Source organism: Strix aluco, chromosome 5 (genome assembly GCF_031877795.1).
Source record: "Strix aluco isolate bStrAlu1 chromosome 5, bStrAlu1.hap1, whole genome shotgun sequence".
NCBI classification, from domain to species: domain Eukaryota; kingdom Metazoa; phylum Chordata; class Aves; order Strigiformes; family Strigidae; genus Strix; species Strix aluco.
Window position 1 is genome coordinate 8,575,297 of NC_133935.1, and position 233,722 is coordinate 8,809,018.

General features: G+C 41.2%; 3 protein-coding genes across 5 annotated transcripts; 2 read left to right on the top strand and 1 right to left on the bottom strand.

Moving 5' to 3' along the window:
• The first annotated feature begins 4,619 nt into the window (after nt 1-4,619).
• TSPAN9 (tetraspanin 9) lies at nt 4,620-199,242 on the top strand. Of its 2 annotated transcripts, XM_074825800.1 has the most exons (8): nt 4,620-4,740; nt 89,552-89,631; nt 189,810-190,001; nt 191,686-191,760; nt 193,324-193,425; nt 194,031-194,162; nt 194,283-194,366; nt 195,168-199,242. In XM_074825800.1, the coding sequence occupies exons 2-8, from the start codon at nt 89,569-89,571 to the stop codon at nt 195,237-195,239; spliced, it is 720 nt and encodes a 239-aa protein (XP_074681901.1). In that variant the 5' UTR covers nt 4,620-4,740; nt 89,552-89,568; the 3' UTR covers nt 195,240-199,242. The 2 variants fall into 2 exon arrangements, with proteins under 2 accessions (XP_074681901.1, XP_074681900.1); XM_074825799.1 differs by lacking the exon at nt 4,620-4,740 and having other exon boundaries at nt 88,840-89,631.
• On the bottom strand, nt 169,440-176,394 carry LOC141924887 (uncharacterized). The gene is given in 6 exon segments (XM_074828213.1): nt 169,440-169,572; nt 169,574-169,771; nt 169,773-169,863; nt 169,866-169,901; nt 169,904-169,976; nt 176,155-176,394. Coding segments are annotated over 6 exon segments (771 nt in total).
• An 8,698-nt stretch (nt 199,243-207,940) lies between the features above and the next one.
• Nucleotides 207,941-221,921, top strand: PARP11 (poly(ADP-ribose) polymerase family member 11). 2 transcript variants are annotated; one of them, XM_074825801.1, is made up of 8 exons: nt 207,941-208,087; nt 211,669-211,797; nt 211,896-212,016; nt 213,241-213,316; nt 214,838-214,910; nt 214,998-215,128; nt 218,947-219,098; nt 219,541-221,921. In XM_074825801.1, exons 1-8 carry the CDS (start codon nt 208,040-208,042, stop codon nt 219,852-219,854), a joined length of 1,044 nt encoding a protein of 347 aa, XP_074681902.1. In that variant the 5' UTR covers nt 207,941-208,039; the 3' UTR covers nt 219,855-221,921. The 2 variants fall into 2 exon arrangements, with proteins under 2 accessions (XP_074681902.1, XP_074681903.1); XM_074825802.1 differs by lacking the exon at nt 207,941-208,087 and adding an exon at nt 208,112-208,400.
• Nucleotides 221,922-233,722: the final 11,801 nt, after the last annotated feature.

Genomic DNA, 233,722 nt, shown 5'->3' on the forward strand with positions numbered 1-233,722 from the left:
GTTGTCCCCAGCGATGGAAAGTTGCTTGTGATGTGTATTAGCACTCTTCCGCAAATAGGGGCCTGGTGCCTTTCATGCATCCACTGCAGGTTTATACTGGTACAGCAGACCCCATGGAGTAGTCCCTAAAGGAGATGAGCCCTAGAAATCTACTTAGTCTGTCAGCTGATCATGAATAAAATCACATTAAAACAGTTTTAAGACATTATCAAAGCAATGAATACAAGCCGACAGGCTGAAGAACAGATGAAACCTTAGGACAGTTGATTTAGGGACATTCATGCAGGTCTTTTTTTTTTGCTTAGTAGCAATGAAAGCCTCTTCTCTGGCACTATTCCTTTCTACTGTTGGTCTTGGAGTTCACAGCTCCTTGGCACCAAGAACCAGGGTCAGCAAGACATATCTACCTACCTTTCAAGCTCAACAGAGAAACCAACAGAAAATTCATGTGTCTGGGAGAGCTCACTTTTACGGAGGCTACCAGATGAAGAAGATTAAATAAAGCTGTGAGTCAAAAGGAGTACTGGAAATTTGGATCTGGACTAAAAAGCTTCTGTCCCCTTGCAGACTGAGATCCATGTAAAAATACTTCAAAGATTAAAAGGACTGTAGATGTCTGTCCTCAAAGCTTCCTTTCTTGGAATTTCACCAGAAGAAACCAGACAGTACATCAGAACTAAGAGCCAGCTGCAATTTTGCTGAAAATAAAGGAAATCAAACACCAAAAAGCAGCATATGTTAAAAAAGAGCTAGCCTAATTTCAAGAGAACAGGCTAAATTAACTCTAAACAACCAGCAATAAATGAGGATATCTGTATCTTACAAGTGTAATTCCTGTTGGGGCAGAAATACTAGAAATATTAACCTTAGCCTGTACGAATTTGCTGTAAAATCAAAGGACAAAACAGCAAAAGCTGATTCCCCTGATCACTTTACAGCCACAACACTGAGGCATTAGAAGATAAAGTGATAAAACAGGGATCTAAATATCCATGCTTTCTTTATAAAAAAGCAGCTTAAAAGTTTCCATTCAACTGTGGCTCCTTTCTTTTATAACCCCCACACTTCCGTTTATCAGCCCTCAATTGTGCAGCTACATCTGCTTGTGGAATCATGTCAAACTCGATTACTGAAATGATTCCACTTAAAGATACTCTTCTGGGGTAAGACCATGGGTCTGAGCAACACAGAACTAGGTAAGACAGGAGCCCTCCCTTCATCTTCACTTCAAAGCCAAAAGACACACTTCAGGTAAGACAAGTTCATTTGAATTCATTCATTTATCTGTGATGAGGGGGTGGGTACTTCTTAAGCTGACATTGCAAATAAAGAAAACATGTGGGTAGGCCTAGAGGCAGAGATTGAATTTAAATCTCTTTCTACTTCAATATCTTGACCCAAGGATCATCATTTCCTTGAGTAATATATACATGCTTTAGCCTTTGGTGCAATGGCTTCCAAGTGACCTTTTCTTCCCCATTATCCAGCTCATTTTTCCTTGGTTCTTTGACATCTTGGACCAGATGAAGGAGTTGAACTTGAGTGGTGACAGCAAAGAATAAAAACTGATTCAGACAGGTGAGAATACCCTCAAACTTGCTCTAAAGCAAGAGGCAGAGAGAACACGTACTGAGCCTCCAAGAAGCTGTGAGGGAGTCATGCTGCTTCATCAATCCTGCAAGCAGTCTACATCAAAACCAAGTAGCAAGGCAGCAGACGACTGACACACTTGTAATGCAACAGCAAGAGCAGGGTTACTCTACAAGGGAAGACTAGCCAGAAACTTAGGCTGATGACAGCTCTGTCAGTAACCTCACAGACTGGGGTATAGTCCCATAGCATCATCTAAGCAGGTGGTCAGAGAAAGAGTTGCAAAAGATTCCACGCCATGTAATGAGTTGGGGATGAAGTCAATCCAGGACTAGACACACACACAGATCCACAACATAGCTCAGACAATGACTGGAATGCCCAGATCTGAGCACAGATAAAGCCCCTGGGCTAAGGAGCAGTGGGTGCATGCTAGTCAGGGCACCTGAGGCATGTTAGTGCATTCAAGGCCCCAGGAACAGCTTCCCCTCCCATCATGGTGTGTCCCACACCTTGCAAAGGTCTGTTTTTTTGGACAATCCTCCTCTTTGACACTAGATCCAGATCTACTGCACTGGTAGCCATGTTTTGCCTGCATTTGGGTAATTTAACATGTTGATTTAGCAACTAGTCAAGACTCCAGATCTGCAATCAATACCATTTTTAGCCTCTTAAATGAGCCACAAAGTACTGGTGCCCATTCTGAGGAAAATTAGCAGTTCATCATTAAAGAAAAGCACCCTTCTCACCTCCTTCAAATGGGCAATATAGCAATAATGATGGGAGGAACTTGAAGACAGCAAAGCTAGAGAGCCTAGATGGATGTTCTCTTTCTGCCAAAAAGAGAAGCACCGACTTTCATTTTCAACCTCCCTAATTTCCCCACAGCACTCAGTACTGTTGCCATGTTGTTATTTAATCTGAAAGTGGTAGCTGGGACCCAAAGCAATCTGTCTGTTACAGTAAGAGGGTGTATACCCAGTGACACTGGAAAGCTGTGTGTCCACTTCTAGATGCCTCAAACACAGTTACTCAAAGCTGTTTCAAAGGCTGTATGTAGCCTTTAGGTTTGCTGGTCAGATGCTGTAGACTCAAGTATATGGCTGATGAGGTGCAACTCTTTCTGTTCCTCACCATATGGACAACAAGAGAGTGCCCCATGCTAGATTTGGTCACATGCAGAAGACAGCTCTTGAAGCTGAAGCAAAAGTCTAATGAGATTACTCTCCTAAGCTTATCAGTATATTGAAAAGAGATCTGCAGCCTAGTGCAGTCTCCTTGGTAGAAGGTGCATCTGCAGTACCAGCCACTTCAGTCCCCAGCTTCAGAGTGATCCTCAAGTTCTTCTGTAAGTGATTGTCAAGTTCATACGAAGTTCCCGTATATTTTTTACCTTCTTTCTAAGGTAGACTCCAAATGATGACTTGGTTTCATCTATTCATCTTTCACATTGACTTGAACTACAGAAATCCCATATACCTGGGTATAAAGCTGCTTGTGCGTATGGCAACAGGTAAAGAACACAACATCATGCTATCTCTGTTAAAACAAACAAACACCAATAACACCACCACCAAAACAGTCAAACTTGTCCTCATTGTCTACTGGCTTCCTGCACTGCTCATCTTTGAGGAAGTGGTTCTTTATCTTCAAAGTTTGAGCCTGAGTTATTTAAAGATTGACAACAATTCTGGAATGAAGATCCTTCAGTCCTCAGGTACAATGGGAGTTACCGCATTAGAGCTACAGCATCCAGGAGATGGACCTTTTTCAGAGCCTAGAACCAAAGAACTAAATGAAATTCTCTCCACAGATCTCTATCTCCTGCTGCATTGCAAGTCAGGTTTCTTTCATTGCTTGCTTTAAGGTAAAGACATAGCAACGTTTGTGTACTTTTGCACATAAATAAATGAAGAACACAAAGCTGCTGCACATGCTTCTGGCGGAGAGAGGAACAAACATGTGGTAGGTGCCAGCTGTGTTGTTGGCAGCACTACCACCAGGATGCTTAGAGTCTGTTGAACTGAGCGGTTTATAAAAATCCACACAAGACAGAATGGAAGGTATGAGAGAAAATATTGGGTGTGAACATGCCCTTGAGCTGGTAAATGTGACAACAGCAGCACCAGGGAAGGAAATGAGAATACACAGGGGACCTGGGAATGTGAAACAGATCTTCCTTCTGCAGAAATATCTACAGATGAGCCTTGAGTTGCTCTTCAGAGGGTTCCCCCCAGGCGGTCCATGTTCATAACTGCACTGGGCTGTGTCTGTAGGGATCTCTGTCCCGATTCTACCTCACTTCCCCCTCACACACCACTTGTCTTAGTGGTCCACGCCAGAACCTTCCTCAGCGGTGTTAAAACTCGAGAGACACCTCTGCTGCAGGCAGCGTTTGAAGTTGGTCCCAGTAACTTTTTGTTGCACTTCCACCGACACCCAGGGGAAGGCAGGTGGGGACTTTCTGTCGGATCTGAGAGGACCTCCCTCATGTCCTTCTCTCACCACAGATAACACCCTGTGCAGACCCCCGTCTCCTGCTACCAGAGCTCAGACGAGCTCACCCTCTGCGCTAGAAGCCACAGGGACCCCCTGGCAGTCGCCGGCTCGGGACCACCGAGCCGTTTAGCCACGGGTTTGCCATTTGCAGCAGCGGCCCGGGCGCCCGCGGGCGGGATTCGCCTCAGCCCGCCGGCTCACAGCTCCGCGCTGCCCCTGCCTACGCCAACCCTGAGGGGACGTTCAACCCCGGGCCCCTCAGGGCAGCGCGGGCAGGCGGTAGCTGCCCCCAGCCCCGGCGCAGCCCAACGCTGGCAGGGTGCAGGCGGGGGATGCCCCTGGCACCCACCCAAGGGGCTTCTGAGGGGCTCCCGTGGGATGGCGGCGGCCTCTCGCTCCCGAGCTCAGCCGGGCCGGCGCCGGGCGGCCCGAGGCGCGCTGGAGGCCCGGGCCGGCGCCGCTCCCTCCCCTCCTCCGCGGGGCTGGAGCCTCCCCTGGGCAGCGCCCCCAGCTCCTCCCCGCTCGGTAGCGCCGGTCCGAGCCCCTCCTCCCGTTTCCGCTGGCAGGAGCTGTAGCCGTGTCCTGCCGTTGCCTCCGCTGCTCGCCCGCCACTCGGCCCCATCCGGCCCGGCCCGGCCCAGGGACGCGCGGGTGAGACCCGGCGGCGGGGAGGGGCGGCCGCTTCCAGGCCCCGGGAGATGGCAGGAGCGGGGCGGCGGGGAAGGGGGGGGCCGGGGGGCGCCGGTCGCAGGGGCCGGGTGGTGGGCGCCGGCCTGGCGGTTGGAGGCGCTGGGGAGCGGCGGGGTCCCGGCGGGTGTGGTGGGGTGCAGGAGGGGGTAAGGCGTGTGTGGTGAAAACGGCAACCTCCCCCCCCAGTGTCTGAATAATTTTCGCGGAAACGGGAAAGTTATTTCGGAGGGACGAGGCGAGCCCACCGGTACGCGGTCCCGCTCTCCGCCGAGGAGCAGATGGCTTCGGCGGGGGATTTCTCCCCGCCACCGGGGAAAATACGCCGGTTGCAGCGCTAATAGTGCGGGAGGGGCTTCCTTTCTTCTCCCCTTGCGCACCCCTCGAGGCTGCCGCGGGGTGTGAGGCGCGGAGCCGAGCCTTGGGTGGGTGGGTGGGTGGGTGGGAGCGCGGAGAAGCCCCCGCGGGGGGCAGGAGGGGGGCTGCGGGCCGGGGGGCGACGGCGGAGCTGGGCTGACAGCTCTCCTCGGCAGCCGCCCGCGGAGGGGGTGCCGACAGTTCTTGCCTTCCCACTTCTTATGTAAAACTTGACTCCAGCTTTGCCTTTTCCTGTTCAAGCTTTTGGAAACTTTTCTTGCTGAATCTTGGATATCCGCCTGTCACCGTGCTCCTGAGGGGAGGTGGGAGCTCTGGGAGCGCTGCCTCTCTCGAAAAGGCTCCAGAGGTTTCTCATGGGCAGAGGAGGACCTGTGGTATGGGGATGCTGTGTTGGGGCAAAACTAGACTACAAGGATGAATAAAGCTGCATTTCTTTACTTAGTCCTTTTATCAGCTCTTTTGTTCTATGCTTTTACTCTGTATAGTTTTGTGGTTTGAACCACAGGGCTAGGAATGGGGCACCTGATTTTCCTACCTGACCGCACTGAACTTATTTTAAGACTTTGGGGTAAGTCACTCGAGATTTGACTGGGAAAAAGTTGGATATTGTCCAGAACAGCCGTGAGAGTCAAATCATGCAGTTTGTTTGTGCTGTTACTCCTAGATGGGCCTAAACTTTACCTGTGGATGCCAAAACTTAACATATTACTGTAGCAGAGTTCTTAGTAACAGGTGCTGCAGGTAGTTTTCATGGTTTATTTGTTAAGTTGATAGATAGATTAAATTCTTTATAGCCAGGGCATATAAATGGCAAAGGATAACAGACACTGAAGAAATGGATTCGTATGAGTTATATTGGTATAGAATACAGGGCCAAAGTTAGCACTCAATAATTTTAAAAATTTCAAAAGATAATTATCAATGTGATATGCGTGTGATTGATAACACCAAGGAAGAAAATCAGTCCTCATAGTTCTATGCCCTTTGCTTCCATTCTGCATTTTTTCTGACCTCCAAGAATGAAAAGTGATGGAGCTAATGTAGCTCCAATGCCTCCAGGTCTTTCCCTTTCATATTTTTTAGACCTGTGATGTTCAAATTGCAAATTCTACAGACAAGGTCTTTTCTATAATGAGGCTGTAGAACTTATGGCAAATTTGGTTTTGGGCATCTGCACTTTCTTTAAAACTAATTACCACGAGTAAAGCTGCATGAGAAGACCATGGGGTCAGAATATAACTAATGCAGCATCATTTGCATTATTCAGACAGAGCTCTGAGCTTAGAATGATCCTGTTCATCTCTCTGGAGGAGGGTAGAGGGTTAACTGGGAATGTCAGTGTTATCTTAGTTATTGTGGTTATTTTAACAGAGATAGCCATCAGAGATGCATATCCCACAGTCTTTGCTTTCCTTGCTATTTTAAGTTATTTTCTTCCAGAGCATGCCAAACCTCAGCCTGTCCATGAGGGCATTTCCAACACAATCTATTTTTAGTGTTTAACCCCTTCCTCCCCAAATACACAAAAAAATTGCAATAAAAGAGTGAAGTATGGGAACAGCACAAAATAAAATAGCAAACCAATATTGAGGCTGCAGCACTGGTCGGAGGAGTTACCTGCAGATTTGTGGCGTGTGAAACTAGCAAGTTTGCACTAGAGAATCCAAGACTTTGTCTCATGATTACTCTGAGAGCTGGTATGGAGTTGGTTGGGCCCTGATCAGAAGAGACTGTTTGTTTTAGAAGCAGTACGATAACATTCCTGTTGCACTTGGGTTTTACAATTGAAAACCCATCTCAGGTTTTCACTCTTGTCATGTTTCAGAATTGTGCTGTTTGCAAGTGACTGATGCCCTGCTGGTTTTCTACATTGCAAGAATGTCGCTACGTTTATTGATGCATATAAAAAGATGAGAATGCTTTAAAGAAGCTGGGCATGAGCCAGCAGTGTGCCCTGGAAGCAGAGGTGGTAGACAATACACAGGACTGTATTAGTAAGACTGCAGTCAGTATACCACGGGAAGCGATTATCTGTCTGTACTTAGCATTTGTTGGACAGAGTCTAGAATACTGCATCCACTTTTCTGCCCTCAGAGACAAGAAAGGTGTGGATAAGCTGGAGTTAGTCCAGTGGAGGGCCACTAGGTCCATTGGGGGCCAGAGCACGTGCCATGGAACAGCTGGTCCTTGGTATGGGATGGGGAGCTGGGAGCCAAGTGTGGTAACCCAGCTGGCAAGGCGGGTGCCCCACCAGCCAGGGCCACGTCCCGTGGTGCTGAGTTAGGCAGCCAGTGCTGAGCAAGAGTCTAGATCGTCAGGCAGGTTTGTGGTGATAAGGTAGGTCCGAGATCAAATTGAGACGTGAATCAGCGGGTTAGGATCAGGCCCAGTGGTGGTAATTAGGGTCAGACACGGTCCAGTTAGCACTGAGCACACCCATAGTGATGCAGTAGGTCTGAGGTCAAGTGAGGAAGTCCGACCATGGGACAGGGTCTGGATCAACAGGGTCCCTAGCCAGACACAGGCATGACTGGAGACAGGCACACCTACAACACAGCTTGGGCAGGGACTGAAGGCCAAAGACAGGGCTTAAATGGAGCCCCTGAGGCTGTGGGCAGGGTGTGGGTGTGGAGGTGAGGCTGATCAGGGCCTTCAAAGGCCTTTCAGTGCGCTTGGGGCCCTGGTACAGTATGAGGATCATATGCTGAGGGAACCAGGCTTGTTTTCTGCCTGGAGAAGAGACAGCTTTGATGGGACCTATAGTAACTTTCCAGTACTTAAGAGGAGGTTATCAAGAAAATGGAACTAGGCTCTTTGCATTGGTACATAGTGGTTGCATGAGGGACAACAAATATAACTTGAAACAAGAGGTTCAAGCCATGTGTAATGAAAATTTTTTCTGCTATGAGGACAGTCAAGTGTTGGAACAGGTTGCCCAGAGGGGTTGTGCAATGTCTGTCCTCACAGGTTTTGAAGACCAAAGTGGATAAAAGCCTGTTGTGACCTCATAGCTGACCCTGTCTAGAGTAGAGCAGGAGGGGAACCTCCTTGGGCCTGCTTCAACACAAATTACCTGATCCTAAGATCAAGGAGCAGTTTGGTCTGAGAAGGAAGGAGACGTGTAAAACTGTGGTAATACTTGTAAGTAGCACAGATGAAGAAATGGAGAAAGATTTTAGGATGCTGATGTGTTGCTAAGATACTTAGTAGAAGAATTTTAAAAAATGAAATTAAAAATTTTCCTCACCATGCTAAGGGTTTATGCTGGAAAGGTGTGTGTGTGGGCAGTGGGGCTGAAGATACTTTCTATTTGAAAACTTGCTTTCCATTAGTGATTCTTAATGTACAAAGTGCCTTTTTAGCATAACCACTTAAAGATGCTTTCTGGAATAGGTCAAGCCGTGTTCTTTCAAAATTCATGTAGGAAGTGTGATGACAATAAAACATGGTGCTGAGCTTGAGGAAAGACAGTGCATGATGAGGGAGGAGTTCTTATCTGAGGGTTACTTTCTTTGACCCTGTAGAAAATAGAATAAACATGTCAGGATCAGCAGAGCGTTTTCCCCTTTGTGGCATGGACCTTAGGGTTGAGTCAATCCTGGTAGGGCCAGCTTAGCAATACCCAGAGAATGTGAGTGGATCAGAAATAAGTCTTTGTCTTTTCCTCTCTACATGGCAGTGAAATTGTGGTAAAGTATGGATGTTCTGAGGAACTGCCTTCACTCAGTACAATGCATGCTAGAATTGCATTTTGTGAAGTGCTCATTGGGATACAAACTTTCGTATGTTTTGCACATGTGTAGCAAGATGCTCTATTGGAGACAGAAGAGCTATCACTAGTGCACTCTGTCCTTCATCTCTCCCGGTCTCCTAAAGCTGACTTCCAGAGACTGTTTCTGCTGCTCCTGGTAGCCACTCTCAGATAAAACTTGCATTGCTGAATGTCAGTGCTACGTTTCCTGGGGGGAAAAAAAAATATCAAATCAGTCTTGTGGGTTACTTTCTCTGGTTCAGTGACATACTTTTTGTGATGTGTTTGTAATGAAGCAGGACGTTCTCCAGTGAAAGATGTTGGATACTTTCCTCATTGCACAGGTGTTTCTGGGAAAGTTGTGCGTTTCTCTGAGTTGTCTATTGCCACAGTTAGACGGCACTGTGCTTAAACTGTCTTTCAACCCCTAACTCGCCTTTCCTTCTCAGCCTGCTTTTGAAAGCACGTCCTCTTCAGGCTCTATTAAACTGTTTCTTCTGATATGCCAGGCACTTGCATTCACTGCTGTCAAAAATAAACCTTGAGAGCTAGGGTTTGTAGAATAAGGCACAATCACTGGGCAGAGCCCAGCTGCTTTTGCTATGTTTGCAAGCATAGTATAACAGGAGGCATCTGACCTCCATGCTTCACACAGAAGAAAGAACAGATAGGAAGCATGGGATCCCCAGTAGGTAATGAACTTACATTTTGATGGCAGTGAGATGTATTATGCTGTTAAACGGCGTGTTGAGGAGGGGTGAAAAACTCCTGTTGTTGAAAAGCTTTTAAAATCGAGTATAAAACAAATAGGCGTGTTCTGGGGATAGCTCCGGGGAGATGAGGCAGACTAAATCATAAACATATGCTCCAGTAATTCTTTAAGTGGACAAAGATATTAATTAAGCTTAGCATTTCTTTGCAGTGATGTGAATATGATACTGTGATATTATTGTGATAACACTGAAATAGTAACATCAGTTTAAAAGATTTGAAGTTTGCATTAATAGGAAAATTTTTCTTAAGTTCTTTTGAAAGCATGCTTTTCCTTTTTCTGCCAGAGTTCTCCTTTCTAATGCAAACTCTGTCATGCTGTTCCAACGCCTGATATTTCTGAAGGTGGAAGTGACTAATAGCTAGGTTGTTTATTTCCATGATCCCTGGTACAAATGCAAAAGAGGAAGCAAACTGCATTAACTAGTGAAAAGCCAATTATATTTCTGAGGCTGAGTCACTGCATGTCTCTAGAATCAGCTGAACTGTGTTAACTGAGCTTTAGTTTCTACGCTGATATTGTTGCCTAAAGCTGCCTTTGCTGTGGATGGTCTTCACTGATTTACAATTACAAAGGACTGGTTTGTGTATACTCATAAGGATATGATGGAATATATCAACCTCATGCAGCCATAGGACCACAAGAGCTGTGTTATCCTTATGTGGCATGTCTGGGGAGGAGGCAAGGCTAGACTGAAGAAGGAGCTCAGGGAAGAGTAAGTGAAAATGCAGGAATCTTGAGGAGGCAGTAGGCTAAGGGCAAGGAAGTCTGCGACCCTCCCCTGGGAGGAAGGACTGAAAAGGAAGGATGAGGTGGTACACTGAACAGAGAGTTGAAGTGTCACACCCAGCAAGTTTGAAGGAGACTTAGCTTAGAATCTTGTGACTGTTCTAGGGAACAGGGATCGACTCAAACCCTAGAAAGCAGAGGGCTCTGTGAGCTCTCCTATATTTGGTGTCCTTCAGGTTCACTCCTAAAGTCATTCAACCTGAAGGACTGAGGGAGGCAGGGCTTGAAGTTGAAGGAATCCTGGGTTTAGGACACTGGTGGGAAGGACTCATAGGAAAGAAAATGTGACAAAGCTAGACGAGTAGTAATTTCTGATTGGTAGCTTTATCTGTATTCAGGGGTTGCACTGTTCTCTATAACCTCTAGGTAATCATTACTAATTTCCAAATGAATATGGCTATAGAGGGGCAAAGCCTGAGGGCCAGCTTTGCATACTCCAGTGTTACTAACCCAAGTTCCTAGTCTTTTGCAATTTGGTAGTGAATGCTGCCTCCTCAAGTGCCTTCTGGCAGCATGTTGACAAACACTTTTTATGGTGATTGCAGCCATACTCAAAACTCATGTTGAGCACAGGCAAGAGACTTTCTACTTAGATTTGCTCATTTCTAAATGATAAATAATTCAAGAATACTTTTGAAAGTGTATTTTCCTTTCTCTGTGTCTATTGCTGTTTTTTACCCATAGCTCTGCATACAGTTCAGTATGGTTCTGCCCAGGATCTTCAACTAGCTTTAGAAGAGTTCTTTGATTTCTCAAATATGTACTTATCCCAAAATCAGCTTTGCATTGCGTTTTATGTTAAGACTGTAACAGTACATGAATGAAGGTTGTTACTTTGCTTCACATGAAGAAAGTGCAGCTGAAGTTGTGAAGGATCGAAAGCAATGTTCTAAGAATGTCTAGAATGTTGTTCCCACTGGAGGACAGTGTGCAGAGTATTGTTTATATGTGTTTGTATACATCTGGACAAAATACCATCAGGGGAATGGGATAATGGCTCTGGCAATAGGAGAGACCTGTACTAACAAGCAGACGGGAGCATGTCTCCTTGTAAAATAAAAAACCTAAATGGCTAGCTTAAAAGCCTGTAAAGGAAAACTTCCAAATATAAATAAAGTGTTTCTTTTTCGTACAGCAGAGCATTTGGATCTCGCCAGTGCTGCTATGCTGTCTCACAAAGTTTTGCCAGGTAACAGTGGTTCTGAGTGTTAAAAAGGCTCTTGCTGATCTGTTTCCCAGCAATGGAGAAAGTGGCAGGACAGGCAAGACTTTTGCATTTCATAGCACCTGGGACACTATTGGTAGCAGAAGAGGCAGCTGTGGGGAGGATATAAATTGTGTAGACACCTATTACTGAGCTATTTGGTGCCATAAAAGATGAAGAGCAAGGGGGAGGAACTGCAACTCTGGAAAAATTGCCAGCTTATTCCCCTCACAACCACTCGGGACAGAAGATGGGCTGGATCCTACACTGTGAAGCTTCTGTTTCAGGTAAGTAACAGGGAAGACCCAGGGCAGTATTTCAGGTGAATGTGGTTGTAGATTAGGATAAGAAAGCCATGGTAAAAGTAATTGCTGGGACCAGTGATCTGTAGAGGGATATGAAAGAGAGGGAGAGACTTCATTGTGAACAGGAGCTTTTTGGAAGTGTTCTCTGTTTCAAATATAGAAGGCAAAGTGAAAATGACTGTGAAGTAGAGAAGGGATCTTCTAGGGAGAACCTAGAGGAGGAATTGAGAACAGACAGAGTCTTAAGTTCCCACACCCGTGTAGATTCATCTGCATTGCTTTCAGTTTTCCAAGTTCCATGTTATCCCACCGTTCCCTGGTGGGTGGTCACCACAAAATATCTCCCAAGAGTTATACAAGAAACTCTCTCCTTTTAAAAAATTAGAATTAAAAGTAATTTCTCAAGAAATCTTTTTTAAAGCAGTCAGTTTTCCCTGAAAAACACACCTTCATTAGGTTCTTTCTTATTTTTCCTTTTATGTTTTCCCTTTCTTACTCTACCAGTTGAAGTTTCCTACTCTCCAGGGACCCCCAAGCAATCTCTATTACGTCTTGCTTTCTTTTATGAAAGCAAAAAGTTCTGCTTGTGTCTCATCATAGATTGGCCTCCCCAGCTATGTAGTCTTCATCTTCAACTTTCCCTTCTCATTCTCTTTTCCATCAATTCCTCTTTGAAGAGCTGAGGAAGTTCATTCTGTGGTAAGAGAACCACACATTTTGTTTTGCTGTCTGTAGTCCATTTCTGCCTTGCTGTTTTTACATTAAACCACAACAAAGGAAACAAAACCAGTTCAAGTAATTTAGATATGCAACTGTTTTTTTCTGAACAGCTTTTTAAAGAGCTTTAAAGAGAAACGTTGCTTCATGCAGGAATCCCCACCTTTCTTCCTGCTTTAGCAAATGGTATTTCATGCCTCTGTTTTTCAAACTTGAAAGTCACATCTCAAAATCTTCTTAAGGCCCTTGTCTTTTCTGAAGATGCTAAGGCATCCCTCTCCTTTACTCTTAAGAGGCACTGAGAGGTTATCTTCTTTCCTCCATGTTGTTCTTAAGTCAGTAGAAGAAGATCGGTTTCTTCTTGCTGTTCCTTCAGGCTGTTTCTGCTTGGATCACTAGACAGCCCTGTTACTGTTTCAAAGATCTGAAAGTGGTTAGAGATGTAGATTTTAGTTTTATTAATAAAATTCACTCATCCCATGCTTCAGGTACAAAATATCTTTGCAGCAAACTCGAAACTGTCAGTGACAGCCAGAGTAGGTATTTACCTGGTGCTGATGGCATTTGTCCAAGGCATCCATTTACAAAAGCAAACAGATTTTGTTTGCCCTTGGGACATGATTTAAGGAACTGAAAGCCAAGTATGTTTTATTTTAGAAGAACAAGTGTAGTGATGTACCTAACAGTTATCAGGAGATAAGTGCCTACCAATCACAGAGCTTTCTAGAAGATAAAAGATTTTGCCTTTTAGGTTTTGCTAGCCCTCATGTTACAGGACTTCTGGTCTCCTGACCTCCTCTGCTGTCAACAGTGGATTGAACAGATTGCCTGGCTGTTGAGTACGGTTCCTCACTCATGTAGACAACATGGTGAAAGATGCAAGTTTCTGAAGGATTCACAGAATGTGTGTTCCTTGCGTCATCATTTGTTGCAACAACCTTGTACCTACCTGAGCCCAGTGGTGTATCTTGGAGGGAATGAACTGAGCTTCTCAGTGGCATCTGCCTGTGAATTTTCATCTCACCAGTTCTGGTCTGTCAGCAGATTCTTGTTTCTTTGAGTTTGTTATCAACATTTGACGTGGTCAACAGCAAGACCTCTTTAACAGTTTTCTTGCAAGTATTTGATTTTCCTTTCTTAATTTTACTGTATAGACCTGGCTTACATCAAGCCAAATAGCATACTTCTAATGTGGCTAGGACAACTACGTGGCACTAGATTACATGACTCAAAGGACTCTGCTCAGACCATTTCTGCCTTTGCTGAAGATCATGCTGTGTTCATAACAGGCCTGTATCAGTGGTGAATTAAGTTCATCTTTAAATGTAGTTGACAGCATACCATGTGTGGCGTCAGTTTGACTAACTAGCCAACATCTATGCAGTGGAACTTTGGGAAACTTGTATTACTTAATTCTTTATATTTTTATTTTTTGCTAAGCCACATTTGACTTCAGTATGATTACTTCAGTTGTTGAAATTGTTGTCTCTTGTGTCTCTAGGGAGCTAATTCGGTTGGTTGGTTGCCTGCATATGCTTGACATAGAGCCTGACATCAGCAATGAGCTTAGTGTTCGTATAGTATTTGTTCACTTTATGGAAGATGTAGAGAACTGATGTGCGTGATATGTTGAGGTGTCCACGTGCTCCAGCAGGAATAGTAAATAGACTGTGTGAACTGACATCAACAGGAGCTTCTCTTGGCAACAAAAGCAATGATTAATTTGAGGTAAATTAATTCTTAAAACTGGATGTGAAAAGATTGAAGGTGAAGGCAACTAATAGTTTACTATTCTGAAAGGGGCAGTAGTTAATTTTGAAAACACCATTCTTGAAATCAGGTTTTCGTGTCCAGCTTTAACAAATGCCTTATACTGGAAATCTGAAAACATTTAGAACTGTTGACTACTGTTCTGTCTCTGCTCCACGTGGTTGGAGGAAGTCCTGGTCTCACTCTTGTCAGTTTGCTACTTTTGTAGCCCCCTTCTAACCTTGGGGTAGTGCTGTTACAGCCCTGAAAGTACCAGTATGAATTGGAGAAAGTGGGGTGCTTTATGTTGTTTGGTTTTATGTGATTTTCATTCCAGCAGTGGTTTGTTGTACTAGAAGCAAAGATGGGACCATTCGGAAGGTGGGACTAGTGCAGCAGAGTTCAGCAGGAAAGGTCTTGCTTAATTTTTGTTCTTGCTGCTGTAAACAGGTTGTCAGGTGTCTTGGTGATGGTAGGGGACCTAAATGCAAAGGGGAAGGAGCATTGGATTTTTCTGACTAGTATTTCTGATTTGACACACAAGTTTTGCTTTTTCCCTTAATCTCTGTTTTCCCTTTAGTTTCTGTGAATCTGTTTTGATATTTTGCCTATTGCCATTATTAAAATTTGAATCCATATGATGCTGTAGAGACCAGTGTTTGCACTTAGTCTTTTTGTCAGTGCTGCTTGTATTGACATTAAGGGGAGACAAGTTGGGCCAGCACTGAGCCCTTATGAAATCCTCTTGTGATCTGTTATTTTCTTGCCACAAATGCTGAGATAGTCCAGAGTAATGTGGTTGTTGGTGGGGTTGTCTCCAAGTGCTGCTGTAGGTACCCAAGGAAGTGTAACAGAGGAGAACAGTAGTTCTCTTCATTATATTCAAATATTCTTCTTCCTCTGTTTTCTTACTTGTCTGTGACATTTGAAGGGAAAGGAAGCAGGGAAGAACCAAACAGGATTCCTATTGATTATACTTCCATTAGTCCATATAAGTTTTGTCCTTTTATGCAAGTGTAATTTTATAAACAGGCTTGGAATAATAGACATCTTGGAGGGAGCCACTGTTATACTTGTGTTTGGTGTCCTAGTGCAGCTTGGGGCCTATTGCTTTGGTTTTTTTTTTACATTCCCTACATTCTTCAGGGACTTAGCCTTGGCTAGGAAGTGAGTGGAAGATGTGGCACTGCCTACCTTTCATTGTGTTTCTGAGGTAGTAGAGGAAGCAGCCTCTGGTCCTTCAGGGGCAGGAAAGGTGGGAGCCACCTTTCTGCCTAATGTCCCGTGTTCTGCTAAAGGGTGCAAGGAGTGCAGGTTGGTATGTCCTGGCAATGGGAGCAGCAGAGAGATAATAGTCCACTCTTGCACTTGGCTTGCCAAGGACTGTTGCATACTTCTGTGCTGCTTGTGTAAAACTTGTAAAGTCAACTGCAGGCAAAGAACACCTACTGTTGTACATTTTGGGATGAGTGACGAGAGGTTATGGTCTGTGAAGGAAAAAAATCTCCTTCCAATTGGAAAAGGCAAAGAACATTTTAGGTGAGGCTAAGAAAAAGAAATGCTGAAGCTTTGCTTTACTCTTGTGTAACTCATCATTACAGGTGATGTGCCACACAATGACTCAGTCTTGGGGATATGGCAAAGATGCATTGACCTTGGGATACTGTTTATATAAGGGAGAACTGAGGAATATACCGAGAGGGATTTTTCAATGTCAAGGCAGTAGTTCTGTTGTCTAACTGCTGTGGAAAATTTCAACTGTAGGGCCTGTATGTTACTGAGAGAAAAAATTAGTAGTAAGATGTATTAATAAGAGGTGCACAACTAGCTTAAAATCTGTACATTTGCTATCGGACGTGGATAGCTTCTGGATATTTCTGTTGCAAGACAAAGAATGAAGAGATAGTTGGGGGGTGTTAGGCATTGATAAGGTAACATCTGTATTTGTAGTAGATGAGACAAAATTGTTACAGTATATAACATAAAGAACCTATGAAATTCCATGCTGTAGGATTTAAGACAGTTATAAAAAGCCTTGGCCTAGGCATAAAACGTCTCTTGTGAAAGGCTATTGTGTGTTTACATCTTGCAATGATTTTTTTGATTACTTTTTGCATATGTGCCATGTTCTGAATCATACCAAATGGTGCTCTGTTGATCCTGTGTTCTAGGAGAGCTGGGCTCTGCTCTTGGGTGATGGAGTACACTAGGGAAAAAATAGTTGGGTAATCTTGAAATGGTTGTTGTTTGTTCCATGAGTTTTCTTTCTGTTCATCCTTATGCCACTTGAAATAATTGCTGGATTGTGAGCTGTTTCATCTTTAAAATTTGATACTGCAGGAATTAATGTAACATTATCGGTAATGTTTAAACTGCCTTATGTTATGAAAGTGAGAATTCCCACAGCAGCCTTAACTCTGCCCCCAGAAGAGAAAGCACATCAAGTGAGTGTCTTAAATTACACCATTATGTAGCACTGGGCACTAGGATGTAGTGTTTGGCAAATATTTACATTTCAAATCTGGTCCAAGTCCATGGCAGTGTTGAAATATCATATGTTAATTATGCTAGTTGATCATATTACACTGGTAAATGGGCATAGGCTTGATTCCCAGATTGCTGATTTGTGAATCACATCATCAGGGAGGGAGTACAAAAGAATCCACATCCCTCAGAGAGAGAAGATAAATAGGGTATTTCAAAAATTTTTCTTGCATGCGTGGTAATATGGTGTTTTCTCCTCTTTCCAGTATGTTACTCAAATGTTTCACAGCAGATTGAGAAATTAGTATCCTGTCTCTAATGGAGGTCTAGAAATTACCTCACTTTCTTTACCTTGCTGATCAGTGTTAGCTATGGGATTTCAGATATCCTTTACTGTAATTCAAGGATTTTATTTTCAAAGGTGTCCATTTCTGCTAAGAAGATAGAACTTTGTCCTGCTGAGCAGAATGGAGAACGTGCTTTTTACTTTCTGTGAAGCATACTCATGCATATTAAAAAGCTTGCCAGACTTGAATTTCTAGTATCTGAACAATAAATTTGTTGTTAACATAAAATGATTGAATGCCTTGCTAGTGTGTGGTTTTAAAGTTGAGTGAAATACTCCTACTCATCACTCAAAATTAAATGCAGTGCATTGCAAAAGCTATTGTAGGAAACTTCTCAGTAGAGAAGTCAGACCTAAATTGATTAGCAGAGACGGTCTTCCAGTTGTATCTTAAAACCACCACTTACTGTGATTTTTTTTTTTTTTTTTTTTTTAATGTTCATAAAGCACTGTGAGCCCTAATTGTTTTCACTGTTGTGTAATGGTATCAAAAAGGGTGCGTGAGATGTTTTGTCATGGTATGTTTTTGTCAGGCAGCCATTTTAAGTAAGATGGACATTTTAACATCAGGGTGTATTGAATAATGGGTTTTAAATGTTTGAGGTGCTATGGTATGGGGGCAAGTTGGCACTATGCCTTACCCACATGGTGGACTGTGGGATCTTCTAGGGTGACCCTGATACTTCATTGGAGAAGGTCTCCTTTTCATTTGTCTAGTTTGTTTTGGACTGTGAGCAGGTTTATTGCTCCCGAATTCTTTGTACTGTGCCCAGCAGAGTGAGGCACAGAGAGAAAGGCGTGGGAAGTCCTGTACAAATATAGGCTGCAAAGTTTAATCCAGAATAAGATCAGACAAGTAAGGTGAGAAAGAGAAGTATGAGAAGAGATTTAGTTCATTTATTTGGCTGTCTTACAGAAATAACTTGATGACCCAGTTGTGTCAAAGGCGCATATTTATAAAATGTGTGTAATGTGCTGGGGTGTTCCACAGTCAGACCAACAGCTTGTTTGTGTCTGATTTGAGTGACTTCTTGGCATCAAGCTCTGTTCTTTGTGATACGAAGAGCTTGTCCAATTAAATGGATAATGTTAGATCAGGTCCTCAGGAACATTATTAGAAGTCCTGCTAAGGTAGCATGAGGAAGAGTTAAGTTCCTCTGGGCAGCAGCTTTGGGGTTGGCCTTTGTCCAGGTCAGGGTAGTTTCGTTTACAGGGGTCTTTGTTTTAAACTGGATTCTGAGGCCTCGAGGCAGAATTGTAAATGATCCTGTCGTGTAAGTTACTAAGTAATATGATCTAGCTAAGCTTTAATGTGCCATAAATGTAAATCTCCATGTGTGAGAGCACCCCACTGGCAAAAGATAAATTAGTTTTGGGGAAAGGAAGATGATTTGTCCCAGAAATACTGTTAAGAGTTAATTGCTGGCTCTTCTCCGGTTGCTTGAACCTGAAATATTTGCCCTTATCATGAATTAACTTGAGGTTCTCTTTGGTGCTACCACTGTCACCATGAAAACGTGTTTTCTTATTACTTCTGCTCCCTTGGAATATCAGATTTGTGGCCCTCTCCCACAGGTAGATTTTTATTTATTTTTTTTGATACAGACACAAATTTTCACTCGAGTCTTTAGTGACATGTGTAACCAAATCTCCTTATGAATGATAAGGTGAGGGCTGTCTCTTACTCATTTGTCATGTGAGAGAAGACATGGAGGAATATGATCACTGATGGAGCACCATATTCTGCTCTTCCTTAGCTTGTTGTCCCTATTGCTTGTCACCAAGATCCCGCAGAGCTGTGGTCCCCACCTACCTTCCATACAGTAGTTCTTGAGCATGGGTCCCTCTGAAAGCAACTGGGGGGTTCTTCTCTCTGGTCTGAGCTGGTCCATGGTTCCTGTTTTGTTGCATGCAGTGTACTGTGTGCATCTCTGTGATGAAATGGAAAGGCGTCATTTTGAATAGTGATGTTCATATGCTTACTTACTGGACAGCTGTGAACTAAATTCAGTTTCTTAAAGCAGTAGTTTTTTTTCTTTCTATTATCAGACAGAATGCATCTTCTACTGGAGGGTCTCTGTACAGTAAATTCAAACCCACTTTGAACTCTGATTTTTCAGCTGCCGTATTTAAATTTTTGACCCAGCTGTTCATGTCTGCTCTGTACATCATGCTCATGCTGCTCTGCTTCAGGGAGGCTGTGTATGGTTAGGTGTATTTGTCTTAAGGAACCAAGAAAATTAACTTATTAGAGTACCAAAACTTTCATTATCAGTGGATTCTTTCTTTTTATTCTTTTGCATAAAACTGTTGCCCTTATAAACCCTGAACAATTTTCTTCGGTGTAGGAGAGAAGTTAGGTCACGTATCTGTAGCTCCATGAGGATGTAGGTGGGAATTTCTGGAACTGCACTACTTTCCTTGCTGGTAGCCTTGATCTCCTCCCCATCACTTTCAAAGGGATACCTCTGTCACTTCAGCAGAAGCATTTGTAGTATCACAGAGGTTAGAGGTGGTGCTGAGGGGAAGACGTGAAGTTTTCCAGCCCTCTCTAGTGCCAGTATCAAATTGCTTCCTATTAATGTGTTTCCTGGCACTTTGGTTCAGTTACTGCAGATTTTTAGGCAGCTGAATGCCCCTCAGGCAGCTGGGTTTCCCCCAAGCAGAAGCACAAGTCTTTTCTTGATACACTCTGTACTTTTTTGTCTAGCATATCATTATGGACTGTAGAAGCCATTGCCAAGGTTTTTGCCAAGCCCATTGCTTGAGCTTTTGAAAAGAAGTTGGGGATATGTGTAGGTAACAAGAATAGCCATTAATCCTAGTTCTTTCCCTTCTATCAAGCTAATTAATCACTCTTCCCCTTTGTGTTCTTATCATTGATTGCAGTACTGGGAGGCTGTTAGCTTGTTCTCAACCCTGTGCTGTTCTCAACTAAACTATGCTACTCAGCTGTTTCGTCTTTCCCATCCTGCCAGTTCCTTCACTGCCTGCCTCTGTATTGCCCCCAGGCTGACATGGAGATTAATTAACCTAGTATGGTAGGTACATTTTCCTGGTTTAACGTCCTCACTCCAGGAATGTTTACAAAGGAAAATGGGGCAATTAGGAAACAAATGATCAGTTAGCTAGGATATGGTGTGCAACATCTGAGGACAGATAACACAGGGCAGTATTATTAATGGGAAAAGTATGGCATAAATGCACTATTGCTATATAGACCTCAGGATGTGAGGTGGAAAGCCTATTGTATTTCCTCTAATTTGCCCACAGTAGTGGGTTTCAGGGGCTCATGGAGAGATTCCCCAAAGTAACTCATCAGGAAACTTCTTTTTCTAAGTGGGCTGCATCAAGCAAATCCCAGACCCTTACCTGATTCAATTACTTGATTGAATTGTGAGTTGATAAAACCTATTTGGATTTTGATAAGGTATTCAGTAACAAAGCCAGGCAATAAAGTCAGATGGAAACTGAAAGACATACCAACTGACAAAAGCCTGTCACATGGACCAGAAAGGAAGTTAAGCAGCATTTTGAGCTGGCCTATTTGATGCTATGCAAGATGGATAAAAATTTGAACCCAAGGTTGCTAGCATTCGGTTTGCCTTTGTGTGCTTATTTTTATCTTCTGTTCCAAGGATGAGCGTTAAGTCAGGCTTGACTGTACAGTGCTAGGAGTGGTAAGAATCACGGGAGATGCTGTGGCCACGGAGAGTGAACCACGCGTGGCTAAGAACAGAAACGGAATTCAGTGCCTGTGAGTCTGAGCAGGACAGATGACACAGATTTGTGGGGAGCAGCTGCAAAAGCACAAACTCATCCTTACAGAAAAGTTAGTCTGAATTTGGGTAGAAAGTAAGCTTAAAGAACAGTTAGACTTTGCAGGGGCTCTGTCTCAGATACGAGTGTTTACACACGGAGTGTTGACACTGTAGTTATTTTGGATTGTTCTCAGTCTAAACAAGCTGAAGGGTGATGGACTTGTCACATAACATTGCTGAAAATAATAAGTATGTTAATACTGGGCAAAACTCAAATAATGTATATCTTTTTGTCATATTAATTTCTGTAATATTTTTAAAGTGTTTGTGCAATTTAAGTGAAAACAAAACTAGTTTCAGATGTCATTTTTTAAAAATGGTTTTGATTTTTGAAGTGGTTTGCTTTTTTATAAGCATACTTTTAAAAAGATAATGTCTAACAATTAGTTGATATTGTCTCCAGGGATTTAGTTTTAGCCTAAATAGTGTTTATGTATCTAATCTGTGTTTAAGTATTATATGGTTCTCTGACTGCATTTCCTACTTTTTTCTTATATGCCTTGTACGTATCAAAAAGAATATAGAGACAGTCGGGAAGAAGTTAGTGAAGGCTGCATATTGTGAGGTGTAGGTTTTGTTCACTATTTTGATGTTAATTTTTTAATGGTTGCTATACAATTTAAACTTAAAGCCTTATGAGCAGCTTTGCTTAAAATATGCATTGTTAAATCTGTTTTTTTTCTTGAGGCTTGTGATTCTAGGTTCTGTTCACCTGTTAGAAAGTAAAGATGTGCTAAGAGCTGCCTTCTGTATGGGAGACCTCACACAGAAAAGCTGTCAAGTGTGATCTTTGTCCACCCACACCTATGATACTTGGTGCTGTTTGGGTCATTCCAGAGACATGCAAGATGGGAAGAGGACTCCAGGAGTGAACTGAACATTGATATTTTGCAGTTTTAAATAAGAAAATTAGTACACTAGCAAAACTGGTATCCTTCCTTGTAATTTATTATTATAACCTTGTTACTTAATTTAAAAAAAGGAGAATTTGTGGAAAGCTGGTGAGTATGGCTGTATAAGAGTACTATTTTTTACCTTTGTTATTTACTGACATTTTTATATGTCTGGCTTTCAAACCTAATGGCTGAAATAAAAATCTTGGGGGTGACGTTGACCTTTGTTAAGATTTTTTTAGAAGTCACAAGTGTTTGGTCCTTTAGCCTTCAGTTGTCTTGGTTTTGTTTCTTTTTTTTTGCCGGGGGGGGGTGTGTGTGTGTGGTGTGTGTGGTGGTGGTGGTGTTTGGTTGGTTTGGTTTTTGTTTGGTTTTGGTTTTGGTTGTTTTTGCTTTAAAGCTGCCCGCAGTGTATCTTTTATTCATTGGTATGGTGCAGTATGCAATGAAGACTTAAGCTGGCAAAGAGCTGGTGCCAAGGAATGTACTTTTTTAATGTTTCCTGCTTTTGTATTTTCATGCGAGTGCTTCCTTTGATAGCAGCACAGAACAATACATAAACTAGACTCTACGTTGGGGTGTTTTTTTTTTAACAATTGTTACTTGTTCAGGAACAATGGTTTACAGTTGGCTAGTACCAGTCATCTACAACTGGTGGATGAGGGTGCAGTTGAGGGAATCCAGCCAAGCTCAGATAAATTCCTGTTTGTTAAAGCATCCAGAGCTACCCAATTTGAAATATATTAAATGAGGCCGATGAACCTGAGATGAGTGAGAAGATATTAGCAGTATGTGGAAAGAAACAAAGTTGTATGGGTGTGGAAATTTTCTCTTTTAGGGGAGGGTGTGTAAAGAGAGAGAAAAAGACTAATCTTCAACATTTTTATGGGTTAAAATACTGAAACTGTTTAGTGACTTTGTCCACTTTTTGTTCTATGCACTCTGTTCACAGAAAGTTGTAGATATATTTGTGTACCCATGTTTCAAAATAATATCTGTTAATTCACCTTATGCACTTTTATTTGCATTATCTTAATTCCATGCAGAACAAACATATGAAGTACTTAAAACTGAAAATATATTGTATTATTACACATACCATCCTATCTTTTAATTTGGTAGTCTTCCAGGATTCTTAAAAGAAAGCTTTTGATTGCTTTCTGTCACGGACAGGAAGGGGAGGTTCACTGAAGCTCAAATATGGGAAAAACAATGACAGAAAATTGTGTACTTCTTTTCATAGAGCGTATCATCATTATAGATTGTAGAAGTCGTCATCAAGGTTGATGATGGGGCTGTGAGTTTAGTGCATTTTAAAACAGTTTGGGGGTACAGTTAGGTAATGAATACCTACATGTAATACTCAAGAAATCCTACTTGGAGAGGGATATTAAATGTTTGGTTTCATCTCTTAAGTCTGTTCTCCACCTATTAAACTCAATTAGGGATTTTCAAGTGGGAACAATTTCTCTCTTTACTGACTGCTATGAGATTCTTGTCTCTTCCTGTGAGAGTATAGCACTCGGCATTTCAAGACTGCACATGATCTAGTATTTTCTTAAGTGAAGCACTGGCAGGCTGTGCGTCGTGGTGTGTCTGCTCTGATCTGACCACAGTGCCCACAAACTTCCTGTTAAGGGACCAGTGAACTTCTGGTACTGTAAGAACACGGCACATGAGTGCATCACCATGTGATGGGAAGGTTGTTGCATGTGGTTGGATGCATGTTTATTATTCAGCAAAAATGGAGGCATTTTCCTCCTGTTTCAGTAGCTTCTGTCGTGCAATGGGAGTGGCAGGAAAAAGAGAGAAAGGAAACAGGCTGCAGGCCCCTGGGGAATTACTCTGCCCACAGCTGTGGGACAGTCAACAAAGATGATGGGAAATGGCCTTTGGGTTAGATGAGTTGTTTTGTAAAAGTGGATGAATGCCAGACTAGATGCTGTACTAACTCAGAGGTTCCCAAAGGATGGTACATGTGCTGGTTGTGGTATCTGAACATAACCATGCAGCTATATATCATGCTGAGAATGTGCATGAAGCAGCAGCACTGCCATGAAAGTACGTAGCTGAACAAACTGATTTTGAAACTTCTGTACCTGATGAACTCTGGTCTCCTTACTTTAGAGACTTTGACATCCCTATGAAATATTTGTAAACATCATTCTCTGTTTTAAAACTTTATTTATCTTTTGTCCTCCTAAATATTTAACTGTGCTTCAGAGATCCAGCGTGCTTACTGTGGTGTAATGCCTACTGCTGACACTGGTGTGAACAGCACTGAATTTTTTGACAGATTTCACAAAACTGCTGAACAAAAGTAGCTGTGTAATGTGGGTGACTGTTTCTGTATGTGTAACTGAGAGTCATGGGAGCAACTCGAAGCCAAGTATTACATCAGACTGTGCATTCCAGGCAGTGATTTGGTTTGGCCATGCTGGGTTATTGCTACTTGCAGAGTTTATGTCAGCGAGTCTACTCATGATTGACATGAAGTTTTAATCTAGATTAATGACATTAAATGTGGGTCCCATCATTGACTGTTGTAGTCAGATACTTGACACTATTCTACAACTGGCAACCTTCATGCTAATGATGGCTCTTATGGAGGAGATCTGGTAAGGATAAGGCACTACAGAGGTGATAACACAGGCCAAGGGCGACCATCTGTGTCATGGAGACTTTCCAAAGACTTGATTAAAAGCTTGTGTCTGTATGACCTTATGCATCTTGGTACCCCTATCGGTATGTTTGCACTGAAGGGAGCATACGGAGGGAGTGGGGACAGTGATTTAAATTTTCTTGAAACAGATGCTGCTAACTAAGCACATAAGCTGTGGGTGAGCAGCCTAAACATTCCTCAATGCTCCAAACATATGCCAGCACTCCTTATGAATGCAGAACAGGAAACCCTGGTATAGGCATATGCCAGATGTTAGTGCCATTTCAAATACCATTTTAAAAGCATTTATAAAAGCAGTTTCTTCAGGGTGGTGAGCACCCAAAAATAAATAAATATGGATGTTTGTGATGTTACTGTCAGAAAGAGCGTTGAATCTGTGATACACCTGACTCCCTTGTGGTTAGGGTTATAAGGTGACATCACTTGCAGAATCACTGGAGGTTGGAAGGGACCTCCAGGGATCATCTAGCCCAGCTCCTACTCAAAGCAAGATCAATTCTGACTTCAGAGTAGGTTGCTCAGACTTTGTCCAGGTGAGTCTTGAAAATCTAGATGGTTGTAGATTCCACAACCTCTCGGACACCTGTTCCAGTACCTCAGAGTAGTGATTTTTTTATATCCTGTGGCAACTTCAATTTATTGTCTCTTGTTCTCCTGCTCTTTGTTCTCAGTAACCTCTTAGGCATTGAAAGTCCGCTACTATGTTCCCCCAAAACCTTCACAAGCTAAACAAGGCCAGTTTCCTCAGCCTTTCCTCACAGGTCCAGTGCTCCAGCTCCCTGTGGCGGGACTTGCTCAAATTTATCAACATCTTTCTTGTACTGGAGGCCCAAAACCAGATTTAGTACAGTGTTGAGTAAAGGAGAATAATTACTTCCATTATCTACTGTGTATGTTCCTGTGGATACAGTCCAGTAAGCTTTTAGCCTTCATTGCTATCACAGGGTAATTCTGACTCCTGTTTAGTCTAGTGTCCACTAGGACCCACAAATCCTTTTCAGCAGAAGTCCTTTCCTGATGGCCTGTTCCTCTGGCCTGTCTAGGTCCTTCAAAATGGTAGCCCTGCCCTGGAGCATATTGACTTCATTCCCTAGTTTGCTGTCATCTGCAAACTTTATGAGAGAGTACTGTGTCACCTTCTCCAGGTCACCGATAAAGATGTTAAACAGGACAAGCCTCAAGATAGACCCATGTGGTAGTACTCGTTGCTGGCCTCCAGCGTAAAGTATGCCTTCAACCACTTCAGCCCAACCTTCAGGCCAGCTTTTTACCTATGTAGTTGTGCACCCATCCAGACTGTAATGTAATAACTTGCATAACAAGAGCACTGTGAGAGACTGTTAAAAGACTTGCTGAGGTAAATGACATCCAGTACTCTCCCATTGTCCAGAAATCCAGTTGTTTCATCATATAAAGCAATCAAGTTGGTCAGGCATGATTTATCACTGGTAAATCTGTGTTGACTGTTCCCGCTCACCAGCAGCATCTGCATAAGCCCAGAAATGTGTCCCAAAAATACCTGCTTTATGCACCAGTACACACTGGGCTGAGCATCTGGAAAGCAGCTCTGCAGAGAAGGACCTTGAGGTCCTGGTGGACAACAAGCTGACCATGAGCCAGCAATGCACCCTCGCGGCAAAGGCGACAAACAGCTTTCAGGACTACATTAGGAAGAACATTTCCACCAGGTTGAGGAAGGTGGTCCTTCCTCTCTGCTCAGCACTGGTAAGCCACATCTAGAGTACTGTGTCCAGCTGTGGGCTCCTCAGCAAAAGAAAGGAGTGGACATATTGGAGCTAGTCCAGCAAAAGTCCACAAAAGTTATTAAGGGACTGGAGCATCTTTCATATGAGGAGAGGCTGTGAGAGCTGAGACCGTTCAGCCTGAAGAAGAGGTTCAGGTGGGAAAAATCTTACCAATGTGTATAATAAGCCAGACTCTTCTCAGTACTGCCCACTGACAGGACAAGAGGCAATGGACACAAATTAAAACATGAAATTCCATCTGAACATAATAAATTATTTTTTTTTTCCATTGTGAGCGTGGTCAAACACTGGAACAGGTTCCCCAGGGAGGTTGCGGAGTCTCCATCTTCAGAGATACTCAAAACCCAACTGGTCACAACCCTGGACAACCTGCTGTGTCTGACCCTGTGTGAGCAGGGGGCTGGACTCGATGATCTCAGGAGCCCCCTTCCAACCTCTATGATTCTGTGATTTGGCAGGTACCAAAGTGAGGTTGACCAGCCTGTAGTTGCCTGGATTGTACTTTTTCCCTTTTTGAGGACAGGTTAAACGTTTCCCTTTCTCCAGCTATGGGAGACCTACCGTGATCTCTGCAAGCTTTCAAACATGATATTGAGCAGTCTCACTATTATATTGACTGATTCTTTCAGCATCCTGTCTTGTCTCAGGGACCTCTATGGGTTAAGATTTTTTAAGAGATTCCTGACTCGATTCTCTTCTGCTACTGATAGTCCTTATACTCCCTGAACCCTCTCTATAGATGTAGGGGCCTGAGACCTTCCTTGTGAAGACTGAGGCAAGGAAGACATTAAGAACTTCAGCCTTATCTGTTTCTGCTGAAACTATATCATCTGCCCCTCCTCAGCAGGCCTATGTTTTCCTCATTTACTCTTTTGCTGCTAATGAAGCTTTTCTTGTTGCCCTTGATATCACTTGCCAGTTTCAAATTTAGGTAAGCTTTGGCTTTCCTAGCAGCACTTTACATGCCAGGTAGAGTTTCTGTATTCCTTCTCTGTAACCTGCCCTCGTTTCTATCTTCTGTGAATGTCCTGTTTGCATCGGAGCTCAGTCCTACGTTCCTCATTTAGCCAAGTCAGTATCCTACATGTATACTTATTTTCCTGAGTAGTAGAACAGACTTTTTTGCTTCCAGTAGCTTGCTATCAAAGACCTGCCAGACTTTCCTTCCTTCGTTTAAGAGCTAGAAGGTCACTTGCTCGAAACCAGTCTACAGACTTTCCTGAGATTGCAGGTCCGGACTAGATGTAATACAGGTTTTAATGATGTGACAGGCCTACTGGTAGACTATAGTAAATACAATCCCTATCTTGCAAAGACAGTACTACACATGTAATATCAGACACTGTGTTCAGAACATCCCCAGTTATTGCTGACTGAAGTAGTACACCTATGGTATCACATGGAAATATTACCTAAGTCCTGAAAGAGGAGTAGATGTGTTATTACAGTGTTACAACTGAGCTAATCACCCTTATTGCTCGGCAGGATTAATTAGATCAGGAACAGCACTGTCCTGATGTGATTACACTGTCACTGGTTCTGCAGCGAATTTGGTTAGTACTAGCTCAAAGTAAAAGCTCTGTATTGCATGCAGCAAACCCACCCATAAATAATGGATCTGCTGATTTCCATTGAACTATGTGCATTATGTCCAGTTTTAGGCTGAGCCCTGTCTCCTTCAGTAGCAACCCTGGCTAAATTTGATGTAGCAGTCCAAATGTGGTGGTGATTTTTATTCTTAATCATTACATCCTTGATCTGTGTTTTCCTATTTTAGCCCATTATATAGCTTATCTGTTAGAACATTTCTCTTCTGTCAGTACCTAATATTCTTAGGAGTCTTACTTTTTGGCCTATTAACTTTATTCTTTATTTTGTTATTTGTGCTCAGGATTTAATTTAATTTGCTGGTAAAGGACTTTATGCCCTTCAGAGAAAGTTTCCCTCTGAGCTTTCCTTTTTCTGCATGCTAGTTCAATTCAAGTTAAAATTCATATGTGGGGCCTCAGGAGGAAAAGAAGAATTTTCCAGCTATGTTTATATATAAACAGCTTATTTTAAATAATGTGAATTATAAAAGCCAGTAGTTCTTTACTTTTAATGTTTGCTTATCTTACAGCTTGGGCTATGGAAATAGGTGATTGATTCTTCACTCTTTTAAAATTCTAATAATTTCCTTCTCTAGCATCAAGCAGAACTTTTCCTGGGGCACTGTTTTCAGTTTTCATAGAAACATAGGGCTGAAGATGGGTAAAAAACTCCCATAATTTTACATAGCCAGCTGCTATGGGGCAAAATCACACCTTAAAAATAAGCTTTGAAGACCTTCATTTTAAAGACAAAATTGGACCACTGCTCCGTTAAAAATCTACTTTTTAAATTTTAGCTTTACAGTGATTATGAAGACACCATAATAATTAATTTCTTAAGTATCTTTCCAGTCGTCCTCTTGGCTAGCCTTTGCATTAATTTTAACACTAGAGGGCGGTAGAAACACTTCAGTTGTTTCAGAAAACCAACTTAAGGAGAACAGGTTTCATTTTTTGTTACCAGAAGAAAGGAGTTTTGCTAGCCACCTATTATACAGTGTTTATTTTTAGCCATTAATTTGCTTTATTTCTTTCAATTCTTTTAAAAACTAAATATCTAGTTTTTAATTTTCTAGCTTTCTTTGTGCTTTTATAGCTCTATCATGCAGTTAGAGTGGTCAGCAATCAAGGAGGGAGAATAGTTTCACATTTTAGTAGCTATGAATACATACTGCTTGTACTTCCTGTATGATTAGATGAGTGTTTTGAACCACCTTGTTTCAGAAACAAGGAGAGAGATGCCAGAGATGGGAATGTCTTTTCTGTTAATCTTTTCTGTTAATTTTTCTCAAGAAAATAAGTTTATTTTATAGCATTTCCAATTCATTTTGTAGTTTTTGTTAGTATGTAATATTAAATTCCAAAACCCTTGAGTAGTTCTTTTGTTATTCTATGCTTTGCTTTAAAGTCATCCTTTTTCCCTAGCAGAGCTTCAAAATGGCAACTCCTGTCCTTCCAGATGTTATTCTACCCTCTCAGCAATCAGAAAACATAATCCAATATGTTAGAAAGGAAAGGTGAAACAAGGTAAAATTGATTATTTTCAGAGATCACATGAAAACAGGTGTTCTTCTTGGTTTAAACCTAAAATTGGAACTATTACATTTTTTTATTAAGAGCTCCTTGTTCATTCATGCAGTCTCCTGATGGTCTTACCTGACTTCCTCTTTGTCGGGATGCATCGCTCCTGAGCTTGGAGGAGGAGATCCTTGATCAACAGCTTTCTTGGGCCCCTCTTCCCTCCAGGGCCTTATCCCATGCTACTCCTCCAAGCAGATCCCTGAAGAGGCCAAAGTCTGTTCTCCTGAAGTCCAGGATAGCGAGCTTGCTGTGTGCCCTCCTCGCCACCTTAAGGATCATGAACTCCACCATTTCATGGTCACTGCAGCCAAGGCTGCCCTTGACCTCCACACTCCCCACCAGCCCCTCCTGGTTGGTGAGAACAAGGTCCAGCATAGCACCTCTCCTCCTTGGCTCCTCTATCACTTGGACAAGGGAGTTATCATCAATGCATTCCAGGAACCTCCTGGATTGCTTATGCCCTGCTGTGTTGTCCCTCCAACAGATGTCAGGGTGGTTGAAGCCCCCCATGAGGACCAGGGCTTGTGAACATGAGGCTGCTCCTATTTGTCTGTAGAGGGCCTCATCTGCTCGGTCTGCCTGGTTGAGTGGCCTGTAGCAGATCCCCACTATATCTTGTGTCCCTGCCCTCCCTTTAATCCTGACCCATACTCTGTTGGCTCCTCACCCATCCCCAGGCAGAGTTCCATGGACTACAGCTGGTCGTTGACACAGAGGGCAACCGCCCCTCCTTGTCTCCCCTGCCTGTCCTTCCTAAAGAGCCTGTACCCTTCCATTCCAACATTCCAGTCATAGGAACCATCCCACCACGTCTCTGTGATGCCAAGAAGATTGTAGCCCTGCAGGCGTGCACCCATCTCCAGCTCCTCTTGTTTATTCTCCATGCTATGCACATTTGCATAGAGGCATTTAAGTTGGGCTCCCGGTGAACCTGACTCTCTGGATGGAATTCCTTTGTGCTGCTCTTCAGGTGCTCTCCTGCTGACCTGTAACCCTTCTCCAGGCTCTGGGCATCTATTGTTGGCACTAATATCAAGCTGGTAGCAGTGGGATGGGTTGAGGTTCCCCTCCCCTGGCAACTTTAGTTTAAAGCCCTGTTCACCAGCTTGACAAGCCTATGACCAAAGATGTTCTTCCCCTTCTCTGATAGATGGACCCAGTCAGCCCCCAGTAGGCCTCAAATCGAGTCCCCTGGTTTGAGTAGCAAAACCCCTGGCTGTGGCATCAGTCCTGTAACCATTTGTTGATTTGCCAGATTTGACTGGTCCTTTCAAACCCCTTCCCTTGGCCCAGGAGGACTGATGAGAAAACTACTTGTGCTCCAGAGTTCCTTACCACCACTCCCAGGGCTCTGCAGTCCTTCTGGATACTCCTCAGGCTGCTCCTGGCTGTATCATTGGTGCCCACATGAAACAACAGCAGCAGATAATAGTCAGTAGACTGTATGAAGCTTGGCAGTCTCTCAGAGACATCCCTGATACGAGCCCCCCAGTAAGAGCACATCTCTCTAGAGAGTGTGTCAGGTCAGCAGATGGTGCCTCTGCACCTCTCAGAAGAGAGTCACCCACCACTGTCACCCGTCGCCTTTTCTTAGCTGCGCTGGTTGTTACACAGGGAGCAGACTGGGCTGCCTTACTCAGCTCCAGCATCTCTCCTGATGGGATGGGTCTTTCCTCTTCAGTCTGCAGAGTGGTGAAGCAGTTCTGCAAGGGCACCTCAGCCTTCGGGGGAAGTCTCTTCCTCCTTCAGGTCCTTGCCATTGCAGCTTCCATTCTTCTGCATTATTGGCCCCCGTCCCTCCTGTGTGTGCCAGTGGGAGTGTGTCCATGGGCTGTGTATCCACTGCAGACTGTGCTTGGAACCAGGTATCCAACTCCTCCTCAGCCTCCCTGATGCTATGCAGCCTTCTCACCGCCTCCTGCAGCTCAGCCACCTGCTGCAGGAGTCCCCCACCTGGGCACACCTTTTGCAGGCAGGTCTGCTGCCTGTCCCTGCCCCAGGAGGAAGGGCTGGGCACATCCTGCAGCCTGAGGTCTGCACGGCTGCCCTTGCCCTCAGCAGCTCTGTCTGGATGGAGGCATCGGCCACCGCTGGGGTAGATGGGCCAGACCCCTGAGCCAGAGCTGCAGCCTTTGCTCTCAGACGAGTGCCCACCATCCTGCCCTGGGGGTCAGGCAGGATGAGTGCCCTTGGCCTGTCGCAGATGGCCACAGAACAGTGCCCTGTTGCTGGGTTAGGTGAACTTCAAGCCTCTCTGCTCAGCCAGTGGAACGTTCCTCCTTCGAAGAGCTGCCCTCCCTGTGCGCCCTTCCGCGCCAACTGCCGCACACACTGCTGCGTAAATTATAGATCTATTCTGCCTTGTGAGTTGTTGCTTATGTATCTTTTGGGGTTTTATTTCCTCTCTTCCTTTTCTGGATCCATTATGCTTACTGCAAGTGTTGAACAATACTTTTCAGAAGCTGAGTGATTAAATGTTTATTTGCACTTGAACTTTGAATGGTGTTTGGAACAGTAACAAAACAGTATCAGTGAGCCTTTAAGAAAGGAACTCTTTGTCTCTTATGATTAGTGTAAGAGATTAATCTGATTTTTCCTTGACTTGGTGTCAGATTATTTGTTCCTCTCTCTACAAATTACATGATCTGAAAAGTAGCACGTGCCTCTCTTCAGGACATGTTGCACCTTAGCAATTTTGTAGTACAGTAAGGACATAGTGTTTTCTTTTTCAAGCAAAGCTTCTGGAATTGTGTAGTTATAAGAAAATCTTGTCTATTTTTATAGACAATATAAATATATATAAAGCTTTTCTTTAGCTTTCAGAGGTGGAGAGAAGAATTAAAATACCTAAGCTATAGACACAGGCAATAAGACTACAAAAAAGTATAATTTATTATTTTAGAGAAAAAATACTTTAAAAATACTGGCTTCAGACACTGGACTGCGTTGTTTGGCTTGTGATGCTGACACTGATGCGGAACTATGGATTGCAGTTTTTCCAGGTTTGAGGAAAGGTCTGAACTGGATCAGAATGGAATGGCTTTATCTCTTTTTGTTGTGATGTACTGAAACTGCTTCAGGTTTTGTGCCTTTGCTTGGTTTCTCCTGTCATTTCCTTTTTGTGTTGCAAAGAATATCTATTATCTCTGACACTTCCTTGGCAGTTTTGGACATAACATAAGCATTCTCACCAGCCTATGCTGATTGATAGGATAGATTTTGAAAATGGTTGATGCTTGCTTAATTTTTTCATGTGGGGTTCTGCGAAGTGAAGGGCTGCTTGACTTTTGGAGGGTGCCATAGTACTACTTTAGTAAGACCTGGATTTCTATAGAAGTGATTCTAAAAAAAAATGCAGTAGTAGAACACTTTTCTGTCTCTTACTGGTTCTGGATCACAAGAAGGAACCAAGTAAAATGAGCAAAACTGTAGCATTTTTATTTTGTTCCTTGCTGCCACCCTTTCAAATTGAGAGATTGTAGTAGACTTTATTTATAAACAATAGAAGAGAAGTTGCCGATGGCCAGATTTTCTTCCTGTGAGGCTTAGTTGTTGGGTTATGATGCAATCTTGTTGTAGATGTGCAGACTTAAACCAGCTGTAAATTATTTTGTTGATTTACAGTCAAGGCTAAGCTTCTGCTCCTTCTCTCTGAACTGCATTGACTTCATAGGAGAAAAAGGAGGGATAAACCTTCATTGGCTATTTTTATCATTATATTTAATAGGTGAAACTGCAGCTGTATGTAGGGAATAGACCTGGTGGAAAGACACTGCTATTCTGATGACATTTAAGAGCAGATTGCATTGGAGCTTGACTGCTTAATAAGCCATCTTTCTTTGGATGTGGCTCTTGTAAGAGAAATCAGTTTGTAGAAGGCACTTTCTATATTTTAATATTAAGGTTTCATATTTAAAGGTCCTAGTAGATAAATAAGCTTTGCTTTGATATTTTCCCCTTGCTCCTTTCCTATTTAAAATATGAGCGATTGGAAGACTAGCCTCCTTTAGTAGCTTGCTTAATTTTTTGCCTGGTTATGCAATGTCCTAGCAGCAGTTACTTTGTGCTCTTGGGAGAAAAGTTCTTACAGAAGTTTAGATTTTGATAGTCCATTACAGCTTCCTCTAGTGTGTGAGAATTAAAGGAAACAGTCCTTTTCCAAAAATATAAAGCTTTGATGTTTTTGATGGAAAATTGTGCTACCACTCATTACCATTTACCTCTCCTACACCATCAGCTTTTATTTTGATCTTGTTTGAGCTTTACTTACCAGCACACTACAGTGCCGTGTGACATAAAGCAGGCTAGACTAGGGCAGACAGAAGGAGTGAAACAAATCAAGCTGGTGAAAAAGTCCTGTGGTAGGCCATGAGTCTTGTTCTCTTCCACCTTGAATCTGTTCTCTGTGCAGTGCGAGGAAGATGTCAGATATATTCCTGTACTCCACTGCAGTCTGCCTGGGTGGGATGGGGACAGTGGAGCAATAGCCATTTTTCCTCTGTTGTACAGTGTGGTGTGGTTGTGTATGAGGAATTCATAGGAGTGAAATACGTAAACTTTCCTCTGTAATCCCACTAGCTCTGGAAGATCAGGAGTTGACAAACACTCTCCCAGTGGAAGAGTTTTGCAGCAGCAACTAGGTACTGCTTGTTTGCCCCTGTGCTTCTTTCAGGATGAAATGAATCGGACTAGCTCTGACAGCACCACTGAATTGGTTTGGCTGGTGATCCAAATAGCTTAAATTCTTCTTGTAAGTTAGTTAAGTCTGTGAGGAACTAATGTAATGGTCTCTTCCTCCCTAAGGGTGTCAAGCTCCTGAGAACAAACGTTGAAGCATTAGTAATAACAAAAGCCTCCTCTGTCTTGCTCATTTCTCTTAGTTTTCTGATGAAGAAGCATCTGGTACAGCCTTTAGCTGTCCTTTTACAGGCAGTAAATCCTGATAACATTGCCAAGTGGCATAATATTACGTTTCATTTTTATAGAGGATTTTTTTGGGAAAAGGGAGCAATGCACAATAGGTTTATTTGTTGCATGATAAGGTCATTCTCTAAGAATGAGGCAAAACTACAAGCATTATATTTTCAGTCAACTTTGACTTGTGATTAGTTACAGCTTTCTACAACCAACCCTGTCACAGCAATTTTTATTCTGGGTCATATACAATGATTGTAAACCACATTAAAACAAGACCCAAAAAATCTAAAAGAAATGTGTTTGCAAGAAGATTTCTTTTTGACATGAGTCATACGGTACATGAACTTCTCACAGATGAACTCTGTTATGGTTGCTTAGTGTATTTCCTGTATGTAACAATGCGGGAAATCATTAGTAATAATGCTGGTATCTAAACCACTCGGATATTACCTGATTCTCAGTGACATAGGGCCCTGTGGATCAGCACATCTGCACTATGTGACTCTGTTCCTAAAGTAATCCTATAGCTTACTTCCTTCTGTATGAAGCTAAATCTGCTTGTAATGTATCTGTTCAGTTGCTTAAAATCTGACCTGCATGTCTTCTCAGTTGTAGGAAATACCTTAGACTTTAAGAAATATCTGGGATTTTTTTTTAACTGCAGGTTATAAAAATGAAGGGAAATGTTGGGAAATGTTTTGAATAAGAAGAAAATAATTCAGTTTTTTTGGTAATGAAAATTGTTTTCAGTGGTTTCTAAACAGACGGTATTAGAAGCTTTGAGTATAGAAGCATTTGAAGATATTTCAAGAGGTAGGTTATTGCATTTTGATCATATACTTAATTTACATGTTTTTAGAGGAACACAACAGGATAGGCAGTGGCACCTCTCTGTTTTAACTGGATATGTAAACTATATTTTATGTTGAAAGCAGCCATCATGTTCTTACATGTAAACCAAGAGACACACAGACAGTTATGTGATTGTACGAATTGCATAGTGTGATTTATGTGCTAATGATTCCTTTAGTGATTTAATTAATTTCTGTTGATTGTACTGGTTCAGAATAGATTTGAACATCCTTAACTGGAAGTAACTAAAGCAAAATTGGCAAGTCTTTCCAAAACACTTTTCCAAAAATCTGAACTAGAAATGATGATTGTCAGAGAGGAGGTACTAAGTGAAATCCTGTGCTCTCAGTTGCTTCAGTGGTCAGGTGAGATGGTCAGGATATCTGCGTGGGTAAAGTGTTTTTGTTAAAAACTTTTGTTTGGGGTTTTTTGTTCGTTTTTTTTTAACAGCAAGGTTGTGTTTATTGAGAGTCTGTAAAAGCATATTTTGTGGTATAGGTCCTTTTATTGACAAATGAAATGGAGATAAAAGGATTGTTTATAAGTCAGTCAGGCCTAATCTCCAATCCATCCTTTTGCTAGAGTTTGGGAAAGGCTGGGAGGCATAAGAAAGCATGTCCTTGTGTGTCCAAATGAATTTAAACTGTGCTCAGCTCTCACTGGACATGAACAACAAAGAACCTGTCCTTGAGAACCCCCTTCTGTAGTTTCTTTTTGTTTATCTCCAGGGCCAAGTTCTTACATCAGCAGTTGTCAGCAGGGCTCAGTCTCTTGGACTGAGCAATTCTCAAGCTCTCAAGCAATTTGGCTGTAATGATTAAAACCATAACCCTAAATTTTTAAACTTACAAGGACAGATCCTTGAAATGTGAGCCCAATATGCTCAGGTGGCATCATGCCACCTAATAAATGAGCCTCAGCATTCCTTGCCAGCTGCAGGACCTGGATGGCATCACACCATGTAGGTCACAGCAGTCTAATTTTGAGGTGACAAGTTCATGCATCACTGTGGCAAGATGTGATTTGGGCCAGCAATGACAAACAATGCAGTACGATGAGATGCAAGTGAAAAATAGTTCTGTTTATTATAGCCTCTAGTTGGCACCTGTTCCTGGCAAATTCTTACTTTGGATTTGCTTAAATACCCACTATATGTTCTAATAGCATTCTTACAGGACTGCTTGATCTGAAAATTACTCTGGAGCTAACAGCTTATAAGGAGTTCTAGCTAATGGAGTTGTAAGGACGTTAAAAGGGGGATAGTACAGCTTGGTGCTGTATTAATTATAACTGGCCAGGGACTTAGGATTTCAGAAGTTTTGGAAGAAATTTAACAGACAAAAGTTAAAAAAGCAACATAGAATAGAACAGAATAGACTAGACTAGAATAGGAATAGTTCAGTTGGAAGGGACCTACAGCGATCATCTAGTCCAACTGCCTGACCACTTCAGGGCTGACCAAAAGTTAAAGCATGTTATTAAGGGCATTCTCCAAATGCCTCTTAAACACTGACAGGCTTGGGGCATCGACCACCTCTCTAGGAAGCCTGTTCCAGTGTTTAGCCACTCTCTCAGTAAAGACAGGCTTCCTAATGTCAAGTCTAAACCTCCCCTGATGCAGCTGTGAACCATTCCCACGTGTCCTATCACTGGATCCCAGGGAGAAGAGCTCAGCACCTCCCTCTGCACTTCCCCTCCCCAGGAAGCTGTAGTGAGCAATGAGGCCGCCCCGCAGCCTCCTCCTCTCCAAACTAGACAAGACCAAAGTCCTCAGCCGCTGCTCACAGGACATGCCTTACAGCCCTTCCACCAGCTTTGTTGCCCTCCTGTGGACACATTCAAGGACCTTCAGATCCTTCTGAAAGTGTGGGGCCCAGAACTGCACCCAGCACTCAAGGGGAGGCCGCACCAACGCTGAGCACAGCAGGGTGATCACCTCTCCTGACCGGCTGGCCATGCTGTGTTGGATGCACCCCAGGATGCAGTTGCCCTCTTGGCTGCCAGGGCACACTGCTGGCTCCTGGTGACCCTGCTGTCAGCCAGCACCCCCAGGTCCCTCTCCGCAGGGCTGCTCTCCAGATACTTGTCTCCCAATCTGTACTTGTGCCCAGGTGCAGAATGCAGCATTTGTCCTTGTTAAATTTCATGCTGTTAATCATTGCCCAATGCCTCAATCTATCCAGATCCCTCTGCAAGGCCTCTTGTCCCTCCAGAGAGCCAACAGCACCTCCCAGTTTAGTATCATCAGCAAACTTGCTAATGGTGCATTCAACACCTGCATCCAGATCGCTGATAAATATATTGAATGGAACTGGCCCTAGAGTTGAGCCCCGAGGAGCAGCGCTGGTGACCGGTCGCCAGCCAGATGTAGCCCCATTCACTACAACCCTTTGAGCTCTGCCCTTCGGCCACTTCTTCATTCAGCACACTGTGAACCTCACAGTTGGACAGCTTGTCCAGAAGAACGCTGGGGGACATATGAAAAGCCTACTAAAATACAGAAAAAACTTAATGTACAAAAGATTAGATTAACACCTTGCAGTGTTCCTGTAGAAACTATTGAAACTGAACTGTGCTCAGATCTAGGCAGAGTCTCTCACAAGCTGTACATACCTTTTTTTTCTTTCTGTCTTTGCAGACAGATTGTAGGTTCTCTGAGCCTCTCAGGAAAGTGGCCATTGGAGAGGAAGAGGAAAATAATAAGAGAGAGAAAAAAAGGAAAGAGAACAAAAACCAAAATGTCAGTTAACTTTTACAGCTAGAACAGATGCTGTTTTGTGTGGGTTTCCCCCCTGCCTTTTCTGTAGAACTGACCACCTGCTTTAGAATTAAAATGTGGAACATGTAAGAGTGATGAGCATTTCGGCAAATCTATGTAATCTGTTATTAGTCTATATGTCTGAGGCTATCAAAAAGAAACCAAAACTGATTTATTTCCACAATTTAAAAATTTCTGATTTATTTATTTATTTTAACCAAGAATTAGGCTGAATGAATGATTGACTCAGAAATCAGTAAATACTTAAAACTTCAGACTGTTTTCAACATCATGGATAACTCAGCCATAACTAGGAAAACTCACAGTATTTACAACATTTTAAGTCCAGTGCCGGCTTTTTCTTCTCTTGTTTAAATTATTTAGTCCCATTAATTTGACCCTGAAACAGTCCATAATTGGTGTCTTTCTGTAAACATCCATATGTCAGAAGTATTCAAGTTGATTTAAGCAACATTCTCATGGGCAGTTTGCCAGGAATTTAAAGGCTTCACCTAAATTGCATATTGCTGTGAATAATCTCACTCTCAGCTGTTCTTATTTTTCTTTTAGTTCTTGCTTAGTCCTCCATCTGGCTTTTTACTGGGACAAGACAAGTAGCAGTAAGTGGTGATATCTGTAATTTATATAGGTTGCAGCTTCATAGCATATTTGGAGGGAAGGTACAGATCAGAGATACTGAAGCTAATAGAAAAAATTTCCACCAAGTTCTGACATTTTCAAAATAGTCCCCGCAGAGAGAGTATTGGCTGTCAAAACATAATAGAGCATCTGTAGCTTCAGCTATAATTCATTAACAGTCCGATTTCAGCTCATTAAGAAATCTAGTGCAGTTTCTAGCCACAGTAATTCTAATGATCTGGGATATTCAGTCTTATCAGCCTGTCCACTGACCACAGTATGAAGCTGCATGTATTTGAGATACAGGTTGGAAGGGTTGATCAGGAAATAGTTTTTATTTGGACAATAGTTTGGACACACTTTATATTACTTTTCAATGTAATCTTCTAGAGAATCGATTTTTCTCATGTAAAACATGTCTTTGCTTTGAAGATGGAAAGGTTTTTTAATACTCTGTGCTACTTACTTTTTACAGTATAAATCAGCCCTCCCTGATGTGATGAACAGCTTAAAATTAGAGATACTTTTTGTTTCCATGGTGAGTTCAATGGGGATTACTTTCTGTTAGTGTTTGAGGTCACAGAGAGGGCTTTGAAACAATGATTTCTGGAAACCAAAACACTTGAAAAAAACGTATCTGAACCTATGCCATTGTAGAACTGCATTAGCTGAGCCTTTAGGAGAAACTGTGAGATTTCAATGCAGTTATGAAGACTGACAATACAGAAATTCCTCAAATCCCAAATAGTTACTCTCTATTGATGGATAGATTTATTGAAAACAAAACTTCCATCTTAACAAAAAGGCATGTTCTTGGCAGCATGATGATTTGGACTTTTGATGAGGAAGAAACTAGTTATCTAACTTTTAAGTGGGATTTTTTAAATTTTTGGGTGCCTGGTTATCAAGAGTAAAGAGCATGTAGAGGAATAGCTGATTTAGTGTAGACACTTTTTCCTCTCCTTTCCAGTGATCTGTACATGATTCACTTGAAGCGGGTATAAACTGAACCCAAAGCTTACCTTGCGTTGTCTGTGTTCTTTCCTCTCCCATGCCTGCAGGGCATCTCTTTCTTTAATTGTGTAAGCAGCAGAACTGTGGCACCCTGATTTGCACAGATTTAAGCCCTCTATCACCCCAGCGTTAGAAGGAGAGAGTCCAGAAGTCTTGTGCTTCAAGTCAGGTAGCTAGCTCATTTAGGAAGCTCCTATCCAGCTAGGCAAGCCCTAAGAGTTTGAGAACAATTATAGATAGAAGGTAAACTTCAAGTGTAAAGCACAATAGCTTTGTGGAAGTCTCAACTTTCTGTTTATTGTGGATGGAAAGCTAGGGAAAGCAGATTAGGGAAAATTCGGTTGTGTTCCTTATAGAGATTTAAGATGGATGTGTTCCCTATTTTAAAGCCCTGCATTTAGTGACCGCTGCTAATGTGCTCTTCAAGACCAGCAGTAACATAGACATCTGCATGAGAAATGTTAAACCTGCAGCTATTATGCTTTGTAAGCTCCCCAAATGATAAGAAGACGCCCACCTTTACTACTTATACTTGATCAGTGTCTTGACATTTCCTGGGTGAGTCCATTAATTAATTCTCATTCTTTTGTTTCCTATCTGTTGGTCTATCAGGACCTTTCTAATTACATCATAATGCAGTATGCAAGAAAGGGTTTTTTTGTCTATAGTTAGAGCTGTAGTAGCTTGTCTAAGTAAGATAGGAAGGCTGTGAAAGCTTGCAGGCTTTTCCACTTTAGGTATAACAAAATAGCGAGGGAAGTGCTAAGCAGATAAAAGCATCCCTGAGTTACAGAATACAAGCTCACTTGCATTAGAGAGCAAATACAAGCACCGGGACCAGTTTGTGGGAAGAAGAGGCCTCAGGACAAGCTAATTAAATCAGCCTTTTATAAAACTGATTAAATTGTTTTACTTTATATGGTAAGTATATTGAAACTTTCCTTGAAATTTGTTTCAACAAATCAAATCAGATCTTCATAATGGCTACAAAATCACCAGCAATATTTAATCAGGCGTTTTGCACAGTCCTTCTAAAAATATTTGGAAAGTTTACTTCCTGTAGCACATTTAGGTAATGGGTATCTTCAGTACGTTTTTGTAAAAACTCATGATGTGTCTGTGAGTTGTGTTTCTAATGAACTGCATAGAAATTCCCCCAATGGGAATGCTTGCCCCACCTTATTTGTATTGTTTCAAACCTCCTAGATACTTGTTGAGAATAAGTCTTAGCTTGGGAGGCAAGTTTTTCTTGCTTGATAGTGCTTTTTCCATTGTGAAGAACATTTATCAAGTTGATCAGATTGATAATTTAGGATGGATTTAGAGTTCTGTCTATCAGAACATGGTTGTCATCCAATTTATGTGATTAATTTCACTTTCAAGTTGCTCTTCATTTTTTTTTAATCATGCACATCCATTAGGGCGTACCCTTCTGGTAGGTAATGGCAAAACAATATCTTCCTTAATAGATGATCCAGATGGGCAACTTTATTGTAGCTGTTTCTGGTATTGTGTGGAAAGATGCACAGACCTTCAAAAGACTAGACTGACAAGGGAAGGTTAGAAATTAGCAGGAGTGTTGGGTTTGGTTAAAATGGTGTGTACTGCCTTCTTTCTTTCAATATTCTGTGTAGCTGGAAAGAAGGAGAACAGGACCATAAAAGATTTGCAAAGGAGGAGACACAGATGGTTTTCTGTTAAGTAAGTTGTGGGTTTTTTTAAGCTATGCGACTTTCTAAAGCTCAATTATTTATCAAGTTTTGAATTTGGATAATTTGCTGCAATGATTAACAAGAAACCTTTGCAGAAGACGGTAGTGTGGTAGTTGCTACCTTACTTCTGCCTATACATTATTAATAACAATTACCTTTAGTAATATAAAACAAATAGTAACTAAAGTTACACCATGAAGAAAAAGGTGGATTTGAAGCTGGACCAGCAAGCTGCAGCTGATAGTTACAAGCTCCATCAGGTATATGGGGAAAGCAGAATGTCTGGGGATGTGTTTAACTCTTTTAACAGTGGTGTGGAAAAGCCTCACTTTTGCTGGAAAGGTGCGTTTTTTGCTCACTGCATCTGCTGATTGCCAGTTGTGCCCAGTGCTGGGATTTTTTGCCAATGGTTTTATTTAGAGTGATTCTGCATTGACTGAGCTCCATCTTTCTTAGTAACAAAGTGAAAATCATTAAATAAGCTTCTTCTCTATACTGTCATGACTGGGTCGGGGAAAAGAGGTGGCTGAGTGTTAGCAAGATTTTCTGTGGATGGCCCAGATCATGTTACAAGTGTAACATATCACTCAGAGTACTTTTCTTCAAATTTTCTTCGCAATTGGATTGCAGTCTTGTCATTCTTCATCATTTGCTTTCTTGAATGTTTAAAGTTCATATTTTTAAAGTTCACAGGGTAACTAAAGTAACTCTAAACCAGATAAGTAACACTCAAGGTTGTGTGGATGATGAAAGAAGCTGGATGTGCTAATTACTCAACTGTATAAGGCAACCTGAGAGAAAATTCAAAATCAGAACTTTTCAGAAGATATGAGATTGGAAAGAAAGAGATCTCTTTGTGGTAGAACTTGATGTTTCTACTGATAAACAGGAAAAACAGGAGGTTTGTGCAGAGTAGAAAATATGTAATTTGGTGGAATGTCTGTAAATTACTCTGTGAAACCGTGCCAGCCAATTGAATTAAGTTTCAGGAATTGGTGTGGGAGAAGTGGGAGCTTTCAAATGCTGTAACAGCAGCCATTCAGTATCGTGTAAAACAAATTGGAATGCTAAGAGTTAGGGGAAAAAAAAAAGCATAATGCTATAAATGCACTGCAGATATGTAGTAATAGCCATACAGGAGCTCAGTATTGCAGCTTATGTATTATACTGTAAGTCTTTTTCTTTGTAGCTGTATATTGGTAAGCATCCTTTTGGAGCAGCAAGGATGCAGCAGTTTAAATTGGTTCTTGAAGCGGAAAGATACACAGAAGCAAGTTGAATTTTGCTGATGTGATGACACAGTGTAACTATCCAGTCTATGTCAATTTGAGGGTGGGATTGAGGCAGACAGCATGGCTGTACTGGCAAAACTGAGGTGTAGACAAATGACCCCAAGCTTCATTGGCCTATTGGTGGCAGTACTTGCTAAAGAAGTGCTTTGGTGGTCAGTGTAGTGCTCTGCCCTTTCAGTCAATAGTGCTCATTAGAGCTGTAGACTTGCTTTCAGCTTCCTGCATTTCCCTGTTTCTCTGAGCACGGTTAAAGGGTATTGTGGGCAAAGTCTGTGGCTTGAAGACTGTTGGTATGTGGGAGGCTGGATCTGCTCTGTGAAATACAGCTCTAAGTGGAGATCCTTGAGGTAATAATAGAAACTATAGCTGTTCAGACTGTGTGACGTGATGTATCTTGGTGCAGTCATAGTTGCTTTGATGTGTGTCAGCTACAGTCCAGCATCTCAATCCTGTGTTAAAATGCACACAAACAGTGTGAGACTTCCCTCATTTAAAAAAACATAAATTAAAATGTTGACACCAAGGGTTCTGAGATATGCTTCATAACTGGATTTTCTATTGAACTGAAACCAGAACTGAACTCAGGCTCAGTGGAGATGAAATAACTTAAGGGGTAGCTGCAGAATGGAGCTGCAGAAGTAGAGAAATTCTGTACTGAAAATAGCTCCAGCAATCAACTGGGAATACTGTTGAGCTTTTGATTTAAACTGTAGTGTTTCTCTTCCTTATGTAAATCCTGCCCTCTGGCCAAAGGGCTAATTTCCATAATCGCTGTGTGGCTGATTCTCCAACATGCAGTGTACATGTACATTGCTGTTTTCATTGGCTCAAAACTTCCAAATGTTTGTCAGCAGGAAAGATGCTGCCTCAGCTTCTTGCTCACTACAGCTGGAACAGGAACTGTCAAAACATTCTGGAAAGAAAAAAAAGGCAATGCAAATGTGGTGGTCAAACAGCTGAGAGGGAAAATGCTTAAACCTTTCAATTTTTCCCCCAATTTCTCCTGTTTTTTCCTCACTCTTCCCTGTAGACTAACTGAGCTTTAATTCGTAGACAGCAGAAGGACAGAAGCTTTGCTTATGTGTAGATCTGAAGATCCCAAAGTGTGTTATAAACAAGGGTGTTTATTACCATTTCCCTTCTGGTTGTGGGATCCCAAAGCATTGGTAGCATTAGGTGACCTGATGTAGCTACCTGTGAAGTCCCTGTTGCAACTGAGAAGCTGAAAATCTCCTGCAGCCAATGTGCTGTGGTTTCTTGCTTGAACTGTTAAACCACATGCCTTCATTTGAAGGTATAACTTTTAATTAAAAACTTATTCACTATTTACCCAGCTAGTGCTTGTCTTCCTGTTTTTTTTATAGTCTTGTTTTTAATAATAAAATATGAGCAAGACCTAGGCTCTTGCAGCTTTTACCAAGGATTTTGTTAACATGTTAAGTGCTAAGCTGTGCCTCCTTGATGAGGCAGCAAGGAATTACTTTTTAGGGGTATTTCTTTTTAGTGAACATGCTGCACTGTGTTTGTTTGTCTGCTGTCAAGTGTCATCACGTATTCCATGTAACTCAGAGTCACTAGAATCAGAGGAATGCAGTGCAGGCTGGGATGTGTTTTATCTGTTGGCTACATCTCTGTAGGACTACAGCCTAATGCTCCATCTCCGTTTGAGGTAGGAGGGCAGTGGGACCCAGATGAAGTGTTGCAGCAGTCCTCATACTTAATCCAGTTCCCAGAAATGACAAAAGGCAATATGCCATCTGATACGTTTTATGCACAGTGGTCCCAACCACCAAGGGCCTGGCTGATTGCCAGTGAGGACCTGAGTAGGGCAGAGTTTCAGAATGTGCTTGTGGTGGTCATGAATGTCAAGTTTCTGATGCCTCTCTGAAATGAGATGTAGTAACAGCTGTGCATTCCTTATCCTGCTGCAGAACAGGAGTGGGATTCATGTTCTGATTCATATTCGTTTGCTAGAGTGAGCTTCTGGTTGCCTTCCAGATGGTGGTCAACTGACTCTCACTTGGGTGTCTTGAAAGCACCTGTTAAATCAGAAAACTCCAGGCATTGGGAGTAAAGGAAGAGGGAGAAGAATGGTCAGCAGTCTTCAAAGTGCATTTTAATAGGAGCCTGGGCTGATGAGGGGTGTGTTGGCTGTATAGGGCAGCCATGATCCAGTGCAAAAGGATATAATCGGGGGAGTGGAAGAATTTTGTTCCTGGTTCTTTAAACCACTTGGTGATGTTGGTACAGTATTATCAGCCCCTGCTTCAGTATTCCCATCTGCTAGATGGGATACTGCTTGTGCGATGCGCTGAACTTGACAAAATGAAATTCACTCTCATGTAGCCAGTTACTAGGGATTGTATTTTTCTATTATCACTTTGTGTAGCCAGTATACAAAAAAAGGGTGTCCACATGAAACAAGGGAATAAAAGGTAGTAACTTCAACATTTTTTGCTTTTGTTTCGTGTAATGCATCATCGCAACTACTTGTTTAACAGTGTTTGAACAAGCTTTTGTCTCTACAAAAAAAGATGCTGACTTTCTTGCGAGAATTACTCTGCTTTATTTCCCCCACCTCTAAAACTTGTAATAACCTGCTGATTTGGAAAGGACTCCGTCTCCCTTTGCCTTGTGTTCTTTCGCTGCTCTATCATCTTCCTTCCTCCGGTCCTCAGCCCAGTTTACTTACTGTCAGTGCAACAGCTGCTGCCTCTGCACTGCTGAAATCTGTGTCTCTTCGTTTCAGTGAATTCCCTTCTCATATCCAGGCTTAGCTGAGATGTACCCTCTGCCTGTGCCTCTTGCTTTTGTCTCCTCTTATCTAATGACATAAAGCATTTTGGTGTACAGTTTGCATTAATAAGATGAAAACAAAAATTGCCCCACAAAAAAACAAACAAGCACTGAACAAAACTGTATTGTGTGAGACAGTGGCTCATTTGGAGTCTTATTTTGACAACCTTAGAATGGAAAAAAAATCCCACTGTGCATCTTCATGTCTCACTGAACTCTTTCTTCAGTGAGTTAAGATCAGCTCCCTTTCCCGCCAGCTCATTGTTTGATCAGGAGCATGCAAGTGTCCAAGATGCAGAGCAACACAAAGGGATGTTGTGTCTGTTCATGTAGCATAAGTATATATATATAGGACAGGACAGCTTAGTCTGAAAATGTAATTAAATAAAGGAGTAGCAGTGAAGAACATGCATGCATTACTCTAATCCTCATCCTTCCAGAACAAAGAACAAATGTGGCTGCTGCTACTCCAGTTGCAGCCCATTTTTCTTAGTCTGTAAGCATGCATGAGAATAATAAATTCATTAGAAAGTAAATGTAAAATCACAATATAATTGCCAATAATGTGTTTAAGGATGGCCTCCTGTAAGCTTGCTTTCTTTGCTCTTTCTTTGTCCACTCTAAAGCTCATATAAGAAGTATAATGTGAAAATAAGAGATAGAGGAAAAAACCAAACCAGTCTCTTTTTGCTTGTGAAGAATGCCTTTAAAGGTGTTAGTTTCTTTAAATATTTTGTTTACTTAGGTTATTTGTCCCTATACACTAGAAATTCAGAGGCACCAGCAGTATGGTGGAAGCAAGATTAGTACAAATTGAGGGGAACAGAAATGGGAAGTAAGAGGGTAGGGGCATATTAGGACTTTGTCCCTGCTCTCTGCCACTTGTCCTTTTTTATTTTAAAGTTATTTTACATTTGTTTTATTTGCCATTAAAGTTCACTCTTTCAAGCTTATTCTTCACAGCCCTGGAGACCAGAACCAGAATCTCCACTCCCTTCCCACCCCCCTACCTTTGCTAGTGTAAACTAGAATTTAAAAAAATACCTGCAATTTCAGAACATAAAGTACAACTGTAAAATTGCCAACAGGCAGTAACACTGGGCACACGTACTGGTGCATCTAAGGAACTGTGGTCATTCGCTGATGCTACCTAGTATTGCACGCTTGATCTTATGGAAGTAGCCATGGACTTGATTCTTCCATCTTCCACCCATTCCTACCCTCCCACCAGTAGATGATGGTTTCCTCTGTTCCTGCTTAAATATGTTGTCAAATTGGCATGCTAGAAACGCATTGTAATTTGTAGGTAACATGAGCATTTGAATTGTCTCCTTGTCAAGGTAAGAGCTGTTTTCTGGTTTTTGTTTTCACAAGGCAGAAAAAGAGAAACTTGCCATTTGCCTGTGATTTCTTGATGACCCCGTCAGAACTGCAGGAAGTGTGTGAACCCATAATGGTCACCATTTGCTGTGCAGTGCATGTATTTGGACTCCTTTCTGTTGCTTTCTGTATGGAAATCTAGGAAGCCTGGTCATTACTAGGGTACTGACAGATCTGGTAACCTGACAGAGATGCAGCTGCTGCAGCTCTGTGTCTCCAGCTGCAACCACTAGCGAGGCTGGACGTGTATTCCCAGTAGGGACACACACAAGCAGACATGTATGACACACACAGATATGCACAGCTGGTCACACAGATCAACACAGAAACAATTAGCACTTGCACAAATGCAAACAGCACCAATGACCTCATCCCGTTCCCCTCCTTCTGGCTGAGCAGGGTGGGTTTGTTAGTGGTAGATGTATATTATATATATAAACACAGTGTCGGTCCATCCAGTACCTGGGTTTAGGTACTGTCTACTTAGTAGCTGGCACATGGATCCCAGTCTCCCCAGTTGCTGGCACCTGAATATATGAGTTGCCAAGGCTGCAGCCCCACTCCTCTTTTTGGTATAGACCCCCTTGCTCACAGACACACACAGACAGCCCCCCACTCCTGTGCCCCCTGTCGATCCCCCAGTAGTTAGCCTTGGACGAAGTCCATCTAGTAGCAGGTCTTCCAGTTGACCTCCAGACCTGAATCTCTCCAAAAGTTAGCCAGGACCACCCTCCCCTCAAGAAGCCAATTCCACCAGTTGTCTCACTCCCAGAGACAGACGCACACCCATCTGCCAAGCCACTTAGCTTAACTACTTGCTTAACCAGCAAGTAGTTGCTGGCTAGCATGGCTTAATAGTTATTAGCAATTACACACTGCAGTTGCTGGCACCACAGATACACTGGGCTCTAAAACCTGTAGTCCCACTCCAAGCAGTAAATCTATTTACATATGACTGCCCCCTTTTATCCTCTTGTCCCTCTATTTTCCATGCTTGTTGTCCTCTAAATCACCTTGATCCCTCCCTTCCCCTGCCTTTGTTTCCTACCATAAACATCCTGTAATAATTCTTGTGCAATCCCAAAATGGTCTTCCTCTGCATCCCATAATGTGTCCCATACTCCTGGGCAGTAACCCCCATTAGTCTGTAAGGTGACCCCGAGAGCCTCTCCAGTTGACTTACCTGGTGGGTGTCACACCTGGGCAATGGGGCTGATGGCTCTCCTGGGACAACCCTGGCCAGGGGCTGGGGCTGTTTTCACAACTGAGTTTTTTGGAGTTCCCATGCCTTTGTGCTCATATGTGTGTGTATGTGTACATAAAAGCCTTTGAGGACATGATGATTCTCCTGTGATGACCCTGGGAGTAGCTGCACAAGGTGTTACTGGAGTTCCCCACCTGCCATTGCCACTTTGTGTGTGTGTTTGGTTATCACATAACCAAACTGTCACCATCCACAGGAAGGTAAATAAGTAGGCACCAGCCTTTGACTACCAGTCATTCCCATACAAAGCAGAAGGAAATTATTTTTTTTTCCTCTTTATCTTTTTGTACGACTCTTAATTCAAGAATTCTTAACTATTGGGTAGCTGCAAAACCTCTTTGTGTAGTACATGACAGTGATTGATGCTTGGCTTTCTGGTCATCTTTGCATTTATTTTTCTGTAGTGCTCATCATCAGTGTGTTTATGTGCTTATATAAAGAAGATTCATGATGTGATGAATGATGACCTGACAGGGTTTATGAGAACAATTCTAGGTAATTTATTTATGTGCTACTACCTTTTTTGCTGTAACTGGTAAAATATAAGAGGGATGAAAAGGGTGTGGGAACTCCAGATACATCTTGTCTTAGTCTATTTTGATCCAGCTGTTAGTTTGGCCCCACTCCTCCAGTATCCCCCCTCCCTATTCCCTTTCTCTTTTTTTTTTTTTCTCTACCCTCTGACCTGCTGCAGCTGTTAGAATTTCATCATTGTCTCCAAACACCACGTTTCCCATTAGCGCCACAGCCCCTTCTGTGCTAAAGGGAATGTAATTTGTGTGCTTTGCATGTGTATTATTGTTAGGTGATCTGCAGCCAAAGCAGTACTTACACCTTTGACTGCTGGAAGGCTGAATTCCTTGGTAAGAGGCACACATAAGATGCAGAAATATCGAAGGGTGGGATTTGCAGACTTGCTGGCAGAAAATGGTTAAGCCTTTTTGTTCCCGTGCTCTGCTTTTCAAATGCCTTTGCACTGTAGTTAGCCTTATCAATATTTGATTTAACACTGGATGCCAGCGTATCTTTTCCTTTTGACAGTTTTAGTGCCATGTCACTCATTGACTCTCACAGTTGTATCATATATTAAATGGTTTATCCTAAAAAACGATTTGCAGGTATGAAACCGCTGCCCATTTCAATATTCTTTATCTATCTATCTACCTACCTATCTGCTGGGGTTTTCTTAAGCTGATTTTTAGGTTTGTATAAATGTGTGTGTTTTGAATCAACTGCTTTTATGTTCTTTCTGCCCACTGTCTTAGTTTCTGCCTCATTTCCATTTTGCACTTACCTTGGCTTCCCAACAAAACTCTGGCAATGCTCTTGCTTTTTCCTTACAGTCTGCTGCACTTACAGAGTCTGTACTGGACTCCTTCTGCAAGCCTGGCAGTGCATCTTAATTTGGACCCAATGGTCAGCTTGAAGTTTTAACTTATTTATACCTTGGTTCTGTCTTGCTGTCATGTTCTTTGTATCTACACAATTCTTACTGAACCATTTGTGGGTAGAAGAGACCTTGAGAAGCTGTTAGGTTTTTCACATCTGCATTAGGAATTGCAGGTCTCATAAAATGGCCTAAAATAAATGTTAATTATTGTGTTCCTTTGCTACATTTTTGATCCACATGACTAGTTCCCTCTGGTTCTTTTTAACACAGGTCTTACTTCCTCAGACATGGGGTTTAGATTTTTTTAAAGTGTGTAATACCTGGGTGGAGAAAATATCTGGAACATAAATTGGAAGTCCTAGGACAATGCCTGTAGATTTAACTTACTAGATCACTGGGGAGGAGAACCTCATTCCGGAGGACAGAACAGGCCTTTCATTCCTAATTGGTAGGAGGCACATTGGTACATACCAGCATGTGTAGCCTATGTGTGTGTATCTGTGTGCCAAAAGAAACTCTGTGATGTATAAAATGAAGTCAGGGGACATCTATGATCACTGATGCAGAGCTTCTGCACTGTTTGCACACCTGAGCATTGAAAGCATCCGTTTTCAGTGTTACATGCCATTGTATCTTGCCTCATTTCTATACCAGATGCGTATTGTGAATTCTGTTGTGCAAATACGACCTTACTTTGTGCAATCTAAGACGGTTTAAAGCAAAATACTTCTGACTGGATTTGTCTCTATTCTTCCCTCTCAAAAAGTGGCAAGGGTATTTGCACAACACTTGGACAATTCCAGATATTTTTCTCTCTTCTGACATGTTTGTTTCATTAAATCCTTTGCATAGAGATAGAGGATGCAGCTCCTTTTGCAGTGTTAGTTCTCTGTATAATGCATGGCCTAAGGATGCTTCCCTGAGGGCAGGAGTTGCAAAGCTGAAGGTTTGCCAGAGCTCAGTGTTGGACACTGGTATTGATCTAGGGTTCATCGCAGAATCAGTGGGGTTGGAAAAGACCTCTGGAGATCCTTTAGTCCGATTCCCTTGCTTAAGGCAGAGTCAGCTAGAGCAGGTTGCCGAGGTCTGTGTCCAGTCAGGTTTTTAATATCTCCAAGGATGGACCTTGCACAAGCTTTCCGGGCAGTCTGTGCTAGTGTTTGATCACACTTAGAATAAAAAAAGTTTTTTCTTACATTTAATCAGAATCTCTCAGCATCTCCTCATATGGAAGATGTTCCAGTCCTTTAATCGTCTTTGTGACCCTTCACTGGAGTTGCTTCAGTATATCCATGTCTTTTGTTGTGCTGGGGAGCCCAGCACATGGCACAGTACTCCAGGTGTGGCCTCACCAGTGCTGAGCAGAGGAAAATGGCCACCTTCCTTGTTCTGCTGCTGATGTTGCTCTTAATATAGCCCTGGATGCTGTTGGCTTTGTTTGCCTCAAGGGCACTGGTCATGTTCAACCCGTTGTCCACCAAGATGCTCAGGCGTGTTTCTGCAAAACTGCTTTCCAGTTGGTCCGCCCCCAGCATATACCGGTGATGGGGTTATTCCTCTTCAGGTATAAGACTTCACATTCCCCTTTGTCAATTTTCATGCGGTTCCTGTCAGCCCATTTCTCCAGCCTGTCAAGGTCCCTGTGAATGCTGGCACAACCATCTGGTGTATCAGCCACTCTTGATTTTGTATCACCTGCAAACTTGTCAAGGGGAGAAAGTGGTAGCGGCAAATACAGCTTCACAAAATTCTCATTTACTTCGGTAGCTCGGAGGGAGCTCAGAGTGAAAGCAGGATCTTGCCAGGTGACATAGGGGAAAGAGTGTTTGTTGGATGCAGTATGGCTCCATTGTGTAAAGCTTAAGAGGGTTCTCCCACTTCAGGGCTCTTGGATTCCCCCGTGTTGAGGACTGTATGTGTTCTTTCTGTATTTTAACTATTCAGGAAGGAGGTCCTACACTACAGAGAGTTTCCTGATACAAAGGCTGAAATGAACACTTCAAATAACTATTTTGATGCTTACCTTTGATCCTGTAAGTCAGAGAGACCCTAGATGGAAATCCTTGTGAGACTCTAGGAAGCCCTCAGTAACACTCAGCACATTTTGAGTTAAGGGAAATGTGATTTCTTTGTAAATAAATACGGCTTTGTGACTATCTTGGATGGACCTTTCTGTTTCTTACTTTTACTAGTCAGGAGGAACCTGCTTTCTTCAGCAGTCTGCGACTTGTTGGCCACATAATTTTGTTATGCTCCGTTCAGGACAGAATGCTCAGTCCTCCTCCAGTGTTGAACGCTGTCGGTTGAAAATTGCATCTGCGATGGCTAATGTTCACAGTAAGCAATCCTGAAAGTGCATTTTTACCTTGTGTTTCCTGACGTAGAGGTTGTGAGGAGATCGCTTTAAACAATGCGTTTAAACTCTGCGAGCGCTGGTCTGAAAACAGGTGTTGAAAACTGATTGCCAACTTGCTTTGGGGATGTGGGTTTAACTGGTTCATTCTGTTAACAATCTTTTTTATGGACTTATCAAGTCTCATCAAGTCCTGTCTGCTTTCTCCTGCCAAATAAATATTCCCTAATAATCCCCAAATCTGTTCCTTCATTTTCATTACTTATTTGCTTGTGTAATGAATATTTATTTTCTTTTTTTCGCCAGGAAGCCTAAACTGACTTACACATGAGCTGCTCCTTGGCTGAACCACATAGCAGCTTCTGTATAGTGTGGCATATTTGTCAGTGTTCTTTGAAGAACCACTGGTACTCTGGAAAATCAGCACTATGTAGTGATGTTCCTGAGGGCTGTGGAGGTGTGTCAGGAGAATAATATGAAGTAGGCCTTGCATGTCTCTGCTGTGCTAAAGCAACAGGGAAGCAGTTAATTCTGGGCTTCCTGAGTTGTACTGAACTTCTCATTTCTAAAGCTGACAGTGGAATCACAGAATTAACTAGGTTGGAAAGGACCTTGAAGATCATCTAGTCCAACCATTAACCTAACACTGCCAGTTCCCATCTACACCATATCTCTCAGCGCTATGTCGACCCTACTCTTAAACCCCTCCAGGGATGGGGACTCCACCACATCCCTGGGCAATCCATTCCAACGCCTAACAACCCCTTCTGGAAAGAAATACTTCCTGACATCTAGTCTAAACCTTCCCTGGCGCAACTTGAGGCCATTCCCTGTTGTCCTATCACTTGTTACTTGATTAAAGAGACTCATCCCCATCTCTCTGCAACCTCCTTTCAGGTAGTTGTAGAGGGTGATGAGGTCTCCCCTCAGCCTCCTCTTCTCCAGACTAAACAACCCCAGTTCCCTCAGCCGCTCCTCGTACGACATGTGCTCCAGACCATGCACCAGCTTCGTTGCCCTTCTCTGGACACGCTCGAGTCATTCAATGTCGTTTTTGTAGTGAGGGGCCCAAAACTGAACACAGGAATCGAGGTGTGGCCTCACCAGTGCCGAGTGCAGGGGTAAGATCCCTTCCCTGTCCAATTCTTGGCTATTTGCAGGATATGAACTGAATTTCTCGTAGAACTCCACTGCATGTACCTTCCTATTTGACAGTAAAACATTACTAACTAGTAACCAGTTAATTTAAACTATTGCCTGAACATTCTGAATAATTATTTCGTAAACAATCTGAATAAACATTTTGGATAATCATCCTTTAAAATTCAGTTGTTCTAATTTATTTTCCATGAGTGTATCTTTAGAATAGAAAAGACTATTTCAGTGGGAAATTTATTTCAGTTTAACTTCTGCTCTGTCAACATCCTCATGGAGGAATTGCACACATGATCTGCAGCACCATTCCCAAGGAAAGAAAAGGAAGGAAATGCAGATTTTGTCCATGTCACTCACTTATGAATAGCTCCCTGCAGAATAATAAAGAGCTTCAGTGTCATTGGCTTTTTTTTTTAGCTAAATAGTCATAGACTTCACATACACAGTATAAGATCCTTCTAGCTGGGTACCTTTTTAGGAGAGCTGCTGGATCAAATTTCTAAAGTAGGATTTTTCTGATTACAAGCTGAAGTTTGAATTTCCAGCCCCACTGAATCCCCCTCCAAACCTGCTGACTATACCAGGCAGACTGATATTCTAGTGGATTTGTTAATGTTCAAGCTACATTCTTACCATTCTTTTCTCACAGGAAAATATCTGTAAATAACTCTGTCTAAAGTTTCTTACTCTACTGGGTTTCCTGTCACCCTTAGGAACTTTAGTGCCTTCTTTATTTTGAGTGTTAGTATACCTCTAAGAATAACTAACTGAGGGTATGATGATGGATCAGTGCCATTTGGGTAGAGGAGCATATGTTGAAATATGCCTTTCCTACCTTGTTTTAAAGGTACATTGTGTCGCTTTATCCTTGCATGTGTTAAGTGAATTTTTTATTTCTAGGTTTTAATGTTAAAATAGTGTTAAAATGACGTTAAAATTGCAGTACTAGTTTTCATCCACAAAAGTTGGTGTCAAAAATTCTCTTACGTTTAGTGTATCAAGAACAAAGTGTCCAGTTTAGCTAGAAAAAAATGCAAAACTGTTAATGAGTATGTGAGCTAGTTGTAATCTTAAGACTGAATTTAAAATTTTCTTCCCCTTCAAGACAATTGGACAAATCTATTTAGTCTCATTTCTACCTTTTTGTCTCATTCCCAAAGTTACTCCTTATAGTTGCTTTAGATTCAAAATAGATGAGATAATGAACTCTGTCAATAGAGCTATGTTTAGGCCAACATTTTCAAACTTTTGCACTTAAAAAATACAGACTCAAATATGTTTCCATTTTTTTGTATTAAAAGATTTTTTAACAAGATTGTGGGTAGTTGACAGCTTTACAAAATGACCTTAAATATGAATTTCAGAACTTTAAGCAAACAAATTTCAAAAGTTAGCCAGTATTCTTAGGTTGGACCGCTACCAATCCTCATTATTCTTGGAATGTGAGGTTTCTATGTTTATTCAGTCACTGGCTAATTTCTCTCAAAACCCCGAATCATCTATTTGTTATCCAGTTTCAAAAACTTGATAGAACATCTGAGAAGTTCTAGGTAGTTCACATTCATCATGGATGTTACCTTGAATCTCTGATGTCTTTTTGTGTCTTTTCAATCCTCTTAAGTATTGCTGTACGAGTCAACAAGCTAGTCAGGACCTTCTACAGCATGATGCTGGGGCAAGAACAAAATGGGTTCTGGCTTGGTTTGAAAGAGTGCTGTTGATGTGCCAGCTTTTAGCTGTGGTGTAGCAGCATACTGGCTTGTCTCGGGATTGAAGTTGGAGCATGAGTGTAGAAAGTTGTGCGTTATCTGTACTCTGAGCATATGAGGTTTCTTCTCTTTCTCCATAGTTGAGTGCCTGAGTTGGATGAAAGCCTTATTGCATGCCTCAGCTGTTGAGAGTGGAACTTCCTTCATTGGAAGGGTGGGGTACCTGTAGCTGATGGAAGTCCTGAGCTTGGAAAGTCATGGTCTTCTTACAAACACCACCTTGGGAATTTCAGGATTTTTAAGTTTTCTGGTCTCAGGATTCAACCCTCAAGGTTAGACACCTATATGTAGAGAGGAATGTGTTGTATGCTTTTGGGAAGTGAGACTACAACAAGTAGGCAAGTATATGCAAGAAATATGACACAATAATAAGAACTACAAGTGCTAGCTGTTTTAAGGTAGGATCTTTTTGCTCTGGTTGGCTGGCAGTTTGTACTTAATTGGATCTTGTTTTTTTATTGTGATAATTTATATTGAATTTAATTGCATAGACTGGCTGATAGGAATACTATAAATGTAACAAATCTTCTGCTGGGTAGTCTATAATACAAGGCACTTTCAAGAGCTGGCAGGTTTTGTACAGGCTGAATTACCATGAAAAATATCTAGGAGCATATGATTTATGCCAAAGGTGCTGTAAGATTGCATAAATTTAAGGCTTTTATTCTGAACTACCGTGTTCATACACTAAAATAATTATAGGGTGCTGACGATGCAGCATCATTTAAGAAAATGAATGACTGCATTTTACTTAAGTCTATTGTTTAAGATAAAACTATGCTACTGCATTTAAAAAAAGAAAAGAAAAACTGCGCATGAGAAGATGAAATGCTGTCAAGTCATAGATCATAACACTGGAATTGGGAGTTGCTCTCTGTGGAGAAATTTTATTGTTTTTACCTCCTTTTTTAAAGCGTCCTTACATGATGGAACAGTTCATACAAATGTTGACATTTGGTGAGATCTCTGTTGCTGTTAACTTTTCATATTGACTATCTAAGCGTATGGGCAGTAGTCTGATCTGAACTGCCTCACTGCTAAACCTGCTATAATTATTTATAATCATTGTCAATGATGGGGCAGGGGGAATCATTATTTCTGGTATAGTGATGCTCAGAAGTACAAAATTACTATGTCTTCTGTACACGCATCGTGCCATAGTGGTATACCTGGTGGTTAGCGCTTGGGTGTGAGTACCTACACCTTGAAGTTGAACCCAACAGTGTCCGTTTGACTGCGTTCTTTCTGGAAACCAGCTTGCTGTATGGGTGTCTATGGGACCTCTGTGGGGGCATGTTTGTGCTGTTGGAATCCCGACTATCTTCTGGTTGACTCTAGGAGAGCTTGTCTATCCACTTAGGCATGGGGTTTGTGAGGCCTGCAGGGGAAAGAAGAACTTGGGGATCCATTGACAGGCTGTTGACACAGAAGCAGTCAGTTCTGTTGTCCTCACCCTTGCAAACAGGTTGGGTTTACCAGCAAAGTACTTGGCTTTATCTGACAGTCCAGGTGAAAAATATTAGTAAACTATGAAAAAGACTTAAGGGAAAAAAAAAAAAACCCACAAACTTACCAAAAAAATACTGCACCAAGTTACATCTGCTGTGAAGAACAGCCTGAAGAGGTAACCTTGAACCAAAGAGCTTGGACAGTCAGTTGACAGGGCAAAGAAATGATGTTGAGAGGTGGCCCATTTCAAGCCATGTGTCAAGCCTGTGTCAAATTGAGAAGTAGCACCCATCACTCAGGAGTCCTTCCCTGTGCAATGCTGTGTGTCATTAAGTCATAATCCACATTGGTTACCTCTTAGTAGCCTACAAGTGTGGCACTTGTATAGGCTGGGTTTGGTGTTGTCCCAGGTGGAAGCAATGGAGCTGGAGAGAGGGGGAACTGGAGGGAAGGATGGATGCTTGCTTGGTGCTACAGACATTTTGTTCTACTATTCCTTGAAACCCTGCACAACACCCTTACATAAGGACCCTGAGTGCAAAAACGGTGTTAGCAAGAGAAGCCTACAATACATCACAAGTAGTTGTCCTTTCAGCTGTTTCTCGCTCACCATCAACATTGAAAGAGAAATGGAAAAAAGTGCAGTGGGGGAGGAGTAATAGATAAATAGCCGCTGCTATTTACTAGCAGCTCGTTCCAGGTCAGCATGACACTGGCAAACCAAGTCCCAGTCATTCAAGAAATTTTCGATAAGAGCTCAGACATTTAATATTTGAGGTGATCTTTCTAGTTTATGTTGTGATAGGTGAATCTTAACAAATTTTATATTATTTTTTTGCTTCACACCAGACCTCCAGTTTTATTTCTTGTATTTCTAAGTCTGAGCATTCTAAGCTTAAAGGCTTTTGCGGAACTCTGCTGGGTTCTTCTAAGATAAATTTTATTCCAACTTTGTAAAAACAGGTGAAAGAACTGTAAAAAGCTTGACAATTGCAATAAAGTGACCTATAGTAGGGTGACCTATAAAGAAGGAAAAATAAACTGCTTCAGGTTTTTTTCTCTTATCTGTGCTGTTTAAAGAAAGCTTGGAAGATTATTTGCATGTTTTCCTCAGTCATAACAATAGAAATTCAGATCTGGCTAAACATCAAAAGACATTTTCAATACTTTGAGAGTAGTGGCATCACATCTTTCAAATTACTTTGGAAATCAATTATTACTTAAAGATCCCTGTCTTTTTTTAAAAATGTAATTCCAACACTTTCTGAATTCTGTGAGAAATTTAAGGATGGAAGAACCACAGGTCAACAGCAGAATTGTCCATTTTCAGAAAACAGTGAAAAACAAACTTTATCATTCTGCTGTATTAAAGATGTCCAAGAGTCCAAAACACGTTAAGCAAAGTCTTTTTTTTTTTTTGTAGTGCATTTTTAAATTGCCAGTTTTATGATAAACTAAGTAAAATGGAAATGGTCTCGTTTAATCTTCTTTTGCATTATTAATTTAGTTGTTATCCTCCAGGGAAGAACAAATTTGGTGTTAACTTTGGTGTTAGTTTTGGCTGGGAAAGGGGGAAATAGGAAAAAGGGTTTTACTACTTATATAATGAATGGTCCATTGATTGAGAATTTTAATTTCCATGCAGTTTGCATTATGTTAAAACCTCGAAAATTATTATCTGCTGGTGTAATATTTGTTAGGATTATGTAAAACCAGATGTAGCTTGAAATCTGGAAATGAGTTAAAACTATAAGAATTTGTTATATGGTTACATAAGGCTACATTAATTGTGCTGGAGGCTTACAGGAAAATGTTTTTAAAAACATGCGTTGCATCTAAAATTAGTATTAGGGCAAAGTATAGTATGTTGAATTGTATTTGTTAGTCACTGCATTAAAGTAGAAACATGGAACTTATCCCTGTGTATCAAGGGGATTTTAGACAGGAAGAAACCAAGTCCCTTTTTTTTTTTTTTTTTTTTTTTTTTAGCTTGCAACTTCATGTGAGGTGGTGATGAAACAGAACTATTTGATTAGGCTGAATGAGAACAGTAGCATCTCAGAAAATATTGCTGGTGTCAAAGGTGACATCCCCCAGTTCTATTCTACACTTTATTTAACAACAAACCTGGAATACTTGAATCTGTTTATCTAATTAGAAGTATTTTAATAGCTTGACAATTTTTAAATCTTAGAAGTTGTCATAACTTGGAATTTTTGGTAATTTCATTTTATATGAAAATATGACATACTTGCACGTATATCTGATTTACTCACTGAGAGACAATGCGGTTATTGGTCATAGCCAGCAGGGGTTCACAAGGGGAAAGACCTGCTTAATCACTTAATTTCCTTTTATGACAAGGTCACCCACTGAGTTGAGCAAGGGAAGCCAGTTGACCAAGGGAAGACAGTATTTTTTTAATTTAGCAAAGCTTTTGATACTGTCTCTCACAGTGTCCTGGTTAAACTGTGCAGCACACACCTAGACAAGTCCATAATGCATTGGGTGAGCAATGGGCTGATGGGTTGGGCTCAAAGGGTTATAGTGAAAGGGGTTACATCAGGCTGGTGGCCAGTCACCAATGGGGTTCCTCAGGGCTCAATTTTAGGGCCAGTGCTCTTTAATGTTTTTATAAATTATATGGATGCAGGAATTGAATGTACATTAAGTAAGTTTGCCGATGATACTAAACTAGGAGTTGTGGACTCCCTCGAGGGTAGAGAGGCCTTACAGAGAGATCTGGATAGACTAAAGAGCTGGGCAATCACCAATGGTATGAAATTTAACAAGAGCAAGTGCTAGATTCTCCACCTGGGTTGGTGTAATCCTGGTGCTGATCTCTCTCTGGTGACCAGCGACAGGACATGAGAAAATGGAATGAAGCTCCATCAGGGGAAGTTCAGCTTGGACACTAGGAAAAGGTTCTTCAGTGAGAGGGTGTTTGTCACTGGAACAGTGTCCCCAGGGAAGTGGTTACACCACAAAGCCTATCAGAGTTAAAGGAGTGTCTGGATGATGCTTTTAGTCATATGGTTCAGTTTTAGGTAGTCCTGAGAGGAGCAGGGAGTTGGGCTTGATGATCCGTATGGGTCCCTTCCAACTTGATTCATTCTTTTACCTACTGTGTTTACTGTGTGGAAAATGATATGGCTCTCATTTAAAATGCAGCAACCACCTTCCATGTTGTTCACAGTATCTTAAAGCATTTTTCTTTCAGTTACTCTTCACGCCTTAGATTTTTCAGGTTTTATTTTTAAATAAAATGATGTAGCTTTTTGCATTTGAAAGATGAACAAAGATCTGGGATACTGTTAATTCGTGCAAGGTCTGGTGTAAAAGTGCTGAAATATATTTTTTAGCTGCTGTGTGAGACTGTTGGAGAGGCTAATTTCCCATCAGGGTTTCAATTTCAGAATGAAAAAGACACATGTAGCAAGCAGTCTCTGCATGGCCATGTTGCAGCAGAATCCCATAAACTGAAGTATCCATCTGTAATTCAAAACTTCAGGAGGGATCCAGCTGCAGCAACCAAGGTCCCACTTTTGGCATTCGCGCAGCAGCTGCCTGGGCATTGTGCCATTCATCAGAGGCAATACACATTCCATCTCAATCCTGCTGTGATTCCCTTCCTCCCTCCTGTTTCAAATGCTTTCGTAGAGCTGAGCAGTGTGAACTTTCATCAGAGGAGGTGAAAGTGGTGTTGCTCATTCTGAACATGCCAGGATTTTTTTCCCAAGTTCAAGTCCCGCTGAAGGTTTGTTCCTGTTTTTCTCCTCATGGTTGCTCTCTTGCAGCCCTGAAGTTGGCTTGCACTTTGGTGTAATTACAAAAGAACCCTAAGAGCCTTTTCCAGGCGAAGAAAATTAATGTCCTTTTATTCTGAGCTGTACTGTATTACCGGTAATCCAGTTATATTCGGTCCTTTGTAAATGAAGACAATAAAAGGCAAGCAGCCTTGATCAATCTCAGTTACAGTTGCCATGATATCCTATCCTTGCATTCAATGTGGAGTTTTTTTCAGCAACAGTTGGTACAGTTTCTGAATGTGGAACTTAATTTTCATTGCTACATGTTATAAATGATGGTTGGGGAGATTTTTATCACCTCATTTTGTGAGAAGCTGTAGCTAAAAACATAAATATCATCTGTCTTCTGGAAAAATTAAAAACAAAATCTTCTTCATCATGAAAGAAACCTTAGGGACCTCTGCACAAGAGCAGCTGTGAGAGGGAATACCTGACGGGTGTTCTCTCCATCAGGGAATATCTCTCTCTCTCTCTAATGAAAGCCTGGCTGATGCGAGGAGGCTGATGAGCATTTAGATGAGGTCCTAAGGGGTAAGACAACTTTCCATTTTAATATACATTGTGGTAAGTTGTTGTGTTTAAAGCTTGCTTCAACTGTTTCCCATGTAATCTTGGTGTCCATGTACTGAATAAGGAACTGCTGTGGTAAAATAGATGTGGAAGTAATGCTGATTATGAGTAATCATAAATCTTGATGGTTGAAGGAGCCTCTCTGGGTCACCCCTGCCCAAGATGAGATTCTGCTCACAGAAACTTGAAGATAGTTCTCTGAATTGCTCTTAAACCTGTCAAGTTATAGAGCATTGCAGCTTGCCTTTTCTTGCTAGCCATATTCCTTTTGACCTTCCTCTTAAATCCATCCTTCCATTGTGTTTAAGGGAAAAAATTCCAGGAGGACTGATAACCTATATGTAATGATCTAGAATAGTCTCTTCATATCCATATCACTGGTTTGCATACAGGCCAGGTGGCAAGGTCTGAAACCTGTTGCCAACTGATAGCTTCCTGGTGGGCTGTGAGAAATGAGCCACCATCCAGGCCTTAGTGAGCAGAGGTTTCTGGCAGAGAAATGCAGGTTTGCTGCTCAGTCCCCGTTTGCAGTGTCAGCAGAGGTGATGAGGCAGAGAGAGACCCAGGAGACTGAGTTCCTTTGGACTTACGGGGCCAAAAAATAACGGCATGTGTTACAGAACAGACTGTAAGGGAGGGCTAGGCTACAAATAGACTTCGTACAAACACAGCAATATTGTTTTCACATGTGTTAAAAGCAAATACAGTAAAACTAGTAATAGGAATAAACTATACTGGTTTTACATGCTAAGGAGGAAACTGGAAGTACATTACTAGGGCCGCAGAAGTTAAGCACTGACAAGAAGTAAAAAGTAAAGGGAGCTCGTGGTGGCTGTTCTAACACTGGGGAAACGACAGCCTTGGCACAGATTGACTGAAGAAGGTACAGAGCCTCCAGCCCTGGAGGCTTTTAGGAACATGTATTGTGCAAGCTACTCAGTACAAGGCCTGGACAGGGAGTAAATATTTCTGCAATTTTTGTGAGGTCTGGCAGACATGAAATATTTCCCACAGAGCTGTGAGAGGTAGTGTTTTTCTTCCTCTACTGGTCTCATGGGGAGCAGTTACAGGACATCTCTACTGTTTTCCAGCTGTGAGTGTGGCATGCAGCATCTGGCAGAGCTGGAACTGGGACACAGCTTCCTGCTGAGGAGATGTCTGTATCTGTTGATACTGCTTTTGGAGAGAAGGGTATACTAAATGAATTGTTGAATGCTACTTGACTGTGAGCCTGTTTCTCTGAAAATTAAGGGAACAAGGGGGTTAAAATACATGACTTCTGTTCAGTTGCCTTATGTGGATTCAGCGTGATGCCATTTTTCAGTTCCCTGAGATGCCATCTTGTTGCCTTCAAGGGGAGTGTGCTGCCCCATACAGCCAAGGAGCACCTGCTTTGCTTTTTACTCATCATTCAGTTGTAAGTAGTGTGTGCTGTTTAAACTCCACTCTGAAGACAGCCTGCAATGACCTTCTTGTGGTGATATTAGAGTGCTTCATAAAATTTTACGTCTTACTTTTTCAGAGCACTCATTTAAGAGAAAGTGGAGGGTTGCCTTTTCTCCATTGTAATGCATGGGAGTTGGACACAATGACCTTTGGAAAGTTTTTCTTTTCAGGCTGCCCAGTTTTAGACCCTGTAATTTTTCAGGACACTTGGTATTAAATAACAGCCGGTGTTCACAGTACAGGTCCCACTGTAATTGTAAGTGCTTGGCCATTTTGCCTGCAGAGCAAGGCAAGGTCTCAAGTAACACAGCTAAGAAACAAGGAACGTCATTAGTAGGAACATGACTATGTGAGGAATTTTGCTATGCATTGCAAAAAGACTGTGGTAAATGCAAGGATCATGTTGGATTTCAAGGACAGGAGTTCACTGTCTTGACTGTCAGAGCATTGTTCCTGTTTGTGCAGTCCTAGTCTTCTCCGTTGCAGGACGTGTATCCTCATGTGTTACATGATTAGGTTGGACACAATACTGCTTTCTCCCTAGAGCAAGCTGGTTGTGCTCATGAAGTGTGAAAGCCGCTTTATTTTCATAGAGAAAATAAACCTGTGCTCACATGAACAGACCCACAGTGGGCTGATAATGATGGCTCCCAGTGTTTAGTGGGTGAATTTGCAATTGTAATCTCCTCTTAATGTAGATCTCAGCATAGTGTTTCCCAGGTTTTAAAAAAGCAAACATTAAACCCCCTCAACTCCTCCATTATGTGTTGTACTGCTATCATGGATTGTAAGACAGACAGTTCTAGATTCACAGCACTCATCTCTGCCCCTTTTGCTGATGGTGTCTATTCCATCAGTGTTTGTTGAGCGGTTGTCCTCTGTTGGTCACTTTGCCTTTGGGCTTTGCAGCTATTAGCTGTGCAGTGGGATATTTAAAAAGGCAGCTGGGTCTTGCCCTGCACTCTGGTAAGGAGCGAGTTCTTTCTTGGAGGAAGTTCCCCTTCCCTCAAAGATAAGTTTGGCTCTACTATCAAGTTTCAGTGGTGACTTGTGTATCTGGTTTTATTTTAGTCACCTTCTTCTCCTCTGGCCTTTTCATGTCTCTCTGCTCTACAGATTTTTCATATTTGTGTTCTTGTTGTTACTGATCTGTGACAGTGGTATTTCTGAGGGCTTTCAGCCTAAGCAACTTGGTTTTCCACACCATTCTAGTGAGCTTTAGAACTCCTTCTGTACAGTATTTGACAAACCGCCATCTTACGTGGAAAGTAGACATGCAGGAACATGTCCCTGGTATTTAACCCCCTCTGAAGACAAGACGCATTTAATAAATATATTTATAAATAAATATATTGCTGTTTTCATCACTGCAAATATGGCCTGCTCTTGAGATTGATTCTGGTAATTCTGAAATGGTTGGCTTTTTTTCAGTTGTCATGTTTTCTCATTAAATCTGACTGTAAATACTTCTTTTTTTTCTTGAAGAACATTTTGCTGAAAATGTCATTGTGCATGAGGATAAAGTAATGTAGTTTTGAATGTCCCTTTCTCGTTCATGAGGTGGATTCATTTAACTCCCTAATAATGTTACATGTTTTCTCTATTTTCTTTTAGAATCTAAGACCAACCTGTTGAGTGCTTCGGCTGTCTCAGAGCATGATACTTACTTGCTCCTTCCATAAAGGAAGCAACTTATAATTGTGAATTATTTCCTTAAATACTTACCATTTTTCATGGTGGTGTTCACCTGGACTTGTGTTCTACCACACACATAAGCAAGAGTATATGGAGAAAATGAAAATTATTCATTAACGGTCTAACTAACACCCTGTTATGATCAGAGTTGAGCTCTATAGGCTTCAAATGTGAAAGATCATTTCAGCTGATGAGAACCACGGGTCCTGAACTGTCTGTGGGCAGCATGATTCCCATTTTCTGTATGTAAATAGGAAGCTGCAATTCTGTTGTCAGTAGGGCGGTATATCAGTATTCCTGAAATGTATGCATAGCCTAAATGTTCATAACTCATTCAAGATGTGACCTTCAAAGGAGTTATGCAATACTTGAGTTCAGCACTGAGTGTGCAAGGTTTGTTTTGCTTTGTTTCAGTTTTGAGGAAGGGCTACACGTAGGAATAGATTTTGTAAAATTTCTCACATGGTCACCTCAAATTCCGTAATTCTTGTCAATGTCTATTCAGACACTAAGTCCTCCATGTGAAAGAGGTGTAGAGTGCTGAGTGTCTTTGGATACTGAAAGGAAGGCTGTTGAGCTCTGAGCTCTCTTAAGAATCTGAGGCTAAAACAGGAGCTTTAATGCTAATGGACCTTCCATCTTGAAGAATTAAGGAAATTCTCCACTATAGCTTTTTTTTTTTTGAGTTTTTCTGTGACTTTTTTTGGGTATTTTATATGCTGAGTCTTTCAGTCTAAAGCTGTGAGGTACCTTCCAGCCTCTCTTATAAAACTTCAGGATCTGCCTTACTGTTTCCTTTCCTCTTTTAGACTTAAGTGCTTGTTCATTCCCCACCCCCCGATTTCCCACTGGTATTTCAGGATGCAGTGCTACTGGTGCTTTGATATGCTTGGGCTTACACTTTCTATTTGAGCTGAGCTCCCTGTCATGGGATAGTTAGAGGCTGCATTCCTGTGCTGGAAATAGATGCTTTCTGCATAACCTGCTTCCTTATACCCTTTAGCATCTAAAGCCTCTGGTAAAGCACTGTCTCCACTACCATAGATGGAGCAGAGTGGGAATCATCAAAAGCTGAGGAAAGTGACAGGGAGAATGTAAAAGCTTGCTAGCTTTCTAAGGGGTGGAAGTTCAAAGCATCTGTTGGTTGTTAGATACCTTCACTGTACTATTATTTTTATTTAAGCTAAAGGAGAGAACCTGTCTTATTAGATGTGGACATAGGAAAAAGGCCAAATACCTTATGAGGCATAGAATGACTTGATACACAGGCGTTTGTAGTCTCTTCGTTCTCCTCTGTGCCCTGAATTGGAAGTTATTCAGCATGTGCTGCTTTTGATTTTGCCAAAAGATGTCTTCTCAAAAACCAAGCAGCAAAACTGAAACATCGCTCAGAATATATTTTGATGGTCATCAGCTGGCTGTTTAACTGTTGTTTTCTTCCTCATCAGAAAAAAAAAGGAACTTAAGGGGTTAATTTAAAAAAAAAGTTACTCTTCATTTCAGGATCCTATAACATTAGGCAAGGACTGTCTTGTAAACACAAATTTCTGTGGTTCCGAATTAATTTCTACCTGTGGTTCTGTCAACTGTGGGTTTTGCCTGTGGTTCAGAACGACTGCAGCTGACTTTGGGAACGTCACTTTTCTCATATGGGTATCTGCTTCCCATCTTTAAAATAGCACTTCCTTTGCCTCTTGGGATTCCAGCTCTGCTGCAGAGACAGCTTCAAGTGATAGGGTCCAGTTGTTGAAGCAGGCACTTCTTGAATCATGACAAGCCTAAATTCAGCTTCCCGCTCCTGACAGGGGTTTCCTGTGTGAACTTTGGCAGTTTACTTGGCATCTCTTTGCTATCCATGAAATGGGGTAATAGGCATGTCCTGCTGCACAAGAATATTCAGAGGGTACATCTTCAAGAATGGACACATTTAGGCTGTGGTTGCACAGCTTTTGAAGCTGACTTTAAATTGGGATTGCTGTGATCGAGCCCAGCCCTTCTTTTCCCCTGAGCGTGCTTTCCTCTGTGTGCTGGTACCTTGTGGAGCTGCCCTGGCCAGACTGATGCTGCTTTTTTCATAGGGGTAGATAGTTTGTGGTCAGCTCAGCTTCTTGAAATGTCTCACTGAATAGATACAAATGCCAGCACCCTGGAAGGGTGGGATGCTGCAGGGGAAGTGAGGAGACCAGAGGAACTCAGGAGTTTGGATTTGCAATGACTTTAAGTTGCCAAAACCCTGCAATGTAGAAAGAGACTGCAGTGTTAGTGACAAAATAGCGATGTTGAATAAACAGCTATGTACAGACCAGTACAAAGACACCTTGTTCTCCACAGACTTGGTGTGTGGGTCCTCCTTGCTTAAAAGCTGGTACAGAATAGTTATCTTAAAGTACAATTCTTAGAGTTTTCTCCAGTCCACACCAAGTATGTTGAGAAATTTTCATCCCCCACCCACAGTCTATATTCCATTCAGTCCCAGTGTTTGTTGTTCTTGAATGTACCTCCCTGTGCTGAGTCTCCTCCTGTTACTCTGCTGTGCAGTTCATAGCCTTTGTCTCTGAACTCCAAAGCAGTTCATCTTCCTTTGCTTTAGTCCTTTTCTCTTGCAGAATAAACCCAACTCTTTCATGTTGTTCTTAATATGTAGGAGGTTACTTTCCCTTTCTCCTTCTTTTCCAAGGTGCTACAAGTGCAACCCCCCCCAAGCCCCAAAACCAAAAAATCTAATGGTGGGGAGGAATTAAAAAGAACATGTTTGATTTGACTTGGTCTCCAGCATGCAGGGCATGAGACTTTGGAGGAAGTCCTTCTAAAGGCATAGGGAAGTGTGTTGATAATGCAGCATTTCACTGAAGAGTAAGTAGTTCTGAAAGGAACAAATCACTAGGCAAAGTAACTCTGGGGGTGTATATTTATTTCATTAGGGTCCCTTCTGGCATCAGACATCAAAATACTTTAATTCATATCTACTGTCGTGCATATATACTGTAATATATGTATATATATACACACACCATAACTTCAGTGTAGGGGGGGATATGAATTTTTAAGAGTAAGTTCTAAATTTTAAAGTCAGTGTTTAACAAAGGACTTGGATTGTTTTTATAAACTTGCAGCATGTTCATGATAATCTGTACTCCCTGCCTCTGCTTCCCTTGATTGATTCTGTGGGAGGAATAAGTGCAATAGTTAAGTACAACACCCTCATGATCTCATTCATACCGAATTTCAGAGGATTCTGTTAGGTAGTGTGATAAAAGGCTCATAAACACGAAGGAGCAGAAGGTGAGGGAACCCCACTAACCTAAAGTAGTGCAAAGGGAACACCCTAGTCTGGTTCCTCCCTAGGCTATCACAGGAGAGGGATCAGCCTATGGTCTGGGTGTGAAAATCATCAAGATAAGCCAAAATGAGAGTCTGGTCAGCATCTTTGCAATCATCATTGGCATTAAATTTAACAAGGACAAATGCTGTATTCTGCACCTGGGATGGAGTAATGCTGGGCACAAGTATAAATTGGGAGAGGAGTGGCTGGAGAGCAGCCCTGCGGAGAGGGACCTGGGGGTGCTGGCTGACAGCAGGGTCACCAGGAGCCAGCAGTGTGCCCTGGCAGCCAAGAGGGCAACTGCATCCTGGGGTGCATCCAACACAGCATGGCCAGCCGGTCAGGAGAGGTGATCACCCTGCTGTGCTCAGCGTTGGTGCGGCCTCCCCTTGAGTGCTGGGTGCAGTTCTGGGCCCCACACTTTCAGAAGGATCTGAAGGTCCTTGAATGTGTCCACAGGAGGGCAACAAAGGTGGTGGAAGGGCTGTAAGGCATGTCCTGTGAGCAGCGGCTGAGGACTTTGGTCTTGTCTAGTTTGGAGAGGAGGAGGCTGCGGGGCGGCCTCATTGCTCACTACAGCTTCCTGGGGAGGGGAAGTGCAGAGGGAGGTGCTGAGCTCTTCTCCCTGGGATCCAGTGATAGAACACATGGGAATGGTTCACAGCTGCATCAGGGGAGGTTTAGACTTGACGTTAGGAAGCCTGTCTTTACTGAGAGAGTGGCTAAACACTGGAACAGGCTTCCTAGAGAGGTGGTCGATGCCCCAAGCCTGTCAGTGTTTAAGAGGCATTTGGAGAATGCCCTTAATAACATGCTCTAACTTTTGGTCAGCCCTGAAGTGGTCGGGCAGTTGGACTAGATGATCATTGTAGGTCCCTTCCAACTGAACTATTTCTATTTCTATTCTATTTCTATTTCTATTTCTATTTCTAGTCTAGTCTAGTCTAGTCTAGTCTAGTCTAGTCTATCTGGCCATGCCCTGTGTCTAACCACTGCAGTTTGTCTTATCTTCTTACTGAATTCTATTTCTAGCTGTTTCCATGGGTGAGGTGCTCACTTTTCTCTCTGGATGCATGAAGTCTAAGCGCCAACAAGTAGAGAAGGGGCCAGGGATCACAGGGTCCAATGCATCCATGGTGCCAGCATCTAGAGAGACTGCAGCATGTGCTTATTGTGTGTGAGTGTGTGTCAGTTTCTGTAAGTGCTAGTGAACGTAAATTTAAAGTAGCTGGGGAGCGAGAGAAAAGGTTTGGGTATTGGTAAGGTGGTAAGGCTGTAAGTCTGGACTGGATGCTGGAGAGACCAGAGGGTTTACAGTCAGCTGCTGGAGGAACTGGGAGGTCCCAAGAGAGCTACTGTAGGGACTGGGGGGAATCAGCTACTCAGGAAGCCATAGGTCTGAACCAGTTACTGAAGAGACGTGTGTGTGTGTGTGTTCGTGTGTGTGTGCATGTGCATGCATAAAATAACTGGGAGACCAGAAGATCCAGGAGGTTCAGCCCTGCAGAGAAGGGGTTCCATGGCAGGGAATTGGAACTAGAGGAAATTTAAGGTCCCCTCCAAGCCAAACCTGTTCTATGATTCTATGATCTAAGGGTCAGCTACTGGGCAGGCTGAGTAAGGCCAGCTAAGGGAGGGATCCATAATATCTGCATATGTGTGTCTGTATGTGATGAAGATACCTGAGTGCAAACCACTGGAGAGGTGTTTCAGACCTCGGGGGTGATATATCCATGAGTCAGCAACAGTGGAGACCAGGGATCAGATCCTAGATAGACTAAACATCTAAAGCCAGCAACTGGAGGGATCCGTATTGTGTTTGTGTGTAAATAGTGCATTTTTTACTCTAAATCAGCTTTCTTCTTGATGCCAGTGAGGGGCACAGGATCAGAGCATTCCTACTGTCTGTATCTGTGACTGGCCATGTATATATATATTCTACATAAGCGTGTGTGTGCGTTGGGAATACACGCTTCGCCTTGCTACTGGCTGGATGTGGGGACATGAACCTGCAACACCCTTGCCTCCATGGGGCTATCAGGTTTGGCAGCTCTTAGCAGGCTCTAGTCACCCTTTCTAACTGGATAGCTGGAAACCAGACATTTAAATGGGGATGGGAATGGGGGTGTGAATCGGGTTTTTTTGTGTTGGACATTTGAGAACAAAGTAATTCACAGAGAATTTGGTATGTGTTACATGAATGAGTTGTAACACAGTATTCTTAGAGGTTTGCTTGTGTTAGCAACGGGGCTAGGCTTGCACTCCTGTGTCTTAGACTCTGTACCTCCTTCTGGCACTTCCACTTGGCCTTTCTCCATATCTCACATCTTGCTGTTGAATAACAACATTGGTCTGTCCTCACTAAACTTTTCCAGGACACAGGATGCCTGAACTCTAGGACACCCTGAATAAAATGGTTTGGCTAATCTAATTATGAAGGCAGGCTGCACAGAAGTGCGCAGCTGGTTCTGCTGAAAGTGCAGAATGCTGTTACAAATTCTGATAAGTGGTAAAAGTGTATTTATTTAAAAAAAACTTCTAGTGGATTTTGTGCCTTCCACTTACATGTGCGACTCATCTGGTAACCCTGAACTGTGAAGCTGATTGTAAAACAATGGATGAAGCACCATGTAAAGTCTGGCTCAGAAATGTTTCTTACACACGTTTTTACAAAACAAAAACTCTGTATGTCAGCAAATATAGAAATGCACTTCTTGTATTCTGCAACCATGCTGAAAATGTTTTTGAAGCATTTGCAGGTGTCACTTAGTGCCCGAGCCCTTTTCCAAGAACTCTGAAAATACTAGAAGTAAGAAAATCAAAATGACATTAGGTTATACTTTTTTTGTGAGAATAGTTACAGGGCTGGATACCACAGTTTACTTACTGGTCTCAAAGAGCTCCCCTCTTAGCTGTCAGACCCTGTATTTCTGTTTCTCCTGGAGCTAGAACCCAGCATTCTGCCTGACTCCACAAACAACTGCCCCAAACAGCTGGCCTCTTGCGAGGGAGGGAACTTCTTTAACTTGTGATTTGTGTAGCATATAGGCCTTTGTCTCATAATAGCCCTCAGATGTTTGCAGAAACATTTTTTTAGGCCATTCTATTTTCATAGGCCTTTGTCTCATAATAGCCCTCAGATGTTTGCAGAAACATTTTTTTAGGCCATTCTATTTTCTTACTGCTTGGTCGGGTTTTTTAGATTCTCTGTTAAGGCGCTATATGAATGTAATAAATATCCTGAGTAAAATTAGTCCGTGTTACTCCTGAACTATAACAGAACTATTCTGCGTTCATCAGGCCATCGCTATTAATGCAGAACGGAAAGCGGTGGCTCATGTGTACATCCTAGCACAGATTCATGAACTGAAATTCAAAACCAAAGATGTACAATGCATATGTCCCTTTACAAACTCCATTTATTTATTGTTTTCTATTGCCACTGGAGCCATTGGTCTGTGCCATGTGCCAGAAGAGCATTAACTTTGCTTTTTCTTGGTATGTGACAGAGTTTACCTGAGAAAAAACAGACCACCTTCACTCATTTATCTTCTCCACCTTCCATGTTCTCTGCAATATGTCCAGTACTGAGAAATCTCTTTCCCAATCTAATAGCAGCACAGAAAGTGTTCAAGAACTCAGCCAAGGTAGAGCTTTATCTTGCTGGACTTTAAACATACATATGAGAAAGTCGTCTTTTTTGTATGTCTTTATCCCTTTCTGGTTGACTAAAAGGGGAACCTTCTGAACTGCTACAGCTGCTTGCTCCTGTCTGCCCTGCACTTTCCTTCCTTTTGTGCTGCTTTCCTCAGGCATAACAACAGTGTTTGTACCCAACACCTTTGCTTTTTCTTCTGTTGTATGTATTTGCATTTCTAGGAAATTCTAGGTCTGAATTCCCATCTATCTTCTCTTATCTGGCCTGTTTGTTGCAGCTCCTTTTTGTCACTGCTTGGCATCTGTTTCCACCTTTGAGACTTGCGCATCAGCTTTTCCTCACTGCATGCTGATGCTCCTGTCTGCAGCGTAACCTGTCTTCTGTTTCTGTAACACTAGGGTACAAATAGGAGACTTTGGTCAAGTGTCTGCTCTTCCATATGTTAGGCACTTCAGTAAACTGCTTTTCACTCTGCTCAGTTGTTGTTTGATTGACTGAGGAAAACTGGTTAAAAGCATACAGAGACTTAGATAGATCAAGTGCAAATTTTATAATTTGGTTTGTTAAACACCAACTTTGCTGAATGTATCAGTTCAAAGATTGAATTGTCAGTGTGATTAGAAGTCCTTTGCGTAGGGTGCAAGGGCTGTCAATATTAAAATTTACCATTATGAGAAAACCTGGAAAAGTGAGATTGAGAAACTACAATCAGATGCTTTATAATAGCAATGGGGAGGTGATTATTTCTGTTTCCTGATACTCAGTACTCATGAGGCCACATCCGGAATGTTGTGCCCAGTGCTGGGCCTCCCAGGAGATGCTGACAAGCAAATCCAGTGAAGGGCCCCAAGGAGATTTTTAAGGGTCTGGAGCACATGCTGTTTACAAGGCCTAGGTGGCTGGATTCATTTAGCCTAAAGAACAGGCTGATTTACATAGTCTTACTTACCTAGAGGGGGTGAAAGAAGACATAGTCATGTTCTTCTCAGAGATGCACAAGAAGGATGAGAGGCAGTGGTCACAGTTTCTGCCTAAGTCCCAAATGGAGGTAAGGAAAAAGCTCTTCCCTGGGAGTGCTGCTGTGGGAAGAGGTTACTTTAAGAAGCTGTGGAATCACCAACCTTGGAAGTATTCCAAATTCAGCTGGACAAGGTCTTAAGTAATACGATATAGCTTTGAAGTTAGTCCTGCTTTGACCAGGTGATCCTGCTTTGGACTAGGTGATCTCAAGAGGGTCTCTTCCAACTTGAATTATTCTGTGAGTCCAAACAGTATTAGTGAGTACTTTCTTGTAGCAGAAGGCTGACTGTTAAAATTTCTTCTAATGGTAAAGAGTGATTAAGGGAGTGTGTGAAAAAACGGTTGATTTTTTTCTCTTCCTTACCCCTGAGTTTAAATAGTTTATATTTAGCAAGCCTTTCTGCAATGCAGTCACACACTATTGTGTGATTATTGTTTTTGGAGATGGTAGCTAAAATGAAGTGTCAGTGTGAATGAAGAGTGGCAACTATAGTGTTGACCTTCAAAAGAAAGGCAAGGTTTTCTTAGCAATTACTGTCCTGAAAGTGTAACCACTGGTAAAATAATGGTCCTGATATTAAAAGAGGATGCAAAACAAAGAGTCTGAAGGGTGACAGAAATGTAAGCAATAGCATGAGTTCATAAAAAAGAAATCTTGCTAGACAGTGTAATTGCTTTTTTTGATAGAATTGCAAAATTAATGATTTTAGGGAATGGAGAGAGAAGTAGGTATATGTTTACTTTCTAACATGAAGATTAATTGAAATTGGTTTGGGTATGAAGAGTGTCAGGTGGATTGAAAGTTAGGTGGAAGATAGTAAACAAAAGCTGATTATCAACAGCAGTGCAGTGGTTATATAGGTTGAGAGACTGGTGTTGTGTAACATTTCTGTTAATGATATGACAGAAGGAGAGAGAAAATACTCTTAATGAGCTTTGAAAATAAACTGGGAATCATGAGCCTCAGAAGAAAAATAAAGGGGCAGTGGGTTTAGATACATAAAGAGAAGATAAAATAAGATTAAACTTGAACAACTGGTAAATCAGGAACATGTATGCTATCTGGAGCATGTATCCTAAACAGAAGTGGGGAGAGAGGTGCTCAGAAGAGACACACCAATTTGTGGTGCTGAAAATGGCAGCTAGGGCCCTAGAACCCCTTTTGAGCAGGGGACTTGGTCTTGCCCCTGCCACTGGACAGGGGCACCTTAAACCCCTTGCCCATGCCATTGCGCTTGAACAGCAGAATACACTGTTAGCAGAAACGGCTTGGAAGAAACTTTGTCCTATCTCCGTAAGTCAGTACACCCTCTAAAAGCATTTTAGAGGTACTGGGATGACCTGCTGGTAAAATTTGTTGTCTGGAAGTCAACATGTCTTGATAGAATGAGATTGGTTTGAAAATTACTGATGGGAAATGATTGCACCCAGAACTGTTCAGATAATGAACTAAATGAACTTTTCCACCCCAGTTACGGGAATACGGGGCTTAATGTCACAGCTTATGATGGAAGGTGTGTGAGGAAGAGCACGTGCAGCTGAAAGTGGTTTTGGGGGTAGGTCTTCTGAACTCCACTTCTTAAGTAGTCTTCTCGGCATGTGTCTTTTGTATGATGCATTCTGCGTACCATTTTCAGAAGGCACTGTGCAACCTATTTAACCCTGCAACTCCACCACACTAACAAGGGGTCACTTTTTTCAATATGAATTGTGTGCACCTGCTAAAAGCAGGTCTGTAAATGTCAAAGCTTAATTGATTATTTTTTGTATTGCAGCCTTGTCTTCAAAAGTGCTGTGAGGGACTAAATTTAAGAGCTGTGAAACACAAAGCAGAAAATGATCCTTGGCTCAGAATTTATAACTGTTGTGGTACTCCTCAAATTCTTTATGACTGTTCACAACCTCCCTTGGCCCTCTAGCATGCAGAGTGGTTTGGTTCTACCATGCTAGATGCAAGTTGAGAGCTGATATTGAGCTACATGAATTATTCTCATTTACGTGAAAGGATGTAGTATGTACATTTGATCTCATTGTGTTAAAGATCATGGTTTGGAGGAAAAAAAAAAAGTGATAATGAATGAACCTCATCTTCCTAACCTGAAAAGAGTTTTTAACCTCAATTTGGCTGAATTATTTATTTAGAAGTAGTTAAGGATTGGGACAATCCATAGCCAGGTTTTGGTTTGGTTTTGGTTTTTTTCACATCTCTGCCTACTGAGAGGGGCGTTAGCACAGCTAAGATTTAGGTAAGGGTGGTTTTTTCACTTGGAGGAGGAATTTTGGGGCTAATGCGCTGGTTAAATTAGGGGTCACAGGGGATTTTGGGGAGTTTCAATCAGAGCATAAGCCCATGGAGAGATGCTTACATGGGCAAAATGTTGAACGAGGACTGGATCTTACACGTCTGTGCTAGACTCTTGAAGACTTGTTAGCTGGTTGAAATAGAAAAATAAGCATACATGGCTGGATATTACTATGACTTTATTTTTGTATATCACCTTAATAGCTTGTACTATCACTAGTACTTTCTGTCTTCAGTTTCATCTTAGCATTTATCTTGTGTTCTGGATAACTCAGTGCTGTTGGGGTGGAGTGTATTGCTTTGTTTTCTTAGGTGGTTTTGTGTGTATTGTAGAAAATAACAGTTGTGGTAAAAAAAAAAATTACTCTGAATGTTGTTGGGAGTGGTCTATTTGAGCATTGCCTGAGAACTGCAAGAGCTGTGTGTGGAATGACAAAAATATTTGAGTATTTTGGGAGTTTTTTTCAATCATTACATGAGGGCAGTCTTTAAAGTGAGCTTCTGCCTCATCTCCTCCTAGCCGTGCTGCTTTGGTTACTGCATTCGTGTTGACTGCTGCTCAGCTGACGACTTCAGTCAAACTCCCTCTAATGTCTTTAGTGAAACACTGTGTCATCTTCAGAGGTCTGGCTCTCATATGAGGCCTGTAATTTCTTTTAGCTCCTGCTTGCTGTTGTGATTCTAGGGACAACCTGGTCATAAGAATCAGGTTCAGTTGTTTGCAAAAAGGAAAAAGTATTTACTTAATCCTGATAGACATAGAAATAAAAATGATGTTCATTAATACATGAAGGTTCTGCTGTCCAGTCAAGTCATGGCTCCTTTATGGTGAGAGTCCATAGATTTCCCTGCAGAATGCCCTGCACTGGAAGAGAGAGCCTGGGCCATTTTGCACATGCCTAAGGTTCATGAATACAGCTGTCAAACTACCATGAGCTGACTTCTGAATATTCACTTTCTGCTGTTGTGTACTTGAGGCTACTCTGCATAGGTGAAGGTGTGACCACCCAGCTCCAGTTCTGTCTTTTACCATTTAAAATTATGCCAAAAGCAGAACGAATGAGTTCTGGTTTTCTTTTGGACTTTTATGGTTGACCTTGTTACAGACTTCTCCCTTCCTTCCCCACCTTCCACCTTCCCCAGACTCCAAGATCTCCCCTGTGTCCCTCTGATGGGGCTGTGCAGGGTAGGAGCATGGTGCACAGAGTGCGAGCCCGGAGTTGTGTGCATGCCCATTCCTCATGCAGGCTCCACGTCAGCCTTGCAGACTGTTCCATCTTGCAGCTATTGGTACCCCAAACACATGCTGTTGTGTGTTGGGTTGAGTTTCCAAGACTTGTATGGCACCGTGCCTACTTCCTTCCCTCAGGTTTGACTGAAGCTGATGGACAGCCTGGTTGCATAAATCTTATTTCTTTAGAAATCCAGAGCGAAAATAAGTTATGTCGTTTGTGGAAGGAAGAGTGGCTAGAACCTGTTGCTGTTGCCATGTAGCAACTTTATTTATAGCAAAGAGGTATACTTTTTTGGGTTTTGTTTAGGAGGTGTGGAGGCAAAGAGAATACCAGGATAAACTAGAATTGGAGGTGCATTCCCAGACGATTTTCTGAAATGGGTCTGTGGAGCAGTACTGTGACAAGATCAGGGCCCAGGTACAGCCAGAGATGGGCAGTAACTATTTAGACTCTGGAGAAAAGGGAAGAAAAATGCTCTAGAGAAATGTACAGCAGTTCAGGCCTCTCTGTTGGAAAAAAGAAAACCAAAATGCCACTGAATTTTTTATCGCTGGCTGTATTTCTTTTAGAGCTTAAAAAGGAAATTCAGCTAATTTTCTGCATGTGCATCCACTTCTTTGACTCTTGTAACAGCTTTAAGTGTGCATGTATCTGTACTGACATGCTGAAACGAGACTATTAAAACCCTGAGGAAGACTCGATCCTCTTAGGAACAGAAGAATTGCTTATTATTTTTTAAATCTATAGGAACTATACCATGGGTTTTTATTTTGGACTGTAACAAGTTGTTTTTCCTCTGAGTTACAGCAGGCAATGCTAGTGACAGAGTAGAGTAGAATAGAAAATGGTCACTTGCTGTGGAAAGAAACTCTGTTGTCAACCTGCATGGCTACCCGGATTAGCCTTGAAAAGATAAATCATGTCAGGTTATGAAAATCCATTTGATTCTGTAAGAATGAAAGGAATGTACAGCACTTCGAAGGTATGAGCATAGGATTCTTTAACTTGATCATCAAATTAATTGTGTTTTATAGTCACATGAGTACTGGAAGTTGGGAAGTTAAAAGGATTAGAATTCAGCAGTTACCTCAAAATAGCTCTTTAGCATTATTAGCACCCAAGGAACAAACCCATGTTTGTTTTCTTCATATTTTATGTTCCTTGTGATATAGCACAGTAAAGACACAGCAAAACACTGCAGAGGGGGTGTTTCCATATGCTAATGCTTGCCATTAGAAGAGCTCATGACAAAGAGGTTAGAGGCAATGTGACTAATAATCCTTCAAAACCCCAAGGAAAATAACACACCATGTATGTCTGCTGCAGAATGAAACATCTCGGTGGGCTCAGCCCAGTGACAAGACTGTCCATAACTGTTAAAGGCTCTTAACATTAATGTGATTATTTGGGGATGTGGCTAGATGTAGCACCATTTTGCTTGGTAAATTGCCTTTTTCCTTTGAAAGACTAGTCCTTTATTCAGTATTTTGATGAAAAGCTTTAGTAATCAGACCAATATGCATTATTCATATACCCAATCTGATATCTCTTTTAGCCCTTAAAGGAACAACAGCTGCTAAAGTCAGACTCCTGTCCAAAAGGTTTTATTCAATCGTATTACAGTAGCATCTGAGATGCCCTGAACTAAGGTGTCCGAGTGAGCAAAAGGACTTTTCTCTCTTCTTCTCCCACCCCTTTCCTTATTCTCCCTCCCCTCTTCTCCACTGATTGTTTTTGTGCAAAGTTTCATGGACTGTCCTTTCTTCCTCACTTGGGCTATAAGAAGAGAACAATACAGTAGGAAAGCTGTAGGGAGACACTTGCAACACAAGATGTATCTGAAACAACTTTCTAGACTAACATTATTTTATGCTGATAATGCCCAGTTAAGGAGATGCATGCATCTAAAACTGTATCAGTTTGTCAGATTAAAGTCCTTAAATGGCTTGCCACTGTCATGACATAGTGGCAACACCAAAAGAAACTCCAGCATCTCTATGCTCAAGGATCAAGGTTTCTTCTCCCATATAAATAATTCAGAATCTTTCAGAAATTTACTTCTGAGGAGATTAAAACAGCCCTTCATCTGTGCAGCCGATACATCTCTAGGGGTAGATGGATTGCCTTTAAATAATTACTAATCCTTGTTTTTGCAAATAGATTACAGTCCTTTCCTTGGGGAAGGTCCTGCATTCTCACAAATACAACCCTGTAGGGGATTCACACTCCAGCAGGGAGAAAAAATGCAGAACATGGTGATGGGAAAGACCGGAATTTGTTGTGTCATTTCTTCTATTAAACATTTTTTTCAAGAAGACAGTAGTTAACATATTAGAAAGAATAGCTACCAAATTAATTCACATGGATCAGACAGGCTTTATGATATGTAGATACTCGATAGGATGAGGATGTTCCTTATTTGTCAAATGTAGCTACTGATAAGAAACACATTTTTTTTCCCTCCTCAACAGAGTGATAGCAATTTCAATTTGCCAGTTTTTCAGTGCCTGCAGTTATACTTCTATTGTAAGCAAGTCACTACTACTCTGCCCTTAGAGAGCTCTGCACCATGGCGTTCAGTGTCGCTGTTTTGCGCTGTGGGGAGGTGTTATGCTATGATAGGGAATCCCACAGCCCATCTTTGGGGTCAGTGACTGACTCAAGTTTTGGATATTAGGACAAAATACTAGAATCACAGCAAAGTCTAGGTTGGAAGGAGACGCTGGAGAGCATGTGGTCCAACCTTCTGTTGAAGGTGGGGCCCCAGTTTAGGTTATCCAGGCCCTTGTCAGGCTGAGTCTTGAATACTTCCAGTGAGGAAAATTTTACCATCTCTCTAAGCAATCTATTCCAGTGCTTAGTTGTTTTTCCACTGAAGGTTTTTTTCCGCTTATATCCAGACCAAATTTTCCCTTGAGCAACTTAGTTCTGTTGCCCTTGTGGATGAAGTACCACCATCTTCTGTAACTGCCTTTTAGTTATTGGAAGACATGGTTTAGCCTGCTGGAAAGTGAGAGTCTTTTAGGTGTTAGGCAGCACATCTGTCCTGACCTTAGTGTCTGCCTAAAGCCCATTTTGTGAACTGAAAGTTTTATTTCAAAATAACATGTAGCATCTCTTGAGGGTATCTTTATTTGGAATTCTGTCCCTAAGCATGTCTCTTTTCTATAATAGAAGTCAATGCTTTAAGATTTCACAGTGTTGAAGTATCTGGCTTTTCATTTCGAAGGGTCCCTGGTTGCTTTAAGAATGTAGTTTACAGATTGTGCGTAAGAGCTGCTGGTGACCAGCTTGTGAAATCTGAGATGGAATCTGGTTGACAGAACTTTGCAGCAATAATGTAGCAGTGTACCATGTCAGGCCTTAAGTGATCTGGTTTTGGGTTTTTTTTTCACTGCTTGAGAATGCAGGAGACTGTGTAGAAATCTCTTTTGGATTCTTTAGGTTTTAAGTATTTGTTCTTTATATTAAAATAAAAATAACCAGATCTCAAATATGAAGGATGTTTAAAATGTATGAAGATAGTTTTATGATAGACATTTTGAAGGCTCTGGTTCCTGGGCACAATTCATTAGGGAACAATTCATAGGGAAGAATTCATTACTCCTCCCTCCCACCTCCCCGCCTACAGCTTGGTATTGATGTAGTCTTTTAGACTCAGTTAGAGATCATCGATATTTGAGAGAGACTATATAAACATAGCAGATGTATTAGGTAGGGGCAATATGGAGACATCTGCATAAATGGAGCTAAAAGCGCTGCAGAATAGTGATAGGCATTCTTTGGGAGGCACTGAACTGGAATAAGGTTTCTTGGAAATGATCAAGACACTTTCTTAGTCTGTTTTGTGGCCTAATACATAAACCTGGCATCGAATCACAGGACAGGTGCAAAGCATCATTCTGTTTGGAAAAATATTCTGTGTAGTAAGAGAAACCGTACTTTCCAATTCATCAGCTCTGTTCCCTTTGTATGTTCAAAGATCCGTAACTCCTGATTATTGATTAAGCTTTTATCGCTTTTTGTTTCCTTTAAACTTACAGAGTTCCAGTGGTACAGCTGTCAGAGTGAGAAGAGGTTTTTTTCTTCTTTATTTTCAGTCTCAGGCCAAATTACTTACTATAGTTACAATTTCTTAACCTTTGTTTTCAGTGTACAGGGCAGAAGGCATTCTAGTTGATTTAAAAGAAGAAAACACAGGGAACTGAGCTGACTTGATTTAGCAATCCTTGGAATACAAGAAACATGGGATTTCAGAGTGCCACTTATGCAGTCAGGATTTGGCTGGAATCATGTTTAAAGCTGTGTGTTTGAGTTTAGTATTCTTCAAAATGAGACAAACATACAGAATCTTTTCATGACTGTAGAAGGGAGTAACCCCATTACTGATAAATACTTAGTATGACAGTTTCTGAATGCTAAGTACTGCACAAGAGAGTCTTGTAATAAACCCAACAGCACAGAGCAGGTGGGGGAGGAGAAGACTGAGATGTGGTCAATTTAGGAAAGCTGGGTTTCAGATACAGGATAGGATGATGAGTTCAGAAAACTCTTTGGAAAAGTGTCTGGGTGGCCTGAGAGAATCTTGTGTTTCTTCTGGCCAGATGCTTGGCAGGAAAAGGACTAATGCAACATAAGAAATGAGCATATGAGAAAAATAACACAGAGGAGAACCCATAGGCTGGATAAAATCCAGGGAGCAAAGTATCTTTCATGTTAGGGGCATTGATGTCCAAACCTGTATAGATCTGTTTTATAGACACTGAGATTATAGGGTTTACACAACAACAAAAGCAAACAAAACATTAGCACATGGATTATATTACTGCAGATATACTGTTATTTTGTTCTTCTGAAGGAAAGAATTCTGGAAAGCCTTTTCAGTGAACGAGGTTAGGTTTGAAATTAGTCTAAACTTGCACGTTTAGGCGAGAAGAGAGAAGGATCATATACATATCGTTGCTATGGGCATCAAATTTGACTCCTACAAGGCATATTTAGACCCAAACTAGCACTGTCTACCCTTATGTGGTATTACATTTTAGAAGCCTTTAGTTTAGTTCATTTTGTTTAAAAACCAGTCTGGATACACACCGTTTACTAAGCATTTGTGGCTGTATATTTGATAGATTCCTCTGAACCAGTCTGCAGAGCATAGCATGAAGCATCGTGTTGGTTGGTTCTGAAACAAAATGCCACTGTCCCAATTAATTTGTAAATGGAAAATATCTGCCTGTGATGAATTCACAAAGTGCTGCTTCTAAAGGCCAATTGATATTTCATATTGTAACTACTGCATACTTGTTACACGCTTAAGTAGATCAGAGCAGATTGAATGACAAAAGTAGTTTTCCCCTCCAAAAACCACTTTTTTGTTCTTTCAGACGCCACTATGAGGAATTTTTGCAAGGTTCTTGGTTTCTGGCTGCTGATCAAGGGTATTTGGTTTTCTCATCTCTGAGAGGCACTGATGGTACAAATAAACTTTTTCAAAACTCAAGTGAATGTGGGCTTGGCTTTTGGGAAGGAGTCAAACATGCTTGCATCCATTCTTTACACCCCATATTAGGCTCTGAATGCCTGGTATTGCAGCTAGCACACAGCATTCTCACCAAGTGTAAATGAGTCCTCCTTAATGCGGATAAGGTCATAAAACTATGGTATTCCATTATTTTGCCTCTACAAAAGCTTATTAATTAATACGCTGTAAAAAGTTAAGTAGCTCCTACTCTAAATCAAGTAATTGAACTGCTGCATGGTTTTTTGTGGCTTGACAGACAGGATCACATCAAAGCTTACTCTGATTTTTTTTGTCTTTCCTTTCCTCCTTTGTCATTTTAAATCTCTCACACCCTTGTAATAAGAGCTGACACCGATCACAAAGCTCATGAGCAGCAGCACCGTTACATAAACCTGCTGGATTATAGTAAGAGGTTTACCTTGGTTTCATTTTTACACACTTTCTTGTGTCTCATGCAGAATAGATGAGAACCATTTAGACTCATTCTTGTGAGATGAGTAAGGTGGCTAAAGTATCTGCCTCCTCTTGGGATTTAAATCTGACTTTGTTGTTGTTGGCAAAGCAAAAAGCATTAATTGCATGACTGTTACATTACAGGCGCATCCTATTTTTAATGTTGAAGTTGACCATATCCTACAGTGTCACCACACAACATGCAAGAAGCTTTATTGTGAGGTAGATAAGCTTTATTGCAAGGGCAGATGCAGATGCTTAGATTGGATTGTTTTTATAAATATAAAGAGCTTCAAGACAGGAAGGAGTCTGTGGCCTTTGCTCTTGCTAAAAGTTGTGCAAGTTTGTTGGAAGCCATAGAAAAGAGGCCAGCCCAAACCAGCAGGATGAAATGTGGCTGTTATGCAGTGGTTTGATCAGAACTTGAAAAGTGCTGCTTCAGGTATGTGCGAGTTTTGAATTATTCAAAAACTGTTACTCATGAATTCAGGAGCGTCTCCCTTGAAAGACAAAAGGAGGTATGTGTGGGGAATTGTTAGGCAATGTAGCTTGTTACCACAGTTGGTAGACCTCAGGGAGGTGTAGGAGTAGTAGGCTGGGGACTGAATGGCTGTAGAGGCTAGATCCCACCCTTATTTCCAGACATTTATGCCTGGGTCATGTTGGGGGCTCAGCAGAGGGGAACCTTGTACTGTGGCTTGAACCTGGCCTACTCTGCTGACAGCTATCACCTGTGAGGGTACTGGCTCAGGGCAGGTACTTAATTCATTTGGCAGTTTGACTCCTTTGTGAAAACTGTGTCTCGTTGACCTGAAGGTGGAACCTGGGATCAGGTTTTGCTTGGAAATGCTGCTGGTAAACAGCCTTTTGATAACTCACACATCTCTGGGGTGATGGCTCTCCAGTAAGGCAATCAGTCTGGCACTTTCAGCGATGTCTTAAATTGGAGGCTGGGACTGGTGACGAGTTAGTGGGGAAGGGAGCCTAAAATAATGATGTAAGTTTGCTGCCTGTTGTAGACATCTGGATCTCTGCCAGCCCTGATGCAGTGGTTTTAAATGTCCCCATTTATGGAATCACACCTGTTTATGCTTAAGTGCCAAAACATGAATATTTTAGCAATGAAGGAATTCACTCAATTGTGAAAGGAATGTGCCTAGAAATGTTCCTTCATGGCGTAACTGAGCATGTTTCAGAGATGTGTGCTACCTTTTAAAAATGCATGCTTGCAACATTCTCCTGGTTCTTTCCTCACATGGAGCCATTTGTATGAGGGGTTTTTTAAAATTTGTTTGGTTTTAAGTTTGAGAGTTCTGCTAGTGCATAGACGCCAGCTGTCAGTTAATTCAGAACAGCAGACTGCTGGTGAAAGACAGCCTCTTTAGAATAGAGGTTACGGAACATCCACCTGATTTTGTTCAAGGGACCTGTACACACTGGACATGGTTAGAAGAGTTCTTGTATTAATGAAGTCCTCCTATGCCGTCCAAGAAGAAGAAGGGATGCCATCTCTCATGATAGGCAAAAGGCTTCTGCTATTTGCTGGCTTTCTTCAATCTGTAGTCAATATGGAAGATGTAAAAACTAAACTGTCATTTAAAGTGGGAGTAGAGGAGAAGCATTCAGATCATGTACCTTACCTCTGCAAAAAATAGGTGGTAAATAAGAAGAACCCTTCTCACTTCCTCGCCCCTGCTTTCTTTTTTTGGTCTTCCAGTTTTTAAAGCATGGTTTTGGAGGTCTGATTTGTGATGTTTCATCCCATGGGGATATTGGGGATATGATGTTGCTGCCTTCCCGACCATGGTTGATCTTGTTTTCTCAGTGTGTACAGTAAAAAGCATATGTTTTTTTGCATACTGGGAGGGGACAGCAGTTGGACTGCACATTTATTGGCATCACTGATGGCCAAGGCTTGGTTCGGCTTATGTTAGCTTCTTTACAAGGAGTCCTGACTTGAAGATGGGCTTATTGATGATTTTACAAGTAATCAGTATTCAACTAATGCTGTTGTAATGAGAAAACCCCCTTTCCTCCTACAGGTAAGACACAAATTTAAACAAGGGTTTTCCTGTTAGGCTATGAAATGTTGAACTTTTCAGAGACCAAATTTTGAATCTGAAATAGAAAAGCAGGATAGGAGCTGAGTGGGGAAGTGGACACTTCGAAAGGGAGAGCCTCCCTGCAGGAAGACCTGGATAGGCTGGAAGAGTGGGCTAACAAGAACCTCATGAAGTTCAGCAAGGACGAGTGTAAGGTCTTACACCTGGGAAAACATAATCCAGGAGTGCAGATTGGGACCTATCTGGCTGGAGAGCAGCTCTGTGGAAAGGGTTCTGGGGTCCTGGTGGACAAATTCAGTACGAGCTTGGAAGGCCTCAGGATGTGGGATACACCCCTCAGAGCATCCAGGTTTTTGGTTATAAATCCTGCAGCCTTGGGAGCCCTGGGAAGTTCAGGTATTTTGACTTGCTGGAGTCTGTAAGCTTTTTGTTGTGGAACCAGGAGCACTGAAGTCCTGAGAACTCCATGGTTTTGTCTCTCGTGTGATACTAATTTCAGTTTGGTTTCTTGGACATTCTTTTCCCTTTTATTCCAAAATCAATTGTGTGGGGCTTCTTAATCTGAGCTTTCATCTATACTACTGTATGCCAGAGTCATAAGCTATTCTTTCCAACTCTTGTTCCATATCTCCTTCTGATGGCCTTCCAGGATATTCAGAGCAGCGACGGGAAAGATGCAGTCACTCAGTTTATACTCAGCAATCTCGGTTCTTTGTCTACCTAGTGCAGCCCGAGGAAGGCTTGTATAATTGAGTTCTTGGTCAATAAACTCATTCTTTTCTTTTGAATTATAAGAACTATATCCCTCAAACACTTGATAGTGTATGCATTTGTCTCTTTGCAGGGCTGAATTATTGTGCTGAAGTCATGTGGCAGGGTTACTAAAACTCATGATTTCTAAAAATAATTAATTTGGGAATGGTGCAATGGTTAGTGTACTAGCTGAGGCCATGTGAGGCACAGGTTCAGTTTGCTTCTCTGCCAGCAATTTCCTATTCATCCTCAGCAAATGTCTTGGTCCTCGAGTTCCCCATATTTAACATGGTGACAGTAGTACTAGCCTACATAATAGAAATAGCAAGGTAAAATATATAATAAGTTGTAAAATGGCTCGTATATTGTGATGACTGGAGTTTTTATTTTCCCTTGTTAAAAACTCCTAGAGTTTCACATTTCATATTCAGGAATCATGGGGGACCATAACAAAAGCTTAAGATATTTTTGCTCAGCTTTCAGTGTTTGTTCCTGTTCTTGCCTGTTGTAGTCCCTCTCCCTCTCACTGGATCAGCAAGATCATTTATGGGGAATGTCTTGTAAAATGGATTTGGAACTTTTACAAGGGGGAAAAATAAGCATAATTTTTATATATTGCTGAAATACCTTTTATATCTGTATTATGTCTTTATAAATACATGGTTATAAATATGTGTATAAACTTGGTCAGCTTTTGCTCTGTTTTGCAGCAGGCGAAGAGGGCAGAAACAGAGGGGTTCAGGAGCACTGTAGCTGGGTGTAATTAGCACGGAAGTTCTGGTGAGATAAAACTAAGGACTGAGAAAAAATATTAAATGTTTTGTGACTTCCAATAAAAACTGAAGTCGTTGGGATCTGTATTTTGAGGACTGTGGTGGACTGGTACCAGGAGGGAACCGAGTAAATCAGTTTCAGTAGGAGAACCAGCCTATGTTGTTTGGGCCTTATTACTAATACCCTTCCTTTCCATTTGTCTGCTGCACCCATTGTGACATCCATTTTCACAGAATCACAGAATCATCTAGGTTGGAAAGGACCTTGAAGATCATCTAGTCCAGCCGTTAACCTAGCACTGACAGATCCCAACTCCACCATATCCCTCAGCGCTATGTCAACCCGACTCTTAAACCCCTCCAGGGATGGGGACTCCACCACCTCCCTGGGCAGCCCATTCCAATGCCTAACAACCCCTTCTGTAAAGAAATGCTTCCTAATATCCAGTCTAAACCTTCCCTGGAGCAACTTGAGGCCACTCCCTCTTGTCTTATCACTCATTACTTGGTTAAAGAGACTCATCCCCACTCTCTGCACCCTCCTTTCAGGTAGTTGTAGAGGGCAATGAGTTGTATCTTGTATCGTATTGCAGAATTTTTCATAGAATCGTCTAGGTTGGAAAAGACCTTGAAGGTCATCCAGTCCAACCATTTTCATAGCTGGTATCTGAAAACGGCCTAAATTCTTACCCCTAATAGTTGGCTGAGCCATTTAGATGCAATGAACTGATGTTCTTTGCCTTGCCCCAGGCATTTGTATGTGGGACTGAAATGATTTTCTTGATGTGGAGACATCTCTCAGCAACAAAATTCTGTGATTCAGTAATCAAAGATTAATGAAGTACAGAGTGAGCTTTTGAATGTTTTTCATGCCCTAATTACTTAAAAGAGGTGAGATCTGTAGTGAAGCAAAATGTGTTTGTTGCCGTGCTGAGGTGCACTGTCTGGTGGGACCACTGTAAGGTGCTGTGAAATGGCCTTGCAGCAGCAACTACCACTGAAGTCTCAGTCAGAGGCAAAGTTTAAGTGCAAGGGCTAGTCAAAACACAGCTGGATGAAACGGGTTACAGCTTTTTCACTGCTTATTTTTGTTTAGCAAATAAGCAGTTCTGTGTGATTTATTAACTGAGCTACATAAATACTGAGTTAGAGTTCCAGCAGGAGGAAGTGGCATCTAATCTGTAAAGCTGCCCCATGGCCACAAATTCAAGTGACATAAGGTTACCGAAGCTTGTAAAGTCTCCCTGGTGGCAACAGCACAACTGTAGGAGGGTCATATGTTTCCTTTGTACCCAGTGGGAGGGGAGGCTGGTCTGGAACTGTGCTTGCCCTAGTGCTTGTTGCTCAGGCTTGGAGTTTGAAGCTGTCTATTGGCTATACGTGTGTCTTTGTTCATTCTGAAGTATAAGCTGTGATGTAGACCCGTCACGGAGAACTCTTAATGGAAGGTGTATTACAGGTAGTGGTAAAGAAGACTAATCTTTTGTAGTATTTGAAGGCAAAAATTGGGAACTGGAAAACTTCAGTAAGGTCTAATAATGCAAACTTGGAAAAAAAAAGCTTGGTGGGACAGTTGTGTTTGTTGGGTTTTTTAACCACCAGTAGAAATGTTTCCACTATTTACAAACTCTGACAGGATTTGTGGAGATTTTTTGTTTATTACAAAATATTCTTTCAGTTTTTTAACCATCAGGAGAGTGGTTTAATTATTATTGTCATGTAACTTCATATGGGAAGCTAAGGCAAATATTTATATTGCATTAGTTTTCACAGGTGCACAGCTTTTTTTTTATTTTCCTGAAGCTAGTCTACGTCTGTAAATTTTATGACAAATCAATAGGCGCAAGAGGGAAAAAAGCTTTAAAACACTTGTGCGTGCTCATAATTTTTTGTCTGAGAGCTCAATTTTGTGTGACAAGTAAAACCCACTGAACGTATCTAGCTGCAGCATAGCACTGCAATGGCACAACTTTACACCGCCAGTAAGTGAATTTCAAACACAAGAGTTTTTTCAGACTTCTAAAACCATATTTAAACATTTTCCTTCTGTTTGAATGCAACTTACCCTTGCTGGCTTTGGTGTCTTAGGCAGGTATCTGGCCGTGGCCTACAGGTCTCTTCCATGTTTTTTTCTGAGAAAGTCGGTTCTTGATGATTGCTCACGTTGAAGTTTGTATGTGCACCATAGATGTGTATAAAAATGCCCCACTCTACTTTGGTCACTGCTAATTTATCTTTTTTTACTTGGGTGTTTGTGTGTATCCTTTTCTGCTATCATACGCACTGCTAAGTGGTCATCTTGCAGTTGCCTTTCTGATGGACACATTTGATGCAGGTAGTTCTGAAATTACTTTTGAAAAGCAAAGTAAATAAACACTTGATACAGGCTTGGACCTGCCTGTTGTTAAAATGTTATTCTAGAGCAGAAGAGGTGAGAGAAAGGTATTACATATGCAAACACCGGGTATTTCATGGCACAAAGTACTTTATAGTGGAGGGATCTTTTCTCAGAAAAAGCCTGTCAAGAAAGGTACAGCACTGCTTTAGGGTGTTGATTCTGATGTTACATAAAAATTGCAGAATTTTAAGGGGCTTTTGGGCACAGATACCTAAGGTTGAATAAATGTTGTATTATCTTTTCTCAAAGATACCTGATAAAATAACTAACAGTGCATTATAATGTGCATGTGAAAGTGTCAGTTGAAAATTGTGCATAATTTTTGCTTTTCCTGGTAGCTGTATTTCTTTCATAGTGGCCTCCTAATATGGTTTCTTTACAAAAAGTAAAGAATAACCTGCATTTTAAATTTGCTATATCACTTTGCACCATCAGTGTGCTACTTTTACACTTATGACAAAATGACGGATGTGGAAGCACCAGGCGTGACCTGAAGTATTTCTCTTCCTCCCCTCCAGGCACTTTACACACATATGCACAGCCACATGTGCATGGTCATGCCCTCTCTGTTTCAGAGTCCTAGCAGGCATGCTGTGCTACTATCTGGAAAAGAAACGTGGCGTTTGGGTCAGCGTTTCTAGTTAACAGTCCACCTGCAATGTAAGATGACTTAGTGCCATACACAAGAGCAATCTCTGACATACTAGTTAAATAGACTGTAAATAGCTGCAGGTTCAGATATCCCTGCATTTCAAGAGTTTTTAAGAATTGATTGATGACCCTGTAAGAGACAGCAGCTCTGCTTTTCTGGTTATAGTTAATTATATCACAGGTGATGGCATCACATTATGTGCATGTATAACTGAGACATGTGCCTATTCAGTGTATGCTGGGTGATAGTCTATTCCAGTGTCTATTCCTTGTCCCGTGGCATTTGGTTAAGCCAGAAAAAAAAATGTAAGTCACTGTTAATTTAATGATCAGGGAGAGGTTAGCACCTGTCTATCTAATCCATACTTTTCCAGTATTTTATTGCATTAAAGGAGTATCACTGTCTCACGGTTCTAGCTCATAAACAGCTAAACAGTACTTGACATTTAAAGAGATTTTCTGTTGTGCACTTGTATAGTCAAGAGTAATTCTAATCCTATTAAAGATATTATGTCATGGAGGCGTGCCCTGTGGGAAAAGGCTTCTGCTAACTGGCTCAATGGAAAGCAGAGGGGAGGGGCGAGCAGGAGGGTGGATTTATTACTGATAGTTAGGTCAGGGATTTCTGTGGGAAATGCCCAGTGGTTGCAGTTGCTGATGATTTCACGGCAACAGCAGTGAAACACAGAGTGTGCTCTGATAGCTGGTTACTGAATGAGATACTGCAAATGGGTGGAAAGAAAAAAGACAGCATGTGAGAGAGAGTCAGAGAGACACAGAGAGGGAAGCTGAGAGCAAGCAAAGTGCTCCGGCTCGAGGAGAGTCACCCAGGTGTACTGCAGAAGCTTTTTGGAAATGGATGCAAGGACCATCTGCTGCCTATAGATTAGAGGGTTATAGACTAGGAGTGGAGAGAAAGATCTTATGGCTCTTTTGAATAAAAATCGAAGTTCTGCATAAGTGATTCATCAAGATAAATAATGAGTATGCTCTTGCATGGGATATTAATGTAGAAATCCATGCTACAGATAGACAGAGTACAGCCTACATTGCTATGAAAAATAAAGCCAGCAACAATGCAGTGAATAAATTCTGCAGTGAATAAATTCTGCAGTGATTATCTGATTTATGTACGGAGAAAAAGAGAAGCAAAACACAGACAGCTCTTATCGCACTGTGACATTTTCAAGGCACTGCGTTTAATGCTGAGAGATGCTATACATTAAATCTGACAACTGTGAAAAGAGAGATCATGGAGAAGTCAAGTAGTGAGGATTCTTCAATTCACCGGAGTCCATCTTTGGATAGCAAAGACTCAGATTTTGCTAAACCTTCTACCTCAGGGAGGCAATTTGGTCGAGGTTTTACTGCTGGAGCTTTCTATGGTACAACTGGATCACGCAAACAGAGCCACACTGGGGTCGGAACCGGGACCGGCGTTGGGACTGGGACTGGAGTAAAAAGTGACAAATACAGTGCACCCAAAGGCAGCAAATACGTGGTCTTTTACCTGGATCTATCCTTTGTTTTCCTTTTAGAATTTAAGAAGTGCAACATGGCAAGAGGCTGCCTGTGTTGTTTGAAATACATGATGTTCCTTTTCAATTTAATATTTTGGGTGAGTACTGCCTTTTCAGTTGCGTTCATTTGTTAGTGTATCCTGTACTGCTACATTATATGTATAGTGCATCTTTGAAGCAGTACAGTAAGTTCCCCCCTCCCCTCCCTCTCTCTCATACCTGCTTGGAATATTTTCGGTGTTAAACTTGTGTCTGTTGGGAAAATGTACATGCTTTCTCTATCTTTATTACTACCTGCTTACTGTAGTTTCGGCAGTAATTCCTCAAACTTGATGTTTTAATATGTGTTTTGAACTGTGTTATCTAAGAAAGGACAGAATTGTTGCCCTTTAAGGAAGAGCAGAATTATCGTAGCATTAAAATCCTGCAGTGGCAGGATTTTTGCATTCTGTTGTAATACTTCATGTTGCATTAAGCTGCAGGTTTATTTAAATTTGAAGTACGTTCTCATTGTCACCATAAATCTAATTTGGTTTTTGTAAACTTCATTTGACAAACTGCTTTTTCATTTCTGTCCCACTTCTCCAATTAAAAACAATAAATCACATATGTTCTAACCTCTTAAGGTATCAGCATAAATGTGAAATGACTGGAATGGTGAATTAATCTGGATTCGGTTTCAGCTGCAGTTGTCCACATTGGTGTGTGAAGTTGGAGACTTGCACTTGCTTCTGAGGGATCAAAATTGATTTTCCTCCATCAGCCAAGAGGCATGAGGAGTTGTAACGATGCCTCAGCAAGCAAGTTAAAAGCATAATGGCTACTTTGAGCAAAGTATTTTCATGTACAAGGGACGGAGGAAAAGTTAAGTAATCTGGCAGCAAGGCATCCTTGAGTGAGCAGCATTGTTTGAGGCAATCACAGAGTAATTGAAATGTTGAATGTGCATGAATATAGCCCAATATGAAATGGTTTGCTTGGTTTGAAATCAAAGGTCGCTGCTTTCCTGATGGTTGCAAAGCTTGGACACAAGAACAAAATCATTCATGGTTCTGATCCAGAAATATATAGTATGCTTCATAAATAAGTAAAAGCACCATCCCTGGATTTATTTTGGAAAAAGGGGCACTAACAGTCTATTTCAGATAGCTACCTCTGGTGTAAAGGTATCATTGTTCAAATCAGGAGTCTTACTAGCAGCTTCTCTGTCTTGACCCACTTCCTAAAATAACCTTTAAGAGCAAGAGTTAATGGGAGATTTGGTACGGTGTTGAACCACTCATGCAACAGTGAGCTTTTATCAGTAATAGACTGAAATGATACGATCACTGAACTTGTGAGTGTCTTAAATAGAAGGGTAGAACTGGTCACTGAAGAACATCTGATCAAAGTTCACTGTGATTTTTAATTTTTTTTTTTCTTTTCTGTACACAAACCCTACCAGAAAGTTGCCTTAACTATTTCTGGAATAAATCACTTTGAATGCACCAGATTTATATCAAACCGGCTATTTGACCCAATGCTGCCCCTTTGACAGCCTGGAAGTATTTTTTTCATATGCTATATGTTGTGATTAGCTTTGGAACAGCTTTTTTCTGATATCATTAGTCATGTCCTCTGTGATCAGTCATTAGGTATCTCTTACCCCTCACCTCCTTAGTTGCAACATCTTTCTTTACTTTTATCTCCTTCCCAAGCAGCAATCTTCTTAACTCTGCATCAGAGTCAGAGTCCATTTTTCCATTCCTTGAACTCACAAAAATATTTCAGACCTCATCTTCATGCTCATTTCTGTCTGCTCAGCTCTCACTGGACTTATATACACACATTGCTTCTGAGGTTAAAACTAGCCTACCATCTGGAACAGTCCTCTAGTGCTCTGTGCTGCCTCAACTCTTATTCTTACCTCTTAATCCCCTTTACACCCTCCCCACCATGACTTTTGTTGTGAGGCTTATACCACTTTTCTTTCTGTTATTAAAATTTGTCATCACATCTCTGTCTAATATTCTAAAAGTGCTTTTTGTATGAACCAGGCTGTACAGAATGAAAATGATACTCTGGAATGGTGAATCTCAGAGATTATAGAAAAATGCTAAATGCAAGATGTCAGGTACTTTTCAAAGTAGTTTACAACAGAAATTTGATCCACCAGCCTGGTTTAAGTTGTTCAGAAGTCCGCCTTTCTTCACTTCAGCTGGCTTATACTCAATTTTGCATGCTAGTCTTGATGTTCTTATGCATCGTTTCAGAGGACTGGAGTCTTGCTAGTTTGTTATTTTTTTAACCAGGCTATTTTATTGTCTTGAGCCATTCAAATGAATAACATTATCATCTCTTCTAACTCATGGAATTGCAAGCTAGAATGAATCGTAGAATCAGAGTGGGTTTGGTTGGAAGGGACCTTAAAGATCATCCAGTTCCACTCCCCCTGCCATGGGCAGGGACACCTTCCACTAGCCCAGGTTGCTCAAAGCCCCGTCCAACCTGGCCTTGAACACTGCCAGGGAGGGGGCAGCCACAGCTTCTCTGGGCAACCTGTGCCAGTGCCTCAACCACCCTCACAGTAAAGAATTTCTTCCTTCTATCTAATCTAAATCTGCCCTCTTTCAGTTTAAAACTGTTACCCCTTGTCCTATCCCTACACTCCCTAATAAAGAGTCCCTCCCCAGCTTTCCTGTAAGTTCCTTTAAGTACTGGAAGGCTGCTATAAGGTCTCCCTGGAGCCTTCTCTTCTCCAGGCTGAACAACCCCAACTCTCTCAGCCTGTCCTCACAGGGGAGGTGCTCCAGCCCCTGATCATCTTTGTGGCTTCCTCTGGACCCACTCGAGCAGGTCCATGTCCTTCTGATGTTGGGGCCCCCAGAGCTGGACACAGCACTGCAGGTGGAGTCTCACAAGAGTGGAGTAGAGGGGGAGAATCCCCTCCCTCACCCTGCTGGCCACACTGCTCTTGATGCAGCCCAGGATACAGTTGGTGTTCTGGGCTGTGAGCGCACATTGCTGGCTCATAGTCAGTTTTTCATCCACCATGAAGCACTACAGGCAGGTGTTCTGTAGTTTACCACCTCTGGCTTTGTACCTGGAATCTACATTAGTTCTACTATGGCTGTCTGACAGGTTTTGGATGTTTGGCTCTGTATGTGTTCCTTGCTGACACTGTACACTTGCAGTATCCTCTCACTCCTACCCTGAACTCCCCACACAACTCTACCAAGTGTCCTCTGTTCCTTCCCTCTCCTGAAGCACTCCCTGCTATTTCAGTCCTATCTTTCTTCTTAACCCATTTTCCCCATTCCCAGGTTTGCCTGTTCTCATTGCTTCCTTCTGAATTTCTGGTAAGAAACCCAAATCCAAAAACGTGAAGTTGTGGCCTGCTCTTGACCAGTGACAACCATCTGTTGTAATGCCAGGTGATTTGTTTTCAAAAAGAGAAGATGCATTTTTAAGCATAAAATTTCCTGAACCTGTAATTCAAAGCAGAACAAGACTCCTGGTCTTCAGAGGTGAGGAGACCACTTCCACATTGTTATCTTTTGACAAAGGCAAGAGGTGTTTTGTTTTGTTTTTCATACAGGAACCAATTTAGGCAACTGGAAACAGAGGTGGAAAAACTGTATTTTAGGGAGTCTTTTAAACAGGTGCCAGCCTAGCAGCTGTACAGCTGCAATAGGCAGTCCAGCTGACCAGCTTGCTTACCGCAAAGCCACATTGTTCTGAGCCTGCGGTAGCAGAAAGCCCATCTCGTGGGAGGTGTTGTTCTGCCATAGCAAAATAGTGTTTCTGAGATGCTTCCTCTGAAAATGAGGACTGGTGGTATCCTTTGGCATCCCAGAATGCTGGGCACTGTTGTCTTGAATGATTCTCAGTGTTGGCCCAAAGAAGGATGTTCTTCTACAGGAAAAGAGGAATCTTTTTCCTTTATTTGCTTCTTGACATAGAGAAGAAGACTGGGACCTAATCTGTCCCTCATGGGGCAGGGAGCTGTACTACTCCCTCAGCTGGGCAGCCAGCTCATATATCTTTGAAGACCAATTATATATGTATACTATATATTATACACATTATTTTTATATAGAATATATTTAAGATAATATATATATATATACACACATGTATAGGTTTGAAGGTGATGGAGAAGTTCAGTGGTTAGTGGATTCTCTCTGTTGTTACACAGTAAACATACTGTCGCTCTGATAACTGTGGTAAAGAGGTGGTGCATTGTTTCTGCCCAGCAAGAATTCAGTGCTTGTGAATTAGATTCATGACAACAAAGTATAGTTTTTGAAAATTAGTATCATGTATATTAGTTAATGTGGAAGGATCACACATGAGTGCAGCAAAGCAAACTGATCTAAATGGGGCCCAGCAGTAAGTTGAAACAGAAGGTGTTTCTCCACCATATCGCTAAGAGATTCAGGTATTTCTCTGTGGCCCTCTGATTCATAGCAGTTGTTCTTGGCCATCTGGCATTGCTTTCTTTTAGAGATTAGGAAAGTCTGAGCTGAGGGTTAAGGAAGCTTATAGTATTTAATTGTGTGGCTAGGATGATGATTTACACTGAATTCATCCTAAGTGCATAATATGTTTTGCAAAGGAACTGGGTAACTACAAATGTTAGTTGATTTAGTTTGTCTTCGAGAATATTTATGTGCAAACATATGGAGATTTTAAAGTAGCCAATATAGCTCTGTAGAAGAAATAAGATATTGATTTTTGCTTCCACAGAGAGCAGCTTAATTCTCAAGAAAGGTAATCACCAAATATAAACATTAGGGTACATGTCTTTCTAGGGTACATTTTATTTCATTGTTTTATTAGAGAGAAGGATTACAATAATTATTTTTGCAAAATGTATCAGAAAATCTTACTGGCTGTAAAATGGAAATTCTATAAAACATAAATTTTAAAAAGAAATTTCACTAATGAAATGAGAATTTCATAGGGTCCTAAAAGGGAAATTTTGAAACGACAGGAATATGTTATCAAAATTTCACTAGAGAACTTTGTAAGTAGACAGTGGTCATGGTTAAATTTTGGGTTGTTCTTTCATGTGACTAAGGTTAATGAGTTCACATAATACACACCTTGTTAGATTTTAGCATTGCTTAATTTTAATATAAAATGCATTTTATTAGGGGGAATATAAAGCAAGATTATTATATCTCTGATCTTCTGTGTTAAAGGAAGCGCTAAGGAAAAGCTAAGTATAGCTAAGAAGATCCTTAATGTGGTTTATTTTTAAAATTGTTAATATTTAAACTACTACAAAAATATGATAGGAATAATACTGATATATTATTAATGGTATAATTATAAGCAGAAGCTACAATTTATCTTAATTAAATGGAGTCAAATTTACAAATTCAGGTATTTAATATTCAGTTTCAAAGTAAATTTTGTAATAGGTTGTGAGCATTTTCCTTTCACTAAAATGTAAGTCTAGAAGAGAAGAAGATGATGGGCTGGAAACTTGCTGGTCCAGAAGTAGCAGCAAAACGTCAAACACAGCAAATCTTTCACTGATACTCTGTTATTAAAATAATGGATAAAGACTATCGCTCCTGAAGAGCATTTTTCTGCATTATTTATTTGTCTAATTTAATCTTATAGTGGGAGTAATTAATATTTTTTCCTGTAGATTAAAAACAATGTTGTGTGTTTATCAGTGAGCACAAAGCAGTAGTACAGCAGCCATGCAGGTCACTTTTACTAAAGTCTCAGATCAGACTAAAAGAAAGGGAGCAGGTCTGTTCTCTGGGTCTGGCTGCTGTCAGAGGTATTGGTACTGTAAAGAAGCTAAGAATTTTAGACTTGTTTATATAAGGTAATCTATACTTATTTATACCAAACTGCAACATACACTGTAGTGCACTGTTCAGTTTGAAGTACAAAGCTTTAATGCTTAACTGAACCTGTTGATCAGACAGTTAAATCTGGTGAAGAGACTTTGTCCCTATACATCACTGAAAGTTAATCTCTGAGGTTTAAGAGGGGTGGAGAGTTTGACCCTGAGATGAAATTGAAATTGCTGACTACAGCAGCTTAGAACAGGAAACACATTCAAATTATCTCATTTTTGTTGTCCTCCCCCTGGCTGCATTATCTGATATTCCCCATTTTCTGACACAGGGAATAATGACAGGGAGAGACAGTGTGTGACCCTGGGATACTTGTCTCTTGGTATAATAGCAATATTTATTTCTGTCGTATTTTGACTCTTAATGACATAAGTCAGCAGTGTGGTGACAATTGTGGTACTATGCTGTGAAAGTAAGACTACTCAAAACCAAACCTCTGCAAAACAGAAAAAAAACAAAACAAGCAAGACAGTGAAATCTGGAAAAAGTTAATGTTTTCAGTCACATTAGCAGGAAAAATTCAGTTTTTAGTAGGGATTTGATATTCTGTGAAAAGATTCCAACTTTTAGTTTTATTTTAGCCTCCAAATGGTATAGTGCTGCTGCCATGCCTACGCAAACATGCACCTCGGTGGGGGAAAACAATTAGATAAACATTTTAGCATGTCAACGTTTTGGCTGGGAGGAGAAGGAAAAGTAATATTTCGTTCAAATGGTGTGGTGTCCTAATGAATATGATGTAAATAGAGTAAATTTAAAAACCTGTATGACGACATTACAGAAAAATGTTCAAACATTATTTGAGGCCTGAGAATAGCTTTAATTTAAAGTAGCAAGGTTTGCTTCAGAGCTGAGTTAGACTGCTTAATCCAAGTGGCAAGGGCCCCATAACTGGTTTTAGGGTCTAAGCCGTTTCAACTTGCTAGGAAAGACATCCGATACGGCATTTTTCACAGTGTTCCTTCCACTAACTGCTCTTTGCTAACACCATTTCTATTCAGGTGGTTTTATTTTTTTGGTGTGGGGTTTGGCTCGTTTAAATTATTTTTGTTTTCCTTCGCTGTGGAAGTGATTTTACTCTAGCTGTAGGTAGTTGTGAGAGCCATTTGTGTCTTTTATTTTGGATAAATGATGAGTTGATTCATGACTCAAAAAGCAGATTTATTGTATACATCTGCTATAATGTAGCCTGCTGGACATAGTTTAATCATTTTTATATGAGAAGATTTATAGTCATTGAAAGTGAGAAGCGGAATAAAAATTTCAAATTGGAAAACAAATTACTCCCCTCCAGCCCTCCCTGTCCCCCTGTGCTCCCAGAGTTAAATCTTTCTTTAAATATATGACTCAGGTTCTATTCCTCATATCCTCCGGCTTCATGACCTTAAGCAAATTTCTTCAGCCTTCTGTGTCTCAATTCTGCTAACTTTTAAAAGCAATGATGATAGCAACTTTTATAAAGCGATGGTTATAATCATGGGGTACAATTATTGTTAACTTTGAATAAGCTTAATAACTGTAATGTTTCTTACTTACCTCTGGACTCCTAGACCCATGCAGAACATTTCAGTAAGCTGCTTGATTTGGGCTTGATTGGCACGCTCTCCTTTTGTCTGTTCCTGCTACCTTCCAGGTAAGTCAGTCTGTAAGAGGCTGATCCAAAGGGGTATAATCTTCCTCATGCGAGTAGAGGATGAGCTTGTAACTCCATTATCTGGCTGTTGGAGGAGGCATCTAATTTGCTTATGTAAATGCTGCTGACATAGAACAAGACCTGAGTAGAAAAGGTGGGAGGATGCAGTCCAATTTGTGGAAAGTAAAGTTCAGTTAATTGGGGTTTTGCCATACATAAAGTTATGGGCAGCCAAGTTACCACAGATAGTATGGTATACTGTACTTAGTAGATCCTCTGTGTTCATCCCATATAATTTGTAAAGTTACTCAACCTTTCAGCAACTCATGGCAACTGTGAATCAAAGGAGGAATTCTGCTGGGTGTCTTGGGCTTTGTTTTAAATATCTTGCAGAAATAAATAAACCACACCTTCCAAACAAAGTAAAGGAACCTAATATGGCTGAAGGTGTGTTATTAAACAGTGAATGTTTGCTGAACTTCTTGGGGACTTGTCACATAAAACTTAATCATTTTAATATCACTTTACAGAAATGACTGCAGGCACTGAACTCAAAGCAATTTCGCAACTTTCTGAAACAAATCAGCTTTAAATCAATTCAGATCTCCATTCAGCTCAGCCCCTTGCTGCTTAGGAGTAACTTAAGTTGCTGAATATATTCAGCAGAGATAAATGAACTTCCAAGTGTTTGGAAATTTGACTGGGATGATTGTTCTTCTTTCCTCCTGCTTTTCTTGAGCTGGGCCAAAGTTCACATGGCTGTTCGAACCTTTTTCATTTAACTACTCCATCCAGTGGAGCAGGGATTGTGAATATTCTTGGGACCTGCTGCCAGTTTGAATTTAAAAAGTCACCTGCAGCTCATCTTCAATAATGTCTCTCAAAACTTGGCACCATGGCCAATAGCTTTATCACTGCTCAGGTAATGCAGGTAGGGCTAGTTTTTCCACAGGGTTATAATACATCCAGACAGTGTTTGTCATCGTTCTTAATCAAGGCATAGCCAAGTTCCTACAATCTGACTAACCAATCTGAACCCATCTTTCAGTGTTTAGTGTCACAGTTAACATGCTGGCTCTCTTGTCTCTCACCCAGAGCCTCTGTGCTGTCTGGGAACACAGCTGCTGGCTATCCCCTGCATCCTTTGGAAGGGGATGCGAGCTGAAGCACAGAATGACTAGCTTGCCATTTCTCTTACTTCTTTTTTTGCTTCCATGTATTTGCTATGTTTTTGTTGTTAAATGCATTAAATGCAAATTAGCGTTTCAGAGTCAAGAGAATTAATAATGTTTGCAAATATTGCTTCTGTTTTATTGGAGAGGAATTCTGTACCTGTGGATTCTTGCTGAATCTACTTGGTCCTCACTAGAAGCTGCATTTGGTACTCCTGTCTTTTTGCCTGTCTTCTGACTCTCCTGAATGAAAACTCCTTGTCCTGTTTCTAATCAAGGCACCAGGGATACGTAGTTTTGAAAATACATTAGACTAATGTCTGTATGTCTTTCTTCCCATATAACACTGGCAAGTCATGAAGTATCAGAGATTAAATTTGTATCCTTTTTATTTCTTTTGTGGCTCTCCCCATATTTCTGTTTTATGTGCATTCTGGTACAATCTCTGCTGCCGTAGGTACAAATTGTAGGTCTGCAGTAGGAAATGATCACGTTACTGTGGATTCTTAAAAGTGGGTGATACATCTTGAGAGTTGCTGCAAGGAATTAAAACAAGCAGAAACTGACATGCTAATCATGTGTTGCAGAATTATTAGTTTCTAACACTGTAAGGAGTTGTGACTGATAAGTATTTATTTTTACTAAAATAAGTGAGTTTTAATGGTTTTTAATTTTTTTATGGTGAAGAAGAGTGAAGCAAGACAATCATGAGCTATGGATGAAGATAAGATTATGAACAGATGACTATAAGCTGTGGGGGTTCATCAGCTTAAAGAATTACTAGTCATTAGCAGAGATGCATTAGTTGCTTGTGTGCACGTTTCTACCATGCTGTACATGTGATGCAAAGCATATTAACTTAAACCAAGCAGTTTACTCTGCAAATAATGTGTGTAGTGGTTAACAGTGGAAGCAGTTAACTTGGAGTAATTCTGTCATATATAATCATCTCTATACACTGCAGTGTCCAACCACTGAGTCTGGAATGATGCAAAAGTGAAACAGAGGGAAAAGAATTGGCACCGTACTATTCAATCAAATTTTCTTGCTTAATTTGCTATCTTAGAGAACTGAAAGTTCCTAGAAGGTCTACTTCTGAATCAGAGGTTTGTTCTTTTAAGCTTCTTGATTGATGTATTAAGCACGCTTTTCTTTAAATGATCCTGCTAAACACTTACATTTTGTTAGTAGCTGTGACACTGCTGAGTAGCGTGGGTTCTTCACAAGACTCATTTCTTCCTCTGTATTGTCTTGGAGAGTTTCCAACCAGTTATGATCTTAAGCAGGTAAGAGAGCTGTCTCTCAATGGATTGTAATTCCGAAATATAAACACCTCATTTTGTCTCATTTCATAGTAGTTTTAAACTAAATTGGTGGTTCAGAATCTTATTGTCCTATACTTTCGTGCCCTCCCCGCCCCCTTTTCTGTTTCATCTAGCTATTGTTGTGTCCCAAAGTGTGCCTTTTCTTCTGCAGTGTCCTTGTCCTCTGGAAACAAAGACACAGTTAAATTATTAAAAAATAAACTTTATGTTCTCAATTGCTCTTTCCTTAGAGTTTTGATTGCCCTGTCATCTCCATTTGCACTGCTTTAAGGAATCAACATTACATCTGTTGCCATAATCCCAGAGTGTCTTAGGACCACTTAATATATTTATCCTCTTGACACCTTGTAAGTATGGGCTGTGCTTTTATCCTCCTGATACAGATGGAAAGGTGAGCCGCCGAAACAAAGAGAATGTCTGCAGTGGAGCACAGGGTAGAGGGCTGAGAGCTATCGGAGACCAGAACTAGCAAGTCCTCATGCAGTGCAGTTCAGCACAGGTAGACTTGTGTTGAGTTCTGCATGGCATTGCCCGTGAGCTCAGAAATGCTGCTGATCACCTCTCTCGAGCTTGGGTATCTTTGTAGTGGTCTTCCCTGCACTTTCATTTCCAGATTAGTTTGGGCAGAGACAGCTTAAATCTGTCTATATCCATGGTGTAGATGTGTCCTACTAAGAGACTTGTACAAAGTTAAACTGAAATTGAATCTGGATCTCTAAAGTCCTTGGGAAGTATCTTAAGCAACAGGTCATCTGTTGCACACCATGCCTTATGAGAGACTTGATGCAGGCAAGCCACCTCTGAACTCCACACACTTGTGTAGCATGGTCCACAGGCACAACTCCTTTCAGATTTAGGACCTGTAGACCATCCTTTTATTTGGCTGTGCACTCCAGAAGTCTAGCGTGTCACTGACTTTCAGAAGTACCTAGAAGAGTGGAAGTTTTCTATGACACATAAATCCTAAACCTCTCCACCACCTGTAAAATGTCACTAAGAAAACTGAACTCTTCTTGAGATCCCATAGATGATGGTCAAGGTGAAGACTTTGCTACAGGATGTCCTTCTTCATGGTGTCCATTGTAATATTTTTATTTTGACTCCAAACCAGCTAATAAAATAATTCCATAAATGATGAAGAAATAAACCAACATTGTATTTAACACTTAGAGAAGGTAGAGCTAAGAAGACGAAAAATTTTCCTGTTGCATGTCTGGCAGTCACAATTCCTCCTACTTTCCATAGCCCCTAAGGCCATATGTTTGTCTTCTCCTGTCAGAGCAATGTTTGCTCTAATGGCTTTTCCAGCATGTGGAATGTAAAAAGAACTCTCTGGTGGGATCTTTTTTCCATTGTCAACATCTGGGAAGATGTTGGGTTTATGGCTTTCGGTGCAACATTGGTTTTGGGTCTTACAGGACATACTTTAAAATGCAGATAACTAGTGTTATCTTTGATCCTGGTTTGTTATTTTTGTGTTTATTTAGGCTTTTTTTAGGTGTTATTTAATATGCCTGTAGAAATGACCTGTGGAGGTAGCTATGATGTATGACCTTGATGTGATAGAGCTATCTGTTACTTTGCCAGGTTGGAATCCCATTTTGGGGGAATTTTAACTCTTTCTTTCTGCCTTTAGGTAGAAATGGAAGCTGGCACTATTGTTGGATTTTCTCCTTCTTTTGTTTCTTAGCCTGTTCTTCCATTTACAACTTAATTGGAAAAAATCATTCTTGTGATTTATGATTTATTAGATGTTAGTGGTAAGGTTTCTATCGTTCTGCTGTAAGCATTTAAATTGATGATCCAAATAAACTGTTGTGTGGTTCAAGTTAAGATGGTTAAGACTACTGTGTTTGACTTCTAGTGGTTTGATTTATCTCCCATTTGTGAGGCTCAAATGTAAAACTGAATATATTAGATCAGACCAAAAGTTTGTATATCCTGTCTTTGAAAGTAGATGGTAAAGAATGCTTAATACACACTAAAGGAATTGAACACATTCATGGAACTCCTTTGAGTCATTTATCCTATGGCCTTCCTAAATTCTCTGGCAGTAAATTCACTTGTTTAATTACGTATTCTGTGAAAGGGCACTTCCTTTTAAGCCTGCTGCTTGATAATTTCAATAGATGCTGAGAGATATTCTGAAAAACAGTGAACTGTCCTCCTTTCTGCTTGTCATTATTGTTTTTAATTATTGTATTTTATTTTTATTTTGTTTTACTGGGATGGGAGGAAAAATCAGAGGAATTCTAGTTTAAAATGAGGTTACTGCAAAATTAGTATTTAGCAGTGCTTAGCATAGCATATGTTTAGATTATAGAATCATAGAAAAATTCTAGGTTGGTAAGAACCTCTAGAGAACATCTGGTCCAACCTTCTGTTGAAGGCAAGGCCTTAGATTATGTTACCTAAGGCCCTGTCAAGCTCAGCCTTGAGTATTTATAGCAAGAGAGATTCCACCATTTCTCTTGGTAACCTATTACAATATTTAATTGCAATTCATACAATTTGTTCTCAGTTTTTCTTATAGCCACACCAAAATTCTCCCTGAAACATCCTGTGTCCATTGTTTGTCTTGGTGGCAGTCTGCTGGATGGTCTTCAATTTCTTGAGCTGGAACAACCAAACCTGGACACAGGAGTCCAATTGTGGTCTAACAGGTGCTGCGTAGAGTGGAATAATCACATTCCTTGATCTGCTGGATATATTCTTGCTGATGTAGCCTGAGGCTGGGTTTAGATGCTTATTCTACTATTTATTTTGTCCTGGTGTACTGGGGTGTAGCTTTTAACATTGAGTATAGAGCAGCAGCACCACGCACAGCACTCCATATAGTGTTCAGTGAGATGAAGAAGCTTTATTGTGAGGACAGAAATATTTTCTTCCTCACTTTTGAGAATTTCCACTCATATTACATTGCTGCAATTAAACACTTTCATCCTTTTACTGTTTTTTCCTCCAAGAGTGGATCTGGCTGCCTTCCCTTGTAGCCTCTTGTGAAGTACACTTGAGCTAAAACTCTTCTGCTTTGAGCCATTCAGCAGTTTTTGTAGTCCACCCTGCAGCTGTGTCACTATAAGTCATACTTAGTTTTAAACTCCATCCAGCTTGAATGTACAGTTGGCACAAGTGCTGACAAGAACAAAAACATTGATCTTTTCACTCCCCCATCCAAGCAGCCGCAGCGTATGATTGTGTTCTCGAATACAGTGTATTGATTTTATGCATTGCTATATGTGTTACACTGCTTCACAGTATTTATTGGAACTGCTGACTGCTTTTTTCTTCCACAGTACTTTTATTTCTGGTCTGATTAGGGCTTCTGCAGTCCAGCGAGTGCTTGTTTTCTCTGTTATGTTTAGTCTCATTAACAGCTTGTGTATCTCAGAATCATGAGATTTTAGGGGTTCATGATTTTTACCAGGGCTGGGGATGGGGTTGGTTAATGGTTGTAGGGTTTTGTTTTGTTGTTTTTGTAAATAAAAAGCTAAATTTTTTTGGTGTACTCTCATGTGTAGCATTTTTTTAATGATACTTTATGTTTTAGACTTACGTTGAGGGAGGTTGAGGAACCACTAAACCTTGAAAATAATGTGTCTGTATGAAAAATAGTCTGTAGAAATAGAGGTTGTATTTTTTTAAATCTTTTATTGAAGTGCGGACTGTGTGACAACTCTGCATGTTTCCAAACAGTGTATCTGTTCTGACATGTGTCCTAGTTTTAGTCCTCTTTAAAGTCCCTGAACGTGTTTTCTTCAGAGGTCTGTCTTAGAGCCCAACAGTATTTCTTTCAGGATGCTTCATCTTACTCGTCCTTACAGAAATAGGTGGGATCAAGCATGTTTCCACAACACACACAGTTCTGGAACGTCCAAGAATGCAGGTTTCTCACTTAAAAACTTCTGCAGCTGTGTGTGAGCAGTAATAAATGGTTGACACAAGCCTCTGGGGACAACTTTAAATGGGTGAACTGTTCCCTCTTTCAGCAGACTCGGGGATTTTTTTTCCCACTGCTTGAATGCTATGTTATGAGCCTGACCCAATCCTTAGTGACAGCTTGTTGGGCTGATTAATGTAGACTCCGGAGAATAGCTCTTTGCTGTCTGATTGATTCATTTTGCCAATAGAATTCACATTCCTGTAGTGTGAATAAGAAACAAGTGATTTAATGAGTGCCCCCCAACCTATTCCACATGTAATAGCCTGATTGGAGCCATGCATGCTTTTGGAAAGCTTAAATACTTGCTGTATGTTACATGCTGAAGATCCACTGAATTATATACTTCTCCCATAAATCCAAATTAGAAAGTTAAGGATGAATTTTCTTCTGCCCCATACAATTAGACACATTATCAGAAATTTCACTGGTATTTAAATTGTTACTAACTTCTAATTTTTCTGGTTCTTAACCACTGATTTTTTTTTTTTTTTGCCTCTCTGTGCTTCCCACCCTGGAATGTGTTTCTCATGAAACTACTATTTCTTTGCAACATTCCCTATTTTTTATCACAAAAGGTGGGAAGAGATTTGTTTTTCCTTGAGGCTGTCCTTATCTCCTGTATCCTTGATTCCCTGATGTTGGTATTTTTTGGTGATGTTCCACCTTGTTTTGTGGTTCTGTGTATAACTCTTCCATAGGTATTAGCTGTGCCGGTTCCTGCTCTTGGGAGACTCTCAGGAGTGCGACAGAACAGATAGCATTATGGCACAGCAGGAAGATAGGGGAGTGAAGCCAGAGCAACAGAAAGGAGAAAGAATTTCTTGTTTGGATCTGAATGGTTTCTGTTTCCTTATTATTAAAGAACTCTTACAACCGCAATCAGGAGATCCTGATCCTGGATCTACAAAGAGTCCTCCAACAAACGTATTCAAGAAGAATGTGCATAAAATTAATATAAAAGGAGGAAAACAACACTATTGTAATTCTATATCGTCTCTTCCTTGTGGGAACATATACATAGAAGTAGTTCTGTCTTTTAAAGCTTTACTGTGTGCATCATAAAGAAACATGAGAGAAAATGGGGAGGATAAAAGCTTCGTTCATTTTTACCCCTAGTCTCTTCCTCCGCCTTTCTTTTGTCAGAATCCAGAGCACACAATTTGTGGCTGCCCCAAGTTTAACTATACACCTACCTCTCTGTTCTCCACATCCAGTCTTGCTGGTACTAATGTTGTAACTGCCCTTTTGTGATTCAAAATTTGAGTAACTGAGTGGGGGAAGCAAAGATCCTGATGAGGTTATGATCAGGTTTCTGAGGAATAACAGCTGCTGGCTTATTTGCTTTCTTTCCCAGCCTCCATCGTAGAAAGCTGAGAGGGTTCATTTGCACTTGTGTGAGGCACTGCTTTTATAAATCTGATAGCACCGTGCCTGCATGCACACAGTTCTCTGACGTGACTTCAGATTTTTGAGTGGATCATCGGTAGATTATTTTCTGTTTTCTGTTGAAAGAATCTCAACACCTTCTAAAAAACCTTCTTCCTGTCCTCAACTTATTGGTAAAAGGTTCTAGAAGCTGTAATTACAATACTGCTTTAGTGACAGTCTCTGGCATAATTTTTTGCTTCATTGCAGCTTGGGGGAGAGAGGGAAGTTTCTTCCTTCATTGTTTCTGCCCTGTAGTGTCTCCTACTTCTGTCTGTTCTTCCAGGACTGCAACCTGATGTGACATTCATTTCAGCAGTGGCTCTTTTTGCTGCAGTATCTGTGCAGATTTATGTCTGGTCATTGATGCAATGTATTTTCTGGGTAGTCAGCTCAAGGTTATCTGTGTTATAAGATGTGTTGTGGGCAGGTTTAGCAAAGAAAACATTCAAACCCAATACCATGAAGAGGAAAAACAGGCTTATTGAATTATATCTGTTTAGGATTATATAGACTGTATAGACTTAAGATCTGTCTTAGGGTTGGAATGAGCACAGCAATGCTGGAAAAAAAGGCAGTGTGTAGAATCAGGAACATATGCTTGAAAGCAAAAACCTTGGGGTACAGAGCTTGCCACAGAGACATGACAGTGTCATCACTGTGCTGGATGGACCCCGAATTATTTTTCCTCTGAAGGATTAGATAGTATTTGTGGTGCTTGTTTTGCTTAAGTTAGGTGTCTTATTATTTTAATCAAAAAATGGTTAAGAAGCACAGATAGAGAGCATGACATTAGACATGATCGAGTTCGAGATTGTTTTAATGATAAGGCACAGCTCAGCTTTTTGAGACTGAGCAGAGGCAGCTTTTTGCCTAGCACTCCAGAAAGAAGGAGCAAGAAGAGGATGCAAATATTTTTGGTTCTCCAGGGTGAAACAGTGAGCATTGGAGAAAGACTGAGTACTTTCGGTCATGAATATGCCTAACTTAAATTGGTTTTGAGTACTTGACAATAGTTGAGCCCATTAAAATATGCCTTTTAATAGAATTTATTGTTTTTTGGTAAAGTTGTTATTTTATAACACTTATGCAAGTACTTAAGGAATCAAGCCTTGTACTCTAGTCTTATCTCAGATCCATTTTTTAGAAAATTATGCCTGCGCCATCAGTTGCAAAAAAACCCAACAAAATGGGCAGCCAAAAAAAGGCCAAACCAACAACTTCAAGGGAAGTCCTGAACCTGAACATACATAATCAAAAGTAGGATTTTTGAAAGCTTTCAGCACTGACTGGGCTTTGCTGCTGCTGAAGTCAACTCTCTGAAAGAAGAATGGGTTGATGGCCAGTTTTCAAACTCTTGAAGGCCTGGTACCCTATTCAGTGACTGGCCAGATCCTAGCAGCTGAGGATTTGTTGAACTTGCTCTCAACAGTGTGTGACAGAGTTCTTTGTGTCTTGAAAACTCCGTTGTCTTTCCAGCTCTGTGGACAGGAATCATCTGGCCTTAATTATCTGTCTGTGCTAATAGATGTCTGCTATGGACATCTATGCTGTGGGCGCTGTATCCGAGAGATTCCCCAAAAGCTCCCTTCATAGGTGACAGAGAGGCTATGGTTAAACTTGTTCTAATCTAGATGTTTCGGATCAGACAGGTAAACATGATTACAAGAGCTTCTGCATTGTTACTTTGTATATGGCTAAAACAAAGTGAGATGGATCTTAGCTTGAATATTCAGTTTAGCATCACTGTGTCAGAGTGATTAATGATGAGGTTGTTTCCATTTGCAGGCTCCCAGGGCACGTGGACTTGTTCTGGCTTTTTTTGACTGATTTTGGTGGTGCTTTTATTTTCTTTTCTGTGAGTAGAATTGTCTGTCATTTAGTGGGAGCCTTAATTTAAAATGTACTTGGCATTAAGCAAAAACTCTCACCTTGGTTTAATTGCTGTTCAGTCACATGACTCCAAGGGATCTCTGGAGTCATGTGACTAATTAAGAAGAAACTTTAAAAAGTTGTTTTCAGAGTCTAGTCATTCAAATACAGCAATAGGGATAGGAAATACATTTCAGCTGACAAATGGCATGAGCTTTTATTTAACAGTACTTATTCAAAGGTACTGAATTGGAAGACCTGCTTAAATGAATCCATTCTTCTATCTTCAGAATAGTGTGGTTTTGTAAAAGAGATGCCTGCTGATTCTGGACTGATACGCCCATGTGATCCCATGGCAAAAGCATGAAGAGCTCCATTTATTCATGACTTCATGGGGACTTTCCACAGCGAGTGCAAGCCAACAGCACAGGACACTGCCATAGCTACCTCTGAACTGTAGCCATGAGGCAATTTCTTTACAGAGGTTTCCTTTAATAGATTTGCTCACAAAAAGATGCCTGGTGATGATGCCTTCCAAATAGGTTTGGGATACACTGGCAGAGGGAAGCATGAGGGTGTCATATTGTGCCTATTTGTGCTGTAGATGAAAGACCTTGTAATTTTTTCATTTCCTAAGCAAAAACTGGGGATCAAAAGTGAGACGAGCCCAAGGACCTGGGAGATACCGGGTTTGCTTCGTGATTACGTGCAAGTGGCTTTCTACTGCTGCCTTTCATGATGTGGAAAATTGCTGAGATTCCTTTTGTCAGGCAACAGCTCTGGTGCAACCTGATAAAAGTGGAGTTTGTTATCTTTTGGGTCAGCTTGACTACTCTTCCCTAACCACTGTCTAGGCAACAGACTGATATCTGGGGTGAAACAAAGGTTTCACAGCTGGTATTGCTCCTCCTAGGGCTGGGAGGTAAGGCAGCAATATTCATTCTCACAACCTAACCACACTATGCAACAACACCAGTATGCAAGGCCGACTGAAGGTAACCTAAGTCTAACCACCATACTGAAAAACACACCCCTGGGAGAAGACCTCATATGTTAATATTGGACCACCTTCATGTAATGAGTTAGACCAATAGGAACACAGTTTGACTTAAGTCACACTTTGCCAATAATACAAAAAGCGATCTGTTAGTTCCACACGTGTGGAGGGAGATCAATTCAGATGGATTGGACTGACAAGTCTTCTCCATCTCCTTCAGAATATCAACCCCACTTTGGTAAGAAATTGTGCCTTCGCTATTCTGTGGACAATGCCCTGGTGAATTATTAATATAGTATAATATTTAGCGCTAATGCAGTAAGAGTATTTATCAATGGCAATTCCGTATCTATTATATCCGTCACCTTAACAAATCACCTATCTTTTCATCTTTGCAAACCTGTCTCCGTGAAGATCCTTGGGAGGGCTCTGACAGGCAGACTCTGAGAAGTGGCTACGCACATAACCCTTTGAACACAAACCATTGACCAAGTCTGGGACTAAGACTGGATCCACCACACCTAGAGTCATCTCTGAGAAGGAGTTTAGAAAGCAAAGGGGTCCTTTCTGAACCGCGTGGCTCAGTGGGAGGCCTCACTCAGCCACGCTTCAGAGTTATACTCTCATCGTGACACATGACAATAAGTCAAATAAATAAATAAATAAAGTCAAGACTCAGGAGAAGCCTAATACTTTTCCTGTGCTAACCCTCCTGAAAGAAAAACTAACAAAAAATCCAAGATGAAGATAGGGACAAGGAGTTTTAAGACACCTTTCTTCTTCAAATTTCAAAGCTTTTTGTTAAGGTAGGCACCTGAGACACAGAGGGTTTGACTGTCTTAACCAGGGTCATGCAGGAAGACATGGCAGACCTGAGAGTAGCACTGTGTACTTCCCTTCTAGTCAGGTCCCCTGTCTGCTAAAGATCATCTCTTTGCTTTTTTTCCCCTTGTATTTTTTGCTGTAGTTTTAATGACCTCTTGAGTAGCAAGCAGATTTTATTAGCTATGTTGCTTGTGGTCTGAGGGCTGTATAAAAGTGTCACTTAGTGCAGCCATTTGTATCTTATAGGTCTCCAGCTCTTCCAACCCTATGAGACTTGAATTAAACTTCTCAGCAGTGGAATGCCACAGGATACATACCTCATACTTAGGAGAGCTCTGGAGAAGGGGGTTTCTATAAGTAATTTGTGAGTGTGAGGTAACAGCAACTTCTTATAGGTCTCTTTGCTTTGTTGCTGCATGGGGCTGACCTGGATATGTGGTCAGATAGGGCTAACCCATGAGTGTCATCTGCATCCAAAGCATTCAAGCCATAATGGCTGAAATGCTATATGTTGGCCACCTGTAATATTTGTAGTCACGTCTATTGACTTTGGTGACTGAGGTAACTTGGAGAGCTTTCCACTTCTTGTCCTTTTAGTGCTTATCCAGCCCAGGAGCAGATCTGCATGTTTCACAGAAATAGTGGTTTTGTTGAGTCCGTGAGACCCTGCACAGTAGAACTGCACCAACTTCTCGAATAACAGAAGTTGCCTGCGAAAGCATTGCTATTAGTGAAAGTGTGACAGAAGAAAATAGCTCAGCTTGTCTCTAAAACCCTAGGGTGATATTTCAGGGTTCAGAGTCAGCAGAAAAAAACCCACACAAAACTGTGTTTGATAACTGCAAACCAAACATGACTGATGCAAAAAAATTGATAATGCAATGCAACACTGGGCATCCCTACTGCTTTTTGACATTGCCCTTTGGAAGAGAGCTATGCTCAATCCAAAACACTGGGGAATATGAGTGGTTTAAAGTTTTGATACTCAAGACAGGAAATCTATTTGCTTGAAAGGAAAAATAGAGCTCCCTGTAAGAGGGCTTGTGTCTCATCACAGCCACATAAAATAATCTTGTCTTGATAATTATAATTTTCTGTCTAGGAGTCAGACCTGGCAGTAGAAAATAGGTGTTCTTTACTGACTTGCTTATGGGTCACAAATACTCACTTTCAGAATGATCTGAGACAGGTTGTTGCAGTCAGGTTTTTGCTAGGCTCATGGGGTTTTAAGTAAGTGAAAAATTGATAGGTGAGCTGCAAATAGAAGCCTAAAACTATCTTAAGCCCTGGTACATAGTATGTACCTGCCAGCCAAGAAATTTGTCCTGGGAGGAAACTTTAACTTCTATTATTCTATCTGTCTGTGTGAGTTTTCTGCTCCTTTTGGGACCCTGCAGGTAACCTGGAGTGGAGCACAGTGGGGCTCTGTCTATGTTGCCATGTGCAGAACGTACCATCTCAGGATACCACTCAGCAACTGAGGTTCTGCTTGATGAAATTCTGAATGAAAAAACTGAGGTTCTGCTTGATGAGATTCTGCTTGATGAGATTCTGAATAAAAAGTGCTCCCAGCAGCTCAGAGTTTGTGATCTGAAATGGGAAATACTTCTCTGTATATATATACACATGGTGAGCTGGAATATAAAGTTAGAGAGGGATTTATGAGAGCTGAGAATTGAACCCGTGTCTCCAGAGGTTTGATTAAAGGTCTTGACTGAAATACTGTTCTTCCTTCCCTTAGGACTTCTAGATGATAATGATCTTTCTAGGGTGTTAGAGATTTCTGAAGTCAGTAATTCTGCAGACACTTCCAGTAGTCCACAATGTCTCCATTCTGAAGTGACGCTGAATGCAGAATGGTCTGTAGACTCCGCGGAAGGTAAATGACTCTTGAAAAAAGGTGATTTATCTCTGTGTTGTCCCTCTGGCTTTTCCAACTGGAGAGGAGGAAAGAAATTTCAGGAGGGGGGAAGCAGTAAATCTGCGCCTTTATAAAGCCAGAGTCCTCCTAATGTCTCTCTAGTTTGTGATTGTTGTGTTCCAAAAGTAATTGTAGAGCAGTTGACTGTAAATGTGGTGAGAGCTCTTGAAATGAGAAAAGTAATTGAAAGGTGAAGGGAATATGAATCACACTCTGTGAATCCTTCCAGAAGAAGGATAAATTTCACATGCTGATCCCTAGGGTCTGTCTTGACCCCAAAGCTAGGATTCCCAACCTTGGTGAATGGTCTCTCTGACTGTCTCCTGGGGATCTGCAAAACCCTCCACACAACCCCAGGAATTGACTGTATTTTTTGTTTTCCTGGCTGCTGTTTACCATGAAATGAAGCACATACTCATCAGAAAAAGTGAGCCAGAGCTGTTGTATTCTTGGAGGATGGCTAATGGGAACAGAGTTTTTAAGTACAGTGGATCTTTACCACACGTAAACTGACCATCTGTTAGAGGAGAGTACTTGCAAAGGAGAGAGAAAGGATATAGTGTGTACCTTTCAGTGAGGATGCTGCTCACTGGTACAACAGTAATAGGTGTTAGCCAGGAGATATTGGAGGTTTCATCCTATTGCTCTTAGCAGCTGAGTTGTCCTTATGAAAGGAAGTTTCTATCTGGGGGTTGCCCAAGCTGACCAAAGTCTGCCATTTCAAAAACCATTTCCTTTGAGGTTCTTAGGCTAGGACAGAAGACTTACCTTGCTGTTTTTACACCCATGGGAGTGTATGCCATTGATGTCATTGGAAAGACGTCTTGAGAAGTCATGAATAGTACTTCTCAAAGAAAGTGCACTGAGTTTTCTGCAATGAAATTTGAAGATAATCTAACATGAGGCTGTCATTCACACATGTGGCCATCTAAAGGGATGAAGGTTGCAGAAGTGAAGAGTGAATGCTGAGCAAGCATTCTGTCTAGAAAGCAATCCAAAAAAGGTAGATAGCCATCATTTAATAAAGTATTTATTAGCATTATTGTTATGCTTTTATGAAATAATCAAATTATTTTCAGGATGGCTGCAAATAGCTATATGGCTCTGTGTGTGTGTGTGAGGATTCTGTGTATAGTGGTGTAATAGTTAGATGTTGCTCTAAGAGAAGTTAGCCCTTTTTTACTTGCATTCATAGTGTCAGGTAAAATTTACCTTAATCTGTAGCACTTCCTTACTGAAGTAATGTCATTCCTCTCAGAATGCTGATGCTTCATGCCCAGCATCATGCTGCATAGAAGCTCTTCTCCACTTTACTACCTGTGGTTAATGAGCACATACAGTTAGCCTGTTTCCTGGGAAGTCCATGACCATTCTCTGGCTTAACCTCCTCCACTTTTTTAAGCCATGCATAAGGGTAAGTCATGCTAAGCTGATACGCATCCTGGTTGATTTGTCTATTTTTTGTTTTTCAGTGCAGTTTTCTGTTGAAATTGTTTCTTGGTGGCCAAGATTTTTTTAATTAGTTATGTAAACCCTGTTTGATCAGATTAATAATATGGTAGGAATCTGTAATATTCTTATTTGCCAAATGACTTTGCTATACTCACTTGCTAACTCTAACTGGAACTGTTGTACCAAGACCTCTCTTGACCCTATTTAAGGCCAGTACCTGTTGTTGCTGAAGAAAATTAAACGAAACTTCTATGCATCTAAGCAATTAAGCAGTGTTGTACCATGGGGGGAAAACAACTTTCCTTCATGACCCCCAATCTCAGTACTTACTGAAGAGAGAGATTTGATTACCCATATCTTAGGATGCAGAGCTGCACATTAATATATTTTACACTCTTTTTCTGTGTTTGTGCACATCATCCTAATTGATCTCAAGGAAAAGAAAGGCTTTTTCATTTCCAGTTTTCATATTCTGTTCAGTCCTCTTACTGCCAAAAGTAATATTAAATACTCTAGAGAGAAGGTCATTTATCAGGAAGAGGGGTTTTGGGACTGGTGAAGAATTAGGTTATCTTTACATTATGAAACCACAGTGTCAGAATTAGGTCACAGTTTCCCTTAATGTCTCTGTGTAACTGGCTGAGAAATCTATGGAAAAACTGAGATAGCAAAGAGTGTGTTCTTGGTGAACCAGGGAAAAACACTTAGTTTTCTGGGTTGATACTGGTCCAGTGCACTGCTAAGGGATGCACTGATGCTGTAAGTCACTCAAGGGGATCAGTAAAGGTACTTTTCTTAAATCTATGTAAAAATTATGCCTCACATAGTGTTTGGGGGCCATCTAGCAGATGGTGGGTTTATTTCCTTTGGATGAGAGGCAAAACAGCCTTCCTGGCCCTCCTGGCCACTTTTCAGAAGTGCTGGAGTGCTAATCCTGGCATCCTAGCCAAGACCAGCTCGGGTAATTATGCACTGCCTTCTTAAATTCCACATCGTGTCCAAGCGGGCAGACTATTCTTCAATTCATGTCCCAAACGTGGTATCATAGTTAGGTATTTTCCCTGCTGTACCTTGTGCTGATTATGTGGATCTTACACAGTGCTACTGCTATTGCTTTTACCATCGTTATTGTTGTCCTCTTATTATTGTGTTGAGGTTTGTAGGAAGAGATGATATCTTTATTTGACCAAATAACAATGGTGGAGAAAGAAACCATAATGTAAGTGTCAGAACAATGTCTAGAGATTAGTAGCGACCTAGGCCTTGTTGCACAAGGTGGTGTGTAAATGCAGTTATAGGCAGGGTCTGTTTTGGGAGCTTGCACACTCAGAAAATGAGGCAGGTAAAGGGATAAAAGTATGCAAGTAGAGTGAACGATGGGGTGACAGGTAGAACTTTTGCTGGTGAAACAGGAGTGGAATTCATTCTGGAGGTGGTGAGTTAATTCACAACAGGAAGGGAGAAGAAATGTAGAAGAGATGGGACTTCATGAGCCTCTAGGCCAAAGAAGATAGGGAAACTGGGTAGAGCAGAGCTGAGATTAGCAGGTTGTGAAAGCTGGTGTTCAAGCAAGTGGCTGATTGGCACAATGGAAGAAATTTTCCAGGCGTAACTCTTATGTGGTCATCAGAACCCTTTTTGCCTACTGTGGAACAAGCTGCACTCATTCTCCTTGCTTGGCCTCTGGGTCTAGGTTCCTGGTATCCAGTTCTGCATGACTTGGGGTGAGCGTGGAATACCGTTGCGTGTCTATGGACACAAAAGGGGGAACAGTACTTTGTTCCACAGCTTACACTTAAGCTGCTTTGGGGAATACAGATAGTTCCACTTTGGTGTTTTAATTAATTTTCCACCAAACGCTGCATGAGCACATGGGGTGAAATGGTGCTGGGATGGAGCATCTCATGTAACTGGAGGTTGCTATGGTCAGTGCAGCTACTCTGCCACTAATGAAAATGGTACAGAGCTTTTTAAGCAGCTCAGGTGGGCCGGCTTTCTTAAGCAAGGAGAAAAAGGCTTTAGTTTCAGATTAGTGTTGCTACTTTGAGAGGAATATCCTTTGACTGGAAAAGTCCTGAGAAGAAAACCCTGGACTGTTCTCCAAACCACCTGCTTGCAAAATGGCTCTCTTCTATCTACTGTGGAGATCTCACTATTTGTGATATTGGGGAACACTTGCTATAAACACATCCACTGTTTATGTTAGTGTCCTAGAGCATAGTTACTTTTTATGATGCTAGTTTATGTAAAAATTAGCCTTGAAAAAGTGGATTTTTCATTCAGTCATTCCCTGCAGAACTTTCTAATAGCTTGTCTTTCAGCAACCAAATATAAAAAGCAAAGTGGTTTGGCAAGTCATTTTGTGCAAACCACAGCAACTGTCCTGCACATGGCCCGACAGTGAGGTAGGTGTAAGATGTGTCCCCCACTGGCTTCTCACGGCCCCCATACCTACATGTGACATTTGAAATAGCCTAGCCTGAGGAACAGAATAATTCTTTACTTGTTGCAGTACTTGTGCTGAATTAGGAGAGCTCAGCACATTTTTCTTAGTGCTCTTTTTATTGTTGAAAACCAAACAAAATGCAGAGGTCTACATTTATTTTTCAACTGCTGAGTGGAAGTAAGTTTTACGTTTTTATTAACTATGCTCTCCTTACGGAGAGAAGCTATCCTAGCAGATGATGGGTTTATTTCCTTTGGATGAGAGGCAAACCAGCATAGTTTCACTGCTTCAGCTGCTCAGACTCTGGTTTTGGTTTTTTATGATTCTTGTCCTCAGTTCTGATTCCTTAGTTACCCCATTACTGAACAGCTGAACATGACCACCCAAGAGAACAACTTTCCACTCGTGTGTGTTGTGCAAATGTAAAGTTTCAAACTTTTAGAAGGATATATTATGTTGCGATGCTTCTAGTATCTTGGCTCTCTGTGAGCAGAGATGCAGAGAATGGAAGAAGAGGAGGAGAGATGGGTTCTTATAAACGAGGAGGTTTGGTTGATTGCTGTTTGAGCCTGCTCATAGTGTGGTTTTTAAAAAAAGGTCTTAAACATGAAGTTTAGAGGGACCTGACTGTTAATTTTTACTGTAAACAAAGGGAGTAAAGAGTAAAAGGGGAAATGTGCATTTAGAAAGCAAGTAGGCAGGCCGTTGTAATAACAGCAATTGGCACAAAATTGGAATTGAAAGAGGTTTCTCTTATAGTAACTTACAATGAGAAGACTTGTAAGAGTAAGTCCTTCCATTGACTGATTATGCTTAGCTCCTTGTATTTTCAGTGGGAGTTGAGTGATGACTCAGCACTTTGCTGTCTTATGTTCAAATCATTCCATTTATCGAGAGAGCTGAAAGGGGTGTTCAGAGTGAGGGAGTTAATACAAAAAAGCGAATTAAGAGCTCTAGAGGACAGTAAAATTGTTCCTTCTTGTAATGGTGAGGAGCGAGTTTTAGCTGTGAAGACAGCAAAGCAATATACTCCAAAGCAGATTTTATCGAGTAACTGCAGCACTCTCTTGAAATACTTCCTAATTCTTATTACTAGTTCTGTGATTTGAAATTGCAGTGCTGGTTTCACGTGGAGGTTTGGGGGGCAACAGTTCTGCCTCCTCGTGCATGAGAACAGTGCCTATCATGGGTGCTACTGCACACAAATGAACAGTAATGCCAGTAAAGTAGAACTTGTTTTCTCTCCACACCACAAAATTTCTTACAGAAAGCTGGTTTTGATTTTTAAACAAGCCATCACCTGTGCTGTGTTACTTTTGAAATCTGTTTCACAAAAAGAGCAAATGCTTAGTCAGCACCTTCCACGCTGACTAAGAGAATACTGGACAATAGAGATGAATAGAATAGAGAATAGCAGAGATGTATAGAACAGATAATGTATAGAGATAGACGTGTAGAGAATATGTATAGAGAACAGACATACATAGAATATACCAGAGAATACCAGATGTAGTGCTCATCTGCCATACATGTTAGCAGCATCTTGAAATAAAAATCTCTGAAGAGAGATTAAATGTTAAATACATTTCTGAATATTTTCGTGGGGTTTTATGTTCAGCTCTATCACAAGGTGCTTTAACTGCTGTCTCTGATTGTATGCACCTTTGAATACACCTGAATTAACAGGGAGATAAAATTTGTTGCAAGCCACAGTTGCTCGCTGTATACTTTACTAAATAAGATGCGTCTGTTACTGCTCTCTCTGGAAGACTTTATCTTTCTATTATTAGGAAATAACTCAGTTGCCCAGTATCTAAAGGTATACTTCAGGATAGCTACTTTGTAGCTCTGAAATACTTCAAGATCAGCCACTGCCTGGGATTTAATCATGGAGCCAGAAGCCCGCTGCTGGCTAATCCAGCCCCCAGCTGCAGAACGGAGAAAACGAGCATATTTGGGGGGCTACTGAATCTCACATCTGGAAGTTATGGGATACATCTACATGCAAAGCCAAGCACCTTGTGTGTTAGAGTAGTGGGCTCTGGAAAGCTGCTGTTGTTCTGTTGTTTTCTGCTCTCCCACCTGTGAGCTGGTTCCCAGCCTCAATCTGTTACCACTCCTCCCCTGCCCCCCCCTCCCCTCATTCCATGCTGTGTGTCTCTAGTGCTCCCGTGAAGTCAGAAGCTGTATTTTTGGTGCTTCTGTGAAACTTGGTCACTAGCTACTCTGTAGCAAGGGGTGTTTCAAAACTGGTAGTGAAGCAAAGAAGGAATGAACTTTTCCCCAAGTATTGCAGGAATGGATTCTTATGGAATTTGCTCTCATTCATACTCACTTATGTCTGCTGTGATATATGCCCAGAGAAGGGTTTTTTTAATCATATGGGTTTGTAAGAATCATTATGTAACCCCTCCTGTATCTGATGTATGCACAGAGAGGAGTCTACACCATGTATGTGCCAGAATTTGGATGTGTGATGGTCCTTCAGCCAACATTTCACAGGGCTAAAGTAACGTTTCCTGGTATTTAAACAATTTTAGAGGAAGATGAGCTTTCAGACAATTTCAGAAAGAGTTGAAATAAGAACTGACTTGGATCAGCCTTTCATCTGTCTCAGGTGTTGTGTGCTAGAATTTGTAGAATATTTGCGTAAGATGATGTTGCCAGGGGAAGGGGCTGAGCTATTTTTTCTACCTCCTTGAAATGGCAATTCCCTTCTGTTCTTCTGTGTTGAAGCCTTCAGTATCGGTGAGAAGTTAACTGTCTGCTAGCCTTAGTGTAAGCAGGTTTTTGGCTGCAGAACAGAAGAGTTTGGCTTCTCTCAAGCAAGCCTCCTACACCTGTACATCTCACCTTGACAGTGTTCCAGAGAGAACTGGCTGAGGTCATCTCTGTGTTTGTTCATCCCCTGATATTGCTGATTAGATGCTAGAAAAGCTGCCAGCTGCTGTGGGCAACATGGGTACTGGGATGGGCCAGCAGGTCCTTTCCTGTCAGCTGGTAATTTTTTCAGTCTGTTTCAAACTGTTGACCTAGATAAGGTGAAAGACGGAATATCCCTTGACCAGCCTGTCATCCCTGGAGCCATCTGGCTCTTTCGCATCCTTGCACATTTGCATTTATAGTTCAAATGCTGAAAGATTGGATGATGCCTTGGTTTCATGGTTGTACGCACTAAACGGATAAAGCAAAATAGATTTATTAAGTGACTTTCTTAAGAACCTCATTTAAACTTGCATGAAACCTTTCTCCCCCAGTTATGACTGAATTGCTGGTATCCTGTTAATACATTTGTCTTTTAAAGGAAGATTAGGAGCGATATACAATCAAGGTAGTGAAATTGTAGGAACTCAGGTATTCTGAAGTATTGTACAGCACATTGACAGTGTTTGTGACTATTTTTGTTTGTAATGCCTCAGTTGCCAGTGAGTTTGCAACTTCCCAGCAAGCATTTTAGAAGTAGACTAGCCAAAGTTTACGACCCAGAGCTAGTAATTTAGGTAGATTTAAAAAAATGAGGCTAGCATTGCAAAAAGGCTTACAACAATTCTTAATAGTGCTTGCTAACTCTGTGTATGTGTGTGTTTATAGAACAAAAAAACCAGGGGAGAATTTCTCTGATGTTATGTAAGCTTCCCAACTAACACCTGCTTTGGCTTTCCTATAAGTCTCTCTGCCAGGTTTATTACTTCAGTAGGGTTTGGTAGAACCCAGTAAGTCCCCCATCGTAGAGGGCACTGCAAATGATAGCAAAGGAGACAGCCCTTGCCCCTTAAAGACTGTAGTTAAGAAATTTGATTGAGGGCAATGGTTGATGCCCAGCCAAAAAGTGAAATTAAGGGCAAATAGCAAGTTCACTGGTGTATTAGGTTCTTAGTGCTTTAAGTTGTGGTTAGTGACAGTCAATCTAACTGGGGGCAGTTGGCTGCTATTTTTGTGAGAGCTTTTAAAGGAAGACCAGGCATCTATCTTTACAATTTTAAGTGTTGAATTGATCCCATACAGTGTGTTTGGCAAAGAAGGAAGCAAATAGTGTTTGGAAGATAATGGTGTCAGTGAATGCTGAGGTGAACCATACATGTTCCAAACATGATAAAGGAATTTTTACAGCCAAAGTAGAAAGGTGATGGGTTTTGTAGGGATGTGTTGCCAGTAAAAGTGTGGAATGATGTGAAGGTACCTTATGTAATAAATATGCCACTGCATGGCTGCTCAGCTGCAGTGGCATTGCTTCTCACAGAAGCAATTCTTCACAAAAAAATCGACTCTTATCATCCAGTACTGAGTGGTAGAAGCAACTCTCTTGCTTTTGTGTTGAGAGTTGTTTCATTTGCCTGTGTTGACACATCAATTACTTCCACGTTTAGAGTTAGGATCTAATTAATTGGAAAATTAAGTGCCTTACAGTCATTGCCTGGTTATAGTGCAGCAACGGCAGCTTCTTACTCTGGTACTAAAATGACAGTCAGAAGAAATGTGTGCCTGCCTGCCTGCCTGCCTTTTGTGGGATCTTGGCTCCTGCATTTCTGGAGGACAGTTTTCTCTGTCTGCCAGGATCATTGAAGATATTCCCTCCCTCTCTAGTATACCTGATACACTTCAAGACTCCCCTTTTGGGCATCAGAAAGCAGCTCTATGTCTTCTCCTCTCAGAGCAGGGGTTTGGCTGAGCAGATGCAGCTGCCTCCAGCCATGCCCGTGCTGTCCAGAGCACCTCTGCAAACCTTCCAGTGCCTCTGGAGCATCCAGGCAGATCCAGTGTGGTGCTGGAGCTCTGTTCAGCTGTGTATCTCACAGGCAAGGGAATCGTTGACACCTCTGTTACAGCTAAGGGAAAAATCAGGATGCCTAGCGCATCTCTTAGAATGATGGTGTCATTTTGGAAGCTGTCAGGGTTAAAAATAAGTCTTTCATTTCTGTGCTGGACACATTTGCTCAGGTATGGATGACAAGGTGTCAGAACCTAATTTTAATGGGAATCTTTTTTGACTTTGTTGCCTGTTTTTCAGATGTATGCTATTGTAAGCACCACAAGTTTAACCATAACATCTCTCTAGTCTTCTGAGCCAAAAACTACCAAATATAATGTATTCCTCTAGTTTCACTGGTCTGACAGTGCACTGGAGGCTTGATCTATGCTGTTATAAAGTGCTTTGTTACATTATACAGAGAGATTAATCTAATCAAATCTTAAGTAACTATCAGTTGGTCCTTCAACATCCTGCTCTTCTGTCATACTTTCATGGCACAGTGGTTGGAGATTTTAATACCATTTCCACTGTAAAGCGGTATGTGAAATGCTTGTAATGTCAAGTAAATGGCTTTCCTGTGTCTGCACTTCTTAACCTTGCAGAAGGAGGAACCTGCAAGTCATCTTCAGTTCTGTGTATATTGACTAACAGTGAGGGAGACAGCAATAAAGCTACCAGTCTTTTAGCAATTCTCTTCCTATGCCGTGTGAATGACATAAAGCACAATATAATGGGTGCTAAAAGTCCACAGTTTTAATATATGGAATTCTAAAGACAGTTCTCCATACTTGTTCTCTATTAATTTGCTCATGTTTGGCTCAAATAGTGACTTTAACAGTTTGATTTATAGTGCTGCTGTTTTGCTCACAAATTGGAGACGTTACTGTGCTAAGTCTGCGTTTAAAATCAATGCGGAGTAATTGCAGTGTGCTCATAGTTTAAAGACATTAACAAGAGAAATGTGCTATAGCAGCAATACTTGGCACAAACACAAGCAGTTACAGCTAAATTCTATGTCCATTTCCAAGCTAATTTGAACAAATTTTCACAGTATAGGTTCTTAAAGTTGGTTACTATGGAAAGAGCGATGAAAAACATCGGGTTGAGCTATCTTGATTAACCATCTTGCAAAAACATTCTGTTTAGAACAGGTATGCTGCTTATCTGTCCTCCAGATTCAGTTTTCCAGATGCCTGTCTCCAAGTATCTGCTGCCTCATTTGCTTTAAAGTATAAAATCTTTGGTCATGTTGAGACTTCGTACGATGTTACGTTTTGTAGTCTGTGGTAACCTTACAGTTTGGCCCTGTCTTCCTTCTATTTGCCATTTTTTGCAGCTTTATTATGGACAAATATGATCAGTTGTATTTGGTATGCCTACATTAACATATTCCCAAGCTCCTCTGAGAGTCGGCATATTGGTCACTAACAAAGCAAGTTGCTCAGTCTAATGGAGAGTGTCTGCTCTTCCTGTAATGAACAAAGTAAGTACGTGCAAGTGTTTGATTTCTGTGACTGTCATGTGTACTTGAAGTATTTTCCATTAAAGTTGGTTTTTTTTTTCAGTTGCCTAGTTTGCATATTGGCAAAAGTTTAGGGTACAAGCAAAGAGGACGTGCTGTTGCATCTCACTTTCTCTGAAGATGCTTGTGGATCTCTGTGGGTAGAGAAGAGCAATAAACAATGGTAACTGCAAATCCACAGAGGTAGTGGAAAGCCTCTGGAGTAGGTGCTGAGTGATGGGAGATTGCTTCTTAATTGTACTGTTGCATTTTACCTGGCAAGGCTTCGAGTTGACTGAGTGCCTCCGAGTATTTATACTCTTGATAGGAAAGAAGCAACAGAGTGGTGCAAGTGGAATTTCACTTGCAATCTCCTGCCAGGTATCAATTAAAGGTATAAGAAATGTGCGCAAGAGTTGTCATGAAAGCACTGAATTAGTGGCTTAGACAAAAGGATGTATGTTCTTCAGCTGATGTCATAGTATGGCCTGACATTCTCTGATGTGTGACAGACAAATAGTGACAGCTGTCACAAAGTATTTAATTTTAGGTTTGGCCTGATTCCAAAATCAATTTGCCCAGCTATGTATCTACACACCTCCACTTTGCTGAAATGTTAAAAATTGAAGTTACTTTATTGCTCTATGAATTAATTGCTCAGTTTGGCTGTACAGAAGTGTGTACATGTATGTGTATCATTACTTTAATATTAGCTTGAAGTTATGCTGCATAGCAACTCAAATTATTTTGTTATAAAGATAAAGGAATTTTCTCTGTAAATGAATAGGAAGTTAAGAATATGAGCATCAAATGTATAAACTTAGAGCTAAGTCAAGATGTCAGCATTTTACTACTTTTTTTCACTGCTAGAATTTCTTTCTCTCTTTGGTCTTATTCAGTTGGAGGAAAAATTCTCGTAGTATTGATTGATGACAGAATCTGTGTAAGTGTCATTAATGTTGTGTGTTAATACTTGAGGAAAAAATAAAAGGGTTCTGTCTTGGTCTGAGAAAAAATTTCCATTATTGCTATTGTGCCATTCATGTAATTGCTAGTTTTCTTGCAGCACTGTTTCTTGGTTCTGATGTCCTCTCTAGGGGTGAAAAGCTGCTTGGAGGTTCAGGTGACAATATCTTCATATGCACATTAATAACAACATTTTACTATCACGTTACACTTCTATAGAGCCTTTCATCATGGGACTTTGACATGCTTACTGTAAGAATATTTGTCATTTGGAATGAGTGTCTTTTCCTCTGTCTGAGAATTATAAGCTCTTCACAAATAAGAAAGATGGGAAGCATAATTCAAATGATGTGGACAGGGTCACACAGCAGGTTGCTGGCCATTGAACATCAACACCAGACCTGGGTGCAAATGTTAACACTTAGTGGTAGCCTTAAGAACTAAAGCCAGAAACTGAGAATGGAAGTACTGACTTGAAGCTAACTTGCTCTAAGTCCTCTATTATCTGCTAAGGTTATCATACATTTAATATATTTCATACTTGAGAAAACTGAAGGGCTTTAATAAAGAAACACAATGAGCCTGTCATTGTGGAAGGGAACAATGAAGGATATAAGCAAGTTCATGCGAGTATGGAATGCGTGCAGGCAGCCAACTTTGTGAAAGAAGGAGCTGTAACACCATGTATCTACATCAAAAGTATGGCATCATTCTGTTTTGCAGCCTTTTAAGGTTTGCTGGAGAGTGTTAGTAAAATGGTAGCAGTGATCCACTAGTGCATCAAAAGGATGTGTGGAGTACCGTAAGAAATTAAATGATGATGCACATTCTTTAATTAAAGGATGCACCTAGGGGAAAGAAAGCACTTTTATCTTTTATGTGAGTTCATATATGAGAGGAGACAAAAAAGGGATGCAAAGACAGGGTCTCTCTCTGGTGCCATCACTCTTATGCCCAAATATAGTAAATTCATGAACATTTAAAAAACCTGAAATGTCTACTGCTCATGAATGTTTCTCCACAACTGATGATGGGAAGAAAGGAATGCTCAGTTCTCCTGAGGTATGCAGTAAGTGATTCATCTGTTGTAGGGACAGAGACTGAAGGTGACATTGAATTGAAAAATACTGGTGAAAACTCTCATCCTAACTGTGTAGAAAAGTGTCAGAGAAAGATAAAAGAAGATCCTTTACGGCTGGTGTCTGTTCTAGGTGCTTAACAAAGGGGAAGATGAGGGTGAAGAGTTGCTAGGGGAAGTAGGTGGTTTGAATTAATGATTTGGGGACCCTTGGGGTGCTTAAAAAATCCAGAAATCTTTTGTGAGAAAATATGTACTGAAGCAAATGCACTCAATAAATTTCCAAAATTTTAATGAAAAACAATTTCCTGTCGCACCAGATGGTGGAATCTGACAGTCTTTTATCACACCATGGTGGGCTGAGCTGATCGTGCAATCTATGCTGGAGTTGGGCATGGTGAAGACTAGACTGGGTGATCCTAAAGGAAGACTGTTTGCTGCAGGACTTGATGTTGGGAATCAGCAGATGGTGCTCTGTGTTCCCATTCAGAAATAGTTAAATATGCTGTACTGCAATAAGACACAAGCTTCTGATGAGAAATTTGCTGGGATGATGTGTTGGTTTTGCTTACAGCTGCCATGTTTTCAAGCTAAAGTTTTATTGTCATCTCTGTGAGATGAAATCCTTTTTGGACCTGTGTAGTTTTCATTCAGGGGGTTTATGTATGTTCCTGGCCTTTAAGCCTTCTCTGGCACAGGAGGGACCCAGAGAATAATCTCAGCACTACCATTTGTTACATGTGCTGTCTCGACAATAGATGTTTGAATTTTGATGCTGATTTATGATGTATTAGGAAGAGTTGGCTGGTCGACTTGATGGCTGGTTACATTACTGTCAAGAGTGTGAAAGGATCACATATTGACTGTACTGTGATGTAGCTCCCGCATAAGCTGATTTCTGTTTGATGTGAAATGGGTATCCTGATGGTTTTCTGCCATTATGAATTAGCATTTTTTACAAGATGGTCTGTCTGATGCGCAAAGGGCGAGACATTCAGATGCTGGTTGAATCTGTGTCTTCCTTGGGGTAGCCTGAGCCACAGCATGCCCAACCCATGCTGCTTCAAACTCATTAAGTGTGACTGTGATCATGAATAAGCTACTTTAAGAGAAGCATTGTGCCTGAGAAGTACTGCTTGCAGCTAGCTTTTGTGTATGATGCTGAAAGCTCACAGATTTTTAAATTGCATGCTGATTTCTCCATCCTCCAAGTTATATTAGGCTTTTGTTTGGTGCTGTTTCTGCAGTCTTTCCGACGACAGAATTGGTATGGACAGGGTGAGCCCACTTCAGGCACTTTCTCAGGCTTGCTGATAGGGTAAGAACTTGGGACAGAAAAAATCCATCAGGCTAGTTCAGTCAGGCAACAAGTGATACATACATGGTGCAGAACTGCTTGTTGAACAGCCATCCAGGGACCTGCCCTCCACCTGTGTAAGTCATAAAACACTCTGGTAGGTTGGAACAAACTAAATGTCTTTTGTACAAAAGATGAAAAAGATAAAAAAGCTATCACAAGCTGCAGGAAAGTATGACACTTCTAGGTCTGTACAGTAGTATGGACATTGTTAGTCAGAGATGACTGTGTGATCCTTGTGAGTGGACAGTATTACAGAAGTAAGCAGATTACCCCCATGGATCCTAGAATTCCTGCTTCAGGGAAACTTCTTTCCGAGCCTGAATCTGTGCTTCTTTTTATTTTGTTTCATAGTCGAGTTGCACCATTAAGCTTCCTGGTAGTTTCTCAGTGCGAGGAGCCCTACAAAACCATGAAGTGTGTTTTATATTCCCAAAGAAACAGAATGCCCATCAAAATCAAGCTATAAATACTCTCCTTTACCAGTGTCATTCCTAGTGTTATCAGTCTGTTTGTGGTGGGGGATTTCTAATATGAACATCGTGTTTTTTCCTAGTGGTCTAGGATAAAAATCGAGACAGATTAGCATTATGGTACTGTGAAGGTCCATAAGCAAGCAATGCTTTTTAGGGAAACATATTTCTTTTATTATACAATTGATACACCCCACCCCCCACCCCCCTCCAAAGGGATGATTTCAGGCATACAACTTCATTGTTAGATTTGAGTCCCTCTCATCCCTACATTTCTTCAAATCGCCTCCATAGATTTTACTAGGAAGCAGCCAGGTTTGACATACATCTATTTTGGATTTAAAATTAATGAAAATCAGTCATTCAGGACAAGGACTCTAAAAAAACTCCTGAATGGTACACTGATGTTGTCTTTGTTTCTAAATGCTATAAAGCAATATGAGCTGCTGCAGAATTATTTCTGCATGATGAAAATAGCCACTGTTACTCAGCTCTGACACAACTACCACTAGCAGCAGTAGTGATCGGTGGGACAATTATAAGCAATTTGTTAAGAATATTAGGGATAAATGCATATTAAAGGATTTGTGGTGGCGTGATACAGAAAATCTTAGTGTTCTTAGCATTCTACGTTATCTCAGTCAGAGGTAATAATTTTGTCTCAAACTTGAGAAGCAAAAGGTCATGTTACTGCTTCTTTCGACTTTCTATTCAGCCAAGACAGCATGGGAGGAAGGACAGCATGGGAGGAGTCATAGCCAACCTTCGATTTTGGGACTCTTCTGGTCTGATTATGGTTGTTTCATAGACTTTCAATGTGACCTTCAGCAGTGCACTCCATTCCTATGTATATATCTGTTATTCACCTCTCAGCTGGAGATAATTGTGCTTATTTTGGAAGGGTATTTCCTGGAGAAATGCATTACTGCCTGTGAAATGCCTTAGTAATACAGTGAGGGAGCCATCTAAGTATCTAGACTGATAAATACATGCAAATTATACTACCTACAGATGAGGTTACCTGGGTGCTCACAACAAATGTCTCGTAACATCTTTTTAAAGTCTCAACGTGCACAGGTGCTGATGGTAAGTGAGCTATAAGGTACAGAGTGTGTTGTGTGCATTTCTACTATTAGTCTAAGGACTGAGTATTTTACTTTCTGTGATGTTAGGGATTTATGCCATAGGATGTGAAACTAAAGGGTTTGGACAACAGTCACAGTTTTCATATAAGGATTATTACTGTAGACTCAAATAGTATATTTACCCCTGTGGGCAGGGGGAGGAAGCAAAAGGAGGTGAGACTTTCTCCGTCTCTTGGACAATACAGAGTTGCATAATGGAGAATTCAATTCACTTGATTTCCGACTGCTTTGAATATGTATAGGGTCAAAATGGACCACACTTGTCCGAGGTTAATAGACCACTTCTAACATTATTTAAAAATGAGCAAAATCGAGCCTGTCCAAAAATTGTCCTGAAACCCTCTGAAAGTAAGTGAAGCTTTTGCATAACTTCAGTGCTTCATAAAGCAGAACTGGTCAACTGAATTCTGTTCCTGTAGTTGTAGAAGTCTGTTAGAAGACCCAGTGCTTATTTTCACTGCTTATTTTATCGCCAACTTCTTAGAAATAACAGAGGAACAAATAATGCTGAAAGGAAATTCAAAAGAATCTTGTCTAATGGTAAAGCTGTGACATACCTCATCCTGCAAGTGATATTTCTAAGAAAACAGATGTCTTTGGTGAATTACTTGACCACCAAATAAGTGGCTTATTTATCCTGCAAAGGTGCTGAGATTCCACTGATTGCAAAAGACGTACTGAGTGTTTAACACCGAACTTATTTTCGATGTCCTGTGCCAAGCAAGAAAAAAATCAGAAAGTTCTAAAGTTACTTTAGTAACTTTATAAAATTATTTTAGTCTGTTTAGCTTCAATGGTTTGAAACAGCTTTCTGTTTATTCTGAGGTTTAGTACCCAAGTGAATATACGATGCACACAAACTACAGTGCTTTGATGGAGAAAGCCCTCTGACTTAGAAGCAAAAGATGCAGTAATAAATAGTCCTGTGGACTGGTTCAAAATGTCATACCTCCTATATTGGTCATCTCAAATTTTATTCTTGTGATATCTTGCTTACTGCCTGGGAAGGGAAAGTCTTGTGTCATGTTTAGATGTGTTTGGTTTCCTTTGGAAGTAATGGTACCACAACTCTGCACAAAATCTACTTTTTACTGACAGCTTTCCAGGTATTCCTGCTTTTGACAGCTTCTTTTGAGCTGTATATGAAATGAAATGGACTTCTTGATGAGTCTCAGGAAGAGGAGTCTCCAGTTGTTTCACATTCCAGTGTGTAATAATAATGTACAAACTTTTCCTTGTTTAACACTCATATGAAATTCTGTTTCTGTTCTGTATGAAGTCTGCAGATTAATATTAAAAGCTCAGAGGAATTGCACCAGGTTTTAAAATTAGAGACTTTGATAACATTGAAGATTGTTGTAAGTACAACATCTAAACATTTGAGGCATTTTTGGAGGAGAAGAATTACCATTGTGAAGAAAGGTTGTGTTCCATATATAATGAAAGCTCACTGCAAAGAGCTGTTAGTTACATAGCTGAGACTTCTAAATGCAACCTTAATTATGCAAGCTCTTATCAGTTATATATAGAAGACAGTCCATGGATAGAGCAATCTAGTATGTCTTGTGACAGCTATGACGGTATTAAATTGCATACTCTGGTGGCATTCTGCCAGCCAAATGGGACTGTAAAATTAAAAGAATAGGATTATTTTAAAATGCTAAGTATGTATTAAACCCATTGCTACTTCATCTCTCTAGATATGGAGCTGGATAAGTTGGTATTAAAGGTTATAGAAAGCAGGCTTTACATCCCAGATCAGCAGTAGCGATATTGCTCTTAGGCTGTAAATTATGACATTCTCTTGATAAGTTGTACATGCTTGTTAATGACATTGTTGCAGTGACAACCCGCTCAGTGACCCTAAACAGTTGAGGATACCTGTTCAATAGGAAATTTTGTAAAGAATCCTGTTTAGAGAAAACGCTTTTCATTAGCTGACTATATATTCTCAGTATCTAATGTAGTTTGTTCCCCTCTGTGTCTGTGTGACCCATATCCATGAAAATACATTTATTGCTTTGCTATTCCATCTGCTTCCATCATCTGATATCCCAGTCCTTTCCTTGGGATGTCATAATTTCTAGAAGCAGTGATGTTTGGGAAGTCTTGAATAGTGTCCCAAATGTAGAGATAAAAAATAGTAACAACTTATTTGGTAAGTATGCAACGTCTGCCATGGAATGAGTTGCCTCTCGTTCCCCAAATAAACTGCAATTTCAACATGATCTTCACAGTTGATGTGCAGTCTCTCTCTCTAGTACTGAATTTTATTTCAGGTTTGAATTGTGTTGGAAGAAGTCAAGAATAATTTGGGTAAGGCTTGGAAATATCTTTACTGAGTTCTTGATTCTGCTGCAGACCTTTGCGGTAACATTATGGGAGACATTTTAGTCTCGTTTTTTCTTGCTTCCTTTTCTGCGTAATGGAGAAGACCTTATTTTCCTTTGTTTTCTTTGTCTTGACTGTCCATTTGTAGAGTGTCTACCATACAGCCCATGGGCTGGATCTCACCTAGAGAACTACTCTGTCTGGCCTTCCAGCTTCCCATCTCTCATGCTATGCAGAGAAACACAGCAGAATGCAAAGTGTACCGGTCAATAATGATTGCTTTTCCTTTCAAAGATGTAATCCCCATTTTGTGATCCTGTGTTGGTTCAAAAGAGAGAAAGGAAAGTAAGGAGGAAGAGTTTATCGATAATTCTGATAGAGTTAACATGTCTAGAAACAAGTCACTTATGCTTTTGACAGGTATGGGAAGAAGGGGAGGCTGATTCGCAGTGGAAAAGTAGTCATCTTTTTGAGGGGAATGTGCATGTTTCTGTGTAAATAATGGCATGCTGTTGATCCAGAGTTTTTTTACTGTTAAATTATCAACTGAAACATTGCCTCAGCAAAACATCTGAACTGAGAATAAGAAATAACAAATAGTAAACACACTTAAAAGTGGCAGGTTGTGCAGGAACATTAAAAAAAACCAAACAACCCTGAAAGAGAGATAAGAATTTTGTGTAAATGTAGTCTGTGAATGCAGGTGTTCTGAATGGAACATGGCTTCATTTATTCTTGCTGTACTTCAGGCAGCTGGGGGGGAATGACTGAGACCAGTGAATCAACAAAAGGATTCCTGCTTTTTAATTATAATTTTTATTATTAAAAAAAAAAAAAAAAAGTGAAAGAAGTCTAAATAGGAAGCTCATCAGGAACTTTTTGGTTTACTCTGTTAGAAATATGCCATCAGGCTTCTTTGTTTTTCTTGGGTACTTCCATCTGTCACTTCCCTCTCCTGCCCATACCAATTCTAGCTGCCTTTCAGTGGAAGTCAGGTGCCTTGCTCATTTTTGTGCTTTTGACGATAAATTTGACGATTAAATTTTACTGGCCAGGACAGAGAACTGAGAAGTGAATCACAAGACCTCTGTTTCAGGGGCTGCTGTTGACTTGCTGTGACATTTTAGCTGGACTGTATACTCTGTTCTAATTTCCTTTTCTTTGTGGGAGGGTGCAGTGGTACCCATGTCATGGAGGTACCGAGAATTGTTTAAACACACTGTTGCTGCAGGACTGTCAAAGTTGCAATACTAAAATGATTTCTGTTTGAATTCCTGGTGCTGGAATTTGAAATTAAAAGCCTTAACAATGTTAAATGGTTAATAGTTGAGAAGATGAAGCAAGGAAACTATATCCAGAGTCATGGCTGGCTTCTCCCCACGCTGGGACCATCCCTATGTTTTTTTTGTTATCGTCGTATCTGTTAGTCATTTAGTTTTACAACGTGTGACCTTATTGAAAAGGAAATATTTTTTGTGATGGGGAAGAGGAAGGATCTTTGGCAAAAGCAAGTGAAGTTTACAGGTGTATTTATTCCTGGAGTTTAGAAATACTGACTTTGTTTTGATTTTTGGTTAAATTAGGCACCATCTGAAATGGATTATTGGTGTCAATCTGTTTCTTTTCAGAGTCTGTTTAGTCTCCAACATTTTGCTGGTTTCTGTTTGTCAGACCTGTAAATGCCATGTCTGAATAATCGAATTTCTTAGCTCAGACCCACAAAATGAAGTAATTTAAATTACTTTCTTCTGCAGCAATATTCTTCCTAAAATACAGTGATTGTAATGACATACAACTATTCCTTGGGTAGTTTGCTAATGCTTTTTAGAGTGCCATAATAAGGGGTGCTAACTTTTACTTAGTATGTGCATTTCAAGACCTACTTAATTGTTACTTCTGCACATAAAATCAGGTTCAGTATTTCTGTTCATCAGATCTGATTGTGATTAGTATTTTTGTGCGTCACATACACCGAGTTATAGATACATCTTTACCTAAATGTAGTCATTTTATCTGTGTATCAATCTTCTCTGAGTTTCTGGCTTTTCCTTAGATATATAGAATGTGGATTCTGTTGGTTTTTTTTTTTTAATTAATCTCAATCACAAGAAAACTTTCATTGATTGCATAATCAATGTAAAATTACCTCTTGTAAAATGATGAGCATACCCATATTGATTAAAGGCAAGCTAATGGGCTGACAATAAATGGCTTAAATGGTGGTGCTTCTGGCTTGGGTAAGAACAGTGTGGCATAATTTATGCTCAGACGTGTTATTCAGCATGCAGGATATCTTGCGTGTTGTATCTGAAGTGATCTATTTGGAATGGCAATTTTGTTTGACATCTCTCATATCATACCTTACTTCTAGCTTACATATTTAGTTTATAGCCTGGCTTTACTGTTCTGAAGCATTATCTGGGAAAAGGAGGTTTTATTCCTATGCCTGATAAACTGATAAAATGTGAAGTTAAACTCCATGTTATGAAACACAAAGTAACGCTAAAGGCATATGATGCTTAGGCCTGAGCTCAATCGCTTTGAAGGTATGAGTCCTGTAAGTGCTCTTCTGTATTTGGAGACTTCCCATGTTTCAGGGTGCTTCAGAGTGCACCTCAGGTGCACTCAGGGAACATGGAGCTGCCTGGACCTGAGGCATAGTAGCCTGGGAGCAGGGACAGCAGACCTATCAGTAGCCCTTTGGAGGTGCAGTGCATCTTCCATTACACCTCTTTCAAATGTATTATTGTTTCTGCTTGTCAGGGGTGACTTCAGAATGAGAAATGGGGCACAACTGATGGGAACAAATGGAAAAAGAAACAGGCTTAGGGTTCTAGTCAGTGCATCAACTACAGTTCTACTTGCCCTGATTTGTGAACAGAGATGGTTTCTGTCATGTGAGACATACCTGTACAAGGAATAGGGATAAGGCAGCTGTTAATGTTGGTGCAAAATTCAGTGATCCTAAGGTAACAGTAATGGTAGAAATGCTACTCCTATCTATGGTATACGCCATTCCTATCTATGAAATTCTGCAAAGGTGTGATTGCTGTGGGTAGAGTGCCTCCATTAGCAGCTGCCTCTGCCTTGCATGTTCTCCTGGATGCATGAAAGCTCAGATCTTCCCTTTCTGTTTCTCACCAGGCAGTCACATCATAGCTAGTTCCACCCATGATGCTATGGGTCAAAATGATCTTCAAGTGTGTGGATACTGGGCAAGAGTATCATACATTTAATTTAATATGCTATTCCTTTGTTTGCAAAGGACAGTTACTTCATTGATATGGAATGGAATGGAATGGAATGGAATGGAATGGAATGGAATGGAATGGAATGGAATGGAATGGAATAGTTCCAGTTGGAAGGGGCCTACAATGATCATCTAATCCAACTGTCTGACCACTTCAGGGCTGACCAAAAGTCTCTTAAACAGAGGCCTCTTAAACACTGACAGGCTTGGGGCATCAAAAACCTCTCTAGGAAGCCTGTTCCAGTGTTTGACTGCCCTCTCAGTAAAGACAGGCTTCCTAATGTCAAGTCTAAACCTCCCCTGATGCAGCTTTGAACCATTCCCATGTGTCCTATCACTGGATCCCAGGGAGAAGAGCTCAGCACCTCCCTCTGCACTTCCCCTCCCCAGGAAGCTGTAGTGAGCAATGAGGTCGCCCCGCAGCCTCCTCCTCTCCAAACTAGACAAGACCAAAGTCCTCAGCCGCTGCTCACAGGACATGCCTTACAGCCCTTCCACCAGCTTTGTTGCCCTCCTGTGGACACATTCAAGGACCTTCAGATCCTTCTGAAAGTGTGGGGCCCAGAACTGCACCCAGCACTCAAGAGGAGGCCGCACCAACGCTGAGCACAGCGGGGTGATCACCTCTCCTGACCGGCTGGTCATGCATCCTTTTTGGACAAAGGATTCTGGGGTCTAGCAATTATGAAAGCAGTCTGTATTGCAAGGGAGACAAATAAAGTAAACTGCCGTCTCTCTTTAATACAGGAAGTAGGCATTCACTTAACAGTTGGCATTGCAGTAATGTTGTCCAAAGTTAACAGGGGGTATGGCTCCGGCATTCTGGAAATCCACCTCTCTGTAGACAGTGAGGATTTTTTATAAAGTACACTCATAAGTATGTAAGAAAACACATGAGTTCTGAGAGTGGGGCTTATTCCTGCATTTGTCTGAGGAGTCTTTATTTGCAGATGTGGTCCCACTGAAACCAAATGCTTTATTATCATAAGTAAGGATGTACAGGGTAAGATTCCTTCTTTTGGGATCAGACATGCCAGACAATTTTTCTTTGATAAGGTGAATCTTCTTCTGAAATTTATTAATGAACGTCCTTCAAAGGTAAAGGAGTTTGGAGTCGTCTTGTTAAATGCGTGTTTTCTAACTACTCTGTTTTTGGTATTTCGGGTATTTTTGCATAGTAAGGGGTTTACTCATATTCAACTAGATATGATTGGCCATTGCCAGAAGCAATTGAATGTGATGGCTGAATAATGATCTGATAACTTAGGACAAATCCTGCTTATAATGGTAACAGAGGAATGTGAGAGATGCATGCACACTTGCTCCAGTGCACAAAAGCCAGGTACATTGCATTTTCAGTGGTTATTTATGTATTTATTTAGATTCAGTGCTTAGGAAACAAGGAAGAAAAGATGAGTGTCAGAGAAGGTACGTGCTGAATTTCGCTTCAGCTCTCTTCTTACCTTGTGATTGCACTATTTAACTAACATAGGATGCAGTCATATGAGATGTATGACAAATTGATTTTTTAATAACATGGTGAGCGTGCTTGTGTAATGAATTATTATCTTTAATGACTAAAGGAATATCAGTACTCAAATTGAACCCATGTTAGAACTCATTTTATTTTGAAATCTAATTTGTTAGATGTTAGGACAGGAGCCAAATACATTAAAATAATATAATTAATTATAGCAAATATACCTCTTAAAATGAGATGAAATCTTGTAGAGGTCTATAACTCGCTGAGTGTGATGGACCAAGATACAGTTTATTTTGACTGATCTTCCTCACAGATACATAACTGAATGCACTAGTGCTGTATGTTCATTACAAGTGTGTTTCTGTCTTCTCTATAAATACTAATTTATGGTATATTTTTGAGATGGTAGACTGAAGCTCTTCAGGAGGTAAATGTTGAGTTAGTTCAGTTCTGGTTTGTTCTGCTTTATGTTTTCCTCCACATTCTTTTTGATTCTCAGATATGAAAGTAGCAGCGGTAGTATGGTTGTCTGTAGTTTTTACTGCTTGCCTTTAAAGTGGATTCCATCCAGCTGGTTGTAGTTCACACAGGCAGCTGTTGCAGTTGTGCTGAAAGGTATAAAACCATTATAATCTGTGACAGCTATGAATATTGCAAAAATCTTTTTAATCGTGTTTATGAACTGTAAATGTGTTCTTTGTAGGTTGGAATTCCAAACCTGAGAAAATAATTAGCTATAAAAAGTACAGGTTCCATATGAACCTCTTATTCCTTTTTAATAGCTCTCATTGGATTGTCATCTTGGGCTTATTTCCAGCTTCGTTTTTTTGCAGCTTTTGGTGCCATAGAATGGTGATTGAAAAGACTGAGGGGAGAGAAGCATATCAAATGTATTTATATAGCATCATAAAAGAAATCTTTTTAGTTTTTGTATTTGTGGCAGATATTTTATAAGCAAGCCATGCAGTAGGTTTCTCAGTGTTTTTGCCCCTTTCCTCCTACCGGTGTAGGAGTTCTCATTTAACATCATCTGTGTGTAAAAGACTGATCATAAAGATAAGGTTTCATACTATGTCTTTGTGGATGTGGAGTTTTTTTGCTAGTTAATGTATCACTTCCAATGAATTTTCAATATAACAAAACAACCTAAAAAGTTCTGCCTCTACAAAAGTGGCTTCTACTGTGTATTTACATATCAAAAATACAGAGTAATTCAGTACATTTTGGCAAGAGAACCTTACATTAAATAGAACTGAGGAAATTAGATAGGACTTTCCATTCTACAAATTTGTGTTATTACAATTCCATAATAAGCTTGTCATAAAACAAAGAATTTATGTGGGAATTCACTAGTGTAGCTGTATTTGATTTCCAGTGAATTTGAAGTAGCTCAAGTGGGTACTCCAAATGGCACAGCTGCACTGGGGATGTTACTCCTTTTTTCTTTTCAGTAGCATTGTTATCTGCCTATTGCAGAAGTGGGTACCATAAAAATAATCATCATTATATGATACAAGTGAAGGTTGCTTTCTGTATTAATAGTTATTTTTTTATAACAAAATGAAATTAAAGATGGGGTAGAAACAAATCTATCTTGTGTGTCTAAAAGAAGTCTTATATTTTAGTTACCCACTTTATGATACCTTTAAAATAATATTATTTATAAATTTGTGGAGTGGAATTAAACATTTTTAATTCTTCCTCTAGTAATTACAGGAAGTATCACGCTGCTTCTCCTTACAGGGGTTATTTCTTGACTTCATTGTTGCAGTATGTTTCAACTTCAGTATCTCAAAATGTTTCCATGAAAGGTAACCTGAAAAATTATCTAGTTCCTTCCAGAATAAGCATAGGATTCTGATTAGAAGAAAGACAATGGATGGGGGGGGAACAGTATAGCTCAGGTCTGATTTGGCTGCTTTTCAAAATTTCCATTACTGCTTTGCCCTACAGAGAATGTAAAACATATGAGAAAATATCCCTCTGTGGTATGTCACACTTCAGAATTAAATAGTTTTCATGGTTCAGTATGTGTGTAGAACTCCGCTTCATCTCTGGCAGTCCAAGGTGGTTTAATTTCAGCCTTGCTAAACGGTGACAATATTTATGTTCTGGTTATTCTACCAGTGCAGCTGTTGTGACACGTTTGCCTAACTCCACTGCATAAATGCAGCTAAAGAGCACTCACCGTAACTATGGCAAGAGCACGAATGTATTCAGTAGCTCTCAGAAGAACCCCAGGTCTGTGATGAGGGACACGAGGCAGGGATGATGTTGCCACAGCCTGCCTTTCTGTCCAGGGTAGAGTTGTTAACTCCCTAATGGCAATTCCCTTCGCTCTTCTTGTCCTGGCACTTGGGATCTCCTGTGCCCAGTCTGAGAATTGTTGGCAGCTCATGCTTCTGTGGAATAGCTTAGTAAAAGACAGGCAGTTCCATTCTCTCCTGTACAAACCAGTCACATAACGCGAGTTGAGGGGACAGAGGAGTGAGGCAACATGCTTGTAGTGTAGTATTCAGGAAGGGAAATGGAAAAAGTTGACTGCCACAGAGCAGTAAAAACCAGAATAATGAGGTAGGAGGACTGCAGGGGAGAAACAGAAGACTTGGGTGGTTTAAATGAAAAGAGGGGGGAAGATATGAGGAAGAAGAGAAGGGGGTTGAGAAGAGGCTGAGAACATGGAAGAAGGGAAGTGGTCAACATCTTCCTTTTCCCATCGTTTTCTTGAGGTTGCTTCTCCAGGAAATAATTCAGGTATCAGACCTTTAGCTTGCATTTAGCTGACATGCCTTTAGGTTACATTTTCTAAGTGGAAACATCAAACACTTTTTTTTTTTCCCCCTCATAAAGCTTAATAAGAAAGCAAACACCACCATGCACACTATAGCTGCATCCAGCATCCTCACTGCTGGATTCATTGGTTTGATGGTTTAAATACACTGTCTGTTTTCATTTCAGCCTCTGGTTGTCTTTTAATTTGAAAAGCTGGGAAGGGAGGAGTGATTGCTGGGTGGTGACTGAGGTTAGCTTCACAACTCTGGTGTCTCACGGCTCTGCACCAAGCCCCCAGACTCCTTCACCATTTTGTCAGCTGGTTCTCCCTTTCAGGTGCTGAGCTCTGGAACTTCTAAAAGCCATGTTTTTTCAGTGATCTGTTTCCCTGTACCCATATCTGTGTGCTGTCATCTGTAGTTAACTGTTTTGTTCACAACTCGGGATGCTTACTGCCATGAAGTGGCCAGACTTGGTTGTTCTTTTCTTGTGTCAAGCCCATTGCAGCCTGAGAGAAGAGATTTGTCTATTCCCAGTCTTTCCTCTAGCTGTTCTCTGCCTCCTTCTTTCTTCAATTTTTCACTCTCTGCAGATGCTGCTTCCTTTTAGAGTTGTATCAGCCAGTGTTCACTGGTAGGATTTGATACAAATTATGTGATATTTCGGTATAATTACTGAACACTGTTATTTATACTTTGCTGTGCCAAAGCTGTTGATATAGAGGAAGACAGCATTTCTGCCTTAGTCTAAGTCAGATGCACAGATGGAAAGACAGTATATCTAACATTCACTTCTTTTTCAAAGTGGCACATATAAATTTATTGCTTATCACATTGTTAGTTCCACCTTCTTATTCAGAATGAATGGAAAAAACACCAGGTAGAAAATCAAATGTAGAACTCCCTATTTTTTTTAAGAAAGTAAGGTTATTTCATAAAAGAAAGGGCTTTGTGCACAGAAAGTATGTGTTCATACGTCTAGTGTGGTTTTAAGTATAGAATTATGAATACAAGTGTGTGTATAAATTCTGGTTTATGCACAACCTGTATTCTGTATTGCAGGCAAACTCTGAACATGTGAACACTTCAGGAGGGGAGAGCAGTTATTGTCTCACTCTACATTTTCTTCTTGGCTAGAGTCTGCTGTAATTCCAATTCCCTGCAGGAATGATTCTCCATTTCTTGCTGATAACCCACATGTGTAATCTAATGGTTGGACATGTACCTAAACATCTGAGAGAGTATTAATAATTCACAGGACTTTAACTGGGAAAGTTCTCTTTATTAAAGCATGTCCCTTTTACTCACTTCATGGGAGAAAAAGGGTCTGCACAGGGCTTGTGTGCTATCTTAGTGTCATTGCTGCCCGTTGTGAATAATTCGTATGTAATTTAAACCCTATAGTTAAGCACTTCTAAAGCATCTACGCTGAAAGGCAGCTGTTTGGTGGCATGAAAAAAAATTAATTGGACTGAATTTTTACCAAGTGGATTATGATGTTGTGGTCTATACAGCTGTCAAAAAGGTTTAACTGCAGTCATTGGTATATATACCTACACTGCTTGGGGGTGAACAAACAATCAGAGCCCTTGCAAAACATGGAGTGTGGGCTCTGGTTGCTGGGCAGTGTTACAACCCTGGAAAGACAGGAAACTTCAGGTGAAGGAGTGCTTCAGCGGAGTGTTTTCCACTGTGACTGTTAAATGGGGCAGCTGTGCAGGTGGCCTTGTTCCAACAGCGAAGACAGAGGAGAAGCTGAAATGTCAGAGTCAGCTGGTAGCTTTTCACATGTGACAGCACAGCCACAAATCCAGTAGAACATCAGCACTAACCTCAAGACCATCAGAAATGGGCTTTGGGAAGTGAAAGACAATCCTGTGACAAAATTGAAAGGAATGGCTTGTACAGGCTGTTCATAGAAAGGTTGAAAGATGCTTTTTTCTCTCACCTGCCCTCCCTTTTTTGAATTATCAGTGCCTAATCATGCTGGGATAAGGTTGAGACACCCATGGGGTAAGGAGATAGGAGACAGTCTGGTACAGAATCCTCTGCCATTGTGTCTTTCTCCCTCTTCCTCCTCCCACTTAGCATGGAGGTATGATATATATATATAGTGGACTATACCATTAATACCACTATCATTCTAAGAAAAAGCAGATGACTCAAAATATCCCCAGCATTCAAGCTCAATTATTAACTGATGATCCTCAATTCCTCCCCCCATTTTGCAGAATGACAGAATTCCTTCACCCTCAGATCACCAAGGTCATGAGGGCTCTGCAGTTTTCCAGTACTCATTATCTACCAATTCTTTGATAGAAATTGCCATTATTTCCGTTTTCTTCACCTCCATAAGTCAAAATACATCTGAATTTTAACCTCTCTGCAGCAGCCTGATCAAACTGGATTCCTAATTCTGTTTCTATTGACTAATGGGTAAATGAGATTTTCTTTTCTCTTTTTTAGTAAGCCTTCCACGTTCTGAGTAAACCTCTCAGCTGTGCATATATCATCTCTCCTTTCTAAATCTGTTGTGTTATTGTAACCCCACATTCACTGGCATTACTCATCAGAAAGCATAGAGTTAGCTTAATTTAAAGAAAGAGAGACTTGCTTAAGGAAAAAGAAATAAAAAATACGAATTTCTTAATGCAGGGCTTTTGCCACATTTCATTAAGAAAGGCAAAACATGAAGACTAGAAAGTGAGCAATGCATAAATAGTTATGAAAGGTCAGGGGAGAAGCAATATAAAGAAACTCGTACAATAAATAAGCGTTTAGTTGCACTGCTGAATTGATTTTCACATCTAGGAATTTTTCAAGTAAAATATTGGCTGAGATTTCCAGTCATGGGTGCCTAGTGAGGCACGTCAGCTCCAGGATTTGGGAAGCCAAGCTGCCAGCCTGCAGCCCCAGCATATGTTAGCTAGTGAGCAGTCCATCAGAACAAGAAGCGCTCTACCTTTTGGTGGCTAAAGAGGCAATGAAAAACAATTTGCCATGCATTTGCCTCAAGCTTTAAAAAAAACCAGTCCAGCCTGATACATTGATTTATGTTTAAATAAATAAATAAATAAACTCTCCGTACATAGGTCATCAGCTGAGATTGCTGTGCCACGCTGCCATTTTCCATTTTGGGAAGATTATCATCTTGGCATTCAAATTCAGTATTCAATTTACTGCACAGTCTGACCAACGAGATCTGTCCACGTGGAACAGCTGCCAAGCCAGTTAACCCCTCTTCTGTTTTTGTGCATTAGAAAGGAATAATCACTGTGAATCACTTCCCATTTGTCTTTATTGTAGTTCGGTTTAATTCATTTCTGTCCTCTCCTTCAATCTGTCAGTTTTATTACTAGATTGAATGTTAAGCCAAAGCTCCTTGGCAGAATCCCAATTTTAAAGCTTTTATCAGATGGGTGTAATTTTTTAAATAAATTATGAGAAAATCCCAAAACTCTCTTTTTTTTGAAAAAAAAAAAAAAAAAAAAAATCTACTCTGAGATTGAGCAAGTGTACAGTGCTCTAACCAGAGAGCTTTGTCTTATTCTTTCTGCAGCATAATTTTTCTGACTTTTTTTCCTCTCTGGCTTGTGCCAGTTTAGAATTGAGAAAGAAATTTGGTTTAATATTTTTAAAAGTTTGTAGCTCAGACAGATAGAATTTTTAATCAGTAGCATACGGTATGTTAGCACAGAGTAGTATTTTTGAGTATGGCATTTTGAAATATGTATTGCTGGAGGATTATTTCTCACTTTGCTCAGCTTACCCTCTCCATAGTTTCCATGAACATAATTTATGCATATCTAATTTTAATTATTAATGAAGCTGAGCCCAGCCTTTCCTTACTGGAGTAAAGGACCAAGAAAGACAGAGAGAATGCTTGTTCAGCATACGCTTCCCTGGCACGGGACAGGTTTCATTTTGCTGGCATTTCACCCCTGAGTGCAGTGCAGGGAGGGGAGAGAGAGAGAGAGACTCAGCTTCCAGGGTTCATTGCTGTGGTTTATGTCACCCACTGAATATAGAACAGAATTCTGCCAAGCGACGCAATAATTCCTATGTGAAAATAGATGCTGTGCTCTGCTCTCAAGCTAGCAGCTGCCTGCTTTGATATATGGGCTTCAGCGGGCAGGCAGTCACATGACCTTGATACAAAATGGTCCAATTCCTTGTGAAAGTTCTCTGTATTTTCAGTGAGTGTCAGCAAATGAAGCCAAGCAGCTTTACTTCATGAAAAAAGCAGGAAACAATCTGTGATCATTTTGGTATAGATTAACCTAATAATTGCCTTTCTGGTTTGTTTTTTAAGCTGCTGGCCTTTAAAAACTGATAGTTCTCACTTGTCTGTGCTCAAAACAAATGTATTGTCTTTGAGTGTTTTGGGGTGGTGAATTGCAGAGGTTATTGGCATTGCAGTTGTAACTGCTCATGGTTGACCGAGAATGTGTCATAGTGAGATGATGGGTTGTTGCTCTTTGTGCTGTGTTGTTTAGTGCTCAAGCTTTATCTGTACTGGAACAGGATGGATGAAAGACTCTCACTTCCTAGACGAAGGGAGGATCCTGCTTCTTTTCAAAGATAATTTTGGCATTGAAGGAGAAAGCTTGCTCCGTTCTTCGCTTCAAAGAGATGTGACAAGTATGAAAAGCCTGAGAAAACTGCTACTGTTTGTCTTAGAAATGAATTGAATAATGGAATTACATGAGTTAAATAACACTGTAACAGAATGCAAAATAATAAAACTTGACAGAGAAGGGAATTGATAGTTTCTCTTCATCTTGTTCCACAGCATGTGGCAAATCAATATGCAAAACACTTGAAATCCCACAAGTTCCCAAACGCCGCTCTCGGGGTACATGCTCTGCCCATGGAACTCACTGCTATAAGATGGTATCAGCACCAAAGGACTCAAAGACAATTTGGGCTTCTCTATGATAAGACTACCCACTGGTCAAATATCAGAGCAAAAGAATCTCTCATTTGCTTTGTGACTCAATCTGATCTTTGTCTCTAGGAAGTCAGTTGACATTCTTAAATTAACTTTCATGGGTGTGTTTTGCTTATTGGGTTTCCTTTGGATGTGTCTGGTTTTCCTACATTGTCAAAGACAACCTACTGGAGTGGGCACTTAACATTTGATCTAGTACAGCAGTTCTTCTGTAGTCGAATCCTAGAAAATATGCTACTGGACTTGGAATAAGAAATATGATTGACAATTTACCCCCTGCTATCATGTTGCCATATGGCATCACTTCATATCCTGGTAGCTTCTGATCCCACTTGGAGTTGCCCAACCTCTATGGGCTAGCTTCAGAGTACTTCAGTCATTGATCATGGGTAGGTCCTGAGCTGTTGATATTAATGGGAAAAAGGCTCTTATTTTCTTAGGCACCAGCAATTGCTTTTAGGGGCAATCTAGACTAAACCTGTTTCTATTAACCTTACAAGTAGTGGTAGTGCAGCTTCAGTGGCACAGAATTATCTAACACAGGAAGAATGCTGTGGCCGTCTAAGGTACTGTCATGCCACAACATCGCTGTTCTTTAACCAGGGAGAAACGAAGGTGACATTTGGAGCAGAATTCTCGTATCAGCTATGAAGCAATGCTTTCACAGTATCGTGCACTTGCCTCATGATGTCCTCTTGCATTTATAAAATGGTCCAGTGTGCATATTTGAAAATAACACTAATTAAGAGGGATCTTAATAGAACATGAGGGAATAAATGTAATTTGAATACCTTTATGAGAAAGCATGGCCCAGAGGTTTTACTACTAAAGTGCAGTGGAAAAAAATACTGAATAAAGTGTAGTCTTTTTGAAGATCTCTCTTGTTCTTCTCCCTGTTGAAATGCAGAGAGTATAAGATCAATGATCTTTTTTGTTCTTGGTCTTCATTTTTTTGGCATTTTTCACGTGCTACCTTTTCTTTATCAAATAGGAAGAAAAAAAGAGTATTCATTTCTATGTTTATCCATCATCTCTAGCTTTGTTAGGTTCTTATGTAGTCACTTTGCTCTGACCTGAACGCCACTAGCTACACAGGACCCTAAGAAAGTTGCAAATAATAGTTACAGTCTTCAAAAATATCTTTCTTCATAACTGCAGGAGTGGATAGTCAACAGAACTTGGGCTCCCAAGTCTCACTGTAAATAAATTGGAGCCTTTGTCTCTCTTATGGGACTCTCCTGAGGGACTTAAGCACGTCAGGGAGCCCTAAGAATGGGTTGCTCCATGAGGTGAGGTGAGCTGAGCTAGGAACTTTAATCTTAGTGGCAGGACTAGCACAAACTAAACATTTGAGAAACAGAACTAACAACATACTAGCAAGATATCAAGTGAGTTGTAGATGCAGATACTGAAACCATTGTGAAAACACTTGGGATTGTAAGGATTGTAACTTCACAGAAGAGCCAGCAGTTAATCATTTCATAAAAGCAAGAATGACATTAAGGTGACTAGGAAAAAAAAATCCTTGCATTCTTGCTCTGGAGCCTTCAGTTTTGTAGGCTCTTAAAAGCTAGTGGGCATCACTTCCATTGCATAACTTACCTTTAATCAGTAAGTGTATATCTAGAATATAGCAAAAGCAGTTTTAGCTGCAAGAATTCTGGGAGACTGACAAAGTTAAATTTTTTTTTTTGCTCTTCCGTTCTTTATTGTACAGGCAGAAAGTGAAAAATCGGGATTATTTTTCCTTCTTAAAAAGAAGTGTCTTGACATTAACTTTTGACAGACTAAGACTGATGACTGTGATGGTGCTTGCTGTTGTTGATTGTCTTTGAAGATGATGGAATCTTCTGACTTTCTCCTTGGCTGAGGAGAAAATGTGGAGCTATTAGAACAGGGAACATTTCCTCAGCCCGTTTACAATGAATTAGTTAAGCAGATGTTAACAAAAGGAAATAATGGTTAGACCCTGAAATGTTCTTAGCTCTATGGCTAGGAGTTTCATTGACCTTTGTAATAGCAATCTCCTGTCATCCATGTGAATCTACCGAAATAAAAAGTGTAATCTCACTTTTTAATTATGTGCACACGTATTTCTTGTGCATGCACAGAACAAACACAGGGATAGATTCATTTTTTTGGTTGTTTTTGACAAAGCATAGGGCTTGTTCATTATGTATGCATATGCCTGTGTGGACAGAGGGGTGAAAGAGGAGACAGAAAAAGGACACGGGCTGGTTGGTTTTTCCTGAACTGTGTTTGGACTGTCCTGTTGCAATAATGTTTCTGTTCTAACCCACAGACATTTCTGCACTTTTACAGAGAAGATTGCAGGTGTACACTTCAGTCATCTGTCATTGCAAGAAGTCTGAAAAAAATACTTTGTTTATTATTGTACAGGAATAGCTGGTGGATGAAATAAGGAAGCTTAAGAGTAAGGCTAAATATCAGCTTCACTGAGATGCAGTACTTGGCCAGGTTTAGAACTGAGAAAGTAAATTACATTATTGAATCTGGTCCACATGTTATTTAGTCTAAGCCTACACTGAAGAATCCCCCTTAGTGTATCTGTGTACATTTTCTAGAAGGTATATGTAACACTAAACTTAATTGAAAATTGCGTAGATCTAGTCCTGAATCTTCATTTTTAATTTTCAAAAATTCTCTAGAACCATCTTCCATTTTCTAGGAGATATACCAAGTTTTACTTAGGGGATCTGTGTTCTGGTGTGTGAGGGTAGTGACTTGCTGACTGTTTTTTTGGTTTGCAGTCTCCTAAGGGGTCAGGATTCATTTGTATTTGTATGTTGATTGTTATATAGCATGCATGAATTTATGGGGGCCTTCTACTCCAGAGAAGTCATCCATGGGTCTGCAGGGGTTCTGGAGATAACTGCTGTTATAGAGTGCAAGACGTATACTGGATTAAAGGAGTGCAGCATCTGCATATAGTGTGCTAAAGGCTTTTCATCTAGTAATGCAAAATGAAGACCAGTGATAAGCTAACAGAGCAGTTTGTTAGTCCTCTTCTAGTATTTTGAGACTTAAAAGTATCCACATACTACTTAGTTGTGGGTTTTTTTCCTTTAATATGATCTGATTATATGATGGAAAGTGTCCATCATCAATATGTGTCTTGGCTAGATGCTTTCTCCAGAGCATTTTTATAAAGACAGCCATCTGGCTGAACGTATGGTAGTAAAGGGCGATGTATGACTATGTAATGAGGCAAGATTCAAGAAAAAAAAATATTATGATGAAGGAATACCACCATAATCTTTTCTTTTACATTTGAGACACAGGAAGAAGGGAACTGCTCATATGACTGAGATATAAAGCATTGTACAGCAGGTCACAGTTTCAAATCCAGTCCAGGTTGTTAGCAACAGATCTGTTGCCATTTAATTTTTATCTGCCTCTATGTATAAAGGACTTGCTGAGGAGTCATCCCAATTCTCATTGAAAACCAGGATATTGCCAACTTGACTTTCATTGTATGGAACAGCAAAGCAGGTTTGGACATGATGGCTGTGTGGATGACAGATCACCTAGAAGAACTTTGCTAGTATAAGAAGGGAATGGATTGATGCTGTAAAGAGCACGTTTTACTTTTAGTGCTGTAACGTAAGGTAAACCTACACAGGGACTACTGGATTTCAGGTGGTTAGGGTTTGCTTTTTGACAATCAAGTAGCAATGACTGTCCTGATTAAATCTCTTCCTGGTGATTACTATCATCATACTTTGGTTTTCATTGGTGTAGAACCCTTGAGTCCTAGTTAGGTTCTTACTGTACAAATACAGAATCAGGAAATGAACAGGACTGGTTTTTGTAATGGTTTTCATCAGCAGATCAAAAAGCACTTTTCAAAAGAGCTAAATACCCTTAGGCCTATTTTATTAAAAGAGAAACCAAGTCACAGGCAATGAAATCACACCTTGCAGACCCTCCAGCAAATCACCATCATGTTGAGGATAGAACCTAGGTCTTGAGAGTAACACTGTTCTCTTGTTCATGAATCCACTAACGCATCAGGACTGATTTACCAAGGAGCAGATCACCCTCAGTTTCTTTTGATTTCAATCAAAGTTCTGAATGCCCAGTATTTAAAAAAATTAAGCCCATCTTAGCAAGAATGCCCACAGCATGTATTTTGATATGGAAGGCTGTGTTCCCTTTATGAGGCTATTGGGTTTTTTCTGTAAACAGTTGAATATTGAAAGTGTTCACACCAGATATAGATGGAATTTATATGCATATGCTGTAATTCCTATTGTAAACAGTAGAAAGGCATTGTAAGAAGTGGTGTAGATTCTAGGCCCCTGGTCCAGAAATGAGGTGATCTAGTTCTCATCAAATCCATACTGTGAAATTGAATATTATAATAGATATGGTATTAGCATTATGTATGAGTTGTGATTTATGGGTGTTGATAGCATGGAAATCTCAGGTGGTGTACTCCCTCTGTTTTCTTGTTGTATATATAAGTCATTCATTGAGAGAAAGTTAGTGTAATTTGTCTGGAAGCTTACTAAATGAACAAGAGGCTGTTGTTCTTTCTAGTTTCCCTTCATTGACTGGTTCCTCATGTGGATATTGGGTTGTTACTAAAAATTCATTTGGGACTAGAAACAATTTGGGAAGTTTTTGTGAATAGCTGTGTAGAACATCTTCATTCTCCTAGCTAGCTGACAGAAAAAAGAGAATTTGCTTTTAAGGTCTTTCTGGAGCTGCTTTGCACAACTTTGCCCACATGAAAGAGCCATAGGTTTGGGTCACTTGGAAATTCAGCCCACCTAAGGCATGGCCAAAGACAGTCTACCTCTCTCTTGGCTGCTTGTATAGTCCACAGGGAAGATCTAAAATTAGGTAACTGCAAATAAGGTCTTCTCAAATCTTGTACCGATCTTAGCACCTCTAGGCAGGGACTAGCATTTAGGGCCAGAAAATCCAAACTATTGATGTGAGTATCTATTTTAATTTGATTCCCTGAATATTCTAAACAGCCACATTGGGAATGGAAGAGTATCAGCTGCCCTGAGAGGGAGAAGTGACACAACTATGCTTTTTATGGGGGGCGGGGGGACTTGACGGGCTGGGGTAAAGAAATAAACTAAGACATATGCATAGCAGTTAGAGACTGTGTTGAAATTCTCCTTTTTGCTCTTTGTTCTTGGATTAGTCTCAAACAGTTGTGTAACTAAGGCCAGTTAATTTTTCTGGCTGAATTCTGCTATTGTGAACACTCTTGACCCCAGTGGAGCATATGAAAGGTACATCAGAGGACTTGAGGATAGAACACTGTGTATTATCTCTCTTTGAAAAAATGGGGTGGGTGACTAAAAGCTATTGATTCTTGGGGATGTCTTTGTTTCTGTAATATGGAAACAGTCTCTTTTTATTCTACTTAATAGGCTAATACGCAGTTGTTCATGCCTTCATACCTAGAAATCAGCAGATGACTGGCTGGTATGGGAAAGGCTCTGCTAACTCAGACTAAAGTCAGACTGCTCCTTCATAAAGTGATATATGAAAATTTCCAGTTTCTTTTCATTTTAATCAGCTGGTTTTGAATATTTATTTATGAGGTGTTAGCATGTCGAGATGAGAAAGTTGTTTTGTGCATGGTTCCCCAGTTTGCTGCCACATGCAAGAATGAGTCTCTTCCCAGGAAGATATATCTGTGTTCTACTTGAATTTGATTGTTTTGTTGTTCTTAATCTGCACATGTCAGTAACTTCCAATGTCTTAAATGTTCTCACATAGATCTGAGCAATAACACTTCAGTAGCAGCCTTGATATATTTTCTTTCCTAGCAAGAAAGCAAGGATGTGGAATTGACTCTTTCACTGGGGACACTTAGGTCCATTCCCACTAGAACTTTACAGGTGATCACCTAAGTAAAGTCTTCCTGAGTTACTTTCTTTGCCAGCACTAAGCCTGGCAAAACAACCACAGGAAAGGAAGTGTGCTGCACCTGCAAAGCCAGCTAACATACATACGCACCATCAAAATACTATTAGAGCTGTCACTGGGGAGCCCTAAGAAGTGAGCCATCTTTCATTATCCTTGTGTACAGCAGAATAGTTTTCTGCATTACTTACTTTTAACTCTACTGCAAGGCCTAAAGGAACAAATTTAGATCAGGTATGTGGTTTTGTGCTTTCAGTTACACTTTCTAAGTGGAACAGTTGGTTCCCTCCACTGTCAGTTGCATAGCATAAAGTTCATACTTTCTACATTCTTGCTTCAAAGCTAGAAGCTGTAGGAATATGTGGTCATTTTCTGTGGTATTTAACCAGGGTACAGCCACCTGACAATGTATTTAACACATCTGAACTAATATTTGGCAGTGCTTCATACTTCTAAAGTGCTTGAAATTCTCTGAAGGCCACTAAGCACCCATCTTGCATCAAACCTATGTTATGTAGGTCAGCAATTCCATACTCTTTTGGCTGTGTCTCTGTATTTGAAATGTCTGGTTTTACCTGCTTTTGCTTTTGCCCAGCTGTTACTTGTTGCACTAAAAAGGTAATGTGTAACTTTTCCCTCTTGGTAGGTGTCAGGAATGAGCTGGATAGAGAGTAGACCAAGATCTTAGAACACGTTATTTCATTTCCAACTTTTTCTTGCCAAAAAATTCTCTAAGGGGCAAGGTCCTTCATCTCACTAGTCTCTAAAATGTGAAGAAAATGGTAACTACATTTTTGAAGCTGGGTGCATAAGAGTGATTTTCTATATCTTTTTTTTTATGGCTCCCCAAAACTATTTTCCCAAAAGTGGTGAGCAGCAGTTAATCTATTTCTTGAAAAACAGCAGTTCAGCTAATGTGGTGAGAACTGGAATTCACAGCTAGCTGTGTGTTCAGAAATGGGGCAGTGGGATTGCTTGGATCCTGCTGTCAGTGGTAAGCAAGGGTCCTTGCCCCTTTTATCATCTCCTTCTACTCTGATTTCTTTGAGTTTTCTGTTACGTATCTTTGCATTATGAAAAATATAGTATGAAGAGGATGAGGAAGGCTGGCCTCCTTCCCTCCTTTCTGTGCCTCTGTTGAAGTCAGCAGAAGCTATGCTATTGATTTCACTGCAGTCAGAATTTTATCCTTTCAATTTAAGAAAACGGTTTATGCTCAGACTCTTTTACCACTTAATTTTCCCATTATAGTCAGCTAAATGGTACTTGTAGTTTGTTGCTGTTCAGGAGACAACGGGTCAGTTTCTTCTTCTTTATGGGGAAATTATGATAGATATGAATGAAATATTTTGAAGTCTTTGTCATCTGCATAGCTTATTTTCAAGGCCTAGACATTTCAGATACATGACAGTTTTTCACACACATGCATCTATGGCAATGACAATGAGATCAAAAAGACTGGTTCAGAAATAAGTTTAGAATAGTGGATTTGAATGTAGTACCTTCCTAAACTGAACTTCTTCCAGCTTCCCCCTGCACAAAACATATCTGATCTCTGGGTTAGGTGAGCCAAGCCTTAACTTAATCTGAAAGTTTAACCTAAAAACTGTTTGGAAACTGATATACAATCTATTTATTAAGGACAGTAGTCTTTTCCTAACAAAAGTATTCCTTAAGGCTTTTTGCCATTCTCAAAATCAATGGACTGACTGCATTAATGTTAAGTGGGAGCCACTGCCACCTTTATCAAAGAACACTTTAAGCTTCTGAGGTCCACAAAGATGATCAAGGGACTGGGAAGCCTGCCATATGAGGAAAGGCTGAGACAATTGAGTTTGTTCAGCCTTGAGAACAGAAGGCTTAGGGGAGACCTTATCACCATGTTCCAGTATTTAAAGGGTGGCTACAATGAAGATGGAGACTCCCTTTTTACAAGGTGTCACATGGAGAAGACAAGGGCTAGTAAGTACGAGTTACTCCTGGGGAGATTCCAATTGGACACAAGAGGAAAATTTTTCACAACAAGAACAATCAGCCATTGGAATAATCTCCTCAGGGAAGCGGTGGATTCCCCAACATTGGACACTTTTAAGATTCAGCTGGACAGGCTGCTGGGCCATCTTGTCTAGACCAGGCTTTTGCCAAGAAAGGTTGGACCAGATGATCCTTGAGGTCCCTTCCAACCTGGTGTTCTTCAAACATTTCACCTTCTTACAACGACTGTTAGAAAATGAACTAAGAAACTATCCTGCCCTAGAAACTTCTCTGGAATTTATGGAGGAAGTAGCCTTTGAAAATATTTGCTGCAGCAGAGGAATTACCACATACTGCTTGTCACCAAGGAAGGATTAATTTAGCCAGAAATTAATCCTGAACTGCCTCCTTATAAATGCACTTGGACAGATCTAATTCTTGTCAGACACAAAGCAAGTGATGCATAAACAAAGAATCCCAGCAAATTTCATTTATGCTTGCTAGCCCTGCTTCATTTCTGTCCTCCATGTTCCTTCAGTGTTTTATGTACTGTCAGATGTTCAATGTGAATTCTTTGTGGCCATTTGTAGTTTGTAACTTTTTTGCAGAGGTTACAGAAAAAATGGCAGAGCTGTCTCTGGTGGGTCAGTTTAAACTTGGCTGTACATCGGTTGGCAAGTGGTTTAGTATGCACAAAAAAATCTGCATTGGCTGAGAATGAATGGAGAAATCTTTAAAATGGCTTTGGAAAACAGCATAGAAAATGTTGGGTTCAGAGTGTCAAGGCAGAAAAAACATTATTACTGCACAGAAATGTGGCTCTGTATTTCACAAGTTGTCCTTGTTAAGAATTTTCCGACAGCAGGCTGGCTACGCTGGTCAATAAAGCAGAACCAAAAGACCCCTGAGGTGGTGTGGGTCTGAGCCACTAAGTCCTCTTACAGCACAGCCCTCCTGGCTCAGGTCTAGAGTCAGTCCAGCTTTTCAGCTGCCTCTCCTGAACCTAGGACTCAGGTGCCCCATGCGCCCAGTTGCAGAGCTAGCTTGCCGACACTGTGCTGTCATTGGACAACCAGTGTACTGAAAAGTGTCCTGAATTTTCTTCTTGCATGGGGTGAGGGGAAGGGATTGAGGAATAAACCGAAGGTGACCGTACCTCACTGAATGGTCTGCCACATATGTGCCTATTCACGTTGGTACTTTGGTTTTGTACAACTTTGGGGCAACAGATTAAATGTTTGAGGAAGTTAACATGCTTCCAGAGTGATAACGAAGATGCTTCGCTAGTTCAAAGATCTAGTTTTACAGGTCAGCGAAGGCAATCATCTAGCTCAGATTGGGAACTGACTAGTCAGAGGTCGTATGACATGTCAGGAGACAAATTACAAGTTGAGTCTAAGAATGCCATGTGCCTGACGTAATTGCTATATAGCCTCTACCATGACATTTGGGTTGCATTTCTTTGCAGGAATTACGTTGTTCTTTTTGTGTTGCTTCAAAGTGGTCAGAGCAAGAATGACAATGTGCGTAAGAAAGACCTCAGGATTGGGTTGAATATGAGTCAACAGTGTGTCCTGGCAGCCAAAAGGGTCGACCGTGTCCGGGGGTGCATCAAGCACAGCACAGCTAGCCAGTCTAGGGAGGTGATTGTCCCACTCTACACTGCACTGGTGCGGCCCCACCTCGAGTGCAGTTTTGGGTGCCTTAATATAAGAAGGACATTGGACTATTAGAGTGTGTCCAGAGGCGGGTGACCAAGATGGTGAAAAGCTTCAAGGGCAAGACTTAGGAGGAGCAGCTGAGGACACTTGGTTTGTTCAGTTTGGAGAAGCGAAGGCTGAGGGGTGACCTCATTGCCGTCTACAGCTTCCTCAAGGCAGGCAGCAGAGGGGGAGGTGCTGATCTCCTCTCTCTGGTGACCAGTGATAGGACACAAGGAAATGGAATGAAGCTCCATCAGGGGAAGTTCAGCTGGGACATTAGGAAAAGGTTCTTCAGTGGTCGGTCACCAGAACAGGGTCCCCAGGGAAGTGGTCATGGGACCAAGCCTGTCAGAGTTCAAGGAGCATCTGGATGATGCTCTTAGTCAAATGGTTTAGTTTTATGTAGTCCTGCGAGGAGTAGGGAGTTGGGCTTGATGATCCTTCCAACTGGAGATACTCTATGATTCTAAGAGGATGCAAAGAGTGCTAAAAACTCTGCTCAAGAGAGCATGAGACTTTCTAGGACTGTGCAGCAATGGACTGTGTACAATAGGGCACTGCCTGGAGCAACTACCCTGACATGCTGGAGTCTTCAGAACAGACAGAGCCCCTGCAAGCAGATACAATCCAGGCCGTGGACAACAGCGTGTCTGGGTGCCACGTGGTTTTGCATGTCAGGGTTGCAGTAATGGTTGAGTCACTACGTCACCACAAAAGGAGCTGTGAGGGATGTGCACAGACTGCCATAGGGGCAGACAAACAAGAGATTGACAGGATCTTTGCAGAGCTCCTACAGAGGCAAGAGATGGACGAGGGGAGGGACAACTCTGAGCCTGCCCTGGAATGACCAGTGGATGAATACTGCCATGCACCTGCCTTGTTACTGCATTCTGCTCCTGACTAACCTTCCATGGTGGAGCAGCTAATCCTCACTACTCTCTGACAAAGGTAGGACTGCCGACAAGGCTCCAGTGTAGGTCCAAGTTTCACCCAGCCATGAGAGAGAGATGTAGCAAGATTACAGCCCTGGACTCAAAAGCAGGGTTTGGCTTGTTGAGGGAATCAGGTAGGCAGTGTTCCATGGGAGTCGCCTTGGATGGCAAAGGGGCCCAGGAGAGCTGATCAGACTTCAAGTAAAACCTCCTCAAAGCATAAAAAGTGTCCATTCTGATGTATGGAAAGTGTGTTGAAACCAGTGAGGAATGTTGAAAGCAACGCAAGAGTTCTGTGAATACAGTGGCAGCAGAAGGGAGCCTAAGAAAAAGTGGACCCTCTGAGAAATGGGGCAGGGGACCTGGTGGCAAAGGACACACATGGTGCTTTCCTTGCCTTGGCATTTACTTGTGTAAGGTCTTCTCTTAGGCCTTAGGTCCCTGAGCTTAGTGGCAAAATCTGTCAATGATGTGGAGCATTACCCACAGTAGAGCAAGACTCTGTTGGGGACCAAAAGGCAAGCTGGATATACATTCCTGTGGGTCCACCTGAAATGTGGCCAGAGGTGCTGAGGGAGCTGACCAAAGTCACTGCAAAGCTGCTGTCATCTTTGAGAGCTCCTAGTGAGCAGGGGAGGCTCCTGATGATTTGAAGAGGTGTATAGCACATACTACCCAGCAATCTCCCCCAAAAGGCAAGAAAGAGCCTCCTGAGAACTACAGGCTCATCAGCCTAATCTCTGCCCCTGGGAAGATCACAGAGCATATCCTTGCTAAAATTACTTCCATTTGCACGAGGACAAGAAACTGGGAAAAGACAGCATAGATTTACCAAGGGCAAATTAGGCCCAACCAACCTGATAGCTTTCCACAGTGAGACAACTATTCACTTGAATGAGTGGAGAGCAGTGAGTGTTGTTCACCTGGCTGAATCATCTCACACCACCAGTCAAGAGACATCGTTATTCCATTTTATTTGGTACTGCGCCAAATAAAGTAGTCCAGTACTGTCCCTAGTTTGGGGTTTCCCAGTCAAAGACAGACATGGGCATACTGGATCTATCAGGATCCTTTGGGAGACTGGGATGCATGACATACAAGAAGATTTTGAGAGAACTGGATTAGTTAGAAGAAGAGGGTTTAAGAAGGTGGAGGAGATGGTCTCATTGCTGTCTTCAGCTACTTCATGTGAAGATGTAGAAGAAATGGAGCCAATCTCTTCTTGGAGGTGTGCAGTGATAGGACAAGAGGCAATAGATGCAAAGTGAACCAAGGGAAATTATGAGTAGTTGTTAGGAAAAGAATTTTTGCTTTGAGGGAAGTTAAACTTTCAAATGGGTACTTAAGAGATGTTTAAACTCTCCATCCTTGGATGTATTTGTAACTTGACAAGGCTGTGAGTTACTTGGTTTATGCTGGCTTTATTTTGAGCAGAAGATGTATCCAAATGCCACCAAAATTTATTTCTGAGGTAAACTTTGGATCCAGAGTAGTGTGAGTACTATTCCTACGCGCAGTAGTTTCCAATGCTGAGTGCAGCCTTGTCTGCAGGATGAGTAAGTTAAAAACTGGGGGTCCTTGGTCAGACATGTCTGACTTTATCAGTCAGGAAGATTCAAGAAGAGAAATCCTCAAAAGAAAAAAGATTTCAGAAGAACATTTTAAGTTTTTTATTTGTAGTTTTGTTCAAAACCAGCAGGCTGTGCTAACAGATTTTTTTCCCAGGAAGGAACACACAGTCTTGTCATTTTGATTTTTTAGATGAACAAGGAAAAGAACCGCAGCCCGGAGCATGCTGGTTTTATTTGTGACTCCTAAAGTTTCATTTGGAAAATGAACAGAGGCTGCTAAAGCGGTTGTTAACATGCTGTCTTCAGGTGCATTCAAGGCCTTGTTTAGTAACATTTCTTTCCTTGAGATTTGAAAGCAGACACTTCTATATTACACGCTAATGATTAATACCAAGTTTATGTTAATGCCTCCCCCCCGTCCCACCCCACAAGGGCTGTGTAGGTCTGGTACAGCCTTCCTATTTTAGGGCTCTTCTGTGTTGTAGAAAAATGCTACAGCATTGGCAGGATTAAATATTTTCTGCTTCTTCTTTTCCCCCGTACAGCTGGAATCAGAATTCTTTTAGGTTTGGTTTCCAAAATATTTCCAGAGAAAAACACAACTGGGGACTGCTTTAGCCAAGACTAAATAGCTTCTTCTTTGCAGCTGGGGGGGAGGTTTATCAGCAACATAGTGTTTTCATTCATTCATTCATTCATTCCAGTCATTTTGGGATTACTCTGTTCCACCTAAACTGAAACTGTGGGTTAGTAATTCCAGAAGTGAAGCCATGTATTTGCAAGACCCAAGCATTAAGAATGCTGTTTAGAACTATTCTGCTGCTTTTCTTCAGTGTTTTTCAAAGCCATTTACAACAGCAGGTGAATGTAATTTCCAAATAGCAAATTAAAAACATAACGATAACACATCAAAACCATTGTCAGGAACTAGTCTAGTTCTTCTCAGCCAGATACAGAGAGGAATCTTGATGGTAAGGTTTGTCATCATGATAAGAAAGTCCACAACTTCTATGGCTGGGGCAATGTAACTTTCCTAGGCAAATCCTTTGAACATGGGAAGTGAAGACCGTGCTGAACTATACGGTGGAGTTAAGGGACATAATTAGCCATCAGTGCAGTGGCTTAATTCAGCATAAGGTCTATCAGTTCAGCCTCTTAAAGAGTGTTGTCCAGTTCACAGAGGCTTCTTCCCAGAAATGAACCATTTAACAGCTTCCATATGATCCATTATTCATGCCTTTGACATATCTGTAAGGAAATTTCATTTTCAGAAGTCAGTGTCTATTGGACAAACTCCGTAAAGCAAGTCTTCCTCTAACACTCCTGCCCACTCCCTTGGCCTGGATTTTCATTTTGGGGTATTGCAGAATTTCCAATTTTCAATCTTTTATATAAAAAACAACCCCAAGAAGTCTCTGAAGTCACTGTGCTTTCTTTTCACTTTTATTCTGGTCCTTTCTCCTACGTGGATGGTCTTATTATTGAGAGATGCCCGCAAACTTTATCTGTGTGTGGTGGCTCTGGAGCCTTGAACACAACATATGATGGTCAATTCTTGCTGCTTTGGTCAATGCCAATGTTTTGGCAAAGAACTGGCACCTCCTGAGTCCTGCCATTGTATCTGTGCTTCTTACTGTTCCCTCTTCTCCTCTGGAAATAGAAGGTAGACCCTTCTCTGTGGTGTGTAAGAAGTTTCTCTTTGTGAAGAGACAAGAACAATAACAAGCGGCTTATCAGTGGCAGAAATCTGTGTTTGCTGTGCTCTCCTATTGTGCAAGATGCTGCTCTGATTTTCTGTTTAATATTGGTTCCTAATACAGTTTTAATTTTTACCATTATGGTGATAGAGCTAAAGCTACTATATAGTACTGGAAATGACCCATGAAACACATAATAGAGAGCTTGTGAACTCAAATACACGATCATATACTTGAATATAATTATAAACAAATAAATAAATCCATTGATAAATCAGGATACATTTTCAGAGCAAGAGGAAGATGAGTGACCCCACAGTGACAGTCAGTACTTTGCTGGATATTCAAAATAGGTTCCATCGGTAGCTTTGGAAAGTGAGAATAATACTGCATATCTTCCATGTTTAAGTATAGAATGATGGCAGCAACACTTAATACCTGTAGATTATAATTCATATAAATATGGTTGTTTATGGTCTATTCAAAAGCAAATTGAACTGATGCAGTGCCTTTTTGATGACCACAGAGGCCTGTGAAGATTGTGTCAATCCAATTCTATTAATTGGATTAATTTCTAGTAAGCTGCTGTCAAAATTAGTCAAGTCTATGGAGTCCTGGAACTGCTCACAAAGTTTGACATGTAATTGAATGTCACACTAGGTCGAGGACAGCAAAAATCCCACCCTGGTTATATGTTACCCAAAGGATCTCAAAGCAAATGGCTCACCTGTTTTTTGACTGCCTAGGAGGGAATTAGCATGGAAGAGAAGGGAGACCATCAGATTCAAGCCAAAGTATGAAGGACAGCCCCCAGGAATTTCTGTGTGAAGCGAATAGTGTCAAACACCAGGAACTGGGTTCCAGAAGTCAGCAGAACTGCTGAGAGCTTGGGTGAGTGAAACAGGGAAGTCAGAGAGATAGATTAGCATGACTGCTGTGTGTGAGTGGCCGTTGGGATTTGGGACAGGGAATATTTGAGTATTTTGTTGGAATTTAGTATTGCAGACACTTATACATCTATCTAATATTTCTTATGTTAGCATGAAGTGAGAAGGATCACCATGTGTGCACAATATTGAGGCTAAAGGCAGTGAGGATTAGGGACATGGTGGCTTCTGTCAGCTTTTCTATTTCCTGAAACACAAATGCTGGCTCTTCATTGAGTTAAGTTTACACACTGCAAATCTGAGCTCAGTTAATATATGCCTGTAGGCATACATGAACTTTTGAGATGCTTCTGATGATTCCAATTTTTAAAAAATCCTTGAACGGAAAGTGTCCAAAGTGAAGACATTTCAGCTGGCAGGAGAATTTTATGCAAATCAGTCAGTAGGCATGAATGACAGTCTTGCATTGTTGGTGGTCTTGGCGAGCCAGGAATAATGTTGAGAATGGCTGTTGTCCCAGGTCTGATGAGACGGGTGGAACATACCACCTTCTGGTTACCCCACTGTCTTTGGCCCATATATAGTAGGTCTTGCAGTCAGATGGTAGTTTGGCTGGATCAAACTGATGTTTTTAGTAGGCATGGGACAGGACAGCTACATTACTTACCGTATGATCAGTTTAGCAGGCATGCATGAACTGCTTAATGAAAGAATATTGCAAAGGCTCAGTTACGGTGCTTGTTTGGCAAGGAAGATATAATTAATAATGTCATTGCATAAAAGTCAGCTGTTCACTAGTCATGCTAGCTGCCAAATGTTACACGATGCAGATTCAGAAATATTTCATCCATCTGCCAATGCTTTCAAATCATTCTGGCAAGGTTTGTATTTCTATTTTAAACTGTGTAAAGGGAAATTGCTGTCATTCTCTCAGTGCTAAGGATGGTGCAAGCCTTACCCTACCTACTGTTAGAGAAATAGACAAGGGAAGAAGAGTATTAGAGGTCATCACAGAGGTTTAATTTAGTGTCTAAAATGTACTGGACATATGCCAGAGTGATTCTGATAGTCTTTTTTGGGGGGAAGGGAGTGCTGCATGTCAGGATCCAGTAATGTGTGCCTCCAGGAAACATTCCACAAAAATTTGTGAAGTAAAATTATCACTTTGCATTGATAAAACATAGGAATTTTCATTTTACACCTTCCATTAATGCTGTGAAACAAATGAGTGTCATTTTCAATTATGTACTGCTACTTTGCTGAGTTAGGTATTGAAGATTTATTAATGCAACTTTGATTTTTTTTTTTTTTTTATTCTGAAAAAAAGCACAAGGCCTTTCATCTCTGTGCTCCTCTTTTCCTCTCACACATGCTGAGCCAGTACAATCTACAGGGTTCTTTTGGTTAATAATGGCATAATGGAACCGTCAGTTGGAGTTTTACGTTTTCCTCCCCTTCTGTGCCTGACCATACCTGTAATCATGGCTTTATACCTCTTCCTATGGCCAGGACCAATTACTTAATATCAGATATATAAAATAAGCAAGTGAGATACCTTAACTAGTAAAATGATATGTATAATAATGATACAAATGCAAGAATTCAACAGAAGCATAAAATTATTTATTCCGTTATTTTTGTTCTCGCTATGAAGTACAAGCTTTTTAGTCCCTTACGAAATCTCACCCAAGTAGTCCCTACTACTAGGTTTAGAGGCTGTGTGGTCAAAATGAGTCATGTTTTTGCATGTTAAATACAGTATTTCGTGCTCTGGTTTGTTTGCATATGGGGAGTAACTCTCTCTGCTTAATGTAGGATCTGGAATAGATATATTAAAAAACAAAATGAAAAAAAATGAAATAGCAAGAATGTTTGTGGTATGGAGAAGAAGGAAGGACTTTCACTTGACTGGAGAATGAGCTGAATGCTAATTTATGGAAATGCTACAGTGCTTCCAGAGCATTTGGTTTGCCTACATTTTGAAGGGACAGACAGTAACTTGTGAGGTAGGGCTGCAAAATCATCACAGTTATATCTGGGACAAAAACATGCGCAAACTGAAACAGTGCTGTTCTAACAATGAGAGAGGAGCCTGATAGGCTAAGGTGTCTAGAGAATCAGCACGGACTAATGTCTTCACTCTTACTCTCAGGTTGCTGCTTTTTATGGAAATATTTTTCCTTGTGCGCTATAGCTGAGCGAATTTGCATGTGATATTCATTTCATGCTGCTATTTTGACCATGGTATGAAGAGATATTGTTCCATTCCTACTGTAGTGTGAATCCTTATAGCATCTGATCTGTTATCGTTGTGCCCTTCCAACACAGCTACTACTGTAGATGGGATTTTCTAAAATAAAGAAGAAAGTGAAAATAATTTTTGTTCTTTGAAACGGAGAAGAACTTGAAAGAATAAGGACAACATAAAGAATTACTAGAATCCTCTCCAGTTTTTGCTAGTTGCTAACAGTCTGCGTTCTAAGCGTGAGGAAACAAAAAAAGAAACCATTTAATTCCTTTTTAAAAACTAAACCTGATTGAAGTCTTGACAGCCCATTCTATGACTATAATCTCTGAAAATGCAAGGAGTGGATACTTGCTGTCAATCTCTGCAAAGAGCTAATCAAAAAAACCGGTAGAAGTCTTAGCAGCTGAAAGCAAAGCTGACTGAAAGCCTAAAGCAGTTTTTGACAGCAGTAGCTTTCATTTCAGATTATTAATTTAGTTCTCCTCAACATCTAGTTCATTCAGTACTGGAAAAACTGGTAGCTGAAAAAGCAGACAAACTTGCTTTCAATTTTTGAACACATAAAGAGAATGAGGTGTTAGCGTGTAAGACCTACAGTTTCTATGTCTTTAAAGAGTCTGGTCATCAGAAATGTTAATTAACTACAGGTAATACTTCCACTGTTTCCATTTAAAATGAAAACTGTGGTTTGGCAGTTGTCCTGGTTTCTTATCTGTAAAGCACACTAGACATAGTACTGTGTAACTAATAACATATCTTTTTGAAATGTTGTCTTGTGGCTTTTGATTGAATTTCAATTTCTACCAAAATTCAGTTACCATGAATAAAAAACCCCAACATATAGGAAATAAAGACATATCATTGACTGTTTTCTAACATAGTAACAACAACAACAACAAAAGATGACTGAGTGTATAAACATAGATTCTCTCCTGGCCTGACAAAAAGATGCATGAGACATCTACAGAGGGAAGTTGAGTGAAGGATACAAAAGCAATGCAGAGTTTAAATCCATGACTTATTTGAAGTTTCTTGCTTTTGATTTAAAATATGATTGAAGTTGATGGTTTAAATAGCTGTGGCTTAAATCAGTCTGCATTGACCCTGACCCACTAGAAAAGCATTTTTGAAAGCAGAGGTCACTTCAAAGGGTTCCTAGTAGAAATAGCAGAGTGTTCCTTTTCCACATCTGGGGAGAGTGGTGGGATCTCTCCAGCTGTTATTGCTGCAAGCCATGTGCCATTCATAGTCTTATATTCAGAGTAAGCAAAGCTAGATTTTGTGTCTAGAGTGCAGATATGTGAGTCTTTTTAACATATATTGTTTTATTCTCTTGTTTTTTATTTGATACTCAGTTTACGGACTCATTCAAACTGTTGAGCGCTCTGGTCTGCATTCACCTGTCTCCTAAAGCAGATGGACAGACAAGAGTGGTTCCTCTTGCAGGTGGCTGAACTACCTTTTAAACACAAGCTAGGTATGAAGCCATGCAAGAATACCAGCTGCTAATCTGTGGGAGGTGACGATGTTAGTTGCTGTTGCAGAGTTTACTTGCTTTCCCTCAGATCAGGCCTGCTGCAAATGCAAACAGTAAAATAACGGGTGGTTTGAGCTGAACTCTCTGACTCTACACAGGAGTAGAGGACTATTCGCAACCCAGCACCAACTTCATTTTTTTATTGCCTTCCATTTTACAGCTGAGAGATATGTTCAGTTGTATTCTAATTTATATAGAGAAGCATGAGTTAAGAGTTCATGAGGGCAGGGCACAGGACTCAAGCCCCAGTCAGACATTGCATTGTGAACGGCAAAGCAATCACTGTATTTTTGTAATGTGCACGAGGTCAGAGGGTAATTGGAGAAACATGTCAGCACATATAAAGTCAAATTGGGAATTAGGTAAGTCTTTCTTGACTTTAAGGTCTTGCTGGATGGATTTCACACTTGGCAACAATAACTGGAGGCCACTGTAGCTTCTATTTGGTGTATGTGGCAAAAGAGATGGAAGCACATAGGAAGGTAGGTGAGCAAGGGCTGTGTTTTTGGGTGTTCCAACTGAAGCAAAAGCTATTTTAACTTGTGGAACGGGAAGAATTTTTGGAAAGCTTGCTGGATAGAGACTGGAAAGGTCAAAATCCCATGGCTGCCTCTCTGCTGGAAGATTATTTTAGTCAATGTGTTCATTTAATCCATGTTTGTATTTAAATCTATAGCACAGCTTGCAGTTTAGGTTTAGCTATATTTTCCAGTCAGATATCTTGTGTGAGGTAAGTCAGAACTGAGATGTCATGTAAGATAATGTCCCCAGAATGATTTTATCATGACAAGCAGTCTAATTCAAGCAGATTACACTGCACAGATTTACAGTCAGCAACTGGAGCTTTATTATGAATTCTACAGTAAAAGAAACTCAAGATTCATATGCAATAACAGAATATCCTGACTATATAAGAAGGTAATCAATCCCAGCCTGTGGGTTGAATGACACATTCCTCTCATATAGGTAGAACTTCTTTTCTCGGTTTGTTTAAACACTGCCATTCTTACAGGTTCGGAGATTTTGCTTATGTGTTGCTTAAGCTTTCAGATGTGGCTCCTGGCAGCTCTTCTTTCTGTCTTCTGCCTTCTTATGCTTGACAGATTATGAACTCTTCATGGGCTGCATATGCCATTAGAGTGATTGTATGTGAATAACAGACCTGTCTCTGTGTGCCCTTCAGGAAGAACAAGTTGCGTAGGGCCCATTTGGCGGCCCTTACTGTTTAGCTCAAAATATAACAGCTTGTGCTTTTAGCTACAGAGAGCCCCAGTTTAGTTGCAGGTGAGTTCCTCCTGCTTCAACTAAAATATAATCATGATGTGGAGACAGTTTTCAAGGGCTGACAGGAACCTCATGAAGTTCAATACGGGGAAGTGCCAAGTCCTGCACCTGGTGAGGAACAGCCTCATGCACCAGTACATGCTGGGGGCCACCCAGCTGGCAGAAAAGGACCTGGCAATCTCGGTGGACACCCGGTTGAACAGGACCCAGCAATGTGCCCTTGGTGCAAAGAGGGCCAATGGTATCCTTGGCTGCATTAGACAGAGTATTGGCAGCAGGTGGAGGAAAGTGATCCTTTGCCTTTATTCAGCACTGGGGAGGCCACACCTGGAGTTCTGGGCTTCCCAGTACAAGAGAGATGTGGAATACTGAAGAGAGTCCCAACAAAGGGCCACTAAGATGATGAAGCATCTCTTATATGAGGAAAGGCTGAGAAAGCCAGGACTGTTCAGCTTAAAGAAGGCTCAGGAATATAGTCAATGTACATAAATAACTGAAGGGAGGGTGCAGAGAAGACCGAGTCAGGCTCTTTTCAGTGGTGCCCTGTAACAGGACCAGAGGCAATGGGCAAAAAACTGAATATCAGGAAACACTTTTTTACTGTGAGCATGGCCAAGCACTGGAACAAGTTGCCCAGAGAGGTTGTGAAGTCTCCATCCATGGAGATATTCAAAAGCTGCCTGGATAGGGTTCTGGGCAACTGAGCAGTGGGGTTGGGCCAGATCACCTCCAGAGGTCCCTTCCAACTTCAACTGGTGTGTGATTCTGTGATTCATCTTTGTGCCTTGTTGAGTATGTTGTCTGTGCATAATCATAGATAATTCTCAGGTCTATATGTAGTAAGTGAGCAGTCAACAGTCTCAGCACGACCCATGGCCCCATCAGATGGACTGTAATGCATAGAGGCTGATGACTTGGCAAACCTACGTGGGAAAGGACATTCCAGGTGTATCAGGCTTGGAAGGAAGACTAGGAAGGAAGCCCAGAGCCAAAACTGTGAGAAGTTGAAGATCAATAAACCTCTGATTCTGGAAATTGCCATTTCCGGACAGCTGAATTTGTGCTATGCAAGTTGATCACTAAAAGCATAGAAGGATATCAAGGATATAGAAGACATATTCAAAAACTGATGTTGACAACTCCACCGTCTGTTGTCATGTAGAGCTGTATAAACAAATGCATTTCCACATAGTGGGTGTTATGAGTTGTCACCTTCCAGAGAATCCACTAGTCCTGTTACATGCACACTGAGGTATCCTGTGGCAGCCAATAAAGACAAGTAAGTATACTTCCTTCACAGCAGTAAACTTTGCTATTTTTTGTAAAAGACTAGCTATTTTTGGAGACTGTACAGCTGTGCATTCCCACTGGCTTCATAAGGGAGAAACATAATTCTGGGCAAAAATATTCGTCAGAGGAAAAGTGTTGGTGGTGGGTCCAGGCTTAGAATGAGTTTAGCCTGAAGTGGTTTGGGGTTTTCTCAAGAAAAATGAAGAACTTCATCTTGATGAAAAGTGTTCTCTCCTTTGTGTTTTAAACTCACAAAGATATCCAAACATGGATTTAGGAGCCTATAGTTATGTTTTACTTTATTTTAGAGACTCAGGCATGCACATTGCTTGCATGTATCTGTCCTTGTGTAAAGCGAGTGAAACCATCATTGGTATCAAGGAACAACCTTGCTGGAATGGCTCTTGATACCTAGGGGTAAACATTAATTTAAGCCATGGAAACAATGGGCCAAAATACAGAAACACAAAATGGCACTGAGAAGAGAAGCATCAAGAAAATTCAGGGAGTGAAAGACTGCCACTCGAAATTGATCTCAGTGAGGAGTGATGCCCAGTGTCCCTCTTGAAGGTAACTAGCAAAACTGAAAACAGGCTTACCTCTTGAGGGATTCTATGCTCAAAGTTTGTAGACACTACAAAAGTGCCATACAAGTAGAAAACAATCACAAAAAATGTACACAAAAAAGTGTAAAGTGTGGGGTGATAAGATGGAGTGGGTTTTCTTATTTCATACTCTGTCTGTGTGTTCTATTTTTGTTGCTAAGCTTTTTCCTGTTTTTTTCTGGTGCTTTAATTGTTTGGTTTTCCTCATAAGGATATTGTCATTAGGGAAAGAAAATACCTCTGTAGGGTAGAGAAGTGTTATTATCTAATCTTTCAGATGAGGAATCTTGTACTCGAGAAATAACTGAAAGCTTGCGACTCCCTTAAGTCACAGTACTTAAGTACAATAATGGCTTTGCTCTCATTAATAGCTAATTTGTATATAGTATTCAGATTGATGGGAAAAATTAAAAGATGGATGAGAGAGTCCAAATGCAATTCATGCCAATTTGTTTTACACAGAGTCTCATCCCATCAGAACTGTACTATACTGTTTTATATCTATCTGTCTACCTGCATGAGTTCTGTTACTTGTGGAGGTGGAATAGATTAGCTTCAGTGCTCTAGATCAGCATGCATTCTGAAGTGGGGTATGTTCCAATTTTATTTCCACCTGATACATGTATTGCAATATAGCTTTGCAGTTTTATGGCACAGCTTTAACTTAAAGACAACAAAACTTGTATATGTGAATCATCTCTGTCTCTGCTTGTGGGCTATGTAGGATGCTGTTACTTTCTGCATATCCAAAATGAACACTACTTCTAGGTGGCATAAGTCCTTTTCTAAAGGTGTGCATGTTTCTCTATACAGGCGGCCCAGGATGATGAGACTTTTAACTAGAGTGCCTTAGGAAATAAATAAACTTAGAGGACAGAGAAATTCTGTTTTGCCAACAGTAGGGATTTGAATTGAGGTCTCCTGTATAAATTGCTGAAGCTTTCCATGAAGCAGAGTGAGACTTCTGTAAGAGGTTGGTTCATTTCTTTGGTTTTGGTTCTTGAGTCAGCTGCCTCTTGAAGGCAATACTGCCCTAAATTTAGAAGTTTAGTTTCAGGGTATTGAGGCTTTTCGCTGAGGAATAACTTGAAAATATGTGTATTTCTCTTCATCATGGATATCATTTTTGTAACCAAGTAGTTCCATTTGAGTCTCATTATTAGAGTATGAAAATATGAAGTCACATTTGCCATTAGCAGGTGTGAGTCTGGTCAGTTCCATAGCTACAGAACATATTCATAGCTTGACAGCTAAGGCAGTTGATTGGTGAAAATTAAAGTAATGTAACGTTGCAGTCGTGCTTGTAAACAGTGGCTACTGGGTAGTCTTGTGTTATGTTCTTATCAGTTAATTTTTTTTCATAACAAAGTTGGATATGAGATACCAAGAAGGGCAATGAATCCTTTATTTGGAATAAATATATTTAAAATAGGGGTTCATAACTCATTGTCTATGACCATAATTCATTGGTTTTCTTCATTGGTGATTAACTATTTCTGACACCGGGATAAGTGCATCGGGTAGCTTGTTCTTAGTAACAGGCAAGCCAAAGAGATTACTGGAGAGTGTGGTCTGGACTTACTAAAAGAGCAGCTTCCTCTGTACCTAAGGTGTTTGGTTTCTTGATAAATTACTTACAGGTGACCTGCAGAAATGGGAGGAAAAAATTGCTCAAGGGGCAGTTAACCTGTGAGTGAAGAATTAGAGGTAGGGAAATGGAACGTATTTTTAGGCTGCACTTGAGTGATTTAATTCCTTCCATCCGTTAAGTTTTTGAGTCAAGCGTATGTCCATAAACCAAACAAATAACACCTGAGATAAGAAAAAATCAAAACTAGTGTTTACTTTTCAAGATGACCTTTGAGGCTAACTTTCACTGTATAACATCACTAGCTCAAAGTGGTTGTCTATTTTGAATATCTGCATAGTGCAATGGATGAAATTCTGTCTTGTGTTTTTTCAGTAGAACTTCATTTGCATTTTAATGAATTCTGCAGGGACAGAAATAAAGCTGAAGATGTGACTGGGTAGTGGACACAGACCCTGCTTCCATTAGAGGAAGCCTGCAGAATGAACTCCAGCTTTATTAGATGCCAGAGAATCCACACAAGTTGTTCTAGGTGCTCTCTAAGAGGTCAAGCATTAGCAGACATTGGTTCACAATGGCTCAGAAAGCTGAGAATCCAGAGTCACAAATCTATAGGAAACCACGTTTCACTATATCTTCTATGGAAGAGTGATTTGCTTTTTTTAGGCCGCAGTCAAGTGAGTTGTTGAGGATGTATTTCCCTCCTGTAAGCTAAAATAAATAAATCAATCTTAAGAACTGCTGGGGTTTCTGGAATGTGGAAAGAAAAAGGAAATATTACATTGATTCAGTGTTGACATGGAACACTTGAGCCCTTAAGAGTAATCTCACTGCATCGTACCCAGATGAATCCCGTGGGCACAGATTTTTGTTCCTTACAGAGTCTGAATACTGCTTGTCTTTTGCTGTGTGCATATAATGTAGGTAAATAGTGATTTTCTCAAATAGTGATGCTGCTGCTAGTATCAGTGTATTGTTACCAGTAGTTGAGCCTTTTAAGCAGTAAAATATGCCCATGAGACAGGGCTCGCATTTTACCTTTTGTTTCTTATATTTGGTACATTTTGGCTTTCACATGTGTGAAAGTGGCAAAGCAGAAATAAGAAATTGGGAGATGTCCCACGTGATGTTGTGGCCAAAAGCTTTTTTTATCTTATTCTGGAACATTTTAGAGTGAAGCGTGCTTTTTGTTATCTTCATTGATTGTTGAAAGGGCATTTTTAACTGCAGTCACATTATGAAACTGTTTTTAGGTAAAAGCGCAGAGTAAACCAAAATAGTTTTGACTGCAAAGCCATAGTCAAGTGAGTGTGAGTTGTTGAGGATATATTTCCCTCAGCATAGTTACCACTAGTTAATTTATTTGTTGTTCTTTCTGGTAACAAGAAAGCATTCAGAACACTTTGTAACTCTTGTCAACAAAAGAGTTATGGGAAATTGTTTTATGCTACTGCCACTCATTCGGCAATCACATTCTCTGTTGGTTGTTGAATTTTGAGTTGCAAAATAAAACACACTCCTCTCTCAGTCTGTCTGGTGTAAAAGCTCTGTAACTGTTCTGATCTGTGCAGAAGTGGATACAAAGAAATCTGTCAGAGAATGTCCAGTGGGATGGAACTGTCTTCTGTAGTCCCTGTACTTCCCAGCTGTGACCACTGCAGTCGTGTCAGCATGTTCAAATATAATGCTGTCAAAACAGCAGCTTTTGCCTTTTTTGAGCTTGTGTAGTGGACAGAGAGGCTCACTGCAAGGGAATGAAGGATGAGCCAACACCAGTCTCACTTAGTCTTCCTTACTTCTGGTAATATTTTCTGTGAAGCTAATTCAGCCCCAAAAATGAGAATATATGGGAAGTCTGTGGAGAACTTGCAGAAACCCAGTGATTCTTTGTGTTACAGTGAGAATCAAGATGTGTAACTTTACCTTACACGTTGTATAGCAGGTTATTTTTATTTAAGATATTTTTGAGAATGTAAATTTCTGTTAGAGTCTAGTGTTTTCCTAGTTTTGAGAAGACTAAAGGGGAAGTGGGCTCCAATGGGAAGCTCTTTTCTCTCCTTCACACTAGATTCAGTTAGATTGTTAAAGGCACAGAAAACACAGAATGCCTGCCACCTGAAATATTTCATCCATTCGTCATGTTAGCCGACTGAACATGTAGTAGGGAAAGGACAATCTAAACCACAGACAAGCCAGCCACTCCTTGCACTTTTCCCTAGGTATCAGGGACATCAGGTGTCATTGTCATACTACTGCTTGCAGAGTCCCTTCATGTTAGTATTTGAAGTTATTTTATCAGTTGTGAATCCATAAGGCCTTGGATTGTTATTTGCTGACCCAATTCCTCCTCAGTTTGGCTTGTGGAAAAAAGAAATACATGACTTTACCTTCCACTTCTCATATGGCCTTGTTTGTCCTCCTGTTCTAGTAGCTTTCTCTCACCTTTTTTAGGGCTGCCCCTTTTAGGTTTACCTCCTTCTGTTCTTCTGAAATCACTGCATCATAAACTGTGCTGTCTGTTTTATTAGCAGTGCCTGTCTGAAGATGAAATATATACACATCTTGACTACTCACTTGTTAGTTACAGTAATTGCAACAGATGTTAATCACTGCTGAGATTTAGAGTTGGTTGCTAGACTTTTTTCTCCCAGTCTCTGTTTTTCCAGCATTTCAGATACCAAGATAACATCACAGCTCTTACCTGGCAATGGTGACTTCTAGCCTAGCTTTTCTGATATGGAGATTGTTTCATCAGGGTATATGAAAAAAATAGCCTAATGGTGATGAAGCACCTCATGGCTTTCTCATCCTTTTTGTGATAACTCTGGTTTTTACTTCAGTTCTGCCTATTTTAATGTGGTGGAATTGGAATCTGAAGAAGTCCCATGACACAGTTCTCTTTTATGACCTAATTCCTAAATGTTTTAAGGTTGGTGTTTGCTGATCCTACCTTCCATATGAAGGCTCTGTGAATGAAAGCTCCAGGAATACTAAGGAGTATCTTTAAATATAGAGGCAGATATAATGGGAAGCTGGATTTGCTCTGATGGTGGCTGGACCATGGAAGTTAATCAACACTGAGCAGGATCAGGCCTGACCTTAGTACTCCCTTAACTAAAACATATTGCATCTGTCTCTCTGCAGGTTCCTTCTTCTTGTAGGGGGCTTGGTGACAACATATTGTTAAAGCATTCTAGATAAGAATTGGAGCATTTCCTTTTTTTCTTGCTTCCACAACAAGTAGTCCTCAGTCTCCTTTCAGACAAGTCAGTGAAAGCTTTTAAAATGTTTTTTCTTGGAAGAAATGCAGGACTCAAAGAGTTTGTAGCATACATCTGTATTTGTTAAGTGGTTTAATGCCACTGTCCTGTGTTTGCGCTGGGACAGCAAAAGGATTTGTCCACCTGTAACTGGCTGAATTTTCTTAGTGAATTTTCATGTTTCTTCCTGAGACAGTGTGATTGCTCGTTTCTCATTTCCCTAACACAGACCTCTGGACAGAAGGGAAAAGTGAGATTCAGTTAACTGACGAGTCACATGTCTACTCTCTGATGCTTATAACTCTCCTCACTGGAGCACATGGCTGCTGTACTACCCTTTTTATTTATCTGACCCCTTTATAATGTCAGTCCTTGTTAGCAGTCTCTCTGAAGAGAATCAGGTTCAACCTCGTACTATTTCCAGCAAGCTGCAGGTGGAAGGTTTCACTTGCCTCAGCTTTTTTAAGTCTTTGAAAGAAACGAGATACAGATGATCCAGGCAATGGGTGGATAACATATAACATCTTTTTAATTGAAGGCCCCTTGCTAGAGTATTTAAGAATATGTAGGAGGTCATCCCAGTCCACTGGGAGATGTTATTTGACAGGTAGTAGCTTCAAAATAGAACATACTAATGGGAAAAGGCAGGATAGCTTTGAATACTACCAAAGAAAAATTAAATCTGCACTGAGTTAGTCAGTTGTAATACAATTTTTTACTCTGATAGATCTAATATAGTTACTGATTTTTTTTCCTAATGAATGCTTAGCAAAGCCATTCATCCTTTTATTATCATCACTATTTTTTATCACAAAATTGTACTTCAATACCAAGAAGAGCAGATAGTGCTGATGGCAAACAGCTTGTTTTCCTGCCTTCATTCCTGTTTTCTGCTGTATTTTAGTATTGGCATGCTAGTTCTTCTGAAAGCTTAAACAATACAAGGTCATTGGGAACTGGAAGCCATGCTACTATCTGACATAAAATATGTAAAACTGGAAGTCAGTTTTACTCCTTAGTCAGTTATCAGTGGTTCCAGAAGATGTCATGAAATAGGGGAGTGAATCCCCTAGAGTTTTGTGCTGGTTTAACAGACAAATTAACCAAGAGAAAAATGCTCATTGTGGTCCAACTTATTCAGCACAAGACTTATTTCACAAATATACAGTGATTGGTTTACAAATAACTCCTGTAGGTAGTTTCTTCACACTGATTCCTTGCATCTTGTCTCAGAAGTGCCTCCGAAAGCTGGAAGAGAAGGATACAAATGGATTTGCAGAACGTAATTTAAGCTCCCGTTAGCATCTTTTGAGCCGATGGAGAACACTAAGTGTTTGAGATGCTGTGTTCTTGGTTGTGCCCTGTAATACATCTTCAAGAGAGTATCTTAAGTCATGGTAACTTCTTTGGGGCTGGAAAAGTCCTCAGTCTTTTCAGACAAATTTGGATGAGGGTTGGTGACTGTTGTCCCCTCCCACCAAGTCCTTGAAACATCTGATTTTTTTTTTGTTTTGTTACTACTGCTTCTATTTGGTATTAAGAGATGGAGCAGAATTAAGCAGTGGTGATTAAAATAAATAAAAAAAAAAGGATAAAGAAGCTTCGGGAGAATTGGCTCAGGAAAAAAGAGAGCGATTAATAACATGTGACCAACAGAGGTGCCTAGATTTCATTAAGTTACACCAGTGAATGCTAAGCATTGTAAATGTATGTTTGATGGTGGACTGACCAGAATCTGTGCTCCTTGTGGGGCAGAAAGTGAATGAATACCCTATGAATAAATAGGTAGAAATACACATCTCAGAAGAAAGTACCACAGATACATGCCCCTGAATTTGTGCACATACATAACATATGAATTTAGCATATAGTTTTAAACAGCCATACAGTTCTGGTTTCAAAAGGCTTTAATGCAGATGCTCTAAAATTAGAGCATTGGAGGAACTCAACAGATCATGACTCCGTTTGTTTTTCTCTCTACCATCAATGGAATAAAATAGGATTGCCTGTCTTGTCTGATCCATTTTTCTTGGGGCTTTCATATACTGGAATTTGGACTGTGATTTAGACTTGCTGCTTGCTCTTGCAGATAGTGTGTTACTCTGAAAACTGTCTTGGTAAAATTGTCTCTTCCTGCTGATATGTACAAAAGTAGTTTAGAAGTCTCCTTCCAGCTTGCAAAGCCTTGAGTGCTGATTTTTAATCTGTGAATCAAATGTTTTTGGAAAGAGGTTTTAATTATGAGACAAATTAAAATATTTTTATTAGCCAGGTCATGGTTGCTGACATGTACAAATCTTGTCCCGTGTTATGCTTGCACAGGGATTAGGGATTGCAGTAAAATATTCTTCTAATTATTCCAAGAACTGGAAGAAAAAAATACATTTCTCTTTCTTCTCTACAGATCTAATGGGATTAAGCAGCCACATGTATTTGCTTTTGCTATCAAACTCAGATCTGAATGTTTCTGTGGAATCGTAGTCATAGAATCATTTCGGTTGGAAAAGACCTTTAAAATCATTGAGTCCAAAGAACTGCCAAGTCCACCATGAACCCATCTCCCTAAGTGCCACATCTACACGTCTTTTAAATACCTCCAGGGATGACAGCTCAACCACTTGCACTGTTCCAGTGCTTGACAACCCTTTCGGTGAAGAAATTTTTCCTAATACCCAATCTAAACCTCCCCTGGGGCAACTTGAGGCCGTTTCCTCTTGTCCTGTCACTTGTTACTTGGGAGAAGAGACCAAAACCCACCTCGCTACAACCTCCTGTCAGGTAGTTATACAGAGCAATAAGGTCTCCCCTCGGCCTCCTTTTCAAACAACCCTAGTTCCCTCAATTGCTCCTCATAAGACATGTGCTCTAGACCCTTCACCAGCTTTGTTGCCCTTCTTTGAACACACTCTAGCATCTCAAAGTCTTTCTTATAGTGAGGGGCCCAAAACTGAGCACAGTATTTGAGGTGTGGCCTCACCAGTGCTGAGTACAGGGGGACAATCACTTCCCTGGTCCAGCTGGCCACGCTATTTCTGATACAAGCTAGGATGCTATCAGCCTTCTTGGCCACCTGGGCACACTGCTGGCTCATATTCAGCCCTCTGTTGACTAACACCCACAGGTCCTTTCCCACCAGGCAGCTTTCCAGCTACTCTTCCCCAAGATTGTAGCATTGCATGGGGTTGTTGTGACCCAGGTGCATGACCCAGCACTGAGCCTTGTTGAACCTCATAAAATTGGCCTCACCCCATCGCTCCAGCCTGTCCAGAACCCTCTGTAGAGCCCTTCTACCCTCAAGCAGATCAACACTCCTGCCCAACTTGGTGTCATCTGCAAACTTACTGAGGGTGCACTCAATCCCATCATCCAGATCATTGATAGATACTAAACAGAACTGGCCCCAGTACTGAACCCTGGGGAACACCACTCGTGACCGGCCACCAACTGGATTTAACTCCATTCACCACAACTATTCGGGCCCGGCCATCAAGACAGCTTTATACTCAGCGAAGAGTACACCTGTCCAAGCCATGAGCAGCACCAGTTTCTCCAGGAGAATGCTGTGGGAAGCGGTGTCAAAGGCTTTACTAAAGTGTAGGTGCAGGTGAATGGAGCAGGTGAATTCAGGAGATCTTTCTGTCCAGCTGGTTTTCAGATTGGATTCTCATTTCAACTGAAATTAACTATGGAAATAATTAGGAAAATAAAATAAAAGCATTTTAAAATCATGGCAGATTTCCATTTTTGCATTTGATATTATATAGGGAAAAGCCCTAAACTTACATCTTCTGACAAGTAGCTTCAAAAAGTGGTTCATTATAAGAGCATTGCAATTTGCTGCCTGTTTTCGGTTTGAAGTCTGTGTAGATAGGTTCATTTGCAAGAATTAAAGAGAGACTGAATTTAATCCCCAAACTTTGCATTTCAGAAAGCTATCTTTACAGTTATGTGTGTTTAGGAAATGGGGCTTAATGCTCAGAGCTGCTTTGTTAGGTTGATGGATTTTCATTCATTATGATGAATTGCTTAGAGAATTGTTCTGCTCCTATCCTCTTCTCACTAATGAGAAAATGTTTTAATATGAAGATTATGTATAATGCTTAGTTACTATATTTTAAACGAACAGCAGAACTGCACATTCTAATGTATGCATAAGGTTAGTGTTTCTGTAGGAACCACAAGTCCTTTATGGGCTTTATTAATTGATTTATATAGCCTTTATGAATGATACAGCCTTTATGTTAAATACCCATCCGATCAGGTCTCCTCTGTGGAGTGACTGCATAATTCTTTCTTCTGTATTAGTTATTCTCTGGATTTGATATGTTATCTGTGATATTTTGAACTCTATTTGGTCTTTGTGTGTTTTTCCATCCAGCAGATGAATGACTAGGGTCCTGCCAGTCCTTGTGATTTCAGGGGTCTTTGTAGTTGATCTATAATTTTTAATCTTTTTTTTTTTTCTTACACATCTAATACTGTTTCCAAGTTCTGCCCCCATTCTCCTCCCTACCCTCTGAGTTTAACTATCACTTAACTATGTTGTACACATTTTAATCTTTCTTTGTACATCATCTCTGAATCCCCTTCAAATGTTCAGTCTTCTTTCTTACCTACAGCACTTTGGTCATTATGCGTTATATACAAAAAGATGACAACGCTGAAATTGGCACAACTAAATTTGACCTTCACAACTACAGGCAGGAAGAGTTTTGTTGTGCTTCCCTTTGTTGCCTTTGTGCATGCCACTCAAAACAGCTGTGAAGTTTTTGGGGGAAGAATTACTGCAGTCCAAAGTAATGTCTCATTTGTTTTGATGTTTTACTTTTTATATCAACTTTTCCCAAATCATCCTGTAGAAAGTCTGTGTTTGGGAATATCATTCCGCAGGTGTATGTTTCCCTTAAGTTTATCTTTTGTTTCCAGTCTCTCCAAGTCTCTTTCTATTGCTACTTTTTTCCACACTTATATTTTCACTGCTGACAATTTATCATCTAGGAATTTCATGAACAAGATGTTTGCCACCTAATAATTAATGAAAATCATTAGCAAATCAGGGCTGTGCTTGTGCTGGACACAAGTTGTGAATAATGGAGGGGGCTTATTCTTTACCTGTTCAGGCAGACACTGGGTACTGGGGAAAAAATGAGTGTGTGTGTGCATAGTAGTGATACAGCTGGAATATAGTTACTGATTGAGATCTGAGAGTGTATCTCCTTAATAGAATCACACAATGAGTGTGGTAGGAATTGACCTGTCGAGATCATCTAGTCCATTCCCCACCACCATCCCAGCTCAAGCAGGATCAGCTAGAACAGGTTACTCCGGACAGTGTCTAGTCAGGTTTTGAATATCTCCACAGATGGAGACTCCACAGCCTCTCTGGGAACACTGCTCCAGTGTTTGACCACTCTCTTGTCCTGTCACTGGGCACTGCTGAGCAGAGTCTGGCTCCCTCTTTTTCAGTGCCCTTCATCAGGTATTTATGGAGATCAGTAGGATCCTTCTCTTCTTGAGGATAAAGAGTCCCAGCTCTCTCAGCCTCTTCTCCTATGAAAGATGCTCCATTCCTTTATTCATATTTGCCCATGCCTGCCTTGTACTGGGGAGCCCAGAACTGGACACAGCACTCCAGTTGTGGCCTCACCAGTGCAGTGTAGGGGGAAAGGATCACATCTCTAAAGCCTGCCAGAAACACTCTTCCTAATGCAGCCCTGGATGCTATTAGCCTTCTTTGCTATGAGGTTGTATTTCTGGCTTGTGATCAGCTTGTTGTCCACCAGGACTCCAGACCCTCCGCTGCAGAGCTGCTTTCCAGCCTGTCAGCCCCCTGCGTGTCCTGGTGCATAAGGTTATTCCTCCCCAGGTACAAGACTTTGCATTCCAATTTGTTGAACTTCATGAGATTCTTCTCTGCCCAATTCTCAGAGTCCAGGTCTCTATGAATGGTGGCTCTGCCATCTGGTGTATTAGACATTCCTAGTTTATCTGCAGCCTTGCTGACCGTACACTCTGTCCCATCGTCCAGGTCATTAATGAAGAGGTTAAGCAGCATTGGCCCCAGTATCAGCCCTTGGGGTGCACCACTAATGACTAGTCTCCAGCTGGACCTTGTGTCACTGATCACAAACCTCTGGGCCCAGCTGTTCAGCCTGTTTTCAGTCTACCTCAGTGTCCACTTACCTAACTTTTGCGCTGTAACTATCCTTTTATCAAATTTGTGGAAGACTTACCTGAAAGTCTTAGTGATAACCATTTATTTCCCCCTAATGAAGTAAACATGGCTGTGATCGATGATTTGATAAACTCTGCTTGTGAGAGCAAAAAAACTGAGAAAGCTTTTACTAAGCATGTGCATCGCAGGAATGTTAGCATCCTGTACACTGTCCAGAATGTTTTTTGCCAGGGTAAAAAGAGCCACACCATCACTCTCAAAGGAAAATATATGGTATTATTTAAGAATCCATGAGTTATGCTCAAGGTTGTGTCCCTAGCCAAGCAGATGTATCCTGGCAAGGCCCTGTTCTTTTTAGAGGTGTTTGAAGATGCTACAAAGGCACACATAGGCACCATATAGGTTCCTCGTTGTTGATTTAAATGCTTCTGCCCCAGAGGCTTTTAGGCTAGGAAGTGGTCTTTTCCCATTAAAGTTGCTTGTCATTTACATAGTGGCAGCAGGGTGGGGAGGGGGCAGAGACAAAGACTGTTGTTTGTCAATAAATAGAGAAGAGTCAGACTGTCACCATGTGTTGCTATTGGTGCAGGCTTGGGAACATGATGTTCCAGTGTCTGAAGAGTAATCTGTCCCTCCTGGAACTGTTGATCCATCTCCTCCTCCCCTGGCAGAGAGAAGCAATACTCTGTGCAGCTTCAGACGGCGATTTCTGAAACTGTCCTGAATACCTTGGAAGGGGAACATTCCATTAACAACCCACTAAATATGTGTGCTGAAAAAGACCTGAAAATTCATTAAAAGCCTGAGCAATAAAAGTTTGTTCTTCAAAAGAAAGAATCTACTTGCAAAGCAAACCAGTGGCTTTATTGATCCTCTTCTAAGTTTTGTTCTTCTGCTCATAAGGGGCTTTTGGTTAAAGCAGTGATGGAATATATGGGAAAAATATATCTGATGCCTTCAAATCAACTGGAGCAGCTAAGGGTGCCACCATTGACCCAGGAAGACATTGAAGACTGATAAAGTCTACTCTTTGGATGCTGAAATGAGGGACATTTTCCAGAAACAAGGCTTGGCAGCCTACAGGAAAGCTTAGGTGTGTACAGCAGCTCTTCTCACGTACCTGGCACATGTGAAGCAGAGCAATCAGGAGAGGGGGAAGATAGCTCTTGGTTTTCTGGAAGAAGACAGAAGTGGAAAAACCTCTGGAGACTCCTGAGGACCCCAACCCTGTTGTTCAGGAACTACTGGATAATGTGTATCCACTGGATCAGAAGAATGTGCATGTGTTCCTAGATAAACTAGGGCAACACAGGCATATTTCTTCTTGGGACAACCAGGGAAGTTTTGTATACAAAGGAGATGTCATCGAGTGGCTGAGCTTGCTTGAATTAGTTTGATGTGTCCTTCAGACTTGTGTGCCTTCTAGCTTGAGAACACCTGAAATGTTTTTATGAATCCATGGCTGTGGTGAAATATCCCATTTTCAGTCATGGGTCATACAGCAAAACAGGATCTTTTGGAACAATTAAAAGTGACTGAGCAGAACCAAGAATCAAGATGCACACCACCTAAGAGAAAGATACCTAAAGCCTGGTGATTCACCCAGTTAAGTTTATTGTTGAAAACAAAATATTCATAAAATCTTTAACCTTTGCTATCTGTAGTGGCCATTTAAAAAACGTGTTGGGGTGAGGTTCAAGAACACACACAGCCTTGTGGTTGGGTTGTAAGTTTTATTTACAGAATATATTTATGAAAATCATTACAAGAATTGCAGGTCTATATCTTCTGAAAAATATCTGGAGTAGCTCTGGTCATGGGGAAAGTTTCATATTCATGTTTTACAAAGCACATCCCCATCTCATCATTTTGCTAGAACGATTGTTAGAATACAGTTTTAAAAGCTGTTCAAAAGGTAATCCTTTGTTATGGTGATGTAAGAAGACAACACAGTGGCATCTGCAGTCCATGGAGAGGGGATGCTGCAGTTGCTTCCTCTGGAAAGCAGTATCTGTAGTCCTGTGTTTTGAAAAGGACATGATTATTTCAGGAAAGAGAGCACTGTTTGGAGGATAGCCATACAAGTCAAAAAACTCTGCATGATTTTGGTCTACCAGGATAATTCCTAGCCAGTGCTCTCCAGGCTGGTTATGTAGATGCATGTTTACAAGCATGCTCACTGGTCTTTGAGAAACATGGGCCCTAGGGAGCCAGTAATGAGGGTAAATGCCTACAAATACTTCTCTAGTATAGGGATCTGCTGGAAAAAAAATCCAAGAGAGCTGCTCAGTGTCCATCCTTGAATGTAGCTGGAGAGCACATGTTTCTGCTGGTTTATTTCTATCATGTTGTCAAATATACTGCACACAATCATATTGATGGTGGTGATCAAGGCCCCTGCAAAGTGTATTTCTGCTGTCAGGTTTCCCGTTTTAATCAGGGAATAGTGATCAGCACATTTTTGGTATGGAGGCAGGTCAAAGACAAACAGGGTATAGCCATGGGTGAACTCTTTCCTGTTAACCAGTAGGGAATGGTCTTTCCAAAGAAGGGCAACAAAGCTGGTGCAGGGTCTGGAGGACAGGTCTTACAAGGAGCGGCTGAGGGAACTGGGGTTGTTTAGTCTGGAGAAGAGGAGGCTGAGGGGAGACCTCATCGCCCTCTACAACTACCTGAAAGGAGGTTGCAGAGAGCTGGGGATGAGTCTCTTTAACCAAGTAACAAGTGATAGGACAAGAGGGAATGGCCTCAAGTTGCACCAGGGAAGGTTTAGACTGGATATTAGGAAGCATTTCTTTACAGAAGGGGTTGTTAGGTGTTGGAATGGGCTGCCCAGGGAGGTGGTGGAGTCCCCATCCCTGGAGGGGTTTGTCGGGTTGACATAGCACTGAGGGATGTGGTGTAGTTGAGAACTGTCAATGTTAGGTTAATGGTTGGACTAGATGATCTTCAAGGTCTTTTCCAACCTAGTTAATTCTGTGATTCATATGGCTGCCGATCATCAGAATGAGCTGTGTGTATTCTCTCACACAGCAGCCATTCTCAAAATCAGGCTGCAGCGGTTTCACTGGCATTTGTTCAGCATCCACATCCAGGGACACAAAATTTGTATCATAAAGTTTAAAGTTGAAAGGGTTCTTAGCATAATTGCTGCTAAAAGCTTTATTATCTATGAAGCCAATAACAAGCTTGGGAAGCTGTCTCAGAAACAAACTTTCCTTATTGCTGACATGATTGCTGGCCAGTGTGCTGAACACTTTCCTGCCCATCTGGTCCACTGACCATTTAGTGTTGGCCATTAAGTAATGCCCCAGTGTCACAAAACAGAATAAAAGAACTTATCGACACCAATTTGATGTAGATAAGCAGACACTCCTTTATTAACGGCCGAGTGCACAGGGGAGTCATCTCACCAACAATGCACACCTAACTCGTGTAACATGCTGATTATATCAGATACAGTAATACATATTAATCAAGTTCTCATACATAAACATGCTAATTCCTGTAACTCATTTTCATATTCCCACCTCTTTCCAGTCATGCGCACTTGAGTCCTGAATTGAGTCAGGGGGCTGCTTTTGCGACCACCACAGACTACTGACCTAAAAGAAAGACCCTCCAACGCCCTTGACTGAAGGACTTCAGCTGACATTGTGATTTTAAGATGCTTCGAGGCCCTTTCACAATACAGCTTTTAAAACACTCGGTCTACAGGGCAATAAATCATCCTCACCAAACAGTCTAACAATGGTACCTCGTCTAGCAGTGTAACTGGTTGTATGGTTACTTTAAACAACATCTCTATGACTACTTAAAACATTACACCACTATCTTTTATAAAAACCGATATTTCTGTGAGATTCCATTTAACTGATTAGTCCTAATCGTTCCTTATCAAAATTACCAAAACTCATCAATTCAAATTGAGTTGATGACTCAATTCACTATTAACAGATCACTAACAATCAGTAACACCAGCATGCACTAAACGTGCTCCGATCACCACCCGCACCTTCTTCACAAATAGTGAGGCACATGTAATAACCACAGAATCACAGAATTGTCTAGGTTGGAAGGGACCTTGAAGATCATCCAGTCCAACTGTTAACCTAGCACTGACAGATCCCAACTCCACCATATCCCTCAGCGCTATGTCGACCCTATTCTTAAACCCCTCCAGGGATGGGGACTCCACCACCTCCCTGGGCAGCCCATTCCAATGCCTGACTACCTGTTCTGTAAAGAAATACTTCCTAATATCCAGTCTAAACCTTCCCTGGTGCAACTTGAGGCCATTACCTCTTGTCCTATTGCTTATTACTTGGTTAAAGAGACTCATCCCCAGCTCTCTGCAATCTCCTTTCAGGTAGTTGTAGAGGGCGATGAGGTCTCCCCTCAGCCTCCTCTTCTCCAGACTAAACAACCCCAGTTAATTAACCAGATTGCAGGATCCTGCTGCCAGGGACCTCATCAAACAAAAGCTGTCCTTGCTGCGTGTCGGCTTAATTTTTACATCCACACCATTCATCAGAAGTTTGTCTTGAAAGAGCAGATCACTGTGGAGGGGTCCCAGTAGTTCATACTCTGGGCCATGAGAGCTGATTATTGCCTGAACCGCTGATTATTGATGTCATCCAGCCTGACTGCTTGCTGCTGCCTGGCTGTGTCTTTGCAGAACAGCCCTGTGGAGAAGTGCTTGGACAACAAGACAGCTGTAATTGAGAAGCAACTCAATGAAAGCACAGGAGGGGTAGCAGTTGTTGCTCTGGTTTATTAGTTAATCCCCCATTGGCTGAAATAGAGGCCAGTGGGTTATTCATGAGAACCACAGCCTCACCAGCTCGGAGGTTGGGCCTATCAGCTTTTACAATCTTGCAGCAGAAATACAGTAGGGTGTTGTTCAGTTCTATGTAATCTTCTCCATTCCCACCTATGAAAAAGTCCAGAAGTGCAGAATCCACAATAGTGGAAAGTGGAGGCACCTCAATAAAGAAATTTTTCTCAGTGCTGGTCTGTGTTTGGGACACTTCAGATAAATCCAGCTTGGATTTGGCTCATTCTTCTGAGCAGCCATGAATGAAAGCCATCCCTTTTAAAATAGATTTCCTTTTCTAGCAGTAGATCAGGACCTCTTTCTCTGGGTTTTCTATTTCTTTTGTACCATTTGGCCTGGCTTGTTCTTGGTCATCTTCTCCTGGTCAGATTATTGTCTAGCACCCCTTCCTTTTTCTTTTAAAGGTCTAGGGTGGACCTTACCTCTGGGGGCATGACATGACTTTGTTTCTTTTAAGGCTTTTTCTTTTAATATAAGCAAGTCTTGAGCCCTCCTGATCTGAAGAAGTTTCCAACTTGCCCATGACAAAGTTGGAAACATGTCCAAACACATTTTTTGCAATATCTTCAGTAGCACTTTTAATGTGTGGCTTAATGATTTCCAAACTCCCTTTTCAAAAGCCCTTCTAAACAGGCTATGGAATATACTTCCAACACCTGCACCGTACACCACAGGAACACCTTGAAAACCAGGAAGATCATTGGCTGCCTGAGCTCTGTAATAATTCGTGTACAAGATGGGTCCCTACAGTTTTTTACAACTACCATTTTGGCATGGTTTCTTAAAATATCAGAGGCTTCTGGGGCTGAAAACGCAGGTTCACAATCACCTTCCAAAGCAAAGTGAGACATGCTTGTACTGGTCAGTCTTTATTTCAGTGCTGATTGTGTAGATGTGCTGGCAGTTTACAGGCATGTAGTATGGCTTATCATAATCACCGTTTCAATGATCTTATTACTGTCAGTTGGAACATAGTGCAGTAAAGGAACTGCAAAGTCCCTGACAAGCTGGTGCTCTACAAGATACATGTAGAGGTAGAGTGAGTTAAACTCTCCCATGATGTCAGCCATAAAAGGAAATTTTTTAGCAGCAACACCTGGAGAAGCCCCTAAAATATGTGCCAGTGGTAGAAGTCCAAGGTTTTTCAGCCATTTTGAGCTTTGTTTTTCTTATGACAGGGTCACAGACCAGGCTTACTGTTGGAGAGTCAACAGCTGAAGCTTTGTTGTGGGGGTTAATGAGATGGCTCATGCATTCCATCAGCATAGAGAAGGACAGATAATAGCCTTTCTGCAAATTATGCTGCCATGCTTTACCCTGCGGTGCTATTTCAAAGACAGCATCTTCGCTGATGTTATTCCAGCTGTGTGGTTACTGTATTTCCACCAGCCCCAGCTCCCACTTCCCAGAGAGCTCTGGGGGCCGCCCCAGCTGTACGGTAAAGATCAAGCTGGTGTTTCGTGGGAAGATGCTGGGTCCACTCAAAGGATTGGTCTCTTTGCATGTCTTTGTACTGGAGGCCCCTTGGTGGCCTCCTAGGAGGGGGTTGTAATCCTTGGACATGTTTGAACTTGTCGATGCCTGTCATCCTTTTAGCGCACCTCCACCTTCTCCCCCCCACCTCAGACACGTCAGGGCTCGTTCTGCAGTCTGCTAAAGTGGGGAATCCCAACCCAGCCTTTTACTTTTGTCTATATTTAAACTTTAATTATTCATTCCATTAGTTCTTTTTAAAGAATGTTTTATCCATTTTGCACATGGTTTTATGGCTATCTATATTTAAATTATATAACATATTTTTTACATAAATATATATATGCATATACACATATATAGAAGTATTCTGCATAAAATTATTTATACATATTTGCACACTTTAGATTTTTAAATATATGTGGTATATATAGTATATATACATATTACTTTTATATATAATATATTTAGAATATATATGTATGTATATATGTTGTATACAAACATATATATTTTTGTATCTGAGCACTTCCTGGTGCAGAGGAAGACGGCACACAATCACAGGACTTGCCTGAGAACACATGTGTATGATGGTGTCAAGAAATGGCCATCAGCCGATCACAGAGCAGTGACATTTAGCAAAATGGCAGCTCCTTGCCATAAAATGGTGGTGCCCTGTCAAAATGGTGGTCAAACCAAAATAATGTTGCCTGTGTGTGTATGGGGAAAGGCTGTCCAGGTCTGATGGACTTCTGGGTAAACCTGTAGGAGTGACCAGTCCTGCCAGGCAATCACAACAGACCAGGTGACCAAAAGAGGGGAGTAACATCTGGGGAAAATGGCCCCGAGGCTGCTGGTAGGGGGGTAGGACTTCTGATGGGAGCTGGGGGAGCTTGTCACTAGAGCTCCTGTATCATTGAAACCTGGACTACTCAGATCCCTGAAGAGATTAAAGTCTGCTCTCCTGAAGTCCAGGATTGTGGTCCTGCTTTTTGCGCTGCTCCCTCCTCGCATCATCCTGAATTCTACTATCTCATGGGCACTACAGTCAAGGCTGCCCCTGATTTTCACATCCCCCAACCAGTTCTTCCTTGTTTGAAAGCAACAGGTCCAGCAGAGAACCTCATCTTTTTGATTCCTCAATTGCTTGTGTCAGGAAATTGTTACCAGTGCATTCCAGAAATCCCATAGATTGCTTGTGCTCTGCTGTGTTCTTCCAGCAGACATTGTGGTAGTTGAAATCCTTCATGAGGACCAGGGCCTGTGAGCATGAGGCTTCTTCCAGTTGTATGAAGAAGCCCTCATCCACTTCTTCCTCATCAGGAGGTCCATAGCAGATACCTCCTACAACATCACCTGTATTATTCTGCCTACTAATAAGACTCGTAACTCTTGACTGACTCCTCACCCATCCCAAGGCAGAGCTCTGTGTATTTCCACTGCTCTCTCACATAAGGTGCAACATCCCCTTCTTGTCTTCCCAGCCTGATCTTCCTAGAGAGCCTGTACCCATCCATCACAACACTTCAGTTATGTGAGTTATCCCACTATCTCTGTAATCACAGTGATGTCATATCCCTGTAACTACCCTCAGATGTACAATTCCTCCTGTTTGTTCCCTGTGTTGCATGCACTGGTGTGCAGGTATTGGAGAGAGACACCCGAGTGTGCCGATACCCCAGAATGCACGAGAGCTTTCCCCGTAAGGCTTCCAAAGGTAATAGATTCGTTGTGTTCATTAGAAATGGCATGGTTGTGAGACTTTTCACAAATGAAGAAGCACATCGTAGCTGAGGAAATTACAAAATCATAGAATTGTTGCCTGGCAGGAATCTCTGCAAGTCATACTGAAGTGGTATTGCTAGTGCCAAGTCAGGTCAGCCATGATTGTATCTAGCAAGGCATTGGAAACCTCTAAGACTGGAGATTTTGACACCTTCTTGGTAACGTCTTCCAGTGCCGTACTAATTTCTCAGTGAAAGTTTCTCCTAATGTGCTACCCAAGCTGTTCTTCAACTAAATAAAGAGGAAATCAAGCTGTCCTTGACAAACCAAGCAAACCCAGCTCTTACAACTTCATTTTGCAAAGCATGTCCTTTACTGAAGACTCCAATGTGACCAGTTAAGAGCATCCAAGCCAAAGCTTAAGGCTTCTTGCTGCAAATTTTCACATTCCAAAAACAGACTGGTAAATATTTCAGAATTTAATGCTGCTCAGAGTAGCTCTCCCTTTGCTAGCTCCACAAAAGATCACAGTCTCTGATACCTCATTTCGGTTTTTCAGGACCATCCCAGAAGTAGTGCTGGGGGATGACTCTGGGAAGAGGATAACTGCTTTCTCTGGCAGATGAATTAAGGAGGTTCAGCATTTGCACAGATTCCAGTTCTGTACCTTCTGTTACACACAGGCTGTCATTACAGCTGTTACAGCACTAGACTCAAAGGAGACATTGAAATAATTCCTTTGTCTTTCATCACGTCCAGTTCATAGGAATGTCATAGAGAAGTTTAAATCTTTGCCAATATTGTTATATCAGTAGCACTAAGTATGTATTATTAAGTATTTTTGCCCACTTCCATACTCCATTCTTATTTTCTAGTCTATGGCTGAAGAACTTCTTAGATTTTGGTGTCCCTTCTATATTTTGGATCATATTTAGAAGATGATCTTTCTTTGCAAGAGACTTTCTCTGACATTTTCAGCTGTTAAACCCCAGTTTTGATTAATCCTGTGGATTATCAAGACAGAGCAGGAAAATTTATCTGGGCTTACCTGAAAATCTCCTTTAAGCACCAGCCCTTTCCAGGGATGGATGACCCACCCAAATCCAGAGATGGCAAGTAGCATCCAGAAATTTAATTGGCAGAAAGCATATCTCTGTTTTGAAGTGGTAAAAAACATGTAGTTCCCATCCCAGCTCCTTCCAGATCTGTAACTCAGGGAAGAATACTGCAAAAGCAAAAGGTGAGCACCTCTGTCTGATGGTAAATGAATGGAATGGCTCTACTGCTGAGCTTTGCATCACCTTTAAGTCGCCCCTGGCTTTGATTAATATTGTGCTCTCAAGAGAGATAGTTTGAAAAATCCTGTTATTTGTGGTGATAATCCTTCGGGACAATCAAGTTAGTATCTTCCAAAACTTAGGTTAATGTGCATTGAAACAAGAACCGTGTGTGTTGAGACAGGAAGACAGGGTGGTGTGTTTTTGAACAGGATCTCTTACTGTTTTGAATCTCCACTCCAGACTGCTTCCAAATGAAGCACCAGATCCAAAATGCACAGAAGATGTGAACTCTTCCTGCTGATGGGAAGAGTCTTTGAATCAGGTTTCCAGCTGCTAAAGAAGATGATGGTCATCTTTATGTCTTGTAGAAGTTTTCTTTAAAAATTCCTCATGGGGGGAAAGAACAGCCTTTCAAACTGTTTTCCAAGATGTACTGCTTCTTGAATCCATAGGAAACCTGTGAGCTCATTAAGATACTATAAATGAAGGAGAAGGAAAAATGAAAGAAAAAAAAAAAAGGACAGAGTGAACAGAATGTGCAGTTTCATCATCTCTTCTGCACACTGACTGGTCTGAGAGTCAGCTGGAGAAACAGTGGAAAATTTCTCCCTCTTGAAAAGAAGAGCTAAGTTAGGTAACCTTTCTCTTGTAGGACTTACCAAACAGAGGGAAAATATTACCGGCAGCTTTTCCAGAGTGTTGCTGACCCCCACAGAAGGGAGGGTTTTAAGAACCAGCTGGGCACTGAAGAACCTTTCTGTGCTAGGTTTGGTGGTGCATTCTGCTTGTCCACATGGCTTCTTTATGCTTGTGGTTTTTTGTGCAGGTTATCTCCCTGTTGATTTATTGTTTAAATATAGGCCTGTCAAAGCCTAATTCAGAGTGTCTTCTTGTCACTGCAGTTGTCCTGAAATCACATCCCAGCATTGGCACTTATTTTCGCAGTCACGCTGTTAGTAATTCCTCATAACAAACCTCCTGTGTGTTTGGCTATTTTTATGGGGGCCATATTTAAGCTATTCCATATATTTTTCATTGTATCATCTTTGCTTCAAGCAAGATCACCTGTTTTAACACAGCACAGAGGAAGGTGGGGAGCTTTCTGTTCTCTGTAACTGGCCCACAGGTGACCCAGGGGACATTATTCAAAGTGGAGGTACAAACTGAGACACTTGCTGCTTCTTTTTATCCCTAGTGTTTGTCTCTCAGCATTTGGTTTCTATATGCCTCTGTTCTCTTCCAAGTCTGTTAAGAGCCCCCCTGGTGTTTAACAAGCAGTAGAAAGTCTGATCTCAATACATCTTCCCTCCACTCTTTCTCTCTCACACACCTAGTTGTGCAGCTTTTCCATCACACATTGTGTGCATGGGGTGGAATGATTGCAAAGGTCAACAAGAGTATGGCCTCATCCTTTTTCCGCTCGGTAGTGCCTTCCTTATCAGATTCCTGTTTCCTAATGCTGTTCAATGAATTACTTCAAGGGCAATCTATCGATATTATTCTATTAATAAACCTTACCAGAATGGCATATCCTACCCTTTCTTTACCCCAACTTGTTTGCTGCTTGGTAGTTTTGCTTTATTCTGCATGCATTATGTTACTCTGAGAAACACGATACCTTATTCTGAGAAGCATGAAATGTCATTATTTGTGTATATGCTAGCAAGCTACAAATGCTGTTATCAATAAATAAAATTATCCAGCCCTTACTGAAAATTGTGGCCACAATACTCGATCCTTGTAATCACCTATGGCATAATTTATTAATTTACTTCTCAGTTATGTGAAGCAAAATATACTACATAATTCTTGCTAATATTTCCCTTGTTCCTAGCTAATATTTCCCTTGTTCCTATTATTGGAAAAGATTAAAGAGGCAGGCTATTTGTTTTTCATACTGACCTCTAGAGCTGTGAGTATTTCATTTACATCCTGTCTAATAATTCCTCCCAGGCTAGCTAATCCTGTGTACAATCTCCTTCTGTACAATATGTCAGTCTTGGCATACCTCTGACCATCTGTGTTGTGCTTCCCTAGATCTGTAAACACTTACTGTATCTTCTTTAGGATAAGGCAACAAAACCTGGATATGATGCTCTATTGTAAAAGTTTGTATTGTTGTGTTAGTTCACACAATGCTCAAAAATCCAGAATAAAATATATTTTATTTTTTTAATTTTATATTTATTTAGCCCCTTTCCCACTCTGATGAAAGTACTCATCAGGGAAAGACTTGGTTTTGGGTTTCTCTCTCTCTGGGTTTACCTGGAGTTCTAATTTCTCTTGCAGCATGTGAGACTGTTTTTAATGTTTCCTAGAATGCTGTACGCTTTCTGAGCACAATGATGATGACAGATAGATGATGAAGTACTGAAGAGAATTCAGACTTCAATAGTGAAATAACAAAGAGAGGGAGAAACTGTGAGGAAAGTTGGTGTTCCTTCTGTTTGCTTTCAGGCTCAAAATACGTGTGCCGTAGCTTGACTAAATTACCCTATGAGTAAGAGTGTGTGTATCCATGTACGTGACTGACTTTATGATAGTCTTTTGCAGTTACCTTCATGGCATAAACACCAACAGAAGGAGAGATATGATGGTTGCCTGGAGGATGATAATTTCTAATCATGAGAGGGAAATGAGCCAACATTTTTTGAGAGGGAAAATCCAGTGAAATTTATTATGATGTTCAACTATTTCCCTGGGGAAGGAATGTCAGTGCCATCACTCTCACACTATTAAATACCAAGCAGCATATATTATTTAATTATATGGTGAAAAAGGAATTAGTAAGATGACCCAATATATTTTTGCTGCTTTCACCCGCCAGGATTCCGTTGTACTAAACAGAAGGAAGTGGATCCTGTGAGAATAAATAGCTGTAAGAGCATTTTTATGGTGTTCACATTGTATGAAAAATGAGATTGGTAGAAAACAAAGTGTCACGAAAGCTATTTTACTGCTAGAATTCTAGCTAGCTTTAGTTGGTATGGTTGTATGCAATTAAATCCCAAGTCAGTGGAATTATTTGAGATTTCTTTAAGAAGCATGAGTAAGAAAAGTATTTGTCCTGGGACCCAAGGTTTAAAGAATAAATTTTAGCATCAACAGTACTGCTACTCAGTAGAATGACAGAGATAAAAACAAAGAAGAAAGCACAAAAATTGAGGAGCTCTGGAAAGGAGAAAAATAAAATCTGACTTCAACTGTTAGTGCTATTTGGTATGGAATGCCACCTTGTGGGCATTTTTAGCATGTCATGTCTTTTATCAAATCTCTTCCAAGTCTTCCTGAATATTTACTCTCTCCAGTCACTGTAGATAATCCTGTTTGCATAGATCAGCTTTGGTCTTTAATAGCCCCTCCATCACCTGATTTTTTAATGTAATCTGAATTTTCAGTGTAATTTAGGGATGGAAAAAACTTACTTAGGAGGTAAAAAGTCTGCAAAAGGGAGAACTTTCCTTAGCTTTTCCAATGGGCCTGGGAATCAGCCATGGTGAGAGCGTGATCAGTGCAGATACTGTGGTATAATTGTAGTACTGCACTAATGTGTGTTGTCAGCAAGCACTGAAGGGAACGGTGATCACATTGTGCACTTTTGCATGTTAACCCAATCACTACAGCAGTTGGAAAGGAGTCATTCCATGGTTGCCTTCATTACGGGACATTAGAATTGCAGGAAGAAAGAGCAAATGTGAACATGTCTGCTGCCTCAGCTGACATACCACTTCATCTCGCATCCTACATGACTCTTCTCCCACGGTGTTCCTATGTCAGGCATTCAAGTTGTATCTCCATAGTGGTCTGCCTGGTGACAGCACAGATACAAGACCTTTGTTGCAAACGTTTCACATCAAGTGTCAAATGCTTCTTCTCTGCTAGAGGCACTGTGGAAAAGTGAAGGTGCAGTAAGTGACCAATCTTCTGCCAAAAAGTGAAGTGTTTTGCTTCTGAATTTCCCAAAACACTGGGGTGGCTACCACAAGCAAGTGAAGAAATGATCTCTCCTGTATGGAAGTGTATATAGAGGGTCTCCTGAACTGAGACCCTGTCAGAGGGACAGAGGCCATCTGTCCATCTTTCTGCTCTCTAACTTTGATTCTCCTCCTGCTCTTGGTCCTTTCCTGTCTTCATGTCCACTCCATGGAGCAGCAGTGGGCCTGTCACTTACCTGATTTCCTACACTTGAAGGTAGCTCTCCCTTCCCTTGTCTAAGCAATTAGCTGCTTCTAACTTTGTCTAAATAAACATAAACCTGAGCCTTCTGGAGTAATTTCCTAGCCACCTTTCTCTTCTAGACCCAATCTCTATTAAGGATTGTGCTGGGGTTTTTTAAATGGTAAAGAGATGCTGGTAAGGGCTTCTTTCTTCTACCTCTTTTGCTACTATCCTCATAAATGGAGTTGGGTACTGAGGTGCAACTCTTCATGGGCTGATCTTTCTCTTGATCTGTGTGCTCCTTGTCCTTTACTTGCCCTTCCTCTGTAAGCCTTTTGCCTTGACCTTGTTCTTACCACCACCTTGTTTATCTGCAATGATCTGCCTTTGGCCTGATGATTCCAGAATTCAATGCCCTCTTTCAAAACACTTGAGCTAGGGCTGTGATTTCTGAGCCTAATAGAGTATGAAAGTCCAAGGAACGTGTTTGTGAATAACCTTTAAAGTCTGAATTCAGGTTCTGAACGAAAGTTACACTGAACAATTTCAGTCTTCGGTAGGAACTTCTTTGGCAACATTTACAGTCTCATCCATGGAGTGTCATGAAGTCATTGATTGAAGTGCCATCAGCTATTGGCAGTGTACATCACTGGCAGCTTAGAAATGCCATTTAAAACCTTAAATGAATGTTGTGTGGTGAGAGCTGCTTCTAACCTCCTGAACCATCAAGCTCTCAAGCCCGAGCAACTGCTGGCAGTTCTCATCTAACGGCTGAAGCAGCTGAGCCGTTGAGTGGATTCCTGAGAGGGCTTGAGGCTCCAAAACTGCAGCATTTCAAGGACAGAGTAGATGAAATTTAAAGCAGGAGCAATAGGGTGACTGTAGACAGTTTAAACCCGTGGTGATGTGCACTGGGTCCCGCAGCAGGATATGATCAGGACGCTTCTGTTTTGCATCCCCCACAGTTCTTTACTACTCCAAGTTCATATTGACCTTGCTGACATACCATGAAAGACAGTGAGAAATCACTTCAAGGCTATAATTGGAGAGGATGGATTTGAGGGAAGAGATAAAAGTCCTGTAGCCCTTTCCTGCCACATGCATATGTGTATGTTTTGTATCCAGTCCTTTCATAGGGATAGTAGCTGTTTGACTTTTTCCTGCTACACACGCTGGTGTTGCATCTGCATCCAGCTCAGTTATAGGAAACAGATGTTGTGTCATTTATCCACACCCAGTGATGGAAAGCTCCCCACCTCACTCTGTGGAATTATTGTGTGTTGAGTTTTGGAAGGAGAGGTGCTTCCCAGCCTGTGTGTTTCCTCTGTGTTACCCAGTGCATGTGCTTGTGAGCTTTAGACAGTTGTGGGGGTTTTTTTTCCAGATTGCTAAGCTAAGGCTTAGGTGCAAGGGGAAATAACCACCAATGCAGTATAGTTAATCTCCATCTCTTATTCTCTTTTTCTGCCTACCATACCCTTTATTTTTATGCTTCGCATGATGTTAGCTTATGTGGACTTGGTACACTGGGAGATGCTTTACCCTCTCTCCCATGGGAATGCCTGTGAGCATCTTGCATAAGGTCTACTCCTGGTCACAATTTTTCACCAAACCAGTGAATGTCCCCAGATGCAAAGCAGCTTCAAAAGCTTCAAGCAAACTAAGACAGGGGCTCAGAGGGGACAGAAGGGTCACAAGGGAAGTAAAAGAAAATAACCGTGTATAACATCATAAAAACATAAGCTTGACTCATAGGTAATGTGACATGAATGCAAGAAGATACTATTCTGGTTTTTCTTTCATGTCCACTGAAGCAGCAAAATCAAAAGGAGCCAGTTGTAACCTGAACTATCTGCCCTGCTGATAAAATCACCTCAGACAGAAGTGGGGATATTTGCCCAAACAGGTCTGTAGCTCTTCCTCATGCCAGATTAGTGCTTATCACAAGGCAGGATTGAACTCTATTTTAGTGGAGGTACTGTTCTCTGACCTTGAGTTTCTGGTTTGAGTAAAAGTTGTAAGTTTATGCAAGCACAATGGACTGGGTGTGGCAAACCTGCTAGATGGCAAGAACTTTTGTTCCTCTTGTTCCTCACTGCTGACAGGTGAGCACCAGCAGCTTTGGGATATCACTGTGAGTAATGATTAAGTGCTGTTTTGTTTTTCCTGTGCAGTGGTCCAGGTAATCCTCTGAGTTGGGGGGGTGTACTCTGATCCCCCTCCCAGTGAAGGTGATGTGAATTTCACCTCTGAGCTTGGCAAAGGCTAAATTTGGCAGGAAACTGTAATAGTACTGTTTAGTAGCTCATAGGTTTAATGAAAGTGCAACTAACTCCTACTTCTGATTTCACTGCACAGTGATCACAGATCAGGTACGAAGTTGTATAACAGTCATTTTGAGCAAGTACTAAAAGATGGACAGCTCTTAGGCCTCCTGTATAGTGCAACACTAGGCCATTGTTCTGAAGACCTGCCCTGTGACTTAGGGTGGGAAACCTTATTTCCTTAACTAGACATGGTATTGTTAAGAGTGAGAAGCAAAGTGAAGTTAATTTTACGTTTTATTATCAGCTTTCCATTTCTTCCAGGTTCTCTCACTGACAGAGAGTAGCAGAATTTGAGCTTCCTGTAGATAATAAACCTAGAAATCTGATTTTTGTGACATTGAACACTGGCAAACAACAGTAAAGCCACGAGAACTCATACTAAAACCAAACCTGGCTACTGGGACTGGGCATTTTATGACAAATATTTATTGAAATGATACTCTTGATTGTAATTATCTCCAGGACTTCCTTGCCTGCCCTAGGATGAGGATATACAGGGCTCTGAGACATTGTAGGTGTCTGCAGAAATAAGTGCAATGGAACATTCTTTCAATTAATGTTTTTTATCTTCCTACAGTAAAATTGCATTGGGTTGTGCTGTTGGGAGATCAATGGGTAGCCCTGGTTTCATGTGCTGAGTCTTTAAAAAGAGAATTCTGCCATCCAGTGGCTTTTGAATAGCTTTATAAGTATAGGTGACATGACCAAGTCTAGGTAAGAACATTTCATTTTACTTTGTTTCAGTACCGAGCCAGTGAGAGCATTACTGCAGAACAGTTACCTGAGAATTTGCTTGAAAAATTCTTTCCTTTCAGAGTCGGGGGGAAGGAGCCAGTGCCATTTGTTTTAATGGTGAAACCTCTCTTTTGTTTATCTCTTTGCAGTTATGTGGCTGTGGGCTGCTGGGCGTGGGCATCTGGCTGTCAGTGTCACAAGGAAACTTCGCCACGTTTTCTCCTAGCTTTCCATCGCTTTCAGCTGCCAACCTAGTCATTGCCATTGGTACAGTCATCATGGTGACCGGCTTTCTGGGCTGCCTAGGTGCTATCAAGGAAAACAAGTGCCTCCTGTTGAGTGTAAGACATACTTCTTTTCACTAAGACCAGTGACTGTTGCTTTGTTATTATTTTATTTAAATGACTGGTGCAAAATAGTCTTGTGGGTCACTGTAACATTGCCTTTGGCTTTCAATCTTCTGTCTGCTTGCAGTATGGCATCCCATATCTTTGGTCACAGTTATAACATTGGTGTATTGGCAAACGTTGCTGTGTGCCCTAATGTATTAGATAGCAAAGTAAATTACTATCGGTTACCTCTGAATGGTTAAACTTGAACTGTAGAGTCAATCTGGATAGCCCTTCTGGAAATGTCTGTTAGAAGGATTGACTGAAAAATCTTAAGCACAGCTGCTTTTGGATGCCACTCAAAGCCTCTCATGACTATTTTCTACTTTGCCCTTATCTAAGGCCTTTGTCATAAGTTGGTGGAAAACATCTGACCCAAAGTTTAGAAGTCAATGTCTCTGCCAGGCCTTACCAATAAAATAAAAAATAATCTGATCCTTGGCAATGTTTGTCTAGCACTGAAGCACAGGGGTTGGGAACCCCCCTCAGAAAACACGGTTGGGGTCACTCCTCTTGCATAAACCCAGGAGGCTTCATCATGCCTTTCCCCACCTCAAGGAGAGAGGTATTGTGGCAGAAGGTGAGAGGAGGGCTCTCAAAGCAGACCCCTTCCAATTCGGTCACAGCTTATGAATCACAGATGCTATGACATTAAGGAGCATGTGAGTTTTCCTTGTGTAAAAGTCTCCCTTACATGGTGTTGGGGAACAGCCAGGCAGCATTCCCTAGACCACCTCAGAGAATTAAACTGGAGGACAAATGTGCACCTGTTTTTTGGCATCTGTTGCTCGGTTTTGTATGTTGTACAGCTAGGAAAGCAAACAGAATAGTAATGAGGTCTACGTCATTCATCCACACAAAATGCAACACCAGCTGAATTTTTTGGGTTTTTTTTTTTTTTAAGAGTGTTTATTTTCTTACAAGGTTCTGCAAAAGCCTTTTTATACTATCATGACTGCCATGAATTTCCAATTAGAGAGCTTGCTGCACTGCATATTCCATCTCCCCCAGTGTCTGTGTGGGGGATGCCCTGCCTGTGTGGCAGTCCACTAGTACATAAGAGCAACTAGTGGGCATGAAAAGTAGTGAGACTACTGGAGCTCACACTTCAGATGCCCCTGCAGAGAGAGATTTCAGCTACAGAGAGTTGGGAATATAAGTGATAACTAATGTAATGACTGTTCCATCTGACAGGCAGTCAGATGTGGTTAAAGCCCACCAGCTAGGGAATCACTCCCCAGGCACCTCACATTGATCTTTGTGGTAATGGGTTTAGCATCTGTTCTGTAGTCCGTATGAAGGAAAGAGACTACCAGGGCTGCGTGCTGTGACAGAAGCAAAAAAAGCAAGACAAAAACATTGATGAAACCTGCAAAGTGGTAGTAGGGCAAAACCTAAGATTTAGAGAATGCTAGACAGTGAGCTCCCTCACTGGTGGTGAGACCTGCAGGAGTTTTAGTGGCAATATAGTATCAATAAGCCTGAATTTAACAGTTTGAAACCAAACTTCCGTGGTTTTGGGAGTAGAGGAAAGGTTTAAAGGACAAAGCCTATAGTCTTCAGAGTTCCTAGCAGCCCTAGTTTTGCTTTCTAGTTGGTAAGTGTGTATACACTGTCTGTTTTTTCTTTGTTCTAGTTTTTCATCGTTTTGCTGGTAATTCTCCTGGCAGAGCTGATATTACTGATTTTGTTCTTTGTTTATATGGACAAGGTAAGCAAATATGCCATATAGATTAATTATCTGTACTAGCATGTAAACCAGGTTCAGTTTGCTTTTGTTTGGTGGAGGTATGTGGGTTCTCCTTGTTCTTCACTTTGGTGAACCTTGAGATCTTGGCTGTTTTCTGTAAGCTGCTTCTGCAGGGGGAGGAGGAAGTGATGAGGAGGGCAAACAGGAGAGAAGAACCTGCTGAGCTTTACAATTTCCTCCCTGAAATAAAACCATGGTCCAGGGTCTCCCTTTTAGTCTTCTCCTAAAAGCTAAGATACCCTTCAACATAGCTGTTTGATGTCCCTGCAAGAAGCTCATCATCTTGTTGACCTGGGTTGTGGGAGGTCCTACTTAAGACCTGGTTAGCTTCTTAGGGCCAACCCTTGAACAGGACTGGAGGAGAGAGGCCTGGGATATTCACAGGTTATTCCAGATGCCACCAGCTGTCTCACTTGACTGAGCAGTCCCAGAGTTTGATAAGGGTGCAGAGTGGATCAAGAGGCAGCTTCTCATAAAGCCCATCTGTAGGAATCTCCTGTCTAGTAGAGACTAAGTGAAGTAGGCGCAACTGGCTGGCCGGTCAGATAGGTAAGACTGGAAAAATCCTTGGGGAGCTGGAGAACTCTGCTAAACACAGGACAGAGCCTTACAGTATGAGCATGTCCAGACTGATTCTAAAACTGAGCTCCTACCAGATTTGTATCTCTTCCCAGGCTGTCATTATGATGCCTGCCACTTTCGAGGAGCTGGGGTGAACTTCTGATTTTGAATGGGATGTCAAAGAGGGATGAAACAGATCTTATAATTTAGATGACCTTTATGCCAGGACCCATAGGTTAATCCTTTCTCTGCTGCCAGCTCACTGCTGTCAGAGCCAAAGTACATTCCTACCTGCATCCAGGACTCCAGGCTCGGACTGAAATTAATACAAGAAATGGGACATCTCACATCTCCCGTTAAGCATTCCATCTTTCTCCTCTAAAGAAAGAAGAGCACATTTGAAAATCATAAATCCTACAAGCCTGTCCCCACAAGGAGATCAATAATAATGTCCTTTTCCAATTGATTTTGTATTGGCCATTCATTATAGCCTGCCTGAACCTGTGCAAGGGATAACTGTGTTAAGGTTGGGAGGCTCGGACTCTGGTTTTATGGTATTAGGAAATTAAAGTAGGCCACAGGTTACAGGTGGGAGAGGCTGCTGTGGGGTATTGCCAACAGCTATCTCTGGCAAAGTTAAAGTAAGTTCAGCAGATTTCTGCTGATCGCTCTTCAGTTAGTTTGGATCAGATGATGACTGTGTGATGGAATCTTAGTAGAGGGAAAGCTGTTTGCTCTCCTGTCTCATGTGAATTAATCCAGTGTTTTCCAATCTGAGGGAGAGACTAGGCCTTGGCAGGTGCCGAAAGAGAGTCTTGAAGCTATGATGGAGCTTTCCTACCCATGTTAATTCTGTGGCGAGAGAAGACAAGAGAGGTGCATTCTATATGCAAAATCTGTACCATCTGATCCTTTCCTCTAAACAGCAGAGCACTGATTTTCTGTATTTTTTACATGATGCAGGTCAGTGAGAGTGCAAAGAAGGATTTGAAGGAAGGTATGAAGCTATACAACTCAGAAAATAATGTTGGACTGAAAAATGCATGGAATATCATTCAAGCAGAGGTAACATATTTTCCCAATAGAAGAAAAATAACAATTTGTCCATAAAAGCTGCTGTGGTCTGTTAACTGTGGCATCCATGCCAAGTCTAAAAGATGGCTAATGCAGGCTTTGCTTTCTGATTTTGCACTCTTGAACATCCAGGGAGTACTGTGAAACCCAGGATCAAAGTGTACTCTGTATAAGGTGAAAGATGCTTACCTCTCTCTGAGATTCTCTGTGCCTATCACAGGCCCAGAGATGATCTGAAACAGAGGAGAAGCAGCAAAACCTGCATGGGTAGAACTGCAGATTTGGCAGCTAGGCTTTTGCCGTTCAGCAGTTGTGGGCAGATTACCTTATGTTTTGGTGTTTGGGCTCATGTCTGTGTGACAAAAAGACTATCATACCTTGGACATGGGACTGTTTATTTTCTTTTTTTTTTAAATATTGTTAAGTATTTGCTTTTAGTGATCACTGAGCACAAAGCACTTTTAAAAATACAAAAGTGTTGTGGCAGCCCTTTTGAAAATATACAGTGGTTTAGTGGAAGTAAAAGTTTATGGTGGTGCATGATTCACAAATTGTGCTAGTTAAGTTAATTTATTAATCCTTTACTTTTGCCATAGATGAAATGCTGTGGTGTGAATGACTTTACGGATTGGTACCCAGTGCTGGGAGAGAACACTGTCCCAGACCGGTGTTGTACGGAAAACTCCCAAGACTGTGGACGGAATTCCACTGAATTAGTGTGGAAAACGGTGAGTCTCACTTTGCCCAGGTCAAGGCTTAGGGAGGGGTGGGAAGGAAGAAGATAGAGGGAATGTACGTGAAAGAAAATGTGACCTTGGGATTTTAGTTTTCATCTTTCATCATTTCAGGGATGTTATGAGAGAGTTATGACCTGGTTTGATGAGAACAAGCATGTCCTTGGTTCGATTGGGATATGCATCCTCATAATGCAGGTAATACTGGTATGATGTTTGTCAACATGGCTTTGATTTGCTGTCAGCATTCTTGATTCTGCTGTGTGAAAAGTGGTGCTAAACTGCTTTGAGTTTGATCACGATTTCAAAAATGTCAGATTTGTTTTAAGAGTTCATTTAAGGCCATCTAGTCAGAGAGGAAGCAGGTCAGTAGTCAGTCCCACACAGAAGACACGCTGCTGTGGGGTTTTGCTTACCTGCGTTTTGACTTCAGAGCACCACTTCGGAGTTCCCATGTTTAGCCATTTGTTACACTGTCCCTTAAGGAACTGGTTTTTTTAATTTTGAAACTAAGTTTTAGAAATTGCTAAACTGAGTCAAATCATGGCCACTGAACCGAGTAGGTTAACATGTTTTGAAAAAGAAATGCAGAAATATCATAATCTGTTAAGGTTTTGAGGTTCCTGTATCACTGCTGTACTTTTGGGGGAGAATACCTGAATCTGATGTTTTCAGTCACAGTTATGTGGCTAAACAAGCACAAGCTGTTGTATAAAAAGGAAGAGTGACTCATATGTACTGATTCTGAAAAATTGTTGCACGTATGACAAAGAGCCCTGAGAGCTTTTTGCTTCCATCTGTGCTCTGACTGATACATCTCTGGACATCACTGTGTGCCTGAACAACATACATCCAAGTTTACTGATCAGTATTGAAGCTTGAGAAATATGGCTAGTGTAGAATGACTTTTAAAACTACAGCTGGACCATAAACAAAGGTCAGCAATGCAGTTTGGGCAGCCTTCCTGTACTGAAGCCCTTATTGTTTGTTTTTCTTCAGATTCTTGGCATGGCCTTCTCCATGACACTCTTCCAGCAGATTCACAGGACTGGCAAAAAATATGATGCCTAAAACCTCTGAAACATTGTCACATCAACCCTTCTGTCTCATCATAAAAATGAACAAAAGGAATGACCGCAAAGAGTATCAAGCCTAGCCCTGCTGAGGGAATCCGTCCCATTGACCGATCTACTTTGTTGTTACTTGTCCAGTTATTACCACAACTTGACTCATTTTTTTTGTCTGTTTCACATTTGCCATTTATTTGCCAAAGAGGGGGGAAACCCCCCAAACAATGGATTTTCTAAACGAAATCATAGATCTGCTCTAAGAATGTTTCTTAAGAAACTGTTTTGCTCTACTAATCCATGCTATATGTGCAAAAATTACGTGTGTTCACCTTCAAGGGAGAATTCCTCAAGGTCTTCCATTAGGTTTTCAACCCTCATGTCCAATTTACTGGAAGACACGGAAAAGCCACTCTGAGAGTCCTAGGAATTGGAGCTGCTTTGCTTTGCAGCTTCTTTTACCTTATGGTGTATACTTTTTTATTATGATAATGATGATGATGATGATTATTATGATGGATATAACTTAGAATTTAGTTGCCTGACTTTATAACTTCTTACTGTTTTTGGTTTTACACATTTATTGTACATTAATTAGGGAACCACTGTGCGATCTCCAGAGGACATGTTTTTCAAAGTTGACGGTGCGGACAAATAAAGACAAAATTTTTCTCAAGTCCATGGGGAGGCATTGTCTACCTTTATCAGGGCCTTGGTGCCCTTACTGTAACAAAGGTGGCTCCTTTCAAATCAGAGGCTCTTTCCTCAGATGGAACGCAGTGCCTTCCCATCAGACCAGATGCTGAGCGTCCTGCTCCTGTGAGGCAAAGTTCCAATGCCTTTACTCACCCAAATCTGCCTGCTTTGATGTCATGCTACTTTGAAAGCTAAAAGTACTGACTAAGCAAGTTACTGCTCCCTGGCACAAAGGAGAGAGATTGCAGTCTGACCTACTGGCCACTTGGCAGCAGACTTCACAGACTCTGTTGCCTATTTCAAAAAAATTGCCCAAGGCATGGCATGCTGCTGGATGTGAGGGAAGGGGGTGGCAATTTGATGGCAACATTGTCACGCCATGCCCTTCATTGAGGGGTTTCCTAGGCAGAGGGCAGCTGTCTCCCTGAACTGGAAAAGGTGGTTTGATTAAAGGTGAACAGATGATGCAGGAAAGGGGCAATTTCCAAAACAGCACTCAGAGACAATATGTATTGTCACACCTTCAGTACAGAATGGGTTCTTGCTGACAGATTGCCAAGTCCATCCAATGGGGTAGTTCGGAGTTCACTGCAATGCATATTTTTACCAACATTCCTGTTAGAATACTTGAACATATATTTCTCTAGGTTGAATGGTGCTTCATTGCAAGCAGCCCCCCATTTACCCTTTGTTCCAGGTTTTTGCTGTTTTGTGAAGGAAGAAGAAAAGGCTCAGACATTGGAGGATGTTCTGATATAACTCCAGTCAGGGCTTGACTTAGCTCTGAAAGAAACACTGGTTTTTGTATTAGCAGCAGTTAGAAGTGACATTCAGAGATTACTTCATCCAATGTGACTCTCAAAGGGGTACTGACATCTATGTGAGATGAGGTTTACTATGACATTATTGGGCTGAGTTTCAGAAACTGTTAAGGATGGAGATTTTGTGCCTTTCAGAGCCATGCCATGTCAAACTACTCCTCTGGTAACTAAGCTTCTCTTAATGTCCGGTCTGAATATTTATACTTTAAACTCTTAAAAGATACAATTTTCATTGTATCATTCAGCCTGTCTTTTCCTTGTGGGCTGAAATAACTGTTGAGCCACTTCATATCTGGGAGTTTTTAGTCCCCTGTTTATCTTCCTAGTAGGTCCTGCATGCATCTGTACATCTGGCAGCAGTAGTGTTTTGTGTGGCCTATGTGTCAGTTTTTGAGTTCCTATGAAATCAGTGTGACAGGAAGGAGTGTGAATGTGTGGGAGATAGATAGAGATGAATTTGGGTGCTGCAGTGAAGAAGGAGGTTACTATTCTTAGAGCATGGCCCTTGCCCATATGAGCACAATGCCCAAAGTTTCACAGGGCTCGTTTCCCACTGAAGCAGACAATGCCATATGGGTTCAGCTATTTCACTTAGATTGCCTTTGAAAGAGTCAGGGAAGAAGCAGAGGGAAAGCACAGAAACTGAATCCAGTTTTACTTCCATTTCTAATGAAAATTGGGACCAGGAGCATCTGAGCCCCACTGGAGATGGATGTTCCATGTTGAAGAACGGGCTCTGATGCCCAGTGTACTTGCTGCTACATGTAAGACTGTATCCAAAGTTGCTAAGATGCGTTCCCATTTTTTGCAAGAAAAGACAGGACGATTTTCATCTGATGGCTCCACTGCATTCTCCCTTTGGGCATTGGTGCTTAGCTTTCTCTAGCTTTCTCTGGTGTTCAAGAAGAGCAGGGTGCAGGGCTGAGCAGGACCATCATCTCTGTCCTTTTGGGTCGCACAGTGGTACCTGTCGCATCTTAAATTTTAATCTGCAGTCAGTTTTTGTACAAAAAATGGTAAAATATATTAGTGAAAGTAATAAGGAAATAAAAAATGTTTATGAGTAACTCAGAGATGAAATGTGTAGTTGCAAACTCAGCTACTTTGCCTTCCATCCAAACTTATTTTTCTAGAATGCTTCATTCCATTTCACGATCTAGCAGCATAGATCCTGAAATCTTTTTTTAATGACTACTTCTGGCATTTTAAGCACAGTATTAAGAGAGATAGTTACACAAGCTTCATATATTCATCTCTATGAAGCCACCTACAGGAAGGGAGTCAAAAGCAGGGCTGATTTGTGTCTCTAGCTGACTCTCTGATGTGGGAGGTGATGACAGACATCCTGAAAGGAGCAGAAAAGTAATACTGTTTTCCAGGAAACAAAAAACAGCCCTGGAAGGTGTGAGGCTGCATCAGTCAGTTTGTCAGAGAAGGCACTAACTGTCCTGTAAACTGGTCAAAGAGAGCTTTGGCTCATGTATGTATGCACTTTTTTTGCTTATGCTGGTGGGTGGCTGTCTGTGTGTTTTCCCCAAATGTCACTCTGATTATTTAACTATAAGTTTTTAGCATGTTTTTAAATAAAAATTGATACTGAGTAAAAGTATCTTTAATATACACAAATATTGATTTGTATAAATGCATACCTCTCTGTATCTCTAATTCATGAAAGCCCAGTTCAAATGTGTGAAAGTGCTGTTTCTTTGAGTGTTCCTTCAGACTGTAGCACACCTGCTGTCTCACTGTGCTCATGCCTGGAAGCTGCAGCAGGACTTAAGCAGAGACATAACAGGAGAACTGCTGGAAGAACCTCTCCTTGAAAGCTGTTGAAGTGATAGCAGTGAATTCTGTTCCCTCCTGGTGGTACCAAGGCTGTTAGTTATAGGAAGCCCAAGTGGAGGGTGCTCAGAAGAAGTGCCCACAGCCTAAGCAGCATGTGAGATGATAAAAACAATGGCATAAATGTCTCCAAGATGACAGAAGATGTCTTGTTTATGTCATGCATTGAGTTCCTGGACTGAGGTCATGTTAGGCCAACTCTCCTATCCTGTGTCCAGCTCCATTTGTACGCATGAAATACAAACTCACACACAGGAAGGGTGCAAGCAGAGGGCAGCCGAACTGATCCTCCAAGTGTTTTTTCTCAGGCGATGCATTGGTCAGGCATAGAAAAGGCAGGAGGAAAAGGGTGTTTTCCCAGCAGATAGTTCTTGGGAGGAGCATGCAATAGGGCACACTTAATTCTGATGTAACTTCTTTCCATAGAGTTGAACAGCTTCATCCTGTAGCTGGCATGGGGAAACCTGGAGATGTTTGCCTATGGGCTAGCCATCTGTTGTGCAGTAGATAGTAGACACTAAGAAACAACATGCCATTCCCACCAGGTGATGTTTGCACCAGTGTTTCTTCTATGCAATACCTACTTTCGCCTTTATATAAAAGATTTTTACTAGGATGATATAAAAATAAAGGATTTTTTAAAAGGTGCCTCTTTGAACTCATTTCTCTCCTAACTCAGACTACCACCAAAACCAAAAGGGGACCAAAAAAATTCCAAAAGGTGACTCACAGAGATTTATTCCAACTCCACTGCAGTTGAAGCCCAGAGATCTTGAAGCTGTTGCATCTCTGAAAAGATCCACCCCCCCACCCCTGTCCTCTCTCATCCTCCTTCAAAACAATACTCTAATAAAACAGAAATAGGTGTGAAAGATCCCCAAAGAACAGCAAATTGGTTTTGAGAGCCTGGTAATACAGGAAAGAGTTTGCAAGTGTCCCAGAGGATATAGAATAGTCGAAGAGAAGACAAAGTAGTAGAGAGCTTGAAAGACATCCAGAGGACACTGAGAAGTCTCAGAGAAACCGTGAAAATTGATTAAACACTGACATAGAGAAAGATCACAGAATAGCCCTCCAAATGCCAGGAAAGTAGAAGATGGTCTGAAAGATCCCCGCACAAAACAGTGGAGCCAGGCAGAAGACAACAAAGCAACAGAGTCTGAAAGTGATTCAGAGAACATAAAGTAGCCTCAAGGAAGGGAAGAAAGCCTGTAAGTGTCCAAAGAAACAAAATGTAGCAGTGTCAAAGAGGCAAAGAAAGAAACAGACAAGTCAAAGGATACACACACACACACACACACCCCCAGAGAATGCTGAAGAGGCTCAGTGATAACAAGAAGTATCAGAAATATTAAAGGAGCTCCAGAGTATCCAGCAGTACCAAGGATGGCCTCAGAGTAGACCAAAAAACAAACAAAAAAAAAGGGCAGAAAGCTTGAAAGTGCCCCAAAGAGTAGCATCAAAGAAGGGAAACTGAGCCAAAATCTGTAAAAGACTCAGAGAACACAGGGTAGCCTCAAAGAGGCAAAGAAACAAGTCGAAAGCCTGAAAGAACCACGTTGAACACACCAGAGACCTTGACAATGACAAGAAAGTAGCAGAGATTCTGAAAGAGCACTACGAGAGTATGCCTGCAGCTGCCAAGAAAGGAGAGAACTGCTAAGAAAGAAAAGAGCAACAGAGAATAGCCTTGGAGAAGGGAAGAAATAAGCAGGGAGACTGACAAAGTGGGAATGGTTCGTTTCTGGGAAGAAGCCTCTGTGAACTGGACAACACTCTTTAAGAGGCTGAACTGATAGACCTTATGCTGAATTAAGCCACTGCACTGATGGCTAATTATGTCCCTTAACTCCACCGTATAGTTCAGCACGGTCTTCACTTCCCATGTTCAAAGGATTTGCCTAGGAAAGTTACATTGCCCCAGCCATAGAAGTTGTGGACTTTCTTATCATGACGACAAACCTTACCATCAAAGATTCCTCTCTGTATCTGGCTGAGGAGAACTAGACTAGTTCCTGACAATGGTTTTGATGTGTTATCGTTATGTTTTTAATTTGCTATTTGGAAATTACATTCACCTGCTGTTGTAAATGGCTTTGAAAAACACTGAAGAAAAGCAGCAGAATAGTTCTAAACAGCATTCTTAATGCTTGGGTCTTGCAAATACATGGCTTCACTTCTGGAATTACTAACCCACAGTTTCAGTTTAGGTGGAACAGAGTAATCCCAGAATGACTGGAATGAATGAATGAATGAATGAATGAATGAATGAATGAATGAAAACACTATGTTGCTGATAAACCTCCCCCCCAGCTGCAAAGAAGAAGCTATTTAGTCTTGGCTAAAGCAGTCCCCAGTTGTGTTTTTCTCTGGAAATATTTTGGAAACCAAACCTAAAAGAATTCTGATTCCAGCTGTACGGGGGAAAAGAAGAAGCAGAAAATATTTAATCCTGCCAATGCTGTAGCATTTTTCTACAACACAGAAGAGCCCTAAAATAGGAAGGCTGTACCAGACCTACACAGCCCTTGCAGGGGGGGGAGCATTAACATAAACTTGGTATTAATCATTAGCGTGTAATATAGAAGTGTCTGCTTTCAAATCTCAAGGAAAGAAATGTTACTAAAGAAGGCCTTGAATGCACCTGAAGACAGCATGTTAACAACCGCTTTAGCAGCCTCTTTTCATTATTCAAATGAAACTTTAGGAGTCACAAATAAAACCAGCATGCTCCAGGCTGCAGTTCTTTTCCTTGTTCATCTAAAAAATCAAAATGACAAGACTGTGTGTTCCTTCCTGGGAAAAAAATCTGTTAGCACAGCCTGCTGGTTTTGAACAAAACTACAAATAAAAAACTTAAAATGTTCTTTCTGAAATCTTTTTTCTTTTGAGGGTTTCTCTTCTTGAATATTCCTGACTGATAAAGTCAGACATGTCTGACCAAGGACCCCCAGTTTTTAACTTACTCATCCTGCAGACAAGGCTGCACTCAGCATTGGAAACTACTGCGCGTAGGAATAGTACTCACACTACTCTGGATCCAAAGTTTACCTCAGAAATAAATTTTGGTGGCATTTGGATACATCTTCTGCTCAAAATAAAGCCAGCATAAACCAAGTAGCTCACGGCCTTGTCAAGTTACAAATACATCCAAGGATGGAGAGTCCAAACATCTCTAAGAACCCATTTGAAAGTTTAACTTCCCTCAAAGCAAAAATTCTTTTCCTAATAACTACTCATAATTTCTCTTGGTTCACTTTGCATCTATTGCCTCTTGTCCTATCACTGCACACCTCCAAGAAGAGATTGGCTCCATCTCCTCTACGTCTTCACATGAAGTAGCTGAAGACAGCAATGAGACCATCTCCTTGAACCTACACTGCAGCCTTGTCAGCAGTCCTGCCTCTGTCAGAGAGCAGTGAGGATTAGCTGCTCCACCATGGAAGGTTAGTCAGGAGCAGAATGCAGTAACAAGGCAGGTGCAAGCAGTCGCCTCACCAAGAAGGAGTCAGGATGCAGAACAGCAAGTCCAGGTCAGGACGAGGGCCAAAGACGGTCACAGACAGACCAGAGATCCCCCAGCAAGTCCATGTGACGAGGCAGATCCAAGGCCGGCCAGGAAGCTGATCCAGTGGGTCTGGTCAAGGTCCAGGTTGTGCAGGTACAAGATCAGCCATAGACAGAGCTGCTACACACCTGCAGTGTAAAACGGGCAGGAGGCAGCAGCAAGGCCTCTGCTTAAAAACAGTTCCCAAGGGAAAAGAGGGACAGCCCCTTGCTCCTAGCTTTCTTCCCAACAGCTCTTATCAACAAAGGAGCTGTACTTGGACTCAGCCACCCAACCTCCAACTTAGCCACCTAAACCCCTGGAGGAGGGATGCACTCCGGGCCCTGACACGCTGACCCCATCTCCGTCTTCTCCTGACTGGATTCTCTGGATGGACCATGATCCGATTCATTACCTGGATTTGCCTGGGAAAGTCAGTGGACCCTGTTGCCAGCAGACCTGCTCTGCCCTCCCTACGCAGCACGAGTGCTGTGGGAGTGTGCCCTGGCCACTGAGGGCATTACCTGTGCTGTGGCCGACCCCTCCAGCTCCTGGTTTGCCTCCTTGAAGATCTCCAACAAAAATGTGCACACCCGTTTCACCAGGCACTTCCTTCCTGCTCCCTGTGCCTCCTCTTCTCTTCAGGCTTTGGACACCATCCCCTGACAAACCTCCGTTCAAGCCCTCCTAGGAAAGCCTGTTGGAAAGCATCCTCTTGCCCCGCCCCAGTGTGGCGTCCTGTGTCTCCCCAGCACGCCCCGTTCCTCAAAGAGGGGGCCTGTGGTCATAAAAGCCGAAGCTCTGTCTGCAACACTGGCTGTGCAGTCAGGTGTTAACCCGTAGGTTGGGTGCCCTCCTACACAAGCCTTTCCTCTCCACTGGCAGGACCAAGGAGAACAGCACCTGGGCTCCCGTGCCCTGTACCCACGCTTGGTTTATTAAGGTCTCCCTTGACACTATCGTTGGTGCACACGTGGATGAGCAGGCCAGGGGTAAGAGGCCAAAGTCCAGACATGCCTCAGTGCTCTCTGCAACACCCCCGTCCAACCTCCCTGCAAGCAACAGATCAGGTGAGGTAGCAAGTTAGGTCAGCAGATGGGTGCCTCTTACCCTGTAGAAAGAAGTCTCCAACCCGTGTCACACACCGCTTCCTCTCGGCGCTGCTTCAGGTGTGGTTCATATTCACCTGGCTGTGATGCAGCCCTTCAGCCTGTATGGCAGTATTCATCCACTGGTCATTCCAGGGCAGGCTCAGAGTTGTCCCTCCTCTCTTCCATCTCTTGCCTCTGTAGGAGCTCTGCAAAGATCCTGTCAATCTCTTGTTTGTCTGCCCCTATGGCAGTCTGTGCACATCCCTCACAGCTCCTTTTGTGGTGATGTAGTGACTCAACCATTACTGCAACCCTGACATGCAAAACCACGTGGCACCCAGACACGCTGTTGTCCACGGCCTGGATTGTATCTGCTTGCAGGGGCTCTGTCTGTTCTGAAGACTCCAGCATGTCAGGGTAGTTGCTCCAGGCAGTGCCCTATTGTACACAGTCCATTGCTGCACAGTCCTAGAAAGTCTCATGCTCTCTTGAGCAGAGTTTTTAGCACTCTTTGCATCCTCTTAGAATCATAGAGTATCTCCAGTTGGAAGGATCATCAAGCCCAACTCCCTACTCCTCGCAGGACTACATAAAACTAAACCATTTGACTAAGAGCATCATGCAGATGCTCCTTGAACTCTGACAGGCTTGGTCCCATGACCACTTCCCTAGGGACCCTGTTCTGGTGACCGACCACTGAAGAACCTTTTCCTAATGTCCCAGCTGAACTTCCCCTGATGGAGCTTCATTCCATTTCCTTGTGTCCTATCACTGGTCACCAGAGAGAGGAGATCAGCACCTCCCCCTCTGCTGCCTGCCTTGAGGAAGCTGTAGACGGCAATGAGGTCGCCCCTCAGCCTTTGCTTCTCCAAACTGAACAAACCAAGTGTCCTCAGCTGCTCCTCCTAAGTCTTGCCCTTGAAGCTTTTCACCATCTTGGTCACCCGCCTCTGGACACACTCTAATAGTCCAATGTCCTTCTTATATTAAGGCACCCAAAACTGCACTCGAGGTGGGGCCGCACCAGTGCAGTGTAGAGTGGGATAATCACCTCCCTAGACTGGCTAGCTGTGCTGTGCTTGATGCACCCCCGGACACGGTCGACCCTTTTGGCTGCCAGGACACACTGTTGACTCATATTCAACCCAATCCTGAGGTCTTTCTTACGCACATTGTCATTCTTGCTCTGACCACTTTGAAGCAACACAAAAAGAACAACGTAATTCCTGCAAAGAAATGCAACCCAAATGTCATGGTAGAGGCTATATAGCAATTACGTCAGGCACATGGCATTCTTAGACTCAACTTGTAATTTGTCTCCTGACATGTCATACGACCTCTGACTAGTCAGTTCCCAATCTGAGCTAGATGATTGCCTTCGCTGACCTGTAAAACTAGATCTTTGAACTAGCGAAGCATCTTCGTTATCACTCTGGAAGCATGTTAACTTCCTCAAACATTTAATCTGTTGCCCCAAAGTTGTACAAAACCAAAGTACCAACGTGAATAGGCACATATGTGGCAGACCATTCAGTGAGGTACGGTCACCTTCGGTTTATTCCTCAATCCCTTCCCCTCACCCCATGCAAGAAGAAAATTCAGGACACTTTTCAGTACACTGGTTGTCCAATGACAGCACAGTGTCGGCAAGCTAGCTCTGCAACTGGGCGCATGGGGCACCTGAGTCCTAGGTTCAGGAGAGGCAGCTGAAAAGCTGGACTGACTCTAGACCTGAGCCAGGAGGGCTGTGCTGTAAGAGGACTTAGTGGCTCAGACCCACACCACCTCAGGGGTCTTTTGGTTCTGCTTTATTGACCAGCGTAGCCAGCCTGCTGTCGGAAAATTCTTAACAAGGACAACTTGTGAAATACAGAGCCACATTTCTGTGCAGTAATAATGTTTTTTCTGCCTTGACACTCTGAACCCAACATTTTCTATGCTGTTTTCCAAAGCCATTTTAAAGATTTCTCCATTCATTCTCAGCCAATGCAGATTTTTTTGTGCATACTAAACCACTTGCCAGCCGATGTACAGCCAAGTTTAAACCGAACACCAGAGACAGCTCTGCCATTTTTTTCTTATGGTGGAAAGAGACAGGATGAAGATACACAGAGATGTAGGATGCAATTTTGCCTCTTCTTCTTATGGATACTATGCTTTACAGACTTCCCAGACAACCACAGACTTCCAACTCCACAGTCTGCAGTGTGGGTTTTTCTCTGCTCATCTCAGTCTTGCTCACTACATTCCCTAGACATGGAGGAAACTACTGACAGTTGCTTGTGCTGCCCAATGTAACTGGGCACAGGTGTGTTCCTGCTTTTCTCCCCACAGAGATAATCACAGGGAGCAAAGTCAGAGAGGCTGTACAGAGAAGCCATTCCTTACATGAGTGTTATTCACTAGGAGGTGAGGTGAACAGGAATGTCATCTCCAATCATTGAACAAGGCTACAAGTAATCCCTGCATCCTTTTCTAGGTTACAGTGAATGTAGAGAGGAGTGCATCAGGCTATAGGAAAGTCTCTTTTTCCCTATGTATAGAACGAACCTCTATATTGAAATTTCAGGTTGATGGAGTCCAGTGCAGGTATGATATGTACATTGGAGCACAGAAGAACTCTGCCTAGTACACACACTGTAAGGAAAGTTAGATGATGAGCAAAGTTTAATCGTTAGAAGAACGCACAGGGAGCAGCACTGCAGGGTCAGTGAGAACCAGCCCCATTCAGCTGTTTGTGTCATGGTCAAGAAACTGTGCTGGTGCTGGCAGACGCACTGTTTTTGAAGTTACCTCATTTCCCCATGTATATATTTCCATGTATATGCGAGAGTATATTACTTTAAATCACACTTAGCGAAACTTTGATTAATTCATATAGGCTAACCAAACACAAAATTTCCCCCAAATTATAATTAGATTATGGCATTATCTCTTTATAGGCATAGAGGCAAGAAGCAAGCACACTGCCACTCCATGGATGAGTTAAATTGATTTTAGTCATGGGGCGGATTGTGGTGGTGCAACCCTCCCCTCCTGAGCTGCACAGTGCTTGGTGTGATTCCGCCCATCCTGGGCTACATACCAACCCAAGATGGATTGCAAAAGGCAACAGACCAGAGCGTTAAGGCACCCCCTTGACGTACATGGCTCCTCCTTCCCCTGTCCCCCTGCTCGGGGACAATCAACCACCTCCTGACAGCCTAATACATCTGTACCTGGGTCCTGGCGCAAAGGGGGTGATACCAGAACTTCAAAATCTAACAAGTTCTGGGCCTGTGCAACTGGTAGAAAGTATGAGAGTATTTAATCATCTGAGTTGTGCTGAAATGGAAAATTACCTGATGAAAGTCAGTTATCTTGGACCCTATAAATAGCGATCCTAAGTGAGACCCTTTGAGCTCTCCTGGAGCTGTGACCAGCCCTTGAGTTGGGATGCCTCTCAGGCACAGACTCATCAAGGTTTAAAGACTGTCTGCTGACAAAGCCGACAAAAGGCCAGGGCAAAGTCAGACTTCTCAAGGCTTGATTATCTCCCACTGAGGAATGCTGATGCCTTGTATTTGCTCTAAACTGGAGAAGAAGGAAACTTTAACTATGGGCTACCCTCTTCACAGAATCACAGAATCATCTAGGTTGGAAAAGACCTTGAAGATCACCTAGTCCAACCGTTAACCTAGCACTGACAGTTCTCAACTACACCATATCCCTCAGTGCTGTGTCAACCCAACTCTTAAACCCCTCCAGGGATGGGGACTCCACCACCTCCCTGGGCAGCCCATTCCAACACCTAACAACCCCTTCTGTAAAGAAATACTTCCTAATATCCGGTCTAAACCTTCCCTGGCGCAACTTGAGGCCATTCCCTCTTGTCCTATCGCTTGTTACTTGGTTAAAGAGACTCATCCCCAGCTCTCTGCAACCTCCTTTCAGGTAGTTGTAGAGGGCGATGAGGTCTCCCCTCAGCCTCCTCTTCTCCAGACTAAACCCCCCCAGTTCCCTCAGCCACTCCTCGTACGACATGTGCTCCAGACCCTGCTCCAGCTTCGTTGCCCTTCTCTGGACACGCTCGAGTCATTCAATGTCCTTTTTGTAGTGAGGGGCCCAAAACTGAACACAGGAATCGAGGTGCGGCCTCACCAGTGCCGAGTACAGGGGTGAGATCACTTCCCTGTCCCTGCTGGCCACGCTATTTCTGATACAAGCCAGGATGCCATTGGCCTTCTTGGCCACCTGGGCACACTGCTGGCTCCTGTTCAGCCGGCTGTCAATCAACACCCCCAGGTCCCTCTCTGACTGGCAGCTCTCCAGCCACTCCTCCCCAAGCCTGTAGCGCTGCTGGGGGTTGTTGTGGCCCAAGTGCAGCACCCGGCATTTGGCCTTATTGAAACTCATGCAGTTGGCCTTAGCCCATCAAACCTCTCCACCGAGCTGTATGTTTAAATACGCACATTTCTTTCATGAATGGCAGGCAGGTAGACCTCAGCTCTACCCGGTACAGAGTGTTCCCCCTCCCCGGCGGCACAACAGAGACCCCTCCCGGACCCGCCTCCCGCCTCCCCTCCCGGACCCGCCTATCCCGTTGCCCGTCTCTATGCCAGGCCAAGCCCCCCTGTGTGATGGACCTATGGAGCGCGACCTGTCACAGCTGGTGCTCCGCCCCTTTCCCCTGCCGCCGATAACGGAAGCGCCCGGAGCCGACCGGTGACGCGCCCCGCGCGCCGCCTGCGTGCGACTCCTCCCACACGCATCCCCCCCCACACACACACCCCCTCCTCACTCCCGCCTCCCCTCGGCTCCAGGCGGCATGTGGGGAGCGGGCCCGGGCCCAGGCCCGGGGTGGGCGGCCGATGCGGTGAGTGCGGGCGGGAGGGTGACGGGGGAAACGGCCGCTCCTTTCCTCTTTTTCCTTCTCCGCCCGTCGCCGTGCTACGCGCGCCCCGCAGGCCGCTTCCGTTCCCCTCCCGCCCCCGCCGGCCAGCGCGCGGCCAGGTTGGGGAGGGGGGTGGGGGCGTAGGCCACCATCTGCGGGGAAGCCGAGGGCCCGGTTGGAGGTCTGGGTCGTAGATAGGCCGCTCCGCCATGTCCCTGAGCTCTAATGGGATCAGCCCTGGAGGTGGGCGGTCACGGGGCTGACTGCAACGGTGCTCCGCTGCAGCACAAAGGGGGTAAGTGGTGGTACAGCTGCGGAGGGCATTGTCATCTCACGTTGTGTCCTGTACTGGTGCTAATGCTGTTCTTCCTTCTCACTGCCCCTCCCTAGCTCAGCACTCTTACCTCAGCCAAGTCTCCTGCTCAGGTACTTTGTTCTCTAAGGAAGAGCCAGAGAGTCCTTTAGCACTGCTAGTGTTCCCAACAGGGAACTCTGTACAGAGTTGATGTTTGTAGGCAAAAGAGTCTTTGGCAATAAAGCACAATCTGCCAAATGGAAGTAGGCCGCACAAGAAGGCAGACAGATTTGCCCATCAGGGTGCTTCTGTATTTTTCACCTTGACGGTGGTGAGACACTGGCACAGGTTGCCCAGAGAAGCTGTGGCTGCCCCCTCCCTGGCAGTGTTCAAGGCCAGGTTGGACGGGGCTTTGAGCAACCTGGGCTAGTGGAAGGTGTCCCTGCCCATGGCAGAGGGGTTGGAACTGGATGATCTTTAAGTTCCCTTTCAGCCCAAACCATTCTGTGATTCTACATGCATTAAAGCATGTTTATTATTCAAACTTAGAAGTACTTCTGGAAAAATGAGGCAATGCATTACCAGTAGTAGTAAAGCCATTCAGTCGCAGCACAACACACAACGAGCATTCATTCTGTTTAGGAGGATCCTTTTGCTGTCAGAGTGTGTTTAACCTGAGCTGTTCTGCTAGCTCCTGGACTGGTAGAAACAGTGCTAATGATGGGAGTTGAGAGGCCTTGTGTTAGCGACAGCACTGCTAATAAAACCCTCATTGCTCTATCTTTGATAGTTGACATCCTGCCATCCAGAAAAACCCACTGAGATTTTTTTGGCTCACTGTGCATGCAATCAGTGCTTTTGGACAAAAAGCTGCCTGCTCCTTATAAATGGTGTGAGTTTGATTTTAAATTCAGCAGTAAGTTGAGCAATGTCCTTCAAGCATTTTGGATTTGTATCACCTTTGATAACAAGCTATCTTGTTTTTGTGGCTTTACCTGTTCATGCCTTTTGGTCATTCTTCCATACTTGTAAGTATCCTGGAATCTGCCTGCTTCCCCTGGAGTTTGTGACAAGGGTAGCACATGTGGATTGAATGTAACATTTTTTAAAGCTATGGGAATAACTGTCTCCTTAGTAAATGGTTTATTCTGAAGGTAGTGTTGCCCCCAGAGGAGTATAAGTGTGTTGATGGGGCACAGGTGAACATGCCTTCTCTGTAACTTGTTCAAAAGGTGTTACTGATTTGATTGATCAGATTCAAGGCCCTGAACTAATGCTGGGACGGAGCTGAGGTCTGACTGTTTTACCAAAAAAAGCCTGAATTGCTTTCCTCTTAGCTTTAAAACGTAGATTACCTCTGCCTTCTCTCTGTAGGAGAGAACATAACCAAATAGTCATCTGAGAGGAAGAGTCAAGTTGAAGGTGAATGATTATCATCAAAAGATGTTGGCCAGTTGTGCTTTAAACACAAAGAGAATATAGGCTCTGTGACTTTGTATTGCTGTGAGGAATAGAAGAGATCTTGGCAGATGCCCTCTGAAATAGAGAACAGTTTTTCTTATCAAAATATTTTTCCATGCAGCTAATGTACCTTTAGTGTAGCTCTGCTTGAACTTGAGGCAGCTCTCCATGTTTGTAGCCTTCCATCTGTACTAAAGTAGTTTTGCCCTCAGATTCTGCAATTTAAAGATGTGTTGTAGAGGTCTACTTCGGATTCCCCTGTTTTCTAAGCATCTAGATTTTTGTAGCCCTTTGGAGCTTTTGATGATTAGAATACAGTCTCTAGCTATTACAAGGAGGTTTCAAGGATTGTTTTTCAAACAACCGCAGAGGGCTAGCTTGGAAAAAACGAGGGGGAGGGATAGTGCTAGAAGTGCCTTCTGCTCTCAGTAGCACTGGCCAGCTGGTGCCTACTTGTCGTCTCCAGTATTTGCTTCTTCAGGTCTCTACTTTTTTCTGGGTTGAAGTGTCCAGGAAACAACTGAAACATGGCTTGACTTACTTGTGCTGGAGGGTGTTGTTCCACTTATTGGAAGCAAAAGTTAAGCTGAGGAATTTGTTGAAAGAGTGCCAGTCTTGGTTAAGCAGAGGGGATGAATTGCTGACCTTTTCTGGGAGTAGGGTGAGCTGCTTTCTCTGAAAGATTCCCCTAAACTACTTACCATTTTTGCTGGGAGGGGAGTGGCAGACAGGGTGGACATGTTAGGAGATACATGCAAGTAGAGTCAAGTACTTTCAGAGTTTTCAAGATTTTATTGATGAATGAAGGAGGAGCTGAAATCTGACAGGGACTGTTCTGAAGGTATTCCAGCATAGCTCTTGGTAGGCTTGATCTTGTCTGTCTGCTTTTTGAACCTCCATAAACTTGCAGCATCCACAGCATGCCATTAAAAGGAATTCCATAGATTTCCATCTGCTTTATGAAGAAGTTTCTCTTTTACTTGTTTTGAACTTGACATGTGCAGCCTTTGATATGTGTCTCCTTATGTTGGAAGAAGATTTGACTCGTTATTCCCTATTCAGTTTTGTCATGGTTTTGTAGACCTCTGCTATATCCTTTCCTCAGTCCTTTTTCTTCTATCAGGCAGAACCCTAACTATGATAGTCATTGCTTGTGTGGAAGCTGCTCTGGCTTTTGGTGTGAAGTTTCTCTGTAATTACAAGTACAGAATACCAGTAATGTTACTGTATCATTTTTAAGTAGGTGCATTATGGGGGAAAGAAACCTTCATGCAGTGTTGAGGAATAATGCACTGTGGACGTGCACAGTTAAATAATTATATTCTTTGCCTTAGTTCTTAATTTTTTTTCTAATTTCTGATATCCAGTCTAATTTGTTTACTGTTGGTGAGTACCTAGTAGATGTTTTCATCAGAGGCTATCAGATGTAACCCCAACAGCTCATTCCTGAGTGGTACGTAACTTGGAGCCTGTTGTATATATGAATGGCCTTGCTCATATAACCATCAGTATGAAATTTAACACTTCTCTTTGATCTGATAAAGCCTATAGCGCTTGCCTGTACTGGCACACTTACAGACATTGAGAGAGTTTTGAAAATGTTGCACTAACTTAAAGGATAATACTGGTTAAGTAGCAAATTGAGAATTTTTCTCTAAAAAAGAGAAAACACATCTTCCCTCCACCTGCCAAGGGTTTTTTTTTTTAAGTATTGCAAATTTATTTTGCTTTTTTGTGAATTTCTCAAATAATGCATTTTTGCAAATAGTATCAAAGCTTTTTTTGTGTGTGTGTGTGAATATTTCAGGAAATGCTCCAAAGGACATCAGAAGATTTGTTTCCAAAGATGGAAAGTTCGGTTGAAGAAATGGATACCTCTGATACCCAGTGGGGCTGGTTTTATTTGGCTGAGTGTGGTAAATGGCATATGTTTCAGGTAAATACCTACGAAGTTATATTAGCTGTGATGTATTCCATACATCAAACTACCTATTGCTGAATTTGTCTAAATGTTCTTTTTCATTTATTTTGAAGAGCGATTCAAACAGTCATTGCTCTGTTAGCAGTGAAGATATTGAAAGGAGCTTCCAAACAAACCCACATGGTTCTGTTTCTTTTACTACTGCGAAATTTAACTACACACTAGACTTTTCAGGTATGTATCTTTTCACAGAGTAAATTTAAATAACAGGTGCCAGATACACCAGTTCATTTGTTCATTCAGCAAATTATTTACCACGTATCTAGTGCAAAAACTTGTGATTGGAAATGTCTTCTGTACTGGAATGTACATGTAAGTTTTTAGAAGCAGCTCCCTGTTACATTTTCTGGTGTAGTTTATTAATAAAGTAGCATGTCTTGTTTAGTAGCTCTCCATCATGTTAGTGCTGCTTACCTCAGCTGTAGGTGGTATGTGGCATACATCTATGGGACTGGGAAGTTTAAACCTTTTTTCTTTAACGTGCAACTGTTTGTAAGCTTGAAAAACTTCTTCTGTTCAGAGTTTTTATAAGAAACATTGATAGGAAGGAAGCTTTCTGCAAAATACTGGCATCAAAGTGATTTTTATAATTCATCAGGTAGTTGAAGCCAGTTCTGTTGTCAGAATAACGAGAAGATAGGCAAAGGGATTTTTTAGTAGATTGTCAAGGTCTCACTTATGCCATGCTTGTAAATTACAGACTGTTACAGGAGTCCAAAGTATGTATCTAATTATAAATTCATCTGTCCTTTGTTGACAGGTGTGTTGTAATGACTTCCTGTCTTTTTTTAATTTTCCATCCATAGATTGTTTATTTTCTGATTAAATTGTGAAACAGGTATATGCTTAAATAGAAGCCTCTTCCAAATCAAAGAAAATAATAGTATTTCAAATACAGAAAGTGGGGATAGGGTAAACCAGTGATGTACTGGGACTAAAGTAGTATGTAACAATATAAGAAGTTTTATATTTACTTGTGTTGAAATGTCTGTTTAAAATAACCTTTGTTTCGCATCCAGAATAAAAACATAAAAATTGTTGCTTAAAGTTTGCATTTAATGTTGCTGTTTGTAGGTCGTGATGTCTTGCATTAAGGATAGTAGTAATGTGCTTTGTCATCCTAGTTGTATTAAAGTCAGTGGAAGTTTTGCCAGTGATTTAATGGGGGTGTTTTGTTTGTGTAATATATGCACATTTTGCCAACTCCTATAAATGACAGTGATTCTGAGGCCAGTATTTAGAAATGTTTATCAAAAATGCTGATTTGTTAATTGTTGAAATAGGAATTCCTGTCAAGCAACTGTGGGAGTAGTAATGTTATTTTAATGACACTTAAATATTTCATATGCTATAGATGAATTCTAGAAACTTTCACCCTAACTCTTGTTTTATGCTCAGTGATGAAACAAACCAACCTAACGACCCTTAAGCAACGTCCAATAAAGCGAGCTCCCTTTTCTATCAGTGCTTTCAGGTAAGGAAATAAAAGGAAGACTCCTTATTTTTATTTTATTCCTGATTCTTCTAAGTAAAATGGAAGTAAAAATTTTATATTTATTTCCATTCTGCATCAAACAATTTGAGAGGTGAAATGAGGCAGGAGAGCTAGTTAAGTGAAGAAGGAAGACATTTCAGAGAAGAATGACAAAAGAATTTTTAGTTTGCCTTTTGTCTTTTTTCTGAGAAAGTAAAGAACTTGTAGTGGAAGAGTCAAAGTGTACTGAATATCCTTTGGTGAGGTTCTTAAAGCTGTGCCTGACTTTGGCCATTGGAGTCCCTTGCTGTAAATACCTGTTGAATCAGAATTGCTGGAGAAGCGGCAGCAAAAAAGAGTCGTTTTTTCCATTGTAATAATGACTTCCTAAATCATTAGGAAGTATCATTGTAACAGCAAAAAAGATTGAGTTCTATTTTCTTGCCTGTATGTTTTAATCATTTACTCTAAAATGATTTGAAATTACAAGAAATTGCATCAAAACAATCACATACTGTTTTATGAGTCTAATTGCTTTAGGTTATAAGTTTCTTACCATCTGATCAGATGTAGAGCTGTGCTGATGTAAATCTGGTACTCACTAAACAATAAACTGATCTATGCAGTGATACTACCACAGGTGAAATTGACTGTATGGTATACATGGGGCTTTTTCCCCAAATAGTTTCTTAGAAATAATTTTAGTTCTGAATTGTAGTCTGGTTGTTCTTTCAAAAAGAAATTTGGCATCTGTAATAAGCAATGTAGTAGCAATCTTTTTACACTGATATTCAAGAAGGGTTGTTTTTTTGAAGTGTCAGCTGCTTATTTAATGGATATTTGCTGAAGAGTGCATGCAATAATGTGGCAATTCACTTGTGTTTTTTGTTTCTTGAGTAATTGCATTCAGTACCCTCTTTCCATGTGATGACACCATTCTTTACTTTCAGGAGATTGCTTAATTTAGTGCCGGTTTTAAGACTTAAGAGCTGCTATATATGTGCTGTATATGTTTAAAACACTCTTTTTCTGAGGGTTTAGTTTGTTTTTTTGAAAAACAAATTCAATTACAATTTTCAGGTGTGTATTTCTAACATGATTCTTTTAAACACTTCAGATGAGGGCTCAGTTTCCAGAGGCTTAGGCTAGTTGTAATGCCTGATAGTTTGGAATGTCCAGGCTGTATCTACTCTCACATTTCTAAATTAGTGTTGCTCTCCTGATGATGTGGACCTTTCTGACCATTTCTTCTGATTTATATTCCTATCTTTTGTTGGGTAGGTGGTTTATTAAAACTGTTCATTACTGTGGCTAATTTATAATAACCTAAGCCAGAATTTGAATACAAAATAAGACCCCTTGACCTTACCTGCTGACAACAGCCTTTGAATTAAAACCCAAAGTAGTTTCGTATAAGTTTGGGGTGTTTTTGCGTACGGTGTTGTTGGGAGCAGGAGTTTGACAGGAAGAAAAAGCCTTATGTCTTTGATATGATGTGTTTTTACCTTTTTTTGTTTGAAGTTTCATCTGTGAAAATGAGGCTATCCCTATGCCTTCACACTGGGAGAATGTAAATACTGAGGAACCATATCAGGTAAGAGTTGGTATGCAAATTGGTCAAAAACACATGATAATGAAATAATGCATCGAATTGAAATTGTACTAACCTCTTTTTTTCCAGCTTATTCCATTGCAAAAGAAAACAAATGAATATAATGAAGTTTCTAGTCTCTTTGGAAAAACAATGGATAGCCACCGAATTAAAAGAATTAAGAGAATACAAAATCTAGACTTGTGGGAGTTTTTTTGCAGGTGAGATTATTTCTAAAAACCAACAGTCATAGGATTGTTAACAAAGAAATCTTGAAGGCATGTAGCAGAAATATGTTTAATTGCTTTCATTATTAATGAAAATAAATGTTACTCTTTATCTTTCTTAAATTTTCTTATTTGTCATTCCTCTGTATTCATAATCCCATATTCAGGACTGTAGCTTCTGCAGGTGCAGAAATGTAATACTTGTAGAAATGCATTACGTGTAGATGTAGCACAGATAAAACTGATGCATTAAAGATGTTCAGGATGTTCATGTGGTAGATGCCCATGATAGTTACAGTGAAGTAAGGAGAGCAAAAATAAGCTTTCTGTAAAATAATTCCTTGACAGGCTTGTACTATTTTAATTTCTAGTGAACAAAGCAAATGAGTATCTGTGGCTTTTTTAGTTTCTCAACTTTATAAAACCTAGGGCAGAATTAAGTGTCCAGTTAGCACATATTCATGTAATTTCTTTACATTTAGTGTGCTACCAAAGCTTTCACTAAGTTCTCTGCTTTTCCCTCTTCATATTGTGCTGTCCCAGAAGAAGGAGGACGTGTGAAGTTCTGTTTCCACTTATTTTGCAGTATCAACCTTAAGCAGTTGTATTTGGCAAAAATTATTTGTGTAGCCCCTATGAAGGAGTACCTACGAGAATCAGTTTTAAAGATGCATTACACTATTAAAACCAACTGAACTAAGTTAAATAATGAGGAAATAACTAAGCAGATGTATATTAAAAATTTGCATAAGTTGTATGAGTTTTTGAAAGATGTATAATTATTAATTTAAAGCTGTGTTATGAATATGCATAAGGAAATTAAGTTCCTGGTTAAGAGAGTTAACCTCTTGGTTAAGAGAATTTTCTTAATTGCAGATCTATTTGGTTATATTTACTTATTTGGTTATATTTACTTGTTTAGGTATTAAGGCTTATGTGCTTGGCCTTGTGTTTCAAGACCTACCTTTCTACCAATAAGTTTCTGCAGAGGTATATTTATACCATCTTAATACCAATCTTAATTTTTGAGAATAGGAATACCAAGCAGACTTCAAAGTAAATATCCTTTGAATCTCCAGTGGAGATGACAGCGGGGGGTAGATGACCTTTTTTGCTTAGCTTAGGAACTGATGTCATTTGGAGAGTGTACTACTTTTCCTGACTGGTCAGTGAGTAGAATTTCATGGTTTAAGAACTCTGAATCTGTGGATACTGTGCTAGAATATTTTCAAAGTGCAAAACTGAGAATGGGAATTAGAATTTCATACATCAGGAGTATTACAGTCATCGCTATATAACTAACTACAAAACAAGGTACTTTTTAGTACCTGTACAATATAAAAATATGTAGAGAGAAGTCATTTCAGTTTTAAAACTTTTCTCCTGTGTCAAAAAAAAAATACAACTAACAGTGAAAATTTCTAGAATAAGTGTATGCAATTGAGGCTTAGCTGCTTTTCTGTTGAGGGTAAAATACAGCCTTGGAATAGTGGATTTATACACACTGGTGAAGAAATTATAGCCCGGTAGTATATTACGAAGAAGTAGGTATTCCAGCACTTCAAATTCACTAAAAGTTCTTTTGGTGTCCCATGTGGGAAAGTGAAAGTAACAGAAGATGAATCTTAGTCTAGCACATTTTGGTTTATACATCTCAGTTTGGAGCTGTAGAGGAGTAGAGCACGTAGAAAATGGTGTTTGGTCAGTGAGATTGCTGACCATCTTTAGAAACAGCTTGTGTGCTTGCATATGCACAAAGAGCATGTCTCTGGGTATTTAGTTTTGGTTTAGGTTTCTTCTTTATTCAGTGAACCAGCTGTATGAGAGCCTTCTGAGTGGATCAACTTAATTTTGTTTTACTGGATTAGCTTGTCACTGCTGGTAGACAGTGCTAAGACAAAGTTTTTTTTAATAATAGTTGGATTCCTCGATATCTATTCCAAATCTACAAAAAGTCCTGCTGTGGCATTTCTGCATTCTGCTGACCCAGCTGCTCAGTGTGCTCAGTATATTCCCCTACTTACGAGGAACAATTGCTGCTTAAACTTTTGTGGTTTTGAGCAAGTGTTTTGTTTCATTGATAAGGTCTGTGATTAAATTTGAGCATTGCTTAAATGATTATTTGCATCATTGTAGTGGTCCAAACATACTTGCCTGTTCCCATATGAATGACTATTTTAAATTGGTTTTATGAAATCAACTAGTCAGAGATAGTGAAGAAGTTACAGAACATTTCTGGACAATTGATTATATACCTTTTCTATAAATTTGTTCTGTTCCCCTGTTTCAAGAGAAGTTACTCTAGGCTACCTTATATGTTGTCAAAGATCAGCAGCCAACAGTAGAGGGCTGCTGATTGAAAAATTTCAAATGTTCAGAGTACTAGCCCTTAGCTCAGAGGTGTTGCCTCACACAGGTAGTTCTCTCAAGATGCAGGGAGTCTTGGCTGCTGGGTTTTGTTGAATTGCTAACAGGGTGGAACTTGAGTGCCTGGAACCTCTCTGCCTCTGACACAATATGTCACAAATTAGTGAAACCTTCCAGATGCCCTTGAGATTCTACTGACATTCTTCTGATTTGGAAAGCAGTTTTAGGGGAAAAAAAGACACACAAAAATTAAGTTGCCAAGACATAGTTATTTAAGTTTGCGCTAAATGGAGGAGAAAAAAACAAGCTCAACAATAAAACAGAATAAACACATCTTTCAGGCTAAGTACTGCAAGATTTTCAGTTCTGTGAAATGTAGTTATTTATAAATAATGCATAATTGCAATGTAATGCCATTAATACGATGATGAATTTTTGCTGCCTGTCTCTTTCCCTGGACCTGGTTGATAGGACTTCCTCAGACTGCATCTAAACTGTAGGCCCTGAGAACGCTTCTCCAGTTCAGTGTGCACTCCAGGTATAAGCAGATTGCTTAATCTGGTAAATCTAAGTATATGCATGAGAAACCTAAGTATGTAGCACAGAGCCCCTTGCACTGTGGCTTTTATAGGAAGAAAATTCAGGTATGTAGACAAGAACAAAGCTATGATGCATTCCTACTCATCTTTGGACAGTCAAGGGATCATACCTATGAACGGCTCAGTGATTTAGACACAGCTCCGCAGTCTGCTTCATGGATCTTAGGAACACCCAGCTGACAGTCGCTTAAAAAAGATTGGTGGAAAATATATCTGTTCTTTAATTGAAGGTATGCCATGGCCTTCTGCCCGTGAGACTGTAATATAGGTTCACCTGTAGTACAATTTTTTTTCAAAATTCTAGGTTGATGTAACCCTGTCAATGCATGACTTATCTGTTTTAGAAAGTATGTGAACCATAAATTTAGAAAACCATTATGAAATGATTATGTTGAAGTAATTTTACCTAAAAATACAGGTAATCTTATTTTTAATATTTTTGCTAGTTTACCTGGGTAATTGTAATCCACTAACTTCATTGTCCCTCTCACCATGCTATTTAAGTAGGTGGAGGGGGAAAAATGCCTTTCTTTTAAAAATGTATTTGCAGAAAGTGACCACACTGAAACTAATGCCAAATGAACACTGTTGATAAAATTGGTATAAAAGTCCTTTTTACCTAATCTTGGATTTCTTCTGAAAATGGTCCACAGCATCCAGAAGTGTGTGATTTCTAAACATGTACCTTAAGAATTCTGATCTCTGTAGATACTAGAATCATCTAGACGCTTGTGAAAGTGAAATGTATGGAGTGTTTTAGGTCTGTCCCCTCTGCAGTATTTTCAGAGTACTAACTTAATTTGATTGTACAGATGTTTGTAATGCTGTATTGTGTGTTCTCTGTAGGAAAAAAGCTCAGCTAAAGAAGAAAAGAGGTATCCCAACTATTAATGAGCAGATGTTATTTCATGGCACCAGTAATGAATTTGTAGAAGCAATATGCATTCATAACTTTGACTGGAGAATAAATGGGATGCATGCTGCTGTATATGGAAAAGGTAAGTATTTTTGTCACATACAACAGTTTGGTAATCTTAACAGTTCAACATTAAGTGTTCCCTATAGTGTGTTCTTTGTGATGTACTCCCTGTGGTTTATCTAAGAGCTGTTTAGTATAGCTCTGCTTTTACAGCAAGCGTAATTAAGACAGTTAGGATGCAGTAAGGAATGTAATTGTCACAACTGGCTGGTAGGACCAGGGAGCGTGGGGAAGGGATGCCCAAGAAAGCAGATCACAAGACAATCTCCCTATTAAAGTGTTCCCACTAAAAATATTTGGTCATCTTGCTATAATCTTAATGATTTAGAGAAAAAAAAAATGTATTACTAATGAACATAAAAGAACAGATATCCTTCATCATCCTGATAGCTATATCCGTGCTCTAGTAGTTAAGCTGTCATGATAAGAATGTCATCAGATTTTTTTTTTTTATTTGAAAGGGACCTATTTTGCAAGAGATGCATCATATTCCAGTCGTTTCTGCAAAGAGGACATGAAGCATGGAGATACTTTTCAAATTCATGGTGTGAATCTGCAGCCTCATCTGCATAGACCAGATAAAGTTATGTTTCTTGCTCGTGTATTAACTGGTGACTATATCAATGGTGATTCAAAATACATGAGGCCTCCTTCAAAAGATGGAAGTTTTGTGAACTTGTATGACAGCTGTGTGGATAATACCTGGAACCCAAAGATCTTTGTTATCTTTGACGCCAATCAGATCTACCCTGAGTACTTAATTGAATTTTGTTAAACTTGGAAGGAGCTGAACTGAATGTTGTTTGTGTCTTTTTTGATACTTTTGTTCCTTTTCTAAAGACAACAATACAAAAACATGAAGCGTAAAAGGAGAGAGGTGAAAGAAAAGCTGCATATGTTTATGGAGGAGGGAAGCTATTTAAGAGAGGTTGTTGAACTGTTTTAAAAAACTGTAAACTTTACTAATGCATTTTTCCAATGTAGGGATTATTACAAATTTGAGATTGCTTAGTGAGCCTTAAATATATTGGGCATTGGTAAGTTTTCAAAGGCAAGATTTATGTTCTGATTTTTTTTAATATATTACAAGTATTTATTCACGTGGTAGAAATATGCCTGTAATATAGTATGCATAAGATGAAACTAATTTTTTATAAAGATTGTCTGTAGAACATAAAAATAACAAAAACAACAACAAAAAACAAACCCAGGGGACTTGGCTACATATGTATATATGTCTGTGTTCTGTAGTACACGTTGTTTTGTGTTTGGAGGTCTCTTAGTTTTTTTCTGTAGGTTTAGAATCCAATCTGGAGAAAACTGATGAAGGAGCTGTAAAGTTCACCAAAGCTGTTACGTTTAACTTTAGGTACATTTTACTGTAAGCTTCAGTTACATACTTGCAAAGATTTAATCATATCCTTGCAAGATTGCAAAACCGTTACACTAGGATTTGGACTTGGGTTTTGATGGAGATGAGGCACATAAGCTTTTCTGGTTGTTAATTGTTTGGTATGTAGCAGTTGAACTCAGTGTTGAGATACCAGCAGTGCCATATACCTTTCTGAGTTCTTATTCTATAGAATTTTTTCCCTCTTGTTATAGTGTATGTGTGCATGCACTTACATTCATGCAGCTGTGCTGCTGTGATTCTTGCCTGGTCAGGGTTTAAGAAGCACTTGGTGCTTGTGCACTTTTTATTACTGAAGGCAATGTTTAGATTAACTTTACTGGAAATAATACAGTTAAACTAACAATGAAAGCTTCAAAAGATGCCATCCTTTAATTTTTAAACACTTTAATAGAAGGCTTTCTGTAACACTTGTGTAGAACAGGTTTTCATAACAGGTATAGTTGTAAAGTTAAAGTGTGTTTTTTCACATGTAGAAAGAGCAAAAGAGACAATATTTGGGTAAAGAACAGACTTGAGTACCTAAATACATGACGAGCCTTAAGGGGCTGTTTCGGTAAAATGTACTGAAATGTTAAACAATTTCCTCTAAAATTGTATCCCTAGCGTTTGTTAAAGAACCTAAGGAGCACTAAGGGACAGTAATACAAGGTCTAAGTGGAAGCCTTCCAGGTTTCTTCTTTGACTATGACCAGTAACAAATCCTTATAGAAATATTATATAATTGTGGCAGATATGAATGATCTGTGTTAGTCTGTCATGGAACTGTTAATGGACTTTTTGATCCAAGGCTGTGTTTAAAATCTGTTGTATTTAAAAGGCACTGCAGCTGGCATGACCAAGTCTGCTCAAAATCACATTAAACTTATGGAACTAAAAGCAGAATATGACTACATATCTGGCATCGTAACTGAAGATGCAAACATCTCTTCCTTCTCCTTAGTGCTGTTATCTTTGCCTGTCCATGGATCTTGCACAAGTTGGGTGTCTGTTTGTATTTGTAATTCCATGGCAGCTTTTGCTTCTGTTCCTGAACTGTTTAGGACTAAGATGCGTTTTCCTTTATTTTAGTGCAACAGAAAGTGTGATCTCTGATTCCAGTTGGAAACTCTAGGTTCTACTGTTGTAGGCATGATTTGTGTTTGATTCACTACTATGCTGTCTGTGCAAAAGGCACATTGTTCCTCACGTTGTATAAAATATTTAATAGCAAATGATCCAGGGAATTTGTGTATTACTGACTACTTTTTATTCTTATATGGTATTCTACAGAACATACATTTTATGAAACTAACATATGTGCTGTTGTTCCTTTGATTTGGTCTTTTATTTCTTCTGAGGTCTGAACTGACGTTTTTAATTAAGTTTCTTTTTTTGTGTGTCTCATGGATACAAAATAACCATAATCTATACCCATCTTAGTGACTTCCAATTGTTTGCGTGGTGGTGTCTTGTTTACTACTTAAATCACTTGAATGGCAGAATCTTAATCTTAACAAATCACTGTGCAGTTGTAGTTTCAGCTGCTCTTTTAATGTACTGTTCTGCTTTCTGGTGTCCATTTTTGTGCTGATCAGTCTTGATGCTGAAGGTATCTGTAAAGTAGCCATTCTTGCTGACAAGGAGAGATTATTATTGTAACTCTACAGGTGGCCAATACAAGAACTAGCTGGTCTTAATAAAAGGAACAGTGAGGGAGGAAGGGAGGAAAATAATTTCTTGGAATACAGACCATTAAAGGAAAGGGATTTAGTCTGATTTCTGGGGCAGGAAACCTGCTATTTTCTGTTATTATTTCATGTAGTAAAACTTTATGCTCCATTTTCTTTTTACACCTGTGCGAGAGAGCACGTACTGATCTGAGGTAAAGCTTTCTTACTAAATTATTCTTGTAGCAGAATGTTTTCACATGGGCACGACACTTCAGTATGAGCTGATCTTCTGTATCATACTGGCCTCCTGTGCCAGCTTTGCTTTTTAGAATGGGTGTGTACTTAATTATTGCTGAACAGATCTCATTCATCCAAAGCAGTTTGGGAGAGCATCTGTCTTCACTCCAGTTCATTTATAGGGGCAGTTTGTACAAACTTTTGTTTTCAAGTTAAAATCTGCAGAAACAAAAGGATACAGTTTTAGTTTTTAACAGATGTCCCCGTACTCTCACATCCAAGTTAGACGTGAGATACATAATGTACTGGCTGGAGTTAGTGACTTAAATTCCGGGAGTACATTGGATGCCAGATCAGCTGGTAGTTTGAGGACAGCTCTGATCCTTTTTAAACCATTATCAGCACACAAGATCACAGCAGGAAGGCTAAACTGAGTTTGTGCAGTCCACGTAGGTGGAGATTGCCTTCAGTAATTGCCTTCAGACTCATCAGTAATTGCTGTGCTTCTCAGTTGCCTATACAAACCATACATGTCAGTTTTAAAATTCCTTTGACCTATATGTCCATCAGTGGTGTAACTATGATTATTATTAGACACTGTCCAAAACAGCAGACTCCCAGAACAGCATAGGTCTGCTCCAGTACAGCCAGCTACTCTTGACAAATCACCAAAAAAGTGTGGGGACTGACAGATGGAATACTTCGTAATGTGGTTGCTGCTTCTGTGCTTCTCTTGCTTTCCTCCGCTGACACAAGCCTGCAGAGTTAGTGAGAGAGTTTAAAGGCATAATCTCTCAGCAGCCAAAATAAGTATATGCTTGCTTAGCTGCTTTTTTTTTTATTTTGTTAACAGAGACAGAAACTGCTCACATTACTGATGAATTCACTGACTTGATTTCTGTCACATACAGAGTAGAAAAACAGGTCACACTAGAGGTCAGTTTTTTTGGTTTTTTTTTTTTCCAAAAACACACATTGCATAGCAAATAGACTGTGGGACCCTGGCCCAGACCCTAAGCCCCCCGCAGTCACCGCCTAGTCCAGCTTAAAGGTTGCTGGTGAATATGCAGGCACACCAGGGTTGGGGAAGACACAGTCTCTTTGCTGTCCCCAAAGCAGCTGGTTTTGGGAACAGACACTGTTCCTGCCCCAGGGACGGGGGGCTCAAGACCCCCACTCTGGCTCCAGTAGCTGACACGGAGACCCCGCTCGTCCCAGTCGCTGGCACCACAGGCCAGGGGCGCCCACCCCCAGGTCTGACCCCGGGAGCTGGCACCAGCTTCCCCTCACACACACACACAGGTCTCAGCAGTAGCTGGCACCGAGTCCTTGCAGCACATGGGACAAAGGATGTGCGTACGCAGAGAGATGCTTAAGAAAATATTGAATAAGAAGATAGAGGAAGCCAGGCCAGACTGCAGTGATCAGGCACAAGGCTCAGCCAGACAAGCGACCGACCAGCCCCGTTTTACAGCCAGCTGGCCCCGCTTACACCCCTTTCTGTCTACCACCCTTTGTTCCCCCTTGTTCCCCCTTCCCCTGCACACCCCCCACCCCGTGGGTCTGTACAGCTCTGTCCATTCCTGCGCCCCTTGAAGTCCAGGGTCCCCCGGTGTGCAGTATTAGCAGTTGCAGTCACAGAATCGTCTGGGTTGGAAAAGACCTTGAAGATCATGTAGTCCAGCCATTAACCTAACATTGACAGTTCTCAACAACACCATATCCCTCAGTGCTATGTCAGTCCCGGCTGATCTTCCTGAAGTGGCACCGGTGGTTTCTTGATAGCCCATCAGTTTGTGTGAGTGCTGAGGTTTGTTTCTTGCCATTTCCTCCATGTTTGTTTTGTCAGGTCTGTGTCTCAGTGTATTTTGTTTCAGGTTTCCCCCTTTTCCCCTGAGTTTCCCAACTGACAGGTCCCCACCCAGTCAGATCACCTTGCTGGAATAAACTTTCTCACATTCTCTCACATGTCCTTATCAATTGATGTGACTGACCAGGTTTGTTCTCACCGCTGCCTCCCTTATCAAGTCAGTCAGGTTTGTGTCCCTGTATGTTCTTGTTCATGGCTTCCTCCTTTTCGTATTGTCCCTGTTGCACTGGAAAAGGTCCTTGACCAGATACCATTAAAGGAGTGACACTCATTCCACATATCCTTCCAGATAATTATGCCACATAACATGTCCTGCAGTTCTAGTCCCACATTTGTCCTAACTTGGGGATTTATTTGTGCAGGTCACGTTTCATTCCTACGGTAAGGAATGCACATACTAAGATCATTTGCACGGAGCTTTCGTCATGATGCCAGGACAAGAGACAGCCAAGGTGAACACAAGGACTGGAAGCTTGCAATTTCTTGTGAGTGGATCTTTAATTTTAAAGGGCCCACTTGAATGTACAGAAGTATTTGGTGTATAGCAGTATAAGCAAGAAAAAAATCGCAGTTTAATGAAGAGGGGGTGTACAGTATGGGAAAAGGTGTCATGGTTGAAGCTTCTCACAGGGGCCACTGCTGTAGCCCCCTCCCCTGCTACCAAAAGCCCGGGCCACACACACGAACCCAGTACAAAAGGATAAAGAAAATAAACTCTGCCCATTCAGACATTAATCAGTTCCATGGAATACCATAAAAAGAGTTCCTCTTCCTTGTGTGCTTGGAACTGTTAGGACTTCGACACTGCTGTCATGTTAAGGATGGTAAACCAGCTGGTCATAGGTGTTTGCACACCTATTTGCAGATATTTTAAGATTAATTTACAGCTACTATTAGAGTCTTTTACAAAAGAGATTGTGACTCCACTGCTAGAAACAACAGTCTTAAGCTATGCTCTTCTCAGCTGTTGACTTCATTAATTAGAAAAGTCATTAATTTCTGTATTTATGTTTTGCCTGCCTGGTGCCTTAGAATGTCTTTGAGGGTTTTTTTGTTTCAGTATTTTCCTTTTTAGAAAAATGTATTTTGCAATTGGAGAGGTATGAGAAAAGAGTAAGACAGGATAAATGTATCAGCATTTGGGGAAGCTGCTTGGTCCGTGTGCTGAGAGTGTGCTTATCAGGAAGGCAGATATTGGAAATAACATGTTTCCTATCTGAAACCAAGATCAGTTAGACCAATTTCCTGTTTTAGTCTGCTAGCCAATAAATGCCAAATTTTACTTAAAGGGAATGAAATCATACTGACACCAAAAGGAACAACCTTAAATGTTTCTTCTCTTTACTGAGGTTCTCCACTGAATGTTTTTCTTCCCTTTGACTAATAAAGCAATGTAATATGTAAATCAATAACAGGTGGTGAGTGTCTGGCTCGTGTCTTGGTTTCATGAACAATATAAGGCAATGTAAGGCCTTAGCCTGCTCACCTCCCTCTTTTTGTTCCCATATTTTGCTTGCATTCACATAAAGTGAATCAGACAAAAGATCTGGACCTTTGTTAAAAGCTAATTTGGAGTGGGAAGGATGGTTTGGCTTAGTTACAGTTTTCTTTTCTGGTCTATAACACTACTGCATAAATAATACATGGCTCCAGTATAGCTGTCTACTGTTGACAAGACACAAAGGAAGATGGGAGAATGATGTTAGGAAAAAATGTAGCAAGAACGATGGACCTGTGTCTTTGGAAGTTAGGTCCAATTTATGGTGCATTGTGCATGAAACAATGTCAGCTGTAATGAAAATCTGCCACCTCAGACTTTGTCAGAAGGCCATCAGGCTAAAAAGCAGGCAGAAGAGTCTTGAAGGGCAACAGCTGTGCTCATCTGTACACATGAGTACATCATGACTACTGCTCTAGTTACAGCAGGGTTTTTTTAATTTAAAGGAGTTCTTAAGGGAAGGATTACCTAATTACCTAAAACATACATAGAGAAAGACCACGTTAGCTGCAATAGCCTTGTATAGGGCTTAAGGCATAGGAATTGGAGCAATAGTTATAAAACATGCTTGTCCTTCAACCTACTTACTCACCTTTCTATGCCTCACTTCCCATCTCATCTCTTTTTATGTTTACAACACATATGGAGTGCAGCTTGCAGCTGAGCTTGACTAGCACCCCCCAGATGTCCTTTGTAATATGCTAATGCAGTTTATTGTACTAAGTGATGTTTTTAGGTTACAGACCTGGTGGTGACCAAGTAGCTAGTACCTGTGATTTTTTTTTCCAGTCAATATCTACCTTTGAGCTGGTGAAAGTTATCCAAGAAAGTAATCCCAACTGAAAACTGTTGGTGCAAATTAGGCTTTCAAAGAATGACTGGATATTGGATACACTGTGCTATTATCTACGTATTAAACCATGGGATTAATTTTAAAAGACTTTGTTCTATAAAAGGCCTGGGTGACACAAATACTTTCATCATAGATTTTGTGTTAACAGAGCTGTTGAGAATACTGTATCTCTGACAAAGCACTGTCAGCTACTTATTGGAAGTATCTGAGAGTGACTGAAATGGCAGCTCCAGTCTGAATTTTTTTTAATGTTTTTGATTTTTTTTTCTTAGTATAAGAAATATGACCCAAAACAATGGTATAAAAGACAAGGACAAGAGATGGAAAACCTGGGAAAAAAGATAAATGGGAGAAAAATGGTTCAATAAGTGAAATAGTGCATGTGTGAGCATGAATACTGGGGCTGGGGAGTGGAAGCAAGAAGGGGAGAGAACATAAAAATATTATTGCTTTAAATCTGTCCTTTAAAATTTTTAAACTCAATTTTCATGCTGATGATCATCCTGAATGTTCAGCAACCTTATGTATTCCCAGTGGGACACAGTATTGGATGAAGAGTCAGGGGACCTGTAGTCTCTTTTGGCAGTTTCTGATGAGGACAGACTTACAGAAGTGGTACATAAATGATACAGATATGAGAGCTCCAGCACCTCTTCTAGGCACTGTTGTAAGGAGCATGGGGATAGCAAAGTATTGCTGTCTGCTGTACATAACTGGCTTCTTGTGGGGCCAACATGCTTCCCAGAATATTCCCAGAGCAGTGACATTGCATACATCTTGTCTTTGCACCTTTATCATGACAAGTGTGTGATATCAACTTTACTGCACTTAATTGATCACTCCAGCATGACAAAAGGAGCAAAAATATTCTGTTTTATATTAATGAATCAGAGGAAACTGTGTTGTTGCTCTAAATCTTTCTGCGCTATGAAGCAATTGATTTCTGGACAGGAACTGTCTTCTGTTGTGTGCACAGACTGCTTATTGCAATAGATCTCCATTTTTCTTGGCCTTTAGCTGCTATGGTGGTAATTATGACTGATTTCCAATTTCACAATATGAACTTTCTCTGTCTCTTTGTAAAAAACAGGTTTCTATCAAGCATGCTCATAAGGTGGTGAGTTTCTAAAAGCTTTCCTTTGAAGCATAAAATCCTTCACTGAACAGTATTCAGCACTCTACAAAAATTAATTGCATTAGGAAGACAATATAGTTCTCTTTATAATAACTATTCATTTAAACTGAAAAGCCCTGAGTGGAAGAGATGTGACAAACAGAGCTTCTAGCTATCAGTGCACTTCAGCTGTTTCTGGGCTGGAATCTCTGTAATGCTTCATGACAGATAGCCAGGTTGTGGACAAAAATACAGAGTTCACCCCCTCAGCATAACTGTGGGGTAATTGGTAAGGCAGTATATAATCAGTGTTGGATTTCATCCAGGATACCTTTCCCTTAGGAGAGTAGATCAAGATTTTTAATGGCAGTATGTTTTTAAGACTAGTTTATAGTTCAGCAAACTGTGGAATATTGAGTAAAATTACAACAGTATCATGGCACAGGCTGAGAGAGAAGTCCATCTACTGTACAGCTGGCTCCACATCCTCGCAGTGAAACTTTCCAAAATGGTGTTTTTCTTTTAAAATAAAAATTAAATGGTAATCCTTTTCAGTTTGAGATATATGAAGATTGTGGCTGTAAAATGTGATAGGAAAGAAATCAACATGAAGAACTGATTTGAATGTTCCCCTGGGAGTGTTGTGGATTTTAATATTTCAGAAATGGGTTCACTTAGCCCCGAGGGAAAGTGAGTGGAAGAGCATGATAGATATGAGCATGCACAAAGATTGTACTTTCAGTATTAAGGGGGAAGATATAGGTCACTGTAGGTTAGATAGCTAATTTGGTTTCATTTAAAGCCACAAGAGGTAGAAAGTGCTGAGCTGCAATCAGGAAGAACGGATACTGTCTCCTGAGGGACAGGGCAAATAAGCAGTGTAGATATTAAGTCTTCTTGCTTTGTAAACTCTCAATTTACACAAATACACCTGTTAATTCATGCTTTATTACTGATCTGATGTTGCCTAACGGAGAAAAGTGCCAGTTTATGCAACAGCTCTAATTAATCGTGTGACAGTGCTGAGATACCCATGGTTTAAGAAAAACATTTCTAATGCAGGTCATATAGAAGGAAATACTTCTATTGTTAGTTTTTTATTTATTTATTATACATTACGCCCAAGAATGGTCCATCCCAGCATCCAGAAAGTCAAGCAAAAGTGGCAAGATGCCTGCATGGATGAACAATTTGCTCCTGACTGAACTCAGACGTCAAAAGGAAGCACACAAGAGGAGACAGCTCAGAGAGGTGACCTGGGAGGAATGCAGCAATGCTGTCTTGAGCGTGCATGCACAGGCTTAGAAAAGCCAAAACTAAGTTGGAGTTGAATGTGGTGAGGGATTTGAAGGGCAACAAAAGGCTCTTTGTTGTGGTTTGTCCAGCTGGCAACTAAGCAGCCTGCGGCCGCTCGCTCAATCCTTGCCCCCTGTGGTGGGATGGCAAGGAGAATAGGAAGAAAAAGGTAAAACCTCATGGGTTGAGATAAGGACAGTTTAATAGGACAACACAAAGAGAGAAAAAGTAATTACTAACATAATACTGATAAAATAATATATAAAGCAAGTGGTGCACAATGCAATTGCTCACCACCCAGAACCTGTTGCCCAGCACATTCCCAAGCCATGATCCCTCCCCGCCCAGGCCAGCTCCCCCAGTTACATACTGGGTATGATGTCATATGGTATGGAATATCCCCTTGGCTGGTTCGGGTTAGCTGTCCTGGCTGTGCCCCTTCCCAGATAGAATTAATAGAAAATTAATTCTATCCCAGTCAAACCCAGGACGGGCTTCTAGATATATGCCAGTAACAAAACAAACAAACCCAAAACAATTAGGGAAGCAATGGGCCTGTTGGTGAATGGGACAGGGGATCTGGTGACAAAGGACATGGGAAAAGGCTGAGATACTCAATGCCTCAATGGTAGGATCTGCCATCAGGATTCCCAGGGCCCTGAGACAAGTGACAAAGTCCAGCGCAGTGAAGACTTTCCCTCAGACCAGGGATCTGATGGTCGGATCCAGTGGATGGTGTAGGGTCCTGTGCTGGGGTGCCATGACGAGCGTTTATCAGGTCTGCAGAAGGGGCAGGCGAGGCAGCGGGGCATGGCGCTGTATGTAAGGGAGGGGTTGGATTGTATGATGCTTACAGTTGGTGATGACATGGTTGAGACTCTCTGGGTAAGGATGAAGGGGAAAGCAAGTAAAGCAGATGTTGTTGTGGGAGTCTAATATTGACCACCCAGCCATGATGATGACACAAGTGAATTATTCTATAAGGAATTAAGGGATATCTCTAGATCAACCTCCCTTGTCCTTATGGGTGATTTTAACTTCCCGGATACCAACTGGGAATATTATACAGTGAACACAAACAGGTCTGGGAAATTGCTGAAGCACACTGAAGATAACTTCTTGGTGCAGGTACTGAGGGAGCTGACTAGGAAAGGTGCCTTCCTAGAATTGTTGTTTTTAAACAGAGAGGGTCTCGTGGGTGAAGTGATGGTTGGTGGCTGTGTTGGTCACAGTGGCCACAAAGTAGTTGAGTTTCAAATTGTTGGTGATTGATTGGAGCAAAACTGCCAGCAAAGCTTTGGCCCTGGATGTGGGGAGAGCAGACTTTGGGTTGCTGAAGGAGCTAGTTACTAAGGTTCCCTGGGAATCTGCTTTTGAAGGTATTGGGGTCCATGAATGCTGATCACTTTTTAAGAGCCATGTCTTAAGAATGCAGGAGCAGGCAATTCTAAAGTGTGAGAAGTCAAGCAAGTGGGGCAGAAGGCCAGCTTGGCTGAGCAGGGATCTTCTTCTAGAACTTAGACAAAAAAGGAAAGTGTACAAACCTGGAAGCAAGGACAGGCGATACGGGAGGGCTACAGAGATGTTGTTCACCACTGTAGGGAAAAAATTCATGCGGCTAAAGCTCGATTAGAGTTCAAGCTGGCCAGAACTGTGAAGGACAACAAAAAGGGCATTTTAAAATATGTTAATAGCAAAAAGAGAATGAGAAATAACATTGGTCCGTTGCTTGACAGAGTCGATCACCTCACAAATAGGGACACAGACAAAACAGAGATGTTTAATGCCTTCTTTACCTCTATCTTCACCACCGATGATGGGCCCTGGGACCCCTGGAGCCCTGTGTTGGAAGACCATAACTGGGGAAATGCTAAACTTCCAGCTGACCCTGAACTTGTTCCAGACTTGCTGCTCCAGCTGGATGCACATAAATCTATGGGGCCCAATGGGATTCATCCCAGGGTACTGAAAGAGCTGGCCGATGTCATGGTAGGACCTGTTTCCATTATTTTTCATGGTCTTGGGAGCCTGGAGAGGTCTGAGCTGACTGGAAGCTGGCAAATGTTCTCTCAGTTTTCAAAAAGGGTAAGAAGGAAGACCCTGGTGTTGTGGTTTAATCCTAGCCAGCCACTAAGCCCCACACAGCTGCTCGCTCACTCCCCCGCTGGCGGGATAGGGGAGAGAATCAGAAGAGTAAAAGTGAGAAAATTCATGGGTTAAGATAAACACTGTTTAAAAGGTAAAGCAAAAGCCACTTGTGCAAGCAAAGCAAAACAAGGAATTCCTTCCCCACTTCCCATCGGCAGGCAGGTGTTCAGCCATCTCCAGGAAAGCAGGGCTCCATCACATGTAATGGTTACTTGGGAAGACAAACGCCATCACTCTGAATGCCCCCCCCTTCCTTCTTCTTCCCTCAGCTTTTTATTGCTGAGCATGATGTCATATGGTATGGAATATCCCTTTGGTCAGTTGGTGTCAGCTGTCCTGACTGTGTCCCCTCCCAGCTTCTTGTGCACCCCCAGTACTTGCTAGCAGGGTGGTGTGAGAAGCAGAAAAGGCCTTGACTCTGTGTAAGCACTGCTCAGCAATAACAAAAACATCCCTGTATTATGAACACTGTTTTCACCTACTAGCCATACTAGCTACTATGAAGAAAAATAACTTTATCCCAGCCAAAACCAGCACACCCTGGTAATTACAGGCCTGTCAGTCTCACTTCAGTGCCTGGTAAAATTATGGACGTTACTCTGGGAGTTACTGAAAAACACTTGAGAGACAACGCAGTCATTGGTCATAACCAGCACAGGTTCATGAGGGGAAAGACCCACTTAACCAACTTCATTACATTTTATGACAAGGTCACCCACCGAGTTGACCAAGGGAAGACAGTATTTTTTTAATTTAGCAAAGCTTTTGATACTGTCTCTCACAGTGTCCTGGTTAAACTGTGCAGCACACACCTAGACAAGTCCATAATGCATTGGGTGAGCAATGGGCTGATGGGTTGGGCTCAAAGGGTTATAGTGAAAGGGGTTACATCAGGCTGGTGGCCAGTCACCAATGGGGTTCCTCAGGGCTCAATTTTAGGGCCAGTGCTCTTTAATGTTTTTATAAATTATATGGATGCAGGAATTGAATGTACATTAAGTAAGTTTGCCGATGATACTAAACTAGGAGTTGTGGACTCCCTCGAGGGTAGAGAGGCCTTACAGAGAGATCTGGATAGACTAAAGAGCTGAGCAATCACCAGTGGTATGAAATTTAACAAGAGCAAGTGCCAGATTCTCCACCTGGGACAGGGTAATCCTGGTTATACGTACAAACTGGGGGACGAGAGGCTGGAGAACAGGCCCGCAGAAAGAGATTTGGGGGTTTGGGTTGATGGCAAGTTGAATATGAGTCAACAGTGTGCCCTGGCAGCCAAAAGGGCCAATTGTGTCCCTGGGTGCATCAAGCACAGCATAGCCAGCTGATCAAGGGGGGCGATTGTCCCCTTCTACGCTACAGTGATGCGGCCCCACCTTGAGCACTGTGTGCAGTTTTGGGTGCCTCAATATAAGAAGGACATCAAACTATTAGAGTGTGTCCAGATGGTGAAAGGCCTTGAGAGCAAGACTTACGAGGAACAGCTGAGGTCACTTGGCTTGTTCAGCTTAGAGAAGAGAAGGCTGAGGGGTGACCTCATTGCTGTCTACAGCTTCCTCAAGGTGGGCAGTGGAGGGGGAGGTGCCCTGGTGACCAGTGATAGGACACAAGGAAATGGAATGAAGCTCCATCAGGGGAAGTTCAGCTGGGACATTAGGAAAAGGTTCTTCAGTGAGAGGGTGGTGGGTAACTGGAACAGATTCCCCAGGGAAGTGGTCACGGCATCAAGCCTGTCAGAGTTCAAGGAGTGTCTGGATGATGCTCTTATAGTTTAGTTTTAGATAGTCCTGAGAGGAGCAGGGAGTTGGACTTGATGATCCTTATAAGTGCCTTCGAACTTGAGATATTTTATGATTCTAAGTCTATGAAACCTGAGGGGATGCATCCCTGAGAAGTGAGGGAGCTGGCCAGTGTCATTGCAAGGTGACTTGCAATCAGGAGGAATGTTTCTGGCAGGTTTGAGGAAGGTGATCCTTCCCCTCTACTCAGCACTCAGACCACATCTGGAGTGTTGTGAGTAGTTCTGGGTTTTCCCCACAATACATGGATGTACTGGAGTGAATCCAGCAAACAGCCACGAAAATGGTTAAGGAATTGAAACACCTGAGGAGAGACTGAGAGAGCTGGGACTGTTTAGCCTCAAGAGGAGAAGGCTCAGGAAGTTAATTTTATCAATGTATATATATACTTGGTCGGGGGGAATAAAGAAGACAAAGCTAGACTCTCCTCAGTACTGCAAAGGGAAAGGACAAGAGGCAATGGACACAAATCGAGATACAGGAACTTCTACCTAAACATAAGAAAAAAATGTTTTTACTGTGTGCATGGTCAAACACTAGAGCAGGTTGCCCTGAGAGGTTGTGGAGTCTCCATCTTTGGAGATTTTCAAAATCCAGTTGAACAAGGCCTTGGGCAACTTGCTTTAGCTGACTGTGCTGTGAGCAAGGGGTTGGAATAGATGACAGCCAGATTAATTCCATGATTAAAGCTTGATTTTTAGAAAAGTCTTACATATTTTCTTGCAGTGTAGCATGATCAAGCTTACACTGCTGCAGGTGACATGAGAA

What these genes read in the sequence shown, in the direction of transcription:
- PARP11 (XM_074825801.1), top strand. Translation starts at nt 208,040, where the DNA reads ATGTGGGGAGCGGGCCCGGGCCCAGGCCCGGGGTGGGCGGCCGATGCG. An exon ending in GTAAATGGCATATGTTTCAG is followed by an intron (nt 211,798 to 211,895) that starts GTAAATACCTAC and finishes TTTATTTTGAAG; the next exon opens with AGCGATTCAAACAGTCATTG. An exon ending in TTTTCTATCAGTGCTTTCAG is followed by an intron (nt 213,317 to 214,837) that starts GTAAGGAAATAA and finishes TTTTGTTTGAAG; the next exon opens with TTTCATCTGTGAAAATGAGG.
- TSPAN9 (XM_074825799.1), top strand. Translation starts at nt 89,266, where the DNA reads ATGGAGAAGTCAAGTAGTGAGGATTCTTCAATTCACCGGAGTCCATCT. An exon ending in TTTTCAATTTAATATTTTGG is followed by an intron (nt 89,632 to 189,809) that starts GTGAGTACTGCC and finishes ATCTCTTTGCAG; the next exon opens with TTATGTGGCTGTGGGCTGCT. An exon ending in TATGCATCCTCATAATGCAG is followed by an intron (nt 194,367 to 195,167) that starts GTAATACTGGTA and finishes GTTTTTCTTCAG; the next exon opens with ATTCTTGGCATGGCCTTCTC.